Raw genomic sequence first — 288,358 nt, forward strand, 5'->3', positions numbered from 1 at the left:
GCGGGCCGCTCAGAGGCCAGGGTTTCCCATTTGTTGAGGTCCATCCCTAAGGCCTTCAGATCCCTCTTGCAGATGTCCTTGTATCGCAATTAAAGCCATAAGAACGTATGAAAAGCCTGGCTGGATGAGGCCAAAAGCCTATCTAGTCCAGCCTCCTGTATCTTACAGTGGCCCACCAGATGCTTCAGTGCGCTCCCTGAGACAAGACAGTAAGAGACCTACATCCTGGTGCCCTCCCTTGCATCTGGCATTTGGAGGAACTTCGGAACCTTGGAGGTATCTCATGTGGTGATCCTGCTAGCTCAGTTGCTTGCAGCAGAAACTGCACTGAAAAAAACAACCCAGAAGTTTTCTCAGCAAGGGTGCAAGAGTGTGGACTGGGAATAAGGAGGGGCGAGTGAATTTAAATAAGGTGCAAGGCATTCTGGGTCACACCACGGCTGGGGTGCTGTGGACTACCTGAGAAGTGTTAGCAGCCAAATACAGTACCCCTTCCCCATTTACAGGCATGCAACGGTATCTGCAGGAGTTCCGTTCTGGAACACCCCCTCCCCTGTTAGCCAAAACCAAGAATAATGGGGGCATCCCCCACCCTCCAAAGGTGAGGGAATCTTGCTTTCCTCTGGAGGGTCTTCTGAGCCCTGAAGAGGCTGCACACATCCACCCATGGTCTCTGCAGGCCTCAGAATTTTTTCAGGAAACCAGATGTGAGATTTTTTGTTACCCTGCACATGCCCAATTTCATCTGATCTTGGAAGCTAAGCAGGGTCAGGCCTGGTTAGTACTTGGATGGGAGACCGCCTGGGAATACTGGGTGCTGTAGGCTTATACCATAGTCTTTCAAGACTGAAGGTTGTCAACCATGCCTTTAAAAGGCATTGGGGGGGGGTGGACTTTTAGAGGCTTCAGAAACTTCTGGTTTTATGAAAAAAACTGGAGATGACTCTTTGTTGGCCAAAATGGCCATTTTGAGGTTCATAGAGGCCACAGATGGACATGTGCAGCTTCTTTGGAGATCAGAAGACCCTCCAGAGCCAAGGGGAATGCAGCTCCCCTTGTCTCTGGAGGGTGTGGGGCACTGATGTTGCTAGGGAGGTGCAGGGGGGTGCAGGCTGCACGGGGTGACTCACACGGGGGGGTGACACCACTCTTGGCCAAAATTTTTAAAATTTTGGTAGTTTTGAATAATACCATCATGTTATACATCATGTGATGTGTAATTTCATGCAGAATTTTTTTTTTAAAAAACCACATTGAAATATCTCTAGCCTATCAAACATCATAGCCAAAAAACCTCTGGGGGCAGGGCAATGGAGCATCAGCATGCCCACTGCCCAGGGTGTTGTTCTGCCCACTGCATGGGGGAAGGTCCGTCATGGGGGTAGCGCCACTAGCCTCCTGTACCAGGTGACGCAAACCCTAGTGACACCACTAGTGTGGGGGGCGCAGGAGGATCCCCCCTGCATTAGTGGGTAACTGAAACTGTGGATACGGGGCACTCCTGCATTTATATTTATTGTTGTTGGCATCCTTCAGTCTCGGAAGACTATGGTATCGCACTCTAAATAGTGTTCTGGAACAGAGTGTCCTCTCCAGTGCGCGAAGCCTGGATAAAAGTAGATATGGAGGATAGACTGTTAGCCATGCAGCAAATCCCCCCTTTCCATGAAATGGTCCAATGGAAATGGCAGAGGCCAATACGGTTGGTTCCAGCGGCGTCGCAGGAGTTGCCAGAACGTGACTGTGTTCAGCCATGAACTGCCGCAGGGACTCTGGCTCCAGATTTTGCCTTGAGGTCGACTCCTGAAGCCTTTTCCATAACTGGATGTCGCCACAAGGCAGTGGAGGTTTGGGATCAGAGTTTTCCTTCTCTGAGATGAGCTGCCTTCCCAGGCTAATGAGTCCCACCTACCTGGTGGCTGTTTAGTCGCCTCTTACGACAAGTACAGCCAAACTGAGGGCCTACTCTTATCCCCAGCCCCCAGGGGATTTATATATTTATATACATACACATATATACATGCATCTTTATTTATTCTTTGTTAGTTTGTTCACCTAGCTCCTTTCAGTGAAACCAGAAGTCCCACGTGCCTCAGTTTGCAAAAACCAAGTGATGAAGGCAGCAGTGGCATGCCCAGGGTGAGGTGTGTATTTAGATAGCCTGAAGGTATTATTACTGGGTTTTACTCTCTGTCCTGAGAGCCAGAATTCTGTAAAGGCTCTGACGTTGGACTTAGACCTGGACGAGCCGGGTTCAAATCGCCGTTCAGTCATGAAGCTTCCTAGGTGACCTTGGGCTCTAGGTGACCACTAGCTCTCTCTCTCAGCCTCACCTACCTCACAGGGTTGTTGAGGACAAAAGGAGGGGAGGAACTATGTACACCATCCTGAGCTCTTTGGAGGTAGGGTGGTATAAAAATATGAAAAATAAATTTAAAAAAAATTAAGCCTGATAAAGTGAAGTATGTGTGATGTACAACTCAGTCAATGAGATGTTAAAAACATTTTTGTTCCCCAGAGGTGCCAACTGCCCCCCCCCCCGCAATGACTTTACCAGAAATAGGAAGTGTTCTGTGTGATGCTAAGGCCTGTGATCACACCTCATGAGCCCAAGAGCCTAATCCTAGGCTACTCCCAGGTAACCGTGGATTGGACTGCAGTTACCTGGGGAGTAAGCCCCATTGAACTCACTGAAACTTATTTCTAAGTAGATATGCATAGGTTTTTGCTGTGGGAGATCTGTATCACAATGGTACATTAGGAACACAATTGTAGACTCTGTGTGTGTGTGTGTGTGTGTGTGTGTGTGTGTGTGTGTGTGTGTGTGAAGTCTTGTTTTGCACATAAAATATTTTATTGTTACTTAGGTAGCAAAAAAACACCAGACCACAAACGGCTAATCAGAGATAGGAGCATATGACTCACAGAAGCCCATTTACCGGCATGGTTTGAAAGAAAAAAGAAGCTTGAACGTCATTAGCAACGCTTTCTGTGGTTCTCGCTCACTGACAAAACCTAAACAGTCTCAGATTATGTGCTGAAAGATTCCAGGGCACTTCTTAGGAAGACAATGGTCTGGTTCACACATACATGTTTATCGCTTGTTGACAGTGGCGTATCTAGGATGTGGCAAGTGAGGACGTGTGCCCTGGGTGCCACTCAAAGGGGAAGCCAGGCACAGACTTGCCCATATTCTACCTATGGTGCGTTTCTGCACCACAGTCAATGGCAGCTTTTTGTACCCGTTTCGGGGAACCTCCAAAAGAGGTGAAGGCCTGCAGAAAAAAATTCAAGGTGCTTCATTATACCTGCAAATGTGCAGCTGAATAAAATCACTTGGTGGGACAGAATTGGCTTCCCACCCAATGATCTCCCCTTTTTTGTGTAGCCTGCTGAATAAATTCATTTGGTGGGATGGACAGAGCTGGCTTCCCATTCCATGATCTCCCCTTCTCTGTTTGGACAGGGGCTCAATTTTAGCGCTTGCCACGGGGGGCCATTTTCTCAAGATACACCACTGCTTGTTGATGCACATGGCACATGTTGATGAGCCATGGCAGATACAGGATCACAGACAGAACTTTGTCACTTGAGGTCTGCTCAGATATCGCTTGTCAATTGCATTAGCTCTCATCAACTGCATTGGTTCATACCTTCACCTTCAATAATCAAGTACAGTGATGAAGTGCATAGCAGGGGAGGGCTGACTTCGGATTTCAGAGGAACCTTTTTTCCCCCTGCCAGAACTCTGGGGACTACCAGTATAAAATGACGATGTGGAACGATGAAACACGTTGCAAAACAGTGGCTTAGTGAAGAGGTGTTTGGTGCAAAATGGCAGCCTGCACAATAGTTTACATGTGTTGGTTGGTTTTTGACAATGACAAATACAACCTCAGTAGAGCACTCTGCTCAACTTTCTATCTATGAAATACAATTGGGCTGGGTTTTAAACCTGGGTGCCCAGGTGGACATGAGAGTAAAAAAAAAAAAATCAAGCCATTGAGGTGGGGTGGGAGGGGTAAAGCTTTTGAGAGCAACTTTTAAATCACCCTTGGAGCTGCTGGTCAAGAATTACCTTCTACCTGCCCCTGCTGTAGAGAACTCAAGAGGAGTAAAGGCATGTGTGAACCAAACTTTTATAACATTTAGTATCTCTTCTCTGGGCCTAGATCCATATTTCATGATATTTGTCCACCTGTCTTGAATACATCACATAATCCATTTGAGGGGTTCTGGCAAGACCCATGAGAGGGGGATGCAGATAGTAAATTGTACCTGGCCCCAGAGTGAAAAAAGGGAGCCCTGGAGCCAAATGAGGGACCCCCCAAATTTCTTGGGATCTTACATTTTCCTTTCTCACCAGGGCCCATGATAGGGGATGCAAGGGGGTACATCATATCTTGGCACAGGATCAAAAAGTGTACCTGGGGGGGACAAAGGAGGGGAGCTGGAAATTTCCTGGGATCTCAGACAAGGTGCATATATTGTGTGAAGACTGGCACCCACATTTTTGGGGTAAACCAATATAGTATTCTGTATCATGATTTGTAGAAATAATGATCCAATGATTGTATGTACAGACAAAAATTCTTACAAAATGTTTTCAGGCGGCACAATATATCGTCATGCCTCTAGCAGAATCAGACAAAAATCTGACATGAAAAAAGAATGATCTTTGCTTATTTGGTCCTTTTTTTTTTTTTGCTCATTACTGAATTGCATTTTTCTTGTCCTCTACATGCATGTTTTTTTACTATTTACTAAAGTTCTAGATTTGAATGAGCCTGAGAGATGAGACACTGGAGTGGAAGTACGTTGAGATAGGCTGAAATGAAAGGAAAGGATTCGGTATGACTGTCTGCATTTTCATCAGCCCCCTTCTGCAGTTAGATCCGCAGAAATTGGCTCCTTTCCATGCCACGGAATGTTTCACTTACTGATTTCCACCAATTAAGTGATTGTAAAAGGCAGGGGAGCAGGTCAGGTCAGGGTTTTTTAATCAGTTGGCAACCCAACACGTGAACATAGAAGAAATCCTTCCCAGTTTAACACTGGTGTCCAAGAAAAAGCTGCCTTTGGGTACAACTCATCACACTACAGCTTGGGAGGCGAAAGATGATGCAATGTCCAATCGTCTCGTTCGTTTAGACACTGCATTGGAATGTTCTAAATTTCAGAGCTATGAACAAGTACTTATATATTTTTACACACACAAAAAGTGATTCACAAAGGGGAATGGTCTTATGCAATGGACGCAGAAGAGGAAAGGGGTGGGCTTGGTTGATGCAGCCACCTGCAGACTTCTTGCTACAACAGTGATGCCGTCCAAATACATCTGTGGTCTCGGGAGTATGAAAAAGGACCTGACCATTCCCCAACCCCCATCTTTCTACTATGTTCAATAACCCATGCAGTTGAGAACGAGCCTCTTCCTCCCACAGCAAACCACAACACTTGGAACAGAATACAAAGCTGAGCCTTGGAACCCCACCTGTTGAACAGCTGAGCAGCGGGCCCAGGCTGTCAACATCCCTCCCCCTGAATAAGGTTCTCATGGAAGCAATCGCCAGCAAATACAGAAGGCAAGCCAATGGGAAAGCGCAAAGGAGCTGAAGCGGCAGGAAGGAGCACAGATCTCCACTGCGGAGGGGAAATTCCACATATCTCTGAGCTGCTCAGGCTTAGAAACTCGAGCAAACTCACGCTTAGCTCAACTTTTTTTGCAAAATGAAACCCCTCTGTACCCTGGCTGAGAGCCAGTGCACCTGAGCTGCACACACACTGGGGTGGCTGATCACCTTTCCGTGAAACTGGCTCACTCCTTTAGCTTTAAAACAACTGACCAGCAAACTTGTTGACTTTTCCAAAGACTGGCCTTCAAGCTAGTGAAAAAAGCTTCAGGAGCTAAATTTTTACATGTCTGTTAAAGGCATAGGAGCTGTAAAAGAAAGGAAAAACTCCCCAAACATATATGTCCTCTTGTATGACATGGCTAAATCCTAAAGCCCCTATTTGCCCACCACACCATGCTAGAGTCCTAATGCCCCCCTCCAGCCCCCGGGAGCAGATGAGTGTTTGTGTCATGAGGGGGGGGGGGCATGAGTACTACCTTAACTCCAGAGCCCAGGTCAACCAGCCCGGTAGACATGGGCTCCCAGTTGAACTTTGGCCTCTGTGGCTGAGGTCTGCTGGGCTGGCTGCCCAGACTTGGAACCCAGATCTACCTGCCACATAAACCTGGGCACCCATTCCAACTCGGGAGCTGCCTCTTCCAGGTGGGTAGATATGGGCTCCCAGCAGTGCTTGGGCTGCACATGCACGGGGCTCTGGGACCTGGGCCTACCCGCAGAGGGGGGTGATAAAGTTGTGGGACCTTGGGCCACATCCGGGCCACATCCAAGCATCATCCGGGAGCAATCTCGCCACTGACACCCTGTACACATCCTGAGAGCCAGGTTGGTGTAGTGGTTTGGGAGGTGGACTTAGAGCTGGAAGATCCAGGTTCAAATCCCCCCCTCAGCCACGAAGCTTCCTGGGTGACCTTGGGCCAGTCACTTTCTCTCAGCCTCACCTACCTCACAGGGTTGTTGTGAGGACAAAAGGAGGGGAGCAGCTGTGTACACCACCCTGAGCTCTTTGGAGGAAGGGGGGTATAAAAATGTGAAGAAAAAAAAAATTGGGAAAAAAATACAATGACCGGACCTCACTCCCCATCCCTGAGGGCACCCTTCTCCGCTGATGCGACAGTTTGGGGGGCATACACCCATGACGCTCCCCTTGGATCCGTTCAGTGGATTGCCTTTATGCCTTTTCCTGTGGCCAGCCCCCCACACCATGATACCATCCCTCTTCACTGCCCCCAGTCGTAACTGTAAACAGCACACCCCTAAACCACCAGGTCACATTAAGCAATAACAGTAGGATGATTTTGTTCTTCCCACCCTCATGGGGTTAAATGTAAGTTTGTGATAGCTACCCCCATTGATCCCTGTCACCCAAAAGCACTCTTAAAAGAGCAACTGAAATTTATCCCAAGTCTAGCAAAATTCACAGGATTCTCTGCCACACACGTGGACCTTTTACAGGGAATACCTGCCTTAAGCCATTTCTGCCCAACGTTGCATACACGCAACAAAGACCAAATGTGTATACCCGTGGGATGGGCAAAAATGGGTTTTAATGTGGTTTCAAAGCTTGAAGAATGAGAGCTGGGATTCCAAATCCCAGGTAAGAATTTCTGCAAGTTTTCCAGAAACACAGAGTATCAATCAGGTCTCTAATATAACTTTGGCCACAATCCTAACCACACTTTCCTGAGAGTAAGCCCCATTGAACCAAATAGGACTTACTTCCGAGTAGACCTGGTTAGGATCCTGCCCTTTGCCATTCAAGTCATGCTGAACGGGATAAAGAGCTATTTTGCAGTTAGAATCTGTGTTTTATCCTGAAAGGCTAAATACATACCTGAAAGGCTAAATACATTTGTAAATACATACAAAACACGCACATCCGCAGAGATAGAGAAGCTGGTCATGAAAAGATTCTCCTCCCTTATCCACAACTTTGTGGCCAGGACATACTAGATTCAGGCTTCACAAGGCTTTGAAAGAGGTGAATTCTCAAGAAGAGGGACAGATATCAAGCAACTTGTCACCACCCCAAGTTGCAACAACAGAAAAAAAAAAGGGGGGCGGCTGTGCACCTGAGAGCTGTCAGGCAAAGATTTAGGCTCCCCCTAGCTCTGGTGGAAAGTGGGAATGACAAGATAATTAGTCACACCTGCACAGAAGCCACTTTACACTGTTAGGTCAACTCAGATCCTCTGATCCTTCTATAGAAGTTTCCAGGTCAGGTTTGCTCATTAGCCTGTCTGACTTAGTACAAGATTCAACCCTTGATGCCCCTTCCTGGCTATGGATCACCTTTCCCTTCATCTTGCTTCATACTCCTCCAATCAACAGGAGTTCAGTTGGACATCCTCCTTTCTGCACAGCAATGTTCTCAGGGCCTCGATTGCCTCTTAATTAGAAGCCCTTATCTATCAGTGCTAGGCAGGCCTCTCCATTGGGCGTCTCACTGAACACTCCAGATTAAAATCAGGAAGAACCGCAGCGTCACTCCCCTGCGCAGAACCATAGGCATGCAAGAATTTATCACAACTTGGGTTATGGATGGAAAGAGCGGCAGGGAATGAGCCACACAGGGGGAAAGAGCTGGGAGGTGGCCACTGGGTGTGGACCCGCTGGATGGCAGCGAAAGGAAAAACTCAGCAGCTGCCATGAGTGTTCCTCAGGGGACACCTTTCCTGGAACATTTCATGAAAAAAACTTTCAGAGAATATTGTACCCAAGGGAATTTTTGGCCCCACAGAATGAGAAACACGAGTTAGAGGGCATGCAACATAAGCGAGCATTGGAACCAAATGTCCTTCAGTGAGCACAATGTCCAGAGACAAGGACAACAGCAATCATGTCACTGGATCAAATGAAATGTTCATCTGGCTCAGTGCTCCAAGAAGCTTAATAAGGGGAGCCTGTGTTGTACAGGTAACAAACTAGGCCCAGGAAGATTATCCATTACGGGTTACAAGCCATGATGTGCATGTGCAACCTCCTGATTTTAGAAATGGGCTATGTCAGAATGCCAGATGCAGGGGAGGGCACCAGGATGAGGTCTCTTGTTATCTGGTGTGCTCCCTGGGGCATTTGGTGGGCTGCTGTGAGATACAGGAAGCTGGACTAGATGGGCCTATGGCCTGATCCAGTGGGGCTGTTCTTATGTTCTTAACTACAATTCCCAGGAAGCCTTGCAGGTCTCTTGCTGTCTTGTGTGCTCCCTGGAGCATTTGGTGGGCCGCTGTGAGATACAGGAAGCTGGACTAGATGGGCCTATGACCTGATCCAGTGGGGCTGTTCTTATGTTCTTAAGCTGTGGATTCAGATCTCCATTCAGTCACAAAGCTGACAGGGTTGCCTCGGGTCAATTGCTCAGTGTAACCTAGGTCACAGGGTTGTTGTGAGGACGAAATAGATGTGTGTCACCCTGAACTCCTTGAAGGAAAGATGTGATAATCTTTGGGAAAGCTCACAAGCAGGGCCGTGTCAATGGCAATTGCAGGCCCTTCTGTGACATCAGGGAAACTCAGCCAATGACTTCATCACCATTGTCCCCACAAAATCCCTTTGCATGCTGCAGAATAAATGGGCATGTAAGACCAAGTTAACCCAGTAGTGTTGTCTGAGCCTTAGGCTGCAATCCTATCTTCACTTTCTTAGGAGTAAGTCCCATTGAACACAATTGTGCCCTTTGTCTAAGTGACTCCAAAATTAGCACTGGTTGGTATCTCAGAAAACATGGCTATCAAAATTTAGTTCTGTGCCTCACTGCTGACCAGTGCATCTCAAACTGTGGTTTGTGACCCACTAGGTGGGTCATGAGCCAATTTCATGTGGGTCCCCCAGTCATTGCAATGTGTATCTTATTTTTTAATATATTAGACTTGATGCTACCATGATATGTGACTGCTTTTGGGGAAATGTGACAGATCTGTACTTCTGATAGGCTTGCTATGTATATGCTTTTAGTAATGATGGTCAATGGGACTTACCATACTGGGTAAGGGTGGGTAGGATTGCAGCCTTTGGGATGAAAGAGGAATTTTTTTTTAAACTGATCAGCAACTGCTTGGGAGGGTTTAGAGGCTTGTCTAGAGGGATCCCCTGCTTGGGAGGGTTCAGAAGCTTGTATAGGGGGATCCTCTGATCCCTCTATAGAAGCCTTCAGGTCAGGTTTGTTCATTAGCCTGTCTGACTTACTACAAGACTGGGTTAAAGGGTTGCCTTTGTGCCCTTTCCTGGCTAAGAATCACCTTTGCCTTCATCTTGCTTCATACTCCTCAAATCCTAAAACTTAAATTTACTATACTCTTAATTATGTACTTAATTGATTTGAATTTGTCGTACTGGGGTGTTAAAAATTTTCCTGCTTGGTGATGTCAGTTCTGGCCTTGACATCACTTCTAGGTTAATGGCATCACTTCCAGTGGGTCCCAACAGATGGTAATTCTAAAAAGTGGGTCACGGTGCTAAAAGGTTGGAGAATCACTGCCCTAGTCCAAACCGTGTTACAGCTGAAGAAAGCCCATTTGTTCAACAGTTGATTCTTTTGAATGCATTTGAAGCCCTTTTCATGGCTTGGGTGCATGAGGACAAAGGTATGATTTATCCTCCTCATTTTAGGCAAATTTGCCTGATATGGATGTGGAAATCTGTGTGTAGTGATCCCACCTACATGCAAATAAAAACAAATTTGTGTCTTCTAACCACAGAAGAAGTTTTCATTTTAAGAATATCTCAAATGACTAGGGCCCCCTGAAGCCCAGATTCCCGGGTGCTCAGGTGGGTCACTGTTACCCTGCACATGCCCAATCTCATCTGAACTTGGAAGCTAAGCAGGGTCAGGCCTGGTTAGTACTTGGATGGGAGACTGCCTGGGAATACTGGGTGCTGTAGGCTTATACCATAGTCTTTCGAGACTGAAGGTTGCCAACCAACCAGGTGGGTCACCTGCCACTAGATCTAGCCCTGTTGTGCCTCACAGACACACAACATGCCTTGATTCTGTTCAAACTACTCTACTAATACAGTAATTTTAGTTAACAGGTTAACTGAAAGGGCAAACCCAGAGCACTTGGATTTAGCTGTTCCCTGAGCCAAATTACCATCTTGTCATCATTCTTGGCTGCAGCTACAGGGAGATTCCGTCATGACTAACCCATAAATCATACAATGTAGTCATTCAGTGTTGAATTAATTGACAAAGTGAGTTATCACAAATTTCTCTATTTAGCTTCAGGTCTGTGTGCCTGCTGCTGCGTGGGTTGCAATAGTTGCACTTGAGATTTTCCTCCTGCTTTTGAGACAAAAACTAACCATCCTTCTTTACTTGCCCCATGCTTCAAAACCAACATGAAACACTACAGTGAAGTAAGCCCTGAGGGTGTAAGCACAGTATCTAATAGTACTACTCCTTGTGCATGTGACACTAGGGTTGTACGCAACATACAGAATGAGGAAGGTGCAATGCAAAAAGGTAGGGCTGTTTGGGGAACTGAAAATTCTCTTGCAAAACTGATATCTGAGCACGAACAAATAACCCCTATTTTGAAGCCCTCGGAGCTGTGGCATTTTGATCACATGGGATAGCAAAACGGAGGTTCTCAAAGCCTGTGGTGTCCTCCCCAGGAGGAGGCCACAGGACCAGTGGAACAGGAACCCTTGACAAGGTGTCAAGGAGTTACCTTCTGGAGGCCATAGAAAGGCACTTCTGGTTTTTGACAAAAATTGGAAGTGCCTTTCTAAGGCCTCCAGGAGGTCTTCTGAGGCCTGGGGAGGTATATGGGGGGGGGAGGTTGAAAAATTTATAGGCCCCAGGTACTAGATGCCCTAGCAACGCCACTGCTCAGGACAGCAAGTTGGAAGGCTGAAATTCACCAAGTAGAGAGAGTGGAGTAGACGTTCTTCTGCCAGCTGAGGTTGAGCAAGGCAGCCACAGTTAAACAGCTCTGGTATAAGAAATTTGGGCTGCAGGCATGACATTCAGATGGATTCTGCTGGATCATACAGAAGGATCATCTATCTAGTCCAAGATCTTGCTTCCCATCCAGATCCATCAGATAATTCAGGGAAGCCTATCAGAAGGCATGAAGACACTAGATCTCCATTGCTGTTTGCACCCCAGAAATTGAACAGAACAGGCACCTCCCTTCAAGCTCTGGCCTGTAGGCTGGTGGGCTGCTGTGAGATACAGGAAGCTGGACTAGATGGGCCTATGGCCTGACCCAGTGGGGCTGTTCTTATGTTCTTAACTACAATTCCCAGAAAGCCTTGCAGGTCTCTTGTTATCTGGTGTGCTCCCTGGGGCATTTGGTGGGCCGCTGTGAGATACAGGAAGCTGGACTAGATGGGCCTATGGCCTGACCCAGTGGGGCTGTTCTTAACTACAATTCCCAGAAAGCCTTGCAGGTCTCTTGTTATCTGGTGTGCTCCCTGGGGCATTTGGTGGGCCGCTGTGAGATACAGGAAGCTGGACTAGATGGGCCTATGGCCTGATCCAGTGGGGCTGTTCTTATGGAAAAATTATTCCAGATGCAGCAGTGGCAAAGTCTTACTGTTCTGCCCTACAGCCACCTTTCTCCAGGCTGGGGCATTGCAGAGCTTCACACTGGGGAGCCACTTCTCCAGGAAACTGGGGTGCAGAGGCTTCTGGGGGCAACATGCAGCAGATGGGGCTCCCCGGCATGAGGTCTCTGCAACAATCTGACACGAAGGAAGGTGACTGCAGGGTGGAACGGTGTTCAGGGATTCAGCTCCTAGAGAGTTTGGGTTGAGCTGAGCCCTGAAGAATGAACTCAGATTAACACAATTTCCAACAAGCCACCCCCCAAAAGGCAAAAGTAGGGACAAAAGAGAGGCTGTGATGTGATAGGAAATGAGCACTACAGAGAGAGCAGGAGAATATGCTGCAGACACCAAGTGAATCTAGAAGATGTGGTCACTCAAGTGTGTGTTTTCCTTAAGAGGCCTTGCTCTGTGTTCCCTTTGCTACATCCAGCCTTGCACAAACCCTCCTCTTCTTGGCAACTCCACTCTCCCAGTGAATCGAAGCCTTCGCCTCTACACGTGTTTGGGTTTCTTGGGGTGGTTTTCTTGGACAGCGATCCTGGCCACCCAACAATGCACTTCTTGTTCTGCCTTTTTTTACACTACAGAGACAGCCTGAATAGATCCATCTAAAATTATAAGCAGGGGGCAGGCCCCTAGGCTCAGAAAGATCACAGACCCCATGCTGGGCCTGAACAAAGACCCTGCTATTTCCTCACAATTAGTTCAGCTAAAAGGACATTTATCTCCTTCTATTAGAAGCACCACGTGCCTCTAGTCCGGGCATTGTGAAGCTAATTAAATAACACGCCTCCATCCCCATGCTGGGCCCTTGATTAGCTTTTCTCTGTCCTGGACTCTTTGTCAGCGCACATGGGAAGGAGGCAGTCAGGGCGTCTGCCCCAACCTCCCGTCCCAGCTGAAATCCCACCAATGGTTCCTCTGTTTCCCTTGCCAGCTATATTTGCATTTCGAAACACAGATTTTATTTAAATTTTTTCTAGATTGAAGAATGGTGACCCAAGGCTTTCCTCATATTGCTATTTTTTTTTTCTCTCTTTCCCATCTGGATTCACCTTAACCCCGACAACCCAACCCCAGAAACAGAGTTTGGTCAAAATCTGTGAGAAGACTTTGGCCATGGGAGTTCTTTAGATCAGCCATTCTCTACAGGAGCCATATGGCCCCCAAGGGTGCCCTGGCACCTTTTGAAGGGAGCCACGGACTCAAAACAGAAAATAATAAATGATTTTATGTTTATCTGTTTGTTTTGCATGCTTGTTTGATGGGGGTGGGCTGGAACCTGAGAAGAGCTCCTAGGGGGAGCCCCCCCCCCAAAAAAAAAACAGGTTGAGCATGAGGGGTTTAGAAGACCTAAATCCCCTCCACTCAGAATTCCATGAAGGTCAGATTCCTCTAAACTTGGGCCCAGTTCAAAATGGGGACTTCATTTTCCAAATTCCTAATTGGAGCTCTTGAAGTTTTGGGTTAGAACGTATCTTTTCAGCCGAGCTTCATCCCTTCTAGAGAATACTCCAGTTGCATAAACTGCAGCGGAAGGTCTGACTGGGTGGCAGGTCAGAGGTCTTCGCTGGCTGACCAGGCTGACAGCGTAACCTGCCATGTCTCTGGACCTTCAGCTGTGACCTGTGATCCCAACAGACATTATCAACTGTCTGTATTACAAAGCACTACATAAAACATTGTCTCGACTAAGAGCACAAGTGTGTTGTACAAGCTTGGCACTGGATAAGGGGGGAGAGCATTCCAGGGGTGTCCAAAGTTTTTGGCAGGAGGGCCACATCGTCTCTCTGACACTGTGTCGGGGGCCGTGGAAAAAAAGAATTAATTTACTTTTAAAATTTGAATAAATTTACTTAAGTTTACATAAATGAATATATTAAAGATGAACTTATATGAATGAATGAAGGTCTTGCAATAGCTCAAGGCCTATAAAAGGCCTTGCACAAAGCAAGGCTGGCCTTTCCTTTGCTGCTGCTACTGCATTACAGACGTGAACCAACAAGCAGTGGAGGAAGCCCTCATCCCACAGCTCATGCGAGAGGTCAAACAGTCGCCCTCAAACTGAGAGCAGTTGCATCGGGCCAGTGTGGGCTCCAACCAATCTCCGGAGGGCCAGAGGCTCATTCGAGATTGGGTGCTCTCTGAGGGCTGCATTGAGAGGCCTTGAGGGCCGCAAGTGGCCCCAGGGCCGGGGTTTGGGCACCCCTGATATAGCCTGATGTAGTTGTATGAAATCGTAAAAAATCATTACCCTACCAGCAATACTTCTTGCTGGGTTGTTGTTAATGGGATGTATGCCAATGAAGGTTACTCTGATACTGAGTACAGGAAGATCTTGGAACTCCAGAAGGTTGCAGGTCTTCAGAAACCCCCTGCTCCTCAGGCAGTGCTCTGACTTACAGCCCATAGCGCTTCATCATACAGGACAGAAATTCACAAACCTTGGATGTGTAGCACCTGACAACATGCAACTATGAATCAAGCGCGGCGGGGGGGAGGGGAATTAAGAGCCAGGAACCGAAAAATTCAGATTCAAACCTAAACTCTACAGCCTGAAAAATTGGTTACACTAAATTTATGGGAACTTGAAGGGAGGGAGCAGGGAGATCATCACATTTTCCACAAGATTTCTCTTTCCCAAGTGATCGTACTTTATCCTGAGACAGTTATGGGAATGGTTTCCACAGCCAGTTGGTTAAGAGGAGCGCAGGAGGGGGTGGTGGTGGAAAGGACCAAAGTTTACACAGACCTACTTTTTCTAAACTTCATAAGTACTCCAGAGAGCGGCTGCCCTGGAGACATAAACTGGAAACTAAGCAGATCGGCTCTCTCATTTATAAACATCTGAAACATTAATGGAGTGCGAGTCGGTGAAGGTGGAGGATTTACTTCCACACACTAAGGACTGGGCTGTAATTGATGGCTGAGTGACTTTGGATGCGATGGCAGTGTGCAAATACTGCACTTAGAGAAGGCTTCCTGTATGCTTGGCTGCTGAGGAACGCCTGCATCTCTTACAGGCCTACCTTACCGAATTGCTGTGCTAATGAGCATGAAACACTTCAAACCACGATAAAAATGCGAAGGGCGATGATGTCACAATGATCCCGTGTTGGGTCTTGAGTTCCCCTGTTTCTCCTTGGTGCGCAATTCAGAGCTGTTCCACAGGCACAAATAATTCAAATAGCTCAGATAAGTTTGAGATAAAGGTCTAATCCGCTATCAGAGTTGAAAAGCAACTTCAGACCTTCCAACAGTTACCCACTGCTGTGCACCAGAGCTTGCCCTGCAATCTCTATCTGAGTTGCAAAAGAACAGCAGTTCACAGATGCTTCTGGAACAGTAAGCTTGATCTCTTGGGTACTCTACTAAAGCTGAAAGGTGAAAGAGATTGACTCCAAGGCTTGTTGGCCACTTAGGTGACCCAGGGGAGTTATCAAAAAGTGACTGGTCCTCTTGATTTTTTTCTCAGAAAGACAGGCAGCAAGAGTGAATCTCACCACTGAGCTAAACTGTTGGCCCCTATTTTCCATGGGGCACCACCCTGGTATCAGATGGCCCGCCATGGTTCAAGTGTGGGCCATCTTGTGACATCATCAGGTTCTGTCCATGACATCACTAAGCTCCAAAAATTCAGAGTTTTTGAATACATCCAACCTCCACCCTCCCAGCCAGAGGTGAATCAGTGTACCCACTCAGAATTCGACAGTGATACAAGATGGACATTCCTAGATCAGGCCACGTTCAAATTAGTCCAGCACTCAGTGACTAAAAGTAACCAGCAAAATCCCCCTGGGAAGACTGTAAGAAGGCAGAAAATCACAACATATTTGCCTCCAGCATCAAGTATTTGAAGACAGACTGCCTCTGAAACTGGAGGGTCAGCCTATAGCATGCAGAAAGTGCTTGCAAGTCTTTCAAAACTGCATTGCAATGGACTGATGTGGTTGGAAGTCATCACAATCACAATCTGGTCCCTGTGAGTGCCTAGGATGGGCATGAGAAAATCTCGAAGAGTTCAAGAAGAGCTTTTCATCACCCAGCAGCCAGGGTCAGGCTTGCCAAGAGGAGAACAAATGGAGGAGAAACAGGTTCTCATGTCAACTCTTTTCTCTTGGTTGACCTGGCAGGAACTGCAGAGGACGAGTTTGTCTCAGGAGACCTGCCACTATGGCTACAAGCCAAATGTTGATGAGCCTTGGTACGAAAGTTGTTCCCCCCCTCCCTGAGTGAAAGTGGCACCGATCAGAATGGGAGAGGGCTAAAACCCTTTTCTCCACCTTGGACCCACACTCCCTCACTGTTATTTGACCTGGGGGAAAAGCCTGACAATGAGTTGGATCATCTCGCTCGATATCATCATCATCATCATCGGCAGCTCTCCCAGGTTGCAAGCTGGGTCTTTTCCATTCTTGTCTTTCCAGACAATCAGAAGGTGTTGTCAGGAATTGAAGCTGGAACCTTCTCATTAATTGCTCCCCAGGGAGCTACAGCCACTTTGGGGAAGGAGTCCTGATTAGGACTGCAGTGGGGCAAAAAGCATTAAAAAGCTCCACTGTTATTCTAGTTTCAACCCAGGCTCTCCTGCAGCTGTCAGCCCTGAAACACTCAGGATCAAGCACAGTATTAACACACTGTTGTTTGACCCAAAGTCTCTGTGCATTTTCCTGGCTTCAAAACAGGTGGCAATCAACAGGTGAAGCTTTTCCCATTGCTGGGCTCAGGTTTTGTTTCCTCTCTGCCTGTATTCAATGCTCAAGGCCTCTGTCCACGAAATATAGCATGTGGTGTGGGGTGTGTGTGCGTGATACGGATGCAGGAGGACGCCTACAGACAAAAGAACCGAGAATTTCTCCTTCTGCTGCTCTGCTTTGTTGGCAACCTCAGGGTTAAACCATGGAGGAGTCCTTTGCAGCAATGATTTCTGGTTTATTTCAGGAAGGGAAGTGTGTGCCTGCCTGATTAGGGTGATGGTTTCCTCTTTTCCCATAACCTCCAGACCCCCAATGGCCTGAATGTTTACTTTCTGAAATAAAAAATCTGCTGGTGTTTTTCTTTTTCTTTGCTCTTTCTTTCTTTGTGTGTGTACGTCTGTGTATTTTGGGATCACTTTGTGGTGGAGGGGGGAGCGGGTGTGGTGGGGAGATTAGCTGAATGGGACTTGGGGAGGGTTGCACACACCTCTCCTCACCCCCCCCCGCTCTCTCCCACACCCCACATCAGCCCTTTTCCAGCTGCAGCCTCTGCGCTGAGCTCAATAGCTTCAGGTTGAGAAAAAAGAGAGAGAGAGAGAAAAAGACATATTAATGAGAGTTTGGTCTCTTGCTCCAGCAGCTATAAACACAATGAACATCTGGAGAGAGAACTGTTGCAGGCTGCCAAAAAGCAAGGAGGGGGGGGGAAAGCCCAGGCTATTTTCAGGGTCTTAGCCCCCCACGTTCCCACCCTCTCTTTTTTGTTCCTGGTTTGGTTTGTAACACGCTGATCAAGCCTTTCCCATTCATAAGATTACCCCAAGAGGAAGCTGCTTTGGCATACAAGCTGCTGGAAAGAGCCAGGAGAAAGCTGAACGCAGGACATCACCATTACAGCTACCACTTCTTTCTGCAGCTGAAGTTTCTGGAGCAAACTGTGGCTCCCTCTTATGAGCGCTAGAGCACGGCAGCCACTGCTTTGCGCTGACTTCTGCCACTGTGTGGAGAGAAAGCCGTGCAGGGGCTTGCTGGTAGGTGCAGCACCTGGTCCGTGCCAACACACTCTGCAACACATAAAACCAGGAATGCACACGGCGACCTGCCCATGCCAGTTGCTTGTGCCCAAATGCCATCAGGCACATCACTACTAGGTGAAAGGCCGTGCAAGCAGCTTCTGTGTGCTGCCAGAAGATATGAGAATCAACCCCTGCTCCACCTCAAATGTAGTTTACTTTTTTTGCTTTGAACACCCACCTTGGGGGAAAAACAAAAACATTGTAAGGCCTGAAAATCTTGCTCAGGGCACCTATATCTGAAGAGGAACTTGGTAAAGTCTGGAAGCTTGCAGTAAGCTGGTGTTGTGAAATAGACCAATATTACTTACTTTTGGAGACTATTTTGGAGCCTCGCCCATTGAACCCATTCATAAGAAAGGGAGGGATTCTAAGTTAAAGATAAGCAACTGGCCTCTGAGGAGATAAATCCTGCCTTCAAAGTCTTCCCTGCCGCTCCCCAACATATATTGTGGCCAGGGTGCAGGCAAAGGGGATGAATCTGACTACGCCGCTTTTGCTGTTAAGACCAGGGAGATGAAGGGACACTTTGTCCATACTGAAGTTAACAGTCAGCAAAGCCACTGTCACCTGTCACTCCTTGCTCAGCTCAAAACTTGGTACTTTTTGGAACCCAGGCACTGAGCAGAGTTCTGTGTGGATCGCCACCACAAAGGGAGAAACTGCCCATGAGCTTCCTCCATGGGAAAAATAGTTAAGAACGTAAGAAGAGCCCCACTGGATCAGGCCAAAGTCCCATCTAGTCCAGCTTCCTGTATCTCACAGTGTGTCCACCAGATGCCTCAGCACAGAAGAACAAGAGACCTGCATCCTGGTGCCCTCCCTTGCATGCAGTGAAGTGAATATGTGGGGAGGCACTTGCTGTGGTGCTGTAGAGCATTCTGGGGGCTACCCAGGAGATTCAGCACCTGCACGATCACAGCAGAGGCTGAACTCTCGCTGCCACAGCTCTAGTCTCTCCCTGTATACTAAGAAGTAAGTGCCTGCTACTATACACAGTGAGAGAATAGAGCTGTGGTAGACAAGAGCTTAGCCTCCCCTGTGATTGCGCAACCTTTCAGAAAGTGGGTGGAGCATGCAGACAATCTGATCTTGGAAGCTAAGCAGGGTCAGGCCTGGTTAGTACTTGGATGGGAGACAACTTGGGAATACCAGGTGCTGTAGGCTTATACCATAGTCTTCAGAGACTGAAGGTTGCCAACCATATGCAGAAATCACAGGGGAGGCTGAGACTAACTTTGTTGGACTATGACTGATGAGGCTGTGCCTGCCTTGACCAGACATCCTTGCTGCAAACAGGCATCAGGGCCACAACCAAGGAAGTCACAGGAGGCCAAAAAGAGTGAGATTTGGTGTCGGTCGAACCTGACCCTCAAACCAGGCTCCTCTACAGGGGCTTTTGTGCGGAGGCTGCTCTGCTTCGTCGTCGCAAAGCTCAGGCCAAATTGCTGACGAGGGGCCCAGGCAGAAAGCGGGCATTCATTCCTGCTGAGATCCTGGGCACCAACCTGACCGGCTCCTGCCAATGAGTCCAGGCTGCTGGATGCAGGATGGTAGGACGGAAAAGGCAGTGAGCAAGAAAGGAAGCGATGAATAGCGGATTATGTGAGGGGATAGACAGCTGCGCCGTCAATTTGATGCAAATGCACTTCCGCTATTAAGTCCTCCTGTTGACTGCCATGTCGGGATTCACGTGTGGTGATTCCCCCCCCTTTCTGCCTTCATTCTGCTGCATTTTACTCCAACTTGGCTTTGTCTCATTTCTATGTTTCTTTCTTCCGCAATGCTGCTGCCCTTCTCCTCGCCCACATGCCCAGTGGCTTTCTCCCACCCACCCACCCCACTTCTGGAACTATTCCACGACTAATGGAGCAAGGGCATTGGGAAGACAAGAATATCCTAAGCATGCCCACCAACCCTTGCCAGATCCCCCTCCCGTCTCCCGAATCTCTTGGGTCTCCCTGTCTGAACCAGATGTGCCTTCGTTGAGAAGAGAAGCCCCATTCATCTCCTCCAGAGGAGTGTGGGAGAGGCGGCGCTCAAGGGGGGGGCAGTGAGTGGGCTGTCAGAAAGGGCTGAGAAAGGAAAAGAAGCTGCAGTTAAAAATAGGATAAAAGAATGCGAAAAAATGCAGAGATTCTCTTTTAAGCATGGCTCTCAAAATGCACTGCAGCTGGAGAAGCCATTGGGTTGATCCACACTGCCCCCCCCCTCTCTCTCACACACACACACTCACTCACTCACTCACTCACTCTCCAAGAAAAGAACTGGAATTGGGCCCAGAAACTGCATACAAACAGAACTTTTTCCTCTCCAGGGAACACCATGAGGGTTCAGATCAGGCATGAATGGGGAAATATAGCTGGTTGGGGGGAAAGGAAAGGGAAGGGAAGCTGGTGTGACAGCATGGAAAAAAAGGAAGGTGCTTTTCATCACTCCTCCCCCTCTCATTGAAATCAAGCCACCCACAGCTGAAAGAACATCTCTGGAATTTCTTTCATACGTCCCAACCCAGTAAAACCTAGCTCCGCGTTCCTCAAACTGTGGGTCGGAACCCACTAGGTAGGTCACAAGTCAATTTCAGGTGGCCCCTAGTTCAGCCGCCATTGAAAATAAAGAGCTGAAAATACAGGGTACAGAGTTGCTGGGCAGAATGGGTGAGAAAGAGGCCTGGTGCTTTCCCCTGAATATGTCGGAAGATGGGATGATGGAAAGGGGTGATGGAAGATGGGATGATGGAAGATGGGATGATGGAAAGGGGAGGGGGGCGGTGTGGTTGGAGAAGGATCCAAGCCTATGTTCTGCTTTGATCTTCCAAGCTGGAATGTTTGAATTGCAAGCTATGCAAAATAACAGCACAAGCACAGCTATGGAATGGGACATTTGGCTGATCTCGGCTTAGGTTTGAAGGCTACGTTGATGATGTCACTTCTGGCCATGACATCACCTTCAGGTTAATGACATCGCCTCTGGTGAGTCCCAACAGATTGGCATTCCAAAAAGTGGGTTCCTGTGCTAAAAAGTTTGAGAATCACTGGCCTAGGTTATTCCAAATGTAAATGGAGCATCCTATTCTACTGACTTGTACAGTCTTGAGGCAGATGACCCCTTCGATGGCTGGCTTCTTAAAGATCAAACAAATTCAAAAAGCAGTGGTCCAAGGTCATCCCCATGAGGTTTTCTGGGGGGGGGGAGCAGTGCCCTCTTGTGAGCTGCAAGAGGTGGGATGACCACCATGAGGTTTATGTATGAGGGGGTTCTGTTTCTTTTAAACTGTGTGGCAGCCTCCTGGCCCCAAGAGGTTTTGCATTGTGGGGAAAAAACAAAATGGAAGTCACTAAGTCAATGGCAGCCACGAGTCTCATAAGTCTTTGCACAATAAACCCCCATCTTCTCCTTATATTTGCCATATTTGGTGAATACCCTGACAACTCCATTTCTGGGTTCAATTTTAAACCCCATAAGAACATAAGAAGAGCTGAATCAGGCCATAGGCCCATCTAGTTCAGCTTCCTGTATCTCACAGCGGTCCCAGGGAGCACACCAGATAACAAGAGACCTGCATCCTGGTGCCCTCCCTTGCATCTGACATGGTCCATTTCTAAAATCAGGAGGTTGCGCATACACATCATGGCTTGTAACCCGTGATGGATTTTTCCTCCAGAAATTTATTCAATCCCCTTTTAAAGGCATCTAGGCCAGATGTCATCACCACATGCTGTGGCAAGGAGTTCCACAGACCAACCACATGCTGAGTAAAGAAATATTTTCTTTTGTCTGTCCTAACTCTCCCAACACACAATTTTAGTGGATGTCCCCCTGGTACTGGTGTTGTGTGAGAGTCTAAAGATGCACCCCCCCCCCCAAAAAAAAACAAAAAAAAAAACAGTTCAGCAGAAATCGGTAGAATGAAGAACCCTTTTTTCTGTAAATGGTGGCTTCTGTCACAGATTGCAAAATATGCAAAACAGTCACACTTCTGCATTGCATCTCCCCCCCCACCCCTCCACCACCTCCAGGCTGCCTAAGTATCACAAAGGAAAGGTTTGATTGCCTCAAGGCATTGCAAAGAGATATGAAACCCCAAAGGTACAATTTGTACGGTAAAGACAGCTTAAGGCTGAGGTCTTGAGGTCTGAGAGTACTTTCACACACCCTGCATTCAGGCGGGGTCACGGCAATTGCGGCCTGCCATGCGACATGCAGAAATCCCCTCTGAGCTATTCACATCAATCCAAGGAGCATGTCAGCATGGCTCTGTCTGTGAGCACTGCGATCCTAAGAGTCAAACACGAAACAAGTCCAAAGGGGGGGGGGGCATGATTTGTGTTACTGCTATAGCCACTCTTGTTTTCTGAGCAATATCAGAAAGACTCGGGGGGAAGAGGGTAGAACTGTTTGGGCAAGAGAAACCAATGCTGCCCCGAGTTAATGTTTGTTCAGCTACTGTCCGGAATGCAAGATCACTTGGAGGTACAAAGAGAAGGCCGAAATTAATCAGCATGCTAACGAGGCTGTACTCCCAGGAGGTCCTGCAACTAAAGGGAGGCTCCCAGTTGTAGGAGTGAAATTGACTGAATGCTTTAGGAAAGCACTGGAAGCAACTTTTAAGTCCCTGCAACATCCCTGGCTTACATTCTTCCCCTGCTGACTTTACCTCTCCCTCCTGCTCTGTGTTATTTGCCCACTGTTTGGTTTTAGATTGTAAGCTCCTTGCAAGCAGAGGCTTGCGTGTGCTGCCTGTGTAACTGCGGAAAGTGTAAAGTACAGTGATGACTTGGCAATGGCAATTGTGGCACTGGAACGATTAACATTCGTGCTGCATAATGCCAGAGGGATCAGTAACAATGACAAGTTCTGTGGCCATCCAGAACTTGATTCGGATCAGACAGGACAATTTGGCTTATATCAATAAGTCCTGGCTGGATGAAGGGGGAGAAGGCCTGAGGAGACAGGAGTAGTGGGAGCAAAATCCTCCCAGGACTGGGCTTCCTGGGAAACCAGGCCTTGACGAAACAAACTATATAGTACAAAATAAATGTATTGCAAAAGCCAAGAGGACTAACCAGGGCAGAACTTGCTGAACTGGAAAGGGATCTGCCAAGCAGGTCCCAAGTGTGTGTGTCGGGGGGGGGGGAGGGACAACAGCATGGCTAGGATAGTTTAACTGGGCCTAGGAGTCCATGGCCTGACACAAGCCCATTAACATGAGGGAAAAATTGAGGCTATACTGTTGATTGTGTTTGCTTGTGATTAATCTGTGGAACTCCTTGCCACAGGATGTGGTGAATGACATCTGACCTAGATACCTTTAAAAAGGGACTGGATGGATTTATGGAGGAAAAGTGCATCACAAAAGCCATGATGAATATACACAACCTCCTGGTTCTAGAAGTGGGCTATCGCTGAATGGTGGATGCAAGGGAGTGTCAACATGATACAGGTGTCTTGTTGTCTTGTGTGCTTCCTGATTTTCAACTGGAAGTCTTCTTAGAAAAGGGAAGCAACATTCTATATAGTGATTGCCAGCCTAGGCCTTTCTCTACTAGAGAGCAAGAAAGAACAATATCACTTGCACCCTCGACTTGTGGTTCTTCAGTGAACTTGCCACCCAGGAGGGCACACTTCTCTCTGTGTGGCTCTCAAACTACAAGTCCCAAGGTTCCAGCCTTCCTGATGACATTTCCTCTGCCCAGGGTTTGCCAATGAAGACATAACTGAGATGTTATAATGCAAGTAACCCCATGAAAAGTGCAGCCCATTACAACTAGTATTCGTATGGCATTAGATTACATGAATAACCCAAATCAAGATGCAACTTCCCTTTGTTTTGATCAGGTTGTTGATAACATTACATCTACTTTAAAAAAAAATGGATAAGGGAATCAGATTAAACATCCCAAGACCAGAGAAGATAAGCAAGGGAACAAGCTACACTGAATAGAGTTTTGGTTGATCCTCTATCACAAGGGCAAGATTAAGTAACGCTGCATCGCATTTCGCCAGAAAACAGAGAAAGGCACGCAAGAGGAAATTGAGATTCTCAAGAAGGTTGACTGCAAACCCAAAGATTGTTCAGCAAGATTAGAATCCAAACATACAAACACCTGCTCTTTTGTTTTGTTTTGTTTTCATGGGCTAGTCTGTGTGAATCACCTAGCTAGCAGAAACATTCAATAGCTCCGTGAAAATTCAGCATCCTTGAACTCTCGTGAACACCGGGGAATTCTGAAAGCACCATTACCACGTTTAGTCCGAATAAACCTGTTAAGTTTCCAAGGACAAGCTTTGGGGAAAGAAAACATTTCTTCAAATTTCAAACAGAAGGTGGTTGCCCACAGCACCAATTGGCTTGTGCCGATGCCGTCACCAAGTTCTGCTTTGCTCTGCTTTTGCCCTCGCCGGGTCTCCCAGCCCAACACAGGGCCGCTTTACTCTGCGCCCGCCAAATAGCCGGCACAAAGTCGAGTCGCCTCACTGCAGGCCTTCCCCCGAGGAGTCGGCGGCAGCTACCTGGCCCATCTATTGGATGCAGTGGCAGCCATTTTGGTGCCACTCTGGGTGCTGGGCAGCTCAAGATTGGGCTGCCCATTACACTAAACGAGACAACATGCAAGAAGATGTACATAGCTTGTGCAGAATGCAGCTTACTTTGAACATCTGAAGCTACCTTATACATATTATTGGCCCATCAATCTTAGTATCGCAAACCCTGGCTGACTGACAGCTACCCATAAAAAAGGCTTTTTCTCAGTTCTATTCAGAGATGCCACGGATCATATCTGTAACTTTCTCGTGCACGGCAGATGCTCTACCATTGAGCCATAGTGTCACATCCATAGTGTGCCCTTTAGCACAGACTTCTTCCCTAATTTTTGGTGCGACCCCCCCCCCTCCCATCACTGGACACACCCTCTCCACTAGCCTTTCTTGCATCCCAGTAGCTGTTGTTAATTTGGCCTCTCCTGAACAGATCAAAGCAAGGCTGATAAACTGCAGGACCTCTGTCATTCGTGGAAGCAGAGGTCTTCCAACAATTCCCAAAACAGGCTGTTCTCTTCTGCATTTTAAGGGCATTGATCATTCACCTCCCCATTCTACTGTTTGAACTACAGATTCCCCAGCAGGAGCAGCACAAAAAAACAACAACTATGAATGGCTTTAGAAGTATCTTTGGAACTCTAGGAGTTTGATAACATTCCAGTGGGAGATTCTTGCAATTTAAAAATATATACATATATTGCGTTCTAAATGTCCCAAAGCCTGGGTTTTATGGCCCAGTGAAGGTCTACAAGTTACGCTTTCCCCCTTTCATATCACTGTGTAATCTCTTATCTGACATGTAAATAATCTCGCTTTCAGCATCAAAGGGCAAAATTCTTCTGGAAATGCAAGCAATGCCCAAATATAGCAGAGAAGTTTTGGCTTCGTTGCAGTAAAGCTTCCTGTGGGCCCACCCCCCACCCCCCGTCCCAAACTGAAATCAGACCTTTTTTTGGCCAACGTTTAAGACAGAAAAATCCAAATATTGGCTTCATGGAACAATTAGACATGTGTCCACAAACTGTGCACACATGTGCAACAGAGGAGAAGTGAAAGTTCGTGTCTGAAGGCGAAAGAGGGATAACAAAAATGCAGTGGCAAAGCTAAGGGGGGCAGGGGGGTACATTGCCCTGGGTACCACGCCTTGAGGGGTGTTTTAGAGGCCTCCGAAACACACTTCTGATTTTTGCCAAAAATTGATCTTTTTGAGGTCTCTAAGAGCCCAGTCCTATAAGCCTTCAGCGCTAGTGCTAGGTGTCATAAATGTGTCATAAAGCATGTTTACAGCATCTTTGATGTATTTCTTACTACAGTAAGAAGTGCTGCTGCCAGGCCAATGCCAATTGGTGCTGGGTCCTGCACCTGGAGGAGGATGACAAACAGTCACCCAGATAAGAGCACTGGGAGGTCATGCAACCTTTTGGGGTGGGGGGAAGCAATTCCAGGATGGGGGGAGGGCAGCTGGGAGGGTGGAACTGGTCCTGAAGGGGTGTGGGACTGGTGGAGGCCTCTTCCACCTGATGCTGTCCTCCATGTCAAGTTGAAAAGCCCAACATGGGGCTTCTCCCATCTGCGCCAGCAAAATAGCTGGCCCAGACTTGAGGAAGCCTATTGTGAGACCTCCCTCCTTTACTTGGGGAAGGGGACAAATGACCTCTGGCAGTGTCTGCAGGGTGGCTGGATGCAGCAGTAGCCTCTAAGATGTCATTTGGTTCCTTTGGGGAGAAAGGCGGGATACAAATGTAGTAAATAGATATCGGGTGTTTAAAATTGGGAGTGTTTTATGGGGGGGGGTGTTAAAAAATCTTTGTGTGCCTGGATGCCGGAAGCCTTAGCTATGCTACTGCAAAGAGGAAAAACAGAAAAAAAATTCCATTGTCAATGAATTCTCAGTGTTATCTTCCTCGTGCTATTAATACCATAAACAACACCATTACCATCGTATACATTTTGTTGTGTGATCAGCAGCCAAAGTCCCCGATTAAAAGCTCACCTTTTACATGAGCTCAGGACTGGCTGTGCTCTCTCAGACTTGGTGCACATTTTCCCTGAATGTGGAAGGGAAGGGGGAGTGCATCAGCTGCCCCCCCCATCCCCGACGACTGTGCACTTACGAAAGTGTTATCATTATCTCATGTCTCTCATCTCATCATCATCTCAAGTCTCATCATCATCACAGAACTCTAATCTCACCTTGCAAACATAGCCTAGCCACGCTTCCCTCACCCAGATACACAGGGACTAGCTAAGAGCACTTTGATGAGGCAAAAGAACTCAGCACATGCTCAGCAGCTCTTTGGTGCCAATTACATCTTTTCTTGAAAGCCTGAGATATTATGAGCCCCAGTTCTTTGCATGGCTGTAGCATGAGCAATGGTTTCTCTCAGACTATCCCATCACTAAGTGATCCTAGGAGTGCAGTTTCAAAGCATGTTCATATTTCTTATGCCTGCACGGGGAATTATCTTGCTTCCTGATCACATATCTTCCCCAAATATCCATTTCCAAAACTCTCTTTCCAGAAGCATCCTTTGTGCACGGTCATTTTCTCTTCTCAACAAAGTGAATTTGACAAGACCCTTGCTTGTCGACAGCTGTGTGAAGCATGGTTGTGCGTCTAATGCAGTGGCTCTCAAACTTTTTTATAAATGTAAAAACCTATTGCTGTAATGGTGATTGGGTGGCAGTGCCCCTCCCCAAGTAGCAGTTTGTTTAACCCTTAAGGCACATAGACTAGTTTGCCTTGTCAGTTTCACAAACCACCCAAAATTGGGTCATGACCCACAGGTGGATCCTGGACCCACAGTTTGGGAACCGCTGGTTCTGATTTTATGGTTTTCCCTGGGTCTGCATACAGGTGGGGGGACGGGGAATTCCATGTTGCAATGTTCCCTCTACATGGAAAGGGAACAGGTCCAGGAGAAGGGCATCATAGAACCCAGAAGAGCAGCACCATATTGTGTCCCAGCGGCGTAGCAGGTGGGGGGGGTCCAAGGTGTCACTTGAGCCCAGGTGGCAAGTCTGGGAGGGAGGTACCACCCCCCAGCCATGCCGCCCCACCGGTCCCACCCGCTGCCTCCCTTCTGGAGGCCTTTGGAGGGCTAGAGAGGCTGCATGCAGCCTCCCAACCCTCCAAAGGCCTTGTAAGGTCCTCAGAGAGCCGACAAACATCACTTCCAGTTTCTTAGGGAAACCAGAAGTGACTTTTTTATGTGCTTAGAAGACCATCTGAGGGCCAGGGAGGCCTCTCTGACCCTCCGAAGTCCTCCAGAAGGGAGGCAGTGGTCGGGTCCGGGGGGGCCAACAGTCTGGCTGGTGGGGGGGGGGTCAGCATCAAGTCCAGAATCACCAGTGTTGTGTCCCTCAGAGATTGTCTTATGTTGGTGCATTGTAAGGCTGGTTTCATGCAAAAAAGAAAATGAAATGTGCTCACTAGCGCATTCTAATACAAAGGACCTCTTAAACTCTTTCGACAATGTTGCAATCTCCAATCAGCTTGCAATCAGAAAAAGGGAGGAAGGGAGAGAGAGAGAGAGAGTATGTGTGTGTGTACAGGGTGTAGAGGAAATGCAGATAAAGCAGCAGTGAACAGAGGAAGTTTTTGACAGCAAGTCTTAGTTATTGCACATCATAGGATGGGCACCCTGGAAGAAGCATCTTCACTTATCACAACATCCCATGTTAACAACAAAAGAACATATGCAACCCCCTACTGGTTCAGCGGAGGGACACTTTCTGATCAAGCTTCCTCTTTCCAACCATTGGGGAGTCCACATGTATGAAGATATCAGCCCACCTCTGTTGCGGGTCTCCAATTTCAAGTATTAAAGTTCTAATTAGCCAAGAGAGAAATGGATGGACTCCTCCTCCATGAATCTGTCCAATTTTTCTAAAGCCAGCAAGGCTGTGGCCATGACCACATCTAGTGAACTGTGTGTTGAGTGAAGTTCAATGGAAGATGCTTTATCCTCAGACAAAGCATGGGTCCAGCAGTGTCCTGGAGCCTCCTGACACCTGGAGCTGGGTGAAGCGGAAACATCACTCCCCTGCATCACTGCATCATCCCCATGCCTGCACCTGACACCCTCCCCTGCTTCTGGAATGGCTCAATTTGAGATCCAAATGGAGGTGTGGGTGGGCAGGTGGCTCCAACTTCATGGCGCTCAGCCTCTTCAAAGACAAGAGCTGTACACACCCGTGCAGAGAGTCTGGAAACACCTAGAGTGCTGTGGAGAGGGTGTGCCACCCCAGTCACCTTCTCCCAATGTCCTCCCATACATCCCTCTGTGGCCTGCCACCCAGGGCTTCCCTGGCCACCCGCTTCATCCACCAATAGATGGATCCATTTAACTCCGCACCAAGGGTGCCAAACATAAGCCCCATGGGCCGAATGTGGCCCCCAGAAGCAATTTATCCTGCGCCTGTTAGAAATGGGCTCCCCCAGTTTAATAAATGAGCTCTCTCTTATATTGAAAATATGAACGAGATTTGCACATTTTCTCTTCTGTCATTTGCAGCTAATGAGTTTCTTTGTGAGAACAAAGAACTTATTTCTGGCCATCATCTGTTTAATGACATCACTTCCTGCTTAATGATGCCACTTCCAACCCTCAGCAGGCACCATGAAAGCTAACTTCGGTTCTCTGTATGAAACAAATTTGACAGCCCTGATCTACACCTTTGCTTTTCAACCCACTAATACACATATCTCCAAAGGGCATCAGCACAGAGTGTCGTGGGCATGCCTTATGACGTGTTTGTGATACTCATTGATGGCATAGGGCCAGCGCTAGGATGATTTAGGATTGGGCTCTAAATGGTTCCCTGTCCCCAAAGGACTCACAATATAAAAAGATGCAGGAGAAATCCAGCAAACAGCCACTAGAAAAGACACAGTGCTGGAGTAAAGAGGGACAGCTTGCAAAATGTAAGAGGGGCACCAGTTGGAAAAAGTGCCTCTTTGCCCAGTTAGCAGGGATCCATTGTCCCCATATTGCAGATGGAAAGACTGAGGCTGAGAGGAAGTGACTTGCCTAAGGCCATCTAAAGAATTTGTGACTGAGGCAAGAATCAAACTAGAGACCTTTTGATTTATAGGACAAACTCTTACCCGCTACACTACACCAGTCAAAGTACTGTTCAGTAAAATCTGTGTAGGGGATACAGCAAACACCAACCACTTACAGAGCAAAAAAAAAAAAAGATATTTTACCTGTGTTGTGATAGTCTAGCCCTGTGGGAACTTCTTGAATCGCCGTCTCATCCCAGAGTGGGTAGAACGCCCTCTGCTGGCAGCAAGTGGATTGGAACCCACAGCTCACCCAAGGTTCTTCATAGGGACTGATCTCTCCCTGTCTCTGGGTCAGCAAGAGAAATAGCAAGTTAGGACAGGGAAGAGATTCGGTTTTGTGGAGCAGTGTCTTTTCACACACCAGGCATGAAGAATTCAGCAGATAGTGCCAAGCAGCTGTTGCACCAACATACCCAGGTATACCAAAACATTCATTGCCTGTCGCAGGTATGCCCGTTCAGAATTGCATCCATATAGCCCCAGAAAAGTACATTTGAAAACGAGCAGCACCCCCCTACAGTGTGTGTGTGTGTATGTATGTATGTATGTATGTATGTATGTATGTGTGTGTATATATATATATATATATATATATATATATATATATATATATATATATATATATATATATATAACTGCAGTCTCTGCCAAATAGTTTTGAAGTATTATTATTATTATTATTATTAACAGTATTTATATACCGCTTTTCAACTAAAAGTTCACAAAGCGGTTTACAGAGAAAAATCAAATAAGTAAATGGCTCCCTGTTCCAAAAGGGCTCACAATCTAAAAAGATGCAAAAGAACACCAGCAGACAGCCACTAGAACAGACAGTGCTGGGGTGAGGTGGGCCAGTTACTCTCCCCTTGCTAAAAAAAGAGGCACCCACTTGAAAAAGTGCCTCTTACCCAATTAGCAGGGGTAAATTAGCAGTATCTGACCAGTTGCTACAGCCAGTAACACCAGTCTCTGTGTGCAGAGTTGTCGCCAACAGAAAGTTGCTTATGAACAATTCTCTCTCCACCCCCCCCCCCCCCACTGGCCAGACATCTCTTTCCCACAGGAGAAACCCCAGATCTGCACATTCTTGTACAGGAGACACTGTGAAACACAAATGAAGCTGTCTAAGAGTGAATCTTGGTTAATCTATTTTTTTTAATGCTTTATTTTTGTTCTATGTGGATTAAAAAAAAAAATTAAAACTCACAGAAAAGAACCTTACATGAATATAATGTTATAAGTTACATGTTAAGGAAAGAAAAAAAAGAAAAATCTTGGTTAATCGAAGTGGGTATTGACTGTGTGGGTGGTGATGGGAGCGGCCCACCCAGGAGGCTGGTTAAACCCCTTGCCTCTGGCAATAGACTGTGGGATGCTTTGCACCTTCCCACCGCCTCCCTGGCTGCACCGTCCGCTTTGTTCATAGTACCCTAGAAGAGGAAGCGGGGGGGGGGCTTTTCCTCCCATTCCTGCTTCACTGTCGCTTCTTGTCAAGTGGCCCCAGACACAAGGCTAGCTTGAGCCCGACTGGACTGACTTGGCACAACTGGGTTCCAACTTGGGGGGGCCCACACTGTGGTGGAGAGTGGGTCAGCTGCAGCCGACACCTCGTTCTGTTCTTCATGCTGTGGCATGGAATGCTGCTGGGTGACCCTCCCACCCTGGTTGGAAATAGGGCACCCAGAAGCAGTTAGCTGTGATGTCATCATGTCATCGCAGCCTATGTCCAGGTGCCACGCCTTGTGCAGGATGCCATCGCTCGTCCTGCCGCTTGTGTGGGATGCCATCGCTTGTCCTGGTGAGCAGGGGGTGGCCTGTGGGGCCCCCGCAAAAATGTTTTGCATTGGGCCCAGCAGCTCCTAAGGTTGGTCCTGCCCAGAGAGAATGCTGGGAGTGGAGAGATCTCACATGAGCAGAGGTAGGAGAGTGGATGATGAAATTTGGGCAACAGATCAGTTTGGACCGCCCTAGTGACCAAGCTGGGCTGGGTTCAGGGAATAGAAGCGGGGAGGGAGCATGGTAGGGCTGCACCTTGCATCACTGCCATGGCTTCCTCTGTCATCCTTTGTCGTCCAGGGGTCATGGGAGGTGCTGTGACCACGCTGAGCAGATGTGCATGTATGGAGGAGGCAGTCATGTGTGTGGGCCCTGCTGGAGAGCCTTGGCCTGCATTGACAGACAGTGGATCTCCAGGAGACAAGGAGGTCTCTTTTCTTGCCCCACCTTCTGCATACATGTTCTGCCACTGAACTCTCACTTCCCCCCATAGTGCACTGAGGTGGACCATTTCAGGGGACCATATCCAAATTTGCCATGGAAAGTACTTTCGATGAGAACCTTTGGCTGAGTCCTGCTTAGACTCACCTAGAAATACCTCCAAAGAGCTGGTTTAAAAAAAAAAAAAAATTAAAAAAACAGCTTTAACTCTGGCATAAAGACTACCATAAATTTGCAGCCTCCAGCCTTCTGAGGTTCCTGCAGCTCCACCCACGTCCCTCCACAACAATAGCGACACCATCACACCTCCACGGCCTCTCTTGCCGAGCAGTGGCGGAAGCCTTGTGCAGCCACGCAGCAAGAATAAAAGCGACAGGAAGGCAGGCATAATTTTAGACACACGTACACACAACACCAGAAAATATTATTTAAACACACACACACACACACACACACACACACACACACACAAAAGCAGGAAAAGGTTGGTTTAAATATAGAAACATCTCCTGAAGTTGTTGCCACATGAGACCAGCTCAGCAAGAGCTTGGGAGGGGGGCGCCACAACAACACAACGGCATGTTCAAAAGGGTTTTGGAGTTCCACGCTTGGAGAATTGGCAACAGGGACTAGAATCTTGGCTGTTGGCCTATACGATGTATAGCCCTAATGGCCCAGTAGGAAGCCACCAGTCGAAAAAGTTTGGGAACCTCTGCCCTATTGCCTAAAAGACCGAATGAACCACACAGCCCTGTGTTGCTTCCACACTAGAACCATTTACAGGTTTCTTTTTATTTATTTTGTTCCCCTTTTTCTTTCTACAATAATTTAACTACAAAAGAAAATATATATATATATAACGAATGTCAACCATGATTTAAAGCCTGTCCCCTCGACTTGGAACAGAAGTGGATTAATTAAAAGTCAATTAAGGGGCAACAGATCACAAATTCCCTGATCTAGGTGAACAAGAAGCAATAACAAGGAGAGATGCTATGAAGACAATTTTTTTACCTGGTAATTAAAGGCACAGTAGTCCTTAAAAACACAATCACACTTTGCCTGCCAACACTGAACAGGCTGACACGAGTCACATTTTGTTGCAACCTACATACACGGAGGGGGTGTGAGAGAGAGATCAGGTTTGCAGAACATGGGAGGGCAGCATAGAAAACAAAAGAATGCAACAATTTAGCAGTGATGTCATCTAGATTCTCCTTAAAAATAAGTGAACAAAGGACGATGGTTTCAGAGAAAAGGACTAAGAAAGGAGGAGGTCTAGTTCCTTGCTAAGTGTAAGGAAGATCTTAGGGTGAGTACATAAATTAAGGTCAAGACAGAGGCAGGCAGTTCTCTTTCCTATCACAGACTGATTCTATTCAGTCTGTCAATCATATGTTTGGACACGATCTTTGGACATTGGTTTTACTAGGCTCATATATGAGACCCATTTCTGGTTAGCAGTATTTAAAATGCAAGCGATTTCTACAGAAATGATGTCAAAAAAAATCTTGATTTTTTTATTTATTTCTGAACTGGGGATACCAAAAAAAAAACTAGGAATCCAGTTCTGATTAATGCTTGCAGACAAAACACCATACAAGTTCCGCTTCCATTGACATCAGAAAGGTGAAGTAATGTTGACTATCTATGTCTCATCAAAGAGTCAGACAACAACCAACTTACTAACTGGCATTAAGTGGAAAGCGCCCTACGGGTAGACCACAGCTGCGATACAAGGACATCTGCAAGAGGGATCTGAAGGCCTTAGGAGTGGACCTCAACAAGTGGGAAACCCTGGCCTCTGAGCGGCCCGCTTGGAGGCAGGCTGTGCAACATGGCCTTTCCCAGTTTGAAGAGACACTTGGCCAACAGTCTGAGGCAAAGAGGCAAAGAAGGAAGGCCCATAGCCAGGGAGACAGACCAGGGACAGACTGCACTTGCTCCCAGTGTGGAAGGGATTGTCACTCCCAAATCGGCCTTTTCAGCCACACTAGACGCTGTTCCAGAACCACCTTTCAGAGCGCGATACCATAGTCTTTCGAGACTGAAGGTTGCCAACTAAGTTCCCTCACAATGGAGTACAACTGGCTGTTATCAGAGCTGTGGCACTGTGTTCGAAGATTTCCCTTCTCAGGAAGCTCCACCCTAACTGTGGCTCAGTTTGGAGAGGAAAGCATAGTATAAAATAGGGGACACAAATAAAGGAAGGAATCTTTGTACGGCACCAACACACACAGAGCAGATCTCCAGCTGGACTTACTACTCTCAGCGATGCAAAAAATATGTCAACAGCAACAGAAAAGTCAACTTCTAGAGAGAGCCTGGAATGCAGGAACTTCACCAACTCCCATCTCAGCCCAATGAAACTGCCATTAAGCAAGATCAAGAATTAAGAGCTGCCAGGCCTGTTTACACAATTTATGCACATGCTGCCAGGAAGCGAGAGGACTGCCATGTCCGCTTGTTGCCAGAGATTCTGGATTTACCGACAGGGACTGTGATGTCCCTCTTGTGCTGAAATGAGCAGGCAAAAGTTGGGATTCAAGAACCATGCGTGAAAGAGAACTGCAAGTGCCCTGAAGTTCTTTGAGGTGGCAGGCCAGATTGGACAAACAGAGGCCTTTCACTGTGCTGGAGAAAACTGGCCTATTTCTATAGAAAGGCTGGAACAGCATCTTAATAAGATTTTCGCTGGGGACGGACGGACGAGGGACCTGCAGCAGCATTGCTAATATAATGGGAGAGAACAAACAACACCACACTGCATACAGTCTGATTGCTTCCAAGGCATATAGCCCTCTCCTGCTTTACATAAGAACATAAGAACAGCCCCACCGGATCAGGCCATAGGCCCATCTAGTCCAGCTTCCTGTATCTCACAGCAGCCCACCAAATGCCCCAGGGAGCACACCAGATAACAAGAGACCTCATCCTGGTGCCCTCCCTTGCATCTGGCATTCTGACATAACCCATTTCTAAAATCAGGAGGTTGCGCATACACGTCATGGCTTGTAACCCATAATGGATTTTTCCTCCAGAAACTTCTCCAATCCCCTTTTAAAGGCATCTAGGCTAGACACCAGCACCACATCCTGTAGCAAGGAGTTCCACAGACCGACCACACGCTGAGTAAAGAAATATTTTCTTTTGTCTGTCCTAACCCTCCCAACACTCAATTTGAGTGGATGTCCCCTGGTTCTGGTATTATGTGAGAGTGTAAAGAGCATCTCCCTATCCACTCTGTCCATCCCCTGCATAATTTTGTATGTCTCAATCATGTCCCCCCTCAGTCGTCTCTTTGCTTCCCAGCAACCAATATTGGGAGCAGTACTGCTGGAAGTTTCCTACAGCCTTTGAATTCTAGCAGATCCACCTGGCCCGGAAAGAAACTAGCTGGCCTCGTGGAGGTGAAGACCTGCCTGGAGTTTGTTGTGACTGATAACCGTAAATAGTGAATAATATTAAAAAGTAATTATTATTATTTTTTTTGGTCATATCCCATTTCTCATCATATCTCATTTCACTAGCAACTAACAGCTGGAGTCTTGCCCCAAAGCAGGGGGGCCCGACACTGGCCTTCTAACCCAGCACCTCCATGTCAATAATGGCCATCAAAGGAAGTATGGCTAGATTACAGGAGGATGTTCCTACAAAGCAAAAAGAGGGCCTCAAAAGCCGTAGAGAACAGGTTGGCAGGGGGGGATGCTGAGTCAGCTATTACTTCTGGATAACAGGAAAAAGAGTTTCCTTTCCCTGGACTCAGCGGGTCCTCACCCTGCCCTGTCCATGCAGTTGTAACACCCTGGCCTCCCTCACTCTGCTGGTCTCCTCCCCCCAAGCTGTTTCCACGTTCCATCAACTCCAAAGATGGCCAACAACAAGCTCCTTTCCAAGTGTGCCACATTATTTCTGAGTATGCACTAAGGACCTCTTGCAGAGACTGGTTTCTGGTGGCCCAGCTGGAATGGGGGAGCTTGCACTCAATTGCCTGTTCTCTTCATTGACTAGAGCTGGGGTCTCTAAACTTTTTGGCTGAAGGCCCACATCAAATATCTGGCACAGTGTCGAGGGCCGGAAAAAAAAATTAAATATAAAATTTAAATGAATACATTAGAGATTGAACTTTGAATGAATGAATGAATGAATGAGCTCAAATGTTCAGGATTTCTCCAAGCACCAACACAGCCCAAGATATAAAGCACACAGTTAAATGGACCCCCATTCCCCCACCTGACAACTCTGGTTGTGTTTGGTCAGCTAGGCCAGAGGCTCTCAGGGGATCAGAGGCTGGATGCGGGTAAGATAGAGGCTCTCCGCGGGCCGCATCTGGCCCCCAGGCCTGGGTTCGGAGACCCCTGGACTAGAGTAGCGATTTTCAATCTTTTTCATCTGACCACTTGCTGACAAGGCACTAACATTGTCAAGGCACACCATCCATTTTTTGAAAATCAGCAAGGCATACCATGCTGCTGGCAGGGGGCTCACATCTCCCAATGGCCCTACTAATAAATGACCCACCCCCAAACTCCTGCGGCACACCTGAGGACTATTTGTGGCACATCAATATGCTGCAACCCACTGCTTGAAAAAAATTGTTGGACTGGCTATTAGGGTTTGAAGTGGGGCTAGGATGCAGCTCAGCAGATTTTGATATGACTACGGCAGAGCTTAGCAGCTGGGGTAAGCCTAAAACAGAAGCAGCCTTTTCATTAACGGGGTACAATTTAACAATATAAGAGGTTGGGGGAATACCCATTCCATGTACTTTACTGGCACCTGGCCCCCAAACAAGAAACCAGTCAAACCTCCTGTGTTTGCCTTCTGGTTGCATGGCAACATCTACATTGAGATACCCATCTCCAGTCAAACCCCACAGAGATCTCGTATTACCCAGTATCTCCTTTCAACCGAAACTGTTCATACTTTCTGTTCTGAGTCACCAGCTTGTGTAGGTGACACTTATGATGATGAGGGGAGGGGGGGGAAGAAGACAGAAGTGATCCTGGGCTTGTACGTCCCCCTGCACACCATTTTTTAATAGCATTTCATGCTTCCAACTGCCCTGAAAGGCAAGAAATTCCAGGGATACCTGGGTTTTGACTTCCTTTGGAGGACAGATAGTTGGAAGCTTATGAAGACTTTGTACAGTAATATTTGGTTGATTGACAAACATCCATGCTGAGCATGAGAAGGAGGGAAGTGGCATATACTGTACACATCTACAAGCAAGAGAACATAACTGATTCCTAGAGAGTCATTCTGTACCCCAGCTCTCTACCCAACCCAGAGGCGTCACTAGGGAGGGTGCAGGCATGACACATTTTGGAGGGGGGTTGTGAAAATCTTGGTATTTTCAAATAATACTATAATTTGATTGATAATTTAATGCAGAATGCAATGAGACAACCTGTGTTGAAATATCTGTATCTTATCAAAAGTTATAGCCAAATAACCTGAAAAGGAAAACACAACTGCCTTATGTAACAAAAAGTGGATTTTCTGAAAACTGACCAATGAGACTGATTGTTCTGAGAGCCAATGAAGTGTTATAATGAGATAGCAAGGAACCAATAAGGTGTTAGTATGAGTCAGCTCTCCTTTTCATGTCTCAGAGCTCATACTAGACTCTTATTCAGTTGTGTGAGTGTCAGCAAGTTGGCCACTGTTTTTTTTAATTGGTTACTGATTTGTTGGGTGACTGTCATAGACTAAAACAAATGAAGTGAATGGGGATGACACTAACCCTAGTGATTCCTTTGCATTAAGGTTGTGCTTACGATATTGTAGTTTATTCTGTATGATCTGGTACAGGATGAGAACAAGAACCAAAAAAAAAGAGGAAAGAGGAGGATTTACTCCCTACTGATTGAACGAACCTGCCATTCCTTAGCTGCGAGCATCTTCTAAAATATAGATTTAACTACCTCCAGCTTCCCCTTTAAGTATAAAGGAAGTTAAAAGACTTCCTTTTCCTTCCCTGTATTCTCCTTGTTCTCTCCAATGCTCACTCATTTTGGCACAACATTGGAGAAGAAAGGGAATATCAGGAATATCAACATTCTCCAAGAAAAATAACTCACAACTCAAGCACATGCATGTTTACTCAGAAGCTAGTCCAAATAAGTTCAGTGGGACTTACTTCCAAGAAAGCAGGCATAGGATTGAAGTCTTAAGTTTGTTTTTTGTTTTTGTTTTTAATTTTTAAATCCAGAAAGGCAACTGATTTGACACTGACTGAGACAGAGTTATACATTACCCATTTGCTTCTTTATTAAAAAAAAAAATCAGAGTACTTCTAGGTGGAGTCTTCCTTACCATCATCACAGGGCGGGTTAAAGGATAAGGAGCTGGACTTCCAATGGTTGTGTCCATATAGTAGCTCATCATCTTCAAGATGCCTGCAGAATTGGGGAGGGAGTCATTAAATGAATTCCTAAGAGACTGCAACAATGCAAAAGAAAAAGAAAAAATCTCTACTTATAATCTCAGGCTTGATTCATCTCAAACAATCAAATGATACCATCTTATCCAAGGTTATCCTAAAGAATCATCGTAGGCAGTCTTTGGTAAAATGGTACACTACAACCCAAGATGAATGATTCTAGGAAATTCACTCACAACCATACTCCATAAGGCTTGCTGCTGTATCATCAGTGAGGGCTCATTCATCTACTGTATTCAACTACAGACATCAAGTGACTTCATTCATTCATTAATTCATAAATGTCTTCATTCATTCATTCATTCATTCATCATCCATTAGAATCATATCATCACACATTTACATTATTAAAGCTGAACCTATTCCACATTCTATTACTGTATATTTACACCTTAATCAAAACCTGTCTAGTATCTGTAAGTCAAACTTACCGTATCTGTAACTTCAACCATAACAAGAAGTGTTAATTATGCAAAGTAAAGAACAATTTTTTAAAAAAAATCAGAAAAAGAAAGAGTAAACACTGAGGATATGTCTTAAGTATTTGATATGATTACCGAGCCATTGATATATTAATGTGGAAGAGTTATACCAAGCGAAATAGAAAACTGTACCATATCCTGTTACTCAGTGGTTCTCAAATTTTTTAGAGGCCTTAGAGGAGTGATTTTCAACCTTTTTCATCTCACGGCACATTGATAAGGCACTAAAATTGACAAGGCACACCCACTAACAGCAGAGGCTCGCATCCCTCAGTAACCCTACTAACAAATGACCATCCCCCAAACTCTTGTGGCACACCTGTGGACCATATGTGGCACATCAGTGTGCCATGGCACAGTGATTGAAAAGGTCTTCCTTAATGGCTGCTGCCTGATTTATAAATGTCAAGGGTTGTGGCTATAATGGTGATTGGGAAGCAGTGCTCCCCCTCCAAGTAGCAGCTTGTTTAACCCTTGATATGCAAAGCCTAATCTGCCCTGTCAGTTTCATGAACCATCAAATACTGGGTGATGACCCACTGGTGGGTCATCTCAAACCCACAGTTTGAGAGCCGCTGCTATAACTTGTTTCACTAGCATTCACATAAACTCCATTTAAGAATGAATTCATCATTCAATTGGCTCTCTTCCCTCACTGTTACCAGATAGGTTTGCTTAACAAGAAGATCTAGATTCCATACTTGGCTTCAGTTACAGTTAGCAGATCTACATTTTTCCAGTGTTACAAGTTCCTAGACCAGGAGTGTCAAACATAAGGCCCTTGGGTCGGATATGGCCCATGGAAACTCATTATCCAACCCACATGATAGTTGGGCTCTCTCAGTACCAGTATCAGCTGCTCTCATATGATGAGTTGTACTGAAAGGGCAGCCTGTGTGAACATAAGAACAGCCCCGCTGGATCAGACCATAGGCCCATCTAGTCCATCTTCCTGTATCTCACAGTGGCCCACCAAATGCCCCAAGGAGCACACAAGACAACAAAAGACCTGCATCCTGGTGCCCTTCCCTGCATCTGGCATTCTGACACAGCCCATTTCTAAAATCAGGAGGTTGCACATACACATCATGGCTTGTAACCCACAGTGGATTTTTCCTCCAGAAATTTGTCCAATCCCCTTTTAAATGCATCGAGGGCCGATGCAATCACCACATCCAGTGGCAAGGAGTTCCACAGACCAACTGCTGAGTAAAGAACTATTTTCTTTTGTCTGTCCCAACTCTCCCAACACTCAGTTTTAGTGGATAATTGGGATCTCCCATATCTTGAAAATATGATTAAGATTTGCATATTTTCTCTTCTGTTTGCAGATAATGAGTTCCTCAGTGAGAAAAAAGTGCTTATTTCTGGTTATCACCTGCTTAATGACATCACTTCCCTGCCCTCTGCACTCATCCTGAATGTGATTTGCCCGCTGTGTGAAATGGGTTTTACACCCTTGGCCTAGACAACATTTATTATGAGAACAAATAATAAATTGGACCTACAGCCCCACACATCCTAAAGGGTTCAGGACAGGCAACAGAAAGGCAGCCACTTAGTGCTCAGGCGACATGTTGCTCTCTCAGAAGGCAACAAACCTGCATGTGTGAATCAGCCCTTAATGTGTAGAACAAGAAGCAGTGAGTGCCAGCTAATAGTGCCAGCCCTAATTCGGAAGGTTCTCCCTCTCTTCCGTGTTTCACTACTGCTTCTAGGGATAAAGAGGCTGGTTATCTGCCGAAATTGAGGGGCTCTGAAACATAAGATTGAATACAGAAAAAAAAAAAAATACTTGGCTTGCTTTGCAAATGGGAACAGAATGCTCATTTCTCATGATTATCTACCACCACCCCAACTCCCACAGTATTCAAAGATTTTTGCCTGGAAGGAAACTGGGGAGGGTTTTAAAGCTGTTTCCATGGAAGGAGCTCAAGGGTGAAAAGGATTACAATAATGATGATTTTTTTAAACAAATTCTTCTGGCTGATCGCAACATGAAACAGCTGGCCACCGCAAATGCCCCACCAGAGAAACCGGAAGCTTCATCCATTTGTCTGGGAAAAAAATAAATTCACTTAAATTTAAGTGCCCAGGACTCCTCTCTCATTGATTGGAGGGGTGGATAGATGAGACTCCAGACTACATCTGATAGTCTGGATATATATCTTTACCCAGACTGAGAAAACTATGAAGGAAAGTGTGGACTATGTAACATCATTATGCCAATGATCATAGCAAGGGTCACGTTATCTTAAGTGGAGTATTTATTTGCTGATGTACCCCAAATCCCATGTTTAGTAGAATGGCTTTAGCTCCAGTTCAGTAGATCCCTCACTAGATCCACTGCATAACTTCAGTAAAGCAAATCAGGTTTGTTATTCAGATTTGGCTAATTCAGATGCAAAGATCCTGGTCCAGCAAATTGTGGTTCCTTGAAGTGGGAACAAGAAATGGGTCTGCACCCTGAACTCCATGCTTAGTGTTGTAGTAGTACCATAATGGGACATTTGAGCAGACATGTATAGACTAGTAGGTATAATTGCCCCCATATCACTAGAGAAGGTCCTGAGGCTGAGATAATAGCCTTGGACACTGGCTTGGGACTCGGTTCCGCTCAGTGGTATCACTACGGTTTGCGTCACCTGGTGCGGGAGGCCAGTACGCCACCCTCATGACGGACCTCCTCCCATGCTGTGGGTGGGGCAATGTCCTGGGCGCTGGGCATGGTGATGTGCCATTGCCCGGCCCCAGCTGGTTTTTCTGTGATAACTTTGTGATAGAGACATTTCAAAGTGGTTTGTTTCATTGCATTCTGCATGAAATTACACATTGATTGATCTATATACACCATGGCGGTATTGTTCCCAAACACCAACATTAAAAAAAATTTTGGTCAGTAGTAGTGTCATCCCTCCATGCGTGTCACCCGGTGTGGCTGGCACCCCCTGCACCCCTCTAGCAATGCCACTGGTTCCACTGACTCAACAGGGCTTACTTCTGAGATAAACGAGCTAGAAGGCACCCTGTGGCAGAAGTGAACTTTGCACCCATACGTCAACCCAAAAGCAACTATTCTGAGAGCCAGGATGGTGTAGTTGTTTGGGAATTATATTTAGACCTGGAAGATCCAGGTTCAAAACCTTGCTCAACCATTGGCCCTAGGAGACCTTGGGCCAATCACTGTCTCTCAGACTAACCTACTTTGCAGGGTTGTTGTGAGGACAAAAGGAGGGGAGGAACTGTGAATACCACCCTGAGCTCCTTGGAGGAATACAAAATATGATAAATGAGATAAATATCATTCTCCACCAGCAGTTGTCTAGTGGAGCATGGTGTTTAGGGGCCCAGTGCTATACAACTTTCCAGCACCAATGCAGCAGCAATGCTGCAGGAACAAAGAGTCCCATACTTGAGGAGGCCTCCATGACTGCTCTTCCACGACAGAATGCAGCGTATGCTAGCATGGCTGTATCCATGCTAGAATGTTGGATTGGGCCCTAAGAGTGCAATCCTGCACATGTTTTGTGTGGAATAAGTCCCATAGTGTTCTGGTAGGATTTATGTTGGATTTATGGCACACCCATGTTGATGTGCACTGGAAACCAAATCAGCATTGTTCTATGGAACAAGTTAACTCATTTTATTTTTTTCCAACCATCTGCCCATCTTTCCAATCACATTCCAGCTTCACTCTTTTGGCTTATGAAATCTCATATCCTGCCCTGTCCTGCTCATTAGCCTTTGATAATGTTAGAGGCAGGGTCTATAAATGCATAATTAGATATGGGTAATATCACAATCAACAGCATGGACTGGCCAGTTGATAAACTGACAAGGCGGGAGGTCAGAGCGAGGGCACACACCGCTAACCCAACAGATTGCCGGTTTGGGGTGAGCCTTAAAGCCACAGAGGGCTGTTCTGCTTCACATCTTAATCCTGGAGCCTGGTCACAATGTATAATTAAAAGAAGATGTGAAAAGAGCTAGGGGCCTATGTGCTAGATGCAAGACCCAGCAACTACAGATGTTTTCAGTCATTAAAAGTCAACTAAGTTAACTGCCTAACAGTCCAATCCTATCCACACTTTCCTGGGAGTAAGCCCCATTGACTCCAATGGGACTTAATTCTGAGTAGACCTGGTTAGGATTGTGCCCTAAATTTTGAACCAAAAATCTCAACATAGGCACAGTTTTATTGATTTATCTATTGCGTTTATATATATCTCGCCCATCCTTCAAGGAGCTCAAGGCAACCTGTTTTGTCCTTTGTACACATTCTTTTTGTCCTCACAACAACCCTGCAAGGTCAGTTAGGCAGAGAGAGACCAACTGGCCCAAATTCTCAGCCCCACAGTCTGACCATTGTGCCTCACACATCATCTCTCTGACACTATATCAGGGGCTGGGGGGGGGGGGAAGAATTAATTTACATTTCAAATTTGAATAAATTTACATAAATGAATATATTAGAGATGAAACTTATATGAATGAATGAAGGTCTTGAAACAGCTCAGGGCCTATAAAAGGCCTTGCGCAAAGCAAGGCCGGCCTTTCCTTCACTGCCACTGCTGCATCACAGACATGAAAAAGCAAGCAGCAGAGGGAGCTGTCAACCCATAGCTCATGCAAGAGATTGAACAGTCACCCTCATGCTGAGAGCAGTTGCATCAGGCCAGCATGGGCTCCAGCAAGTCTCCAAAGGGCCAGAAGCTCCTTGGAGACTGGGGGCTCCCTGTGGGCCACATTGGGAGTCCCTGAGGGCCGCAAATGGCCCCTGGGCCGGGGTTAGGGCACCCCTACTTTAGAGGAAGTGGTTACAGTCAGGATTTTGTTTTTGATTTGCTACTAACACACCAGAAATTGAAAGCAGCCTGATAAAAACAAAAGCATGCTTCACTAATTAAAATTTGCACTCTACCAAAATGAATCTATTAGCTTCTGTTGATTAAGCCGCGGATTAAACTGATCAGAGCTTATTACCCCCAATAGCTAGAAGGGGTAAAAGGATTCACAGCCCAATCCTATCCACACTTTCCTAGGAGTAAGCCCCACTGACTCTAATGGGACTTACTTCTGAGTGGACATGCTTAGGATTGGGCTGATAGAAGTCTAAAGAGCCATGATACCTGATGGATCAAACCAAACGCCCATCTAATACAGCCTCCTTTTGGCCAATCGACTCTGCCAGGAAGCTCACAATCAAGGCAGGCAAGTAATGGTCCTCTCCTCTTCTTGCTCAAAAGAGAAAGTCCCTTAGCTTCCCCAAGGCTAAGGGTAGCTGCAAAACTGTCCCTGGTACCTAACTCTGAAAGGGCAACTCTGTTCCAAATTCCTCCTCCTGCCCAAGTTACATATTCTTATAGAAACACATGCCATTATATCATTAAGGTAAGCACAAACTAGACTTCCCCCCATATAATTGGAGCCTGCAGCTTGGTTTTTCCAAAGACAAAAGGCAGCTGCATGGTGCTCAGCTGGAATCAGGACCACAACAAGGGAGGAGGAGCTTCAGTATAGACCCCAGCCATGGGACCAGCCAGGGTCGCAAGCCAAGGGCTCCCACTGTTACCCATGAGAGCTGTTTTCCTTGTCATGTGCAGCTGTGAGGTGGAGGACACTATCCAGATCAGGACTGTGGCAGGGGGTACAGTTAAAGGGTGTGCCCCCATAATGTGATCCTGATCTGAACGGGGGGACGGGGGACACAGCATCACTAATACACATTATGTATCCACTAGTTTGGGTCTTCATTTCCCCAACATCATGCTGCATTGACAACTGCCACTGAGGGCACACACACCCTGCAAGAACACTAGAGTATGCATTTCCCTAACTACACGGGGTGGCCAACCAGAATGCATCTGAAACACCTGAGTTTTCAAACGTCATCACACTGCCAACCCTTGAAAAAATGGGGGTGGGAGAGAGCCAAGAAAGAGGAGCAGACATAAAGGGGCAGAACCTGGTAGTAAGGGGGAGGGGCCTAGTGCTGTCCATCATCCTAGAAAAATGCAGGAGAAATAGGATCACTTCAGGTGAAATGGCAACCCTAGGAAAGTAGGACAAAGGCCACATTTCTTTTCTTTTTTTCCTTCTATCATCCTTCGTCCAAGGAGTTCAGGACAGTGTACATCGTTCCTTCCCTCCTTTTGTCCTCACAACAACCCTGTGAGGTAGGTTAGGCTGAGGGGCAGTCACTGGCCCAAGTCGATGCAGGACTGCTGTTTTCAGCTACAAACCTGTGTATGGAGTCATGTTCCACGGTTCGTGCTGATTTTTCAGTTGAGATGATGCATCTGCAACTGTTATGGAACAATACGTATCTCTACTGAAATCTGAAGTCTTAGGGCCCGATCCTAGAGTGCGCGTCGGCTCGTTGCCAGCGCGCACGGTCGCAAATGTGCAGTAAGGCAAATTTGTGACTCTTACTGCTGGAGCTGGCCTAGCGCGAGCCCACACCGGGACAGCGCCAATCGGAGACCAGTGGACCGCTGCCGGGCACTCCATGCAAAGTGTGGGACAGCGGAGAGGTAGGTCAGGCTGTGGGAGGAAGCATTCCGGGGTGGGTGGAGGGCAGAGAGAAGGTGTGGCAGGGGAGGGAGGGGGCGGGAGGGGGGCAAGACTGCCAGAGCTCAGCTCCACCAGATCCAGACCCCCATGTTGGGCCTTGCAGCTTGACATGATGCTTCTTGATTCTGTGCTGGCTACATAGCCACTGCAGAGTCAAGTAGCCCGATTACAGGGCTACTTTCCTTAAAAGGGGGAAGGGGACAAATATTCCCTTCTCCCAAGGAGCCCCGGCGGCTGCCTAGCACGCTCAAGATGCCACAGCAGCTATTTTTGGCGCTGCAGCAGCCCCGTACGCCAGGCAGCTTAGGACTGGGTTGCCGATCCCAGGTTTTTGTCCTGAGACTCAGGAGTTGGAAGACCATCTCTCCAGCAATTCTCATAGATCTTGGGTTTTGGAGGTCTGAACGTAGGCCTTGGAGCCCACTGTCCCTCCCACCCATTCAAAATTTTGTTCTGGCGTCCCATTCCACCATCTCCAATTGGCCTGGAAGGAAAAGAGGGAAGGGGAGATGGGTGGAGTGATGTGACAACACAAGTTTGCTGCAGTGTAATTGGCTGTGACAATATTATTTCTAAAACACCCCTTTAAAAAGTATTTCACTCAGTAAGAAAAAATAAAATATTGCCATTTTTTTTTTTCCAGTAGAAAAAGTGGGAACATCCCTCATATTAAAAAAGCTTCCCCCTTTCTCCCAGTCCTCTTCTGCAGGACTCCACACTAGCACCAGTCTGGGAAGGGGTGTCATCAGAAGCATGCAACAGTCAGGCCTCACCTTCTGAATCTCCAGTTTGGGGGGCACATCTGACTGGTGCCCTAACAAGGCCCCGGAGATGCTAGACTCCATTTATGTCATGGCAGCTGACAACTGCCTCCTATTTCCTAGGTTTTAATTATCTAGAAGCAATCTGTCTGCAGACACCTATGAGATGAAAGTGACCCTGTTCAGAGGCATGGCTGCTTAAGTGCCATTAAGCCGGGCAAGTTTTCTTTACTTAATAATATTGTAAGTCTCCCAGGGGTGGTTGGCTTTGACCGTATTTCCTGCTGGTGGAAAGTTAGGTGAAATAGTTGTGTCTCATCTCATCTATTAAGCTGGTAAGGAAATCTATCAGCACTATCAACCAAGGCATTAAGAGGCTGGAGGAATAGGTCATGGTCTCCCCAGGTTATCCCATGACAATCAGCTCTCCATCTGATACTTTAATAACCAAGGACTGATTCTGAGCAATCTGATTCGCAGTCATTCACACAATGCTTTGAGAATCAGCCTTCAAGTGGACACCACATTCAAGGGTGTTCGAGAATCAGAGTCAGAGTCTGACACAACTGGAAAGTGAAATCTTCTGTAAATGTGCACCCAAAATACCTGCAGTGCTATCAAGACTTCCTTGTACCAGTTTCATAATAAGATACAGGGAAATTGTTTTTGCATCATACACATTTGTTTTTACCCCTACCTACAGAACTTCAGAAATTCAAGGGATGCACTTTGTCACTTCAGACATAGTTAATATAGCCCAATACACTTACTGGTCTTTGCAAATGTTCTCATCTTCTGGATGAAAGTTCAGGTCAATTATTACAGCCCCCCCCCCCCCAAATGCTTCCCCTCCCATTCTAGCTGGCAAGAGAAATCACCTGCTCTGGACAATGGGTACAGAGCTGAATATTTGTAGATCAGAAACTGAGCAGAAATCCCAAGGAGTGCCATTAGTAATGACCATAAATAACATACCACAAATTAAATCAATTCCTCAACTAAAATCAAGACACACTCCCCTTTATCGGTAAGGCCACAATTTTAATCATCTATTGATCGCTTTATTTTTCAAAGCTTGAGATATCAGACTAATTCAGTTTTGTATAGTGCCACCGAAAGATCCACCGCAACCTTTACACCCCTTAAAGGACTAGTATTTTAAACTTGGCATCGCTATTAAGCATGGTTTCAGATGATGGCATTATCCCAAATCACACAACTATGTATATTATCTGTAGCCAATGGAACCAATTCGTGGCAGAACAAAGTTAATAGACCAGCAAGTCATTCTCAGGAGTACAGATGATCAATTCCCACCCCAAATTGGAAGAAATTGAGCTACAGTAAAGCTTTCCTAGAAAAGAAATTGATTTTATTTATGACTTGCCTGCAAAGACAGGAGAGAATGGGCTGGGTTCCTCTCTTTCCTTTCCACGCTTGGCTAAGGACTCTCTCCAACTACCTGGTGAATTCTTCCTAGCTGGAGCTAAAGAGGATGGAAATACCGTAATGTTTCTAGCAGAGGCACCCCTGCAAATAGAAAGAGGGGTGTGGTCATGGCAGCAGTCAAGGGGCAGCTGGAAAAATCTCTCTCTCTCAGCATACCACCAGCAGCACACAGCAAGGAAGCCTGGAAAGATGCCACGGCCAAATGCAATTATCCAAACCAGTTGCTCATGCAAATAAAATTCTCTTTCCAATGTTTGCTGTGTGCAGACCTCCGCCTTCCCCTTCGGTGGCCTGTTTTGAAGGGTGGCTTTTGCATCAGAAAACTCTGGCACATGTGATAATGTTTGATTATTTCACTGAACATCCATTTTAGTCTATGAATTTTCAAGAAGGCTAGGGGTTTTTATAAGGGGGCTCAAGAGGGTTAGATACAACACAGGCCAGAAATTTTTTAACTTGAAGGGCAAGGGACTAAAATAAATACAATGATTGATTGACTGAAATCAGTTACCCCGGAGGTTCACGTCTGTGATCCAGCAATTAATAAATCTGTTTTTGGGATTGTCTGATTTTTAGACTTCCCTTCCCCCAATATGATTTGAGCTCCAGCTGTAGGCCCCCAAACCTAACTCCCCCTGCTAGTACTGTTGTGAAGCTCTATGGGATATACTCCTATACGCAGGACGTACCTTAGGAGCTGTGGGGCCCAACTGGAAACATTTTCTGTGTGGCTCTAGGTTCATAGCCATGGCCTGTAGAATCTTAGAAAGATAAATAAAACGTATTATAAACTTTATGTTCTCTATAGTAGAATGGAAAGCAATCAAAATGTATGCTTTAAAAAAGTACGTGTGAGATAATGGCTCTAAGCCGGTGGTTCCCAAACTTCTTAGCACCAGAACCCACTTTTTAAAATGACACTCTTTCGAAACCTACCCAGGTCTACCAGCCTTTAAAAAAGGAGATCTAGAAAGAAATGGTATTTTAATTATTTAGTAGTAATAATAACAAGAAAAAGACCTTTAAACACATCTTCCTATGTTTATACATGCTTGCAAACTACAGGAGCTGAACTCTTTGCAGAGTAATTAGTAGCTATAGTAAAAGATTTTTTAATAGCCTCAGGACTTAAGGCAATGAGTTATCTGATCTTTCCATCACCCACCGGTGAGCCACCAAAGGTCAAGTCATGACTCATCAGTGGGTTCTGACTCACAGTTTGGGAACCACTGCTCTAAGCACAATTTAATATAAAATTGCATACATGTAAGCCTATTACATGTAAGCCTGTAAGCCTGTAACATGTAAGCCTGTAACAAAATGTAACAATGTTAAGCCAAGTAACATGTAAGCCTAAACAAAATGTGTAGATTACCTTTGCAAAGTAAATTACAACTCTGCTTGTTTTAGTGACTGTGAAATGATTTTGTAAAAATATGGATTTTATTTTATTATTTTTACACCAGCTCGGGGTCCCTGTAGGTCCAAGGCCCAACTGGGAGCGACTGGTTGAGCTGGTTTAAAGCCAGCCCTGTCTGTACGTTTATCCAATTGCCTTGGAACCCAGGAAGAATATTAATGTGAATGTATTTTCGATGCTGATGCAAGAATGTTACAGCTGTTTCTGTTCTGGAATTGTGAACCAAATTCATTCCCTCCCCAAGCCCTACGGGGTTTCACGTTTAGCCCCAATGTGGTGAAATAGGGCAGGAGGTCTGGTCTAGAGGGTAGAGCCTCCATTTGCCTGAAGATTAACATCCACAAGGTCGCCAGTTCGAGGCCACCGGCACCGTGCGACCTTGAAGCAGCTGGCAAGCTGCAGCTGAGCTGTTCCATCTGCTCGGAGCGTGGGAGGATGGAGGCCAGAATGTTAAACCAGATCGGAGTGTAACACCTTGAATGTGGTGGTTCTTGAAAGAGAGAACCTTCTTTCAATTTGTAAAAATCCCTGCGTGGATTTAATAAGCCTGCCTGTGTAAACCGCCTTGAATAAAGACCAAGAAAGGCGGTATATAAATACTGTATATTATTATATTATTATTAAATATGCAACATTAGGATGGATGACGACACCTTTGCCACTCAGCTCACAGGCATAAAAGTATCATCCCTCCTGGCTATTTTCAATCAGGAAATTATTCAGAGGATCCTATATGCTGCCTGGCCTTTGATGCAAAGGATCTTTCCAATGTGAGCACCATAAGAATGGAACATATCCAAAATTCAATATATAATCCGCATGTCTGATTTCCATTTCTGGAAAGATACGTCCGCCGGCAGCTGGTCTCAAAATGTCTTTGAGATGTTCTGTGGTTGCTTCTGAGATACAAGGGCCTTCAAGATTGCCTGCTGGCTTCTGGCACAATATTTTTCATTATAGCCCAAGTATGACACCCACTTATTCCTGAATAAATCTTAATTAAATGAACAATCTTTCCCCCCCCCTCCCAAACCAGCAGTGGCAGCATTAGGGTTTGTGTCACCCAGAGCACCCAGGTGTTCTGGCCAGTGGTCAACCCCGTGATGGACCTTCTCCCATGCAGTGGGTGTGATGATGCACCATTGCCCCTTCCCACTTTTTTTTTTTTTTTTTTTTTTGCTAGAATGTTTGATAGAATAGAGATATTTTGATGTGGTTTGTTTCACTGCATTCTGTATGAAATTGCGCATCAAATAATATATAACATGATTGCATTATTCAAAAGTACAAGATTTTAAAAATTTTGGCCAGTAGTTGTGTCTTCACCACCACTACCCCTGTGCGCAGCCTGTACCCTGCGCAGCCTGTACACCCCCCGCCCGTGACACCACTGCAAACCAGCATGTTTGGGATCTTGAACTACATTGTTCAAATTACAAGGATTGTACTGGAAGTAATGAGTCTTCAGAGAATTTAGGCTTATTTCTTTCAGGGTGTCCTTGGTAGTTAGTGCTTTGTTTTAATTTTATTGCTGTATACTGGAACACACAACAGTCATTACTTATTAAAACAAAATCTCAGGAAAAGGAAAAGGAGTTTTGCTTGCACAGTGTTGAATTAACTCTGGAGAGAACAGGTACATGTGTGCATGATTAGTCATACATACATAGTTAGTGGTGTCAAGGACCCTGGGATTTGAACTGAGAATCTCGTGAGTTCGGTTTTCAATCTGCCTTAATGAACTCTGTGGTTAAGCGTGAGCCTTCCTGGTCTCAGAGCTAGACATACGCACTCATTTCTAGAATGGATACGAATGGGTCCCATTCGTATCCATTTCCAGGTGCTCTGAAATAAATGTCCCACGGAATGAATGCATCATGATACTTGCTCTGAATAATAACTCAGGTTCTGATCCGGAAGAGGTGAGACCAGCATTCAACTCAAGGCCCCATCATATCCAACTATCTAGGGTCGATGCAGCCACAGTGCAGCCCCAAGCTTCCCTTACCTTGAGGGGAGGAAGCCTCCGTGACTGTCCCCATGCCACAGCATGTGGCACATGCCCTGTTGACGTGGCTGCATCAGTAAGCCATGGCTGCGACAGGAAAGTTGGATAGCCCTAAGACTATCCCCTGAAGCAACCCCATGATAGCCTGAAGCAACCCCCCAAACTGGAGGCTTGAACCCCCAAAGAACTGGACCCTGATATGCCTCCTTCTCCCTGATGCCTACACATCCATTACGGGGTACAAGCCATGATGTGCATGCGCAACCTCCTAATTTTAGAAATGGGTTATGTCAGAATGCCAAATGCAAGGGAGGGCACCAGGATCAGGTCTCTTGTTATCCGGTGTGCTCCCTGGGGCATTTGGTGGGCCGCTGTGAGATACAGGAAGTTGGACTAGATGGGCCTATGGCCTGATCCAGTGGGGCTGTTCTGATGTTCTTATCTCAGCAGCAACAGGTTAAACAGAGCTTCATAGCAAGGAGAAGTGAAAGGTGTCAGGCTGAGAGGCAGGTAATCAGAGTATGAAGGGCCTCAGTATACCTCTGATTCTCGCTGGAGCAACGCGTGTTCTTGAAGCTATCTGCGCTCCTGAAATTCTGACCAATATTGACCATTTACAACTGCCCTAATCACTGTAGATTTCTGCTTCTGGTCTGAACATGAGATAATGGATTGAAGTGGAGCCCATTTTTGGAATTCTCTTTTGTTTGCATTTTTTTAAGTACAGGTGTGTCCCCCACCCCATATAGACAGATTTGGTACCCACAGATTCAATTATACACTGTTCTCCATGCCTCCCGCGTCCATTACCTTCTGCTCTGTTCATTACCAAGCAGGCAACATCCTATTCATGGTCTCCAGTATCCACGGGGGGGGGGGGGAGAGATCCCCCATGGATACTGGGGAACACCTGTAAATGTAAATAGTGTTTCTTACCTACTAGAGCTCTGCACAGCAGCTTTCTTGCAAAGACCATTCCCCCCCCATACTTCCTATGACACAGAGTCATGTGGGTAAAATGCAGCCACAGAGGCAGCTACACAATGCCCCCGCAGTCTCAGGGACGTCCCAGAGCCCCTACACTCCAGCGACCTATTGCCCCTAGGGAAGGACCCAAGCTAAGAAATCATCTTGCATGGTACGTAGATAGCTAACTCCTTCGTATTTTCGCCCTCATTGATGCCAGGTCTTTATAAGCAGGCAAAACCATCACCTGTATGAACAGTGGGTGGTAGGCTATCTCTTGCCTCGCTTAGACATTGGTGGCCCTCCCCCATTAGGGATCATGGAGGCAGTGGCATAGCTAAGAGAACTGGCAACCAGTGGCCAAAAATTTTTAACACCCCCCCCCAGAGTATTAACACCACCTGGAGGCAGTCAAGGAGGTGGTCTAAGGTACAGGGAGGACACGTGCAGTCTTACATGCCCAAGAAAGCATACTGGAGGCAGCTCGGATTTTCTCCTTCCTAAGGCCTCCAGGAGGCTTTCTGAAGCCCAGGGAGGTCAAGCACAGCCTCCTTGAGTCTCAGAACTCCTTCCGGATGCCTCAGGTCCAACATCAGGGGTGCAGGTTGATACCCCCTCGAGGCGTGGTACCGAGGGCAATGTACCCACCTGCCCCCCTTAGCTACACCACTGCATGGAGAAATCTTTACTTGTATTCCTCCCCTCCTCCCTGAAAGAACTGTGTAAATAAAACCTTGTGCAGCTCGCTCTGCTTCAAGCCTCTTTTCCTGGCTGCTTGAGAAGAGAGAGATCACTCCCCAACCCAGTCTTTGTGGGCCTTCCTCCTTGGAAGAAGGTGGTAGGGAATGGAGAGAGGAATGGGACTGCACAAGTAGCCCTGCTCATGGCACCTGCTAATCTTCACAATTAGAAGTTTGAAAAGGGGCACTTATAGACATATACCTGTGATTGGAAAAGCTGCATAACTGTCATTCCTGCTTGTGTGGACTGCTTATATACGTAGAGTTGTGTAGTGGTAGGCCCCCTTTTTGGGGAAGTCACTGCAATAGTACAGATTCCTTTGTGGTCTTCTCCGGATTTTAATGGAGGCTTCGTCTTATCCTGTTTGAATCAAGGCTCTTAGCATGTGGCACATGGCACAGATGTTCCCCCTCTAATTCTGGATCACATCTGGATTACAGGTGTTTATGCATCTCCATTTGCCAGCAGCCACCAAGAGAAAAGTTTCCAATAGCCAACAATGATGCTTCTCTTTCTTCTCTGACCCACCCACAATTATCCAAAAGAGAGAAATTTGCTTCTGTAATTATGCTAAGTCCTTCTCCCGAGGACGCGCTACTGTGCAGTTGCCAGGTCATATTACAGTACTTTCCATACAGGTCAGAAGGAGTCACATGTTAAGAATATGAGGAGCCCTGCTGAATCAACTCCATGTAGTCCAGATACCTGTTTGTCACCGTAGACTCTCTAGCCCAGCCATTTTCAACCACTGTGCCGTGGCACACTGGTATGCCGTGAATGGTCTGCAGGTGTGCGGTGGGAGTTTGGGGTAGGGTCATTTATTAGTTGGCCCTTTGGGGGACGTGAGCCCCCCACCAACAGCATGGTGTCAAATGTCAAAAAACTGATGATGTGCCTTGACAGTTCTAATATCTTGTCAGTGTGCCATGAGAGGCTGAAAATCAATACTCTAGCCCAACATTCTCTTCTCCTCCATACTTTCTCTTCTGCTCCATTCCCTTCTTCCTTTTTTTTTTTTCAAAATGGCAGAAGAAGGAAGAGCAGCAATGGTGGTAGCTTGTGGATGAGGTGGGTGCTGGGTAAAGGCAGGCACAAGGGGCATAGGGTACTCCTTCTATCTCCACCCACTGGCCACTTAAGAACATAAAAACAGTGGCCTCTTTAAGTAACATTCCATGACCAATACAGAGTATTAACCCAACTCAAAGGAAAAAAAGAAAAAGTCACATGCCCGCAGGAAAGGCAGAGACTTGTTGCAGCCGTGACATTGCCAATAATTAATAATGAAGGTGCCTTAATCATTGCTTGCATTATTCATCTAAAGATCCAACACTGATATGGGAAGTGGAAATGTGTGGGGGGGAAATGTGGTCCTGATCTCTGAATGTGCAAATGCAGCCATCAGGAAGGATCTGGCTCAGAAAGGGCTTCCATTAGAGCAAGTCATCTTGACGGTACCTCTCCAGACACTTTTTCCCTGTGGCCACTTAGCTTCCTCTAGCACCAAAATGCCATGCATTATTCAGTGAAAAGGGCACTTAGGTTCTAACCTATGCGCATGCTGCTGATCCACTCCTCATGTGCTAAATATCGGGGCGGGAGGGGGGAAGAGAGTCTGCTTTACATTAAAAGCCCCTCAGTGCCTCCTTGCTGCCATGTCTGAGACAGGCCACAGGACACCGTTTTACCCATATGACACTGTGTCATAGGAAGTATGGGAACTCTGCAAGCAGGCAGCTGTGCGGCAGAGCTCTGGTAGGTAAGAAACACTATTTATATGCGCTTGAAATATTCTCATTTTAAGCTCCCATTCATTCCATTATCTGGTGCTCAGACCATGAGCAGAAGGAGATGCGCCTGGTCAGGGAGGCGTTAAAGGTTGCGTTGATTGTGCTTGAGCGCCATAACAGATGTGCAGAGAGCATCCCCCAAAGAATTCTTGTATAACGCTTACTGGAGAGAAAACAGTGATCCTCTAATACTGAGTACGCATGACGAGGAATGTGCTGCTACGGTGAAACTACTCACAGAGAATGTGTCCTCCCAACCCCATCTTTGCAGAGCTAACATGAACAGAGGGACACTTGCAAAGGAGAAATAGCAGGGAAGAAGCAAGAATTCATAACCCCTCTCATTTCTACCAATTCCTCTCTACAAAGGCCTTCCCCCCATGGGCCATGTTCCCTTCCCCTAGATTTGTGTTTGGTTTGGGAGCCCACCTGGGACAAACCAATACAAAACCACCTGGGAGACCTTAACCAGGGGTATTTGTTAGGGGCCTATTGTTTCTAAGGGCATAACAAATGCATGTACCCTTCCCTGCATGTCCTAGTTCTGTCCTAGGATTACCAACTCTGCCTAAAGCTTAATATAATGCAATGTTGGAAATTAGTTGGAAACCCTGTTTAAAAATCTCTAGAACAGTGTTTCTCCAACTGTGGGTCGGGACCCACTAGGTGGGTCGCGAGCCAATTTCAGGTGGGTCCCCATTCATTTCAATATTTTATTTTTAGTATATTAGACTTGATGCTACCCCGGTATGTGACTGCATTTCAGGAAATGTTATAGACCTATACTTTTAACAAGCTACTGCGTATATTCTTTTAACAATGATAGTAAATAGGAATTATTTCTGGGTAAATGTGGGTAGGATTGCAGCCTAGGGTGGTTAAAAATCTTCCTGCCTGATGATGGCACTTCTAGTCATGACATCACTTCCGGTGGGTCCTGAGAGATTCTCATTCTGTCCTGGTGGGTCCCAGTGCTAAATGTGTGAGAATCACTGCTCTAGAACAGGAGTGCCCAAAACCCGGCCCTGGGGCCACTTGCGGCCCTCAGGGAGCCCCCAGTCTCCAATGAGCCTCTGGCCCTCCAGAGATTTGCTGGAGCCCGCACTGGCCCGACTCAACCGCTCTCAGCGTGAGGGCGACTGTTTGACCTCTTGCATGAGCTGTGGGATGAGGGTTCCCTCCACTGCTTGCTGTTTCACATCTGTGATGTAGTAGTGGCAGCAAAGGAAAGGCCAGCCTTGCTTTGTGCAAGGCCTTTTATAGGTCTTGAGCTATTGCAAGACCTTCATTCATTCATATAAGTTCACCTTTAATATATTCATTTATGTAAACTTAAGTAAATTTATTCAAATTTTAAAAGTAAATTAATTCTCACCCCCCCCCCCGGCCCCAGACACAGTGTCAGAGAGACGATGTGGCCCTCCTGCCAAAAACTTTGGACACCCCTGCTCTAGAAGTTTGTTTTCACAGAGATTTATGCTGATTTCTGGAAACTCCAACCCAAGCCTGCAGGGCTGACAACCCTATTGCAACTAGGATTGCTCTTCCCCCATGAGCTGCTTTTAAGGAAGGGGAGAGAGACCTTCATGGCATGTGCTGGTACCTATATGTAGCTTGGCTGTAAGATTTTAGCCAGGAACATCTTATGTAGCACCAAATTCCATTGATCATTTATGCACCATATGAAAAGCTTCCTTTTCTCCAGTCTCTTGGACGAAGCAAACATAGGATCTGCTCATATGGTTTCTGTGGAACTTACTAATTGATAGTGAGCAATGGATATATAGTTTCTTGAGAAAAGAGACGCCTGAGGGGGGACATGATTGAGACATACAAAATTATGCAGGGGATGGACAGAGTGGATAGGGAGATGCTCTTTACACTCTCACATAACACCAGAACCAGGGGACATCCACTAAAATTGAGTGTTGGGAGAGTTAGAACAGACGAAAGAAAATATTTCTTTACTCAGCATGTGGTTGGTCTGTGGAACTCCTTGCCACAGGATGTGGTGATGGCGTCTAACCTGGACACTTTTAAAAGGGGATTGGACAAGTTTCTGGAGGAAAAATCCATTACGGGGTACAAGCCATGATGTGTATGCGCAACCTCCTGATTTTAGAAATGGGTTATGTCAGAATGCCAGATGCAAGGGAGGGCACCAGGATGCAGGTCTCTTGTTATCTGGTGTGCTCCCTGGGGCATTTGGTGGGCTGCTGTGAGATACAGGAAGCTGGACTAGATGGGCCTATGGCCTGATCTAGTGGGGCTGTTCTTATGGTCTTATGTAAGCCACACTTCCCTGACAATAAAGAGCTAAAAAGAAGACTTTGTAAGCACCCCTTAAAATGTAGTTTTTTAAAATAAATTTATATCCCACCTTTCCCCCACATGTGGTTGCCCAAGGTACATAGATGCTTATAGTCACTTATTCAACAATACCATTATAGCTTCTAAAGAATGGTAGAATCTCTCTCTCCTCTCTCTCTCTCCCTCTCACACAGCCCCATGTTTCTTCTAAGTCACTTCAACTGAGGCAGCAATTTTCAACCAGTGTACTGCGAATGGTTCACAGGTGTGCCTCAGGAGTTTGGGTGAGGGTCATTTATTAGTAGAGCCAATAGGGGATGTGAGCCCCCACCCCACCAGCAGTATCATGTGCCTTGTCAGTTGTCAAAAAAAAAGAATAGTGTGCCTTGAGAATTTTAGCACTTTCTCAGCACGCCATGAGATGAATGAAGTTGAAAATCTCTGCACTAAGGAGTCAGTGCATATGTGACTCCATGCATATTATTAAAAAAAACAAAAAACTTCTTGGATTCTCAAAATCAATGGAGGCAGGATCATGCCCTCTGATTTCGCACACGTAAATGAATCAATGCACTGCTGAAACAGAGACGCCTGCGTTGGCTCGGTCATGTGAGAATGGATGATGGCCGGATCCCAAAGGATCTCCTCTGTGGAGAACTCATGCAAGGAAAGCGCCCTACAGGTAGACCACAGCTGCGATACAAGGACATCTGCAAGAGGGACCTGAAGGCCTTAGGAGTGGACCTCAACAGGTGGGAAACCCTGGCCTCTGAGCGGCCCGCTTGGAGGCAGGCTGTGCAGCATGGCCTCTCCCAGTTCGAAGAGACACTTTGCCAACAGTCTGAGGCTAAGAGGCAAAGAAGGAAGGCCCATAGCCAGGGAGACAGACTGCACTTGCTCCCGGTGTGGAAGGGATTGTTACTCCCGAATTGGCCTTTTCAGCCACACTAGACGCTGTTCCAGAACCACCATTAAGAGAGCGCGATACCATAGTCTTTCAAGACTGAAGGTTGCCAACAACAAATGAATCAAACAAAGAGGGGTTTGGGTTGCGGAGAGAGGGTGCAATGTGCCTGAAACACACCGGCTCCTGCACGTCTAGGATGGAGAACTCCCAAATAAAAGGGTTGCAGAGATTTCTGTGAATCAGGTCTTTTATTCTGCAGCCACCCCAGTTGGAATTGGGGCCGCTTTTTTTTTTTTTTTTTTAAATAAAACTCTATCCTTGTGATGTAGGTTACTTAAAAAGCTGTTTGGTTTAGAAGAAGTCTCTTCTATCTGAAATGAAACAAATAAGTCTCTTGGCTTAGAATGCTTCCATCAGCCCCAGTTTGTTGGTCCCTAGACAATAAAATAGCTATTAATGCCCGAAAGGCAGCAAAGGGGGAGGGGGGCTTTATTTCAGCTTAAGAACCAAAGGAAAGAGATTTCCTAATGGTGCCAAGTGACACATTCAAGACTAGCCAATCTATCAGTTTGTATGATTAATGGCATCCAGTGTTTCAAAAGCAGTTCAAGCATTCCAGGAATTGTATAACTATAATGGCCAAGTCTTAAGGCTGGCTCACATATCTATATGGGTCACAGTTTGTCTTTCCTTATAGCAAAATTCTAGGCATGTCAGAAGTTCCCTTTGCATTCAACGGCACTTACTTTCAGGTAAGCGTGTTGAGAATTGCACCCTGAATTACCCAATAATGGAGGTTGATTCTGTCTGTCTCGCATACACAAAGACACACACACACACACATACCATTTGATTTGTCAAAACTGCATGGTTGATGATTGGCAGGTGAGCATCTGAACAGGCTTCTCTGGAAAAGCATAGTATATTTATTTTATGTATTTATTTTTCACATTTTTGTACTGCCCTTCCCCTAAGGAGCTCAGAGCAGTGTACATAGCTGCTTCCCTTCCTGTGATGCACAACAGCCCTGTGAGGTAGGTGAGGCTGAGAGACAGTGACTGTCCCAAGGTCACCCAGGAAGCTTCATGGCCACAAGCAGAGATTTGATTTGGATCTTCCAGGTCTAACTCTCAAACCACTACACCATCTTGGCTCTCTATATAAGGATATATGATCATCTGTGATGGTCCACTCCCACATAAAGTCATCCCAGGATGCTGCAGTCACCCATTAGTGAACATGCATGTGTGAATCAGGCCTTGATGATATCTGGCTATATGCAGAAGTGTAGTCAAGTCAGAAGAGCCAATGTTAAATTGAGGGAGGGGGAGTTCAATGGTACAGTCCATTCTCATACAATTTGCACTGTACAACTAGTTGCTAACATTAAGAGAGAAGCTTAATTCTATGCAGATTTTGAGTCAGTGGGTGGGTCACCTTCCAGGAAGAGTTGATTAAGAGTAGACTGCAAGAATATAATGGAACACGCACTCAATGACTGATCTTTTTCCGGGCCATGATGCGCCCTCCCCCCCATGCCTACCAGGAAATATCTCCATTACCAGGTTGGCATTTGTAATCATGTCATGAAGGTATGCCTACCAGATGAGCCATTTTTAAAAGGCACACACCCATACCCAACAAGAGTGTAATCGAAGCTTGTACCATTCTAAATGCTTCGATGCTCAACTCCCCCTCCTCCTTTCAGCATTGTTTTAATATCTCTAGTGCCCTTTGAAAGTGTCAAGAAAGTTCTTTGTTGCATTAATTTTCCCATTGGCTTTGTGTAGCAATGCCATTTGTCCGTGGGCAACAATCTCCGATCCAAACTCAGCCACCAGAACACAATGGAGAAGGGAATTGTTTTACTTCCCCCTTCTCAGCATCTGTGAAATTGTGCAATATTATTTAACAGCAAAAAAAAAAAAAAAATAATGTCTAGTTCCTCCCCCAGGAATATGCCTCATTAACTCCTGCAGCCAGGATTCTTAATGGGTTTGCAAACGGGGGCGGGATGGCAACGGAAAGCAAATATTACAATCAAAATGTTTAATTGCCGTGTCACTAATCTTTTTTTTTTTTCTCAGCACGAACCTTCAATCAGAGGAAGCGCTGCTCTAAATATAGAACCTGCAACAAAAATCCAGACATTTTTCCCCTCCCTAGAACTTCATACTGTAAAACATCTGCTGAACAGTTTCCTATAACTGTTTTTGGACTTCAAATCAAAGAAAGGCGAAACAATGCCCTGTTTCTGGAGTGGGAGGGGGGATAAACAGGCCTTCCTCTGAGAATAGGAAGACAATGATGATGGAAATAGAAAGCACTGAAACATCTTGAGCCCAGACAAATATGTCAGTGGCAACTCGGATATCTCAGGTTCTTTACCTGGCCATTTCCTCCACTGAGATCCCGCAGTATTGGGAAGGGAGGTGGTCACAGGGCAAAACATGGGGAGGGGTTGGAACTCAATGGCAGAGCACTGACATCTGTAGACAGGGCCACTGAGAGCTAGCATTAGGCCTGGGGTAAGATACCCCAATTGCCTCCCCCCTTCCTAACTACATTGGGGTAACAGAAGTGCATTGACAGTGTAGTGGAAATGTAGCCCTGCATAGGCTGAGATTGAGGTACCCACATTTATTTTGTAATAAATTTGTTTTGAACTGTACACAGTGGACCCTCCTTATCAGCATCCATGAATTTCAGTATCGACAGATGCCAAGCTCATGATTGGAGGCCCTCAGAAGGCCTCTCAGATGCAACCAAAAGTCACTTTTGGGTCCCTCCAGCCATGGATATCCATGGAATCTGGTAGTGGCAGGGGGTCCTGGAACAGACATGGTTGGCAACCTTCAGTCTCAAAAGACTATGGTATAAGCCTACAGCACCTGGTATTCCCAGGCGGTCTCCCATCCAAGTACTAACCAGGCCTGACCCTGCTTAGCTTCCAAGATCAGACAAGATCAGGGATGTGCAGGGTAACAGTTGCTGCCCTCCCCACGGATACTGAGGGCCACTGTACTTTGTTTTGTCATAGTCTGCCCCCTGGAAGTGTGGGCCCTGGAGATTTTGTGCACCCTATTCCCCCCCCATCCCCACTCAGGTCTGTCTCTTGAATTGGGGAAGGTCTCAACCTGGAACTGCAGGGAGCCACTCAGTCAGCCCAATTCTAAGCCCCGGTGGCGCCCAGAGGTGCAACTGTGCTGAAAGGGCTGCTGTTGCATTCTTTGGTGCTGGGGCAGCTGCTGAAGTCTCCTTGGGAACAAATGTTCAGGACTGGGCCCTGAGTCAGACTCGACAATGCTGAGCTCACTAGATCATGGGTCTGATCAACAAGCTTCACATGTTCATGAGAATGACAAGAGATGTTACCCTTTTGCTGTGTTTGATGATTCAAAAACAAACACTGCCAACCGGTGTGCAGGGTCAAATCCCATTTGGGCAAGTCATTATCTCTCCATTTCCATCTGTGTAATGGAAATAGTCCTGCCAGACGTCAAAGTATTGTCGTGATCAGAACTGTTTTCAAATAAAGGCCCTGCCTGCCCATAAAACTTCAGAAATCCCCACAACTTCAGGAGCCATGAAAAGAGCCAAGCACGTCAACTTCCATTGGCTCCTCTTTGCATTCCTGTCTTAATCCTTGGGTCTGCTTCACACCCTGAACTTTCAGGTGTACAGCTAAGAATGTAAAGAGCGGCTGTGACAAGACGGGCATTTGCACACAGGTATACCTTTACAGGTACACACATCGTATCAGCTGTTGATTGGACAATCAGGGCACACTTGGGTTTGCAAAACCCTGTGCAATGGGCAAAATGGCCCTTGATGATCCACAGAGGAGCATATAAGTTAAATGATCCCGTTGAAGAGCATTGTGCTTCAAAGAGTATCAAAGTTCTGCCTTGTGCCATTCAAACGGCTAGTATTATAATGCTGTTGTACAAATCTATGGTAAGGCCACACTTGGAGTATTGTGTCTAGTTCTGGTCGCCGCATCTCAAAAAAGACATAGTGGAAATGGAAAAGGTGCAAAAGAGAGCGACTAAGATGATTACTGGGCTGGGGCACCTTCCTTATGAGGAAAGGCTACAGCGTTTGGGCCTCTTCAGCCTAGAAAAGAGACGCCTGAGGGGGGGACATGATTGAGACATACAAAATTATGCAGGGGATGGACAGAGTGGATAGGGAGATGCTCTTTACACTCTCACATAACACCAGAAACAGGGGACATCCACTAAAATTGAGTGTTGGGAGAGTTAGGACAGACAAGAGAAAATATTTCTTTACTCAGCGTGTGGTTGGTCTGTGAAACTCCTTGCCACAGGATGTGGTGACGGCAACTGGCCTGGATGCCTTTAAAAGGGGATTAGACAAGTTTCTGGAGGAAAAATCCATTACGAGATACAAGCAATGATGTGTATGCGCAACCTCCTGATTTTAGAAATGGGTTATGTCAGAATGCCAGATGCAAGGGAGGGCACCTGGATGAGGTCTCTTGTTATCTGATGTGCTCCTTGGGGCATTTGGTGGGCCGCTGTGAGATACAGGAAGCTGGACTAGATGGGCCTATGGCCTGATCCAGTGGGGCTGTTCTTATGTTCTTATCCTGTGATAAGAGATTCACGAGTACAAAGAAGTCATCGCCATGGTGCACTCGAGACCTTGTGAACACATCTGCGCGTGAACTCAGCCAGCACCTGGTGCATCTCTCAAGCCATCACACCACGGAGTGCCGACTTTTAGGGAGGCCCCCCGGGGTTGGCAGCAGCACAGCTGGGCTGCTCCATATCTCTACAGATCAAGAGCAGCCAGCAAACATCTGGCACCCTCTCCTGTGCAATTTCAAGGCACCTACGCTCAAGAGCCACAAAGGTTGTTTTAATTTGGCTGCTTTCTGCCAACCTTTCCAGGGAAACAATCGGGGCTTTGACTGGGGATTTTGGCACGATCGCTCCATTGGCTGTGGGTCGTTTTTGTTTCGGGCAGCTCTGCCCTCTCCTGAGGATAATGCTGTGGTCGCACCTCTTGAGCTTCTTGTAACCCAGTGCCTAGGCATGGCTCTTTCCTGCCAAGTCACAGGATGCAGTGACGGTGTGGCTGGGAACACTTCAAACCAGCAAACACAATCAGAGATTGTCTGCTCCGTGATGCACGCTAAAAATGGCTCGTTGGATGAACACCAGCTTTTCCCCTGGGCCTTTGACGGGAGAGTCCAGTTCAGGATCTGTGACGGGGGCTGATCTAATCTCACTTCCTGTTCGTCATCCAGGGGGTTGCTTTTAGCCCAAAGTCCCTGACCCCTTGAAATCCACAGACTTCCAGCATGCTCTGTGCCGTGCCGTGCACTAAAATATGGCTAGCTTTGTTGGCAGAGGCACAACGCAATAAGGTTGAGCCAAAGCAAGGGACAGATAGATGGACTTGTCCTTTCCTGGGGTGGAAAAGAAGATTCTAGAAAAATTGAAGATTCCAAAAAAAAATAGCTATTTTGGCTGACCACGATTGCACAGGAATTCTATGGTGGGGGGGTATTTTGTGTATTCTATACCTTCCATAGATTTAAGAAAGAAAGAAAGAAAGAAAGAAAGAAAGAAAGAAAGAAAGAAAGAAAGAAAGAAAGAAAGAAAGAAAGAGTTGGCAGAACTCACATTGGTCCCCTTCTCCGGAAGCCCTTTTCTAAACCCCTGTGCATTTATGCAGTGGGTAGGTAAACATACTTTGCACCTGATTATTCGATTCTTATTTGGTACATTCAGAATTGTGCCCTCACATTGTGTAAACAGATGCGTAGGCTGAGCCCTGGCACGAATTAAGCCCTCATCTCCCTCCATGAAGCTCAAGACAGCTCCAGGTTCACTTAAGAAGACATACAATTACTGTTTGCCTTCTAGGACCGCCACCATCTCACCAGCACAAACACAGAAATCCGCCTTATTTTGGGTCAAGAGCAAGAGGAAGAGAGGAAGGAAATGGAGGTGGTGAAACTTGGGGTGGGGTAGATCTGGTATTCAAACTTCTCCTGGCAGAACTGCTCCCAACAGCCCTGCGAGCTAGGCTGGATTGAAGGACTGGTCCAGGGTTACACAATGAATTTTATAAGGGAGCATCAAGGTGCACTTGTGCTACTCGTATGACACTCTCGTGCCTACACCACATTTTCTCCTGTGTGTTGCATGTCTGGTTTGACCCTATGAGGCAAGGACTTTGTTTGTGCACCCCCAATGAACACTTGAGACAACTGAGCTGGGAGAAAGGACCACTTTATTAACGAGTAAGATAGTATAAGGAAAGGTAGAAAGACCTGCAGATGCTGTGGCAGCAAAGCACCTGTGGTGCGGAGGGTGGACCCTCGGAAGGCACCAGAATCATATCTGTCCCCTGGGCTGGACGTGCATCCGACTCCAAGCCTGGCCCCATTACAGGCGGCAGTGAACTGGGGCTCTGCCAGTCCCTGAACCATACTGCAAAATATCCTCTTGGTGGAGGATGCCTCTGATCCAGTGTTTCCCAAACTGTGGGTCGGAATCCACTTGGTGGGTTCTGCAGAGCCTCCACAGGGGATGGAAAGATCAGATAACTCATTGCCTCAAGCCCTGAGGCTCTTCAGAAATCAGACAGCTGCTAACTGACCTGCAAAGAGATGAGCTCCTACAGTTTGCAAGATAGCTGCTTATTGCCCTGCAAACAGCCGAGCTCCTGCAGTTTGCAAGCTTGTGTAAAAGCTAGGTGGGTCCAGAAAGAGTTTCATTTTTAGAAGTGGGTCCTGGTGCTAAAAGGTTTGGGAACCACTGGTCTGATCCTTCCACTGCCCACCACAACTTCTTTGCACAGGGGAGCTGGCAGCAGCTGCCCAAATCCACCATCAGCAGGAGTCTCACAAAAAACCTGGAATGAAAACCAGGAGGATGGAAGTGAGAGGTGTGGAGGGCTGCACCAAGTCAGTCTGATCCATTGTGAAGGGGCCATAATTGAAACAAGGCCTGTGTGTTTACCTCAGGAAGGGATGAGCTGCACAGAGAAAGATGTCTTCTCTGCAACCTCTCTTTCTGCAGGAGGAATCAATCATGGTGTCTCTAACCTTGCAACTGTCCTGTCAGGGATGGGATCAGGGCAAAAGGAGGGGGTCTCTTTGGGGAAGGTGGCCTGCACTGGTACTAGAATGAGTTGGGACACTTGTGTGGTATCAACTTACAAAACAAGAACAAATCAACAGTGGCAGATGCCACACTTTGGGGCACACCCCCTCTGATTGCAGCAAGTCACTAGTCCTCATTGTGTCACACACACTCACTTCATATTCCCAACAATAGCACTTCTACAAGACATGTCGAGCGTGCAGTGCTCCGAGAGGCGCAGTTGACATGGTAAAGTATGAAGTGTGCCAAACAGCCATTAAGGTAGACAGGAACAGTTGAATTGGTTGGTAGAAGGCTCAGAAGTGATATGGAGGTACAGCTAGATGCTGGAAAAATGTGACCTTGGAAGTGATTGTTCAGAGAAGTTACATCCTACCAAGTCAGGGTATTCACCCATTTATTCCAGTATCGTCCACACCAGCAATTTTCAACCAATGGGCTGTGGCACGTTGGTGTACCACGAATGGTCCACAGGTTTGCAGCAGGAGTTGGGGGGGAGGGTCACTTATTAGTAGGGCATTGGCGGATGTGAGCCCCCCCCCCCCACCACCAACATCATGGTGTGTCTTGTCAATTCTCAAAAAACCAATGGTGTGCCTTGACAATTTTTAAGAACATCAGAACAGCCCCACTGGATCAGGCCATAGGCCCATCTAGTCCAGCTTCCTGTATCTCACAGCGGCCCACCAAATGCCCCAGGGAGCGCAACAGATAACAAAAGACCTGCAAGGCTTCCTGGGAATTGTAGTTAAGAACATCAGAACAGCCCCACTGGATCAGGCCATAGGCCTATCTAGTCCAGCCTCCTGTATCTCACAGTGGCCCACCAAATGCCCCAGGGAGCACACCAGATAACAAGAGACCTGCATCCTTGTGCCCTCCCTTGCATCTGGCATTCTGACATAGCCTATTTCTAAAATCAGGAGGTTGCGCATACACATCATGGCTTGTACCCCGTAATGGATTTTTCCTCCAGAAACTTGTCCAATCCCCCTTTTAAAGGCGTCCAGGCCAGTTGCCATCACCACATTCTGTGGCAAGGAGTTCCACAGACCAACCACACGCTGAGTAAAGAAATATTTTCTCTTGACTGTCCTAACTCTCCCAACACTCAATTTTGGTGGATGTCTCCTGGTTCTGGTGTTATGTGAGAGTGTAAAGAGCATCTCCCTGTCTACTCTGTCCACCCCCTGCATAATTTTATATGTCTCAGTCATGTCCCCCCTCAGGCGTCTCTTTTCTAGGCTGAAGAGGCTGAAGGTGAATTTTTGCATCTTCTTAGTGTGCCATGAGATGAAAAAGATTGAAAATCGCTGATCCACAGGTTCTAGCAGTGGCTCACTGGGGTTTCAGATGGTTTCCTAATGGAGGAACATGGTTTAACGGAGCCAGTCTATGGTCTGATAGTTTTTTTAAAATAAACCATATTTACATTTACTTGTTTTGCTCCCTGTTTTTATAGCTTAAAAAGAAAATGTGCCTTTGTTTTTTTGATCTGACTGTTGCAAGTCCTGCCCAAGAAAGACTCCCCTGATGGACTGGGGTGCATGTATAATAATAATAATAATAATAATAATAATAATAATAATAATAATAATAATAATAATAATAATTCTGTGCGCCTTTATCCTTTTGCTTTCTCTTTCTTTCAATTTCTCTCCGTGCAGTGGTTAGCAATCTCTAACTCACAAACACACCAGGCACATTCCCCTGAACATGTACTACGCTCGCTCATGATGATGCTTTCCTTCCTACCAACTGTGGCATGTGCTTTCATTCATTCATTCAGCCTCATCCCCCCCCATGCAAGCCCTGCCTGCGTTTTAGCAGCCTGACCATTCTGAGGCTCCGAACGTGATTATCCCCGAGTCATGACTTTTGGAGGAAACAGACTGCTATATCTCCCCTTACAGCTTGTAAAAGTCCTTATCAGCCAGAAGCCAGGCTTTCTGGGGAGGGGTGGGGGGGCTTCATCTCTGAGTTCCGCTTCTGGATCCGTAGTACCTTTCTGTCATCTGACTTCCTCATTCACTGGCCCCTTCTCCCCACCCCTGTGACTGGTTCTCTCTTTGGCTTCCTCTTCCTGAGACAGAGTGAGTATACCCAACTGTAATATGGGGAAGCTTTTCAGCCCCCAACTCATGTAGGTCTGTACAACTTAAGAACGTAAGAAGAGACCTGCTGGATCAGGCCAAAGGCCCATCTAGTCCAGCTTCCTGTATCTCACAGTGGACCACCAGGTGCTTTGTTGGCACGCATGACAACAAGATTCCTGCATCCCATTGCCTCTCCCTTGCATCTGGCATTCTGAAGTCGCCTACTTCTGAAACCAGGAGCTTTCACATACCCATCATGGCTTGTAATCTATGACAAACCTTTCCTCCATAAATCTGTCCAATCCCCTTTTAAGGCCAGGAGCCATCACCACATCCTGTGGCAAGGAGTTCCACTGACCAATTACATGCTCGGTAAAGAAATATTTTTTTTTCCGTGCACGTTCTTTTCTTTTGAAGTATGTGACTGGCTGCAGCTGCCCATTAGTTCACCCTCAGTATCTTGCTGTGTAATGTGTGGAACGGCTCATAATTTCTAAGAGTAGCTCAGCAGGTATTTTCCTCAGCCACCAGTGAATTATTTTTTTTTCCCATCAAAGCAGCAGAACCCATTATTCATAGAAGAGGGAAGGGCACCCTAATGGATGCTGTTTGTCCAAGAAGCCCGCCAGCTTACAACTGCACAGTCAAAACACTCCAAGAGTGGAAGCCAAGGTTTCCTGGGCTGAGCCTGGTTGCTAAATAAAAGACAAAGGAAATAGCAATTAGATGCCCTTGATTGTTGTGAATGGCTGTGCTCCTTGCTGCCAGCACTCTTCTCCAGTGGATGCAGCCCTGGAGTTGCCCAGCAAAGCTGCCGTGACAGTTGTCTGTGGGCTGTGTTTTAAGCCAAGTCCTGCTCTCTGCCCCATCCCAGCTCTTCCCTCGTTCTCACTTCCATCTCCTTTGTCTTACCGAACTGCTTCATGCTAACCTGACCATCAGCAGGGGCATTTGATCTAGAAATGCACACAGCCAAAATCACGCTAGTGATCTGGATAATTCTTGAGAATTGCAGCTCTCATTTTTCATTTTAAGTCTACTTTTTAAGCACGTAGTAGCCCACATACTTGGGGACAACGACAAGTCCCATCCGCCCTACCAAGCCAACCCTCCTGTGTCTTCCTTTGGCTTCACCTTACCGAGAGTTCTTCCCTGCTCTACCACGCAAGTCTCTCCTGTCAAGCCATGGCAGCTAAACTCAACCTCCATGTCCAGAGGCAGTATACCTTAGAATACCAAGTGCCGGGTCAAAACAGGGGGAGATGGCCAGCTTCATGCCCTGTTTTTAAGCTTCTCAAAGGCATTTGGTCCTGTTCATTATTATTTAAACACACACACAACTGTTACCCTGCGCATGCCTGATCTTGTCTAATCTTGGAAGCTAAGCAGGGTCAGGCCTAGTTAGTACTTGGATGGGAGACCGCCTGGGAATACCATAGTCTTTCGAGACTGAAGGTTGCCAACCACACACACGAAATTCTTCTCATTCTCAAGGGCCACCAGAGCAGCTTACAGCAATTGCAAAGACATGACACATTAATAACCAAACAGCAATAGACCAATTATCATGTAAAAAGGTGAAAATTTTGTCTTCAATTAATTTGCCAAGGGAGATGGTGGACTCTCCCTCACTAGAGATCTTCAAGCAGAGGCAATGCTCTTGGAGGCTTTCCTGCTACAGCAGGGGGGTAGGACTAGATGACCTTGTGGGTACCTTAAAACTCTACGATTCAACAATATCCCCCAAAGTATTCACTTCTATCCCAGACAACTTTCGGTTCTGTCCTAGATTCTCCCAACAGTTTTACCTATTAATTCAACTCCCCGCCCACACGCACATACATAAGAAAAGCTGTATACATGTATATGCTGCTTAACAACCATTCACTTAACAACGGACTATATATATGACAGTGGTTAAAGCACAATAAAGATACTCTTAATGAGGCAATCGCATCTCCCATAGCCTACAGCAGTGTCTGTTTACCCAACAGAGAGGCTCTCGATGCAAAAAAGAGGCAATCAGTCTCCGGTAGCCTGTGCAACCAGTGAGTGTCTGGCAAGGAGTGTCTGTTTACACAACAAAGGCAATAGATTGGACTGAATGTTCACTTAATGACTTAATCGCATAACAACAGGGATTGGAGAACGTATCCCAGTCGTTAAGTGGCACACACCTGCACTTCACTTGGTGGCTCTTTGGTCTTTAAGATTGGTTCAGGGAGCTGCAAAAGAGCACTAGAGGGATAAGCATGCCCATCAAAAACCTCAGCCACAGAAAGGAACTGCCACCTACTTCTGTACCAGTCCGTCACCTCCAGCTTAAAGAGATGGACAAGGTACAAGAACGAACCCAGGTTTTAACCCTGCCTTGGTAAGGTAAGGAGCAAGAACCTATCCATTTGGAAAGCTAGCCAAGTTACTGAATGTGAACTTCTCACAGACACTGTTGTTCTGCATCAGTTTGTCCCTCCCTGTATTGTCTCTACAACTTGTAATGGTGCTGGTTCTCCATGGTGTCAGACAGGGCAGGGAAAAACCCCGATTCGGGACATCAGCATGGGCATAGCCACAAAGCCACAGCCCCACACACGGCTCTGTCGATTCCTCAACAGTTTACCTGAATGTATGAACCATTTCCCTTGGAAAAACACCACATCTGAGGGGTTGGCTGAGAGCCGGTGAGCAGCACTCTCTGGGGCATTGAATTGATGTCCCACACATATAATGTCTACACTGCATTCATCAAGTGATGAACATGCAGGTGTGAACCAGGCTGCTGTCTGCAGAGCTTACTAAGTGGGTGTTAACCCCCAAGCCAACATCTTTTTGTGCTACCAACTTGGGGACCTTAGAAGTTGTTTTTTGGATTTTTTGTTTGTTTGTTTCAAAAATCCTCAAACCTTTGAAGCATATGTGGCTTCACAACTGTGTGCAGCTTCCTAGAAACCAACATCTCTTGTACAGAACTCTGTGTTTTGAAGAGATGGTCTTTTTCTTGCAACAACAAGAGGACTCTGTTGGGTGTTGTGGCTGTCATTTTGGAGAGCTCAATTTCTCTCGCTCTAATGCGCTTGACTTGTTCCTAAGGAAGCCCAACTGCACCCCCTAGAGGAAGCCTTGCTCCACAGTGTTCAGCCTGGGTGAAATTCACATCTTGCGCAGAACCAGAGGTGAAGGGTTCATGGAGCAGGGCTTCAGGCCAACAGCGGAGTTTAATCAGTGTGTGATAACAAGACCCAGCAGCTGGGACAAACACCAGTCCGCTTTCCAAACTTTGTTTGGATGACTTGTCTTTTCCCATTGGTTGCTTTCAAAGTCCTCCGTGCCAAGCCACTGACTAAATCATGTGCCATTTCTGTACCCAGCTTGTAATTCGTCGTGGAACTCCTTGCCACAGGAAGTGGTGATGGCATCTGGCCTAGACACCTTTAAGAAGGGATTGGACAGATTTCTGGAGGAAATGTTCATCACAGGTTACAAGTCATGATAGGTATGTGCAAACTCCTGATTTGAGGCGACCTCAGAATGCCAGACGCAGGGGACGGCACCAGGACGCAGGTTGTGTCTTGCCGTCTTGTGTGCTCCCTGAAGTATTTGCTGGGCCACTGTGAGATACAGGAAGATGGAGTAGATGGGCCTTGGCCTGATCCAGCAGGGCTCTCCATATGTTCTTGTGTCCCATTGTGCACAAAGCAGGTCAACAAAGCTACTGCTTTCTCAGACTAGATCTTGACCCAGATTTGCCTCATTTTCTGTAAGTTACTACCTGTCACTGCTCCCTGAAAGCTCTGCTGAAACAGGATTTTAAAAGGACATTATAGGCTCTGTGTTCCTACTTTCATTTTATGATTATTATTTAATATCATTTCTCCAACCAGTAATGTGAAATCTGGCTAAATGTTTGCCTGTGCTTATGGTTAATGCTTAGTAATTTCACAGGCCCACCTACCCCCCCATCCCCCAAAAAATTACTTTCCGGGGGGGTTTGAACAAATTTAGGATATTTTTGGGGTGCTGAATCAAAAAGTGGCATTGGTTTTGCCTGATTGGCTCTAGCTTTGAAGGTATGGCATAGCCATCTTGTATGCTATTTCAAGCAGCTTCCTCGTGAAAAAGCTGATGCCATGGGGCACACCCCAAAACTAAAGCAAATTGGGCAAAACGGATGCCATTTTTTAATTTAGCACCCCAAATATACCCAAGATTAGGCCTAATTTTTAAGTCAGCAAAATGTGTGAAGGCCTGTGTTATATTTGCTTCCCTTCCAGTCTCCAGGGAGGGAGACAAAACAGAATAGCCTATGGATCAAAGTGTGTTCCCCCCTTCCCCAAAGTGCACTTTTCCCCCCTTGTGTGCTCCCCCATATTTTTTTCTAGTGTGCCCCAGGACATCTGTTGAATGGAAAACTTGCATTTGAATTTGACAACCCTACCCCATTATGCTAGTCTCCCCTAACCTCTGTTCTTTGATGAAATGTTAAAACTCCACTTATATCTGGTGAGGAGTAAGATGATATATCATACAGGAAACAAAAAAAAGCAGACAGCTATTCACTCATGATGTCTGAATTGGCACTGACCTAACTTTTAAAACACAGTCAATTCAATGGCTGTTTCTTCTTCTTTTCCATTCAGGCATACTTCATGCCTACCTTGAGGGCCGAAACAGATGCAGCAAAATATCTTGTGTCCATCGATTCATCATTGCACAAGATCCCACATGCCTTCCTCAAAACAGATGCAAATAAAACATATTACTTTAACAGGGATGAAGTTTAGAGCTGGAAAAAAAATGCAAAAGTGGACAACCGAAATGATCACAGCTAGAACACCTTCTTTATGAGGTAAGGCTACAGCTTTGGGGCTTTTTAGCATGGGGAAAAATATCTGGTAAGGGAGGGACATGACTGAGACATAAAGTTATGCATGATGTAGAAAAGAGGTTATCTCCTTCTGTCATAATACTAAGCACTGTATTGGAATTGTGGAAGATTCTCAAGAGAGGGCCCCTTGCTCAAGGTCAGCCAGGAAACCTAGGGTTAAGCCCAGGGCTCTAACTAGCTGTGAGTGTGTTGTCCAGCTGCAGGGACTAGAGGTAACCAGGTCATTAGATATAAGCAGCACCTGAGAAGGGAGGGGTTGTAGTTGGAGAAGGAGATAGAGACACTTGCTAGCTTAGTGGACTGGCTTTCTGGCTAGCTGATTAATGGACTAACTCACAAACTGACTAATGGATTAACAAAGTGGCACAGTAACTGATGGACTAGCTAATGGGCTAGCCAAACAGAGACTGTTGCGTGGTGGAGAGCTGAGGTGGCACTGCTGTACCTAGAATTACTGCTGCATGGAGAACTGGGAGGAGGGACCCTGCAGCCCTACAGGCAAGTTACCTACTAGTCATCTTCCCACTGGTACTGGGGTTCAGGAGTAGGTTTATGCACTGCTAGAGCTAGCTGTGCTTGGGCCAGGGGGTCTAATTAACTTGAAGTGGGCATGAGTAAGGTTTAGGACAGACACAGCAAGGGACTTCTTCATGCAGCACATTATTAGTCTGTGAAATTCATTGCCACAAGATGCGGTGATGATGAATAGCTTGAAAAGGGGACTGTATCTGTTCATGGAGGGCAGGTCTATCAATGGCTCCTAGTCATGATAGCCAGGTGCAAACCCCAGATTCAGCAGCAGTAACCCATAAGAACAGCCCCACTGGATCAGGCCATAGGCCCTGTATCTCACAGCAGCCCCACCAAATGCCCCAGGGAGCACACCTGATAACAAGAGACCTGCGTCCTGGTGCCCTCCCCTGCACCTGACATAGCCCATAACCCATAGCCCATAACCCACTGACTACCAGTGACAGCGGAGCAATGGTGAGAGAGAAGCAAGACTTTCTCTCCTGTTTGTGAACTTGCCAGAGGCAAGAGCACTCTGGAGAACAGGATGCTAGACTAGATGGACCTTTGGCTTAACTGAGCAGGGCTTTTCTTGGGCTCTTATGATTGCTTTGGCACAGAATATGTGTACCTCTGAGGTCAAGATTCTGTGACACACAGGCACACCACCCAACATGTAGAATGTCAGGGAGGAAACTGGTTGGAATCCTTCTCTATAGTACTCTAGTGTTTGATGCGCATGTAAACATTTTGGTTGGGTGCTCACAGTACGTCTGAATGGGTGTGTGCGTGTTAATGACAGAGCATGCAAAACCAGTAAACCCCCCACCCTGCAGCCTGTACAGTCCAGGAAATGACATTGGGTTTGCTGAATGTAAAAACAGGCCCTTCACTTCTTGTTCTGGCCTGGTAGGAAACAGATGGAATGGGTATGAGGTTCTGAGGAGGGTGTTAGCCTCCGACACCAACCCTGACAGTAGAGATGAGCAAATAGTTTGAAACTTGGATTACATTAGTTTAGGTACAATCTGACTTACTCTCCATTGTCTTTTTGAAAGAAGCTGAATTGTGTGCAAACTGACACAAAGCTCCAAAAATGTTACAGACTTTTCTGGCTCAATTCTGTCTCATGATGTCACTAGGTAGTGTGAGGTCAAGTTTGTTCACCTCAGCTGCAATATGGAGATAGTGCTTACCTTGCAGGGCTGTTGTAAGGATTACACTAAGATAATACATGTGAAGTGTTTTGGGAACTAAAGAGCACTAATATTTATTATCATTATCATTCATTACCAAGATGCCTTAGCTAGATAAACTTCTATAAACCAGTGACAGGCAGGTGGGGACGTTTTAAGAAAAAAGAAATGGATCTGGAATGTCTGGCCCAAAGATATGATGATCTTTCTGAGGTAGGGGACATAGGGCACAATCCTAACCAGGTCTACTCAGAAGTAAGTCCTGTTTTGTTCAGTGGGGGCTTACCCTCAGGAAAGTGTGGTTAGGATTGCAGCCATAGTCAATGTTAGTCTTCCTGTATGTGGGCTACCCTGCTGGGCAGACATTGAGGTTTTTGAGTCCGGACAGATGGAGTCGGTCATTGTCAGCAGGAGAAGGCTGAAGACATCCAAGCCTGCCATTTTGTTTTAAGTCTAAATCATTTTACTAACTCCGTGTCTGACAGAGATAGGATCTTGGACGGAATCCAGCTGGCTTCAGTTCAGTCCCGGCAATATGGCTGGTCAACAGTCTATTCTGAGGAATTTTTGAGAAGCATGACTGGCTCTGACTAATGGGCCAATCCAATGGTTTTAGTACCAAAGACAAAAATCCCTGACTGTCTCTTTTGTGCAGTATCCTTTGAGACTTCCGGAGGTGTCTGTGATCCAGAAAGAATGCAAAGATGGAACTAGCATGAGTCTTGCCAATGGTTCGCTTTGGGTAGTTTTGAGTATCCGTCTCTCCCACTTCAAAACAAAGTAGGACAGCAACTGTTAACCTGCACATGCCCAATCTCATCTGATCTTGGAAGCTAAGCAGGGTCAGGCCTGGTTAGTACTTGGATGGGAGACCGCCTGGGAATACTGGGTGCTGTAGGCATATAACATAGTCTTTCGAGACTGAAGGTTGCCAACCAGGAATGAATAAATGCCTTGAATGGGCATCCAAGAACAAAAGAAAGGTAATGCTTCTATAATGACCAACTAAGGGCCCAATCCTATCCAATTTTCCTGTGCCAGTGGGGCGTGCACTGCATCCTGTAGTGGGGAGGCATTCACAGAGGCCTCCGCAACATATGGAAACATTTTTTCCCTTACCTCGGGGCTGCATTGTGGTTGCATCAGTGTTGGAAAGTTGGGGTTGAGCCCCAAGACATCACCAAATGATCTGAGATTTTTGATTGCCCTGAATAAAGAAGTTACCCTCCATTGCCTTGACTTTGGGGCTCGCTTCAAGTTTTTTTGAATATGGTCCTGCCCTCACTAAGTGCGTATGTTGGAACTATATCCCCAAGGTTCTAGTTCTAGAACTGTTCTTAGGCAAGAATGCTGAGGCTTATCTCTTCAAGAGCCCACAATTTTCCCCCATCACTGCCACTTTACATTTCCAGGGTAGCTTTGGGTAGAGAATGCCTCTTAATCCAGTTTGTGGGATTGATCTTCCCTTAGTTCAGTGGTTCCCCAACTGTGATCTGTGGCTCCCTAGGGAGCTGTGGAAACCAGCCAGGGGAGCTGTGGAATCCTCACAAAAAACCCGCGATACTATACAATGTATAGGTTTTTAGTCCTGGTGGGGAGACACAGCCAATGGCTGTCAGTCAAAAAAGTTTGGGAATCACTACCTTAGCTTTGGGAATATTGTATAGTACAGTGTCTGTAGTACGGAACATACCAAGATCCAGGTCTACAGAGCTTGCGTCCTGAGTACACTTCTGTACTGCAGCGAGTCATGGACTCTTCGCTCACAACAGGAGAGGAAACTGAGCGCGTTCCACATGCGCTGCCTCCGACGCATCCTCGGCATCACCTGGCAGGACAAAGTTCCAAACAACACAGTCCTGGAACGTGCTGGAATCCCTAGCATGTATTCACTGCTGAAACAGAGACGCCTGCGTTGGCTTGGTCATGTCGTGAGAATGGATGATGGCCGGATCCCAAAGGATCTCCTCTATGGAGAACTCATGCAAGGAAAGCGCCCTACAGGTAGACCACAGCTGCGATGCAAGGACATCTGCAAGAGGGATCTGAAGGCCTTAGGGATGGACCTCAACAAGTGGGAAACCCTGGCCTCTGAGCGGCCCGCTTGGAGGCAGGCTGTGCAGCATGGCCTTTCCCAGTTTGAAGAGACACTTGGCCAACAGTCTGAGGCTAAGAGGCAAAGAAGGAAGGCCCATAGCCAGGGAGACAGACCAGGGACAGACTGCACTTGCTCCCAGTGTGGAAGGGATTGTCACTCCCGGATTGGCCTTTTCAGCCACACTAGACACTGTGCCAGAACCACCTTTCAGAGCGCGATACCATAGTCTTTCGAGACTGAAGGTTGCCAATACAGTGTCTCCCCGTCAACACAAGGTGGCAGTGTTTCAGAACATTAGCACTGAACTCAACAGGCAACCAGATGGGCAGCAGCTAGACAGCCAAATCTAGACACCCAAATTCTCGGCTCTGACTTCAACCCTCATTCCAAAGCCAAGAATAAACTCCCAACCTCTTACCATTTTATTTTTATTTTTTTTTGGGGGGGGGTGCCTTTGCTGAGAACAAGAAAAAGGAGCAGACTTTAGCCAAAGACTGAGCAAAGCAACAAAAAAGGCTAATTTCTTCGACAAGTTTTGTTTATTGAAATTAATCAGACCCAGAAACTTTTTAAACTTTGTGAAATGTCCTCTCAATGCTGAATCCAGAATTGAAACTAGCAAGCATTCTTAGGTTTGCAGTATAAGTGGGCACAATGGGATTTTCTAAATAAACACCCTGCACATGCCTGATCTTGTCTGATCTCGGAAGCTAAGCAGGGTCAGGCCTGGTTAGTACTTGGATGGGAGACCGCCTGGGAATACCAGGTGCTGTAGGCTTATGCCATAGTCTTTCGAGACTGAAGGTTGCCAACCACACTTGGAGGTGTGTGCTGTTGATGCTGTACACCTGCCTCTTCATAAGTAAGCCCCACTAAGCTGAAGAAAAGTAAGGCTGTAATCCTACACACATTTACCCAGGAATAAACCCCAATGAATGCAGCAGAAATTAGTTCGGAGTGTACCTGATAGGATTGTATCTGATAGGAGTTTTGTGTCGTCACCCCCCCATTTGTTTGAAGAGGGCAACAGCTCAGTGAGATTTATTTTCCCATGTTCACTGCTTCATGAACTTTTGTTGAAAAGCAGTATATAGATTTTTTTTTTAAGTCTGCAGATGCCAAACCTGCCGCGCTGGAGGGTCTCAGAAGGACACCACCGGAAGTCACTTCCAGGTTACACTGGCAACGGTTGAGTCATGCCCAGAGGGGTTCTGAGGCCCCCCAGTTGAAGTTTTCATTATCCATGGAATTTGGAATCTGTGAGGGGGGGTTCATGGAAATGATTCCCCCATGGGTACCAAGGGCCCACTGTACTGACCTAGATGGACCAATGGTCTGACTTTGCCAGCAGTAGCAACTTAGGGCTCATTGTGGGCAACCTTCAGTCTCAAAAGACTCTGGTATCGCGCTCTCTTAATGGTGGTTCTGGAACAGCATCTAGTGTGGCTGAAAAGGCCGATTCGGGAGTGACAATCCCTTCCACACTGGGAGCAAGTGCAGTCTGTCCCTGGTCTGTCTCCCTGGCTATGGGCCTTCCTTCTTTGCCTCTTTGCCTCGGTCTGTTGGCCAAGTGTCTCTTCAAACTGGGAGAGGCCATGCTGCACAGCCTGCCTCCAAGCGGGCCGCTCAGAGGCCAGGGTTTCCCACTTGTTGAGGTCCACTCCCAAGGCCTTCAGATCCCTCTTGCAGATGTCCTTGTATCTTATGTAACTTAGGGCTACAACAAGTTAATAATGCACTAAATAATAATATTTATACTATACTAAATAATAATAATAATAATAATAATGCACTAAAATATGGAACAGGCCTTGCTGAGGGAGAGTCAGCATGGCTTCTGTAAGGGTAAGTCTTGCCTCACGAACCTTATAGAATTCTTTGAAAAGGTCAACAGGCATGTGGATGCGGGAGAACCCGTGGACATTATATATCTGGACTTTCAGAAGGCATTTGACACGGTCCCTCACCAAAGGCTACTGAAAAAACTCCACAGTCAGGGAATTAGAGGACAGGTCCTCTCGTGGATTGAGAACTGGTTGGAGGCCAGGAAGCAGAGAGTGGGTGTCAATGGGCAATTTTCACAATGGAGAGAGGTGAAAAGCGGTGTGCCCCAAGGATCTGTCCTGGGACCAGTGCTTTTCAACCTCTTCATAAATGACCTGGAGACAGGGTTGAGCAGTGAAGTGGCTAAGTTTGCAGACGACACCAAACTTTTCCGAGTGGTAAAGACCAGAAGTGATTGTGAGGAGCTCCAGAAGGATCTCTCCAGACTGGCTGACACGGGCAACATCAAGGGGATGTATGATGGTATCAAGCAGGCCCTAGGACCAACACAGAAGAAAATTGCCCCTCTGAAGTCTGCCACAGGCGAGGTCATCCAGGATCGGGCGCAGCAAATGGAACGCTGGGTGCAGCACTACTCTGAGCTATATTCCAGAGAAAATGTAGTCACCGAAGAAGCACTGAACAACATTGAGTGCCTGCCTGTGCTGGAAGAGCTTGACAGTGAACCAACCCTAGAAGAACTTCACGTGGCCCTGGACTCCCTTGCCTTTGGCAAGGCACCTGGAAAAGACAGCATCCCTGCTGAAGTCCTAAAATGCTGCAAAGAGATCATCGTCACTGAGCTGCATGAAATCCTCTGTCTCTGCTGGAGAGAAGGTGGAGTACCTCAAGACATGAGGGATGCAAACATCATCACGCTGTACAAGAACAAAGGTGACAGGGGTGACTGCAACAACTACCGCGGCATCTCTCTCCTTAGCGTTGTAGGAAAGCTGTTTGCCCGAGTTGTACTAAAGAGGCTCCAGGTACTTGCAGAGAGCGTCTATCCAGAATCGCAGTGTGGATTCCGAGCCAACAGGTCCACCACTGATATGGTATTCTCCCTTAGACAACTGCAGGAGAAATGCAGGGAACAACGACAGCCACTCTTTATAGCCTTCATAGATCTCACAAAGGCTTTCGACCTGGTCAGCAGAGACGGCCTCTTCAAGATTCTCCCCAAGATTGGATGTCCACCCAGGCTCCTCAGCATCATCAGATCCTTCCACAAGGACATGAAGGGCACTGTTGTCTTCGATGGCTCCACATCAGACCCTTTTGACATCCGAAGCGGAGTGAAGCAGGGCTGTGTTCTTGCACCAACCCTGTTTGGGATTTTCTTCGCTGTCCTGCTGAAGCAGGCCTTTGGAACTGCAACAGAAGGCATCTATCTCCGGACCAGATCAGACGGAAAGCTCTTCAACCTCTCCAGACTGAGAGCAAAATCCAAAGTCCAGCTGAAATGTCTGCGTGACTTCCTCTTTGCCGACGATGCAGCTGTCACTACCCACTCTGCCAAAGATCTCCAGCAGCTCATGGATCGTTTTAGCAAGGCCTGCCAAGATTTTGGACTGACAATCAGCCTGAAGAAAACACAGGTCATGGTTCAGGATGTGGACTCACCTCCCTGCATTACAATCTCTGAGCATGAACTGGAGGTTGTCCATGACTTTGTGTACCTTGGCTCAACGATCTCCGACACTCATTCTCTCGATGCCGAGCTAAACAGGCGCATCGGTAAAGCAGCTACCACGTTTTCCAGACTCACAAAGAGAGTCTGGTCCAACAAGAAGCTGACGGAACATACCAAGATCCAGGTCTACAGAGCTTGCGTCCTGAGTACACTTCTGTACTGCAGCGAGTCATGGACTCTTCGCTCACAACAGGAGAGGAAACTGAGCGCTTTCCACATGCGCTGCCTCCGACGCATCCTCGGCATCACCTGGCAGGACAAAGTTCCAAACAACACAGTCCTGGAACGTGCTGGAATCCCTAGCATGTATTCACTGCTGAAACAGAGACGCCTGCGTTGGCTTGGTCATGTCGTGAGAATGGATGATGGCCGGATCCCAAAGGATCTCCTCTATGGAGAACTCGTGCAAGGAAAGCGCCCTACAGGTAGACCACAGCTGCGATACAAGGACATCTGCAAGAGGGATCTGAAGGCCTTAGGGATGGACCTCAACAAGTGGGAAACCCTGGCCTCTGAGCGGCCCGCTTGGAGGCAGGCTGTGCAGCATGGCCTTTCCCAGTTTGAAGAGACACTTTGCCAACAGTCTGAGGCTAAGAGGCAAAGAAGGAAGGCCCATAGCCAGGGAGACAGACCAGGGACAGACTGCACTTGCTCCCGGTGTGGAAGGGATTGTCACTCCCGGATTGGCCTTTTCAGCCACACTAGACGCTGTGCCAGAACCACCTTTCAGAGCGCGATACCATAGTCTTTCGAGACTGAAGGTTGCCAATACAATAAAAAAAAATATGGAAGGAGGAGTAGAGTGTAGAGGAGTCAGTCTAGACCTGTGAACAGACAGCCATGGGAAGCAAGAGGTGCTGTGGATGCTCTTATGCTGTTGATGTCTCTTCTGATGTGAAGCACAATGCATGAGAAGTCCAGTAATAACAGATGATTCACATTTTAGGAGAACATGAGAAGAGCCCCACTGGATCAGGCCAAAGGTCCAGTTTCCTAGATCTCACAGAGGCCCACCTTGGGGAACACCCACGAAACCTGTATCCTGTTGCCATTCCCCTGCAACTGTTACCCTGCACATGCCCAATCTCATCTGATCTCGGAAGCTAAGCAGGGTCAGGCCTGGTTGGTACTTGGATGGGAGACCGCCTGGGAATACTGGGTGCTGTAGGCTTCTACCATAGTCTTTCGAGACTGAAGGTTGCCAACCATAAGGACATTCTGAGGTAGCCTATTTCTAAATTCACATTTCACATTCATGATTTACAATTTGTCCACATAGAGGCCTGCTCTGTGCAAAATTGCCATGGATTACGTTATGTCTCATGTGTGGGCTCCATGCTACACAGAAGTGCCTTCCATGTGGGGGATTTTTGTAACTGAAACGGTCCATTAAGAATCAAATCCATTCTGTCATTAAGGAGTGGAGGCAAAATCATTCCTCCTCTTGGGGGTGGGCCAGAAGATCTGCTGTGGAAATGCCATGTGAGAAATTCATGAAGCTTTGCTACTCATTTTGTGTCCCAGTCATAAGCAACCCAAGAACGAAATCTCTTTGAGATATAACCCCATCAATATTTTTATTTTACTGATAAAATATATACTGAGTTGTGTGTACTGCGCATTAAATAAATCAAGGTTTGGCATCAAAGTGACTGCCTGAGGCCAACAAAAGCTGAACTATACAAATAATTTAGCTTGCAGCCCAATCATGTGCATATTTATACCTCACAGTGTTTTCAGTGGAGCTTACTCTTGTATGTAAACTGCAATCAAATATATGTTTATTTTGCATAAATTCTAGTCCTGCTGTTTCAAGGGTAGGTCCAAGATTTTATGCAAGACACTGCCAGCCCAATCCTTTTCACACTTTCCTGGGAGTAAGCCCCATTGACTCTAATGAGACTTACTTCTGAGGAGACATGCATAGGCTTGGACTGTGCGACTCTTATACTCCTACAAGAAATTGTTGTTTCATAGTTTTAAGGACTAGAAACATGCTGTTTAAAAACAAAAATGAAAATGGAGACTATTCAGTATCCATTTCTGTGCAAAGGTAACACAATTGTGGAAGACTCATTGCATTGCATATATACAGTACTTGCCAAGGAGTAAATGAGAGGACTCCTAATTCCATTAGACACAATACAGTTGGCATACCTATTGGTTAAGTGGATATTGATTAAGGACAGGCTTCCTTAACAGATTTGATACTAAATGTGACCTAATCATGGCATTTCCCTTATCACTGGGGAATATCTGAATACTTTTTGGTTACAGATTCATTCTTTCAAACACAACAGTATTTTGTCAAAACTACTATTTCAGTGCCCTGAGTTAACACCAGTGGGCTACCTCCAGAAATTATTGCTAAGCTGCAGCTTTTTAGTTCATCAATTGGTTGGATTCATCACTTAAATGTTAAGTGGAGCTTACTCCCAGATAAGGATGCCTAGGATTACAGCCTAAAACTATAATCCTATACATAGTTACCTGGGAGTAGGTTTCACTGAATTTAATAGTGAATACTTCCCAGTAGACATGAATAGGATTGTGTGGCGATTCTACAACATGAAAATAATCTTACTAGGGAGGAAGCCTCATTGGACACAGTGGGGCTTACTTCCAAGTCAACATGCCCAGGCTGTGTTGTAAGATTAATTTGGCTCTAGCCATCAGTTCAACTGCTGTCAGAGAGCTGTGGTCCAAGAGGCTCAAAGGAGATTGAGGTTCTATCAGATCATGTTAACCCCCTTCTCCTCTTGGCCTCATCTACAGAAGGAAGGAAAAAGGATACAATTACTGAGTCGTGCTATCTATCAGACCCCCTGCCATCCCTACACAAGGATGACAAGCCTGGGTAATTCCTCTAAGCTCCTAATACTTCCCTGATCTTCAGATAGGAACTAAATGAGGCTATCCAATCTGAGAGGGGCTGAATCAGCAGAAGCACCTACTGGGATTGTGACGCTGAGCAGTTTGATTCATGAGTGTTGCTTTGACCTACTCTAATCAACCCAAATCTACCTCCTTAACCCTTTAAGGATTTATCTGAAGGAGAGGAGTGCCGAGGCTCTCCCCTTTGCTGTGTTATGCGAAACCCTGCTGGGATCAAGGCAGCTTATGATAAGCATGGCAACTGTAGTTCCCAGTTGCTCCTTGCCATCAAAAGCCTCTCTACCAAATGCTGGTGCCTGTGACCTCCATGTTACAGAGGAGGAAATGGAGGCTTTTGGAGATAGGGCTCCCTAAGATGTTGGACTCTTGGATCTTAAGCCCATTTGCTGGTATTTGGAGTAGAGTGGAATTATCTGGAGAAAGTGGAATTATCTGGAGAAAGTACTTCCAGAATTGAATATTTGCCAACACTTGAAAGAAAATGAATTGTGAAATCTTTTACATCAATTCTGAAAATGTTACCTTCAGCACAAGTTCTAGGTAGGTCTCTTTGGAAGCTCTCAGGGGGAAATTTCCTTCCCTGAGATTCATAAGCATGAGAGGGAAGCCAAACAGACCGTGCTCTGCCTAACTGCCACTCTTCAACCAACCAGTTGGCCACAGGGACATATCAAACACCAACTAGCTAGCAGGAAGGATATGGGTGCCTCTGGTTACTTTGGATAGAATATGTTACAAAAATTATTCTTCTCCTCTTCTTGCATCCCCATTGCTCTGCTACTATACAACAGAAGGACGTGAAACACAGACACACCATCTCCAGATGTTGAGAACATCTGGCCCAGCCAGTTAAAGCAAGCACCATATTGCCAATCAAGCCATAGAGAATTATGGAGGACATGTCCATGAATCGCAAAGATGGTTGAGTTCCTGACTTACCCAGGGCTTTGCTTAGGTTCTTCTTTCCCAGGTTCAATCTCTGTCTCTTCAGCTCTCAGGACTTTGTAGAACAAATGATAGGAAAGCCTCTCTGTGATGAGGCTTCCATAAATACTTGATTTACAGCCCAATCCTATGCCTGTCCACTCAGAAGTAAGTCCCATTAGAGTCAATGGGACTTACTCCCAGGAAAGTGTGGATAGGATTGGGCTGTTGGTCAGTGATTTTCAACCACTGTGCCACAGCACCTAAGTGTGCCACAAATGGTCTGCAGGTGTGATAGAGGAGTATGAAGAGGATCATTTATAAGTAGGGTCTTTGGGGGTGTGAGCACAGCATGGTGTGCTTTGTCAATGGTCAAAAAAACTGATTGTGTGTGCCTTGCCAATTTTAGTGCTCTGTCACTGTGCAATGAAAATTGTTGAAAATTGCTGGTATAGGCTGTGGGTTGTATATAGGGAGATTGGATAGTGCTGCAATTTTGGAAATCCGCAGAAACTCCAGGCTCTCCTCTGCGAATGTTTGTTAAGCTTCCGGAATTTTTACACATTATTCCTCAATAAATTGGGTTTGTAATAAATAACAGAGTTGGATAGTGAGGGTCCCTGTATAGGAATAATTATCTTCCTTACATAATTGTTGCAAAATCACTGATACTATGAATGTGAAAAATTGCACATACAGGAGAACTTCCACAAAAATTTTTTGCAAGTAAAACCAAAAGATTCCCTTCGGTGAGAAAACCTGGAAGCCAAAACTGGTTAAGGTTAGGAGGATCAAAGGAAGAAAGAAAGAAAAAAGCTCCATTAGTTATTCCTCCAGTCCGTGAAGGAGAGAGTTTAAGCTTTGGAAAGTCGTCTTCTCTAGGCAGCCTTGCACAGCCTGCTGCTGTTGGAACAGTCAAAGCTCTGCACTCCATGTGAGGGTCTGTTTGTGTTCCAAGAACTGCCACTGTGATCAGTTATTTATAATTTCAGTCCTTCAGCCAGGAGGAATGAATCATTTAGACCTGAGGTGGGGCTCTGGGATGGTGATAGATGCTGGGCTTGGGCAGCAATTCCCTGCCAGGAGGCCAGAAAGCAAGGGTGGAAAGTTTTTTAAATGGGGCATTTTAAAGGATGCATTACAGCCTAGAGCATAATGTCCCTCAGGTGGGGCAGTGCAATGGCCAAAGAGCTGTTGGTGTAGCTCCCCTACTCTGGGAATACAGGAACTATCTCAGTAGGCAACAGGAAGGAAAAAAGCACCCTTGAGATACCAGTGAAATTAAGGACATAAGAAGAGCCCTGCTGGATCAGTCAAAGGCCCATCGTCCAGCTTCCTGTACCTCACAGTGGCCCACCAGATGCCTCAGGGAGCACACAACTAGATTTCTGTGTCCTGTTGTCACTCCCTTCTGCATCTGGTGTAGCCTAAAAATCAGGAGGTTGTGTATATTCATCATGGCTCATAACCAGTGTTGGACTTTTCCTCCAGAAATCAGTCCAATCACCTTTTAAAGGCATCTAGGCCAGATGCCATCACCACATCCTGTGGCAAGGAGTTCCACAGATTAGTAGGGCATGAAGTAGGCATTTCTCTTGAGTTTCCTTTACTTCTTGCTTAAGTTCATTCTGATAATTCTTCATGGAGAGAACTAGGAAGGATTTCTGACCCACATTGTGTTACTGGAGACTTTCCTCATCCTTCTTCTGCCACAAAGTTCTGCGGAGAAGGAGAGTGCTTTGTATCAACCTTCTTATGCCCTCTAGTAAAGCAGCAGGCTGATAGGTATAAAATATAGTGATGTCCAGTCCTACTAATATGATAACTCAAAGTGCTAGAAAGGGTTAAAACAGAGACCTACAGGTGGTTCAAGAACAGAAACTAACACTACTGACCAGTGTTAGTCTTAGTCTCAGGCTCAGATGGTCCCAATCCTGTGCACTTCTTGGTATATAAGTAACATCTTCTGAATTCCCATCAACTGGACAACTTGTTGCCAAGAGAACCGCTAGACTAGGGGCAAGCCCCTGGCTGATGAATCAAGTAAAGTTTTACCTGTGTATAGTTGGCAGTCCTCAGTGTCACAGAGAGAGAGAGAGAGAGAGAGAGAGAGAGAGAGAGAGCTTCCCAGCATTGCCTTCCATTAGGCAGCTGAGAATGGGAATGGCACACTAGCTTAGAATGGCTACATTTCTCCAAGCACTGCCATCAAGTTGTGTATCACCAACCAGCAATGCAATAACAGAACAGCATCTGGAGGCGATGCGAACCTTCTTGTGCTCATTTGATGATGGTATGTGCAGTAGTTCATTTCACCCAATGTTGGAAATGCAATGTAAAAACAAGAGAGGCCCTGAGCCAACACAGAAACGTTTTTGATCTCTAGCCCTCTTTCCTTCCCCCCAAGGGAAGGATACTTAGGTTTGCCTCCATTTCCCCAGGAGGTCACGGGTGGCTAGTCCATATAAATGAGGCTGGAGCTACTAGAGGCAGGAAATGGAACGTTTCCTAGGAGCTCAAGGGCAGCAACTTTGCTCACTGGGCACAGAGACCCTTCTTGCAGTGATGGCCCTCTTAGCGGGGGCAACAGTCCCTATTCCATTCAGCTTAGCATCCCTTCTGGTAGCTGTTTGCTGGCATCTTTCTTCTCAATCTCTTTTTAGATTGGGAGCCCCTTGGAGACAGGGAACCAGCTTGCAATTCCTTCGTTACATAAGCTGTTTTGAGAGTGCTTTTTTTCTGATGAAAAGCAATATACAATTCTATATATCCCCTGGGGGCTGGGGATAAGAATAGGCCCTCAGTTTGGCTGTACTTGTCGTAAGAGGCGACTAAACAGCCACCGGGTAGATGGGGCTCCTCAGCCTGGGAAGGCAGCTCATCTGAGAGAAGGAAAACTCTGATCCCAAACCTCCACTGCCTTGTGGCTACATCCAGTTATGGAAAAGGCTTCAGGAGTCAACCTCAAGGCAAAATCCAGAGCCGGAGTCCCTGAGGCAGTTCATGGCTGAACACAGTCACGGTCTGGCAACTCCTGCGACGCCGCTGGAACCAAACGTATTGGCCTCTGCCTTTCCACTGGACCATTTCAGCGACGTGGAGAGGGGGGATTTGCTGCATGGGTAACAGCCTATCCTCCATACCTACTTTACCCAGGCTTCGCGTACTGGAGAGGACACTGTTCCTGAACACCATTCAGAGCGCGATACCATAGTCTTCCGAGACTGAGGGATGCCAACATGTCAATTCTGTATACAATTAATCATTATTAAGAAATTATTAACAACGTTGTTCTAAATAGGACAACACACTGCAAAAGATTCTCACACACAGCATTCATACTAAAAGAATTTATTCATGTGGCATGCCTTTTCTCCCAGATTTTTCTCCCCCTTGCTGGAGTCATTTTTCCCCCCTTATTTCTGCTAAATACACCCAAGAGCAGAGTTTTAAATGGAGTCCCTTTACATGCAAACCCAGTTATGCCCTCCTCTCTCTGTCTCAATGACAATATTTGACTGATTCCTATCAGTGATTGACAGATCAGCTTGGGTCTATGCAAGAGGTTTGTGCATGTTGAGTTTTTCCCTATAAAACAGAATCTTGTTACACTGGAGTGATTATTTAATACACTGGGCTAACTGAGGGTTCTCACATGGGACGCTATGGATACTGTTTACCAGTCCAGCATTTTCATACAGACTGGCAAGATCAAATTCTCTCTCTCCATGTAATCATCCCAGACTCAAGCAGGCCCCAAGTCAAGCATGGTTTGTCCGATGTGAACCAAATATGGATATACACACATCTACGTGGACTCTTGTGATCTCAGTGGATCCTAATGGCTTAACCACCTATAGTGCAAGAGATTGAGGATTGTATCTTCCAGTGTCTTTATATTTGTCAAGAAATAGAGGCAGAAGGGGAATGAATTGAAGCTGCTTCACTGGGGAAGGACATGAACCCGTCTAACCCCCAAGCAGTAGCTGATCTGTTTAAAAAAAAAATCCCCGAACACCCCAAAGGCTGCAATCCCATCCACACCTACCCAGGAGTAAGCTCCATTGACTATCATTGGTTAGAGTGTATACATGCTGTAGCCTGTTAAAAGTACAGATCTATAACATTTTCCCAAATGCAGTCACATACCATGGTAACATCTTCTATTATATTAAAAATAAAATACACATTGAAATGAATGGGGACCCACCTAGTCCCCATTCCTGTCCTGAACCACAGTTTGAGAAACACTGTACTAGGATATTTATGACCTGGACTATGGTGTCCCGGACATTGGAATCCCTGGACATTTACATCTGGTTTCTTTCTTTCTTTCTTTCTTTCTTTCTTTCTTTCTTTCTTTCTTTCTTTCTTTCCTTCCTTCCTTCCTCCCTCCCTCCCTCCCTCCCTCCCTCCCTCCCTCCCTCCAGGTTATTTGCATTCCACTCTAGCAGGGTAACAAACTATAACTGGGCAACACAATTCATGTTCTATATCCTAAGCCTCTTAGCCCAGCCCTAACCATCGCATTAAAAATGTACATCTAAGTATACATATATTGGGACACTAATGTTCAGAACGCAAAAAGAATGAACACAGATATCCAATACTGTGACACATTTGACCAGGACAAAGTTGTCCAGGATGCAATGGTTCTGTCACTGTTTGTCTGAAAGCCGCACTTTGAATAAGGCTTCCATCAAAATTGGGGCAGATCTCTATATACCTGAATGACTCAGTGTGTGGCAGTCAGGCTTGTTTTACACAGTGCAATTACCTCAAGATCTCCCACCACCATCCTTCCTCATTCATTCGCCTTTTCCTCTGTTTTATGTATCATTGTTTATTCTCCAACACTTCCTTTCTTCTGGCTTTCTCCTTTCCACCCTGGCATCTCTGCCTTCCATTACTGTGGACAACTTGTCTTCTGTTCCTGAAGCAAAGCATTTCAGGTGGGGAAAACAGATCCCTTCAAGAGGAGAGGCTGGGAAAAGGTAATAATGTAGCCCAGCTGCTTATCTCCTGCCACTTCCCTCTGCTTACGTCCAGCTGGGATGCACGATGAGCTTGACAAATGTGTCTTCAAGGTTCCTACTCCTGCAGGAGAGGGAGCGTGCGAGCCCATGGAAGGAAAATCTGGTGGGCGAGATAAGTCCAGGAAACCAAGTCAGGGACTGGGGCAAAGTCAACAAGTCCCCTAAGCAACTGGGCTGGCCTGATACCCAAGGATATATGACTCATGGACGTGACACTAATTCCGATGCAAGTGGAAAACAGCCCCAAAAGGCTATTTCTTGATTAATGTACCATCTGAGGATAAGTGCCTGGATAGATGAGGAACCCAGTACTTCTTTCTATCCCAGTGGTTGTCAAACCTTTTAGCACCGGGACCCACTTTTTAAAATGACACCCTAGCGGGACCCACCTACCTTTATGAGACTTTTAAAAGGGATGATCTAGAAAGAAATAATATTTATTTGCAGAAAAACACGATCCATTTCTCATAATGAGATACCCCTAACCAATAGCCTCAAGGCTTGAGGGGCTATGGAATATGCCCCAGCCTTCACCTGCCATTGATTGACTTGGGAGAAAAAACACAGCAGGGGAAAAAAAATACTCTTTATCTTCCTATATTTACACAAGCATGGAAACTTCAGGAGCTCAGCTGTTTGCAGGGCAAATTAGAAGCTGTCTTGTGAACTGTGGGAGCTGAGCTCTTTGCAGGGCAGTTAGCAACTATCTGATTTTTGAATAACTTCAGGGCTTGAGGCATTTAGTTATCTGATCTTTCCATCACCTGTATTTTCGTTGGCGGTTCCGTGGGACCCACCAGAAATTGGGTCACGACCCACCAAATGGACCTTGCTCCACAGTCTAAGAAATGCTGCACTAACTCATTTGGCTCACAATGAAGATCAGGGCAAAATGGCTTCAGCCCCCAGGTGTATAATGACATGGGGGGCAAGCAAGATAGCAGTGTTGTGGCTGCGTTTGCCTTCCAACTTTGATGTATTCAGTGTTAGCATGAAAGGGGTTCTATGCATTTAACTTGCAAGAATAACCCCTCTCCTAATGTGGGAATAAGTGCCAGTAACTGGTACGTACTTCTAGGTAAGCATGCACTGTTGCACTGAATGCACAGTTAAGAGTTGTTTGGGGGCATTTATAGCCTTCGCTCAATCCATAAGTTGTTAATTTTATATTGACCCTACTGTGTTATAATTCATCCTCAAGCAACCCCAGAGTTGATCTATCAGGTAAAGCCAGCCTGAGCCGCCCCTGTGATGGCCTTAATCAAATGCAGCTGCAGCTACCAGAACACATCCCTGCTTCCTTTCATATTTGGCTCAGAGCTGGGGTTTGCTCCAGTCTGTTTTCTCTTAAGGTCTCTAATAAATAGAAAACAGTGCTGGAGGCCAATTTTGCCGGACTTCAAGCTGATCCATTTGTTTCAATAATAATATTGGGTGCCCAACCTTCAGGAAGGAAATTTTATTTGGGTTTTGTCACAGTCTGCTGGCCAGGCATGTTGGACAACTTTTTTTTAAAAAAAAAGTGTTCTCATGGTCTATCAATGGCTATTAGTCATGTTCACTGAATAGAACCTCCATATTCAGAAACAGTGTACCTCCAAGAACTGATAACTGCAGAGGAACAGGAAGACCATGATTTTCATGATAGGTTTGGGGACTCCCAAAGGCATCTGGTTGGCGAAAATAGAACATTAGACTAGGCTCATCTTGATCAGATTATCCAAGGCATTTTTACAAAATCTGGCCTAGTCTTAATATGAGTCAGGGATGTGCTGGAGCCACAGCACCAAGACTCAAATTGAGTCCTGCCCCTTTGACTCGAGTCGAGTCGACCATGTGTCATAACAGCGGCTGCCACAACTCATCCAGAGCCATTTTTGAGTCATTTAACTTGAGTCCAAGTCTTTTTGGAAAAGCAAGTCAAGCCTTGAAAATTGTGGGGAGGGGGATTAAGCAAACACACAAACACAAAAGTAGGTCTTGAGTCTATTTGAGTCTTTTCATTTTTAGGGTAAAACCCCCGAGTCCCAAGTCAGTGCCCAAGTTTTTGACATATGTGACTCGAGTTTGTATGAGTCATGAAAAATGTTTTCACTACTTTAGTCAGAATCATCTGAGTTTCAGGCCATCCCTGTCATGAGTTTGTTTGCTTTTTTTTTTTTTTTTTTAAGTAGCAGCTGGTGGGAGGGGGGTTATTCTTGACCCTGGAGTCTAATAAACACTCCCAAATGTCTGTCCTGGATCTGCTCCACTTGGAACCTAAAACCAACCACCAAATTCATGTCATTCCTGCTCCAGCCCAGGACAAGAAGACATCACCATTTTGTCCTTTTCAACTCGGATGTGTTTCGGCAAAACTTCCTTCCAAATGAGTGTGCTAACCTGAAATTCCACCAGCATCTTTAAGTGATGCCCAGTGATGGGAATGTTGAAATGTTGCTTACATACAAGTCACTTATAGTTTGCCAAGGAACCCATGAGATGGCAGGTTGAATTTGGAACTGGTTTTTGGGTAAACAAAGCTTCTGTGAACTTTTTTTTAATGCTCAAGGCTAATTTTTTCCCCTCTTTGTTTTCTTTCTGGGACTGCAGCTGTTTCCAATCTGCCTGCAATTTTCTTCTGGGCTAGTAAAGCTCTGGAGATGACTTAAACTAGCCACATGGGTATGTACACTCAGCCGTGAGGTTTGATTACAAAGACAGAAGAACAGAGTGCTTTGAGAAATACTTTCCAAACAGCAGTACAACATATCCTAGACCTTGCCCCCCTAAACATATTTCCATTCATTACAATTTTTCATTGGGGCAAACTCCCTTGAAGTGGTAACTTTGCTGTGATGAGAATTAAGTAGATGAAAAGCCCTAGGGCAGGAAGAACTAAGGTGACCATTTTTGCCAATTCATTGCTTCATACGTAAGCCTCATTTTTGGTGTTTTGGAAAGAACTGAAGGGTTTCTCTTCAGTTCTGTGAACCTGATCCAACAGTAGCCGTGTTTAGTCTAGTGGTTTTTCTGACCCTATGCAAAGATAGGAATTGTTCTGATGGCCATTGAAATCCATTGGCTTACGTGTATTGAACTCTATGTTGCATTGGGACCTATATTTGTTTTTGAGTGTACGTAGCATTATGAATGCAGTGGCAGGGGGAAAAAATATCACTGTCATTAAAATGTAGTGCATAACAAACTCAGAAGTTTTGGTGTCCATAAGTTGCTCACCTTCATAGCTTTTTAAACAGCCATTCTATATCATATACCTGTATATTGCATCTGAGTTTGACATGCAGTGCAATCCTATATATGTTTACTCCAAAGCATGTCCCTCTCTGTCTAGTGTGGCTTACTCTCAGGAAAGTATGCATAGACTTGCAGCCATAATTCTTTTAAAAATGGCTAGGTAGCACAGAAAGTGTTTTAAGCATGTTCATTTAACCACCTGATTTTTCTACACATTTACACAGAAATAAATGCCACTGAGTTCAAGGTAGTTACTCCCAAGTAAGTGTACATCGGATTATGTCAAACTGCAGGCAGAAAAATGCAGGCCAACCATTGTACATTACAGTGAGCGGGCGGGGGAGGTGGGAAGGAAAAAAACCCTCCAAGAATGCCAACATTCAAAAAGGTATTTCTGAACTTCAAAATAGACATCTTGGCTGTGTTGTTTTCTTTAAGAATTGTCAGGAATTCTGTCTGGTGGAGAGTAAATTGTATATAGACACGACTCTTGGGCTGCCCTTTCACCCTGTCACTTTATACACTCCCCTTATTAAGGAGGAAAATGTTTCAATATGTTCAACTTAGGGGTAGACCTAGGGGGGAATTGTAGGAGGGAATAGTCCAAATACTTGAGGCAAGAGAGATCATTTACATTTAAACTGGTAACTTGCTATATTCCCTCTATAGATTTTTGTTCACCCATATAACAGCATGCATAAATAAATGTGTTGAACTCTGGGCAAACAGGTTTAAATTACTCTTATCCAGAATTTAAATTTGTAAAGAGATCAGCCCACCATGCAATAAAGTCCAGTGCATGTTTCTTCAGAAGGAAGTCCCACAATATACAGTGGGGTTTACACTCAGGTAAATGTGTATATCATTGCAGTTTAAAGCAATACAATTAAAAATAAAATGCGTCTTGCTCCACAATAAACGGCCTTGCTTGCATACGCCAGAACTCACCCGTTCTCCATATGGCTCCATGAAAATGTCTTTGGCTCTAGCCATCTCTTGGGATTAAACGATCGCTGAGGGCTGTCATTAGGGAAAATGAGTTCAGTTTCTCTGCATGTGCAGATCACTTGGCAAGTATCGTGGATCAGCACCACGGTGTAGGAAAATGTGTCAAAATTGCCTTCTACAGAAATGTGCAAGTGACACTTTTTGGAAATGGCAGCTTTACAGAAGTACAGAAAGGGTATTCACTAAGGCTACAGTACTGTGCACATCAACCTGGGAGTAAGTCCCATTGAACACAGTGAGACGTACATCTGAATAAACATGCATAGGCTTGCACTGTATGTGCAAGTATGGTGATTTCTCTCCTACTTTTTCTTTTGCACCCTACAACAGCCCAGGGCCTTACAATCAACTAGCTGCTTAATTGACAACAGTAGGGATTATTAGTATGTCTCTGGTTGGTAAAATGAATTGAGATCTCCAGCTGGGATATTGAAAGGTCACTCTTTACAATGGTTGAGAGAGAGAGAGAGAGAGAGAGAGAGAGAGAGAGAGAGATTAATGGCTGATTCAGTGGGGAATGAAGGTGTTTGGTGGATTATCTGTTTTCTTTTTCACATTTTAATACTGCCCTTTCCTCCAAGGAGCTCGGAGTGATCAACACAGTTCCTTCTCTCCTGTTGCCCTCACAACAGCCCTGTGAGGTAGGGTAGGCTAAGAGATTGTGACTGACTCAAGGTCACCCAGAAAGCTCCATGTCTTTCTGGGAAAATGAATACCTTGGTCAGACTATCCCTGTCCAGGAGGAGCTGAAGTTGATACACCAGCCTAATCTGATGAAAAGCACTCCACGCAAACAAGCTCATCTAGCTGGAACACGCTCGCACATGATGGACCTGGTCCTTTAAGTGTAGTGCAACCTCATTCAGGACATGCTGAATGATGACACATCCCCAGGTAGACAACACACCAACCAACAGTGCCTCTGGGTTAACCTTCAGTTTATTGGCCATCATCCAATCTATTACCAAACGCAGGCACTCATTCAGCACTTCAGCTGCCTCGCCCAAAGCTGATGTAAAGGAGAAACAGAGCTGGGTGTCATCCATGGATTGATGACACCGCCATCCAGTATACCAGATGACCTCACCCAGTGATTTCATGCTGATGTTAAAAGAGTATGGGGGACAAGATGGAGTCCCGTGGGATTCTGCAGCATAAATGGTACAGAGCCAAGACTGAGTCTTCCTGATCCACCTTTAGAAATGAGACCACTGGATAAGAATCAATGAATCACAATGCCCTGAATCCCCAACCTAGAGGTCCTGTCCAGAAGGTGTCTATGGTCAGTACATATCAACGGTTGCTCAGAACTTCAGGTAAATTAGCAAGGTTGCATTTCTCCATCCATCTCTGGACATGAATCTTCCATTGCAGTTGACTGCCTGAATGTTTCTTAATCAATTAATCATGGGCCAAATGATGAGTTTCATCCACAGGTGTGTTTGAAATTGGAGGCCATCATCCACTCAAGCACATTGTCCAGAAAGGGAACTTTAGTAGCCACCCAATAGCTGTTAGTCTTTGGGTTCTAGGGAGGATTTGATTCAAATCCTTGCCTTTGACCTCTTCAGAGTAACTGCAACTGCTCTCTCTTGGACACAAGGTTTTTCCCACCAACTGGACACCAGAGTGCTTTCTCTGTGATTAATGATCTTTACTTTGGGTAGTTTTGATGAACACTTTAAAATATCTTGAACCTTGCTATTGTAGGGAATCTTTTTGTAAAAGTGAAATGGGACACACACACAACCCTAGGTAAAAAAAAATTGGGTGTTTCCCTGAGCATGTGCAAAGTGCTGTTGCCTTCCCACTAAGTGACAGCCAGCCCTCTTGCATCTGGAACTGGAGAGCAGCACTTCTCAGTCAAAGAGCATGTATTGAAGCACAAGCTCCTTGCCTTTCTGCAATTTAAGCATTGCCTTACCCCTGGAAAAAACGTAGAAGTTCAAAGTGAAAACTGAAGTTTTAAAGCGGATTCTTGAAGTGTCTTTATTTTAAACTAGGGCCGTCCAGCAGCCCTTGAGCTCCACTCAGCGTCTCTTTTTGGTCTGGCTCCTACAGAGATCTTATGAGTGTATTTTTTTTTCCTTCCCCAAAAGTTGTATATTCTTGTGTATGTGTTTTTGTTTTTTTTTAATAGGGCTTCTGGAAGATGAAAGCCGTTCCAGCAGAATCGTGGAGTTGCTGAGCAGAAGTGGCAGAAGCAAAGATGTCCTATTGGGGTGACTTATCCAAAGAGTGGTTGGAATATTGACAAGGAGGAAAAAATATAAAGGAAGTCCAGTGAGACGAGGAAGAGAGAGGGGGGCTGGAAGAAGGAGAGAGGGAAGGAAAAGGAGGCCGTTGGACTGAGAGCATTACAGAAACCCCCTGAGGATACGTGAGAGCTGATGTAGCCTGTCTGGATGGTCTGGGGTGGGGGGCAAGAAAGGGAAACATTTGGTTTGCTCCTTCGGATGCCACCACATTAATCTCTCTCTCTGCTACAGAAATCTAGCTGTGTGTAGGCACAGGAGTTGATGTTGTAACACCAGTCTGGTGGGGGGGTCTTCCTTAGTTTTTCTCATCATCCTGGATCTTTACAACTCATTTGGTCTTCCAACTGGCTAAGGAAAGAGTGCATAAGAAAGGTGAGTCCTTTCAAAATAACCAGCAATACAAAGAGACATTTTTTTTAAAAAAAAAAGAGTTTTGGAAATCTGGTTTGCAAAGGAAAATGTGTGCTTGTGTCAATGCTCTGGGTGAAACTGACAAGACCGGCCATTGCTGCTTATGTCAATGTCGCTAAAACTTTCTATGTGTAAGGATTTATTGGGAAGCAGTATGATGGTGTCCCATCAGAAGGGCGAAGAGAGAGAAGTGAAGGGTATTTTATCCATCTGAACCCCTGACAACTGTCCAACCTAGGAAAACTACCCTGTTCCTCAAGCCAGAGAGTCGTTTTTTTCCCCTCCACTCTGTGAAAAATTCAGTGGAGAAAGAACTTGGAATGTGTTGCACGGAGAGAATCGAGTATAAATTGCTTATCAAAACAAGAGTTTTATAACTCTTTAATGCCAGATGGCTGGGCAATAACTTTTTTAAGAAAGCAATAAAAATCAATAACATGCAGATAAAAGAGTGTGGTGTTTGTAAGGTTTTTATTTTTATTGTTTTTTAAAACAACAGATGTTTTGGAGGGGGAAAAAAGTTTAATTTCAAAGGCTTTAGAAAAACCAAAAGGGTGTGTGTGTGTGTGTGTGTGTGTGTGCGCGCGCGCGCGCGTGCATGCGCGCGTGCTGTTTAAAAAATTGGGGGGTGGGGGCAACTAAATAAGTCCACTGACTGCATAGTCCAGCAAGAGGTTCTATGCATTGAAATGAATGGGGATGTTTGCCCAGATCCTGCAAATGGGAGCATGGTACAGATCCTGTCCATTTCAATGAAGTTTGCACGGGTTATGCCCTGGAAAGGCAGCTAGAAGAATGAGGCGGAAATGCTTTTGCAGGATTTAAAGCTCAGCTTCACAGAAGCAAGTGTGGACTGTGTTCTTTTTGCAGTGTGCTAGTAATGCATTGAGTGACAGATGTGAAGCTCATGGCCAAGATCTCCCCCAAGATCATCCAGTGGTGATCTGAAATACATGGTTCTAAATACAAGTTCATGATTTACAATCCAATTACGTTAAAAAAAAACCTCTTGTATATAAATGTGTGTTTCTCAAGTATCTAAATTGGGAGCCAATTTCCGCTTTTGTACTCTAGAAATTGGGGCATTCTCAAAGTCCAGTGCTAAGCACACATACTAGAAAGTAAATCTAAATTTGGGGGTGTTGCTTCTGGGAAAACCTGCTTAAGATTTCACCCTGTCACTCAGGGAGGCAAAACGGACATTTTGCTACAGGCATTCAGAGAAGTATGAATGAGACTACAGTCTTCTATACACTTACATGGGAGTAAGTTTCATTGAACTCAGTAGGGCTTACTTCTGAGTAGATATGCATAGGATTGTGCTCGGAGTTGCTGAAGCATTTGTAACTCTTATCTTCCTGTTTAGGAATATTGTTTGTTTGTGAGATGGATCATTCTGAAAAATTTGAATCAGTGATGTTATGGAGCATTCACTTGTCTGTATAAAGAACCTTGATCTTGAACTTACAACAAGTATTTAAGTAATCTTAAATACTGTGGAAGTGACTTCACTCTCACTAACTTGTAGGTCATGTAACACAGTGCAGAAACAATGGGTAAACTAAGCACAATTGTGTGTGTTGTGTTCTACATTTTGGTTGAGCACCACTGAAGTTTTCTATACTACTTCCCATCCCTTGCTGTTTGAGCTTGTATGTGTTTACTTGGAAGTAAGACTCACTAGATTCAATGGTGAAGTAGTGCAATGGTGCTGCACTTTTAAGAGTGTGCAATTCCCGTGTTAGCCTGTGCAGGATTTCAGCTGGAATCACGAAGACATCCCTTTGATAGAATGAGTTGTAGTTGCCCTTTTTAGGTTTCAGGGCCAGTGTAGCTTCATCATCATCATCATCATATACAGTCATTATTTTGACAGAATCTGTAGCACATGTTGTATGGCTTCCTGGCTAACTCCTAACTAAAAAAAAAACATGCAAACACAGCAGTGGTTGAAAGTACTGTATCGTGGAACATTTCTGGGATCAAAGATGAGAATGCTGTAGTCTCTTATACCCAACCAGGTGCCCCTGACATTAGCTGCATATCCATTCACCATCCTTCTGGTGGTCATCACTGATATTGTCCCTTCTCCTGATGTATAAATACTGATGCAACTCCACCAAGTCTTTATTTGGAAATATTTGTGCCCTTGTGCAAGAAGGAGTTGGTACACTGGAGATAATATGGCATTGTTTCCTGGTGCCTGACCACATTTATCCCAGTCATCATGCCCACTATTAACTACCATCAGAGGACATGATCTTTTAAAAGCAATTACATGCTTTTAATTCCATTGTATTAAATGGGAGAGGGCACTAAGCACATGCGGTACCCATTGATGTCAATGGGACTTTTAAATGCTTTGTTAAGGCTGACTAGTGGCCGTTCCATTAACATTGCTGAATAATACAAGGACACTTATTTCCAGCAGAGGTACTTGATATTGTTGAGCATTGAAATCATCTGGAGTTGTCACTTTACTAGTGGGAGGGCTTGGTGGTGTACGCTATACTTGGTTCCATCACCTGATGTTTCTGTCTCTTACGTATGTGGTAATCTTGGTTTATTAAAATCTATTAACGATGAGATGATGTCATCACATTTGACCTTCAAAGAAAGGGTGTGTGTGTGTGTGTGTGTAAGTGTGAGAGAGAGAGAGTGAGTGAGTGTGTGTGTGTGTGTGTGTGTGTGTGTGTGTGTGAGAGAGAGAGAGAGAGAGAGAGAGAGAGAGAGAGAGAGAGAGAGGACATCAAATAAGCTGAAACTTAGAAACTGGATTTTAGAATTCTTCTTGCTTGTATGTTCTGCTAGCTGATGGTGGGTCTGCATTCATTTTACAACACTATTATTGTATTAAACTTCTATCCCATCATTTCCACCATTTGTCTTCACAAAATTACAAACATGCAATGTTGCATATATGCAACAGGAATCAAATGTGTACACCTGTGGGCCAGGCAAAAAATGGGTTAAATAAAGTTTACCCACTCATGTCAATACAGTAATTGAATGAGCGCCCACCTAAAGATACAGATTTTTTAAACTGTAAACTTGAAAATTCAATTAATCCAATAAGAAATCAAAAGTCTTCCATCCCTTCTATGCCCCAGTTCTCTCTACCCTTGCTTGCAAGGAATGCAAAGAATACAATCCTATGCATGTCTACTCAGAAGTAAGCCTCACTGAATTCAATGGGATTTACTCCCATGTAAGTTGGTGTAGGATTGCAGCCAAAGTTGCATGTTTCTTTCATGGAAGAGCCATTTTCCTTTAAGTTTCCTTAAAGGTTGGCCTAAAACAGTGGGACGGATTGTTTTAAATCTGTTTGCTGGTTTTTACTGTATAAATTCAGCCTTTGCGTACGTGTCTGTTTTCTTACTTATTTTCATTTATTCTTCCAGGCCAGTTCTGGAGCTCTTTAAAACAACTGCTTGCAAATAAGGATGTTTCAGACAGTACCAGACACTTCGTCTTACGTCAAGGTAAGACATGACAGCATCTTTAAACAGGTAATGTCAAACCTTTATGATCCTCCCATCTTAAAACTAACTAAATAAGTAAATACTGGTTTAAAGATGTTACTTAATACTCCATGGCAGCAGCTGAATTGATGGCAACTTTCTGTTGAATTAAGCTGCAATCCTAAACTCACTTAACAAGGAGTAAGGCCAATTGATCTCAGTGGAACTTGCTGCTGAGTAAACAAGTTTAGGATTGTGCTACACTGTACCTAATAGTTATTGGAATATGAGCGAACTTGTTTCAGGAATGCAAAAGATCTGTTAAAATGGATTATAAGAGTTTCCTGGGGTGCATTTTTATGAAAGAGGTTGATCTGCTATTTAACTTCTTTAAAAAGTTAAAATTTATAGTGCTGTCCAATAATTTAACACAAGACAATCTGCTCAGTACAGGCAATTTCCCCCCCCCCCCCAAGGTTATTTTTCCAGTTGTGGAACAGCAGAAACTTACTTCTGAGTAGACATCCACAGGCCTGCATTGTAAATCTCATTGTGGCCAAAAGGGCTTACTCCCAGTGTAGGGTTAAGTGTGTATAGGATTGCAGCCTTAAGCCGATTTACTGTGTATTTTTTGCTCTATGGCACATAATTTGGAAACTGAGTTGCTTTGAATTTTCTCTTCCCTTCATCTGTGATCTTCTATGTGTATCCCCCATTTCAGTTGATATGATAGAAAAGTGTTTCTGTTGTGTGGGGGTTTTCATTGTTAACTTCCCTCATTCTAGACTTCCCTATTAAATATTGTTAATTTCACTCATGACTTGTGACAGGCTCTGTGTGCATGCACATGAAAAATACAGGCTTGTATATTGCAAGGATTCTGTATGTACACGAACACAAAGCCTTCTACTATTCCACTAATAACAGGTCCACCCTGTCTGTGAGAGTCAGAATGCCCTATGGAGTATCACTGCAGTATCTTCTCTATGGAAGTGAATGATCTTGGCAAGCACTGATTAAGAGAAGGGGGTGCACTTGAGTAAACATTGAGATAGGAGCTAAACCTGTTTCCTGCCCCTGGTGACCCACCCATTAAGAATCAAGGCTGCTTGTGGCTGCACAGCTTCATCCTGCTTTTTGTCTTTTGGTCACACTATAGCATGACATGGAAAACAGCTTGAGATTGAGATCTTAGGCTTCACAGCGGCTTCTGGACTGAGTTTAGTAACACAGTATGATTTGTGTCATTGCAGTGCCAGTACTTTTCCAAATAGATTGTTGGATAAGATAGTGGACTATATAGCTTTTGCGCCATATGGTTGTCTTGGTGTCTTCCTTCCCCATCAGAGTGGTGTGTGTACATATTGTCACTAGCAATCACCTCTTCCCTATATCCATCACAGCTGTTAACCCTGGTTAAGAATCATAATGCAACATTGCCCATGTGCCATTCGCAAATGACGAGGGTTCAGAGAGCATCTAATAATGCTTACCTTGCACACTTGCTTCCCCTGGATATCTGCTGAAGCTTAGCATTTCCTGAGATGGCATAAGCCTTTTTTTGTTTTTGTTTTGGACTTGTACCTTGTGACCAGTGGCATCGCAAGGGAGGTGTGGGTGGCATGCATTGGGTGGGGTGACACCACTACTGATCAACATGTTTAAAATATTGGTATTTTCAAATAATATCATGTTGTGTATTATATGATATGCAATTCCATTCAGAGTGCAATGAAACATCTCTATTCTATCAAAAGTTATAGCCAAATAACCAGCAGGGGCAGGAAGATGGTGCATCATATATATACAGGTATATAAATACCTGTTTAAATAAATAAAAGATGGTGCATCATCGCTGCCCACCACTCAGAGCATTGCCACACCCACTGCATAGAAGGATGACCATCAGAGGTTTAACACTCCAGCCTCCTGCACTGGGTGGTGCAAGACCTAGTGACGCCACTACTTGTGACTGAGATTAAAAGCCAATGGGAGAATTATTTTAATTGACTGTTTTGCTTTAGATTTCCCCCCATCTTTTATAAATGTGCATTGCCTAACTTGAAACAGTGTTGTTGCTTTATGTAACCTCAATACTGTGAGTATCGCATGCGCGCTTGAAATGCGGCTTATAAAGCTCATCCTACTATGCTCACTCAAAAGTAAGCCTTGCCGTGCTCTGTGATGCTTATTTCCTACTAAAGGTTGCAGCCTAAGTTTCTGTAGGGGATGAGGACAGGGAAGAGTTAAGGCAAAATCTTCATGGGGGGGAGGGAGTTGAGAGAAGCTTCTGCTGTAGGAAGGAATATTCATGTGAATAGATTGAGGAATATGACAGATTAGACTAGTTCATGAGCTCAGCTATTGATGCAAAGTTGCGATGTGAATCCCATCATGGAGTGCCCCAGTTCTTCCATTGCCAAGTGGAACAATGAAATATCTGGGGAGTACATTTTATCTGGGGCTTGATGGTCTGCCTGTCCTGGCATACTGAGAGGCCCAAAGACTGCGTTAAGGGAAACTCTTCCTTCCAGAGCTCATCTGAGTCCAGTTTTGTATTTGACATCATATATATAGAAGAGGATTTTTTTTTCCTCCCCACAACAGTTCTCAAGAATGTAAACAAACCAGGGCCTAAGACATCTGGGTTACACATTTAAATCCGTCTCCAGTATGTGCAAGAACTTAAAATGCAGGCAGCTGCTGTTCCCCTACTCTGAAATAGCACAAGAGGAGGCTATGATCAAACCAGGCTTCATATGAAATTTGCCCCTTCCCTCTGTGTCATGTGCAGTGGTGCTGTGCTAAACTTTTGAAATACAGGAGCTTGTCATGACTGCCACCCCCGTATCCACTAAGACTATTAAATAAACAAAAAAAATCAACGTTTAAATATCCTCAACAGATTATGTTCTTTTTATGCCACTTATTCCTACTTTTGGAACTTATGATACTGCACTAAAAGATCTAGCTCATTGGTTCTCAAACTTTTTAGCACTGGGACCCACTTTTTAGAATGTGATCTGTCGGCACTCACTGGAAGTGATGTCACTAGCCTGGAAGTGATGTCATGGCCAGAAGTGACATCAACAATTTAGGTTACAAAACCTAAGTCGCAATCAGCCAAAGGTCCCATTACACAGTGTACTCATTACGTTATTTTGCATAGCTAGGAATTCAAACATTCCAGCTTGGAAGTCAAGCTCTGTCATAATATCCTAACCCCCCTTCCAGCCTGGGAAACCCGACACAGGTCTCCTCGATTCTGTGGGAGATCTGAGGAGACCCATTTGGGCTGCCTGGCTGCTACACAGGGTAAGGGAATGGGCAGGAGGTCTGGTCTAGAGGGTAGAGCCTCCATTTGCCTGAAGATTAACATCCACAAGGTTGCCAGTTCGAGGCCACCGGCACCGTGCGACCTTGAAGCAGCTGGCAAGCTGCAGCTGAGCTGTTCCATCTGCTCGGAGCGTGGGAGGATGGAGGCCAGAATGTTAAACCAGATCGGAGTGTAACACCTTGAATGTAGTGGTTCTTGAAAGAAAGAACCTTCTTTCAATTTGTAAAAATCCCTGCGTGGATTTAATAAGCCTGCCTATGTAAACTGCCTTGAATAAAGTCTTGAATAAAGACCAAGAAAGGCGGTATATAAATACTGTATATTATATATTATTCCCTTACCCAGAGGAGACCCAGCACTGTTTCCCTGCCCTGTTGGATGTGACAGTCACCATTTTGGCGCCGCCGTAACCCTAGGTGCTGGAAAGCATAGGATTGGGTTGTCATCCCACTACCTCATGGGATCAGCAACCTTGTTAAATAGTTCAACTGCACCTTATGTGGAAGGATAAAATATGTTGACACCAGGGCTCTACAAAAGACGAACTGTGGATCCAGGTGACAGAAGGTTAGGATAACTGTTGCTTGAAGAATGGAATTTCTACAGGTGATCATTTCTGGGTGTCCTTTCATTCTCTTATGTGCTGAGTTATGAAGCCAGTGGCAAATAAAATACTCCATGGAATTCAATTAACATATGAAGGAGTCTTTAGTATTCCAGTGTGCATATCACAATACTGAGAAAGTAAATTGCATCAGATGGGGCCTACTCCAATGTGCAAGGAGCTTCCAAACTTTTCCTGTGTGTAATCATGTTCCACAGACATAATCAACAGGAGTTTGTTTGTTTTATCTGCTAAGATTGGAGCTGTTTTCACTCCAGTTGTAGTTCTCACTCTAGTTTTATGAAAGCGAAATGACTCACATAATGGCAAACACACATGCCCTGTGTTCAAGTACAAATTAAGGGACTCGGTTGCATCAGCCGTAAATATAGCAGTTCATCAAGAGGGGCGTATTGATACCTAAATATAATACTAATGAGGCAAGGTGTGCCCCATTAAAGGGTAAACAACGCTACCCTTTGAAATAGGCTTCTCCTGTTTTTGGAGGGGCCTGGAAGAAGGGATGGAAATATTTGCCCATTCAGAGTGAGATTAAGAAGTACTGACCTCATTTGGATGTACATTTGTGCTGTCATAATGTCACCATATCTGATTGGCGACATGGCATCATGACATCATCACATTTGCTGAACTAAATCCTGATTGACTGGTTTCTGTAACTAGCATGAAGAAACTTCTTTTAAAAAATGTACCAATGGAGTTAGAAGGACAGTAAATGCCAGTACATTAATGATGTTCGAGGGAGTCTTTCCGGAGTCCCCACACTCCATTTTGCACTGGCAAATGTTCCCCCATACAAATTCAGCTCAGTTCTGTTGACCTATTTTATGGAGCTGTAATGATTACTGAGGGTCTACCGCAGGCTTCTTCAGAATTCTGGGATAATTTGGTGAGTGGATCACAAGAAGGTTTGTTATCTGCAGGCCAACTCATCAATGAAGCAGAGCGAGGGGGTAGATTGATGGGGGGCACCTAGGTCCACCTCATCTGTGTTATTCATCCATCATCTCCCTCTTCCTCCATCACCCCTCCAGCTCCACTGTCATTCAGCCCTCCTCCTTCCCTTCATTTGAAGAGAAAGTGTGGAAGAGAGGAGCATAGTAGCCTCAAGTCTAGGCCAGGGGTGCCCAAACCCCGGCCCTGGGGCCACATCCAGCCCTCGAGGCTTCTCAAAGCGGCCCTCAGGGAGCCCCCAGTCTCCAATGAGCCTCCGGCCCTCCAGAGATTTGTTGGAGCCGGCACTGGTACGACACAACTGCTCTCAGCGTGAGAGCGACTGTTTGACCTCTTGCGTGAGCTATGGGATGAGGGCTTCCTCCACTGCTTGCTGTTTCATGTCTGTGATGCAGTAGCGGCAGCAAAGGAAAGACCAGCCTTGCTTTGTGCAAGGCCTTTTATAGGCCTTGAGCTATTGCAAGACCTTCATTCATTCAAATAAGTTCATATTCATTTATGTAAACTTATGCAAATTTATTCAAATTTTAAAAGTAAATTAATTCTTTTTTTTCCCGGCCCCCCGACAAAGTGTCAGAGAGATAATGTGGCCCTCCAGCCAAAAACTTTGGACACCCCTGGTCTAGGCCACTACTTTTCTCTCCTTCATAGTTCCTCTTCACAATGAAGGTGCCACAGATGGAGGAGGATGTGTAGACCAAGAACAGTCATTGTAGATCATGACAACACTGTAGGTTATTGATCAATGCACAACTTCGTAGGTAAGAGGATGGCATTTGATACCCGCCACCAGGTGCTGGCAGATCATGGGCTATGCTCACACTTGATGATCTGCTGTCAGACTGTGATAAGTGTCATTCATAGGACATACTCATGGGCTAAAGCAGCCTAGAAAACTTAAAGAAAATTTGTGAAGTTAATTGTTGCATCTATGATAGGCTTTCTTGAATGAAGCTAGAGATTTGGTAGCGGTTTCAAATGTCTGGTGTGCCTGCCTTTCAATTCACAGCATTCCTACGTACCTGTTAAGGTTTTGGTATTGGTTGTTCTTTTGAGATATAAATCTGGCTAGGTTTTGTTGCTAGATTTGCCATGTCCTATGGTGCTAAAACCAAAGTGAACTGAGATAATGGCTGTGGAGTATTCAGAAGACCCTGAAGTCCTATATCAACGCCTAAGTATGATGATGTTTTAGGAGAGCCTTTGGGATTAATATGTGATTGGAACAGGCCAGCATGTTGTCATCCCCCACTTTGTAAGATAAAATATCATAACTACTCACTGGCCAGGTTCCAAGGAACTGTGTAACTACTTCTGTGTGCTCATGTGGGGAAAAGGGGTGGGTTTGTGCACCAGAAGATCCATCCACAAATGACCAAAAGCTTTAGAAAGTCTTAAAAGTAAGCTGTGAAGTGGCATGGAGATCTTCTGCACAGAGGAAAGTTAAACACCCCTCTGATTAATGGGAAGGGACATAGCTCAGTGGGAGAACACATGCCTTGTGTTGCAACAGGTCCCTGGCATCCCAAAAGAGGACAGAGAAAAGATCCCTGTTGCCAATCCACATAGACAACACTGAGCTAGATAGACCAGACTGATGACTTGACTTGGCACAAGGGCAGTATCATATGCTCACGATAAACTCTCAAGCACACACAAAGTAACCATTGTAAGAATGGTTTTATTTCTTTGCTTCTGTTCCAAACTTGTTCAGAGACTCTGATATCCCTTTGGTTCTATACTGGTCAAATTCCAGCAGGATTTGGGGATTTCAGAGCGTATTTTGCACCTGCAACTAAAGTTAGGAGGGGAAAAAAAAATGAAGAGTTATAAAAAATATAATTTTCCATATGCTACAAGCATAACCTTAAAAGAATTGCACAATTGCACGACTTAACAATTGTACAAATAACCATAAATGAAAAAAAATGTGGTGCTTTTTTGTTTTAAAGGGGAGTTCATTTTATTATTATTACTAAAAGCCACGATTTCCACAATTTTGGTCACTAGTGGTGTCACCTTCCACCCACCCCCGGGTTACACCTGGGGCTGCCTTCTTGCTAGCTACATCACTGCCTTTCTCCCTAAACCCAGGGCTGTAGAGCATCTGGTTACTGCTCCTCAGAGGCTAGGGCAATGCACTCTGTGCACGTTCAGAGGCAGTAATCTCTCCAATCCCGTTGTTGCTTCAGAGAACTGTAGTTCAGGTCATAGGCTCAGCTATGTGTCCAGTTTAGGCTCAGCAATGATCTTGGGCAGTACATGACAATGAAGTGGTGACTTTCATTTGTGAACGAGCCCTCAGCATAAATGGACTCCCTGATGAGCTTTTATAGCTACTCAAGGGCATGTTTGCCTGCCCTGAGTCAGTTGCCACTCAGATGAACTGATTATCTCCTCCTACATCATCTCCTATGGATTTTGTGTGTGCGTGTGTGCGTGTGCGTGTGTGTGTGTGTGTGTGTGTGTGTGTGTGTGTGTGTCTTTACCAAGCTTGAAAAGGGACCCACTGCCTGTCTGAATGAGATGAGAAGGAAATCATAGTTTGCTGACTAATTTCTTGCTTTTTTGGAAAGAAAAAAAAAAGATTTTCATACAGCCGCAATGTTTTGGGTTTCACACAAAGAAGTACATTCATGCAGGGTAAATAGCCGGGTTAGAGGAAAACAATATTTGACTTGTTCTTAATGTTTCCCTGGCTGGAGGACTTGGGGAGCTGAAAAGAAAATGGGAATTGTTGATCTCCAGAAACACAAGTGTTTTCACTGGCCTTAGAAATAGTTTAGCCTCCAACCACAGGGATGTCCCCAAGCACATGTATTTTCCTTCCAATTCCTTCCATGAATGATGGCTGCCACTCATTCGCCAGAGGGGTTACAGTTTCAGAATAGGACTTGTATATGCCTCCCTTGAAGGAAGGATAGGATAAAAAGGTTTTCCTGTAGAAAAGCAGTGTGGTGTAGTGGTTAGAGGTTCAAATCTCTCCTTGGCCATGAACAAGGATGGTGCCAGAGTCAACCAGTTCAGGTTGCACAGGGCCAAGTTGACCCTCAATACCAGTGACCAGTGTGGGGGATCCCTGTTAAACTGTAGCTAGAACTAGTCATGAAGTTCACTGAGCACAGGATTTCATACAAATTGGCAGTGATTGACCTCGGTTTCAGACAGATGTCTTGTCTTAGCCCTACCTGGAAATGCTACTAAAGACTGGACCTGAGCCCTTTAGCCTGCAAAACAGGTACTCTACCCACTGAGCTACAGCCCCATTCCTGCACCTTGGCAGTGGCATTCCTGAGGGGGAGGGGCAAAGCACTAAGTCTTGCATGGTGCCTCAATGTGCCCTGTAAGCTGCCCCCCCTCGCCATCAGCGCCATTCCAAGCAGCAAGAGCAATGTGGAGATGTCTTCCATGTCCCTCTTGCTACTCTGAATGACTCTGATGGAGAGAGGGAGGGGCAGCTTATAGGGTACATTGAGGCACCTTATAAAATTTAGTGCTCCCCCCCCCCCCGGAATGCCACTACACCTGGGAGAAGTCAAGCGTATTCCACCTCACAGGGTTGTTGTGTGGATAAAGAGATAACTGTCTTATGCTGCTCTGAGCTAACAGAAGTAATGAAAGTAGTAATATACTTGGGAATGCTCTCGTAGTAGGGAAAAAACCTGCCCCTCTGCCAGGCTGGACTAAACTTAGGGGACTTTATAGGGAGAGAACCCCCTCACACCCCTGCAGGTGTTCTTTCTTTTCACCACCAGCTTGTTGTAATGACCAGTAATGTTAGTTAATAACAAGCATATGGGAAGTGGAGGGGGAAAAAAGTTGACCTGAGTCATTTTTTCACATACTTACTAATGATTGATATTTGGGTCACCCACAGGGGCAGGAAGTTGGTTTTGGGGCAGAGTTTTGGCAAAGTGGCTGTTGGCTCAAAGAAGGAAAGGGCTTGTTCCGTTTGGCTCCTGATGCCAATCCCTGCCAACAGATGCCCTCTGCTGCTCTCCAGCTCTTAGCCAGCTTATTATTTTTGGTGTTGACTTGCTTCTGTGGTCTCGGTGCTGCCATTTTCAGAGACAGCGTGGAAGAGTGGTTAGGCTGCTGGGCTAGGATTGGAGGATCTTGGAAGCTAAGCAGGGTCAGGCCTGGTTAGTACTTGGATGGGAGACCACCTGGGAGTAGCGGGTGCTGTAGGCTTATACCATAGCCTTTCGAGACTGAAGGTTGCCAACCAACCAACCTTGGAGAGAGGGTGGCATATAAAAATAAATAACTTATAGCATTTATGCTGGAATAGTCGGTTGTCATACTTTCAAGAGCTAGATTCGCTCTGAATGTGGGAAGCTGCTCTCTTCTCATACAGACCTTTGGTTGATCTATCCCAGGGGAGTCAAACATAAGACCCGCAAGCTGGATGCGGCATGCAGAAGCTCTTTATCCAGCCCGGGGCTCTCCCAGCACCACCATCAGCTGCTCTCAGCTGCTGAGTTGTACTGAGTTATGCCTCACCAGAGGCATAGCTAGGGTGGAGCCTGAATGGCACCCTCCCCACCCCAGGTGCTGGGGCTTATAGTTACACCTCTGGTTGTCACTGCTGAAAGGGCAGCCTGCATGATAATTGGGCTCTCCAATATCTTGAAGACCTGATTGAGATTTGCATACTTTCCCTTCTGTCTTTTGTAGCTAATGAGTTTCTAAGTGAGAAAAAAGTGCCTCATTCCTAGTCATGACCTGCTAAACGACATCCCTTCCTGCCCCGGCAGGAAGGCATCGTGAATGCTATGTGGCCTGCAGTATGAAACTGACACCTCTGATCTGTCCTTGTGTTGTCTGATGGTTAGCTGCTCTCCACTTTCAGACAGGCATCTTTCCCCAGTCCTGGAAATACTGGAGATTGAAGTTGGGACTTCTGGGGGAAAAGCAGATTCTCTCTCTCACTGTGCATTTCTCTTGTTGTGACTGTGAAAGCCAGAAGGTGTTGGGACCCCAAATACAAGCAAAAATTGCCCTAGGCAGCATTGCAGGTTCAGTGTGAATCATAACTGGCTGTGCTTGAGGTATTGTCTAAATGCACCATTGACTGGCTGCATTTGAACCCATAGTGAGGCAGGTAGGAAAAGTTAAATCTTTGCTCACCAAAAACCTATCTGCCTCCTTGATTGACTACATTTCAACTTTGCTTTCTTGCAAGCTGGGCTGCTTGCAATCAACCATAAATATAAAACCAAACCCTGGCCAATCTGCCTATCATAAGATGTCATTAAAACCAAACCAGTAAAATTGGGATATATATGTGTGCTTTTAACAAAATAAATACAGTTACCCAGAGGTCTCCAGATCACCACCTGAATGTAAATATATTATCTTCTTTTTCTATCTGCGTGTGGGCTTTGGTGGGCCTTCTTAGGTAGGTAATAGGTGCTCTATTCCTGCATTTCCGTTTGACTCTTTGCAATCTTGAGAGGAATGAAGATGTGAGCTGGGGTGGGAGGGAGACAGGATTCTAAGTAGTGTCTATTAAGGCTTAAGCCATTTCTGCCCAACGTTGCATATATGCAACAGGGGAGCCAATGTGTACACCTGTCGGCTGGGCTGGGCTGAAATGGGTTAAGCTGGGAAATAAAGATATTGATAGAACCATCTTGTATACACTTTGTATACAATCATCTTGTACCACTTTGAAGGTAGGCAGCTACAATGTCAACTTGCTTGCCAGATCCCATTTTCAGCCCTGTGAATTTGCCAAACTATATTTCACACACAAAAGGCAAGTGACTATAGCCTGATGGCCTTTTTTTTGGAGAGGGAAACGCCATACTTGGAGGGGGGAAATGAAAGCAGAGGATCAGTCTGGGAAAGCTTCATCTTTCCCATTTGTGGCTTTCGAGCTCCCTAGTGGCTTTTCCCCTTGCAGGCTTTAAAAGTGCGTATAGGTGAGACCAAGTATCTGAAAAGCAGAGACTCGAAAAGAGTGGCTAGATTTGGAGCTGGGGGTGGAATAAGCTCACACTTTCCCCATTGCTGTTCTGTTCCCGTTCTCCCCCCCCCCCCCCACACACACACACTTTGGCTTTTCCTCTCTGAAACAGCTACCAGGCTACAATTACATCTGTTTGCACGTAACACATAATTTGACTCTGAGGTCCCTATGGGGTCTCTATGAGTGGTGGGAAAGGGTTGTGTTACTAATATTTATATATATTGCTTTTCAACAAAATGAAGTTCTCAATGCCGTTTTCACAGCACAAGAAATCAGAAGCTTGTTCCTTTTTCCAGGGGGGCTCACAGCACATATTCCATAAACAGCCACATTTTGGAGGAGAAGGCTGGAGTGAAGAGGGACACTGGCTCTCCTGCCAAATGTGGGGTGTCACTTTAAAAGGTGCCTCTTTGCCCAGGATTGCATACTCCCTCCCCACCCACCTTGTATATATCCATTCCTGACTGCTTCCTTGGGGCGATGCTTTCCTTCTTCCAAAAGGGCTGTCTGGCGACAGCTGCACATATAGTATTTATTTTTTGCATTTTTATACTTCCCTTCCAAGGGACTCAGAGTGGTGTACTTGGTTCCTTCCCTCCTCCTTTGATTCTCACAACAACCCTGTGAGGTAGGTGAGGCTGAGAGAGAGAGAGAGAGAGAGTGACTGGTCCAAGGTCACCTAGAAAGCTTCATGGCTGACTTGGGATTTGAACCTGGATCTTCTAGGTGTAAGTCCAACTCGCAAACCATTACCCCATCGTGCCTCTCAGTTTGCATGCAAGATGGACTCTTGGCCATTATGAGAAAAACATCATTGTATGAATCTACTCTCTGCTGCTTAGTTTTATTGTGTTAGCTCATTGCCTGGGCAGGGGGGAAGAAGCAAACATTCTGTGCCATTTGCCCAGCTGGTTCTTATAGTTAAATACACCTTTCTTAAGTCAAAATTATTGCTGAATACCTTACTAGCGCCCCTTTCAAACATGTGGCAGTGTCCAGTATTTCCTCTGCGATTCTCCTGCCTAACAAACTTGACCATCACCTGGTATCCTGCTTGGGTATTTTGTCCCATCAAAAATACAGTAGGTGCCTCAGATAGGCTTATTGTTTGAGGTGGTACGCCCAAGCTCCAAAACAGCCTTCCAAGGAAGGGCTACTACCTGCCTTGCACAGCTCAATTTTAAATGAGCAATAAAGTCTGTTTTATTTCACTGAACAGATGCAGATTATCATCCTTGGATAGTTTAATGCTGCTCCTCGCTTTTCAGGTGGTGATTGACTTTATTGACGAGTCTTTTATTGACGATTATAATTTTATTGAAGATTATTTTTTATGATTGTATATCGTTATTCAAGGTAGCTTGTATGTATGTTGGCAACCTTCAGTCTCGAAAGACTATGGTATCGCGCTCTGAATAGTGGTTCTGGAACAGCGTCTAGTGTGGCTGAAAAGGCCAATTCGGGAGTGACAATCCCTTCCACACTGGGAGCAAGTGCAGTCTGTCCCTGGTCTGTCTCCCTGGCTATGGACCTTCCTTCTTTGCCTCTTTGCCTCAGTCTGTTGGCCAAGTGTCTCTTCAAACTGGGAAAGGCCATGCGGCACAGCCTGCCTCCAAGCGGGCCGCTCAGAGGCCAGGGTTTCCCACTTGTTGTCCACCCCTAAGGCCTTCAGATCCCTCTTGCAGCTTATAGGTGAGAAAAAACCATTAGGTATGAAAATGTTGCAAATAAATAAATATCTACATAAATGAATTACAATTTTTTTAAAAAACCCAAAGACACTTTTTTTTTTGTCAAAATGAATCATTTTTGGAGACTTTTTTTTTTTAAGTCATAGTTTGGATCTGTCCTTCCTCCCCCCCCTCCCGCTTTCATCTTGATATAAACTTTTCCTTATTGTTGCTCTGAAGGGTTGGGGGGGGGGGTGGGAAGAGAAAAGAACTGTGATCATGCAATGAATTTTTTCTTGATCTATATTTAATGGTATTGCTTGCAGTAAAGGAAAAGAGCAATCTTATTTATCTTGGAAAATTCAACATACTGAAGCCCTTAAAAAGAAAACAGTTGGGGGGAAAAGGGGTGTGTGTGGAGTGAAGGCACAAGGGATAAACTTTTACATTGCAAGTCTCCTGCTTTTCCAGACACCCGAATCCCAAGTAACCAAATCCCCTTCAGTTAATTCACTAACTCAGCTGACCCTTCTAAAGGTTGCATTATTTGGGGGAGGGGGGAAACTTATAGAAAAATATACCTTTTAGGAAATAGGCTTCAGCCCCTATGCGATTTGTAGTCCAGTCTGATCCGTGCGGGGTGGGGGAGAGGTGGATGCTAAGGGAGGGGGGAAAGCTTTAAATCTTGCCTTCAAATCTCCAAGTATATGAAGTCTGAGGAACAAATTTAAAGCAGGCACGGACGCCTGAAGAGAAGTTACAGAGAAATATTCCGTTTCATTCAAGCGCATCCAGCGTCTAGCTGAAGTCTTGTTTAGCTAAGGTCAGGCGAGACTGGGTTCTCCAATAAAAATAAATCTCAAATTAATTATGGCCTCAAGCGAGGGGCCAGACATTTGGAGCTGGTGCAGTGCAGTCTGGTTTTTGGCCTTCAATTTTCTTTTTTTCTGTTTCTTCCCACCCACCCCTCCCCCCCTTTTAGGTTTTCAATAATTGTGGGGTGGTGGAGCAGAACAGGCAAGTGGGAATTGGCTATAGAGAGACACAGTTGTATCCAGAGAGAACTTCCTTATCCGTTTGCAAATGAAATAAAAGGATTTGTGATGGCAAAAGCCAGGCTTGGCCTTTGAACATGTGCAGAGTGCCTTTAAGAACACAAGAAGAGCCCTGCTGGATCTGGCCAGAGGCCCATCTAGTCCAGCTTTCCTGTATCTCACAGTGGCCCACTTTTTCCCCCCATATCATTGACCAGCCACTGCCAAAGTCAACATAGCTGGGAAAGGAGGCAGAAGAAATGAAGCATCTTTGGCCATGGTGACTCTTTGGATTGGGAAGAATTGGTTTGCAAGCAAATCGGCATACCTTTGTTAACTCTTACTTTTGCTAATTCGGGTAGTATGGGAGCTTGACTGTGAACCTTGTGAATAAGTTGTGATTGTCCCTTGAGACGTATGACGATACTGTGAAGAGTTAGTATCTCAGGAGTTATTGATCTGAGGAAGAAATTTAGCAAAATAAGTTGATTTCACTACAACTGTGTGTTGCAGGCATCCCCTGTTGAACTGTTGCCGATACCCTAGCTGTTAAGGGAGAGGTGTCAGAACAAAAAAACTAGACTCTCTTTTTTGTCATGCTATCAGCCATGCTGGAGTGACATCAGGATGGTTAAATCCTTGCACACAAGCTCAAAGCCAATTTATCCTTGTTTTTTATGAATGATCTTTGCTTGCTCTCTTTGGGTACCTGAGTGTGTTTTAAAAAACTGTGTAGGTTTGTGTCTCTGTGGATCATAATGGGACGCTTACCTTTGAAAAGCTCCAAGCTGTTGCTGCCCTTCTACAGACTCAAACTGACTCAAGGAACTCCCAGTCCATTCTGAGATTCACAACAGAACCCAAAGCCTGAACTCCTAAAGGCCAATTTATTTCAGTGGAATATAACTTTCACTTAATGTAAAATGTGTTTGTCCTGTTGATGGGCCATTTTACAGCTAAGAAGGAAACACCTCTGACTCACTGGATGTGCAATGCTTTGCTTTAACCCATCATCCTCATTCCCTTTGGTTGAATAGCCAAAACCTTTGCATACTTGCAGCCCAATCCTATACTTGTTGAGTGGAACTTAGTCCTGATTAAGTGTGCATAAGATTGCAGCCTTCCTCCCTATGCAACTGACAGTGCAAGCCTATGCATGTCTATTCAGAAGTAAGTTCCTGTCTTCAGTGAGGCTTACTCCCAGGTAAGGGTGTATAGGATAGCAGCCTGAACCTGAAGACTGGTTCAGTATTATCTGACACCAATTAGCAGGAGCTCTCCAGCATTGCAGATGGGATCTTTTCCCAGTCTGACCTGGAGATTGAAGCTGGGCTCTTCTGCTTGTAAAACATCTGCTCCACCATCAACCTATGGCCTCTCTGCCCTCTTCCACACTGCAGAAATGTGTACTGTATGCTGCTTGGGGCAGGGATCTTTTTCTTTGGCTTTGAAAACAATGAAGTGCCATGTAAACACATTGACATTTAATGACATTTTAATAGTACCTAAAGGGAAAATGCCCAATTTGTTTTTAATCCTGGCTAGATTAATACATCCCATCACACAAGAGGAATACCACCTAATGGAGTCTTGTTATGCTCCAAGAGAATGACCTCCAAGCAAATGTGCAGAGGATCACAGCCTCAATAAATCTCTCTTCCTGTAGCCAGTCAACCCAAGAGACTAATATATGGACCAGAGCTATAGATATGCTATATATGGAAGCCACAGTCCTATGCATATCTATTGAGAAGTAAGTCCTATTGTGTTCAATGGGGTTTACTCCCAGGAAAGTGTTTGTAGGATTGCAACCTGCATTTAAAATGTATTTCTGTAGCTCTCCCAGCAGCCTGACCTCATAAATTTCGGTCACAGAGGGTGGAGTCTGATCCTGTGCATCTTTAAATCAGCGCAGTGGGCCTTACTTCCAAGGAAGTGTGCAGTGGGTTGCACCATGTATGCAGACTTAGGCTGCAATCCTATCCACACTTACCTGGAAGTACCCCCATTGACTATAATGGGACTTACTTCTGAGTAGACATGCATAGGATTGGGCTCTTAATCACCCAGGGAGATCATAAGAGTGAAAGAAAAATACCTAGCTGATAGTTTTTATCCCCTCCTCATAATGCCATATTTCAATCATTGTGTGCCCCAAATTTCATTCGTGGAAATGACAATCTGACCCCCTTCTCACACTCCATGCTTCTTCACGCTTATGAAGAAGAGGTCTATCTGGATGAGGTTGCAAGGGCAATAGTGAGTGTATTCACACTCTGAGACTTTGCTGTAGAATTGGATCCTGGGTCCAGGGGGCTTTCTAACTTTGCCTAGGATTTAGAGCTGGGGGTTCACAAAGGATGCACAATCAGATAAGCTGATCTGCTTTAAGAGAACACCTTAGAAGTTTAGCATGGTGTAGTCCTGGTCAGGGAGTTGGACTCAGACCTGGAAGATCCAGGTTGAAAACCTCACTCAACCATGAAGTTTCCTGGGTGACCCTGGGCCACTCACTATCTCTCAGCCTGACCGACCTCCCAGGGTTGTTGTGAGGACAAATGGAGGGGAGGACCCCTGCACGGGGCTGGTAAAGACAAAAGGGGAGAAGGAAATATATAGCTGGCCCTCCCCCCCCCCAGTGATTGGTTCTCTGCAGCTCCTCCCAGAGATAATCTCCAGGGATATTTTGTTAGGATGAAAACCATCTTGAGAGCCAGGATCTGACCATCTTTCCAAATGTCCAGGGGTAACCCTAATAAATGAGGTTCATTTTAACCAGGACCAATTACATTTAAAAAAAAAATCAGATTAAAAACTGCAGAAGTTTTTTTAAGTTTGCAAGGAGGAGAGCCCAGAGTGCCCTGGTATTTGAGACACTTTCTAGAGCTGTAATAGGGGGTTCTAGTCCCAACTGCACAGAGGAATGCCTGCACAGAGGAATCTGCTCAATCCAACCATCTCATCTTCTGGCACAATTATTGCATGGGTGCCTCATTGACCATCTATTTGGTTTACTCTGCAAGTTCTAGCATACTCTGTCTATGCACCCTGGACACTTCCACTGGATGTGTGGACATCTGGAATTCAGGTCTATTTTATGACCCTTCAAATCCTGAACTAGTCTTAAACCTGTTGGTTGGGTCGTTTGGCTGCTTACCCCTGACCTGGGTGAACCAGTTAACATGGAACTTAATGGAGCTGGCTGAATGATCTTGTCTACATCCTTACACAGGGCCAAATCTCATGCAATGTTCCAGCACTGCCGTAGCCATGCCAATGGGGTGTGCGCTGCAGCCTGAGGTGGGAGAGTAGTTTATGGGGGCCTCCACAAGATAAAGCACTGCAGCTGCACCAGCGCTGAAAAACTGGATAGGATTGGGCCCTTAGGCTGCAATCCTATTCACACTTTCCTGGGAGTAAGGGTAATTTATAATAGGTCTTGTGCCTGAGTAGACATTGGGGCATTTGGTGGGCTGATGTGAGATACAGGAAGGTGGACTAGATGGGCCTATGGCCTGATCCAGTGGGGCTGTTCTTATGTTCTTATGATTAGGCTCTTAGGTGATGTACAAGCCCAATCCTGTGCCTGTCAACTCGGAACTAAGTTCCATTATAGTCAATGATCCTTACTCCCAGGAAAGTGTAGATAGGATTGCAACCTAAGACTCCTTGGACAGCAGGTTTAGGCTGCAAACCTAACCACACTTTCCTGAGAATAAGTCCCATTGAACAAAATATGACTTACTTCTGAGTAGACCTGGTTAGGATTATGCCCTTAGTTTACTATAAATGAGTCTATAGTATTGCCTAACATAATTTATTATTTTGCCTAACCCTGCATTGATTGATTGATTTTCTACTGAAGGTGTGGGCTGAGATTTTAAACTAAATCTAGAATGCAGGAAAATAATAGCAGTAATAATCGTAATAGTAGAAGTAATAGTAATAGTAGTAATAGTAGTAATAGTAATAGCAGTAATAGTAATAGTAGTAGTAATAATAGTAGTAATAGTAATAGTGTTAATAGTAATAGTAATAGTGATAACAATAATAATAATAATAATAATAATAATAGTAATAGTAATAGTAATAGTAATAGTAATAGTAATAGTAATAGTAGTAGTAGTAATAATAGTAATAGTAATGGCGATAATAGTAATAGCAGTAATAGTAATAGTTCCAGTCACGTTCGGCCAAGCGGGCCAGAGGCTTTCAAGGGACAAGAGGCTGGCTGCGGCCCAGATTGAGGCTGGCTGCGGGACGCATCTGGCCCCCAGGCCGGGATTTGGAGACCCATGCTCTAAATCAGGGGTGCCCAAACCCCAGCCCGGGGGCCACTTGTGGCCCTCAGGGGTTCCCAATTCAGCCCACAGGAAATCCCCAGTCTCCAATGAGCTTCTGGCCCTGGCCTAGTAATAGTAATAATGTATAAATGACTCTGGCGTTCTTATTGGGGCTTTGGTTCCCCTTTTCCTGATGGAGTAATGGAGATCTTAAATATATGTTTTAGTTTGGTGGAAGGTTGAAAAGACCAGGCAATCGGCAAGGGAGCTTCTGTTTTTTTTCCAGACTCCTGTTTCCTTCACATCTTCATGTCTTCTTCCACTCTGGGAGGAGGGAAGGGAGGGGGGGGAGTCTCCTTGAATCTGGCCTCCATCTCCCCTTGTCCACACCCAAGTTTTATGAGAAACTTCACAAGGAAATGGGTTGAGATGTCTTGAAGAGAATGCAGAAGAAGTCAGCAGGCAAGGCTTTGGGAGTGTGGGGGGGGGGGTCCTCCTGCAGCAAGGCTGCCTCCGCTTCCCCAAAAGGGGGTCTTCCCCCCACACCCCCCTTCCCTCCTCTAAACTATTCCAACCAAAGTTCTTCGGTTTGGTCCATTTCAGCCCTTTCCAGACCCCCCCCCCCCGCAGCGCTCCGCCCGCCTCTTGCCCTCCAGTTCTCTGCAGTCACCGTGTCAATTTCAGAAGGTGGAATTCGCTTGCGGGGTTCAGGGCAGCCCCCCGTTTCAGTCGGTGGGTCACCCAAAGTTCAAGATGGGCTTTTCGAGACCCTCCTCTCGAGCCACCCTGGGCACTTCCTGTTCCCACTGACACGGACACTGTGCCCGTTATTCCTGTTAGCCACCCATTCAATCATATAATATATAATATAATATTCGTTTTGGGTTCCTAGTCAAGATCTGCCTACCCCAATCCAGTAGCGTAGCTAGAGGGGGTGCAATTCACTTTGCAGTGGCATAGCTAGAGGGGGTGCAGAGTTTTAAGTCTTGCAGTGGCATAGCTTGAGGGGGGTGCAAGGTACTAAGTCTTGCAGTAGTGTAGCTAGAAGGGGTGCAGAGCACTAAGGCTGCAATCCTAACCACACTCTCCTGGGAGTAAGTCCCATTGAACTGAATAGGACTTACTTCTGAGGAGACCTGCATAGGACTGTGCCCTAAGTCTTGCAGTGGCGTAGCTGGAGGGGGTGCAGAGCGCTACGCCCTGTTGTGGCGTAGCTAGAAGGGGTGCAAAGCCCTGAGTCTTGCAGGGAGCCTCATCGCAGCGTGCAAGGGCCCCTTCTCTTTCCCCTTCGAAGCCATTCGGGGGGGGGGGGTAAAAAGGAGGTGTAGGCTCCGAAGAGGAGGGGGAGGGGCCCCTTGCACGCTGCGGTGTGACTCCCTCCAAGACTTAGTGCTTTGCACCCTCTCTGGTTACACTACTGCCCCGATCTCGTTTAGTTGAGAGCTGCGGTCCTACGCACACCTTTCTTAGGTGTGTCCCCCCCCCCCGCAGTCCGCGTTACTTCGGAGTAAACAGACACAGGAAATGCTTGCAAAAGTCTGAGCAGTTGGGGTTGGCAAGAACGACGTTCTCTGTTTTTTTTTTTTTTCTGGGTCAGAGAGAGAGAGAGAGAGAGAGATCTGGAGAAGGAGGAGGCAAGCAAAGGGTTAACTCCCACTCCCCTTTCTTTTAATTGGATGCCAACGCCAGTGGCCCCAGGCAGAGGGGGACCTGACCCCACTAGCGATATCCAGATGTGAAGATCTCCGGGGACACTGCTGCAGGCCCAGGATTGTAAAGTAGACAAGACTTGCTGGAGGAGGAGGAGGAGGAGGAGGGGGGGGGCGGTCATTCTGTCCCAATCCCTTGCCCCCCCCCCCAATCCACCTCCCCCCATCTCCTGGCTGGAGACAGCCTCAATGGCTGGCAAGCAGCGAGCCTCCGACTCCAGGTCTGGTCACGTTCTTTACAGTGTCTGCTACCTCTGATGGGGGGGGGGGGGCAGCTGTAGCTGAATGGATGAGGGTTAATTTTGGAGAGGCGAGTGGGGGGGGTGAGGGGGCTAAGCAGGTTTCTCTGCTCTGAATGAAACCCACCTTCAGACGGCACCCCTCGCCTGCAGCTGCAGACTTCTCATACTGCTTGGGGTGGGGGGAGGTGCGAGGGAGCCTGGCTATTCCTTTAGGTCCTCCACCGTCATCTCACAAACCCCCCCCCCCCCCCAAATGGACTAAAAATCCCGAGGAGAAAAAAGGAGGGGGAGAAAAGGCTGGACGTTGGATAAGGTAATAAATGTAGGGGGGAAGAGGGGGGGGAAGGGATGTACTGCCAAAAAGCGTTGAAAACATTTCTCTTCCCCCCCCCCCCAGTTTCTTTCCTTCCTATTTCCTTGGAGGAATATTTGTTTGTTCCTTCTTCCCCCCCCCCCCATCCATTTTCGTCTTTGCACAAGAGTTATTGGATGTTAGCGTGCTTTTGGGGGGGGGGGAGTTGTTTGAGCTCCCTGGAAAGTTTAGTGCTTTTAGAGGGAATATTTAAGCAAAAAGAAGATCATAAAAATAAGATTTGTTGTCTTGGGGGGTGGGGGGGGGGGTTCGTTGTCCCCTGGCTGAGACACGCTTTTCCGAGGACTTGGAAAACCAGGCTGCGTTCACACGTGATCCGAAATAAACTTCTTCAATCGTCTTTGCAACTTCTGGGTTTTCTTTCTGAAACCTGGGAGAGCCAGGTCTTGCTGGCAGGACCTCAGATCCCCTGCACGTTTACTTGGAACTAGCCCCCCCCCGTCAAAACACAAATTGGGGGGATTTAAAGGAATCAGCCCCCCCATTTCCACGCAGTGACACTGACTTCAGAGTCAACAGGACCAGGCTCGGGTTGCCAGTCCCATTGGGTGGCCGGCCAGCATCCCTGCTGCCCGCACAAGGTTCCCCTGGAAGGCTTGCAGCCCGATCCTCGGCGTGCCTACTCGGAAGTAAGTCCCACTGAGTTCAGCGGGGCGGACTCCGAGGAAAAGTGTGGGAGTAGGACTGTAGCCCGAGTGGCAGGTTCGCTTGCACGGGATGGGGCTGAGACGGTGTAGGGTGGCAGCCCGGGTGTAGGGTGGCAGCCCGGGTCTTGTGGCACTGGAGGGACCCAGGCTTGCTGGCAGGAGGGGGGCAGCTTGTACACCTTTTAAACCTGTCCCCTTCTTAGCATTAAACTAGCCCCTCCCCCGTACATATAGTCTTTTAAGACTTATAGGGCACAAGCCTAACCAGGTCTACTCAGAAGTAAGTCCTATTTTGTTCAGTGGGGCTTACTCTCAGGAAAGTGTGGTTAGGATTGCAGCCATAGATTTAAAATGTTAACTTAAAACAATGCTTTTCTCTCCCCCAAGAATGACTTTCAACGAGAATGTGTTCTAAAGCCATCATATCACGTCCACAGCTTGAAGGGGGAACTGGACAGAGCCCCTCTCACCTGAAGGGTGCAACCCTGGGGAGGGGGGGTTACGACCCCCAGAAGAACTTCTTTCTGAGTAGACAGGTTGAGGATCCTGCTTCATCCAGAAGTGTCAAGGATGCCACTTCTAGAGCCTCTAGAGAATCTCGGTCTAGAATCGAGACCCTTTCCAATCGCTGGATGAAACTGACCTGCCCGTAGACGAAGTTCTGGAAATGTGGTCTGCTTTGGAATCGAGATCTGTTTCAAAATAGGTCGCTGTGGCTGCAGTTGTGTACACACTTCCATGGGAGCCAGTTTCATTCCCAAGTAGACCCCCTTAAAGACACTGATGCCCACATCCAGCGCTTCTTAGTGCAAATGATGTGATTTGGAGTTGGGGTGGGGGGTTAAGGCGGACCACTACTCACAAGTCAGGTGCTTGAAAAGCCATAAAACTGGAGTTGATAAAACCCTTCAAAACAAATGGCAAAGGAGTCATGGCAATCGTTTATTGCCATGTCCAGGCAAGTAAGCTTCCCAAAGCACTTCACACGCAAGGCTATACACGTGTGTAGAGTTGCGAGGCCCTTACCTGAGCTTCTCCTTGTCTGGTGGCAACCAGTGGAAAGTCTTGAAATGTCAAATTTAGGAAAGGGGGAAAAAAATGGGAGGGGGGAGGTTTCCCAAACCCTCTAAGAAAAGGAGGGCTAGGCTGCAATACTTTCCTGGGAGTAAACCCCATTGAACATAGTGGAACTTACTTCTGAGTAGACATGATAGGCTTGCGCTGTAAGTGATTTTGCCATCTACCTAGAAGGCAATATGTGTATATTTCACTTTATTCACATATGGAAAGCTGAGCTGACTTAAAAAAAAAAAAAAAATTCCTCTGGCTCTCCATAATTTTTGACTATGCCTGGAAAAAAGCCTTCAGATTTTTTCAGGGGGAAAAAAAAAAAAACAAAAACCCGAAAATGAGAATTGTAGGGAGAGTAAAGCAAATATGTTTAGTCATGTGTGCTGTTCAGAGGTTGTAGATCGTGAAGATCGTTCCCCCCCCCCCCAAGAAACATACTTGCGGACAGTGGCGTAGCTAAGGGGGGGGTCCAGTGGTGGCGATTGCACCGGGCAGCAAACTTTAGGGGGGACGACAAGCTGATCTTGACACTAGTGGCCAAACTTGTGAAAACCTTGGTGAGTACGAATACTAGCATCACTGGAGAGGTAATTTAATTTTGAATGCTATGAAATCACTCGCACGAGAATATCCCTGCTCTATCCAAAGTTATGGCCAATTAACTAGAAAAAAAAATGTTAAATTATTCACTTAATTAAGTTTGATTTTGTCATGGAGGGGGAGAGGGCTACAAAATCTGCTTTGACCCCCCCCCCCGGGTGGCACTTAGCTATGCCACTGACCACAGGATGCGCTGGGGGAGCCAAGAAAGTCTGAGATCTGGGGGGGACGGGACAGATCCACTGTTGGGATCTAACCTCCCAACCGATCCTTGGGCTGATGTTGGAGCCACCAAGAGGATCTCCACTCTCCACCAACTCCCCCGCCCCCCCCCATTGTTCTCCTGTGCCTTATCTCAGGCGAGCAAGTATCCTGTGTGTTTCCAATGAGTAGGAATATATGTGCAGGATCCTATTTTCTTGGGGGGGGGGGGGGACGGGAGGGGGGCAGGCAGCGAGCTTCCTCCTCAAGTGACTTCACTTCCCAAAATTAGCAGGGAAAAAAAAGTTTCATCCGGTGGAACTGTCTGCCTTTCGCTTTGCTCCGAGGAGGACCCGAAGTCAGGCAGGCAGAGCCGGTAGGGGGGGCGCAGCGGAGGCACCGGAGCAGGGACAGAGCCTGGGCTGTGGAGGGGGGGCTCCATCGGTGGTCGTTCAACCGGGTCAATGTGTGGATTAGTGGGACGGTCGCTGGGGACTCCTTCTCAATGGACGGGACGATTAAGGTAAGCGGGAGCCACGCGTGGGAGCTGGGGGGGGATCGGGGCTGTTGGAAGCCGGGGCTCTCAGAGGGGCGACGCGCGGTCTTCCCTGCTGCCTTTCACCCCCGCAAATCCGTCCGCCCCCTCCTGCAAACAGTGCTGGGGCAGAGCGCAACCTCCCCCCCCCCCCAGCTACTCGCCCGGGGGAGCTGGATCCAGGGAGTAGTACCTCTCTGGGACGGGGGCAGCGCTGCCTCGCTTCAACCCCCTCCCCACGTTGGCTTTCTCTTCCCCCCCCCACCCCCGAGGGGGTGGGACAGGGCGACAGGACACCCCTGGGGAGCTCTGGCCAGGGCAGAAGGGACTGCCCAGGGACACGAGGGGGGGCGGCTCGGGGAGGAGACCGTCGATCTGCCCCGTTTGCGGGGCGTTGGGGGGCTGAATCGGAAGCCACGCCAGCTGGATGCTGGAGACTTGGGGATGGAGGCGCAGCTGGGGCGCCCAGGACGGGGCTGGGAAATGGGGGGGGGGGAGAGAGAGAGAGAACAGCAGGCCACGATTTCCTGCTTCGAGGCGCTCAGCTAGAAATACAAATCGTTCCACTTGGTAGAGAGTTTTTCGTTAACTTTATTGTGGAGTTTCGGGGATCGGGACCCCTTCTTGAGGCCTAAGTCGAGGTGCAGGTCCGGTGACTCTCATTCTCAGCTGCAGGTGGGAGAAGAAACCCCCAAAGCTCACCCCCCCCCCCCATCGCGTGTCATACTTTATTGTGGGGTTTCGGGGAATCAGGACCCTTTTGGTGGGGGGCTAAGTCAAGGTGCAGATTCGGTGACTCTCATCCTCAGCTGCAGGTGGGAGAAGAAACCCCCAACGCTCCCTCTGCAAATCCTCTCTCTCACTCTCTCATCGCGTGTCACCGGTGCTCCCCGTTCACACGTTCTGCTCATCAGCACCGCCGTCTGGTGATGATGAGAACCTGTCAGTGATGGAGATGGCAGGGCGCAAGGTGGCTTCTGGGCAAAAGGCGCGCAGACCAAATGCAACCCGTGCCAACACCCCCCCCCCCAGCTTTTTCTTTGGGGGGGGGGAGTGTACAGACGCGTGCTTGTGGTGGCGTTGGCCAGCACTCAGAGGAGCGAGGGCCATTTCTCAGTGTAGAGGCAGACACGTGCTGCTGAATCTGGACCAAAAGAGAAAGTGTTGCAAGGCTCACCCCCACCCACTTCTTCAGTGCAATGCTCTCCTCTTCCTCCTCCTCCTTCTCTTCTTCTTCTTCTTCTTCTTCTTCTCTTTGCAAAGAGGCGTCGATCCGAATTGGGAGGTTCTTGTGTTGCTTTTCCCTACCGTTGTGGAGATGAAATTGACCAGAGATGAAATTGACCAGACTTGACCAGGCAGGCTGGAAACACTCACTGGGTGTGTTGGGCTTGGGAGGGTTTCGAAGCTGAGGAAAGACAGAAACTTTATTGCATGGGGGGGGGGCGAGCCAGTAGCTTCCCTTCTCCTCCCCCCCCCCAAACTGCAATTGATCTGTGCGTGATCTAAGCTTCAGACGCTGGGAGGGGAGTGAGGACAAGGACCCAGATCTGTGCCAGATTTCACTTCGTTAGCAACAAGTGCAACGTCGTTCCACCCTGCGGAGGGAGGGGAGGCACTGGGTGTGCAACGCTGTGATGACCTGGCAGCAACGTCGCTAAGAGGAAGGCTTCAGCTATTTGTCTCCAAACCACCATCCGCTGGAGAGCTGCCCAGTTCCCCATTCAGACTCCTGCTCCCTGACCACAGTCATTTACTCCCAACTCTCTCTCTCTCCCACCCCCCTTCTCCTTTCAAAACAAGCCCTGGCTTCCTCCTGATGACAGACTCCTGAAGGCAGAGCAGGGGAGGAAGAGAGAAGGGGCCAATCTTGCAGCATTGGGGCTGCTAGAGAGGACCCTGCCACTGAAGCTGTAGATGGGGTGTATCATTTTGGGAGTCTCCTCCATGGAGGAAAATAACTCCATGTAGGTGAAAAACAACCCCTTCCAAAAAATAAAATAAAATCTAGTATCTCAGGGCAGTGGTGGCACCCTGCTTTGCTAACTTTCTACTTGCAGGGACTTGTTTTGGGGGGAAGGAGCATTCCAAATGTGACCAGTTGGAAGTGGCATCTTACCGTCTTCAATCCCTGTTTACCGTCTGAGTCTGCTCCCATGTTCCAACTAGCTCCCATGTTCCTGGTCATGTGGCGACCAGGTCTTAGGAGTCATCCGGAGATAGACCAAAGAGTGCTTAAGCCAGTGCTCAATTGGCTGTCATCGTTGTCAGAACCTTAAGGCCCTGGAATTAGCTTTGCCAAAGATCCACCTCTGGCAGAGTTAGCTCATTTCTCTGCCACAGAGACACACAGGACTTGAGCCAGGGTGAATTCTGAAACCTCTTTTCAGTGTCAGAAGTCACCCAGGATACATGAAGTTATTGTAAAGGAGAAAAGGCCCCTGAGAGCATGCAGAGGGTGTGATAAACACCACTGAACGGGCAGAGTAACTCCCAAACAAGTAGGCTTAAAGTGGAATCTGGGCTTCCAACCACTAGCTCTGCTAGTTGGAACATGGGAGCTGCGGTTGCTCCCCTGGGTCCAGCAAGTGGTGTCAACAATGTTGAGAAACAATATAATAATTTGGGGTTTCAGGAAGAGGGGCAACAAAGTAGGGAGTGTGCACCACATGATTTAAGGGCTTGCTTTTGGATGGGGTGGGGGGAGCTGCGAGGCCCAATTGGAAACATTTTTAGAATTTTTTGTTGTATAGTTAATTAGCATATTATGTGATTCAAATCCAGTAAAAAAATAAAAATATAAACAAACACTACTTTTTAAGAATTCAGAAGAATTCTTTATATTGTTCCTGTTCTCTCTAAAACCTGCAAAGTGGTGTCAGGCGTTAGGTGTCTGTCGCAATGTGTTGTGTGTATTTGGCAAGACTAGAGTAGATTAGCCTAGTGTGTGTGTGTGTGTGGGGGGCCCTTAGGCATGGAGCCCAAACTGGGAGCAATTGGTTCAATTAGCTTAAATACGACTAGGGGTGAAGAGAAGAAAAGTGTTTGTGTCTTGTGCACATGTGTCAATCTAAACGTATGTGGTGACTGCGTGTCAACATTAGTGATCTCCAGAGCTGGCCCTCGAAGAGATCCTAGAATGGGCCTGGTCACTTCCAGGGAGGCCCCTAAGCCATCATTACAATTAAAAAAAATGAGACAGTGTGTCATATTTTGGTCGGACACAGATGTGAAAAAAAAATTAGCACATGTTTACATTTGCAGCCTCATTTGAGCTAAAGGTCCCAGCCAAACGACACTCTGCTCTCCCTCTTGGTTGGCCCTGCTCCAGAGCTTAGCACTGCATGCTTTCTTCATTCCCACCCACAGAGTGGCATTTTAGTGTGCTGCTCTCTGCCACGGGGATCACAAGCCAGGGGGAAAGGTCCCCCCCCCCCCAGCAATAACCATGTGTTAGCTGGGCCTGGGTCAAGCTGAAAGCATTTGTGCCTTAAGCCTCAGAATGGTTTGCACATTAAGCAGCAGGAAACCTGGGTTTGCCTCTGTGCACGTTCACACACTCACCAAGTCATGTGCACCCAGAGGAAACCACAGGCGGTCCCAGACCTTGTGTGAGGCTGCTTTTCATCCTTTAGTTATTAACTATATAACAAACAGTGTTGGAGTGAAATGGCTCAAAATTGCAGTAGGGTGAGTGGGTGACTGGCCTTGACAAATTTGTACCCCCCCCTTTTTTTTTCCTAAATAGCATCCAGGTGGGAGTGCAACCAGGCTACAAACTGGAGTGGGGAGTAAATGCATTATCCCCAATCTCCTGGTTGCAGTTTGGGGCTGATCTCTCCCCTCCCTCCCTTGGCTGATTAGATTCTTTGACACCTTTGCAGATTTTTGATGCTGTCATACTCATACTAGGTGGGCAGACCAATCCTATTCTGCTCTGGCTCAGTAAGATCACACAGCCCGCATGCAGCACAGGCCCTGTGTAGGGCTTTCAGGCCTGGGATGGGGGGGGGGGGTTAGGATACAGTGGAAGCCTCCTCCACTGTCCCCGCTCCCCTCCTGGGCATGAACCGCCCCTCCCCCACCTTGAAACACCCTCTTCCCATCTTTGTTCTTCCCCTCCCCCCCTTCCTGGGTCACTTGGAGTTGAATTTACCAGTGCCAGTGGGCATCAATGTGGATTCAGCACCAGCGGGATGGAGGACGCCTTTCCACCAGCGCTGCCTACTCCTGAGTTATACCAAATGTGCTGTATGTACTGCACATTTGTGACTGACGCTACTGTGCCAGCACTAGCAACCCACAGGATTGGGCCGTTAGACTCTTGTACCTATTTGCAGAATTTTGTTGTACTCAGATTTTAAGGAGGACACCCAGAAAATGCAAGGTGTGAAGCAGCTTATAATGGTATCGGGTGAAGGGGATGCATATGTAAATGTGGTCATATAGAGGAGCTGTAGGTGAGTTCTAGTGCCAACCACTGTACGCCCAAGTGCATTCTTGAGCCTTTACTTCTAAACATGTTAAGCATCATAACTTTTTTGTTCCTTGGTTGCTGGACATGCAAATAGGTATGAGGTGTAGGTGAAGATTGGTTCAATGGCTGCTGATGCTGCGCATGGCACCAAAGTCTCCAAGTGCAGCTCTAGGAGGTAAAGGGGCATTTGAGAGAAGAGGCGAGGTGCTTCAGGTTCTCTAAACGTGGTGTATTACCTTCCCATTCCTCCTGGTGAGCTGCTTCAGGAGAAGACAGACAGAGGCATATCCTTATGCAAGTTTGGCTTGCAAGTGTTTGACCCCAGTTAAACACCTGGCTCTGAGTCCTGTAGCATCCCTAAGAGTGTCTGCAAACATTCGCCTCCACATAATTAGCCGATCCAGGAAATGATTTTAGTACCTTTATTTTAAGGCTGCAGAACAGCATATTCAAAATAGTCCGAATCGTTTTGTCAGTCGCAGGTCACCAAGGGGAGAAATCTTTTAAGTTAAAAAACAGCTCCTGGATTGTCCAATGGAAAAAAAAAAAAAGCATCAGGAGATGGGCAAGAAACACATGAATTAAATGACATTCTACGACCGAGCTGGAGGCCACTGCACCTGGCAAAGACCTAACTGTAACGGGCATTTTGTGCAGCTGGTGTTGCTTTTCGGTGCAAATTTGGTTTGCCACAATCTAACGGATGGAGGAGGAAAGATCACTGAAAGGACAAGCAGGGAAGCATTTGCATAGCTTGAAAGGAGGAAAATAAACCCAACTACCCACATGTCTTGTCTGCGCGCGTATATTTGGCCAACTTCAAAGTTGGATCTCTTGCTGCAGGTTTCTGCCTATTTCTGGCATGGAAAGTATATACTGATCTGCACTGCCTTTCTGCCTGCCCTCCCAAACAGAGGTGGACTGAATTTGCTCTTCTATGCTTTCCTTTCTTTTTAGCAGAAACCCCATGATTTAATTTTTATTTATGGTTACATTTATGTCCTTCCATCATGCAGTGCATGTGGAGTTCAAAGTACTTCTCTTGGCATGACTAGATCTAGACTAACTGGCAGCACAATCCTATCTTACGCTGGAACAAGAAGACCAGCGCAAGATTGGGGCCAGAAGTGGTTCAGCCGTAGGCAAGGAGCTCTTCCCCTTACCCCTGAGTAAGCCACCACAGCCCCAATGGGTGTCCTTGGACCTGCACCACCTCAGGAGGTGGCATAAGTCTGAGGAGAACGGAGAAGCTTGGAGCCACTCTGTGCTGCTCGGGGAACAGGGTTGGGGTACAGTAGGACAGGCAAGTCCTTGAGCTGGGGGTACTTGCTTGTTTGGCACTCCCTTTTCAAACACTTGGAATGGTTGCATGCCAGTCTTTTTTGCCTTTTTTGCCTTTTTTCCCCTTGTAAAGCATGGGAAGAGTAAAAACTAAGCGGTCAGCCACTCCACGCATGCTGTAACCTAGAGGTAATTGGTGATAATGTTATCACATCACCACAATTACTTCTGGGTCAGGCACTTCTGAGGGTGACATTGGAGTCACGGTCCTGGATGCCAGAGGGGCCAGCTATGTCACTGAGTCAAATGGCTTTCTATAAGAGAGCCAACATTTTGTAAGTGGTTTTGGCAGATAATCCAGAAAGTGCAGTTCAAGAAGCCATCCCTGCTCCGACTGTACCCCTCCTTTGACTGGTCTGAATGGATCAAAGTATTTTTAAAAAATCATTTTTTGCTGCCAGGATCAGACTCAAGTCTGTTTAACCCAGCACGCTTTGCAGGAATTTCAGCAACCACTAGGTGTTAAGGGGTCTATAGACATTAGACAGCAGGCTACTGTGGAAAGAGGCCTGCCTACCTCTGATCTAGAGAGAACAAATACAGAACCCAGGTGTGGTGTTGTCACTTGAAAAGTTGTACCAGTTTGCAAAAGGGCAAATTTTCCTCCCAAATAATGTCCTGCAATAAATATGGGGCCAGAAATCTAAGCAACATCCTGACTTTCAAGTGTGAATGGATCCTGCCTGTGTTCCTTTACTTTTCTGTCTTCACTCCCTCAGTTTGCATTTATTTTTCTGCATGATAGTTTTGTCCATTTGCATGAAATTGGGGGTGCTGGAATTCTGTGCAGTGCCCAATGTCATCAAAAGAGATAAAGATACTTATCAGTGTTTTTTTTGGTGGGGGATATAATTTGGGGGAGGGATTTCAAAATGAAAGAGGGAGAAACCCCAGAAGGTTGAGATTCAGATGTACTTTAAAAAAGAACGATAAGGCAGAGAGGACTTAGGTGGCAGTGTAGAAATGGAAAAGGTGCAAAAGAGAGCAACTAAGATGATTACTGGGCTGGGGCACCTTCCTTATGAGGAAAGGCTATGGCGTTTGGGCCTCTTCAGCCTAGAAAAGAGACGCCTGAGGGGGGACATGATTGAGGCATACAAAATTATGCAGGGGTTGGACAGAGTGGATAGGGAGATGCTCTTTACACTCTCACATAATACCAGAACCAGGGGACATCCACTAAAATTGAGGGTTGGGAGAGTTAGAACAGACAAAAGAAAATATTTTTTTACTCAGAGTGTGGTTGGTCTGTGGAACTCCTTGCCACAGGATGTGGTGATGGCATCTGGCCTGGACACCTTTAAAAGGGGATTGGACAAGTTTCTGGAGGAAAAATCCATTACGGTTTACAAGCCATGATGCGTATGTGCAACCTCCTGATTTTAGAAATGGGCTATGTCAGAAGGCCAGATGCAAGGGAGGGCACCAGGATGAGGTCTTTTGTTATCTGGTGTGCTCCCTGGGGCATTTGGTGGTCCGCTGTGAGATACAGGGGGCTGGACTAGATGGGCCTATGGCCTGATCCAGTGGGGCTGTTCTTATGTTCTTCGTGTATTTTAAGCTTTGAAACAGGTGTGGGCCTCTAGTGCACACACAAGGATTCTCTCCTTCTACAGCAGCCTCCCCATTCACCTCAATAGAGTGGGCTGATTTGCGCAACTGATACACTCCAGGGTGGCCGCTCCTTTGAAATCAATGAGGAAAACCCAGATGGGCAGGGATTTTATGTGGGGGGTGTTGGATTGGGGTCAATGAATATAGGATCATTTGGGGATCAGAATGCTTCACTACAGCAGTGAGTATGGAAGAGTTTTCCCATTATAGTTTCTGATTACTTGGAAATGGATGGGATTTGCTCTGGCTGTTCTACATGACCCACAAAGTCTACAATTGGAAATGAGCTGTTGTAGGAGAAACCTGTTTTGAGAAACCCTTTGGTCATGTTCAACATGTTGGCTCATGCTGTTTCTTTGCATATGTTTCTAGTCAAAAATATTGTCCATTATATAGCAGCTTTCACATGGAGCTAATCTATTGTACATCGTACAGATCATTTTCATGCATTCATTTAGGGAAACTTTTTGTGCTAGGCTGTGCACAGTCCCTGGACGTTATATCTTGCATGCATTTATTACACATCTGTCCCATTATTCTACAGAAGCATGCTTAGGATTTTAGCAGCCCAGACCCCTAGACTGTAATCCTGCACATACCAGCTTGATATTGTGTCCTAAAGCCAATGAGACTTACTTCCAAGTAGCCATGTGTAAGACTTGCTAGCAATAGAACAATCTTAAGCATATACACTAGGGAACCAAATTGGACTTCCAGGTGGTGTACTAATATTGCACTACAACTATCAAATCCTCTGAAAGTTTTCACTAATGTGTTTTGTTTTTTATACTGAAAAGGAAGGAGAATGCACTCATGTTGTAGATCATGAATTGCAATATTTCAGCCAGCCCCTAACCATGTTTTCTTAGCAGTAAATCCTAGTGACTTTAGTGGGATTTACTTCCACGTGAGTGGGCATCCTTAAGATCATGGGAATTCCAGTTTCCAACATTTGTTTTAATTTTAAATGAAAAACGTTAGGTTTCTCTTTCTTCCAAAGAGATTATCTTGAAAGCACATGTGCCAGAATCCGAGTATGGAAAGATCATGTGTCTTTCTTTTTTTATTTCCTTAACGTCAAGATTTCAAATGTCATTGCATGATATTTTTGCAGGGCTTTCACATGTGCAATTAAGCAGTCCAGGAAAAAGAATATCCCAGAATACACACCAAAGTGGCCCTGCTTGCAGTGATAACCACTGCGCTTTGGTAAATGATAACATAATTAGTAAATTGTGTGCCATAAATTGTTGCAGATGCACAAGGCGTTTGCAACTCATGCTGCCTTTGAGCAAGACTTTTCTCATTCGTTCAGATAACACAAACCCTGCTCTAGGCAGGAGCTAACAAAGAAGTATTGAGTTAAGCATTGGAAATTTGCAGGCATCCATCTTTCAGCTCTGTTGCCTGTCTTCAGTCAAAACAAGTTCTGTTTGATTCTCCCTGCTCCCCGTTTTTTTTCCGTGTGGACAGCCAAACAAAATAAATGTTTGCGAAATGACAGGATGTGATGATCCTGTGAGCCATATTGTGCAGATCAAATATGAACTGGCACCCTTTGCCTGCCACTAAATTTGCTGGAAGGCCACTTTGAGAAGTGTCGTGCCATCTCTTGGTTTGCTAGTGAGATCTGTTGCTACAGTTGCTACATCCTTCTGTACTTCTGGGTTGGAAGCGGGGAAGGCAGGTGTCATTCTGCCGCATTCGGATTTGGCTTAAGGGCTGCCAGTTGTCGATCTCTAATCCACATGCACACAACATCTGAGAGGAACAGGAAGAAGCTAGGCTGACCCAAGCTCCCGCTCCCAACACTCTGCTGGCCCAGGCTTAAGGCTGCTGAACAGATGCTTCTTTACCCACTGAGTAGTTGCATCAAACCATGTGTAACCTCAGTTTCATTTATAGTGCAAATTTCTCATGAAAGAAGAACTTTCATCCTGTGCATTTGGTGTTATCTAGCTTCCACACTTTGCTTTTCTGACCTCCTTGATATCAAGGGAAAGTTACCATCCTATTAAGAACAGAAATGGATTTGGTACCAGATGTAAGGAACAGTGAGAGGAAGCTCTGTGTGTGTGTGAGAGAGAGAGAGAGAGGGAGGGAGGGAGGGAGGGAGGCAGGGAAGTTTGTTGGAGAGATTTGTTGCATAGAGCATTCATATTTGTTGACCAAACTATGTACAGGTCTATCTTGGATAAGGTCTATCTTGGCTGCTTTTTAAAAACTCTCTGTTTACATGAGGCATCATCAACCAGGCATGTTGCATCCTAGAACATGTTCAGTGCTTGTTCTCCAACTGCAAGGAAGATGGTTGGGGAAGATCAGAAATCGACATGCTGTTTTTAGAGAAGCTAATCTGCTGAGTCTGATCTTCACATTGAGGAAACTCTGATAAGCTTTTGAGGAACCCTGGTTTTCTCGAGACACAGTTTGAAAAGCCTAGGTCTCTCTGCTTACACGCCTGCAGATGATAGAACACGATGTACCTTCTACAATATTTGAGCAAGGAAATGAAACTGGATGCTAAGGCATAAATGATGTCTTGAATGACAGCACTACACATTTTGTTCCTCCATCACTACCAATGAGACAATATTGGGGAAACTTGACTTCATATCTGCCAGCGTTTTCACAGCATGAAAGACAACATGCTGGCATGAGTACAGCTCCAAGCTGTAGTAACCTCCCACCCCATCCCCCCCATTCATAGACATGTTTCTGCTTAGCATGGCTATTTGTAGAGGTGGGAGGAATCAGTTTGTGTGTGTGTGTGTGTGTGTGTGTTTTATTTTGTTTTTTGAGAATTTTGGTGTTTACCAAAGTTACAAGTTCAGAAAGTGGTGTAAAGTATTCTAGTTCAACATTTATATTATAATTATAAATTACAATTGCTTTTAAAGTGTACTAGGTAGATGATGTAGGTAGCATAGTGTCAGCAGATGAAGCCACAATCATTACCTATGCACCCCCATTAAATAATAAATTAAGAACAAAATAAAATGAATTTATTTTTTACAGATTTTGAGGGTTTTTTTTTTACAAAAATGAGAAGTGCAGAAAGTGGCGTTATGTGTTTTTATTTCATTATCTCCATTATACCAGCATACAAACCAGTCCCAAGACTTTAAGTGTGCACTCCAAACGAACTTTCCATCACCAAGATAAGGGCAATGCAGCTCCATGATAAGAGAACAAACACCTTGAGGAGACCACTGTGACTCTCACCCAATTGCAGGATGCAGCAGGCACCCCAGTGGCATACCTGTGTCAGTGCTGGAAAGTTGGTTAGGGTTTGGGCCTAAGTGTCCGTGTATGACTCCCTCTTTCCCCCCCTAATCCATTATTAAAAAATCAGTGCAAAAAGCAACCCCCCTCCCCACCCCAAAGAGGCTGGACTTAAATGTGCAGGTCTTTAAAAGGTGCCCATATAAATGCATATCAAGTTAATATTTTGCATACAGATAACATCTGAGCATTGTGACTGAGCCAAATTTCAGCACAATTTGTGTCTTTTAAAACTTTGTACTACATTATACTAGTAGTACTACTACAAAGTACTATACTTTGTACTACAAAAGAAGTTTATTATTTTTCACATTTTTATGCCGCCCTTCTTCTTCCAAGGAGCTCAGAGTGGCGCACTTGGTTCCTCCTTTCCTTTTGTCCTTACAATAACCCTGTGAGGTAGAGATAAGTGACTGCCCCAAGATCACCCAGGAAGTTTCATGGCTGAGCAGCAATTTGAACCTGGATCTTCAAGGTCTAACTCCAACTCCCAAACCAGTATACCATTTTGGCTCTCAAGTTCAGCACTTCACTGGAGAATTTCATGGTTTACACAAGTCCATCTATCATGGCCATTTCATGGTTCTTTCACAAAACTGAGAAATCCCAGTGCACAGTTTAGGAACTGCAGCTCCACACCACGGAAAAGTACAAAAGTCAACTGATGGCTCTCCCGTCACCCTGCAGTGATATATAGAGATCTATCTGCTTCAGTAAATTCACAAAATTACATGTACCTGCCAGCAGAGGATGTGTTGTAACACCTGTAACCTATCTCAGATTGTCGTTACTGGAAAACATCAGTATCTGCCTGTATCACCTCTGCCATCAATATTTCTAGTATGAATTGTAATCACATTTTACCTGCATGACCTGCGGCGCGGAAATTGTCAATTGCCATTTATAGATTCAAAGCTTCCTCTCGGTTGTTTCTGGACTTTCTCCCAATTCCTTGAAAAGCACTAAGGAAAATTGGTTAAATACGTCCCACAGTGCAAATTGGTGGGACATATGGAATCCACGCATCTCCTTTACTGATGCGTTACAGACTCGGGTGGAATCCCAGAAATTGAGACTGCAGGGAAGACAGTAGATGCTTTTTGTGTCCAAATGCAGACATCTGGAAGATGCAAAACAGTGATAAAACTCGGGTATCCTAATGCTTAGTGAGGAATTGCATCATCATCGCTGCCCCTACTCATCGCTGCCCCGACTCATAAGGTAGCATGTGAGTCTATGTGTAGGCCTGTCTGTAAGTCAGTTCAATTTATGCACTTTCCCCCTCACAAAGGGGGAAATATTGCATGAACTGCTTGTCTTCTGTTGAAACCCCTCCTGATGTTACTTTTTAAAATCTTTTTATTTTCCTGTGATAAGAAATAAACTGGCTTTCGGGGAGAAAATTCTCATTTGCGAATGCTCCGTAGGGCAGTGGTTCCCAAACGTTTTCAACTGGTGGCTCCTTTGACTAACTGGGCCATCGGTCATGGCACCCCATTAAGGCTATAGTCATATAAATTGTATAGGGTGGTGGTCTTTTTTTGCAAGGATTCCGTGGTTCCCCTGACTGGTTTCTGTGGTTCCCTGGGGAGCCACGGCTCACAGTTTGGGAACCACAGCCAAAGTGAGCAGGGGAAGAGTGAAGCATCATTTCCCACTCCCCTCCCTGCTCCTCTGCATTATAAGACCAGGCAGAGGTGAATTTGGGTTCCTGTATTTTCTGGGGCTGCATGTGGCTCTGCCCTTATTTCTTAAGCAAGCATGCTTTGGATGTTGGATGTAGATCTGAAGTCAACTATAACTCTGCAGCACTCCGGCACTCTCCAAAGGGTCCTGTTGACTTCTGAATTCCACGTCTTCTTCCAAGTTTGATTGACTTATAACTGCATCCGAGCCCACCTCGCATCAGTTCTTTTTATCAGGCCAAGAGAGACTTCCTGTGCTCCACGGCTTGGCTTCCTGATGTGCTTCCTTTTCCCTTTTAGCAGAACAAAGGAAGCTATAACTCCTCATCTGTTCCTGTTCCAACTCTCCCGAGGATCTTCACATCGTGTTTGAATTGAATAGTCGTGTCTTCATTCTTTCTCCCCCCCCCCTTTACTTTTCAGAAGGAGTTGTTTGAGCACTGGCCCAAATGTTTTTCATTTCAAATCATATTTTAAACAGTTAATCTACAGAGCAAGCGAGAAAGAAGAAGAAAATGGCTCCACGATTGGGACGTGTAGAAACTCTAGCCATCTAACGCAACTTGCAGAGCAGTTGGGGGTGCTCAGTTCAAGACCTCTGGGCTACAGTTTGTAGGCGAGAGGGCGACTTGGAGTTGGGCATGTCCTCCAACCCATCCCTCCACACCTCTCATTTTAGCAAAGTTAGACCAGTGGGTTCCTAAACCTTTTAGCATAAGGATCCACTTTTAAAAATGACACTCAGTTGCAGTGTTTCTCAAACTGTGGGTCGGGACCCACTAGGTGAGCCATGAGCCAATTTCTGGTGGGTTGCGTAGCACCTAGCTCAGCTACCATTGAAAATACAGAGTTGAAAATACATGGTAAAAGAGCTGCTGGGCAGGCTTCTGGTGGGAGAGAGGTGCTTTGCCCTGGTGCTTTGCCCTGAATAGTGGGAAAGAGGGGGAGTGCTGTGTGGTTTGAGAAGGATCCAAGTCTGCCTCCTGCTTTGATTTCAGAGCTAGAATGTCTAAATTCTGAGCTATGCAAAATAAGTGCACCGTGTAATGGGACCTTTGGCTGATTGTGGCTTAGGTTTGAAGCCTAAACTGATGATGCCATGACAGCTACTTCCAGGTTAATGATATAACTTCTGGTGCTGATTTTTCCATCACTCGTGTTTTCATGTCAGGGTTTGCAGGACCCACTAGAGATTGGGTCCCGACCCACAGTTTGAGAAATGCTGAGTTAGACAGTGCTGCAGGAGAAGCATGCAGTAAGCAGATGTGCAGGACCCTCAACCATGTTCACCGCAGGGAACTACATGGAGAATGAATAAGAGCTCACTTTGCATGATCCAATGCTCCTTATTTATAAGGGACAGTTGCAGTTTCCTGGTACTTCTCTGCAATATCTCTGTCCACGTTTTGTCCTATGGAAACGCCTTGCTCTTCAAGTGGAGAAGGGAGCGGAACTCTCTCTAATGTGCAGGTAGCTCGATGTGGGTCTGTGACTGCTAAATCACCAAGCAGCACCCAGCCTGGTGCACTCAAGTTTCATGCACTGCAGCAGCTGAGGTGTGTTTGGAACAGCTGATAACATATTGCTGGACAGTTAACCTTTTCTCATCCCTCTCCAAAACAATCATCACCGTCTTCACTTCTAAGGTATGCGCAACCTCCTGATTTTAGAAATGGGTTATGTCAGAATGCCAGATGCAAGGGAGGGCACCAGGATGAGGTCTCGTTATCTGGTGTGCTCCCTGGGGCATTTGGTGGGCCGCTGTGAGATACAGGAAGCTAGACTAGATGGGCCTATGGCCTGATCCAGTGGGGCTGTTCTTATGTTCTTATAAGGTAGCAGAGGGACTGTTGCAAAACAAATGAATGCAGTGTATTCAAGGTGGAGCAGAGCCTTCAGAATATGTAACAGGTGTGCATGTGTTGTGGGGACTTCTGGCAATAATTCTGGAGGCATATGCCTGTTTTCATCTGTGAATTGTTGCAGTGTGGGCAGTACTAGATTTTTGCTTTATAGAACCAGCTGGCTTTTCCATTTGCAGCAGTGTTTTCTTTGCATCATCATCATCCTCATTGGTATACTCCCTTTCTCACCGACTCTCGCAGCACATTGTGACGGTCTTACAGAGTCACACAAGCAGGCCATACTAAACCCATTTTATTACAAATGGGTTTTACAATAATTGTTCAATGAGCAACTCATAGGACCCTTCATTTCCAGATGGGGTCCTTCATGGCCTTGTCATCATGTCTGGTATCAGGTTATACCTTCCAAGCTTCCAGCAGTAGCAGCTTGAGCAGCTTCAGGTTGGCCAAGCTGTTAATATTTCTTTCTTGGAAGCCAACTTTCCACTGCATTCCTACAGAATCACTTGCAAATCCATCACTCCCTCACATTGAGGTCACAACAGTGACTCCTCCTGGCTCTGTACTCTCACGACAACTTGCTTTGCTCCAACCACTGACACATACAGGAAGGTTGCATGCCTTCCCACTGGTGCACATGGTCTTTGAACCATTGTGAAGTGCTTTACAGCACTTTTACGACAGTGCAAAAGCCTGGTGCACCGGCAGAGCATGCCCTCCACCAGCACACAACTTGAACAGGATTGGGGCCTAAGGCTGTAAAGGTAGATGTTTGAAGTAGAAAGAGGACAACTGTATATGTTCCCAACATTCTCTGATCTCCTGGCTAGGAGCATGATATGCAGCATGATATGTTTGTACCATGTTGTCACTCAACCCATTGTGACCCATTGTCACATTGCTGAGTGACAACAGCGAGCAAGCGAGCAAGCTACAACTTTGGCATGGCTTCTTCAGAATCTGAGCTGATCAAAATGTCATTTGTGCGCAACATGAAAAGGTTTTTAAAAAAGAATTGAAAAAGGAGTCAGCCACGTGCTGAAGGGTCATGTGAATCGACCCCAGATGAAAACTAATTAGCCTTTCTTTTCATCTGCCTCCATATTTCTCCTTTGAGCAAATAATGTTTGGAAATTGGATTATCTCCTATAGGCCTCTCCTGAATGCTAGTGGGACACCTGCGTTAGCACCTGCCAAAAACATGATGCAAATCAGCCCTGAAAATCTGGGCTCGATCAGCTCTGTCATAATGAAGACGAATAGACACGATAATGTCCTTGAATGGCTTTGCTTCAAAATGGGCCCTGTGTGGATATTGACTCAATTGCATTAATTAGTGGATCAACAAAAACAAGGGCTGCATTGCTCCCTTGCAAAAAAAACAAAAAACAAAAAAAAAACCATGGGGGCACAAACAATCACTAAAAGTTATCAGTGCTTCTTTTTGTTGCCCTTGGGATTATTTTTGCATAAGTGACTAAGGAAAGAGCTTTTGTTACCTTTGCCAATGGTGTGTTTAGCCAGTGCTGATGTATTCTACAGATAGCAAGAATGTGAATTTCTGTCCTGAAAGCTTAAGTGGAAGAGAAATGATTGCTACTTGGTCATAGCAGGAGCCGGTTTTATTAATAACCCGGAGCTCTTATTCTTTCTTTTTTCATTTTTTCCCCTCCGATCAGCATCTCCAGAAGTTTGTAATGTAGGGCATCCAGTGACTCAAAAGAACCACTAAAATGACATTTGCAGGGCAACAGAGAAAAAAAAAATGATACATCAAGTTGAGATGATAGACTAATACCTGGAATGTAGTTATTACAATGCTTTACAAGCAGTTTTTGTTAGGACATCTGAGCTTGTTCCTGTAACAGCCGTATGTCTGAAAAGTCTATCTTTTCATATTACTAAAATATTACCTCCCCCCCCCCCCCAATTCTCCTCTTTGCTTTAGACCAGCAGTTCTCAAACTGTGGGTCTGGGATCCACCAGTGGGTTAGGACCCAATTTTTGGTGGGTCGTGAAACTGACAGGGCAGATTAGGCTCTGTGCATTAAAGGGATCAAACAAGCAGATTAGGCTATGCGCAACAAGGGTTTTTAATCCCACTATGTGGGATTAAACAAACTGCAACTTGGTGGGGCAGCACTGCTCTCCAATCACCATTATAGTCACACCCCTTGGCATTTATAAATCAGGCAGCAACCTCTAGGGCAGCCATTTTCAACCACTGTGCTGTGGCACACTAGTGTGCCACGAGAGGTCCACAGGTGTGCCACAGGAATTTGGGGAAAGATCATTTGTTAGTAGGGCCAATGGGGATGTGAGCCCCCTGCGGGCAGTATTTTAGGGGACAATTTTAGGGGACATCCACTAAAATTGAGTGTTGGGAGAGTTAGAGCAGACAAAAGAAAATATTTCTTTACTCAGCGTGTGGTCGGTCTGTGGAACTCCTTGCCACAGGATGTGGTGATGGCGTCTAGCCTGGACGCCTTTAAAAGGGGATTGGACAAGTTTCTGGAGGAAAAATCCATTACGGGGTACAAGCCGTGATGTGTATGCGCAACCTCCTGATTTTAGAAATGGGCTATGTCAGAATGCCAGATGCAAGGGAGGGCACCAGGATGAGGTCTCTTGTTATCTGATGTGCTCCCTGGGGCATTTGGTGGGCCGCTGTGAGATCCAGGAAGCTGGACTAGGTGGGCCTATGGCCTGATCCAGTTCTTATGTTCTTATGTTCAGTATGGTGTGCCTTGTCAATTGTTAAAAACCTGATGGTGTTCCTTGTCAATTTTAGTGCTTTGTCAGTGTGCCACGAGATGAAAAAGGTTGAAAATCGCTTCTGTAGGGTCTCTAAAAAGTTTGGGAACACTGCATTAGATATTTAGAACTTGCCTTCCTGGGACTTTTTTTTCCAGCTCTGACATCTCAGTGCCAGTATATATATTCAACAGAATCACCAGCTTTTTCCTCGACTGTACCATGTCAGACTTCAGATGGGAGATTACATTTTGAATGCCCCCCCCAAAAGGGGAACCCCCCCCCCCAAAAAAAAAACCCTTGTCTGAAAACAGAGGAAATTGGCATGTTACTCTGGCCAGTGGAACACTCCTTTGGCAAGCTTGGTGTCCCTGAGCAAGGTTTAAAAAAATGATCAGCGTTCTTGAGCGTGTGTGTATATATCACTTAATTCTTCTGCATATTTAAAATTATCCTACTGACAGTTCAAATGGAAAGACGTAATGCAGTGTCTGTATAAATTACAGGCACACCTAGAATCTGGGAACTATAAGCAGTCCCTGCCTGTATTATCACTTCCCATAGAGCTTCAGTTCTTTGACTTGCCAGGTTGCAAACAGCTTCTGAAACTTCTCTGACATTCAAAAGTCATGGGACTGAGGATGGAGTGGACTGATGTTATTTCAGTGCTTCCAGAACCAACTGTCTCCTTTCTGGCCACACACCATCTATGGCTGGAAGCGCAACATAACTAGAGGTGCCACTGAACCTCTTGAGGCCTGGCTTCTGGAGACCACTGTTCACAATAGGCTACCTCAGAATGGCAGGCGTAAGGGAGTGGCTGCAGGAAGCAGCTGTCTTGTCTTGTGTGCTCCCCAAGGCATCTGGTGGGCTACTGTGAGATACAGAAAGCTGGACAACATGGGCCTTTGGCCTGATCCAGTGGGGCTCTTCTTATGTACCAAGTCTTATGTACCCGAGCACAGGTTATGTGAAACTCAACAAGGGCCTGGAAGTTTATCACCCTCTCAACTGAACCCAATGTACAGAGTTGCTGCAGCGGGTTCAAGAGATGGTATGCACTACCCAGAGCTCCTTTGAAAGACGATATTGTAAAAATATAAATAAATACATAAAGAAACACAGCGATTAATGCAAAATTGAAACAAGGCAAGATCATTTCTCAAATGTGGAATAAATTAATGTAAGAAGAGGAGAAAAAAGTCCCAAAAATTGGTTTTGGTGTAGAACTATAATGTATTTGTGTAACATGCATGAAGGTTATAAGGTGAGAATTACAGGGCAATGGACGTGTTCTAAACGGTCGGCTGACATCAGAGTGGCTTCTCTTCTTTTTGGCAACGTTCATCACAATCTCTTCAGAATGTCACTCTGGGATAAAAACAATAACTATAAATACCCAGTGCCATTTCCTGTTGTTCTTACTGCAGCTTGTGAAAACTCTGAGGCTGACTGAGGGTGTGACCAGAATCCATGCAGTGACACATCTGATCATCATGCACGGTGCTACAATGTCCTTTGCAATGTGGTCTGGAATGTTTTGTATAGAGTGTACAGATTTTCTCCAGTTTTTTTCCCTCCCATTTGTATGGAATTTCATGTAATATGTAATTCAGAAAGTGGATGCAACAGTGTTTGAGGTTCTTTTGTATACTATGGAGGTTCAGAGATTTGCCCGTAGTCGCCTGTATGGATGGGGGCACGCATGTATGGATGATTTGCACACATCTGCAAAGTGCTCTTTGGATTTCAATGGGATTGGTCACATCTGTGTTTCAGTAGCAGACAACCAAGTCTATTGGTTAAGAAAGAGTACTTGCAAGTGATTATTATCTATATTGTATTCTGTTCTTGGCAGTGAAGCCCCTGACACTCATTGGCTGAGGCGGTGTGATGTCACAGAATGTTTAGTTGCTCCTAGATCTAAGAAGTTTGCAGTCCGGTTTCTGTGAGGGAAGGAAAAGTTATTAACAGGAAGGAGATGGGTGAATTGAACCTGGGTGGGGACACATTTGATGGTGGGGGCACACAATAAATCCTAATCCCATTCCTGGACTTGATCCGCCTTCACAGATCAACTCAGACTTGCACCAGCGATATCACCTGCGCACATCTGAGTTGACCCATTGTGACTGGTGGGGCCTACCCCCGGGGCAAGGGGACAAGTATCTCCTTATTCAGTGGAGACCTCCAGCAGCCAAAAATCCCTCACAGGATGCAGTGTGGGTTTGCACCTTCAGGCATCAAATTTAACCTTGCATTTGGTGTGGTCTGTTGTACCTTGGCTGTTGAATTCCTGCTCGACCTGGATATTGGTGATTAAACCAATTGATTTACAAGGTTCTTTGAAGCACTTTGGTAGGGAATCTAACACAAACCAGCAGCAAGTTTTTTTTCCTAGGCCAAGGAAAAGAGAGAGCCTGGATCCTGGGCTATGCTTATGGAAATGAAGTCAGCTAATTCATAGTGCTCAAATAGAACACCTATTGCTGAAGAATTTATCAGAACTAGATTACCATGCATTTTAGGGAAGGTCTCAAAAAGGACCATTTTTCTGCACTGAGTATCAAGGATACTCAAAACATGCTTGATCAAACTGCATTTCTACTCATGTGAGGAAATGAGAAATGAAACTGGCCAGTAATTAGCATATTGTAGCCGAATCCTATGCACATTTACATTGAAGTAAAGTCCTCATGAGTTCAGTTGCATTTAGTCCCAAGCACAGGATTGTGGCCTTAGTTGCAATATCTTTATCTGCAGGGTAAAACCTGATGCTGTTGCTGTCTTCTCATCTCACCCACCCCACCCACCCTAACCCCGGTAGGGCTAATTGCTTTGGGGGAGGTACTTTACATCAGGGAAAGGACATGGGAGCAAAGAGTTAAACACCCTCTTCCTGAGCATCACTTCTTCAGTCAGCCCAGGTAGCTACCAATGAGCAAAACAAACACCTGGTCGTACAAACACCTGATGGACGTATCCTGCACGTGGTCTGCCTTGGATCTCAATTCTGTTATCTGTGTTTGGAAAAATACATGAAGGACATCCGATGAATGAATGATTTAATACCAGTGAGCTCTCCATATGGATGACCAAAGGCTACTGGGAGGAAAATATCCTTGATATTTTAGACTGTATTGGAAGGAGAGCCTTGTGCAACAGCCACTAACAGCCCAATCCTGTGCATGCCTACTCAGAAGTTAGTTCCATTACAGTCAATGGGGCTTACTTCCAGGAAAGTGTGGCTAGGATTGGGCTGTAAATCAGGAGTGTTTCAGAGAATACTCTAAAAGTCATAGCCTAGTAATACCTTTGTTGAACCAGAGAGAAAAAGAGAGCATTGTGAAAGATAACCTCAGATCCTCCAGTTTATGTAATCAACATGGAGATGCTAGTTGCTCATTTTCATGGATTACATTGACACCCAAGTCATCATCCTCCAGGGATGAGCGGTTTCCTGTCCCAATAGCTTGTGCTGCTAAATCTGCTTGACTTCGGGAGCAAATATGTTTTATGTGTGCTAAGCAAACTGCAAATTTTGGGGTCTCCTCCCATGCCAAGTAAGCAAAAAGGATGGCGGAAACTGTAATAAATCAATGGAAAACTTCAGCTAACATCCCTACTGAGAGAACAATGTCAGTAGCCCAAGGCGTGGTTTGACGAACGTGTGTTATGTAGCACTGTCTCCCTTGCCAAAGTTAAATGGGTCTAGATCCGATGAGCTTTGTGGGAAGACTGCATGAAAACCCTACATGCCCCACCTACAATCCCACAAAAGAAACATTCCATGCACTTTTTCCTAATTAATTGCAATAATGAGCGCTGTAGTTGCAGAGATGTTTTCAGGACACTGATGATTACAGGATCACTGCTTGGAGATGATCAGAAACTGCCTCCATATGCCAGACAGTCTAGTCCTGATCACATAGGCAATTCAGGGCTATGACTGTATGGGCAAGGTGGAAGGGATCGCATCTAATCCGCATGTAGATCTTGAGCATGTGAAGAGAGCATAGGGCATATGGAAGCTGTACATATTATCTATACTGGCGCAGATTGCATGTTCAGCCAGGCCTCCTCAGAGGCGCAGGGAGGCCTGGTCCCCTTCCAGAGTGGCCCTTAGCCACAATAGAAATAAAAAAAGTTATCTTTTACCAAATTGCATCTTATGCTGTACAATCCTTAGGGCCTGCACTGCATCCAGCGCAAGTTTGGGGCCAGAAGTGGTGCAACTTTTACTGTGATAATTTCACCTAAATGGCTCTCCTGTGACCTTCCCCCATTTGGCCCTGCATACAGCCTATACATGCGTAGGTTCTGAATGAGTGATCTCTACCATCAGTTGCTTGTAAGAAGTAGTGTAAAAGGTAGGAGGCGGTCCACCCCGGGTGATGCACCTGGAGGGGGGTGAATGGGTGCACCACCTGAGGCATAGCCAAGTACAAGCCTGTGCTGTGTTTGGTGGTGGATGGGCCCTCCCACCTTCCTCGAAGCTCCAAGCGGCTGGAAATGGCAACCTGGTAATGATTCAGCAGTGTGTAATAACATTAGCGTGTGAACACCGAATCACTTCTGGGTGCCGTGCATCACTCTGGATAATTATGGGGGGGGGGGGAAGTGGGGGGATGACATCTGCCCCAAGAGGTGCCCATGTTGGTGACACTGCTGCTTGTATATATGTGCGCTCCATAGCTTTCAATGAATGGGTGCGGCATTTAAACGTGGAAAGGGGTGGTCTATTTGGCAAAGTGTTCCACACTTAATGGCCGCTACATGGAGCAGCGGCCGCACAGAGACCAGTTACATCATCAGCTCCCCATGTGACTGCAAAGGGTGTGCTGGAAGCCCTGGAGAAAGTTTGCTCATCTTCCACAAACTCCTTTGGCTTCCCTGGAAAATTCTCAGAACTCTCTCCTTGGGCAGAACTCTGAAATTGAGGGCTCAATCCTAACCAGGTCTACTCAGAAGTAAATCCTATTTTGCTCAATGGGGCTTACTCTCAGGAAAGTGTGGTTTCCTCACCACACTTGCAGCCTCAGATAATTTCACTTTGTGTGAAGTTTCATGGTCACCCCTTGGGGTTTACATGTAAAGTGGCTCAGGCTGCAATCCTAACCACACTTTCCTGAGAGTAAACTCCATTGAACAAGATAGGACTTACTTCTGAGTAGGCCTAGTTAGGATTGTGCCCTCAGTGTGTTGCAGGAGAAAGGGAATGACCGAAGGGAAGCTTGGGGGGAGGGGATCTTCACTCCTATGAGTATTTTTCAGAAACTATTTCCCAATTCAGCACCTAAAGCTGCAATCCTATACCTACTTACCTGTTCGTAAGTGCCATTAAACTCAGTGGGGCTTACTTCTGATGGATGTGCCTAGGTTTGCACTATCTTTGACCCAGGGGGACTTGTCCAACTTGCTCTTTTGGCAGAAGCCAGCAGAATGTAGCTGCTCAGAGTGGCCTAAGGTGGCCAAGGCTGGTGTTAATTAGCTGTGTTGTAGATGGGAGTGATTTATTGCTTCTCTGGGGATTCATAGACCAAAGGTGTGGTCAGTAGCAGGGGAAAAGAAATAAGCCCTTCCTCTCCAGCACAAAATCAGCATTTATTCAACCAAATCATACCAAGCTCAGCAAAAATAAGGAATTGGCAAATGAAATATCTGTCTTCGGGCTGTAGCCACTTTGGCTGTGAGGTTCTTGAAAGCATTTGAGTGGCTAAGGAGAGAGGCGGATTCAACAATATATACACCCAGCTGGCCCAGTGTGCAAACCCTTGCATTCTAATTCATTGCCATTTCTTTCATGAGAGAGTGTCTCTCTTTCAGTGTCCAGTCCAGGCAGAGCTAGAAAGAAGTCTGAGATTTATGTTGGGGTGGGGTGGGTGGTGGGTGGGGAAGACAGCTTCCAGCAAAGGCTATTCCTTCCCCCCCCCCCATGCAAAGTTAGTTTTGCACACCCACATGTGGACCGAGTGCCTGAGCCATGAATAGCCGCCTTTGTTCCCTGAACCAAATCGACAAGACAGGCTGTTTAGTTCATGTCTGTGACTTGGCAAAGGAGGAGAACCAGGCCTGGGAGACAGATGTGGTCTTTAATTGTGTGGAAAGGTTAGCAGATTGTTAAATGCCCTGTGACAGGGTGTTCCTCTTGACAAGAGATCAAAACCCCATGGTAGAAAGGTAGGAACAGACAACCTTCTCCGCACACCTCCCCAAACCGGAGTCCATCCTCATTTGTCCCACAGATACTTATGGGCCAAAAATGGTTCTAGGAGACACCCAGCTCTTGTTGTGCATCCCTGCCTGCCTTATCAATGAATGTGTATTGCCAGTACCTTCTTAAGTTTCTGCTACTATTCTGGCAGGGGCCACCGTGGGCTGTGTTGGACCCATACAAAGATCTCAGCATAAGGAAAGGGAGAGAAAGAGAGAGAGAATGGGAGGGCACCGAAGAGGCAATTTGTTTTTTGGGGACAGGAGAGCAAACTTTGTCCTATTGCAGTGTGTGCATTGACATAAATCCATTTGGATTTAATAGACTTTCATCATTAACAAATGCCCCTTTCTCTCCATTAGTCTGTTAAATTGAGTGTTCACTCATTTTGATGAAACATCGATGCTCTTTATAGATACATATCGATAATGGGGATGAAAAATGAAAGCAGTTCGACAATGTGAAAGCACTTTCCATCAAGTAATTACAAGGGTCCCGCAGTGGGGTGGGGAGCAAGGGAGGTATTCTCCTTGCCCAGAGGCACTGGCTCCCCCAATTTTGTCCCTGAACCACTTCTGGGCCATAGAAGTGAAAGGCCTATGAAGGTTTCTTAGATTTATCGAGCGACCTGTGTTCCTTGTCCCCCTGTCCTTAGCAGTGCACTGAGTGCAGAACAGGGCCTTGTTGGTTGTGGGTCCCAACAGCTTGGAAACTCCTCTTTCTTAAAGGTCTGTGCAGTCCCTTTGCACCTGGCCTTGCAATACACTTTTGTTCTGGAGCAGCTTCGGAAGTAGAAAATTAGTACTTTCTTCAGAACTATCTTTTATTGGTGGAAGCGATTGTTTCTGGTGAGTAAAACAGGATTATAGCTTAAGTCTTACTGAAGCCAATGGGCTTACTTCTGAGTAAAATAAATAACACCTTTTACAATGATAGGTTTTTGTTTTTTTTTAAATTCTTTTATCTGCTGGTCTGTTGTACGTTTTGATTGTTTTACTTTTCTGTTTTATGCTTTCATGCTATTTGCACATTAAAAAAAAAAACCTCGGGGGGGGGGATAATTGCTCCATTGAATTATTCCCTCAACTGAAGTTTGACTCTCTCAGGAGCATTATGGAGGAATGGAAAGGTCTTGGGGAATATTTGCAGGTTGTCTGCACATGAGTGCATGTGTGTGTACCCCACTAGAAATGTGCAAAATACCTGAAGGCAGAGAACAAAAGCAAAGAACACGCACATATATATATACACACACACACAAGGTTTTACAGAAGTCAAGTTTCTCAAGCAGGCCTTTCATGAGGGGAAGCATCAAGATCCTGGATTCATCTTTGTATCTAACAGACTGGCCCAAGGGTGTCAAGCATAAGGCCCACTGGTTGTATCTGGCCCACCAAAGCTCGTTATTTGGTTCCCTTGATGATTGGGCTCTCCCATTGCTGCCCTTTCAGCAGTGCAGCTTTCGCTGAGGGTCTGGGAGGGAGAGACAGAAGGAGTCCTCAGAAGACAAGGAACTCTATGGGGGAAGGGGCAGACCAAGAGGGGTGAGAGAGGGGGATACTGCCAAGGCGCTGGGAGAGCCCAACTGTCAAGCAGGCCACCCTTTCAGCAGCACCACATCTGCTGAGCACTTCTCAGCTGCTGAACTGCAAAGAGATGCCTCTGCAGAAATGGCCCAGCCCAAAGGACAATTGGGCTCTCTTAGGATAATTGGGTTCTCTTAGAAATTTTGGGAAATTGGGTATCTCTTGGAAATCTCTTGGAAATTGGGTATATTGGAAATTTTGCTATCATGATTTGTATAGTTTATCTTCTGTCATTGGCAGTTAATGAGTTCTTACACAAGAAAAAAAATCTATGAAGCTGTAGGGGACAGTGGATGAATGGGGGGGGGTGGGGTCTGCCTCCACATTCCTCCACTAATCCTCTTGTTCCTGCTCCCTGGATTGAAAGCTGAAGAGGGGACTGGAGTAGAAGCATAAAGAAGAGGAGACTAGTGGGCTGAGAGCCAGGATGGTGTAGTGGTTCAGGAACTGAACTTAGACTGGAAGATCCAGGTTCAGTTCCCCACTCAGCCATGAAGGTTCCTGGGTAATCTTGAGCCAGTCAGCCTCTCCTACCTCACAGAGTTATTTTGAGCACCCCCCCCCCAAAAAAAAAAAAACAACAACAACAACAAAAACAAAACAAAAAACCAGGAATATGTGGAAAAATAGAGTGCCTCTGGTAGGTGCACCAAAGTACCCATTCGTCCTTGTTGTCTGGTCCTTGGGGGTCAACTGTTTCCCTTAAAAGCTTGAGCTTGTCTGGGAATCGAATGTCAGAAGGTTCTACCACACCCAAAGCAAGGATCTTGTCCACAGACCAAATGATCAATCAATTAATAAATGAATAAAAATGTTAAATTAGGCATACAAGAGATTTTTTTTTAATGCATAGCAATGCTGCATTTCATATCTACACATCATCAGGCTTTCTCTGTCACGTCTGATAAAAGCCAGTCGTCTTTCATAGTCTGTTATCAGGAAAAGATCTACTTTGGTTATTGCAAATTCTGAGGTCAGCATCAAAACCAGAGTCAAATTGGATTTTCTCTAGTTTCACTTTGCGTTCAGCAGCCTCTTTCGTTTTAAATAAAAATACGTATATTGAGAGAGTGCTGAAACAAAAAAAGACCCACCCCACACACAGAGATGAAATTCAAGCAATTTCCTACATGTAGAAAAATCATGATGTTTAAACGTAGGAGTTCAGTGGTGAAAATTGGGTTTTGAGCTGGAAGAATTTGGAAGTGTTTAAGCTTCACTCTGCAAAACCCACTAATCATTTCCTGTATTTGTGGCCTGGGCTTGGAGCAGTGTACATAACTCCCTGTCTCCATCTTATTCTCACAACAACCCTGCAAAGTAGGTTAAGCTGAGGGATGGTGAGGGGACCAAAGGAACCTTACCAAGACTCACTACAGCACACTGGCTCTCCTATGAGCATCTCAGTCTACCTTATATTGTCAAACTGTTGGACCATCTTTCCTAGTATTGTCTACATATACCAACTATAGTGGCAATTTTCTTATTAGATATGCTAGGGATTAACAGTCCAATCCTGAGCTGCCTGGTACATGAGGCTACCGCAGAGCCAAAATGGCAGCATCCAACTTTCATCCCCTTCCCTTGGGTAAGGGAAGTAGCCCCGCAATGGGGCTACTCTATTCTGCAGCGGCTCAGCATGGGATCAACGTTATGTTGGGCCACATGGCCCGACCCAGGGTCCAAGATCTGGTGGAGCTGAGCTCCACCAGTTCCATCCTCTTCCATCCTGCTCCATCCCCCGCCACACCTCCTGCCCACCCTCTACAAGCCACCTCTTCCCCCACTTCCCCCTACCCCGGGCCGCCAAAGGGTGTGGCTATACTGATGATTGGGCAGCAGTGCTTCCCCCCCAATAGCAGCTTGTTTAACCCTTGATGCACATAGCCTAATCTACCCTGTCAGTTTCGTGACACAAGAAATACTTAGTCTTGACCTACTGGTGGTTCCTGGACCCACAATTTGGAAACCACTGGGTTAGACCATTGATTCTTCTCCACTGACATATTGCACTTTTCCAGGGTTTCAGAGAGGCATCTTTCCCAGTCGTCTTTGGACATGCCAGAGATTGAATCTGGGACCTTCTAAATGCAAAGTATATGCTCTACTATTGAGGTATTCTCCAAGGCAGAGAATAGTATAGGCAGAAGCAAATGGATCTCTCTGTTTCCATTCTGTCTGAGCTTCACATGGTATCCTTGAATTTCCATTTCCATCTCTTCTGCTAAAAGCCCCCAGACTGTTTATTTTGTTCTGTCAACCGCCCACCCCCAAAAGATGTGACATTGTTCTCCACTCAGACAGCTGGTGTGCTAAAGTTTGGATCTGAATGCATGTTTAGATGGGAAAGTATGAAATGCACAGAATCTGTTGACAACCCTGTATCTTCTCAGATGTGATCCTCTGGGGGGACATGAGAAGAGTCCAGAGCCATGTGTCCCATTGTGAATTATGGAAAGAGAGGCATTTGTTAACATCCCTAATCCAGGCCTGTTGTGCCTCTGATGATTTAGGGCCTGGTGGAAACATTTTGGAAACTTCCACCAGCAGTTCCCCTTATTTTTATTGCCCCGTGCTTACTAAAACACTGAGATTATTCTGAGATCACTGCAGGATCTCAGGGTAGTGACTAGAAAGGAAGTCGGTTTATCACTTCTATCCAGTGCTCCACCCTGTTTGAAGCCGAGTGGCACATTGCTGTGTTGTTAACCTTGGGTCTGGGCCCAGTTTTCTCACTGTGTGCTGGGAGCCCCTAACTAGCTCTCTATCCAAACTTGCAGCCCACTGAATCCCCCCGGGTCTGTCCTCTTGCTCTTTTGGAGTTTGGAACATTCATGAATCTTTTGCAGAGAAATGAGATCAGTCAAACCACCCCAGAGAACTTAATAGTGGTTAAAGGCTGGATTTTCTATCTCCCGTGGTGCAATTGCAACGGACAAAGAAAATATCTTGATGTAATCCCATGGTGTTGTTTGTGTTGGAATGCCAACAAAATGAGGACTTGTTCATGGAAAGATTTTTTCCCCCTATAGGCGTGTGTAGAGGCAAGCTGGTCAAGGTGGAGCCAGGGAGTGGGATGGCTGTGTAAAGAAAACACAGATGCTTGCCAGCCAACGGGGGGAGAAGTTTTGTGGTAGGCTGCTCAATGAGGGGACTTGTTGGGGGCAAGATATACAAGGGTTCAAGGGCAGGGCACCCTTCTGAAGGTGTTGTTCCACCACATTCCTGTATAGCTCTGATGGACAGTGACAGAAGAGTTCAGAACCATCCTTGGGCATTATAGGGAATAGACAATAGTGTCCTTCATAAAGATGGTGGTATGAAATCGACCATGGTGTGTGCCCACTCATCACACACTTGTGTCCAGTCAACAGGTTATTAAAGTACAGTGGTTCAAGACAAGTATAGTGGTTCATGTGAAACCTTCTTGACCAGAGGACAACTGATCTCGAAATCATAATAGCCCTGTAGGCATGGCCATGTCATAAGGGTTGAACACCAATATGTTGAATTGTGCCCAGAAGGCTGTAGGAAATCAGTGCGGTTGTTGGAACACCATCACAATGGGCTCCTGGCGACTTGTAGAAGTTCCCCAGCCCAGCCCAGCCCAGCCCAGGGAGGGAGATCCCTATCTGCCTTTGGTCTTGCTTGCCATCTTGCTGGAAGGTAAAAAATAAAATGAAAAATAATAAAAAAAATTGAGCTTGCTAAAGTAGAGTAAACACATTTCAGACTGCATTTCATGAGCCTTGTCTCTAATTTTTGAAGACATTCTCAATGTAATGGTCCTGACTCCTGGTAAATAGCTGTTGTTAGATTTTCACATAGTCAGAGAGGTGTTATTGACTGATTTGTTTTATCCAAACATGAAGCCCTTCCCAAGGGCCTGGGGTGCCGGCTTAAATCCTATTTTGAGAATATGAATAAGGTTGCAAAATGTAAGCTGTTCCCAGTAAAGCTGCTTTTTGCAATTGATTGATTGATGGCAATTTCCGTGGCCCCAATGCTGTCCAGTGCTCCTAAAGGTGTTTTGGAATAGCTCTGAGAGCACCAGTCAGCACTGGGATCACTTTGGTCTTCATCATTCTCCTCCTCCTCATTTTTATTAATTTTCATACAGTCATGTTGTTTTGACTGGATTTTGTTTATATCCACCTATCAAGTCCTTCTCAAGGACCCAGGCTAGGCAGCTACTTTTTGTTTTTTATGTTGTTGCATTTCAAATATTGTCATCGTATGTACGCTGTTTGTAGTAAGGCGGCCTTTTGTAATTGACTGACGGTGCTTGTGTTCATCCCAATGGTGTTCAAGTGCTTTTCCGGCAGTTTCAGGATAGCACCCAAGGCCCCTATAACAATTGGTATTAATCTTGCTTTCTTGTGCCACTGTCTTTCAACTTCTATTTGTAGGACTTTATACCTGGCGATTTTCTCCAGTTCTTTATCTTCTATTCTACTGCCACCAGGTACTGCAATGTACTATCCAGACTTTTTTATCCTTCTTATCAATTATGTTTACGTCTGGTATGTTATGTGGCAGGTACTTGTTGGTTTGTATTCTAAAATCCCAGAGCGCTTTGGCCTCTTCGTTCTCTATTACTTTTTCAATTTTGTGGTTCCACCAGTAACAACTTTTGACACGCGTTCCAGTGAATGATTGTTGCAACTTTGTCGTGCCTTTCTCTGTAGTCAGCCTGCACAATCTTCTTGTAGCAGCTGACCAGGTGGTCCACCATTTCATCACCATCTTTACACGGGTGACATTTGCTCTCTATTTTCTCAATTTTGGCTCTGTATACCTCATCTGAAGGCCTTAGGAGTGGACCTCAACAGGTGGGAAACCCTGGCCTCTGAGTGGCCCGCTTGGAGGCGGGCTGTGCAGCATGGCCTTTCCCAGTTTGAAGAGACACTTGGCCAACAGTCTGAGGCTAAGAGGCAAAGAAGGAAGGTCCATAGCCAGGGAGACAGACCAGGGACAGACTGCACTTGCTCCCAGTGTGGAAGGGATTGTCACTCCCGAATTGGCCTTTTCAGCCACACTAGACGCTGTTCCAGAACCACCTTTCAGAGCGCGATACCATAGTCTTTCGAGACTGAAGGTTGCCAACATGATACCTCATCTTTAGTGCCTAGTCTTGGACAGACAAAATTAATCCTCTGTCTCCTTCTTCAATCTACCTGTTCTTAGCCAATGCCATGTTTTGTTGTTGTCAGCCTTTCTGGCAGTGTCTTTTGTGTACTGGCATCTCGGGCAGAATGTGAGAATGCCTTTTTGCACAAAATATGTGAGTGATGACTGACTCACAGTGGGGTGCACTAGCTGCCCTTCCCATAACTGCCTTAACCCAACAGTCACAGTTTCTGGATGAGTCTGAATTATGCCATAATTACAACCAGATCCACTGTGAAACAAAAGTTGCTATTAAAAACATTTTTAAGTATTTTTTTTTTAAAGAAAACGGTTGCTGTTTTGGCACAATCCTAACCAGGTCTACTCAGAAGTAAGTCCTATTGTGTTAAATGGGACTTAGTCCCAGGAAAGTGAGGTTAGGATTGCAACTGAAGTCTGTCACAGTAAAAACAATAGAATCTTGTGGTACCTTGAACTAGCAAGTGCTAGTTGTTTAGTAAACTTTAGTGTAAACTAGCAAGTGCATTGTTGCCCTTCACATCATCAGAGTCATGACCTTTAATCTTCACTAAGCAGGTATATACAGAAAAAAAAATAATGAAAATGGAGACATGGAGGGGGCCCAAAAGCAAGGCCTGATCTTGTAATGAAAAATGTACAAGATCAGCACTGAGGGAATTCAATATATTAGAGATGACAATGTCTTCCTAGTGATGCTGAGTTAATTACAGCTGTGATTAAAGAAAAGTCTTTGTTTACCTTCAGGCCTGGGGCAATTGTGTCAAGCTTTATCATCAGTTCTCACTGGGTTGATTTACACCCTAGTCTTCCTGGGAAGAATCACCACTTTCAGGTCTGCAGCAGAGTGTCCTGGAAGGTTCAAATATTCTCACCCTGGTTTCTGAAAGGCTGTCGTTCCTGGTATCAGGGGTCTGTCACTGCCCTTCTGCTCTCACCCACTTCAGAAGCTACTGCAGGTTCAGCTATTGTAGAGTAAATGAGCACAGTGTAGGGTACTTGGTTCAGGGCATGATCTGGGGCAGTGATTCTCAGCCAGCGTGCAGTGCCACACTGATGTGCTATGAATGGTCTGCAGGTGTGTCGCGAGAGTTTGGGGGATATGAGCCCCCCCCCCACTGGCAGTACAGTGCAGCCATGTTAATTATCAAAATTTATGGTGTGCCTTGACAACTTGAACATCTTGACAGTTTGTCATGAGATGAAAAAGACTGAAAATCACTGGTCCAAAGAAGTGGTATCACTAAGGGTTTGAGTCACCCATACCACTCCCATGATGGTCCTCCTCCCAGGCAGTGGGTGGGCAATGCCTTGGCTGGTGGGCGTGGCGATGTTCCATCACCCCACCCCCTGCTGGTTTATTTTGGCTATAATGTTTGAAAGAGACATGTCAACACGGTTTGTTCCATTGCATTCTGCGTGAAATACCCAACAAATTCTACACAACATGATGGTATTATTAAATTTTGGCCAGTAGTGGTGTGACGTCCCCCCCCCCGCATATCATCCAGTGAAACCCACACCTCCTGCATCCCCATAGTAACGCCACTGGTTCAAGGTCACATGATGTGGCTATCGCCACTGGGTCAAGGTCGCATGATGTGGGCAGGAGGTCTGGTCTAGAGGGTAGAGCCTCCGTCTGCCTGAAGATAACATCCACAAGGTCACCAGTTCGAGGCCACCGGCACCGTGCGACCTTGAAGCAGCTGACAAGCTGAAGCCGAGCTATTCCATCTGCTCTGAGCGTGGGAGGATGGAGGCCAGAATGTGAAGCCAGATCGGAATGAAACACCTGAATGTAGTGGTTCTTGAAAGAAAGAAACTTCTTTCAATTGTAAAAATCCTTATTTAATAAGGGATTTAAATAAAGCCTGCCTATGTAAACCGCCTTGAATAAAGTCTTGAATAAAGACCAAGAAAGGCGGTATATGTTGTTGTTGTTGTTGTTGTTGTTATCTTGCTGAAGCTAAGCAGGTCTTGGTCCATTCAATAGTTGGATGAGAGACTAACTAGAACTCTATTCAGTCTTTCCAGGCATTTGGGGAGAATGGTGTGTGCAGACTTTCACTGCTAAACCAACTTTCTTGCAAGGTCTACCACCGTTTTGTTCTTAGTTGTTAATTCATCCAACTACAAAGGAAAACACACATTCCACTCTCTCTCTCTTTCCTAGTGGGTTTTACTTGTATTGTTTTTTTTAATCTCATGCAATCCTTTGTTTTTTCCTCTGTCTTCAATAAGACATTTCATGCTGGAAGTGAATGTTTTGGTCTTGGTGCAAGACTCAGTCAGCATTTTGTGAATGCTTCCTAATGGGCTTCCGGCAATTGTTCTGGACATGGTGTTGGGGTAACAAAACAGGATGTAGCCACACAATGCTTACGAACGTGGCTAGAAGAATATTGTCATGGAGAGGCAAGAAGCAATTATAATAATGCTGGTTGCAAGTTGGTTATGAGCTGTTGCAAGACACTGGTTGCAAGTTGTGGGTCAGTGTTCCAGACTGCAGGAGCATTGCTTTGTTCCTTGGCATCTCTGAACAGGTGTTGTTGTTCAGTGGCTTTCAAACAGTGATTCAGGGAAATCTTAGATCCCTTAAAAGCGTACTGGGGTTCCTCTAAAAAGAAGGTCAGCAGTAGTTGGTAAGAGTTATCTTGTGCAATAGGCAACTACAATAGACAACTGTGAAATAGGCAATTGAAATAGGTGAACGGGATCATGGAGGCAATTCACACTGGGGTGATTGAATTCCAGAGCAGGCAGATGGAGGTGAAAGGACCAGAGACAGAAGACATGATCAAGGATATGCTGGTAAGGTAGGGGAAGGCAAGGCAGTCTGTGTTGCCATTGAGTTGCTGAAATTGAGCCTAAAGCAACTTGAAACAACCAGACCTCCCCCCCCCGCCTTTTTTTTTTTGTCCAAGTGGCATGATGTTAGAAATTTTTGTTAACTTTCCAGTATTGCTTTGAATAGTCCTCTGGAGATGACTGCTGAATCCTGGAGACTGCAAGTCAATCATGGGGGATTGGCAAATGCTCTTGAGTTTACAGGTCATCTGAGCTGAAGAGCAGAAGAAACCAGGAGCAGAGTTTGATAATGCCTTCGGGCTGGGAGCTGCCCTGGTGGCTCAAGGGAGTATGGTGTGTGAGCCCTGCTTCAGGACCCCTGAGGCCTTAAACCAAGGGAATGTTGGGGGTATTCTGCTCCCACTCTTAGTTCCTGTGGTTTGACAGCTAGATCTAGTTGCTGTCTCAGGAAGCATGTGCTCCAGAATTGTCTGCAAGGAGCTGAGATACCACATCCAGGAATCTTCAGCAGAGAAATCAATGGGGAGGGGAGGATTGCTGCCCCTGAACATATTGCACTGTAGTTTCGCAATGCCCTGATGCAGAATTACAGAAGGCAGATGATGCTCTGCCAGAAAGGTCATCCTTTCCAATTTTCCTGTATTTATTTATCCTTTCCTAATAGGGAAACAGAAGAGCAGTGCCAATAGTCCCTTGTTGTTTTGGTCTGGTTGCAAGGACCCCCATAGTAGCTTTGACCTTTCCTGGGCCAGGAATAATATGTCAGCTTGGAAAGAGGAATATGAGTGAAAGGAACTTTGTTTGAAGCTTCAGACTAAATTCGGATTGCTGAAGGAAGTTTTCAAAATACCATTTAAAAGTTTAGTATTGAGACCTTAAGCCTCTTGGGGCAGGGATCTGCCATTATAATACATTGAGGGTTCTATTTTCTTAAACATAATTATAATGAATAACAAAGGAGAGTCATAATTCTAGCGCATGTCCACTGAACTTCATAGAATTTACTTCTGAATAGATTATGCATAGGCTAAATCAGAGTTTCTCAACCAATGGGATGGGTACCCCCAGTGGTACTTAAGGTGGTATCTGGTGGTGCTTGCAGAATCCCTGAGCACCTGCCACCTGGCAGCGAGACCAGGGATGTGACGCAACAAACAGTGGTAGGAGGCTTGGCTTGGAGGGGAAGACTCCAAAGCATGCTTTTCCATGCTCGAAAAAGCCTTCCTGCCCACGCTGAACCTCTTATTGGTGTTTGTCGTGTTACATCTGACCTCCCAACCCAGAAGAAACTAATAATGATATCATCACCAGTTACTTACGGTGGTACATCAAATAGATGGATCAAGTGAAGTGGTACAGCCTTGAGAAATACTGGGCTAAATTGTTAGTTTCCCATGTTGTTGTTTTTTTTTTTTCCATTTATGTTTAGGATGGCAGCATGAATGTGAAATGCACGATCTTTCCTTTAGAAAGTTTCTCCCCCCCCCCCCCAATTGGCTTCATCCCTCCTGCGCCCCTTTCTTTTTCCTGGTTTCCCTGCTGCCCATAATTATTTAAAGATCCATCGGAACAACCAATGACTAGTATCAGTTTGGGGTTTTGCAAAAGTGTCCATTAGGTTCTAGCCACGAGTATCCACAGCAGAGGGTCATAAGAACATAAGAACAGCCCACTGGATCAGGCCATAGGCCCATCTAGTCCAGCTTCCTGTATCTCACAGCGGCCCACCAAATGCCCCAGGGAGCACACCAGATAACAAGAGACCTGCAAGGCCTCCTGGGAATTGTAGTTTAAGAACATAAGAAGAGCCCCACTGGATCAGGCCATAGGCCCATCTAGTCCAGCTTCCTGTATCTCACAGCGGCCCACCAAATGCCCCAGGGAGCACACCCGATAACAAGAGACCTGCAAGGCCTCCTGGGAATTGTAGTTAAGAACATAAGAACAGCCCCACTGGATCAGGCCATAGGCCCATCTAGTCCAGCTTCCTGTATCTCACAGCGGCCCACCAAATGCCCCAGGGAGCACACCAGATAACAAGAGACCTGCAAGGCTTCCTGGGAATTGTAGTTAAGAACATAAGAACAGCCCCACTGGATCAGGCCATAGGCCCATCTAGTCCAGCTTCCTGTATCTCACAGCGGCCCACCAAATGCCCCAGGGAGCACACCTGATAACAAGAGACCTGCAAGGCTTCCTGGGAATTGTAGTTAAGAACATAAGAACAGCCCCACTGGATCAGGCCATAGGCCCATCTAGTCCAGCTTCCTTTATCTCAAAGCGGCCCACCAAATGCCCCAGGGAGCACACCTGATAACAAGAGACCTGCAAGGCTTCCTGGGAATTGTAGTTAAGAACATAAGAACAGCCCCACTGGATCAGGCCATAGGCCCATCTAGTCCAGCTTCCTTTATCTCAAAGCGGCCCACCAAATGCCCCAGGGAGCACACCAGATAACAAGAGACCTGCAAGGCTTCCTGGGAATTGTAGTTAAGAACATAAGAACAGCCCCACTGGATCAGGCCATAGGCCCATCTAGTCCAGCTTCCTTTATCTCAAAGCGGCCCACCAAATGCCCCAGGGAGCACACCTGATAACAAGAGACCTGCAAGGCTTTCTGGGAATTGTAGTTAAGAACATAAGAACAGCCCCACTGGATCAGGCTATAGGCCCATCTAGTCCAGCTTCCTTTATCTCAAAGCGGCCCACCAAATGCCCCAGGGAGCACACCTGATAACAAGAGACCTGCAAGGCTTTCTGGGAATTGTAGTTAAGAACATAAGAACAGCCCCACTGGATCAGGCCATAGGCCCATCTAGTCCAGCTTCCTTTATCTCAAAGCGGCCCACCAAATGCCCCAGGGAGCACACCTGATAACAAGAGACCTCATCCTGGTGCCCTCCCTTGCATCTGGCATTTTGAAATAGCCCCTCAGCCATTGTGCATTTTTTGCTGTAAAATGTGCTTCACTTATTTATTAATCAGGGGAAGCAGTTTGGTTTGTGATGCAGCCCAGGCTCAAAACCGTCTTCTCCCTGCCCCCCACCTCCCCCCCCCCCAAAAAAAAAAAAATTCTCCAGCTGAAAAGACCATAAAACCTCCTGAAACAATATTTACAACTGTGTCTGCAATAGGCAGACTGTGTATTTATAGCCCTGGGTCAATGCTGACAAATAGAGATGCCTAATTATTTCCTAAGAAAATGAGGGAAACAACTGGAGAGAGAGAAAAAGAGAGAGAGAGAGAGAGAGATCAGGGAAGGAAAACTGAATTGATGTATGCAGGCTGATGGAGAGAACAGGTTTCCCCAGATCTGGTCTGTGGGCAATTGAGCTGCACTGCAAATTGCTATGTACATACCAGATGTATGCAAGTATTAAGGGGAAAGTGGGGCGTATTTGGTAAAAGAGGCAAGGCTCAAAAATCTTGAACTGATTTGCCAGCTCAGATCAATCCGCCAAGCCCAGCTGGTTCTTGTTGGGATTAGCTTGACAACTTTAGCCTGGCTGCCAAATCAGCTGCGGCACTTTTGGCCGGCACAGCTCTGCTCCAAACTGGGAACAGAACCCAGAAGCCCTGCTCCCCACCCCCCACTTTGAACCTCGATGCATTTGCTTTTCTGGCCTGCCTGCCATAACAATACACGTAGCGTCTGAATGAGGCAAGACCTACAAGGATGGATTTTAAAGTGCTAGGAAAATGGCATTGTTACAACAATGAAACGGGTTGCAAAAGCAAAAGAGCTGAACCTGCTTCATTTGGTTTCAAAGGCAGGCAGGTCTGGTGTGTATCGTCTGGCCTGGGTCTGCATGTCTCATGACCTACCAAGTGGAATGTAGGCCACCAGCCGCGTAGCTTGTCAAATGCTTGGCAAGCCTACTGCTTTGGCAGTCCCAGGCAGGCAGCAAAAACCAGGAGGCTTAGCAAGCCCCCAGTGGGCTGTGATATGTGGTGGGTGGGCTGCATTTGACTCGATGCCTTCTAACTGGTCCAAGCCTGGAGTGGATGTATGGAGAACACAGGAGCCCTGCAGGTTCAATTCAAAGGGCTACCTAGTCCAGCAGATTGCTTTCCACAATCGTTATTGGCAACCTTCAGTCTCAAAAGACTATGGTATCGTGCTAGTTCCCACAATGGTCAACTAGATATGGCAGTGTCCCTGTGTTTGCTCCCTGGTGACTTATGTTTCAGTGGTATACTGCCTTTGAACATGGAGGTCCATCATAGCTCTCAGGATTTATAGACAGTGTGAGACCTCCATCAGAACCTCACTGGTTCTGACCAAGAGTGCATCTAGTCCAATATCCTGCTTCCTGCAGAGACCAACCGGATACCTCTGGGAAGCCCAGAAGTGGAATCTCTGGCCAAATTGCCCTCTCCAGCTGTTGTTCCCCAGCATCTGGTATTCAAAGGCAAACCGTTGAACCTGGAGGTATTGCATGTGGATGTCTCAACTAAGTCATGGATAGATTGATCAGCCTTGAATAGGAGCACACAAACACAACAGTTTCAAAGGACAAAGGAAGTTGGGCTGCCAGGTTCTCTCACCTGACCCTGCCTAGGCTTGTTATCATAAGAACAGCCCCACTGGATCAGGCCATAGGCCCATCTAGTCCAGCTTCCTGTATCTCACAGCGGCCCACCAAATGCCCTAGGGAGCACACTCTAATGCTGATCTGGAGGGATGAATAGTTAGTTAATCATAGAATCATATAGCAGCAGTTAATAATAGAATCATAGAGTGGGATGGACCCACAAGGTCATCTAGTCCACCCCGGCCTGTAGCAGGAAATTCTCCTAGAGCATCTCTAGCAGGTGCTTGTGAAGCATCTGTTTTAAAGATCTACAGTGAGGGAGAATCCACCACCTCCCTTGGCAACCTGTTCCCCTGCCAAACCTCCCTGACCATCAGGAATTTTATCCTGATGTCCAACCAGGAAAAGTTTAACCTTTCTGGAGACCAGGCTGCGAATAAAGGTACTGGAGCTGTGGCAGTAGAACAGGCCATCTTTAAAGAAAGCCCTCACTCTGTTCTGAAAATTGAAATTGCATTTGTACAATACTGTGTAATTAAAGCATTACAAGATAGAACTATGTGTTAAGAACGGGAGTGGCCAGGAACATGAAAGCTTTGGAAATAAATGAGCAGGTGTCCAGGTGTTTTGCAACTCCATTCATTTGAAATGTTGCTATATCTGCATCTAGTTTTCCGGGGGGGGGGGGAGAATAACAGGGTTGGAAAGGGGCTGGAAAGGGCAACAAGGCTGTGTATAAGATTGGACCTACATGATGGGGAATTAATGGTGGGGCAGAGAGAGGACATCATTTCCGCACTTGAACAGAGTCCCTCACCTGGATGTTATTCTCTGTCACAGCCGTAGATAGATTTCTAAGGCTGGAGACACACAAAAATGTTTAAGAGAGCAGAAAGTAGTTTCAGAGGGGCTTTGCTTTCTATTGTGCACAGACCCGACTGCTTTGCCCCACATCTGGTCAAATAGATGTTCTGAAACAGTAAAAAAAAAAACCTGCCACACCTGTTCCCCAGAATTGTAAATGGGATAAGAATCCATGAAAATAGTGCTTCTCAAACTGGGGGTTGTGTCCCACCTGGTGGGTCACGTAGCACCTAGCTCAACCACCATTGAAAATACAGAGTTAAAAATACATGGTACAGAGCAGCTAGGCAAGGTGATCTCCTGGTGGGAGAGAGGCATGGTGCTTTGCCCTGCAGAGGTGTTAAACTGGAAAAAGGGGAGGGCTGTGTGGTTGGAGAAGCTTTGGCTTATGAGCTGGAACGTTTTAATACTGAGCCATGCAAAATAACAGCATCATGGGACCTCTGTCTGATTGCAGCTTAGGTTTGATGCCTACATTGCTGATGTCACTTCTGGCCATGGCATCACTTCCTGTGGGTCCCACCAGATTGTCATTCTAAAAAGTGGGTCCCAGTGCTAAAATGTTTGAGAACCGTTGCACCAAAATATTCTGCTTTAGTGGAGTCAAGCCTTGTAGGATGAAGTTAAATCTCTGGGTGTTTTTTTTTTTTTTTTTTTTGTTTAAAAAATAACTATTTCTAACAAGTTCTTCAAAATGAGGCCATGAAAATGTACAGACCCAAAATCAAACACCAAAATGTGACAAAATGCTTGCTCAGAAAGGGACTTGCAACTTTTAAAAAAGACACATGGGAGACACCAGCAAATAGTCACAACTTGGGGTGATATTTTGATGGTCTGTTTTTAAGAGTTATCCTTTTTCCCCCCAGTGTTCCCATTCTCTTTTTTTTGGGTGTGTTTACCTGTGGGTGACATCAGCCTGATTTTGGATATTTTCAAACTGCCCAGTGTTGCTATCTCTGGGTAACACTGACTGAAGAAGGAAATCAAACCAGCACATATCAGCAGATTCTCCTCCAGAGTACTCCTTTACCTTAACTTTCTTCAGAGGTTGTTAACTTGAAACAACAATCCCTGCCTATATGAACACCCCCATATCAGCCACTCCCTTCCACTGATTATATTGGGTCATTTTCATGTCACTTTTTTCTTTCTCCAGGGAAGCCTTTGCTCCACCCAATCCTGCAGCCCACAGATAATAGCTCTGCTGCTGTTCACATGCTGGCAAAGCCAGAGATGAAAGAGAAGTGAATTAAGAGCCCCTGATCTTATCCAGAGGTTCTTTTCTTTTATCTGAACCAGTTTTCACACACTGCCTTCAGTAAGCAGTCCGGTGATCTAACTGGAAAAAAAAAAAAAGCAGTCTCACGCTTATCACTGATGCCATGTCTGTGCGCCCCCCCCCCCCAAAAAAAATAGCTGTGCTTGTCAAAACGAGGTACTGTGCCCTGCCCGTGTAACATTTCCATGGGAAATGAGAAACACAGAAGTGTGGAATACGATATAGGATGAGGAATTCCAATTTCTGAGAACCTTGGCTTTTGTATTTACAACATGTTCCTAGTCCCTATGAAGGCCATCCAAGCTTGCACTCCTGCTGAAATCTCAGAAAGCAGGGAAGGGAACTAAACGGATTTTCAATAGTCAAAAAGCAATTCACATAGTCTTTAATTCAGCATCTGAATGCTGAGAATAAAATTGATGCATTGGATTCAGCTCTCCTTTGCAGAATTAGGATTGCCTTGTAGGAGCATAGGGACATTTTGTGAAAAGCTACCTTGTACTGGGCAAGAGTAGGCCACAATGGTTTGCATTGATTCCTGCTGATTCCTGGCATCTTCAGGTAGGGCTGGGAAAGACCCCTCTCTGAAACTTTGGAGAGCTGCTGCAGTCAGCATAGACAATGTTGAACTAGGTAGGCCAGTGGTTTGACTCCATATATTCCTATAGTCCTATATTCCTATAGTCCAATGTTGTCTATTCTGAGTGGTAGCAGGGGTCCAAGGTTTCTAGCAGAGCTCATCACCTGCTACTTGTTCCCTTTAATCCCAGGAAATTGATTCTGATATCTCCTGCGATCAATGTTTTCTATCACTGAGTCATAGCACCTTTATGCAGTCAGGGCAATTACCCCATACTGCTAAGGAAATCAAGGAGCAATAAGAGGTCATTGACAGTGCAATCCTATGCACATCCACTCAGGACAGTGGCTTATCTGGGGGGTACTGCACTGGGTGACACTCATGGGGGGGTGACACCACTACTGGCCAAAATTTTTAAAATCTTGCTATAATAATACCATCATGCTATATTTCAATCAATGTGTAATTTCATGCAGAGTGCAAAGAAACAAACCATGTTGAAATATCTCGATTGTATTAAAAGTTATAGCCAAAAAAACCAGCAGGGGCAATGGTACTTCACCACAAGCATTGTCTGGGGCATTGCCCCATGGGAGGAGGTCCATCATAGGGGCAATGCACTGGCCTCCTGCACTGGGTGACACAAATTCTTGTGATGCCACTGACTCTGGAGTAAGTCTCACTGAGTTCAGTAGAACTTACTCTCAGCCTAGTAGGCAGACAGTAGGATTGCAGTCCTAGGGTTGGGGCTTTAAAAATTCAGAACTGTCTAGGAAAACATGAGGGTACGGGGGTGGTTTCGTAGAAATGATTGGTTGCGCTTAGAGGTTAAGCTGCTTTTTGTGAACTGACACACAACAGGCAGGCAGTGGTAGGCGGGCTGCAGAAATGTGAGATTATAACATTGGGCTTTCAAGGTCATTGTAAAGTTTGCAGTTCTCATTGATCTGCTGGCGGTCTGCTTGCTTCTTCCATCTCAACCTCGTCCACAGGTCAGAGAAATTGCCAAGCGGTCTTATGATTATTTTGAAAAAGTGGGGTTTGGCCTATGGTTTGTTTTGGTCAAGCAAATCTGCAGGTACTTTTGCACTGCTGTAGGAACAATTATTGCATGTACCCTGTTTGGTGATGACTGTGACAAGTAATTAACCACAGGTGTACACATTTGATCCCTGTTGCATATATGCAACATTGGGCAGAAATGGCTTAATGACACATACCTCTAATGAACATAAGAACAGCCCCGCTGGATCAGGCCATAGGCCCATCTAGTCCAACTTCCTGTATCTCGCAGTGGCCCACCAAATGCCCCAGGGAGCACACCTGATAACAAGAGTCCTGCATCCTGGTGCCCTCCCTTGCATCTGACATAGCCCACCTCTAAAATCAGGAGGTTGTACATCCACATCATAATGAGCTCAAGGTAGTGTATATGACTTATCCCACTTCAGTTTTTCCTCACAACAGCTCTGTGAGATAGGTTAGATCGGTGATTTTCAACTGGTGGGCTGAAGTACATTAATGTGCATTAAAGATCTGCAAGCGTGCCATGGGAATTTGGAGCACAGTGGTTGAAAATCACTAAAAAGCTCTTCCGGGTTCTGCTGCTCTGTTTCTAGCACAGCTGCTTGTAGTAATGAATTGTCTGTCTGTCTGGTAGAGCTGGTGGAGGGATGGACAATTTGTCACTACAGACAGTTGCTCTAGAAACAGAGTTGCAGAACCTGGAAGAATCTTCCAGAAGCCAGACATCATATCACAAGAGGAGAAGACCATAGTGAAGAAGACCACAGAGTTCAGTGTGCCTTGAGAAGAAAGATGTTGAAAATCACTGGGTTAAATGGAAAGAGACTGTGACTGACCCAAGGTTATTCCAAAAGCATCATGATTGATTAGAGATAAGAACATAAGAACAGCCCTGCTGGATCAGGCCAAAGGCCCATCCAGTTTCTTGTTTCTCACAGTGCCCCCCCCCCCTCCATATACCTCAGGGAGCACACAAGTCAACAAGATACCTGCATCCTGGTACCTGGTACCTGGTACAACAAGATACCTACAAGCCACTCCCTGACATTCAGAGGTTGCATGTACCCTGTTGCATGGCTTGTAACCTGTGATGGACTTTTCCACCATCAATCTGTCCAACCCCCTTTCAATGGCATCTAGGCCAGGTGCCATCACCACATCCTCTGACAAGGAGTTCCACAGATTAATTACTTGCTGGGTAAATAAATATTTTCTTTGATTTCTTTGATACTTCTTTGAGACCATGTTGCCCTCATTTTAGGCTGGCACTCTTAGCTACTGCAGCATGCTGGGTCCAAGATGATGCCCAGTTTGACAGGGTTGCAGGGGCTCACTTCAGGAAATCTGTCCCAAGTCCAGCATTCCAAAGGGAGCTTTCTGTATCTTTGAGATTGGAAGAGGCTGGGAAAGTGGGAACACCATGACCTCAACCATCCTTGGCTCCCCCCACCCACCCACCCAACAGAGACTCAAAGAAGTTTGATGGACAGCAGAAAGTCTAAAGCCAGGAACATGCTTTGGAAGGTCTCGAGTCAAATCTTACAATAGCTGGCATGGAGCTAGTCCCTTGATATCTTGCAGCAAACTTGCCCTCTCTGGCTTTTGGCCGCAGGAATATAAATTGTTTTCTGAAATAATTCTTTCCATCCCTCGGCTAGTTCATGAGGTGTTTTTCCTAACTACGCCCTGCCCATCATTTCAGTAGCTGCGGCAGCCGTAAAAGCCAGCCTTCTGTAGCCGGCAGCTGCTGAGAGAAGAAAGACAAGGGCTGGGTTTTGTCGACAGTCGCAGGCCCCCGGGCTGCACTCAGCTCTGCCACAGACGGAGCCCACAGCGATATGCCAGGAATGTGGCCGAAATGCAAGGAAAGCTGGAGCTGGCCCTCAACCAAAGACAATATCATGCAAGATATACACACAAGGCCTCTGTCTCGGACTCTGTCTGGCCAACTTGACAAAAATCAGGGTTGTCAATTGCGTGGTGGGAGAGGAACCCCTAAGGTCTGGCCAGGGAGCCCCTTTCTGAACTCCGGCAGCTGCCTAAGAGGGAGACCGACTCACTGTTTGACCCAAGACCAAGTTGTCCTGGAACTTGAGGTGGCATACCTGAGGTGGCATACCAAGTGGCCAGCCCCTTTTGCCTGGTGAAGTGCCGGCTTCTGCTCCTCCCATGCCCTAGATTGCAAAATGAAGAGTTAGGTCAGAGCAGTAGAGGAAGGGTGAAGGAGTAGAGTGGTGGACAGATGTCAATTTTTTTTCCTCTACACTTCCTCTTCTGCTCTGCCACCCTGTTAACTTTTGCCAATCCAGGAAGTGATGGGAAGAGGAGAGGTGGCTGGGTGGAGGTGGGTGTCCCTCCCTTGCGTATCCGCTGCCTGGGGTGGCTATCTTGGTTGGTCTCACAAACGGGCTGACCCTGCCCAGTCCATTGCCCATCCTAACAGCTTTTTTCCAAGTTTTGGTGCCAGGATTTTCCCCAAGCAGACCTCAGGAATTCAGGTATTGAAACCGCTGGAGTCTTCTGTAAAGCACATGCTCAACCACTGAGACTCAGCCCCTAGAATGTAGAGTGTAACTGTTGCACTCTATGGAAATAGGCATTGATGAGAAAGCCAAGATGGTGTAGTGGTTTGGGAGAGGGACTTAAGACCTGGAGATCCAGGTTGAAATCCCTGCTCGGCCCTAAAGCTTCCTGGACGACCTCCAATTACTCTCTCTCTCAGCTTCACCTACCTCACAGGGTTGTTGTGAGGACAAATGGAGGGAAAGAATGACAGGCCTCTTTACGTGCAAATTCGCGATCTGTGAATTTGTTTATCTGCGAGGGGCAGAATTGTCACCTACCTCTCGTTATCCGTGACTCTGTTCTTGTTATTCGCAAATACTGTGATGGTGCGTTCAGGACAAGGGAGCTCGGCGCAGCTACAACCAGGCGGGCGGTGGTTAGAGCAGCCATTTTCACATTTCACTTGGCACACTAGTGCACCCGGCAGTTATGGGGGTGCAACTGCCCCAGGGACAGTTAAAAGCGTGCCAGGGATTTTAAAAGGTTGCCTGAAAATGGTGATTGTGTTGGAAAGGTGACAGCATGCGAGTGGAGTCATGCAGGTGTGGAAATGTGCAATGGTGTGGAAATGGCCTCCACCAGTAGGGAGAGTTGATTTCTGGTTTGAAGACTGCTGGGGTTGATCTCTCCTTTCCCTCAACCCCCTCATTTGATTTATTTTTTGCTTTCTTTTGTTGTTTTCTGTCTGTGTGTTTCCTTAGTCCAAGTCGAGTTCTTTTAAAAAGTCAGTTGGCTGCGCTCACTTATTCCACTCGGCTCTGCTAACAGGTTGGGTCAGTGTGTATTTGATTGCAACCCGTTAAGAAAGCAGAGGTAGTTTGCTCGGATGACCTGTCCATCTTCTGCCCTTGGTTCTAGCACATTTGAATTGTGGGTAAGAGAGCCTAGGCATTCCACTTAATGGTTAGGAGGAGGTTGACACCTCCTGACTGAGTCAATCTGCAACTCTGAGGCAAATGCCAGTTTCAGAAACAAGCTTGTCCAAACCCCAGCTTGTCAGCTCAAAGGAGGGACACATGGTGTTTCCAATCTGGTTATGACAAACCAGATTAAATCCTTTTTTAAAACTTTGCCCCTTTCTCTTTGATCTCTAGGAGGCTCTGTCAGTGGTGAGTGAAGACCAGTCCCTCTTTGATTCCACCTACGGAGCTGCAGCTCACCTCCCCAAAGCAGACATGACCGCCTCAGGGAACCCAGATTATGGCCAACCTCACAAAATCAATCCTATACCTCCCCAGCAGGAGTGGATCAATCAACCAGTCCGGGTCAACGTCAAGAGGGAATATGATCACATGAATGGATCCAGGTGAGGAAGGCCACATGCCCATCTCATGTGCGAATGGGATGTGTGGATGAATGTTTAGCATGTTCTTGGTTCTTCCTTTGTGATAAGTCTATTTGGCAATTGCGACTATTTGGCACCGGCTGCAGAGGTGACATAAATTGGTCAGAACAGTGGAGAGTCAGGAGTGTGAATTTCTCTAAACTTCCGCATACCCCCCTTAACTTGAGCACTGACCGGAGGAAGAACAGAATCAGAGAAGCTGAGGTTTATCTTCTGGCTCCTTAGTAATGTACAGCCTAGTCCTCTCTAAATCCCCACACAGTGATGAAGCTGTCGTATTAACCTGAGTCCAGCTGTTGCTTCATCTGACTTGGTATTGTCACTACACGGGCTGGCAGCAGCTCTCCAAGACTTCAGAGGTGGGTGCTTCTCCAAGATGCAACCATGGATTGCACAGGGAGCTTTTGCATGCACTCCAAGTGCTCCACCACTGAGTCCCATCCACACATGAAGCATGTCCAGATGGCCAACGGAATTGCAAACACAATGCTTGAATGCAAGACCCCTGAGTTTGACTTTTTGACTTGGTATGCCTATTCCAGTTGCATAGCTGAGGGGGGGGAGAGCAGGGGGTACTGTGTCCCCAGGAGGCACTCCATGGGGGTGGCAGTGCCACCCCTGTAGAGATCAACTGTGCTGTGCCAGGAGAACCTGCCCCCATTGCAGCCACTCTCAGCTGTGAGCGGCCACCCAAAACAAAAAAACAGAAGAAGTGGGCAGCCATTCAGAGGTGCGCATCTGCTCCAAGTGGCTGCAAGGGGCGGCAGGGCAGGTTTTTCTGACCCCCTTGCAACCGCTCCGAGGGAACCTGCCCCTGTCACAGCCACTCAGAGAGATTGCGTGCCACTGTGAGAGGTTTGCTACCAGAGGTTTGCTACCAGAATTTTGGTGACATCATATCACTACAATTACTTCCGGGTGGGGACAGCATTTGGAGGGAAGGCCCTGAGGTAGTACAAGAGCCGGCTACACCACCGGCTACAGGGTGTGCCATTTTCTCCTGGCTTTCATTGCTTTTGGGTCTGTGTTACCCTTGGCAATTCCATTGGAAAGGTACACAAACAGAGCCAGCAACCCGTTGACTATATATACTTGCTTTATAGATTTCTTTCATAGAAGAAGTTTTCTAAAACCAGGTGGAGTCATTTTTGCATTTTGGTCCTTTCCATCAGTGATCAGTTTTGGGGTGAGGTGCGGCTGTTTTCTGGTCCCTGCTGTGTGATTTCACTGTTTCTCCTGGAAGATCCCCTGTTTTGCCCAATATCAGCAAATTCAGAAGCAGGGCCTAGAGGCAGATAAGAGAGACATATCTGACATGCTCAGAGGAATCTCATCCTCCCAACAGAAATGGGGACAATATGTAGAGTTCTGCTTGCCAAGCCAGTTTAAATTATTATCCTTCTAGCAAGAACCAGATACATATTTTTCTAGTCCGCGTGTCTGTGCTGGATTAGCAGCTGTTATTGTTTGACAAATATGTCCTCAAGTAGGGCAGCTTAGCTGAAAGAATGCCTCACTTAAAAAAAAAAAAAATTAAGCCTGTCCTGTGGGCGTTAAATGAGTGGGGAGACCATAAAGGTGGAAATTTTAAGCCTAATATTTTACAGACTGTAGTTAAACTGTGGCTGTGGTGGACCAATTAATTAAGCCAAAGTATCTGAATTAAGCCAACAGAGTCCAAGGAACTCCTCTAGGAATGTCATCCTATTTTTGCCAGCATTTTTAACTCATTACTGTTCTAAATGCTTTGGGTATAAAGCTTAATGTGCCCAAGGAAGGAATCAAAGTCTGCGTGGCAACCAGGATGAAACTTTGAGTTCAGTTCCTGTTTATTTTCATCAGAAATTTTTCTTGGCTTTTTAACGCTCTCATTCAGATACCAACTTAAAAAAGCAATCAGTAACTGATCTGTTTTTGAAAGGGTTTCGATATGTTTCATGGACAAAAATATCACACTCTGACTTGCAATTCGTTACTACACAATTAGCACAGTGATAAGAACTCTTTGGACTTTCTTTGAATCTTTCTTATTTTTAATTTGTTTATTTAAAAAAATGATCTCAGGCCACTACAACAGGATGGAAAACAGGAACGTAAGTCATTAATTATATAATTGGGAGCCAACTGCCTAATAATAATAATAATAATAATAATAATAATAATAATAATACCTAGGTATTTACATACCGCCTTTCTGATCATCGGATTACTCCTCTGACTTTATTCAAGGCGGTTTATTATTATTATTATTATTATTATTATTATTATTATTATTATTATTATTATTATTATTATTATTATTATTATTATTAACAACAGTATTTATATACCGCTTTTCAACTAAACAGTTCACAAAGCGGTTTACAGAGAAAAATCAAATAACTAAATGGCTCCCTGTCCCAAAAGGGCTCACAATCTAAAAAGATGCAAAAAGAACACCAGCAGACAGCCACTAGAACAGACAGTGCTGGGGTGAGATGGGCCAGTTACTCTCCCCCTGCTAAAAAAAGGAGCACCCACTTGAAAAAGTGCCTCTTACCCAATTAGCAGGGGATACAGGTTTACATAGGCAGGCATTTCTAAATCCCTCAAGGGGATTTTTACAATCATAGAGGTTCTCTCTTTCAAGAACCAACCACATTTCAGGATGGATCTTCCTGGTTTGGTCTCACTTCTGCCCTCCAGTTCTCCCATACAGGCTGACAAGCAGCTCCATCTCTCACATAGAGGGCAGCCAAGATGCTTCTTGCTCACACCAGGAGCAGGTGGAATCACTCAGCTGGGCTTGTCAGCTGCTTCAAGGTCTTGCCATTCTCCGCCATTCAGGGAGCTGCCGGTGTCCTCGAACTGGCGACCTTCTGATGTTATCTTTGGGCTAACAGAGGCTCTACCCTCTAGACCAGACCTCCTGCCCAGTGATTACTGGGTCACTTCTTTTGAACCCATTACCATTTGTGTGTGTGTGTGTGTGTGTGTGTGTGTGTGTGTGTTCAAGATTCACAGACCAATCCTGAACTAACATGGGGCTGTCACAGCAGCAAAAACAGCCACCGCAACAGCGAATGCATCCCCGGTGGCCGCCGTTGCCACCTCAGGAGAAGGGGATGTTCATCCCCTTCCTTTAAGTAAAGTAGCCCTGCAATGGGGCTACTCGATTCTATGGCAGCTCTGGAGCCTCAGCAGAATCGGAGAGCTCCGTGCCGGTCCGTGGAGCCCAACAAAGAGCTCAGGATCTGATGGAACTAAGTTCCACCAGTCCTGCCCTCCTCCCACCCTGCTCTCTTCTCCCAGCATGCCCTCCTCCCCACCATCTCCCCTCCTCCCCAGTTTTCTGTGCTCAAACTCACTTGATTAGCCAACCCAATTATAACTGAATTCCCCTGTGCCGATGTAGCGGTGCTTGCATGACTTATCCTGCATGGGGGGGGGGGGAATTCTGCATGCTGGAGGTCTCCTCAGGCTAAGGAGACATTTGTCCTCTTGCCCTGGGGAAAGCCCCAGCAGCTACAATGGGGCAGGTTGGACCTGTGCCACGAAATAATTGGTGCATTGCCCCATGTTGGGAAGGGGAATTGGAACTGGTGTGTACTATTGCTACCAATCTCACCCTCTCCCAGGCCTTATCTGCCCATTCCCCACCCCTGTCGCCACCCTGGCCCACCCTGTTGCATCCCCTCCTGCCCTTTCCCCACCCCTGCACTGCCTGGCGTGGCATTTGCCATGCCTGTCACTCAATGTTCCTGCGCTGGTGCTGGCAGGACAGTGCAGGCCTTCCTGCCAGCGCTACTAACTGGCACGCTGTTGGTTTACACGGTTTACAGCACATGGTTTACAGCCTGGGCCGGCGGAGCAGTCACTCTGCTGGCGTAGAGGCATCATAGGATTGTGCCATAAGGCTTTTTTCATTGGGTGCCTGATGCACTATTAACGCGTCGTGTTTGTGCGTAGTAACGAGTGCATGATGTGAACATGTATCAGGTCAAAAAGGATTCAGAAGTAATGCAGTCAGTGAGGAGGGTGTGCTGATGGGCGGAGGTGCAGGAAGGAAGGGACCGGGAGAGGGTAAATGCAGACAAAGAGGAGGAATAGAGCCAGGGAATGGAGCGCAGGTAGTGCCAACTATTGGAGTTAAAGGAAGGATGCTTGAACCACCTGGGTCCTCTGGATAAAGCCGACCTCTGCTGGGCAGCTTTCAGCAGCCCCGCCCTGCCCTGTCTTCCACCTTATAAACAAGACCACAATTGGTCCTTTAGGTAAGCCAAGTTGGATGGAGTTCATGGCTCACAGTGAGCACTCTGTGACCAGAGAGTGACCCGGAGGAGCTGTGATTTCCCTGCCCAAGAAAACAGAGCCTTAGTGATTGGGCAAGCCAGGACAGAAAGTATACTGAGAGTCTGTTGTGTGGGCACCCAGGCCTGTGTAACCCTCCCTAAACAAGTCCTCCCAAGTCTACAAATGTGTGATTCATACCCATGCAATCTTTTGGAAGCCTCCTAGGCCTTTCAGAAAATGGGGCTCGCGCTGCTTCTAAAATGTCCTGCTGGCTTCTCCATCCCCTTTATTCTAGATCCCCTTTATTCACATCTAAAGGTATGATTTAAAAAAAAAATGATAAAATAAAAACACATAACACCAATTTCTGCACTTCTCGTTTTTGTAACCTCTCCTCCCCCCCCCCCCCACTCGCGGTACACCTGGAGTATTGTGTCCAGTTCTGGTCGCCGCATCTCAAAAAAGACATAGTGGAAATGGAAAAGGAGCAAAAGAGGCGACTAAGATGATTACGGGGCTGGGGCACCTTCCTTATGAGGAAAGGCTATGGCGTTTGGGCCTCTTCAGCTAGAAAAGAGGCGCCTGAGGGGGGACATGACTGAGACATACAAAATTATGCATGGGAAGCATAAAGTGGATAGAGAGATGCTCTTTACACTGTCACATAACACCAGAACCAAGGGACATCCACTAAAATTGAGTGTTGGGAGAGTTAGAACAGACAAAAGAAAATATTTCTTTACTCAGCGTGTGGTTGGTCTGTGGAACTCCTTGCCACAGGATGTGGTGATGGCGACTGGCCTGGACGCCTTTAAAAGGGGATTGGACAAGTTTCTGGAGGAAAAATCCATTACGGGTTACAAGCCATGATGTGTATGTGCAACCTCCTGATTTTAGAAATGGGCTATGTAAGAATGCCAGATGCAAGGGAGGGCACCAGGATGAGGTCTCTTGTTATCTGGTGTGCTCCCTGGGGCATTTGGTGAGCCACTGTGAGATACAGGAAGCTGGACTAGATGTGCCTATGGCCTGATCCAGTGGGGCTGTTCTTATGTTCTTATGTTCTTACCAATGTGCCACAGCACAATGGTTGGAAGTGGCTGTCCTAGATTTTCCATCTTTTTCATCTCATGGCGCACTGAGAAGGTGCTAAAATTGTCAAGGCACACTGCTCTGCTGGCCGGGGGCTCACATCCATAATGATCCTAATAGTATATGACCCTCCCTCAAACTCTGGTGGCACACCTGCAGACACACTGGTTGAAAATCAAGGTCCTAAATGACCTTGCTACCTTCGGAGCCAAACCACCACATGAATCTAGGACAGTGAGAACAGCGAGAGCTTCCAGTCCATGACACTGGCGTAAAAAGGCATTTAACAAAGTGGTGGCTCTCTCATATTCTGCGAGAGAATATGGCTAACCCTTTTCATTCCAACTTACTGCAGTGATGCCTTGCAGTGGTGCTCACCAGGGCTGTTTGCTAGGATCTCCTTTGCATCCTCTTTTTATTTCTTTGATGGCAAGACCCTTTGCGAGAGGGATCCATTTGATTCTTGTTCCTTTAATATAGAAACTGCTTGGAGAAATTTTGGTTGTTGTTGTTGATGAAATGTGGTACATGAATAATGGTAATAATTACAGCAATAGCCATATGAGAAACCAGGCAGGTGAGAAACCAGGCAGGCAAAGATGTCATGTTGACGCCCTGTGGGCAGCAAATCAGCTGCCTGTAGGGCCAGGATGCACTTCCGGGATACATCCACCCACCTCCGTTCCTTCTCCTTTGGAAGTTCAATGAAAACCCTCCAAAGGAATGGGGGCAGCAACTGGACCTCTGAGTCACTGAGACAACCCTGTGATCCATTCCTTCTAGTTCTTTCAGTGGTACCCCCCTCATGTGGCATCTAGGGCACAAGTCCTTCTTGCACATCCCTAGGTATGCCTCTGGGAATACCTGAGTTCCCTTCACTTATTTTATTTACCTTTTTCTGTTTATTGAACACATTCTGCATCACTCTTTAACAGGTTTCAGATTTGAAACTCACAATTACAACTTAACAAAACAGGATGATCACAGAGCAACTAGCAGCTAAGAGGAAAAAAATCATATAGATACATAGTACCCACTTGTTGTTCTGCTACAAAAAGCACACGGGGGGGGGGGAATCTTAACGTGCCTCTGGAAAAATAATTAGGGAAGGAACTACATGTATCGCACATGAGAGAAAATTCCAAAGCTCTGGAGCTATGGCAGAAAAGGCCCTGGTAGCAGTGGTTCCCAATTTTTTTTTAGCGTCAGCACCCATTAAAAAAAACACAAAAAACACAGTTTCACTTTACCAGCTGCTCAAGCCTCTGTAGCTATAATGGTGATTGAACAGCTGTGCTCCCCCCAAGTAGCAGGTTGTTTAACCCTTGATTCGCATAGCCTAATCTAGTCAGCTTTGCGAACCACCAAAAATTGGGTCGTGACCCACTTGTGGACCCACAATTTGGGAACTGCTGAATGGAACCTTCAGTGGGTCCCGCTTCTCAACCTCAACTCAGCCTCTCCTCTCCATGCAGTTAATTTATTTCTCTTTCTTCCTTAACCACAGTTCTCTTAGCATGATCATTATGCATGGTTAAGGCTTGCCATGGTTTTCCTTAATCCAGACTCTGAAACATTGGCTTTTATTGAGCTGTTTCCAAGAAGCACAGCAGGTGTGATGAGGCAGGACTGGAAATGGAATATCTTTCTTAAAGGAAAAGAAACCTCCTGACTTTAGAAATGGGCTATGTCAGAATGCCAGATGCAAGGGAGGGCACCAGGATGCAGATCTCTTGTTATCTGGTGTGCTCCCTGGGGCATTTGGTGGGCTGCTGTGAGATACAGGAAGCTGGACTAGATGGGCCTATGGCCTGATCCAGTGGGGCTGTTCTTGTGTTCTTAAAAGAATACTCCTTTTCAGTGGCATCCTAGATCCACGAAGGCCACTGCTTATAGGATTTCTTGACACACAATACGTGGCTTGTGCACATGTATTGCTCACCAGGCAAATTGACCTTCCTCTGTGGTTTGTTCACCAGTTCAATTTTGTGTTGGGTTCTTGTTCTTCTAGCCAGGTTTACAAGGTGCTAATGGCCTCTTAAACATTCCTTGCACCTTCTTGAGCAAACAGCACATGAGCTGCAGACTTGGTGGAAGGATTTTGCTCATGCTAAGGATCAAACACTGCTTCCCACATTGCAGTTGTAGGTGCGCACCTGAGATGTCTGAAGGAAATGAAGTGTGATTGTGGAGACACGTCAGGCATTCAGAGAAACTCCTTAGGAAGCTGGGGTTGGCTTTAGCTCCTGTGTCAAATGAAGTTTGCTGTCATGAAATGTGTGAGACTCATTGGCCATAGTTCTGGAAGTCAGGAAATAATTTCCCCCTCCCCCCCTCCCCCCACTGTTGCCCACTTCTCCTGGTAGTGTGCAGCTTGACTCACTCACTTGATCCATTTATGTATTGCAGCCCCCTTGCTGTGACACAGTCTGCTTGCCCTTGCTCTCTGCTTGTGGTGTGTTAGGTTTGGACTGAGCACATTCTTCAAAGTAGGGCTGACCACCCCCAAGTCTGGCAGAAATAAGAGCCACTTCACACTTTACACGGCAATCCTGTTTGCCATGGCTTGGCTGCGCTGTCATTTTCCAAAGTCAACATGCGTTGACATGCATCTAGTGACACGTAGTGGACGTGTGCGGCAGAGCTGTGACCACATGGGGCCTTTCCAGCACATATCTCCAGATGTTTAGCAATGTTCCTCTGTATTCGCACTGCTTGGCTGTGGATCGTTCTGGCGTGACACCAGAATGGCTAGAGCAAACACAACTGCTCCATAGTTTCAGGTACCAACATCTAGATCTGGGCATCATTAGCTTGGCAGATCTGATCTCTTGTTAGAGGCCAACTGGCAGAAGAATCTGGAGAAGGCGCTAATGCCTCCGGCTAAAACTCTCCAGCATGCCAGACATTTTGTACTCCAAATACTTACAGCTTTTAACACCTGACACCGAGAATTTTTTGCCCTGAATGAGGAACTTTCAGATTCTCTCTCCCCCTGCAAGGCTGCTTGCCCTGCAGTTTCTCAAACCATCCTCTGACTGCCACGGGGACATGAAAACTCCAGCAATTTGCTTCTCCAAAGACCGACTTTGGTTCCATGCCTGGAAAAACAGTAGGCGAAATAGTACAACCTTAAATTCTAACATGTGTAAGTTATACATCTTCTTTTCATTTCCAAGCAACGTTCTCCTCCAGAAGACATGAGGAAAAAATTACCATCTGCCTCGGAATATCTCAGTGGAACGTTTATCTCCCAGCCACGATAACTATGCTGGAGTAATTCTGCCTCCGCGCCTTAACAAACAAAGTTAACTTTCTCAATTGGAAAATCCTCCGGGCTTGTTCACCAGATGGGCTCCAGTGTGTAGTCAGAATCTTCCTGCACAGTGAATGGGATAGAGCAGCACTTCTCAAACTATGGGTTGGGACACACTAGGTGGGTTGTGAGTCAATTTCAGGTGGGTCGCAAAGAACCTAGCTCAGCCACCATTGAAAATATAGAGCTGAAAATACGGGGTACAGAGCTACTAGGTAGGGAGGACTCCCGGTGGGAGAGAGTCGTGGTGTTTTGCCCTGAATAGGTGGGAAGATGGGATGCTGGAAAGGGGGGGTGCTGTGTGGTTGGAGAAGGATCCAAGTCTTCATTCTACTTTGACTTCCAAACTGGAATGTTTGAATTCCAAGATATGCGCAATAACATCATGAGCACACCATGTATTGGAACCTTTGGCTGAAGGTTTGAAACCTAAATGGATGATGTCACTTCTGGCCATGACATCAATTCCAGGTTAATGATATCACTTCTGGTGGGATTCAGTACATCATCATGTGTTGCCTGGCAATAGCTGAATGTCTGATATGTGCAATGTGCCTGGATCATTTGGCAATCCTTTTTTGAGAATGTGTGCATGTGGCCGTTTTATTTTGCAGGCAGCAATTATAATGTCAAACTGTTTTGTTTGTTTGTTGTTGTTAATACATTGACTTTATCTTTTAGCTCAGGGAAATGTTTTTAGCCCTTTGTATAACTGGGTAATTTTTTAACAGGGTCACTATGTGGGCTGTTTTATTTAACAAATGTGAAGGGCCAAATCATCCGGAATAGAAGATTTCATGAAGCTACACTGAGGGGGTGGTCGGGGGAACGAATATTTGGGCTTGGTATTCAGACATGTGGTTCCTTCCTAGGGACATCTTGGGGTGTGTTCAGACATAATAACAAAGCATGCTTGACTAGTACATGAGCAAGGTGCTGGGAGCCAGAATCCTCTATGCTCCCCTGTGGATTTTCTGCTTGGTTGCTAAACTCAAATAACCACCTCTTATGCAAGGGAGTGAGCAAGCACACAGCACCAACCCATCATTTCCATTTCCATCTGAATGCAGTCCAATACAGTTCTTCGTGCTGAAAATACACTGAAAATGTGACCCATTTTTGCCACCGGGCTGCAAGTGGACATGATTCTGAGGAGCTCCATGTATCAGGACTGAGTGGACGCATACCACAGGCTTTGAACCTTCATGAACTGATGTCTGCAGTATTGATTCATTTTTGTTTGGTTTCAGGGAATCCCCGGTAGATTGCAGCGTGAGCAAATGCAGCAAGCTGGTTGGTGCTGGGACAGAATCCAGCCCCTTGAATTATGGCACCTACATGGATGAGAAAAATGGCCCACCTCCTCCCAACATGACAACCAATGAGAGAAGAGTCATTGTCCCAGCAGGTAGTGTGTGACTGGTTTCCCGACTGTTGATGCAGAGAGGGCCCAGTTTTTAGACTTAGTGAAATTTGGACTTAGACCTAGTGTGAGTTCTCTCATAAAGGAGACTAATGAAGGAGCGGTGTGGGACTTTTTGCCCACTCCAGATGCTGCTGAGAGATCACAAGCAGGACATGAAGCTGCTAGCTATCCCCTCTTGTCTGAACCTGTGTTCTACCTGTGTATATCTGATCTCACAGCCAATTGCTGAATTAGTCTTAATTCCTTTCTAAAGCCATCTAAGCTATTGGCCATCAAATTCGTGCTTGCAAATTGCACGTGTTGATTGCACACTGGGTGAAGAAATGCTTGCTTTGTGAATCTTAAATGACAGTCCCCTCCTATCCAACTTTCCCATACTAATGCAGCCGTGCCACTGGGGCATGTGCTGCATCCTGCAGTGGGGGTGGGGTGGGGAAGGGAGTAGTTGCACAGTCCTCATGGATGGGCTGGACCTGGATAAATATGCCAGGTTGAGGTATGAGATTAAGGGCCCTATCCTATCCGGTGTGAACGCAGTCATGCCAACAGGACATGCAATGCATCCTGCAGTGGAAGGGCGGTCACGGAGACCTCCTCAAGGTAAGGGAATGTTTGTTCCCTTACCTAGGGGCTGCATTGTGGCTGCATCTGCACTGGGAAGTTGGATAGAATTGAACCCTAAAAGTCAAACTAGTCCAGCAGTGTAGCTGAGGGGGCGGGAACCTGGGGTTGGGTGACGCAATGATGCCTCCCCTTTGTGTAATCACATCCCCCCACCCTGCACCTATGCAGGTACCCTCCCTTCTTCACCCATGCACAGAAATGGCTGCATCTGTAGCCCCTTGAGACTCAGGACCAACAGGAGGGCTGATTTTGCTGCACCCCACGTGCTGCCAGGTAGGCACTGTCACAGACCCCAGTGGAGACAGTGGAAAACTGCCTCTTTCCTGTAGACGGGGACCGTGGACCCCCCGACCCCCCGGCCTAGCTATGCAACTGAATTAGACATGACATGAGAGTTTTCAGAAAGCAGCTGCTGGAAGTCCAGTTTTGATTTGGACCACGGCACAAATTGAGTTGATAAATTACAATGGCAAGGATTTGTCAGAGGGAGATGCAAGGAGACTATTGGAGAAAGGTGAATATATTAAGTTCTGACTAATCATCAACTTCCTTTTTCTTTTCTTTCCTTATTTCCTTTCGAGGGGTGTGTCACAATTATAGATAAAAGTGGCAAGAAAAAAATAAGCACGGGAAACAGATAAAAATGTATATATGCCAAGATCAGTGATTCTGTTTTGTTTGTTTAAAAGTATCATGCCCTGATAGATCCCCTTCTAAGGGATGGGTTTGTGTTTTATAAACCATGATAACGGTTTTTAAAAGGGCGTCATATGTCGATGGGCCGTACAGTTGATGTTCCCTCTGAGCCAACCTCATGAAACTACATTGAAACCAGTTCAGGATTGACACAGTAGAACACAACTCTTGCACATCACAGAGTTAATTTGTGGTACTCATGTTGACTGCAAGTTGAGGTGACAGCCAGAAGCCTGGATGACTTTCAAAATGGTTTGACAAATTCATGGCCATTTGACAGTATTTAGCCACCTAAATCACTACCAGTAGTACATATTTCATAACCGGATTTTATCTGGCTATTGGTGTGTATATGTGGCTGCGAATGGAATTCAGTGCCCCCTCTTCCTCCATCTGTGTTGGCTTTGCAGGGCTAGTCTTGCATAGGGTGAGTGGGTGGGAGTTAAAATTTGTTTTTCTTTGGAGAGTCTGGAAAGATGACTCAGACACACAAAGCAAATTTGTCTCATGGAGGAGAGGTCATTTTAATAGAATTTACTACTTTCTGGAGCACAGTAATAAACATCTCTCCAAACATTTTAATAACCATCCCTCTACCAAATGTGTAATGGGCTAAGGGTTGGACCAACTCATTGGGACAGTTTGGTTGTAGCTGCCTAGTTTGCAGAGACCTTCAAGAGGAGCTTGAGAAACTGTAGAAAAACACAGAGAAACTTGAACTAACAAACTGGGTACTATTATTATTCATTCAGTTCAGTCAGGGAGAGAAGACAACAGAGGGAATCTTATTTGAGTAGTATGAGAGAAGCTGGACATGAGACACATCTTCCTTCCTTCCTTCCTGTTAGTTAATTGGCAGGGTAAGAAATAAACTTGATGACAATTTGGGGGCTACACTGAAAGTTCTGTGATGTCTGTGAAAATACCTAAAATAACTGCCTTCACCCCTATACAAGCTGAGCATCTCTGATGCCAATTATTATGCCTATAAAGTTTAAATAAATAAATAAAATCCCTAATCCAAAAACCTGAAATGCTCCAAAATCCAAAAGTTTTTGAGTGCCGACGGGACGTTGTAAGTGGAAAACTCCACACCTGATCTCACGTAATGAGTCACAGTCAAAACTTTGTTTCATGCTCAAAATTATTTAAAGTATTACAAAAAAAAAAAAAAATGCCTTCAGCTTATGGGTGTATATGAAATGAATTCATGTTTAAACTTGGGTCCCACCCCCAAGATATCTCATTATGTAGCGCAAGTGTTCTAAAATCAAAAATACTTCTGGTTCCAAGCATTTCAGAAACCAGATGCTCAACCTGTATTCCAACATGACCTTTAGGACTGACTGGGAATGCTCTTGTGCACATGTACAGAGTTAGGACCCCAAGAGTGTGCAAAGAGACATGATCAGTGTCTCTCCCCGAGCTTTAAATTCTCTTTTCCTGGAGACTCTCCAAAACCTGAGCTTGTGAGTCTCCTGGAAATGAGAATGATATTATAATTCAGACTGGCTTTAGGTGGCTATAGGTAATAAAAGAATTAGTACCTTCTTATCTACTTCAAGTCTTTGGTATGTGGCAGGCTTGAAGTCAATTCTGAAAAATCCAACTGGAAAGACATTTGATCTCTGTTTTTATTCTAAAGAAAAACTTTAGAAGAGTCGTGCCAATAAAATGTTTTTGTTTCCTTTTTCTTGGTAGATCCCACATTATGGACCCAGGAACATGTGCGTCAGTGGCTGGAGTGGGCTATAAAAGAGTATGGGTTAATGGAGATTGACACCAACCTCTTCCAGAACTTGGATGGCAAGGAACTGTGCAAGATGAATAAGGAAGACTTCCTCCGGACCACCTCTCTCTACAACACGGAAGTGCTGTTGTCTCACCTCAGTTACCTCAGGGAAAGTGAGTGGTCTCATTGCTTGCCTTTCTGTTTGTTCAGTGCAGTGGTTCCCCACCTTACCTTACTTTGGTCATGGTGGTCTGCAGTCTCTTCTTCCTGGCTCAGCCAGATACCACCATCTTAGATCTCATGAAACCTTGTAAGATACCAGATGGGGCACCTAAATCTTGTGAGATTTCACAAGATCCAAGATGGAAGTGCCCAAAGCTTGCAAGATTTCTAAAGATTCAAGATGGCAGCGCCCGCAAGAACAAGTTGAAGAGGCCTCTAGGGACACCCCATGGCACCTCTATGAGTGTGCCACAGCACCCTAAGGTGTTGTGAAGCACACTTTGGGAACCCTAGCAACCCTAGCGTCCAAGGAGCTCAGAGCAGTGTACATAGCTCCTTCCCTCCTTTTGTTCTCACAACAATCCTGCAAGGTAGCATTGGTGAATAACTGAAGTGAGAAGGCAGCTGAGAGAGAAAAGGAAAAGTGAATGAAAGAGGAAGAAAGAAGAAAGGGGCTGGTTTAGGAACCGACTGGGTTGATCCAAATCATTGCCCTCTGTCAGCTCACTTGGGGCCAAATGACACATGACCTTGGAGCTCTGTGATTGGAGCTTGTAATGTAATGTTCTTGGAGCCATGTAATGTTCTTTTTCTAGAAGCTAAAGGGTGGGTAGGAAGGAAGATTTGGAGCAAGGTGAGGATTTCCAGGTATGGAGTTCCAGTGTAACCTCTGGCTTGGCTGACAGCTGGTAATGAGAAAGAGCAGAAATGTTGGGTGCGCTCCCATTGCTGACCGTGACAGGTTTGCTACATCAGAAGCATGAAATCACCACTGAAGGTAGCATGTGTGCCCATGTATTTATCACTTCATCTGCTTCACAAGGCACAGAGCAGGGTGGTTGGACTAGATGGTCTCCAATGCCCCATCCATTCTCTAGCATTCTATAATTCTAAGTCAATGTGTGAGTCATCTAAAAACAAGTTTGCTTTTCTTATTTCAAACATATGCAGATGTCTGCAGTTTTAAACAACTAACAGTACAATCGTATACATGTCTTTTCAGAAGTCAGTCCCACTATGTAAAATGGAGCTTACTCCCGGGTAAGTGCTTAAGGCTGAAATCCTATACACACTTCCTTGGGAGTAAGTCTTATTAAATTTAGTGGGTTTACTTCTGAATAGACATGCATGGGGTTTCATTGCCATTCATGTCATAAACTGGGGAAATACCTACAGAAAGCATAAATACCATCCACATAGCTCAAACAATAGCAGTTAATGACATTTAGGCATTGGGATCAAGAAACCTATAGATCTGTAACCTATAGAGAGGTGAGGATCAGTTCCACTGTTAGGTGAGTTTGTCAGCCAATGTCTTCATTCAACATATGGTGCGTGGCGCATAGTGTCAGATTTAGGAAGCTGTCTTAGGACCCAATCCTATGGGCTATCAGTGCCAGTGCTAAGCTTCACTGCTGGTACTAGGTGTCGTAAATGTGCCTTAAAGCAAATGTATGGCACTGTGGGAGGAGGGAGCATCTATGCTGGGCCGGCACCAGTTGGTGCTGGGCCTGGCGCTGGGAGGAAGATGCCATGGGCCACTGGAGGAAGGTAAGACTGCCAGGCAGTAGTATGGCCTTTCAGGGTGGGGAGAGGCATTCTGGGGTGGGGGCAGGATGGAACAGGGGAAGAGACCAGGGTGAGAGACGGGACCAAAGGGACCTCCTCTGCCAAATTATATCCTCTGTGTCAGGCTGAAAAGCCCAATATGGAAGTTCTCAAGTCTGCACTGGCAAAATAGCTGGTGCAGACTTGAGAAGCCCTGTTGTGGACGAAAGTCTCCTTCCCCCAAGGAGAGCACTGGTGGCTTCTCTGCACCCATGGGATACAGCAGTAGCCGTTTTGGCACCACTGTTCCTCTGGTTGCTGGGGAGCATAGGATTGGGCTATTAGACTGAGTCAGACCACTTGGTCAATCTGACCCCATTTTGCCTCAATAGACTGACAATGGCTGTCCTGGATTTCAAGTGGGGATCTTTCTCCTCCCTTCCTGGAGATGACAGGGCTTGAACCTGGATCCTCCTGCATGAAAAACAGTCTTCCACTGAGCTCCACCTCTTCCCCCCAACAAACCCCAGTTCAGCGGCCTCATGCACGATCTGCGCCATAAATGTGTTTTGAATCCAGTGACCCGGAGGTCATAAAAACTAAACAGCCCTGCCAAGCCCCACTCAGCCCTCACAGCTGATTCAACTCTGGGACAGTTGCTCAAACCAACATTGCCACGCTGGTATTTTCAAGCCCTGGCACAACACACACACACACACAAACAAAAACTTGCAAGCTTGCAACTCCCTTGCTCCAGATTCTGCTCCTTTTTTGCCCTGCAGGGCAAACCTGCCCTGTAGGTTTAAGGCTGAAAGCAACCTGATTGCATGCTCTGCCATCATTGTACTGCTAGCATATCTGGCTATGTTTGGGGCACTTTGTCAAAGATCTAGAAGCCTTGTGCTCATTAGAGCTGGCTCATGGGCCAAGCAGGCTACTGGAGATGATGTCTTTCCAAGCAGCTGTTCCTGCGTCCGCCTAACGACAGTCTGGTTTCTGGATTTCTGGGTAACTCCCTTGTGGCGTAACGCCTTTGAAGGGAATTTATTGTTTTTCCAGACTTAATTTTCAGTGGATGTTTAGTGCTGTACTTTCTGAACTACCAAAAGAGCTGGGGAGGGGGGGGTGGCAGCTTCTTTTTTGCCTGCGATGACGGAAGACGTGAGGGGACACTTCAGTTTGGTGGAGGAAAGTAGTCATGTTTTTGAACTGGGATAGGGAGTGAGCAACTCAAGCAAAAATTCTGGCAGGGGAGTCTACCCTGGTTGATTTTTTTTTTTCTTGTCAAATAAACAGTAGCCACATTTCTTAATACAAATCTATGGGGTGTCCACCTCTGGAATATGGTGTCCAGTTATGGTTGCTGCAACTCCAGAAGGATATTGTAAAGCTGGAAAGATGCAGACAAGGGCAATAAAAAGGACCAGGGGGTGGTGTGCCTTCCTTATGCGGAAAGGCTACAATGCTTTAAGGCTTTTTAGCATGGAAAAGAGTTATTAAGCGGATGGGGGAAATTTGATTGAGACATAGTTGTATGATGTGTAGAGAGTTGATAGAGAGAATCTCTCTCTCTCTCTCTCTCTCTCTCTCTCTCTCTCTCTCTCTCTCTCTCTCTCTCTCTCTCTCAATACTAGAACCATTTTGCACCCATTTCAGTTTCTGGACTATCTTCAAGGGCAGCCCCGGTTTTTGTTTAGCGTGACCATAAACAGGGCGAATGAGAAGGGAGTGCATATCTGGGCCCAGGAACCAAAGGAGGGGAATTGCACATTTTCTGGGATCGCCAAAAATGTCTGCATATATTGTGTGAAGATTAAATTTCACATTTTGTGTCCTAGTTTTATATATCATAATTTGTAGAAATTATGATCCAATGATGGTGTGAAATTATGATCCAGTGGAGAAGGGAAGGGGCCCCAAAGAAATTCTGTGCCCTCGAAAGAGGCTTTGTACCCCCTGATAAAATGTCTCTCAGAAGCCCTGACCGTAAAAGCAAATAGGGTCTCATCCTAGAAAGTGAGGGTTCCCAAGTCCCATTCAAATTCATGGGCTTTGACTTAGCAACAAGTCTCATTGATTTCAGTAGTGCCGTGGCATGACTGAAATGTTCTTAGCATACAACCCCTAGAGATTTCTGGTGACTGGGGCCAAATTGTGTCCATATTGGGTGCATTTGTACAAGCCGTTTAGCACGGGCCTCCTGCCAGAATGGCTCTTGATGTGTTCTTCCTACTGTAGCCACTCGCACACAACCTACAGCCGTTGGGTGTGAAATCAGTTCCAGAAGTTAAGGCAGTAATTTGTTTATTGGTTTAAGACCTTTCTATCCCACAATCCACAAACGACTAGTCTTAAGGGAAGGCTCTCCCCATTTTTGGTAACTCAGAAAGGATGACGGTCAGTGGCTTTGCCTGCCACCGAATTTGCCCCTTTGAAGCTAACTGCAGATCCGGGTGGGAATTAGAATCAGGGCTGGGCACACCTGTGCTGTGGTCCAGATCAAAACTGGACTCCTAGCAGCTACCTTCTGCTGTCTCAGGACTCACAAAAGGATTCATTACTCAGTGTGTAATGAACATTTGGAATTCACAAACACAAGGCAGAGTGATGGCCACTAGCTTGGATGGTAAACTCTGGGAGTAGCAGATTCTCAGTTCAGCCTTTCTGCCTGTCCGACCCTCTCTCTCTCCCCTCCCTTTTTCATTTAAACCTCTTAATAGGAAACACATTTTTCTCCCTTTTCTGGTGTTCCCACCAGAAACCTCAGACTGTTGGGCAAAGGTGAGAACTTTGAGCCATAAACTGGGGCGGGGGGGGGACGACTTGCTCCCTCTCTGCAGCCCGGCTTGGGTTTTTCAGATGAGTGGCCCATGCTTTATCTGACAAGTTCACTTAAATGGTAATTCTCCTTCTCCGCCCCCTCTCCCCGAGTGCGCCCGGCTGTGCTTTTGTGGCACAGACGGCCTGTTTAATCACTGGAAGCCTTGTCTCTTGGCCTTCGCCCGGCTGGCTGAGGTCGTCGTGCTGAGCTTTGAAATCAGAATCCATTCCCAATAAAGCCCCAAAATGTGTCAGACAAAAATTATTTCCTTCGCTGGCATTTGAGAAGAACAAATATGCCCCTGGAAGCCAAAGTCCCAACCCCAAAGAATGGAAATGATAGTATCAATAAGAATTAGTATATTAATAATTAATAATAATAAGTAATAATATTACCTGTAGTACCTATCCATTCTGGTTTAAAAAAAAAAAATGATGCCCATCTATCTGTACCCCTAAATGTCACTGATCCATTTGCCCCTGCCAACTGCGTCAAGAAGGCACTTTTTAAGAGCCTGTCTCCCATTCACCCCCAAAATAGCATCCTTCCCAGTGGCTGCCTTGCTGGTGTCTCTTTTCTGTCCTATATTTTTCAGATTGTGAGTCTTCTCATACAGGTTATCTTTTCATTTATTAATAATAATAATAATAATAATAAAACTTTATTTTTATCCCGCCCTTTTCCCAAAAAGGGACCCAGGGCGGCTAACAACATATAAAACAAATTAAAACATAATTTCACAGATAAAAACATATTAAAAAACACATTAGCAGAACCCATAAAAACAGTAGTCAGAAGAGTCAGAATAAAAGAGCATAAAACAGCAGTTCTTAGAAGAATCGGGCCTGTAAAAAAGCAACTAAAAGATATATAAAAGATGTTAAAAAGGCCAGAACGTCAGAAGGCTTGGTTAAACAACAAGGTCTTCAGGCCTCGCCGAAAGGATTCAAGAGAGGGAGCCATTCTCAAGTCAAGGGGAAGGGAGTTCCACAACGTTGGTGCCACTACTGAGAAGGCCCTATTTCTTGCCGCCGCCCCACGTACCTCCTTAGGCGGCGGCACTTGTAAAAAGGCCTTCTCTGATGACCTGAGAGGACGAGCCGGATTGTACGGGAGTAGGCGATCTCTAAGATAACCTGGCCCAGAGCAGTATAGGGCTTTAAAGGTCAAAACCAGCACCTTGAATTGGGCCCGGAAACGAATGGGCAGCCAATGTAGCCCCCGGAGAAGCGGGCTGACAGAGTCAAACCGCCTAGCTCCAGTGACCACACGGGCCGCCGCATTCTGCACTAATTGCAGTTTCCGAACCGTCTTCAGGGGCAGCCCCACATAAAGCGCGTTACAATAATCTAACCTCGATGTCACCGTAGCATGGATCACCGTGGCCAGGTCTGCACGATCCAAGTACGGACGCAGCTGGCGCACCAGCCGAAGCTGAGCAAAGGCCCCCCTAGCCACAGCCGCCACCTGGGAATGTGTCTATGGGAATGTGCCACCTGGGAATTTATTGTACTATGTAAATCATTTTGGGAGCTTTTGTTGAAAAGCAGTATATAAATGTTAATAGCATAGGCCTACAAAAATTGTGGGTTGTTTTTTTTAATTGCCAAGGATATTTGAACAAAATTAGGATATTTTTTGGGGGTGCAAAAATGGCATCGGTTTAGCCTGACTGGCTCTAGTTTTGGGGGAATGGCATAAATAATAATAATAATAATAATAATAATAATAATAATAATAATAATAATAATAATAATAATAAATGCAGGTATTTATATACCGCCTTTCTTGGATGTCAGATTTCTCCTCAGACTTTAATTCAAGGCGGTTTACATAGGCAGGCAATACTAAATCCCAATAGGGATTTTTACAGTTGAAGAAGGTTCTGTCTTTCAAGAACCACAACATTTCAGATGGATCTTTAATGATCTGGTATCACATTCTGGCCTCCGTTTTCCTCCCACACAGGCTGAGAGCGGCCAAAGAGCAGGTGGAATAACTCGGCATAACTCGGCTAGGCTTGTCAGCTGCTTCAAGGTCTCGCCGTTCACGGTGCCCGTGGCCTCGAACTGGCGACCTTCGGATGTTATCTTCAGGCAAACGGAGGCTCTACCCTCTAGACCAGACCTCCTGCCCTCTAGACCAGATCTCCTGCCCCATAATCACCTTATATGCTGATTCAAGCAACTTCCTCATGAGGAAACCGATGCCATGGCTTCCTCATGAGGAAGCTGCTTGAATCAGCATATAAGGTGGCATATATGCTGTACCCCTAAAACTAGAACCAATCGGGCAAAACCGATGCCATTTTTGGATTCAGCACCCCAAATATACCCAAGAACAGGACTATGAAGACCACAAAATGTGTGTAGGCCTGTGAAAGAGTACCTGTTTATTTTTTACAAATGAAGCATTTGTTTGCCACCTGTCCTAAGAGTCCCTGAAGTTTTCTGTGCCCTGTTGCTGTTTCTTTTTGCATTCTCTGAACAAAAGGCAGTCCAGGGCAACCTTTGGAGGGGGTAAGGAAATGGGCTGCATCAGCTGGTGTCGTTTGCCAGCCATTTCTTTAGGAGTGGCTGTGCTAGTCAACAGGTGACACAAGGTACTAACAAAGTTATGGTAGAATAACAAATGGATTAGAGTCCACTTTATTAAATGCATGAGGTGTTCTCAGTGAACATGTGTGTGTTGTACACCCTGGAGCCAAATGACCAGGACCTGGAAGAGAGGCTCCTGTGCCTAACTGCTCAGAAGTAATTCCCATTCTCAAATGGTACAGTCCCAAGAGAGCTTTTCCCATTTGAGCTTTTGTAATACAGGTTAGACCAGGGGTTTCCAAACCCCTGCCTGGGGGTCATATGTGGCCCACGACAAGCCTCTATCCGGCCCACGGCCAGCCTCTGATTCCCTGAGAGCCTCTGGCCGAGTTGACCAAACACAACTGGAGTTGTGCTTGTGGGGTGGGGGGGCTGGGGGTCCATTTAAGTGTATGCTTTATTTCTTGGGCTGTGTTGATGCTTGGAGTAATCCTGGACATTTGAGTCCATTCATTCATTTATTCATTCATCTAAGTTCCAGCTGTATGTATAAATACATCTATAATGTACTGTATTTATTTATATTCAATTTTTTTTCCTGCCCTCTACACTGTGCCAGATATTTGATGCAGCCCTTCGGCCAAAAAGTTTAGAGACCCCTGGGTTAGACCTCTGTATATGGTGGGGGGATGTTCCTGGATTCCCCACGGATACCTAAACCCATGGATAATTAAATTTGCCAGTTGTGGTCTAATAGGGCTTCTAGATGTGAGCAGAACTTCATTCTGCTCACATCCAGGAGGTCTTCAGTGGGTCCTCAAGCTGTGGGTTCAGAACCCATGGTGGGTCAAAGCCACAGGTTCCAAATTCACAGATAAAGAGGACTCACCTGTACATAGAACTGATCTTGCACAACTCAGCCCCTGCCATTTGATCATTTCATTTGGAATGGAACCCACAGAAAACGTGTGCTGTCTTAGTATGAGGCTGTATCTTCATATATATGCAGGCTGAGCAGGTATTATGGAGCATGCCACAAGCAGGTGTTATCAGTCCTGCACTGGACTAACTCTCCTTTTTGGGGACCTTTTCCGCAGGTAGCTCGTTGCTATCTTACAATACACCAGCCCACTCAGAAACCTCCTCTCGAATCAACGCCAAAGACGGTGAGTTCCTTCCTCTTAACAATAAGTCTTATGCATTTAATCAACTGAAGCTCAGTTTGGAAATGGACAAAATGTGCTTTCTTGCTTTTCGGTTAATGTGTGTCTCCTGACTGTTCACCTCTTCCAGAAAGCCTTTGACTCAACCTCTTAGTCCTCATATCCAGCTGAAACAAACCCACAGTACATGGAACAGCATTTGCCAACATACACCTTTGCTTTCCCCCCACATCCATTGTCATAATTTGCTCTGTGAGCTCCTTGGGGCAGAGGCTTGTTTTTTTGAGTTCTGTTCCTCAGTAACGTGCCGAGCACATTGTTGATGCTGCCTCATCACCTTCCATCTACTCTCTTCCTCCTCTTGCTAGTCAGTGTCAAATTATCCCATGCACATGATTAAAAACATAATTACTCTCTAGTAGGTTTATAATTTTTATCCTGAGATGCTTTTTTTTTGCATTAAACTTCAACTAATCCATATTTGAAAGTGACATATCCAGTTTACAAGTGAAACTGTCTCATATTTGTCCATCAGTCCTGATATTGGCAACTCAAACTGCCAGTAGGTCTCTCAAGGTGTTTCCCATCATCTTCTGCCTGCTTTTTTTCACCTGTGGTGATACTGTGTATTGAACCTGGGGCAGTCAGCATATAAAGCATTTAAGCCAGGAATTCCCAAAGTGGCCTAGGGCATCAAGATACACTCACAGGGGCACTGTGGGATGTACCCAGTTGCCCTTTCTACCTGCTTCCCCCAAGGCTACCATCTTGGATCTTGTAAGATTTTGGGAGATCAAAGATGGCAGCACCCAAATCTCACAAGATTTTGGCTCTGCCATCTTGGATCTCATGAAATTTTGTGAGATTTGGGCATCACCATGTACATTCACACAAGATTTCATAAGATCCAAGGCAGCAGTGCCCAGCTGAGCTGGGAAGAAGAGGCTGCGGGGGGGGGGGGGGCATTGTGACTCAGGTAAGTTTGGGGACCGCAGCATTAAGCAATGCTTATCCCCTAATGGCTTTCCAGGTACAATTCTGTACCATCCCCTCTGTTTGGGAGGATCTGGATTCATGCATTGAGACTGTGTCAGCATGAAGCATGCTTTTTAAAAAGATGAAACCGATTTGGTGAAGGTTCTGTCTCGTCATATTGCCCAGTTCCCACATCCTGTAGCAGCTGACTCCATTCCTCTGAGCCATCGCTTAATCTAAATCCCAGCTTCACCCTGGGTTTAGAGAGCTCACCTCCTCCATCTACACTACAGCAAACCAAGCTGAGCCTGTTTCCATTTAAAGCTTGCTAGCCCTGAGAGCAGATGGATTTGGCTTAAGGAACAATAAATCCTGTCATTTCATCATATGAGAGTAGGGCTTTTCCTCTCTCAAATTTTAATCTGTGTGTGTTTTAAAATGTTCCTTTTCTTCAAACACAGGAGCCATGTTTTGTAATGTTTAACTCCAAAAGGTGTGCTTGCATTCAAGACAACTTCTTATGTTTCTATGACCTTACATTGCAAGACAGACAAAGATGCTGCCCTCCACTTATTTATTTATTTATTTATTTATTTATTTTCATATTTTTATACCACCCTTCCTCCAAGGATGGTGTACGTAGTTCCTTCCCCTCCTTTTGCCATCTCAATAACCCTGTGAGGTAGGCGAGGCTGAGAGACTGTGACTGGCCCAAGGTCACCCAGGAAGCTTCATGGCTTGGTGGGAATTTGAACCTGGATCCTCCAGGTCTTCCAGGATTTATTGTTCCTTAAGCCAAATCCATCTGCTCTCAGGGCTAGCAAGCTTTAAATGGAAAGTCCAGCTCCCAAACCACTACACCATCCTGGCTCTCAAAATGACGTCTTCCACCAAGGTCTTCTCTATTGCCACCGTAATGCGTATGCAGGGCTAGCCTATCCATGTGGCCAACTGAAGCAGGCTGCAAACTGGCAAATAGACTTCCACCTATGCCCACCCACTCAGTTCTGCTGCTGCTCCTCCCACCCTCTAAATTAGAAAAGAAAGAGGGGTTGGAGCAGAAAAGAAAGTGTAGAGGTGATCCAGAGCATCAGAGAAGCAGAGATTGGCACATGAGCTACTAAAGGGGGGGGGGGCAGCATTTGCCACATCACCACAGGCACCAGCCCTGAGTGTACTGACACTGAAGCTGAAGATATCACCATGTAAGTCTCCATGCTGTGCACCATTGTCTGTGGACAGGGGCAGAAAAGCGCTTGATGCAATCATGTCACTAAACGGCTCAGGGCCGCCATACGTTGCAAGTGGAGGAACTGCAGGATGAAGATGCTGTTTTGAGTGGCATACATGTCGTGACAATGGATGATGGCCGGATCCCAAAGGATCTCCTCTATGGAGAACTCGTGCAGGGAAAGCACCCTACAGGTAGACCACAGCTGCGATACAAGGACATCTGCAAGAGGGATCTGAAGGCCTTAGGAGTGGACCTCAACAGGTGGGAAACCCTGGCCTCTGAGCGGCCCGCTTGGAGGCAGGCTGTGCAGCATGGCCTTTCCCAGTTTGAAGAGACACTTGGCCAACAGACTGAGGCAAAGAGGCAAAGAAGGAAGGCCCATAGCCAGGGAGACAGACCAGGGACAGACTGCACTTGCTCCCAGAGTGGAAGGGATTGTCACTCCCAAATCGGCCTTTTCAGCCACACTAGACGCTGTGCCAGAACCACCTTTCAGAGCGCGATACCAGAGTCTTTCGAGACTGAAGGTTGCCAACAACCTGCATTTCCCATAGTGTGTTGTTTCAGCCTGAGTAGAAGAAGCTGATTGATTCTTCTGCTCTGTATTTAACCTCTGCCATCTGCCCTGGAGACAAAAAAAAAAAAAAAAAGCACGCATTATGGCCATGCATTGCAGGTGCAGCTTTTGTTCTGTTCAGCAGTTGCCCACTTGACTTGCCTTGCCCCTTGGGATAACCCCGTCCGTCCAAAGAGAAACCATGTTGGCAAGGTAGAAGCACAGCTCATCACGCCGCTTCCCATCCTTTGGGCCTGAATAGTTATCTATTTAAAAATTTAAAAAAAAAAACTTGCTTGAACAAAGCCAAACACACAGGCGCATAGCCTCTGGCTGCCAAGCAGTGAAGATGCACTCGGTCTCAGCCCCCTTCCTTTCCAGGCTTGGAACAGGTGCTGCTGCTGTCATTCTCATGAACAAAAGCAAAGGGGGTCAGATATATCTGGCGAGCTTATTCAGCAGCCTGGGTTTTGGTTTTGAATGGTCCACAAATGACTGGTCTAAGGGAAGTCTTTCTCCATTTTTCTAATTTGGAAAAGACGACAGTCAAGTGGCATGAATTGCTTGCAGACTTGAAATGCTTTTTAAAACAAAAACCAAAACCAAAAAATCCTGATGCCTGGAAACCCCTTCATTCTAGACCAGGGGTCTCCAAAGGTTTTGGCCAAAAGGGCCACATCAAATATCTGGTCCAGTGTCGAGGACCAGAAAAAATAATTTTAAATGTAAATAAATACTGTACATTAGAGATGGAACTTAGATGAATGAATGAATGAATGAATGAATGGGCTCAAATTTCCGGGATTTCTCCAAGCACCAACACACAGCACAGGGCAAAAAGCACACACTTAAATAGACCCCCATTCCCCCACCCCACAAGCACAGCTCTGGTTGTGTTTGGTCAACTGGACCAGAGGCTCTCAGGGGGGCAGAGACTGGCCACGGGCCGGATAGAGACTTGCCGCAGGCTGCATCTGGCCCCCAGGCCAGGGTTTGGAGATCCCTGTTCTAGACCCTCATCCAAGAACTCCGTTGGGAAACTAAACTCAGGAAAATTCTGCTTCCACACCCAGCACACTTTATTAAATTGAAACCAGAAATATTTATAATTAAAACCGTCATTTTAAGAACGTGGCTGTCAGTTCTCGCACTTATAATTCCCAAACGTCTCAAATGGATCCCACGTTTGTTCAAAGTTAGTTGACCCATGGATTTTCCCAAGTATAGTTTGCTTATTTAGGGTCACGTAATTCTTTCAATAGCCAACTGATGTGGGCAAGCAGGACACATGTCATCAGATGCCATGAAATGGGTTCAGAAATTGGAATGTGTATAGATAAAACTGGGCACAGGTGGAGTTTACAGAGAAGGACCAAAGCTGGGCTGGCTCATATGTGAGGCCGCCTGAGGTGACTGCCTTAGGTGACAGATTGGCAAGGGGCACCTCTGGCCTCCTGGTTGTGCCACTTTCTGAATTCAAAAAGGAAAAGGGTAATAGAACTGAGAAAGTACGTGGAGGAGAGTGATAGCCTAGAGCAGAGGTTCCCAAACTTACCGTGGTCACGGCACCACTGCAGCTTCTTCTTCCTGGTTCAGCCAGATGCTAACATCTTGGAACTCATGAAATTTCATGACACCCAAGATGGTGGCACCCAAATCTTCTGATATTTTGCAAGATCCATGATGGCAGCACTCAAATCTCGTGAGAGTTTGTGAGATCCAAGACAGAGGTGCCCAGAACAGCAGGTAGGAAGGGAGACCGGGTACCTCCCATGGCGCACTGTGACTGTGTCATGATGCCTGAAGGCACTGTGATGCCTACTTTGGGAATCCCTGGTGTAGAGGGTTGCTGATGCTCTGCTCATCACTCTCCTCCACACTTCCTCTTCTGCTTGTTTCAGTTCACAGAGAAGGAGCAGGAAGAGCAGTGCCTGGCACACTGCCAGGTAAAGGAAGTGGCATTGGCATGGCCACACATGATACACGGAGGGCATCCGATTTTGATTCAGCTCCAGGGCAAGGGCCAAGAAGCCACAAGTGACAGCTGTGGGTGTGACTCATTTTGAGACAAACCTCCAATGGGAAGAGAGAATGACTATTAAAACTGGTTGAAACCTGTGAGGCAGACGTGTGGTTCCCCCAACGGTGTGTAGATATGGTTGGCAACCTTCAGTCTCGAAAGACTATGGTATAAGCCTACAGCACCTGGTATTCCCAGGTGGTCTCCCATCCAAGTACTAACCAGGGCTGACTCTGCTTAGCTTCCGAGATCAGACAAGATCGGGCATGTGTGCCATCCAGCTAGCCTGCCAAGTGTAGATATATGCTCAGAGCAAAGGTCTCAGCTCTCACCCTGGCAGGTGGACATGATGTGCGTTCATAGTTGGCATGGGCTGGCCTTCGATCAGCATTCTTGCCTGCAGCCAAGCCACTAGCACATGGCTTGTGACAGTTTCATATGTAGCTGTGGGATTGCTGGGGAACATGCTTAGGTAGTCTCTGGCAGTCTCCACGTCAGTCTGCCTTGCGGTCCATGTGGCAGGTTCTCTTGGGGTAGAGCCCGTTTCCTGTGAATGTTGGCTAAGATTCCAAATTAGCAAGAGCTCAAAACTCTCTAACGTACAGTATTTAACGTCCTTGGTACAAATTGTCTTCAGCTGCCTTTCAGACCCAGAGTGTTCTTAATAAGAGTCACTCGGCTTTCCTGGCTGAAGCTCAATTTTCTTGTAAATGAAATGAGGCTCCGCTCACCGCTAAGTGGAATGATTTGGGGCTATCTGCTTATTTTGTTTTAATGGAAAAGAGTCGATTTCTCTGTTTGTGGCTTGGCAGCTTGGTTAAGACACTGCAGCCATTCAAGGTGCAGAAGGAAAACAGAAGTATCGTCACTTGTCACTATCATAAGAACATAAGAGGAGCCCTACTGGATCAGGCCAATGGCTCAACTAGTCCAGCTTCCTGTTATCTCACAGTGGCCCACCAGAGGCCTCCGGGAGCACACAAGATAGTGAGATACCTGCATCCTAGTGCCCTCCCTTGCACCTGGCATTCTGAGGTACCCCCGCTTTTCATGGCTCATAACTTGTGTTGGATCTTTCATCCAGAAATCTGTCCAATCCCTTTTAAAGGCATCTAGGGCAGATGCCTTCGCCACATCCTGTGGCAAGGAGTTCCACAGATTAATTACATACCTGGTAAAGAGATGTTTTCTTTTGTCTGTTCTGACTCTCCAAATTTTAGTGCATGTCCCCTTGTTCTAGTGTTGTGCAAGAGGAAAAAGGGCATCCCTCTGTCCACTCTATCCATCCCATACATAATTTTATATGTCTTAATCATATTGATCATGCTTCTCAATCACAAGTCTCAAGGCCTTCAGGGAAAAAAGAAAAATATTTCTTTACTCAGCGTGTGGTTGGTCTGTGCAACTCTTTGCCACAGGATGTGGTGATGGCGACTGGCCTGGACGCCTTTAAAAGGTGATTGGACAAGTTTCTGGAGGAAAAATCCATCACGGGTTATAAGCCATGATGTGTATGCGCAACCTCCTGATTTTAGAAATGGGTTATGTCAGAATGCCAGATGCAAGGGAGGGCACCAGGATGCAGGTCTCTTGTTATCTGGTGTGCTCCTTGGGGCATTTGGTGGGCCGCTGTGAGATACAGGAAGCTGGACTAGATGGGCCTATGGCCTGATCCAGTGGGGCTGTTCTTATGTTCTTATGCCTTTTTTCTAGACTGAAGAGCCCCAAATACTGTAGCCTTTCCTTGTAAGGGAGGTGCCCCAGCCCAATAATCATTTTGGTTGCTCTCTTCAGCACCTTTTCCAGTTCCTCTATAAATTTTTTGAGATGCGGGGACCAGAACTGTATTCATGGATGAGGTGGCAAAACGATCTGGTGTGTCTGCAAGGAGCACCCTAAAGCACAATTTGTGTGGCTTTGAACGCATGCATGGGTTGTCTGAAAGAGATTGTATGTGCCACTGTCTTTAATCCTGGGAGGCGGTTTCCATTAGCTGTAGTCTGGGAACAAGACCACAGCTTAATCATAGAATCCATGTTTTGATTGCAGAAGGTCCAGGGTTCGATCCTTGCAGCTTCGCCTGGTCCAGCTGGGAAAGAACCCTGGAGAGCTGCAGCCAGTCAGTATAAACAGTTCTGAGCTCAAAGGACATAAGGGCTGACTCCGTAGGAGGCAGCTGCAAAGATTTGGACAAGGGTGGCTTTCAATATGCAAACTAGAGGAAGTGTGAGTGACACACGCCAGCTCTTTTCATCCTTGGTGTGAAACATGCAAAGCAGCAGGGCTTGTTTTAGAGTCCCCCTTTGCAACAGAATGAAGTTCCATATCCAAGGAGAATTTGAGCATCTGGCCACAGGCACATGCATGCTTCAAGGATTACACTGGCACATCCAAAGTCACCCCAATCATAGGTGGAATTTGGGATATGTTGAGATTTCCAGTATTGGTTTTGGAGCACATGGATGCCCCTGTAAGAGAGCATATGTAGGGGGTTTCCCACACACCCCCTAGCCCAAATCAGAAGGGAGAACCACTACCCCTTGTGGTACTCATGGGACTTCCCCACCAGGTGCCTGAGTGTCCAATCCTAACAAGTGTGTGCCACTTTACTGCCAACACACGCTACTAACTAACTAATTATTACTAACAGTATTTAGGTCACATAGGGCACATTTGCTAGCCCAGCACTCTCTTTGAACTCTGTACCTATGCTGCTCTGTACTTTACTCACATCTAGTTAGCCTGTAAGGTTCTCATGTCTACATTTGTTGCCACATTATCACAGTGTTGTAAAAATAACTTTACCATAAGTATGTAAGTAAATGAAAAATGATCTATATATAGGATTCACCACTATCTGCAGTTTTGGGCAGCCATGGTTGATCTTGGAATGTGCTACCTGTGGATACAGAAGGGAGCTACTATACACCCCCCCCAAAAAAAATTTTGTTGTTCATCATCATCATCATCAAGAGTGACTTGCAGGAGAAAAAAAGAAAGGCCAAGTTGGACAAAGCTTAAGGCAGTGATTTTCAACCTTTTTCTTCTCATGGCACACTGAGAAGGCACTAAAATTGTCAAGGCACACCATCTGTTTTTGGACAATTGACAAGGCACACCGCACTGACAGCAGGGGCTCGCATCCCCCAGTAGCCCTACTAACAGATGATCCTTCCCAAACTCCCATGTCACACCTGCAGACCATCTGTGGCACACCAGTTGAAAATGGCTGGCTAAGGGCTACTTAGTACAAAATATGTTTATTGCATGCAAGTAAAGCTGGCCATTCCTGAATACTCATTACATGAGCAAACAAAACATGGGAACCATACCATTGACAGATTGATAATAATTCCTACAATGGCAGGATCTGGACCAAATTTTGCCTTAGACACAGAAATGACTGCTGGTTGGTGATAGCCACAGGAAACCAGTTTATTTGCCCGAGGAAAGGTTGGGGTGTGTGGATAAAATATATATTGAGAACTAGGTCTGGGAGAGTACTAGTTTTAAAATATGGGGGGGGTGTTCAGATATTTTTCAAGCATTAATTGTGGGACGGCTTTTGGAAGAATAATGAATGAAGGAGGAGGAGGAAGGGGAAGTTGTGAAACTTCTCAAAATAATCATTTCCATAACAGGGTAGAAAATGAAGAACATACTCCAGAGAAACGTTTGGGACTGAATTCTAACTCTGTGATCCTGGTTGCATGAGTGTGATTGTGTGCAAAGGTTTTGTGATCCTTACCTATTCATCTTCACAACAGCCCTTTGAGAGAGAGTCAAAAGAACCCCTTGTCAATCTATGGCAAGTCACCTGGAGATGTGCCGATAAGTCCTGATAGATCGCCCTGTCGGGAAGAGCTTTCGCTGGTTAAGGAATCCACACGAAATGCTCTTGCATTTGAAGTCTCTCTCTCTCCCTTTGATGACATTTTGTGCTGGGCTTGTTCTTCTAGTGACAAAATATCCTGACTCCATTTTAGTGCCGTCGTAACCAGAAGCTCCCCCCGCCGCTTCATTTTGGGGTTGTTTTTATTCTGTGGTCCAACACGGGGATTTAAGTTTCGAGGAGAGACAGTAGCTTGCTCTTATGGGGTTTTTAGAAATTGTTTTCCTTTGAAATTCCAGAGTTAGTGTTGTGTCTGCTTTCTCCCTGACCCTCTTCGGAGGCAGCCGCATGTATTTTTTTTTCTGCCTTAAGAAAAGGCCCTCTGGAAACAAAGATTCGTTGTCTCTGCTCTGTAGCAGGCAGGAAACCCTACTCACAGGGGATTACGTCGGGCGGTGCTGTCCCAGTGCTAGACTTCAGTTCTCTGAATTCAACCTGACAGCTTGTCTGGAGCACTTTCTGAGTAACCATTATCCTTCCTTTTCCCTAGCTAAATAAGTGGTTTCTGCCCCCCCTCCCCCATCTTTGCCGTGGGTGTGTGTGGCAGGCAGTCTTGTTGCACATGTGTGTGGGTTATGAGCTGACTGGGTTGCATTTGCTCCTTCAAAAAGATCTTCAAATGGGCAGGGCGGCTTCCCAAAACAAGAGGAAATTTGTTTCCCGTTGGCTCATTTCTCCATCACTGCAGCGTGTGTGTGTCCAGAGAGAGACCTCATCAAGTGAGCACAGAGCCAGCTTGGTATCGTGGTCAGTGTGTCAGCCTAGAACCAGGTTCAAATCCCCACTAAGTCATGATGAGCTTGAGATAATTTCTCAGCCTGCCTCACAGGGTTGTTGAGAGGACAGAATGGAGGAAGAACAGCTGTTGGCGCCAATCAGGCGCTAGCAGCCGATTGCCTCCTCCCCTCCTCGTGCACCAAGGCTGAGGCTGTGGCAGCCATTGGCTGCAGTGGCTGGGGAGGCGGGAATAGAGCGCCAGCTCGGAGCACGCGCTCCAGCTGGGCTCAGTTTGTTCCTGGCCAGCAACCCTGCCCACCCGCCCTATAAACCAGTCTGGGATTAGCTGGTCACCTTCGGGGGCCGGGTAGGAATTTTTTGCAGTCACCCTGATTGGACCTTGGATGGCTGTTTTTTCGCCTACCTCAGACTGGCACAGGGTGTTGTGGTTCTTAGGTTAGTCTGGGTTGGTCACTCCCAGTGCGGGCAGGGTACGTGCGGAGCTGGGTAGGTAGGTACTTGGCTCGGTGTCTATCCAAGGCAGCAGGGTGAGGGGTAAGTCTGAACCACTCCCATGATGCCTGACCGGCTCCAGGAGGCGCGCAGGTGAACCCCTTGCCTGGACTGACAGGATGGTGCAGCTCGGCCGACTAGCCTGGAGTCCGGCTGCCTTGCCCCCTTTGGGGGGTGGCGGTGAAAGACCTAAGCTGGCAATTGACGGCTGGGGCCTCGAGCCAGGTGGTACGCCCAATGAGAATGCAGGGGGAGGCAGACGGCTAGGACCGTTTCCCCCATATTGCCCCACACGATTGATGTTCAGTGTTTATTGCCCTGCTGCAGTTGAAGTTAATAAAGTGGCCCGTTTCCATCCAAGCCGAAGTCTTGTGTCTTTATTGCGGGTGTTGGGGTGACTGTTTGACCGTCCTAACCCCTTGGAGCAGCGGTTCCCAAACCTACTGTGGGCACAGCACCCTTCTTTCATGGCGGCCTCTTCTTTTTGACTTTCCTGGGCGTCACCATCTTGGATGGTGCAAGTTCTTGTGCAGTCCAAGATGGTGGCAACCAGGAAAGTTGAGAAGAAGAGCCTGCCAAGATCACCCTGTGCTGCCTCTGTGAGTTTGCCACCCTCAGGCACACAGTTTTGGAACTACTGCCTTGGAAGAAAGCTGTGCTATAAACGTAATAAACAGAGGTGTTTGAAAACAGTTATTGATTTTATTCAGAAGTAAGACACTGTGTTCAGTAAGACTTAGACTGTAATCCTCCATTATTTACAAGAAACTAGCAACTCAAGTAATAAATAAAACTCTGCATTGTGAATGAAATTCAGCATCCATTTGCAAATATAGAATTTCATATTTGGAGTGCATCCTGAGAATTTAAAAAAAATGTTTCTTGTCCTCATGGATGTTCAGAAATTTTTGAAATGTGACTGGTTAAAAGCCATTTCACGTATTTCATGATGGCCAACCTGGTGTTCTTGTGACAGAGAGCCTCGGCCAGTCTCAGCTCTCTACCCTGTACCTCTATAACGCTAGCATTTTGTATTCATTTGCATTTTGAGATGTATACCTAAAATCTCCTGCGGATACATCTAAACTATGCAGTGCTCCTCAGAAACCAGATGGGCTGGACAAGGGCAAGAAGTGTTGATCTCAGAACTGGAAAAACACAACTTTGAGAGGGTGGCAAGTCTGACTAAGCAAGGAGATACTGTTGGAAGAAGGCACTGGACAAAAAGGGGAGCCCTTTTTGGATTGGAGATACATGGATGCTAACTTTTTTCTTGGACCCTGCTCCTATGCCTTCAATAGCAACTGAATCAGTTGATATTAGCAGGTGAAAATGCTTATTTTCTAAGCCAAGGAACGCTTCATCTGCTGAATTTATGTAAATATAAATATATATCTGCAAGTGAAGCATAGTTTGTGTTTCTCCTGGTCCGTTGGCAATCCTAACCAAGGATTTAAGCTAGATGTGTGTTGAACTGTTTACAAGACAGTTTACGGAATGGGTGTAACAACTTAGCCTGGGGGGGGGGGAGAATAAAAATCCAAGCCATTGCTCATTTGAATTAGATAATTCACTTAAATGCTGGCCCCTTTAAACAGCTTATAGCCTGTTGTAGCGGATGCAACTTTCAAAAAACCTGGCCAGGTGACATAAAAACAAAGGAACCCTCGATGAGGCTGCTTTAAAATTGGCCAGATGGCAAGGCTCGAAGGAGCGGAGCAATGCATCCCGCCATCGGCCCGGTGCCCATTTTCCCTTCATAATGTTATTAAAAGAGTGAGTCTGGAGGTCTTGATCTGCTTTAGCTGAATGGAACTCTAAGGGAGAGAGTGGAATAAAGGGCTTGTCAGCACTCAATGAACAGTTCGAGGCATCGGGATATGGCTAAAGCTGTTGTTTGGCTCCATAAAACGCTTGCCTCTTGTGGCTCTCAGCGTCTGAGAAATGGCCTGCCTCTTGAAAGGACTTTTCTGCCAGCAGTGAGTTGCTAGTCGCTCATGTCCGCAGCAGCCGCTTCAGTATGGCTCCTTTGCTCATTGCTCCTGTTGCCAGGAACTGGGTGGGGAAGTGAGTCTGGAGCCAGAAATGTACGGCGGGGCAGAGGGTGTCATCGTAATTTGACGCAGTGCAGCAAGGAAGACAGGCCACCAAGTGTGCTTTAGTTCCTCCTGCCATTTTAGTGCAACGTCACTGTGATATGAAAATGCTCAGGGCCAAGTTGCTCACCATGTTCAATATGTTTTGGGGAGGACTGGGTCAGAAGGCATGAGCCCTCTCTCCCTGTGCAGTTTTCCAAGTGAAAATCACCCCCCTTCCTTAAAGCTACTACAGTCATCCATGAGCTCAGCATCCACGAATTTGAACATATGTGATGATGACGAGCCCATGGCTCAGAAAGCCTCCTGGACACACCTGGTAGCCACTCCTGGTCATGTCTGAGATGTGCTCTGAAGTTAGGAAGGCTCACAGACCACTCCACGGGCCTTCCCTGGCCACAGAACACTTCCCAGAAGTAACTGGAAGACACGAATGCAAACAGGAATTGGCTTCCGGTTGAGTCTGGGAGATCTTCTGAAGAGGCTGGGAGGTCAGCACAACCTTTGGAGAGCCCAGCATGGACCCCAGATGAGTCTCTGTGGCCCTGCCCCACCCCTGCAGATTTTGTTATTCATGGATTTTGGTATCCATAGGGGGTTAAGAACATAAGAACATAAGAACAGCCCCACTGGATCAGGCCATAGGCCTATCTAGTCCAGCTTTCTGTATCTCACAGCGGCCTACCAAATGCCCCAGGGAGCACACCAGATAACAAGAGACCTCATCCTGGTGCCCTCCCTTGCATCTGGCATTCTGACATAGCCCATTTCTAAAATCAGGAGGTTGCGCATACACATCATGGCTTGTACCCCGTAATGGATTTTTCCTCCAGAAACTTGTCCAATCACCTTTTAAAGGCATCTAGGCTAGACGCCAGCACCACATCCTGTGGCAAGGAGTTCCACAGACCGACCACACGCTGAGTAAAGAAATATTTTCTTTTGTCTGTCCTAACCCGCCCAACACTCAATTTTAGTGGATGTCCCCTGGTTCTGGTATTATGTGAGATTGTGGTTGTGGAACCAATCCTCCAATACCGAGAGCCCACTGAATTTGCAAATAGCTTCTTCCAGGGCAACATCTGGGGAGTGATTTTTTTAAGGATGGGCAAACACTTATTCATCCAGTTTGTATTAACATGATAAAAAAGTGATCTGTCCCTGAAAAAAAGAATTTGCAAGAAGCAATTTCATCTTTGGAGTCAATATGAGACTTAAAATATTTCTCCCACTTCCCAATTAGCCTCTAAAACATCTCCAAATGCATATTTTTCTCCTCCTTCCAGCAGCAACCGTGGGTGGCAAGCACCAGGTGTGTGTGTGGTTGGGGGAAGGGGTGTCCTTCTTTCCTTTCCCCTCTTGCCTTGCCACATAATGCATGAATTTTTTTGGTCCTTGCTCTCTCCTCTTTATTGTTGTGATTCACATGGTAGACTGAGTTTTCCGTATGTCAGGAAGTGTTGCATTGTGTTTTCTGGGAATTGTAGACTTTGCAGAGGCTACGGCAACGGCTTGTGGAATGCAGTTGATTCTTGATTCCCCCCACCTGCGTGGCTATTTTGCAGTGGGGTCTGGTCGGTCCATATTGAGTTCTACAGAAATTCAAAACAGATTCCATCAGCCTGAAGTCTGCCCATTCTGGCTTCACCCAAAGCACCAGTATAAACATGGCAACTGTGGCTGTCCCTGCCAAGTGTGAATGTGCTCTTAAATGGTTTGCAGACCTGAACGATCTCAGGATGAAAGAGTCCATGAGGCTATAAAGCTGTAATCCTTTTACCTGGTCCATAATAAAGTCTGTATTCACTCAAGGGAATTTCTAGCTGGAAACCAGACAGCTGTGGAATGACAGCTCTTGAAAGCCTTGCGTGATTTACATTCTGCTTTTTAATTGTATTTGAAATTGAACACGCCTTTGCCAAATGAGATCTCCAGCTATGCCGAAGTTGGTGGAACTGCAGTGATCTGCAGTCCAGGGGGATTTTTCCTTAATATCTTTTAATATCGGTGCCATAGCTTAGAACAGCATTGATTCACCCCATCTATTTAAGAGAAGTGCCTCATTGCTGCATAAATTGCTAGTATCCCTTGCATAAAAGGAGTCAATCGGTCCTGGTCAAGTATGAGAGAAAGATCTTCTTATAATGGGCAGACAGCCTAGAAATAACCCTTCACTGTAAGGTCGATGATCAGTTAGCCTCTATATTTACGTTCTGGATGATTGTGTCCTGGTCATTGGTGTCCCTGGACATTTCTGCCCACTTTTGTGTGTCCCAGTTATTTGTGCCCCACTATAGCTGGCCAACAAACAAGCTATAATTGGGCAACAAACCCCATGTTATATATCCCAAGCCTCTTATCCCAATCCTATTCCTTTGCATTAAAAAAAAATCTAATATAAAATATTGGGACACAAATGTCTGAGATGCAAAGGAGGGGGGGCAAATGTCCAGAGACACCAATGATTGGAACACATTTGGCCAGAACACAGTTGTCCAGGATGCAATGGGCCTGTCACTGATCAGTTAGTTATAAGTTTACTTCTGGTATACCAGCATACCCTATTCCTGCTGTCTGTTCTTGATAGAGAAAATTACCCACGAACTCCCTCTACACCAGGACAAAGTGAAACCAGCATTCTTCAATACCTGTCCTTTTCTTTTATGAGTAAATAAGAATGAGAGTCTTCTCTCTCCAACTCCCCCGAATTTCTCCTTATGGAGAGAAATGTAGGATTGAAAGATATACAGGTGCAGCCTATTCATCCACAGATTTTTTTATCTGCGGATTTGTCTCAATGCGAATGGGGTAGGGGAACCGAAAGTCACATCTTTGCCTCCTTTACATCTCAGATCCATTTCCAGGCAGCCCAAAACACTGCAAAAAGGCTCTGCCTTGACCAGGCAGGGAAATAGCCCTGGAGCCCTGAAAGAGGTTCCCCTTGCAAAGGAACAGTAACACTCCTGGAGCCCCTGAGCCGGCAAAGAGGCTGAAGAGGGGAAGGGGGGCCCAAAAATCTCTTTAGCCAGAACAAGGATAGCGTTCGCTCGCTTGCTCTCTCTCTCTCTCGCTCTCTCTCTTTCTCACTCACTCACTCTTACTCATACAGGGGCAGGTGTGGTAGCAATAGAGGGGATTGCTTTAAAAAACCCAGGGAGTGTTTGCCAAATCCCCCCCCCATTGAGATGGTGCAGGCAATCACTGACACAAGCAAACCCCCCCCCCCATGGTGCAGGCAATCAGGGACACAAGCAAGCCTTCTCACCAAGCAAAGCATGAGATTTAGTCTACAATTCTCTCCACACTTTCCTGGGAGTAAGCCCCATTGACTACAATGGGGCTTACTTCTGAGTAGAAATGCATAGGGCTGGACTCTTAAAAGATCAGCATCCCATGTGAAAGAAGCTGGGCAGCTGGCAATGGGAAGGGCTGAGTATGGAGCAGAGGGAGGGGATTGATAACAGCTGCCTTAGTTTCTTTCCATCCAGAAGTGTCAGGCTGCAGTGTATTTGCATAACTCTATGGAATTTAGCACAACACTTTTTGTGTTAATTGCACTGAGTCATGGAAAGGAACTAACGCAGATAAATAGGCTCCACCTGTAATCGGAAAACCGCCTCCTTTTATGTCTTTTCTCTCTACACTATTTTTGTGTATGCATCTCTAACCATATTGTGATTAGATCTCATTTTAAGCTTCCATGATGTCTGGGTATTAAGTTGCTGTGCCATGTAAAACATGTCAATATACCTTAATAACTTTCTGTACTTTCAAGAGCCAGGATGTTTAGCGGTTTGGGAGTTGGACTTCAGAACCTGGAAGATCCAGGTTCAATTCCCTGATCAGCCATGAAACTTGCTGGCTGACCTTGGGCTGGGTGACTATCTTTCAGTCTCACCTACCTCACAGGGTTGTTGAAAGAACAAAAAAAGGGGGGGGAAACAATGTACACCATCCCGAGCTCACTGGAGGAAGGGAGTGGGTTATAAAAATATGCAAAAGACTTTATAATTTTGTGGTTTATAGTATACCATTTTTGCATTTGAAATCTTTAATGAAAACATTAAAAAAAATAAGAAAAGCATTTTTAGTGTTAACAAAAAAACTGCAGGCATCTTCTAATGACATTGTCCAGCTGAATGGGTTGGCAAGGGCATTGTGGGATCCATTTGAGGAAATAAGTGTCACGTTATAAGAGTGGAATTGTTTTTGCAAAAATCATGTCTCTGGATGGATTCCCTGGCTCAGAAGTTCTCATTGTGTTTCAAACACATTTTGCAACACTTTCTTGGATGGATTACTATCGGTGCTGCTTAAATGCACATGGGACTCGCTTGTGGAGGTGGGGCAGGGCAGGGTGAGATGGGGGGAGGGCGAAAGACAGCCCAGATCTTGGCCCATCTGACCAGCTATTGTTGTTGGCGTTTTGGAAAGTTGTGGAAATGTGCACCAGTGAAGCACGTTCTCCAGATGTCCCTTATTCCAAATGCTTAATCCAAAACACATCCCCCGAAGGCATGTCACTGTCATATTAGCAGCAGTAATATTTTAATTGGCTAAATTGCCATGCCTCCTCTATCTAAAGGTGTCCAAAGTTTTTGGCAGGAGGGTCACATCATCTCTCTGACGTGTTTGGGGCTGGGGAAAAAAAAGAATTAATTTACATTTAAAATTTGAATAAATTTACATAAGTTTACATAAATGAATATATTAAAGATGAACTTATATGAATGAAAGAAGGTCTTGCAATAGCTCAAGGCCTATAAAAGGCCTTGCACAAAGCAAGGTTGGCCTTTTCTTTGCTGTCACTACTGCATCACAGACATGAAACAGCAAGCAGTGGAGGACGCCCTCATCCCATAGCTCATGCGAGAGATCAAACACTCGCCCTCACGCTGACAGCAGTTGCATCGGGCCAGTGCAGGCTTCAGCAAATCTCCAGAGGTCCAGAGGCTCATTGGAGACTGGGGACTCCCTGAGGGCAGCATTGAGAAGCCTCAAGGACTACAAGTGGCCCCAGGGCTGGGGTTTGGGCACCTCTGATCTAAAGAGAAGGTGGAGGGCAGAACTCTACCTGTGAATAGGAGGAGCTGCAAATCTGTGGTGGAACACATGCTTTCTGCACAGGGGGCCTTCCCCAGCATTACCCATTAAAAAAAAACCAAGGGTTGCAGAGCCCAGAGACCTCTGCCTGAGATCTGGCAACCAGAGTAGACAATGAGCACTTACAGATGGGATCCCAATAGCACCAGCCAGTGACTGCATTTCTGCTGGTGGAATTGCAAAAGCCCTTCCAGACTGCAGTTTACAGACCATGTTTCTGGGATGCATTCAAATGGTCCTGACAGATTCTCATTCTGAAAAGTGGGTCCCAGTGCTAAATGTGTGAGAACCGCTGCCTTATAAGAAACTTGTCTTTGCAGGTGGCCACTGAAGGGGGAGGGTAGTCCTCAAGGGAATTCATTCATGTGTTGGTCCTCTGTGCTGGAAACACAATCTGATTCCTATCAGTGGTCCATCTAGCTCAGCAGTGTCGACATAGACTTGGTTCTCCAAGGTTTTAGACATTATCTTTCCTCACCCTAGTTGGAGGCACAAGGATTGAACCTGGACATTGTGCATGCAAACCAAATGCTCAACTGCCCCCTGCTTTCCCACTTTTTAGTCAAACAATTTAAGATTTCTTTTGCAAAAACGTGGTTCATGAATCTTGACTTCAGAGGTTATATCTAAGAGCTACTGATCTTGCTGCATTTCTACACTTTTATCCTTGAGAGATTCCACCATCTTTGCAGAGCCCACAAGCATATCGCTGATGTCAAGAAAAAGCTAACTCTCACCCCAACAGCCCTTTGATGTTTAGGATTCCTAAATGGTGATAAGAACATAAGAACAGCCCTGCTGGATCAGGCCACAGGCCCATCTAGTCCAGCTTCCTGTATCTCACAGCAGCCCACCAAATGCCCCAGGGAGCACACTGGGCATAATAATAGAGAAGTAAGAAGATGCTCAGAGGAAGTGAACTCCTTAGTTCAGTTTTTTTTCTCTCTCTCTCTCCCCTCAACCTTTTCTGTTTCTCTTTTTTAGATTTATGTTTAATTGTGCCAACACCAGTTGGAACATACAAATACGCACAGGGTTTTCCATCAGACAATTATGTATTCTTTGTCATTCCACACAAGAACACACAATAGAAACTTCTGGCTTTAATTCATTTGATGGATTAGAGCCACCTTCCTCTCCGAAGACAGTTTCTGAGAAAGATTCATTTTTAAGTGGACGTTCAATGCTGCCTTTAAGGGTATCTCCTTTGGTCATTGGGAAAATCTTTTTGTTTTCCAAATGCTGGTTTGTTCCTTGTTGCATAAGACAATGGCTTATCCTCTCAGCCCTTCTGGTGAGTAGGCCTGAATAAGTCAAGAATATCCAAGATTATTGGTTTCAAATGCTGTTGATTCATGGCTGTTATCCTGAAGTAGCCATTCTAGTTTGTGTGGGCAAGGAATCCTGGCCCTTTTAAATAAAATTATTGGGCTGGAAGGGATCAAAAGTCATCAGAGCCACATACTGTTTTTTCAGATACAGGTTGATCACCCCTTATCCAGAATTCTGGATACTATGGAACCAATAACTTTTTATTTATTTCCTTATTAAATTTGATTTTATCATTGGGGGGGGGGGCTACAAAATCTTCTTTGACTGTGGGTAGCAGATAGATGCCTTAGCTATGACATCGACTGGGGGAGGCAGCAGAGCAAGTGGGTGGTGAACTACTGGGAGGTGGAGGTGGGTTCCTCCCAATTTTCACTTTTTAAAAAGCCTGGGCATGATGTCACTTCCAGTTATGACATCACTTCCGGGGCAACATTTGGCACCGGGCTACACGATCATTAGCTACGCCACTGCATGGCATACAGGCCATTCTTTGTTAGGGTCAAGCATCAATTGTTAGTTTCATGTTTTCTGACCTCAGTGTCCAGGTCTGAATATACCTTCTTGATTCTTTGCTTTCCTAGATGCCTCTTACGATGCGGTCAGGAGATCAGGATGGGGCAATAACATGAATTCCGGCCACAACAAAAGTGAGTCAATGTGATAAGCCCTTTGTCTAGTCTAGTTGACCCCTAATCTTTAATGGGAACTGTATTTATTTATTCACATTTTTATACCGCCCTTCTTCCAAAGAGCTCAGGGTGATGTACTCAGCTGCTCCCCTCCTTTTTTTTTCCTCACAACAACCCTGTAAGGTAGGTGAGGCTGAGAGAAATGACTGGCCCAAGGTCACCTAGGGGGCTTCATGGCTGAGGGGGGATTTGAACCTGGATCTTACAGGTCTAAGTCCACCTCCCAAACCACTACACCACCCTGTAGTCTGACAGCCCAATCCTATGTGTGACTACTCAGAAGTAAGTCCAATTATAGTCAATGGGACTTACTCCCAGGTAAGTGTGGCGAGGATTGGGCTCTGAATTTCAAGGGCTCTGCCCAACGAGTCACTCAAAGGTGCAAAGGGCATGCAAGCAAAGCGCACTTTACTGCATCTTCCCAGTGTGCATAGAAACCAAGGCCCTGGGAAAGCTAGCACATCAGCTCCTCGCTAGCATTGGCCACTTCCCTTACATGCAGAAGTGATCAGCTGAGGTTGAGTTCAGAGAGGAATTCTGACAGGGCCTTGGTGTCTGTTCCCATTGGGAGGAAGCAGTGAAAGATCCCTTTTGGCAGCATCTCAGCTTGGGAGAAAGTGGCAAAGACATGCAATTGAGTAGGGGTATGAAGCCTGCCCCTAGCCTCGAAAACACATGCAGTGGTGTTTGAGAACAAAAACTGGTGTTGCAAAGCCCATGGCTCTTGGCTCGGTCATGTCATGAGAATGGATGATGGCTGGATCCCAAAGGATCTCCTCTATGGAGAACTCGTGCAGGGATAGCGCCCAACAGGTAGACCACAGCTACGATACTAGGACATCTGCAAGCAGGATCTGAAGGCCTTAGGAGTGGACCTCAACAGGTGGGAAACCCTGGCCTCTGAGTGGCCCACTTGGAGGCAGGCTATGCAGCATGGCCTCTTCCGGTTTGAAGCGACACTTGGCCAACAGACTGAGGCAAAGAGGCTAAGAAGGAAGGCCCATAGCCAGGGAGACAGACCAGGGACAGACAGCACTTGCTCCCAATGTGGAAAGGATTGTCACTCCCGAATCGGCCTTTTCAGCCACACTAGACGCTGTGCTAGAACCACCATTCTGGCGATAGCAGAGTCTTTCGAGACTGAAGGTTGCCAACTAACTAGGTAGTTGGGATCCCATTGACATTTCATTGTCTCCTGATCTCTTTTCCTGGGACCTGACCTGTCTCCCTTTCTCTGTTATCATTAGGTCCTCCTCTAGGAGGGACGCAAAATGTGAGCAAAAACACCGAACAGCAGCGACCTCAACCAGGTAATGTTGCCAGACCTGAGGAGAGGGGGGCAGAGGTTGCAAAATTCCCGGTGCCCATTCTTCAGGGGTCCCCCGCCATGGCAGAACAAACTATACCAGAGATGTCAAACTTGTTTCGTACAGAGGGCCAAAGTTAGCATTCATGGTGCCTGCTGAGGACTGGAAGTTACGTCATTAAGCAAAGGATGACCAGAATTAAGCAGTTTGTTCTCACCTCGAAACTCAATAGCTGCAAATGGCAGAAGAGAAATCCTGTTCATGTTTTCAAGATCTGAGATAGTCCAATGATCAAGCCGGGAAAGCCCAATTCTAATGGGGGCTGGATAAATTGCTTCTGAGTGCTGCATTCGGCCTGTGAGCCTTATGGTGGACACCCCTGAACTATACAGTACAAAACAAATTTATTATTAGGAAGGCGGGGTCAATCTGGCATCTTGCCCTGGGCCCAATGCCAGCTCTCAGCAGCCCTGAAAGCTGTTGGTCATTTAGCAAAAGTGGAGACAGAAGGAAGTGAATGAGTGTGCACTTTTATATCACTGTGTAGGGTCGCTGTAAGTGGTTCCGTGGTTGCAGCCAGATTCAACTCCTCTGGGTCTGGCAGAGAACAGTGGCATACCTAATAGGGGGGGTCACAGGTACCATGCCTTGAGAGGGTGTCTTAGAGGCCTTCAAAAGGCACCCTCTAAGTTGTTGTATGGAGGTGTTAAAAATTGAGGAGGTGTTATGGGGTATGGTAGGTGTTAAAAATTGTTTTGCCCCAGCTACCAGTGCCTTAGCTAAGCCACTGGCAGAGATGGAGAATTCTGGGACCTTGGGGAGCTTATGCACATACCCTGAGTTCTTGAGGGTGTTATAGATAAATGCTGTCTGTTGAGCTGAGCTGGCCAAGACAGAGAGGATAAGGCCATCAAGGCTGTGGGTGCTGAAGTGGTAGGGTGAGCAATCTCGGCTGCCTCTTGTTTGATGCAAGGAGGTCTCAATGAAAGGTGCTGGAACACAGCGGTAGAGCACTCACTTTGCATGGAAAATAAGATCCCACTTTCAATCCCTGTCATCTCCAGGCAGGGATGGAAAAAGATCCTTTAGGAGCACTGAAAAACTGCCAGTCTGTATAGATGATATTGAGGGACATTCGTCAATGTTCTGACTCCGTTGAAGGCAGCTTTCTTTGGGAAAAAAGCCCCTTCTCTGGAGCCTTGGAGGGTCAGCAGTCAACACTGGGTGAGATGGACCCAAAACCCTGGTGCAGCCTTGGGTGACTACATATGCCCAGTAGCCCTCACCCCCGTATAGGATAATGTTTTTATGAACAATGGTTCTACATACAAATTAGCTGATGGGAGACCTGTTCTAAAGACCTATATATCTCTGTGCTTTTGATTGGTATAATTTCCTTCTTTTTGGTCCTTTTACTTAGATCCTTACCAGATCTTAGGACCCACCAGCAGTCGTTTAGCCAACCCAGGTGAGTTGACCTGGAACAACAGATGACCAACTCAGGGGCTAACTCCCGTCTTCCCAGTTCTCAGATCAGGATTCTTGGGTACTGACTGGAATCCACAGTGTGCTTTCCTTCCAGTGATCACGTACTAAAAGCACTGGGAACACCTGTTGAGTAAAACCTATTCATGTAGACTTAAGTTGGGAAAGGAAGAAAAGGTTTGTTGGGTGCATAGGCTAGCTAGAGTTTTCCAAATGACATGGCATGCTTTATAAGACATAAAGGCCCAAATCGTAACCAACTTTCCAGCACTGGCATGGCATTACCCTTAAGTCAGTGCTGGAAAGTGGGTTAGGATTGTGCCCACATGCATATATCCCTGGAGACAACGTTCCAACCCTAAACATACTGATGTCAATGGAATGTTGGTGGATTTTAATTTCAATGGTGGGCATGACTAGGATCAGAGTGTGCCAGTAAAGTCACACAGATGACCCTGATTAGTTTTCCATAGACTTTGAAACTGACCACAAGGCAAAGAAACAAAACAAAAAATCTCCTCTTATTTGCTGCCCTGACTTGATGAATCAGCCTGTGATCTAGTTATAAATTTATATCCCACCTCATTCAGTTTGCTCAAACTGGTACTTTGATCCTTGGCATTTAGAGAGCAGAACTGTGCACACAAGTGTACCTTTATCCTTCTGTTGCTTCTCCGCTGCTGGTGTTCTCAGGATCAAACTGCCTAGTCTGAACCTGAACATAAGAAGAGCCCAGCTGAATCAAGCCAAAGGCCCACCTAGTCCAGCTTCCTGTATCTCACAGTGGCCCACCAGACGCCTCAGGGAGCACACAAGGCAACAAGAGACCTGCATCCTATTGCCACTCCCTTGCACCTGGCATTCTGATGTAGCCTACTTCTGAAACCAGAAGGTTGCATATAGTCATCATTAGTTTGTAACCTTGTAATGTGCTCCATAAATCTGTCCAATGCCCTTTTCAGGTATCAAGGCCAGAACCAGGGGACATCCACTAAAATTGAGTGTTGGGAGAGTTAGAACAGACAAAAGAAAATATTTCTTTACTCAGCGTGTGGTTGGTCTGTGGAACTCCTTGCCACAGGATGTGGTGATGGCAACTGGCCTGGACGCCTTTAAAAGGGGATTGGACAAGTTTCTGGAGGAAAAATCCATTACGGGTTACAAGCCATGATGTGTATGTGCAACCTCCTGATTTTAGAAATGGGCTATGTCAGATGCAGGGGAGGGCACCAGGATGCAGGTCTCTTGTTATCTGGTGTGTTCCCTGGGGCATTTGGTGGGCCGCTGTGATACAGGAAGCTGGACTAGATGGGCCTATGTCCTGATCCAGTGGGGCTGTTCTTATGTTCTTAAGGCCAGGTGCCATCACTACATCTTGTGGCAAGGAATCCCACAGATTAATTACCTGGAGGCAGCACATAAAAACCTAGAGGTAGCACATGATTTTATGCTGGTGTTGCTTCTTGCCTTGTTTCCTTTTTTAAAAAAAAACAAAATTGGAGTCTTTGGTTCAGGTTTTTCATCTGTAGAACCACATTGTGGAAAATATGCTTAAGAGACTTTTTGGTTTTGTTTTTTAAGTGGAATATAAATAAACATCGCAGTCTTTTCTGCCTGCCCTCTTGTTGCAGGAAGCGGGCAAATCCAGCTATGGCAGTTTCTCCTGGAGTTGCTGTCTGACAGTTCCAATGCTAGCTGCATCACCTGGGAAGGGACCAACGGAGAGTTCAAGATGACTGACCCTGATGAGGTGGCCAGGCGCTGGGGGGAGCGCAAGAGCAAACCCAACATGAATTACGACAAGCTGAGCCGAGCCCTCCGGTATTACTACGACAAGAACATCATGACCAAAGTGCATGGCAAGAGATATGCCTACAAGTTTGACTTTCACGGCATCGCCCAGGCCCTTCAGCCTCACCCAACCGAGTCGTCCATGTACAAATACCCTTCGGATCTTTCCTACATGCCTTCCTATCACGCACACCAGCAGAAAGTAAACTTTGTCCCTCCGCACCCTTCTTCCATGCCAGTCACTTCCTCCAGTTTCTTCGGAGCAGCGTCGCCCTATTGGACTTCCCCTACTGGGAGTATTTACCCAAACCCCAACGTCCCACGGCACGCCAATTCTCATATGCCTTCACACCTAGGAAGCTACTACTAAGTGCTCTTCACCTTCGGTGGCCTTACTCATTCCCTTCCTTTCTGGGATATCTTTGGACTTTTAAAATGGATGTTCATCTTTTGGTCATGGAGAAAGCTGAAGAAAACTGGATATTATTATAATAATTATTATTAATTATTATTATTGGAATAAACCTTTTTTTTTAATTTTTTGTAACTCTGCTACTTCTGTCTTGAGCGGGCAGGTGGATTTCCCAATGGGCCAGTATTATATGTCTTTATTTGAGTTTTAAGCCTTATAGCCTCTACTGGAGGGCTGGTTGAATGTTTTTGCAGAATTTACCACAGTTATCATTCCAGCTCTTAAAAAATAATGAAAGCATTTTCAAATCTGAAGGTGTCTTTTTTTTTTTTTTTTTTAATGAAGACCAAGACCAGTGGGTCTTAGAAGATTTATGTTTGTTTTTGTTCTGGACGAATGGCAGCAATAAGGGTGTGTCCTGCCTTTGTGGGTAGTAGACTGAAGGTTCAAAATATGGACTTGCAAGGACTTGGTCTGGAGACACCAACTGGAATCTGAGCTTTAAAACTGATGACTGCTTGTCTTTTCACCCAACTGGAAAAAGCAAAAAGAAAATAAATATATATATTCATATAAATAAATATGTATATTTTAGGACAATTTAAGGGCATTGAAAGGACCTTTTCCGAGAGTCAAATTGTGTTATACGGTTTTGTTAATGTCTCCGGAAGCATCTGAAAACCAGGAAATAGAAATGAAAAATCCCCAGTGCATCAAGAACAAAATATTCTTATGAATGCAAAATGGAACTAATATAAATGACAGCAGCCCCCCCAAACTTTGCCAGAATTTCAGGGGGGGTCGCAAAAAAACCCACAACCGATTCACGAACGCTGTGCGTTCGTCAGACCGCTATTCAAAGAAACAACCAAGTCAGGAGGCAACTTACTGTATAAATTATGCAGAGCAATGTTTTTACCTATATCTCACAGTGTTTTGTTTTTTTAAAAAAGATGACAAATAAAACGAGTTGACCTCGGTCACAAATACAGTATTTTTTTTTAGTAGCAGATCTGTTGTTTTGTTTTGAAATGTAATTTGTACATCTTTTTTCAATTTGTACATTTGGGTTGCAGCTTTGTATTTTTTTGCTAAAAAAATAAACTTTAAAAAAAAAAAGTAATGTGTCTTTTGGAAAAAATACAACCCCTGTTTTTTGAGAACGCAATTTCTATCCAGAAACCAAAGGTGCTTCTATACTACAGTCTTAAACCAGTTTTACAGCGGTTTTACTGTCATGGCTGCCCCCTAATGAATTCTAGGAATTGTAGTTCAGTGAAGGTTCTGAGAGGTCACCAAATTGGCAGTGTTCCTAGCCCCAGTGTCGCTATATTTCCAAGGATTTCCTAAGGAGACTGGATTATTAAACCAGTATTATAGAAGTGATATGCCCTAAGACACTCTGGGTAACTAAAACACAATTTCTGGTTCTGTCTCACAGACCAGTCCTATGCAACTTCCCAGCACCGGTGTAACCGCAATGCAGCCCTGGAGTAAGGGAATCAGTGTTCCCATATCTTAAGGAGGCCTCTGTGACTGCATCCCCAACATAGGAAGCAGTGCATACCATATAGGAACAGCAGTACCAGTACTGGAAAATTGGATAGGATGGGGCCCTCAGTTGACATCTAATTAATATGTGTTACCTAACATTTGTGACAAGTTCAAAATGGGTTGAAAAGAAAAAAAAAAAGATTATCTGGATCTCAGTGCAAGGGGATCACTACTCTCTTTCTTTGGGGCCACAGAATCCAATGGTCGATATTCTCAAATTTACACAACTCTTAGAATCACACTACAAATTTGATATTTGTGAGCAATTTCCAAACCATGAGTTCCTTAAAACGGAGACCTCATCCTTCAGTTCTGGGTGTAGTCCACAAACACATGTTTTTACAGCCCACTCCTATGCATGTCTACTCAGAAGTCAGTCTCATTTGATTCAATGGGGCTTACTCCCAGGAAAGTGTGGATAGGGTTGGGCTGCAAGTTTTCAAAAGGGAACTTGGTAATAATGGGTAAGCTTCTCTGGATGAGGTTGGACTGAGACCTCCAAGCCCCTGAGGTGGTGTGCCAAACATTGTCCCTCTTACTCTGCATACCCATCACCCATACCATCTTTCCATTCTCTTAATTCTTTAAAACAGCAACTGTTACCCTGCACGTGTCTGATCTCATCAGCTAAGCAGGGTCAGTCCTGGTTAGTACTAGGATGGGAGACCGCCTGGGAATACCGAGTGCTGTAGGCTTATACCATAGTCTTTCGAGACTGGTTGGCAACCTTCAGTCTTGAAAGACTATGGTATAAGCCTACAGCACCCGGTATTTCAAGGTGGTCTCCCATCCAACTACTAACCAGGCCTGACCCTGCTTAGCTTCCAAGACCAGGCATGTGCAGGGTAACAGTTGCTGTGGGACTGACTCAAGACTGAAGGTTGCCAACCAACCAATTCTTTAAAGCAGGGGTTCTCAAAGTGTGCATTGCTGCACTCTCACTGGGAGGATGAGGAATGTTCCTGGTGGCCTACCCGTTCCCCCCCAGGCATCTTTGATTTCACGAGATTTCATGAAATCTAAGCTGGCAGTGCTCAGCTGAGCCATGAAGAAGAGGCTGTGGGGGCATCACAACCCAAGTACGTTTGGGAACCACTCCTTTAAAGGGAAAGGAGAATGGAACAGAAGACGAAATGTGGAGGAGAAGAGAGTGATGGGCTAAACAGCCTCTGACATTCTGGCCCACTACTCTGCTCTCCCCTACATTTCTGCTTCGTTCCCCTCTTCTTTTTCCAGTCCAGGGTGAGGAAGAGGATCAGTAAACAAAGGTAGGCACCCACACCCCCACTTCAGTCACCCTCACACATGGTGCAGTCTTTTCCCTGGAAGACAGATTATCCACCATCATCAGCTGTAGGAGGAGGTTGGACTGTGCTCTAGGGCAGCATTTCTCAACCGTTGTCCCCTTATGTACCACTTCAAGTGGTTCACCTATCAGAAGTACCAGCAGGAATAACTGGCGCTGATGTCATCATCAGTTACTTTTGCGTTGGGAGTCCAGGCACAACATGAAAAACACCAGTAAGAGGCTCAGGGCAGGCAGGAGGGCTTTTCCAAGCACGTGAAAATCATTCACTGGAGATCTACAGCCAAGCCGAGACTCCTACTGCTGTTTGTCATGTCATGTTGCAGTCTAGATGCCAGGTAGTGGGTTCCAAGGGTGCTGTGTGTACCACCAGATACCACCTCATGTATCACTGGTGGTACGCATACCACTGATTGTGAACCCCTGCTCTAGGGTATGCTCTTAATTTCTGCAGAGCCATGTTAGGGCCTGATCGATGCCCTGTGTGAACTGAGCGTTCTTCCGTATAACATTTCCCAGAATCCTCTTCAACACACGCAGAACCTCCCATGGCAAACACGCAGGCATTCCTCAGCAGAAAAGTCAATAGGGAAATGGGTCCCTGAAGATCTAAAACACCAGAGGAAAAGCCTGAAAGAGGCTATCATGATCCTTGACTGGTTGACTTCAACATCAACCATGGTTGCAATTCCAGTCTCCTCAGAGCACCTCAGGCATGATCCTAGTGTAGCATGTTACCCTGCACATGCTGGATCTTGTCTGATCTCAGAAGCTAAGCAGGGTCAGGCCTGGTTAGTACTTGGATGGGAGACTGCCTGGGAATACCGGGTGTTGTAGGCTGATACCATAGTCTTTTGAGACTGAAGGTTGCCAACCATTCATCTGTATCAGCCTGCAAGAGACTGACCTTTAAAAACAACAACAACAACAAAAACAGAACATTGGAATCTGCTCAGAAGTTTTTATTTCTGTTTTAAAGCACTGATTTTATTTTCCCCTTAATTTATCAAGGGCTGGTTAAGAATTCAAGCTAATCTCCAACTGTCTAAAGAACTTTTGGAAGTTCATAGACTATGTTACTGCAATGCCTGCAGAACACTTTATAAAAGCATTACACCAAAAGTTCCCTATAGAGGTAATTGCTAGTTTATATATACAATGTATTTTTGGATATATATGTATTTGCAAGTAATCTTTTGGGGGCTTTCTTTGGAAGGAAAAAAAAAAAGAAGAAGAAGTGTTAAGCTGAAGATTGTTGTATGATAATGTCTTGCGATGTTAGAAAGTGACCAAATAAATGATTCTTTCCTTGTTTAAGGATATTATATACTGGTGTTTCTTTGCCATTCACTATTTATTACTAAGCATTTGTATCATGCTTTTTGAGTGTGTTTCACATGTGCTGCCTTGATGGCAACCTTACAACAAACCCTGTATGGTAAGTCAGTATGTACCTCCATATTCAGAAGCATGACTAAGGTTTGTGTCACCCGGTACCGGCACTCTTTGCTCCCATGACGGACCTCCTCCTGTACCAGACCATACAGAATAAATTACAATATCATACACAGAGTCTAAATGCAGTGGAATCACTAGAGTTGGAGTCACTCCCATTAGCTTTATTTATTTATTTTAATGTGTAACAATTCAGGTTACCCATCAATCAGTAACCAACAATTTGACCAAATTGAGTTCTAGTATTAGCTCAGATACGTGGAAATGAGAGCTGACTCATATGGATACCTTACTGGTTCCCTGCTGGGTCATAATAACACATTGGCTCTCAGAACAATTGTCCCATTGGTCCGTTTTGAGCTAAGCAACTCCACTTTTTGTTACACAAGGCAGTTGTGTTTTCCTCTTCCGGTTATTTGGCCATAATACTTGATAGAATACAGATATTTCAATGTGGATTGCCTCACTGCATTCTGCAATAAATTACCCTTCAAATGATATATAATATATGGAATGGCTCAAAAATACCAAGATCTTCACAACTTTGGTCACTAGTGTTATCACACACATCCCAGGGGTGTCATCCCAGGGGTGCTGTTTACAACCTCCTCCCCCCCCCACCATACCCATTTTTCAGCTGGGAAAGTTGAGACTGAGAAGGTGCAACTTGTCTGAGGTTAAAGGCAAAGGCCCAGAATCCTGAACAAGCACCAAATGATCAACTGAACATGTCTTTAGCAAAGCACTTCGCCCTCCCCCAAGGCATCCAGTATTGGCCACCTTCAGAAAACTGATACAAGACTCAGAGGAGTCATAGTCCAGTATTTATGTGCTGAATTACTTTTCTTCAGTCCTGACAATGAACTTCCTGGCTCTTGTGGACTTTTTAAAACATAAAGACTTTTCCGGTCTTAACACTTCCTTGTTTTTACATTAGAAAAAGGGAAAGAGAAAAAGAAGGAAATATTAAACATATATTGTACCTTTAACCAGCTTAAACAATTCCTTCAGGCCTCCTGATGCTGCTGTAGCTGAATGTTAGCTGATTTGGGAAAAGGGCCAGATCAGACTTCCGTTAGCATAAATTTTCACTCTTGACTCTAGAATGTTGCTAGCTGATTAGTTTTCAGACTCCCTCCCCATTCCATGTAGAAGGAAATAACCATTTTCTCCATGTAAATATTTTTTACTGAATATTCACAGCTGTTACTGCTAGAGCCTGCAGGAAGATGAGTCAGAAGAAAAACTTATCTTTTCTTGCAAAAGGTATTGTTTTGTTTTAATTTGGGGTACAATTTAGGAAAGTGTAGTTGTGGCTGGGGGCTAAGAGCATCAGAAGAGCCCCACTGGATCAGGCCCAAGGTCCATCTAGTCCAGCTTCCTGGATCTCACAGCGGCCCACCAGATACCTCAGGGAGCACATCAGATAACAAGAGACCTGCATCTTGATGCCGTTCCCTTGCACCTGGTATTTTCAGGTAGCCTACTTCTAAAACCCAGAGGTTGCACATATGAAGCACAGGCTTCTAACCTGTGATAGACTTTTCTTTCAGAAGTCTGTCCAATTCCCATTTGAAAGGCATCTAGGCCAGATGCCATCACCACTTCCTGTGGCAAGGAGTTCCACACATGCCTTTTCACACATGTCACAGCAAAAAAATGAGGGCACATGCAAAAGGGAGCGGCAGCCACTCCCAGCTCCCTGACATATCCAAGCAGCCCTGGGAAGAGAGATTGAAGCAGCTGGGTGTGCTTTGCCTGGAGAAGAACATGATAGCACACTTTGAATACTTGAAGAGCTGTCTTATAGTAGAGGGTGCCTTTATTCTCAGCACTTTCAATAGTGACAGGCAGAAATTCAGCAGGTGCAGCTGTCTCCTCCACCACAAAGCTGTGCATGTTATTATTATTAATTATTAACAGTATTTATATACCGCTTTTCAACTAAAAGTTCACAAAGCGGTTTACAGAGAAAAATCAAATAACTAAATGGCTCCCTGTCCCAAAAGGGCTCACAATCTAAAAAGATGCAAATGAATACCAGCAGACAGCCACTAGAACAGACAGTGCTGGGGTGAGGTGGGCCAGTTACTCTCCCCCTGCTAAAAAAAAGGAGCACCCACTTGAAAAAGTGCCTCTTACCCAATTAGCAGGGGTAAAGTTTTATTTCTTCCTCCCATGCAGGAACTAAATAAAGTCTGGGGAAAGTAAATCCCAGCAGCGTGCAAAGTAACTTCCAATATATGTTTGTATAGTTGGCAACCTTCAGTCTCGAAAGACTCTGGTATCGCGCTCTGAATGGTGGCTCTGGAACAGCGTCTAGTGTGGCTGAAAAGGCCAATTCAGGAGTGACAATCCTTTCCACACTGGGAGCAAGTGCAGTCTGTCCCTGGTCTGTCTCCCTGGCTATGGGCCTTCCTTCTTTGCCTCTTTGCCTCAGTCTGTTGGCCAAGTGTCTCTTCAAACTGGGAGAGGCCATGCTGCACAGCCTGCCTCCAAGCGGGCCACTCAGAGGCCAGGGTTTCCCACTTGTTGATGTCCACTCCTAAGGCCTTCAGATCCCTCTTGCAGATGTCCTTGTATCGCAGCTGTGGTCTACCTGTAGGGCGCTTTCCTTGCATGAGCTCTTCATAGAGGAGATCCTTTGGGATCTGGCCATCATCCATTCTCACAACATGACCAAGCCAATGCAGGCGTCTCTGTTTCAGCAGTGCATACATGCTAGGGTTCCAGTACATTCCAGAACTGTGTTGTTTGGAACTTTGTCCTGCCAGGTGAACTCTCAGTTTGTATAGTATAGTGCCATAAAAGAAGGAAGCATTATGTTCTTCCATGCTGAAGTGCAGGTATTGATGTACCCAAGGAAGTGTATAATAGAAACCACTGTGCCAAGAATAAAATCACATTGATTCAAAGCATACTTCTTCAGAAATGAGTCCTATAAACATCAACAGGTGTATGTACTCCCTAGTCATAGCAGGGGCTTGAACAGGCCAGGTATAACATCTACAGGTGAAACCAGTTAAGTCTTTGTAGGATGAAGACCTTAGAGGCATAAATTGGTTACATTCACCCACCTGCAATCCTTGATTAGAACTGGGAGAGGGTGTCTGCAGAAAGCCTTCAGAAATTTTCTTTTTAACATGGCTTGTTGGCATTTAGCTGTTATTTGTTAATATTTGAGCGAACTGCATCTTAGTGCAGGATGATAGGGCTGATGTGGGAACATAGGAATTTTAGGGATACACTCTGAGGACTCCAGAGTTGGCTGGCTGTTAAGATAAGACTTGTAAGCACGTCCTGATGCAGTGATCTAAATAAGAAGCTGCTAGAATATCACCATGTGCCTTAAAAAAATGGCAGGCAGCAAAGAATTAGAAGCATTACTTCAGCCTATGTTGATGGAAGCATAGTGGATGAATGAAAAGTTTCTGAAGGATTCTAATGCAGATTCTTTACAAAGAATTGAGGCTTGTTAGAAATACCTAGCTATCTTTTTTGTTTGTTTGTTTGTTTTTCAATGCTCATTCAGGAAAATGGCAGTAAGGAAGGGGTGGAAAGTCTTGTTCCCTTGGGAAATGAAGAAAAGTCCAGTGGCTTTTTTTTTTTTTTTTTTTGGAGAGGGGAAAAGGGCACACAGTATAAGTCTATATGGAAGTATCATCTCCTGACCTAGATGTGGGGGAGGGGTATTCTTCTTAGTTACTCATTGGTGAAGAAGCCATACTCTCTGCATTTTGGGGAAACTTATTCTTCATAAGTTCCAGATGCTCAGGGTGACACTTGACATGCCCTGAGATGGACACAGAGGGATAGTTCCCAAAGGGTTGATTTTAGGGGTTGTTTTTTTTTTTTGGGGGGGGGGGGTGTTGACCCAGCACAAGTCAGATGCCTCTTGGACCAACTCCTTGAACATTTGTGTCCTTCCAGCATGTTCTTAATTCATTTTGCATCTGTGGCTCTCTGCTTTACTCTGTCCTTCATTTCTTTCTTCCAATAGGATGGGCTACATAGCTAAGTGCTAAAGCACAAAGTTTCCAGTTCAAGTCATACCACTTCCAGAATTCAGTTCAAAGAGTCTTGAGTAAGAAAGCTGGGAAAGACCTGTGCAGCCAATTGAGGTGAAGGGTGGCTACTGGACTAGACAGACCAGTGTAAGACAGCGCCCTATGTTAATTTGATAATTAACAGCCCAATCCTAACTAGCGCCAGCACAACCAGTCCGCATGGCCTGTGCAGTATCCAGCACAGGTTAGGAGGCGATTGGAGGTCTCAGGGTAAGGGGATATATTTCCCCTTACCCCAAGTTCAGCCCCAGCACCCCTAGGGGGCTTCTGAGATCTGACACGGCTATTTTCATTGGTGCTGCATTAAACACTGCTGAAAACATGCGGAAGATCCAGTTGGTTGTAGAAAGTGACCTGCTGGTCTTATTCTGGAGCTTCAGAGCAAGGATTTAATTTTCAGTGCATGGTGCCAAACTAAAAAAAGACGAAGTGACCTGCCACTGAAGATACTGTAGCAAGGGTACCCAAACTTGCTTAACATAAGAGCCACATATGATAAACTTCTGATGCAGGGCTGGCCTTAGGAGCTGTGGGGTCCAATGCAAACCAGTTTTGTGGAGCCTACGCCTGCCCAGGATGAGTGGCGGTGGTGAGGCACCCAGTAGCCATGTCATTGCCAACTGCTTCTGGAGGGAGGGGTGATTTTAATCAGGCCCAGAAGGGAGGGCCGTCCAGTGGAAATGCTCCTTTCACCATGCTGTCCTTGCAATGTCTCGGCATGGAAGAGTCCATGTTAAAGCATCAGCTACAGAGTGAGTTGTCAGCTGTGGCTGCTGGCATTCCACTGGTCGGCCCAGTGCACCACCCCTGTGCTGTAGCTTCAACTAAGAAATTGATGCTACATCCAAGAAAGGATCAGGTTGTTGGCAACCTTCAGTCTCGAAAGACTGGTATCGCGCTCTGAATGGTGGTTCTGGCACAGCGTCTAGTGTGGCTGAAAAGGCCGATTCGGGAGTGACAATCCCTTCCACACCAGGAGCAAGTGCAGTCTATCCCTGGTCTGTCTCCCTGGCTATGGGCCTTCCTTCTTTGCCTCTTTGCCTCAGACGGTTGGCCAAGTGTCTCTTCAAACTGGGAAAGGCCATGCGGCACAGCCTGCCTCCAAGCAGGCTGCTCAGAGGCCAGGGTTTCCGAGAAAGGATCAGAGATGGTCAATGTGTACAGAACTGCTGATCCACCTGAACTGAGTACAGCTTAACCCCTCACCATTTGTGATGTTTAGGCCATAGTGCTCAAACAAACTGCCTGTATTTTTCCCTTGTAACGCAAGGGAAAACTTGGAGATTTCTGTTTTCTTCTTTAGTGTCTTCACAGCAAATATTCTGATTCCTTTGGTCCTAATTGACTTTTGGGTTCTCGCCTGAAGGAGAGAGTGTGCCTTCAGTCTCACTAGTGCCACCTGGTGGCCATTTCACCATGAAACTGTGGCCATGAATTCACTTGTGTAATCCTTCAGCACCCCTCTGTGGCCTCCTTAGATCATTGCTTCTCCCTTTCTGAAAGAACCCAAAAGAATATAACTGCTTGTGGAACTTGAGGGTTCACATAAGCAAAGTGTTATTCTATTTAGTTAATGCATTTATTTCCTTTATTTATTAGAGTTGGTTTCTGTTTCAACTGCAAGCAGGGATGGGCTTCCACATGTAGATTTTTTCATCCTAGAGCAGTGTTTCTCAACATTTGTCCTCTGCATACCATTTTACATGGTCCACCTCTTTGAAGTACCGCAGGAAGTTACTGGAGATGACATAAAAATGCATATGAGAAAGTCTAATTCATTACAAAAATCCATAAATGACTACTTATACAATGTGGGGGGGGGGGACAACATCCCAAAATAAAATAAGCAAGGAATATACCAGCTACAAACAGCTACACTGTAGTCCACCCCCAAAGCTGTCCATAACAGAGTTATTTACACAGCACCAGAAGGCCAGACATGAGGATTCAGGATGAGTGTTCCAGAATTTAGCAGTTGGGGTGCAACGACTGAGAAGTTCTAGTCCTGCATACCTTACTCACCTGTCTTCAGAGGGTGGGAGAACATGGAGTAGGATCTCATCCAAACTACGGTTGGCCCTGAAATGGAAGCAAAAATGACATTTGAAATGAATCCCAGAGTGACTCCCAGAGAGGAACCTGAGAATTCTTGAGGGAAGCCAGACAAACTTCTCTAAGAGAAGGGATATTTCTCAGGGGGTTTCTGCACAGCCTTAGAAAGACCTAACCAAAATCAGAAAACTGGCAAAGTCTTAGCAATTACTGGAGTCTGAGACTTAATGGCCTGACATGCAACAGACCCGCCCTCCCCCCATCTTAGACAAATTCGTAGAAAATATCCTTGTTTTCTAGACAATCTAGTTCCAACATGCAGGGTCTTGGACAAGTCAATGTTCCTCTTGGAAAACTTGAAATAGTACCCTTTGCCTGGCACTACTGCTTATAAAACTGAGTTCTTGGGATGCTGCAATTGTCACATCACCACAAAAACAAGACGTTGGGCATTCAAAAAGAACCAAGTGTTTCTTTGCTTCTGCAAGGTCAGTAGGCTTTATCTGACTGGGCCTGTTCTGGAAGATTACATTTATTTTTGTTCCCCTAACTGAACTTTCTCTTAATGGCTGTGGGATGTCAGGTCCAGAAATAGATTTCCTACAGGATCCCTTTTCAAAGAGGACCCTGTGTTTCCCTGATAACCTCTCTTCCCTGACCCAGGCCTTTTATCTTGTGGCTAACAATGAGCCCACACTGGACGGAGAGGAAATTCCACTCGTTCTGGAGCTGTTGGGCTCTTGCTTGAACACTCTATCTCCTCTCCTGGTTCACCACCGTCACGCTGGGATTGGCAGGCATTTCCTGCCGAGGCAATCAGCAAGAACCCCACCAGCTGGGTTCCGTCCTACATTCCAATGTGTTTTGCCACTCAGAATAAGGCTGCTTTGGCAATGGGCCTGGTGACCTCAAGAACGGTCTCTTGAAAGCCTGTGGCTGTGAGTTCACAGGTATCTGCAGAATCAGGCACCTTGCCCAAAAGCTGCTATCTGGGGGCTTCTGTTTTCACTTACTTTTGGAAATTGGTCCGCAGTTGTGGATAACACTTGAAAATGTGAGTTTGGTTAACATTCACAAACCGGGGATGCATAAGAACATAAGAACAGCCCCACTGGATCAGGCCATAGGCCCATCTAGTCCAGCTTCCTGTATCTCACAGCAGCCCATCAAATGCCCCAGGGAGCACACCAGACAACAAGAAGACCTGCAAGGCCTCCTGGGAATTGTAGTTTAAGAACATAAGAACAGCCCTGCTGGATCAGGCCATAGGCCCATCTAGTCCAGCTTCCTGTATCTCACAGCGGCCCACCAAATGCCCCAAGGAGCACACCAGATAACAAGAGACCTGCATCCTGGTGCCCTCCCTTGCATCTGGCATTCTGACATAATCCCATTTCTAAAATCAGGAGGTTGCACTTACACGTCATGGCTTGTACCCCGTAATGGATTTTTCCTCCAGAAACTTGTCCAATCCCCTTTTAAAGGCATCCAGGCCAGTCGCCGTCACCACATCCTGTGGCAAAGAGTTCCACAGACCAAGCACATGCTGAGTAAAGAAATATTTTCTTTTGTCTGTCCTAACCCGCCCAACACTCAATTTTAGTGGATGTCCCCGGTTCTGGTGTTATGTGAGAATGTAAAGAGCATCTCCCTATCCACTCTGTCCATCCCCTGCATAATTTTGTATGTCTCAATCATGTCCCCCCTCAGGCGTCTCTTTTCTAGGCTGAAGAGGCCCAAACGCCGTAGCCTTTCCTCATAAGGAAGGTGCCCCAGCCCCGTAATCATCTTCGTCGCTCTCTTTTGCACCTTTTCCATTTCCACTATGTCTTTTTTGAGATGCGGCGACCAGAACTGGACACAATACTCCAGGTGTGGCCTTACCATAGATTTGTACAACGGCATTATAATATTAGCTGTTTTGTTCTCAATACCCTTCCTAATGATCCCAAGCATAGAATTGGCCTTCTTCACTGCCACCGCACGTTGGGTCGACACTTTCATCGACTTGTCCACCACCACCCCAAGATCTCTCTCCTGATCTGTCACAGACAGCTCAGAACCCATCAGCCTAAATCTAATTGATTGGATTAGATTGGGTGATTGGATTGTCTTTCCAGGTTAACCCCTGGGAACTGCCTTACAGACCAATCCTAACTAATCCTTCATCTCCACAAAGCAGCAGTGCCAAAACGGCCTCTGCTGCATCTAGCATGGAAAGAAAGGCTGCTGGAGGTCTCCCCAAGGGAAGGGGACATTTGTCCTCTGTTCACCCGGGAAAGCACCAACAGCCACTATTGTTCTGGTGCAAGCCCAAGCAGCCTCATGTCAGTGGATTGGGCCAGGGCAGGACTTGGTGGGAGCCTCTGTTGCCCTTTCTGCTCCCCTCCTAGGTGTGATCTCCCCCCCCCACTCCATTACACTCCCCTCCTCCATTCCGACCTTCCCCTGCCACTCCACTGGCCCATGTGAACTACCCTGCTCCAGTGGGTGGCCTTTGGCTGTCACAGGCAGGCCAGCGCAGGCCTGTCCACCAATGCCACAATTCGCCATGCTGTCACAATGTGCCTTACAGTGCATTTTCAACAGTGCATGTGCCCATCCTGCTGGTTAGGGTTGAGCTATTATACAGGGTCAGCTCATTGGTCCATCTTGCTTTGTCTCTTCAGCGCAGGCTGGCAGAAGTAATCCAGGGTTTCAAATTAGGGTTTCTCCCAGCCATACCGGACAATGTCAGAAACTTCTACATGCACATCATGCGCTCTTCCAGAGAGCCGCAGTCCCACCCTATGTTTCCATGGTATGCTTCCTGCCACATTAGTTTTAATGCAATTCCCTTCTCCATGAGTCCAGAGACCAGCATCTCTGATTCCAGTGCCTGTCCTCCTTCCTTTGTTAGGCTTTAGAAAGCACATTAACAACCATAATTAGCATAAATATTCCATAGCTCTTCATTTATTCCAAGACCAAGGACGTCCAAAAAAAGTGTAAATGATGCTTTCTGCCCTGAAGGGGGCGACCTGCTTATATGCAGGGCTCTGCCAAACCTTTTTTGTGAAAGACCAGGGATTGTTCATACTGGCAGGGATGCTAAACATGATTTCTCAGGAAAAATCTATTTCAGAACTCAGATTATATGTGGAAAAGGAAAACTACAAGCCCTCCTTGATTCCCCCAGTTGTAACCCAATTTTCCCCTGTTGCCTTCTTAAAACAATGCGTTTTAAGAGGGCAGACCCCTTTTCTTCCAACCCCCACCTTGTAATTCCAACCCTGGTTGGACGTAAAACACAGTGCTTTACTTGCAGAAAATTTTGTTCAAATCCTGGATGCATTTAGGTGCCTCTCTTGCAGGCTGAGCACAAGACGAAGAGCTGTGATTTTGCACAGGTCATCCATCCCATCAGCATTCAAACAAATGGACCATGTTGAAACCTGTTGCGTGGGAAGAAGCCACTGGGCCTTGTGTAATTTACTTAAGTAAATAGGCAAAGAAACAGAAGGAGCCGGCACCTGCTTAAGTATGACCTCCATTAGGAGGCTCATCGCTCACTTCATGAGTCTAAAAGTAGTGTTGTCGGCTGTAGCTCAGTGGTTAGAGCACACAGAAAGTCCTAAATTCCATCTCAGACTGTATCTCTGGGTGGGACTGGGAAGGACTCCTGTCTGCAACTCTGGAGAGCTGCTACCAGCCAGTGTAGGTCAATCAATGATCTACCTTGCAGTCAGCAGTAGCGTAGGTTGAAAAACTTCAACCAACCTAGATGCCAGCCTGTTAGTTTGGGTCTCCCTTGTAAAAACAACAAACTGGCAATGCTCCAAGTACCCGCAGTATTTTTTGTTTCGTGTATTGTAATAACTTGCGACATGCCCCACTGCTATTGCATTTGAGGGAGAGGACAACCACAATGCCTCCTGTCCACCCACAACTACCTATTTACTCAGCTACCCATAACTGGGACACACACTGCCCATTGACAGGGGAAAAAATACGAGCATAGTCAAGAAGGCAGAATAAGGGAAGGCTATGGTGCAATTAAAGTATGTGTCCTCCTTTATAAGCGTTCAAAGGGTTTTACTGGTACTGACTCATCTGTTTGGTATAATCATGGTAAACATCCACAGGAGATCACCACTGCCTTTCTGTTCATTATGTGCAGCACAGATTAAGTATGCAAAAATAAAATTTGCATGGTAGCGATGGGGGGTACCGATCAAGTTGCAGCAGGCAGCTCCTGCCTTCCTGTTTAAATGTTTTGGCAATTTGCATCCCTTCCCCTCTTCCCACACATTTTGAATACAAGTCTCCGTTTCAGTCTCGGCATCCCCTCAAGGACCAAACCCACACATGTTCAGGAATACAACTTGCTCATTCGCCTCCACGGAGGGGTGTTGTAAAGAAAGAAATACAAATGTTAGATCATCCAGCTCAGCAATTCACTGATGGAAGGACTTCCTGCTCAAATTGCACCAAGCCTTTTATTTTATTTTGTTTGAGGTTTACCCTCCTCCCTCTCCATCCTGACAATGCCGCACTCTGGGCGGCTGACTTTACCTTGCATGGCCTAGCCCAGTGGTTCCCAAATTGTGGGTTGGATCCCACTGGTGGGTTGTGTCCTGGTTTTTGATTAGTCGCCAAAGGGTGATGGAACCATCAGAGAACTAATTGCCTCAAGCCCTGAGATTACTGGAAAATCAGATACTGCAGCTGCTAATTACCCTGCAAAGAGCTCAGTTCCTGTCCTCTTTTTTAGCCTCATGTCCTGGAAAAGAACTTAAATGCCCTCTTTTTCCCTATGAGTGGACTCCTGCAAGCAGTTATAGCCTGCTTTTAAATAATAAATTATATGTAATAAATTGTATGTAATAGAGTTTTGAATTCAATAATAACTACAATAGTGTTTAAATTAACCACATGAAATCAACAGACGAGTATTTTCAGCCTTTATTTTATCATGTTTTGGGATGCCTGGTCCTCTTTTGCCGTTATGACATCTGGTCACCCTACTTGTGGGGCACCTTCCAACTCTATGATTCCATGAAAAATCTACTTTCCTCACCACCAGTATCATGGACCCCTTCTGTCTCTTTTATTTTCTGTTTTGTAAACTGAAATGCCCCAGATATTTTAGCCTTTCCTCCTAGAGAAGGTTCTTCAATACTGTGATCATTCTCACAGCACAATCCCATATGAGTTTACTAAGAAGTAGGCCCACATGCAATGGGGCTTACTGTCTGTGTATTGTAGCCTGAGCTGCCTTTTCCTGCTCTTTACTCCGATCCTTGGGACTTCTGGAACTTTGAATACTTGTGCACAAATATTGTGTGAATACGAACACAACAGACTCAAGATGCTCTTACGCTAGGTGGCATTTCTTTATTTCAACCCACCTTCTAATCACTCCCAAATCTGAATTTACCTTTTTCCACTAACTGCACCAGTCTTCTTTAGTGCACATCATCAGCCCTATTCTCTCTATGGTTCTGGAAACAGTTGCCACAAATTGTACAACGTCTTAATCTTAACAGTTTATATAAAAAGTCCCGCAAATGTAGAAAAATATACATTCTGAGAATATAAACACAAGTTAGTTCAGCGACATCCAGGGAATCGCTGCTGCGTAGCCTGCTTTGATTAGATTAAGGTCACTTGGGTCTGCAGGCAACTCAGTTCATTTTGCTACTCTACTCAAAAAGTCTGTCGGCGTTTCAGCGTGACATGCCAATTTGTATGGAACATGTACTCTGGTCCCAGAAGGACCCTAAATCACATTTTGGTGTCACTTGTTTCATTGCCTTCTTGAAACTGGAAGCCAAGGTTGTCATATCCCATCTTAGCCTTGGTCTTCGCTTTGTCGTCTTTCTCATTGTAGAGGCAAAAGGCACAATGTGGTGTTAGCACTTCTGTGGTTTTGCTGAAATTATGGAAGTCCACTCTGTACTTCCCTTCTTTTGTCTTGGAGACGATGGGCGCGAAACGATAGCCCCAGAGCACCTCTTCGGCAAGGTAGGATGTTCGGACTTGGCAAGTAGCACTGGTGGACTCAACAGTCCCATCTAGAAACACCACCAGCTCAAAGTCCTGTTGGTGGATTGTGTCTGCCGCCATGTGAAAGAAAGGGCTGGTCTTGTCGATGACATGGTAGATGGTCAAGGGCGAGATGAAGAAAAGGTTCTCGTTGCCAGCATCGACAACAAAGGCTACGTTCACTTGGTCCAAGATGATGGTCTCCCCTTCAGGCGTAATGGTGGTTTTCAGCAGCTTGCCATATATATGACTCCCAATCAGCAGACTTTTCCTAAGGTTGGCCACTCTGATGAGAAGACACAGTTTTCCACCCCGCTTACTGATAACGGCATTCTTACTGAAGGTAATGGTTTTTGCCCTCTTCTTGGACCGGGAGATCTTGGCCAAGATAGCTCCACACATGAAAGAGTTGATGATCACTCCTAGGATAGATTGAAAAATCAGCAGGAAAATAGCTGTGGCACACTGTTCTGTGACGCACCTGAAACCGTAGCCGATAGTGACCTGGGTCTCCAAGGAAAACAGAAAGGCAGATGTCAAGCCGTTGATATTCTCTACACACGGAGTATGATTTCCAGGAGGACTGAACTCTGGCAAATCCTGGTGTAGGTAGGCTACTGCGTACCAAAGAAGACCAAAAAAGAACCAACTGCCTAAGAATGCTGCAAAGAAGATGGTCATTTTATACCTCCACTTGAGGTCCAGCACAGTGGTCCAGATGTCCACCAAGAAAATCAGCCGGGATTGCTCTTCTACATTCCCAAACTCTATGTTGCACCTTCCATCTTTAGACACCAGCCGTGACCTTCGTCTGTTGCGTTCTGCTATGCGCCTGATTAAACGCTTCCGGATGTATTTAAACATTCCTACCAGCCAATCTGGGTGAAAAAAGAACAGAATGAAATAAACATTAGGGCTGCTAGGAGCCTGTGTAGTTGAGTGTGTGTGTGTTTGGGAAAAAAAAGGAATTGGAACATTTAAAAGGGGTGCCAATTGATACATGAAGGAACAAGTGTGTATTTGCCCAAGGGAGCATTCCATAGCGGTACTTAGCTCGGTAAGGTACAGAAATCTGAATAAATTCAGTCTCATGACTCTCCATCTGGAAAGCAACTAACCCTCCCGACTTCCATGCAGGAATAAATATAAGTCACAAGAAGGTCACACAAGCCGAGATTAACAGACAGAACTTTCGTTCATTTCCAGGTGGGTGAAACGTACGTAGGGACAGCATTGTCACAGTGAGCTCCCACCAGACCTGTATGCATTGGTCAGGTTGTCTGCAAACAAATGCATGCTCTTAGAGCACTTTTAAAGGCACAGGAAGTCTTATCTACCTTGGCTTAAACCAAAGTCAGACCATTTGTCCATTTTGCTCAATATTATCTATGATGACTGGGGGTGACTCCTCAGGAGCAAGTCAGCTGTGGGTCTGACCTAGCAGTTACAGACTAATATTCTACAAGGCAGGCAGGAAACGAATGCACATGAGCAAGTTTTCCAATATTATTTATCATCCTTCAGCATTAGAGAGATCAGGACTTCCTCTTATACAAATCTCCATACATTTTTCAGATTCCTTATACAACTGGGCCGTCTCCAAACTTATACAGTTTGGAACCCATATATTTGGCTCAGAAAGGCCCCTGATCACAGAGATGTCAGAAGGGCACCTCTGGATTTTACAAAAACTGAAAATGCCCTTTCAACACCTCCAGAAGGTGATCTCAGGACTGGAGAAGCTGTGCGCAGCCTTAGAAGACCTCCAGGTGATTCTGTTTGCTTCCAGAGGTCTGGTGAGTGTCCAGACCCATGAATTCAGGTATCGGTGGGTTTCAGCATCTCCAGGGGTTCCAGGAATGGAACCCTTGTCATACACCAGCAAGTCCCAGAACATTTAACATTTTCACTCTCTTGCTTTCACCGTCATAATGGAACAAAACACCTGACTGGAACATATGACTGAAGGCTAAAAAATGTATTGTATTGGAACCTATGGGGAAATGAATAAACCAGTTGCCCTCTAATGCATGTTCCCAGTCAGCAACAGAAAGCCCTATGGTCATTTTTGTTCTGACCTTATGGTGCTGCTTGGGGAGGAGGGGAGAATCCTGTTAAAATTTAAGCAGGTCTGTGGCTGCAGAAAGAAGAGTATAGTCTTTTCTCTCCCCACCCCCCCCACCCCCCCGGTCAACAATCCAAAAGTGTTATTTCCTTAAACTCACTTAATAGGTTTGCATTAACATAGTCTGGACCAAAAAAACACAATCAGGTGCAACTGACCATTTCCAGTAAAGTTCTCTAACATTTAACTTCTCAAATCTTCTTGTTTTTCTCTCTTGGAACTTCTGAACGTCATTCTGAGTCAGGATTTAAATCCATTCTAATATTCTGTTGCAATTCAAGAGGTGCAGTAATGCACAAAGAGTGCTTAAGACTTGCACAGCGCAATGTCCCTTGTGTGGCATTGGGTTGCCATCTCTTCACAAGCCAGGCTCTAGAGCAGTATTTTCAACCACTGTCGCTAGTGTTCAGTATACTCTCAGGTCAGGTTTTTTAATACTCCCCTATGAGCTAAAAAAAAACAAAACCCTACAAAAACAAAACTACCACTTCAAAGAGAGAGGTTCTAGCACAGTTTGCTCCCTGTTGTACTAGATTTCTACTTTCATGCAGGGTGTATGTTTGTTTTTATCTGGGGCAGGAGGTCTGGGGGCAGGAGGTCTGGTCTAGAGGGTAGAGCCTCCGTCTGCCTGAAGATAACATCCACAAGGTCGCCAGTTCGAGGCCACCGGCACCGTGCGACCTTGAAGCAGCTGACAAGCTGAAACCTCTGAGTTTCAGAGCTATTCCATCTGCTCTGAGCGTGGGAGGATGGAGGCCAGAATGTGAAGCCAGATCGGAATGAAACACCTTGAATGTAGTGGTTCTTGAAAGAAAGAACCTTCTTTCAAAAATCCCTGTTTAACAAGGGATTTAAATAAAAGCCTGCCTATGTAAACTGCCTTGAATAAAGTCTTGAATAAAGACCAAGAAAGGCGGTATATAAATACCTGTTATTATTATTTTTTTATTATTTTACATAGACTCTAGAGCAGCGATTTTCAACCTTTATCATCTCAGGGCACACTGAAAAAGTGCTAATAAACTGACTAATTGACTGCCTAGCAAAATAGTGGAACAGAAGCTGCAGAACACAACAGAAATAGTGGACTGTTGTGTGGCTGTTGTGTGGCTGCCACCCCCAAGACCTGCTACTTGGAGAACTGGGAGGAGGGACCCTGCAGCCCCCCAGGTAAGCTACCTACCTTCTCATTAGTGCTGGGGTGTAGTGATAGTTTTGGTATGCTGCTAGAGCTAGCTGTGTTTGAGCCAAAGGAACTAATTAGCCTAAAGTGGGCATAAGTTCTCTCGGGAATTTGGCAAAATAACCCTTCTGAGGCCTTCAGGGGGCCAAAAAGCCTGACTTCTGGTTTTTGGTCCAAAACTGGAAGTTGTGCTTTTTGGCCCTCCAAAGGCCCCAGAAGGGCCTCCAGACCCAACCAGTGCATGGGTCTGGTTGAGTTTGGAGGGCTGGGGAGGGGGCCAAATCAGTGGGTTCCAGCATCCACGGATTTCAGTATCTACAAGGTTTTCGGTACCAGAACCAAATTATACCAATTCTGGAATTTCCCTTATCCAAATGGAGTGCACACACTGGTTCTCCCTTGCCAAAGTCCTATCATCTGACCTAAAATAAGCACCTGAACATGGCTTGAGTTACAGCCTAGGTATGCTGCGAGCAGTGTTTGTGGGGGCTGCTTCTCAAAAGATGACCACGTGGCCGTGCTGTATAATATAGAAAGTTTAAAGAGAGTTTGGTTTATAACAGTGAATGAGTAACTCAAGTCTATGTGTCATTTGCACCGCAGTCAAAGCATGGTGTAAGCAGAGCTCTCGGGCCTGTTTTTCGGGAAAAGGTTACATAAGGCATCTTGTGTAATACAGAATGCTCCTAAGGACAGTTTTGGTTAAATCAGCAAATGGTAGTTAAGCTTGTCTGATCTAATTGTCAGAGGGCAGCACAATGTTGCTTCCTCTGCAAGTCGAGTCCTTGCTGATCTCTGTCAGTGAGCCTGGTATCTTATCTCTTCTGCTTGGAAAGGAGGCCATATATAAGTGTCACTCATTACCTGCGCATTGCAAGCTGTTTGTTCTGTGCTAATATTTAAAGCCGGAATTCCCAGTCCGTGTGCCAGAGCAAGGTAGTCAGCCACGAGAGAACTGGTACAAGAGATAAATTTTTAAATACCTTTATGGGAGAGGACAAAGGATGAACCCATAAAGAAGCTGAGGCACTGTGTCTCTGCCTTTGAAACATACACAATTATGTAGGGGGTGGACAGAGTGGATAGAGGGATGTTCTTTTCCCTCTCACACAACACCAAAACCAGGTGGTGCTCCCTGAGACATCTGGTGGTCCACTATGAGATACAGGAAGCTGGACTAGATGGACCATCTTTGACCTGATCCAGTGGGGCTCTTCTGATGTTCTTATGCCTGCTTCATTCTTCAGGTCTTTCTTCCTTTCAGTCAGTGACTACTGGGTAGTGAACAGGACTCATTCAGTTGTTCCTGACGAAGGCATGCAGCTGACATGAACCAAGTATCAGTTGCGTGTCTGCATGAGTAGTGGTTCTGCCTTCCTTACCATAGGGGTTGGGGGCTCAGCTAGAAAGCACCTGGTTTTCATTGAGAAAGTCCCTGGTGGAATCTGTAGACAGGACTTGGAAGGAGCCCCTGAAGGGCCAGTTCCACTCGCTGTAGACCAGGACAGTGTAGATCAATGGCACTTTTTGCAAGGACCACTTTTCCAGTGCCACTGTTTTGTGGATCCCGCAAGTACTTTTGCACGTACCAACAAAGACAGCAGCTGCCCACAGGAGTGGTGACTTCTCCGCACTTGGGGCTTCACTCCATGACTTCTGGACAAGCCATATCTTGCCCACTCAACCACTGCCTCGTCACCCATCTTCCCTTCCAACAGGATCGGACCAGGTAAGACATTGCCAAGTGGTCACCATGTCAGTGGAGCCACACACCACCTGCCATAATGTACTATTGGCACTGTTAATGGTAGTAATGGCTGTAACTGAGAAGTCATGCTGTAGACCAGTAATTCTCAAACTTTTTAGCACATGTCACACCTCGTTGGCTATGCCAGCTGGATAGTGCCCCAGCATGCCTTGTGGCAGCCAGATAATGCCCCAGAATTCCTTGCAGCACCACAGCTGAGACTGGCCTGCAATTATTTCATGACCCACCAAAAATTGGTTCATGACTGACTGGTGGGTCATGACCCACCATTTGAGAACCATTGCTAAAGGCAATAGCGAGCAAGGCAGAACTGCCTTGCTATTGGGCAGCTCTGTACATTTGTCTATTTGACTGCTTCTAGACAGGAGGCACTCCCAGAATTACAAAGAGACACAGCAGTGGGCTCATGCCCCTTCGATATAAAGCAAAAGGATATAAATGTTAAAGGAAACTGTGCATCCAATTTTAATTCAGAAGTGCTATCTAAGAAACACTGAGATTTAGGTTCTCAGCAATAGACTCTCCAAAGAGATGAAAAGAGAAAACATCCACCTCACCTTTCCGGATTTTCATTTCATCTTTAATTTGCTTGAACAAATCCATAACCTTTTATACCTCTACAGCATGAAATGTACCTGCACACACAATCTGTCCCTACTCCCTCTCTCTAATTGCTCTCAAATGCTTAAAGTGTTTAATTTTGCCTTCTGGCTCCTTTTAAAAGAAAAATGGTAGCATGGCTGTTCCTTCCACGCGTGCAAAGGACAAAGAGCAAATTTTTATCTTTGGGTCTTGCTTTCTTCACCTTTTCATAAGGGCTGTGTTTTTCTGGCTTTGTTTGCTTAGATGTCTTGCCTGTTCCCACATGAATTTGGCCCACAGTTTTTTCATGACCCACTAAAAATCGTTTCATGACCCATGAACATTTCTTGACTGGATGTTTCTCTATTTGGAGGTTAGGTGAATGATGGCTGTAGACAGTGCCTTTTTTGTCATGGCCTCCAGCTGTGAAATTTCTTTCCTAGAGACTTTGCCTAGAGCCAACCTTGCTAAGGTTTGTGCATCAGGTTAACACAATAATAATAATAAACAACTTTATTTTTACCCCGCCTTTCTCCCTGAAGGGACTCAAGGCGGCTTACAACAGATTAAAAAACATAATTTAAAACAAATAAAAACATATTAACACATATCATAAAAACAGCAGCCAGAATAAAAAAAATAGGTAAAAAGAGCATAGAGCAGCAGCAAGTCATAAAAGAATCAGGCCTGTAAAAAATATTAAAAGAAGTTAAAAAGTTGTTAAAAAGGCCGAGAACTCAGAAGGCTTGTTTAAACAGAAGGGTCTTCAGGCCTCGCTGAAAGGTCTTAAGAGAGGGAGCCATTCTTAAGTCAAGAGGAAGGGAGTTCCATAGCGTTGGTGCCACTACTGAGAAGGCCCTGTTTCTTGCCACCGCCCCACGTACCTCCCTAGGTACAATCTTATTTGCCTGTGGGTTTTGTGCATTGGGCTGTTGAGTTTATTGCTTTTACTTTCTTTTTATTCTGTGGTTTTAATGGTTGCCTGCTTTTGTTCTTTGATTTATGTTACTTATTGGTGCTGATTTATTTCTTGGTGATTTCATGTATTGTTGTGTTATACTTGAAGCTGCTCTATGTGTGTGTGTTTTGCACAATGAAAAAGTAGGTTACAAAAGACAGAACCTTCTCTGCAGATGCATCCAGGTCCTGCAATTCTCTCCTAACCAAGATTTGTCTGGCCCCATCTCTGCTATCTTCCCACCAGGCAATGAAGACTTTTGTCCTGGTGTGCTTTTAATCTGTCAGTGTGAGTTTCTATTCTGCTGTTTTTATTTTGTCTTTTACTTTGAATATATCTATTTCCACTTTCATCATTGTTTTATTGATAACCATTATATTTTTTATCTATTTTTAAAAAAGTTTCCAACATTTCAATGATGGGAAAATGGGATATAAGTTTCTAATATAAGTAAACAATTCCTCATAAATAAATAAAATGGGAATATGTTTTTTTTAAAACCTCCTTACACAGCCCAAAACTTTTCCTTCCATCCTTTTCCACCCGGGGTCAATGGATTTAAGTCATGCAATACTCTTGTGCAATGGTTCCCAAATTCTTTAGCGACCCTAGATGTTGCTGCCTGATTTATAAATGCCAAGGAATGTGGCTATAATGGTGATTGGTCAGCAGTGCTCCCCTCCCAAAAAAGCAGCTTGTTTGACCCTTGATGCATATTGCCGTGTCAATGAACCCCCCAAAATTGGGTACCTACCACTGGTAGGTACCACATCCACAGTTTAAGAACCACAGTGTTTTCCAACAACAGTGTTGTGGATAGTCAGAGGAGACCAATGAACATTGCTAAGAGGTACATTTTTGCAGTTCAAGTTTGATGTTTCCAAAACTATTACTATTAGGAATATTCAAAAATATTAATTTGTTCAACAAGAAAAGTTCAAACTTTTTAATGTATTCTGTGGTGACGCCCACGTTCTCCAATTCCAATGGCCACCCAAAAATATTCCCTAAGTGATTTTTCTCTCTTTCCCTCTGTCTATCAATGTCAGTAAGTGTAAAGTCATGCACATTGGGGCAAAAAATCAAAACTTTAGATATAGGCTGATGGGTTCTGAGCTGTCTGTGACAGATCAGGAGAGAGATCTTGGGGTGGTGGTGAACAGGTCGATGAAAGTGCTGACCCAATGTGCGGTGGCAGTGAAGAAAGCCAGTTCTATGCTTGGGATCATTAGAAAAGGTATTGAGAACAAAACGGCTAATATTATAATGCCGTTGTACAAATCGATGGTAAGGCCACACCTGGAGTATTGTGTCCAGTTCTGGTCGCTGCATCTCCAAAAAGTCATAGTGGAAATGGAAAAGGTGCAAAAGAGAGCGATGAAGATGATTACGGGGCGGGGGCACCTTCCTTATGAGGAAAGGCTACGGCGTTTGGGCCTCTTCAGCCTAGAAAAGAGGCACCTGAGTGGGGACATGATTGAGACATACAAAATTATGCAGGGGATGGACAGAGTGGATAGGGAGATGCTCTTTACACTCTCACATAACACCAGAACCAGTGGACACCCACTAAAATTGAGTGTTGGGAGAGTTAGAACAGACAAAAGAAAATATTTCTTTACTCAGCATGTGGTTGGTCTGTGGAACTCTTTGCCACAGGATGTGGTGATGGCAACTGGCCTGGACGCTTTTAAAAGGGGATTGGACAAGTTTCTGGAGGAAAAATCCATTATGGGTTACAAGCCATGATGTGTATGCGCAACCTCCTGATTTTAGAAATGGGTTATGTCAGAATGCCAGTGCAAGGGAGGGCACCAGGATGAGGTCTCTTGTTATCTGGTGTGCTCCCTGGGGCATTTGGTGGGCCGCTGTGAGATACAGGAAGCTGGACTAGATGGGCCTATGGCCTGCTCCAGTGGGGCTGTTCTTATGTTCTTATGGCAAGTGATCAACTTAACCTAACATGTAGTTTGGCTCTTAATGACAGATAAACACCCCACCTAAACCAACACCTCCCAAATGACGGGGGAGAAGTGGAGTAGAAGGACTTGCATGTACCAGCCACAGCAAATGTTAATGATTAAAGTCAGAACATGACTGAACCAATTGGGAATCATGTGAGCGATTGTAACTCACCCATAGTTTTTCAGCATTTTTTCCCCTCACCCCGTACCAGAGAACTATAGAGTGAACTATTAACTCCAATACTTGCTTCCACAGAACTCAACAGTTTTGCCAAGTCAGCTGTACTTAAAAGGAAACCCTGAGAAAACCAATGATTCATGAACGAAGGCAATCTTGAGAGATCAAGATTGTCTTCGGCTTCATGGACTAGAATATTGGCTACACTTCCTGTTGGAAATGAATAGAACAGCTGAGATCACCTTGAAGTGTTGCAGCATGGAATCTGGTGTGCAGTAGCCACCATAGACCCATGACAAAAGGCAAGGAGAAATGGGGCCCCAGTCCCTTTTCAAGCCAAGCCATAGGGAAGTGCCTCACAAGTTCATTGCCCCAATTTAGGTTCCTTTCCCCATATATGTGACATCAGTGTGGCAAGACCCACTTGTGCTATATTTGATAGCACAGCTGAAAGCAATTTCTGCCAACAGCTGAATTTTAAAAACATACTTTTACTTTTAGTTTCAAGAAAAGTTAAGGAAAACATAATCCATATTTCATACATACTAATTGGACTTAAATATAAGACCAGTCTTTCCCAATCTTAATTACTACCCATTTTGAATAAAGCCCACAGCAGCAAATTGTCCTAAATTTTCTCTTTCCTAAAGAAAATGAAGCAAGACTACTTTTGAGGCAATTTGTCATTTATCATCCTTCCTTCTTTCCTTCATCCGTCCTCCAACACTGCAAATTTATTTAATAAGGCACATCCTAGCTCTTAACTAACTTGTCAAATATACAGGGTGGGCCAAAAGTAGGTATACAGTACCAGATTTCATTATGATTTCATTGTTGAATGGCTGCCCAACCTGATATCTATGGACTTCTTTTTTGTGGGGGGTGGTAAAGGAGAGTGAATTCTTCTTGCCCTGGGCTGAACCACAGAAAGCCTCAACCCCTCTCTGGATACAGGGCAGGCCAATTGATCTCTCCATTCCAGCACAGGTTAGAATAGGGCTGCCCATGTGATCCAATCTGGTATTGTATACCTACTTTTGGCCCACTTGTAATCCACCAGCTTACACTGATAGAGAGGTGTGGATCACACGTCCACAGGAGTGACAGGAACATATCCCATTTTCTTTACAACATTCCTGTAACTTTCCATCCCTCCACCATTTAAATTCATGAGCCTTTATTTATGCTATGCAAATGAGGAACCCATCTGTCACATTGAGTGTTGGGCGGGTTAGGACAGACAAAAGAAAATATTTCTTTACTCAGCGTGTGGTCGGACTGTGGAACTCCTTGCCACAGGATGTGGTGATGGCGTCTAGCCTAGACGCCTTTAAAAGGGGATTGGACAAGTTTCTGGAGGAAAAATCCATTATGGGGTACAAGCCATGATGTGTATGCGCAACCTCCTGATTTTAGAAATGGGTTATGTCAGAATGCCAGATGCAAGGGAGAGCACCAGGATGAGGTCTCTTGTTATCTGGTGTGCTCCCTGGGGCATTTGGTGGGCCGCTGTGAGAGACAGGAAGCTGGACTAGATGGGCCTATGGCCTGATCCAGTGGGGCTGTTCTTATGTTCTTAAATGTGCTGTCATGAGACCTCTTGGTGCATCTCCCCCTTGGCTAAGGTGACCTCCTGCTCTGCCTTTTAAGTGACTTGCATCTTTTTTTTTTTCTGACACTTGCAATTCCATCCTGATTGCACAGACAATGGAGACCCAATTGTACAAACATCATGGGCTTGTTGCTTGTTGCCTTGACACTCCTTGTCATAATGGAGGCTCCAACAGCTGTTGAATTTGGAGTCAAATAGAACATTCACTTCCCTAATTCATCATTCCCAAATAGTGGGGACTAAACTTCCACCCATGGACCATGACAAAGGTAGCCAGTCTGCAGCAAATTAACTCTGTTCATACAGCCTTTTATCAGGCAGGCAGCAAATATTAATCTTGGATCATTTTATTGGCTACAGTTGAACCCTGACCCTTTGCCACTGGATGGGTGGGCAAAACCTATCCATCAACCAAATGTCAGACAAAACAGGTATGTTTTCCCTTGCCAAAAAGCCATGATGGAGGCGGTACTTCTTGATTCCCCTGGAAGGGAATTCCATCATTACAGTGCCACAACAAAAAAGGCTCTGTTGTAGACCACATGCATTGGATACAAGACCGTTTCTGGTATCTCTGGTTAAGAAAGACCAGATAACCTTGACGGGAGAGAGTGGCTTTCTGTTCGTATTGAGAAAAACCGATCTAGACAAACCATAGTCTAACTAGGTAGGTAGCAGCTTCCGATGTTGAGATGTAAACATGTAATGTCAAAATAGCTAAATGGATCTTTAACAGTTCATTTCCATGTGCATCTCATCCTAGTTTGACAAATAAAAAACCTCATACTATCTAAATGTTTTCTATGAAAGCCACCACCATGTGACCTATACATTCAATTTAGAAGTCAATCAAGATTTTGTAGCCCCCAATCAAATTCCCTTTCAGAAGTACAGCAAAATCTAGGATTAAAACTGTTGATGCAGCTTGCCTGAATCTTCCTTTAGCAATTTCTCTTTTACACTCCTGCACATTCTTTATCCGAAGGTGGTTGTTTTTGTTGCTTTTTTCTTCCAGGTTCTGTTTCGGTACTTGTAATTTCTTCCATAAGTATAATTGATTTGCAAAACATTGCCAGCTTACAAGCTTCATTGGGTAGGTTACTGACCCATCATGTAGGTCATCGATGCGCAGAGGGGCATATAAGCAAACAAGATGCAAAAAGCTACTTTGCATTTGTGATTACAAGTGCAGTCATTAATAACTTTGCCACATGATGCACAAAAGCCTTCACCATTTTAATTTAAACACATCGGCCAAATTCACTCCTGGTGGAACTCTGGGAGAGGACCACTAAAACCTCCTTGTGCTTATTCTTGGCCCTTCTAAGATGCCCACGCTGAGCTAAATACTGTGTGCTAAATTCTCCAAGATGCTTATTGGTGGTTTGTTCGTTTCCAGTTGACTTCAAATGCTCAATTAGAACATCAAAACTAAAGACCAGGAAGATGATGAAGGACACAAAACTTTTCAACACAGCTTTGTTCTTGGCTATTCTGTAAAAGAGTGATATGCTACTGAACATGTGCAGGGTGTAATGTTAGAGCAGCAATTCCCAACATGTGGTCCGTGGACCATAGGTAGTCCGTGGGAACTCAGGAGATGGGCAGCTTACTGCCCAGGCCCAATGGTCGGCAGGTGAGTGGGGTACCGTGTGCTTGTCACGCTGATCACTTTGCCAGTGTTCGTGTGGGCCTCCCACCCTCTCTTGGTCCAGATTGGCCTGAAATTGGGGAAATTCAGCTGTGGCATAATAATGCCATCGTACCATCACCACATCCTCCAGTGACCACGCACTCGGTGGTCTTCAACAAACCTGAGTGCAGGTATGGTGGTCTTTGGTTACTACCAGGAAGGGAACCCTGCTTTGGAGGTAAAACTGTCAGGGAAGATGGAGGACCAACCAAGTGTAGTTTGCATCAGTTAGCAGTAGGTACCTGCCACATCACACTTTAAATGGGGACAAACTCAGAAGGGTAGTGTAGTGGAATCACGGAAGATCTGGCAAGGAGGTAGAATGTGGTGTCATCAGTGGCCCCTTTAAGGTTAAGGCCTGGACATTCAGCAGGCAGTGTGCTGCACAGCTTCAGCCACTTGAAGGCAATAGGGCCCTTAGGCATAAAAGCACCTGATGAAGGGAGAGTTTGGTGTGGGTAGCAGAAGGAGGACAGCTTGAGGAAGGGGAGACTGAGGAACTGATGATGGATTGATGTGTGAATGGACTTTGGAGACTGCCGGAGCAGAAACTGCCGGAGACACTAAGATGGGTGTTTGGCTGCCTTCCCTAAGACCTGTGGAGGCCCAAGGGGCTAATGTAGTGGCGGGAGACTGCTGACAGGAGATAGGACCTCTGCAGATTGAACAGGTGAGCTACCCCGGTGGTGGGGTCCAGTAGGACTGCAAGGCAGAACTAGAGTCATTGTTGGGTAAAGAAGGGGAGCTAATAAGCTAAAAGTGGGTATTTATTCGCCAGGCAGAGCCTGGGAATCTGGCAAAACAGGTAGCTGGCTGCCATCACACCCGACTGGGAAACTGGGGGATAGCTCCTTCCCAGTTAGGGCTGAGAATTCTAATGCCAGGGACATCCTTAAAAAAACAACAACAAAACAGTACCAGATTGTGATGAACTGAGAGATGTAGCAACCCACTCACTGCTGAGTGAACTGAGACTAGAAAGGTGAAATTGTAACAGAGGAAGAAGTGTATGATGCTATATTGGAACAGTGGATGGAAAATTGCAAGGGTAAACTAAGATCTTATAAAAAGAGACAAAAAGGGAGTGATAGCAAAGGTTGACAAGCAGGCAAGGACAAAATAAAACAAACCCCAACATAAACTCCTCTTACCTTCTTGGCAAAGCAATAAGAAAGGATGAATGGGGTAAAAAAAAAAAATCCAGTCCCACTCTTTGCTAGTTAGTTTAGCCTGCAGGACCCCTGAAGTTTCAAATTCCTTCTCCAGCTTAGGTCCAAGAGCAGCGTCGGCACCCTGAGGAAAGGAGCTCAAGATAGGAGCTCCTTTGGTATTTATGGATCAATGTGTGAGCTCAAACTGGTTGCCAGCTCATCTGTATGCAATGGCACAGTTAGGAGTGTGGTTTACTATATAACCCCGCTGGAAGGAGAGAGGAGTGGTGGCTTGAAAAGGGCTCAGATGCAGCAGAGGTGTCGAGCTCCCAACACTGAGCAAAAACAAGTCCAGATGATCAATGAGTGTCGCCTGGTTCCAAACGCTTCTTGCCATCCAAACATTCACACATTCTACCTTGAAGCAACTCAGTCAATGTCAGATCCTTTGCCAAGGAACTTCTGGGCATTGCAGAGGATTCCTGTGACTGTTTTAGGGTGAACATTCACATGGGGAAAATGGAGAAGCTTGTATCCCTATCGTTTTGTATCAAGACCAGCCCACCCATGAGGCCTCAGGTGGCAGATTCGTGCCCTCTGCACACTCACTGAATTTGCAAAGGAAGATGGAATTGGGTTAGAAGAGGAAGCAAAGAGGAGAAGGGAATGGTGGGCTAGAGTGTCCTCCATCCTTCTGCTCTGTTCCTATCTTTGTTTCAAGTGATGGATGTCCAGAAGGGAGAAGTGGTATTTGACACACAGCTTTGTGCAAGTTTGGGGTTTGCCATGCAACAAATTGCACCTGGGTGTTGCTGGGGATGTCAAGTGGGAATGTTTATTTTTGAGGAGTTTCTCCACCATTCTCCTGGAGGAACTCCTTGGAACCCTCGAAAAAAACACCCCAGGATTTAAATGCAAACTACTACCTTATCCTTACTATGGGTTCCAGATTGATCGCCCCATCAATCGCCCCATAAGCTTAGCATATGTTAGTGAACTTGGCCTTTGCCCAGACTAAGAACCGAGATCCGTAGAATCCACAGTTCTGTGTCTAGCAGCAGCCATCCAATGGCACCTGAACACTCATGAGCAAGGCATCAAAGAGATGTCATTTCCCTATAGTTGCTTGTGCCCAGAATTTGCGGGTATATTGCCCATGAACATGGAGGTTCTGTTTAGGTTTCACACCTAATAGCTTTTATATGAGAAGGTACATATGTTAAGAGGCACTTTTTCAAGTGGGTGCTCCTCTTTTATTTAGCAGGGGGAGAGTAACTGGTCCACCTCACCCCAGCAGTGTCTTTTCTAGTGGCTGTCTGCTGGTGTTGCATCTTTTTAGATTGTGAGCCCTTTGGGGACAGGGAGCCATTAGATATTTGATTTTCTCTGTAAACCGCTTTGTGAACTTTTTGTTGAAAAGTGGTATATAAATACTGTTGTTGTTGTATGTGGGATACCTGTGTCTCAACCCTCACCAGTCACAACTGTCTTTAGGAAGTAGTTTTGCAAAACTTAGGAGCATTCTGAAGCCTTGTGACATGAAAAGGCCAAAGGTAAGGCAATCTATTTTTGGGTCATCTTCTGTTGGCAGAGAGCAAACTCTCTCTTTCCTTCTTACATAGTCTACAAGTTGAGTGCAAACAGGTGATGGGGACAGAGAGCTACGGGTACCCTGAGCAAATGATTGATAGTATTCCAAGTGCATGGTCCAGCATTATGGCCCAAGTTGCTAGATCAAGAAGCAGCCCTGCTAGTTTGATTGGGATGCTTGGTTTGGCACTCCCTATATGCCTAACCATTCATAATCTGCTACCGTGTGAACTGGCCCATAATCGGGAATTTCTAAAAAAGGTTTCTATGGAAACTTTATCCCCTATCCCCAAAACAAAATCTAAAAAATAAATTTCAACAGGATAATTCAGTGATCTTTTTTTAAAAATCATTAATGCATCTTTTCCCATAAATATTATCTTGCAAACTTCCCTAATTCCAATCTAAAACGGGAAAACCTAACATTTACTCCCATGCCAGATTATAAAGTCAGCCTAGTAACCATTGCCCTTTGTTCTTCCTTTTTGTGGGATTATTAAAAAACAGCAAACACAAAAAACCAGCTTGACATGAACTCACGGGTATCCATGAGAGTCCACTGCAGTGGGAACCCCAAGTATGTTCTTGATGTCTCCACATTTTGTTCCTGGTTGGACTGTCTCTTTTTGGGTTGCTATAAATACACCTTGCAAAATGATCCAATGTACACCTGCACCTCATCACCTGTTCAAAATTGACATACAGAATCCAGATTTGCCTGTAAGCCACAATGAAATTCCATCCTCAGACTTCCAGGTCAAAGTGGCTGGGGATGTTCGTGTGCAGACACTCAGATTTCCTAGAGTTGAATCACCACTGTAACTGAAGCAGCTCATCACATTTTGCCCCACTGTCTTGTGAAGAATGCCCACTCCAATGGAATCACTCTGGGTGATCCATCACTTGTATCTACATCTATGATTGGGCCAGAGCATTAACTGAGCGCCTGACCGTTTCTGGTCAGCGTGGACAGCACTGAGCAAGGAGAGCCCACTGTCAGAGTTGGTGCAAGACAACTTGGGCTGCAATCCTATCCTCACTTTCCTGGGAGTGAGTCCAACTGAACACTAGGATTTACTTCTGAGTAGACCTGTTTAGGATTGTGCCCTTAGTGTGTGTGGTGCTTGGAAGCACCTGGATAACAGGCAAACATTTGCAACTGTTCATATCTGGGCCAAAAATATGAAGCATCACACCTGCTCATCACAGCGAGTGTACAATTAGGACCCAAATGCGCCGAGGTTGGCAGGCACCACCAGGCAACACACAGCATGGCCCTTCCTTATGGAAGCCAAGAACATTTCAGGTTGTGAACATCTTTCCAAAACCAGTGGCATTCGTCAGGTTCCTTGAAACAACTATTTATTTTCTCCAACAGCACTCTTGCAGAGGGATTTTCAAAAGGGGAACATTATTATTATTAATAATAAATAAATAATTTATTTTAGTATTTTATTTTTATTATTAAATAAATTTTTTGCCCTGCTGTTCTACCACCCAATGGGGCACCTAAGGTGCCTTACAATATAAAAGGAACACAATACAATAAAAGATCAAAACAATATTAAAATCTGAAACAATTAAAACGATAAAGCAAATCGGACCCCAATGGATCACCGATTAAAATCCGATTCATTAGAAAGTGCCAGCCCAACATGTCAGCAGTTAAAAACCTGAACTTCTAAGAAGGATTATCACATTTCCAAAGTGCCTAAAGCTGATAGAACGCAAGAAAGGCAAGATTATAATTCTAAGACAGACAGCCCAAACCTGAGCTGCCTGAAGCATTGGGCTGCTGTGGTGCTGAAAAAGGCTGCCACAACATCCTCCGCACAACCAGTCAGCCACCGGTGGCTCCCTGGGGGAAGGGGACATTCGTCGTCTTCTCCCGAGTAAGGAAAGTAGCCCCACAATGGGGCTACTCGAGTCTGCAGCAGCTCTGGCGCTGCCGCAGAATCAAATAGTTCTGTGTTGGGCTGCGTGGCCCAACACAGATCTCAGGATCCGGTGCAGCTGAGCTCCACTGGTTCTGCCCAACTGCCTCCCACCCCATTCCTTCCCCTGGTATGCCTCCTCCCTGCCCTCTCTCCTCCCAGCCCGGAACACCTCCTCCCTGCCTCCTCCATGTCCCTGCCTACCTCTCTGCTGCCCCGTGGTTCGGGTGACCACCGAATGATGGAGCATCAGCTTTCCACCAGTGCTAGCCCAGCTCTGGGCCAGAGCTAAACCCCACAAATGTGCCTTATGGCATGTTTGCGACAGTACGCACCGGTGGTAAGCTGGTGTGCAGAGCTCAGGAATGGGCTCAGAATCATCTGCTTTGCCTGTAGAAGATCCCAGGTCAATCCCTGACAGCATCTCCAGGTACAACTGGGAAAGACCCCTGGTTGAAACTCTAGAAAGCTATGGCCAATCCGTGCAGATCACAGATTCCATATAAGACAGCTTCATATGATCCTTAAGGAAAAAATTAGGGTGGGGAAAAAAGAGGGAGAATCACAGGGAAAAGTAAAATGGAGAAAGGGTGCATAGCAGTTAATTTTCTGAGACATTTGGGGATGGAGAGGACTTATAAGATGAGGAGCTGCTTGTGGTGACCCTCTCTCCAAGGAGAAAAACGGTGACCCTCTCTCAAAAAGGAGAAAAACGGTACAGTACTAGCTTAAATAGATCTGAAATTGTCATTTTCCACTGAATTAGTGTGAAAATGTGGCTGTGAATATGGATTGTTCACATTCCAGCTGGAGCAAAGTTCAGAAATAATTGGATATCAGACCTTCAATCTTCTCTTCTCTCATTTCGAAGCTCTAAGAATGGTCTTTTGCGAAGTACATTTCTGTGAGAAGTGAGGGTTTCTGGTGGCTTTTAGGCTTGCATTCAAATGAAATGTCATTGGGTAAGAATGGCAGGTCTGTGTGATTCTCCAGTGCCCTCTGCTGGAATATGTCTGAAGCATGAAAAGTTGCATTAAGTTTTAGAAGACTGTTTGAAAAACCATGCATTTTAAAACATTACAACCTTTCCAGAACATGTTATCCTAGGCCTAGGCTTTATGGCTCACATTGTAAATATAACCCATTTCTTCAGTTAAAGTCAAGTTTCCTCAATCTAGAGAAAAAGGAAGCTGTGGGGGAACATGACTGAGGTATATAAAATTATGCAGGGGGTGGAGAGAAAGAAAGAGATGTTCTTTTCCCTCTCGCACAATACCAGAGCCAGGGGACATCTGCTAAAATTGAGTGTAGGGAGAGTTAGGACAGGCAAAAGAAAATATTTATTTTCTCAGCGTGTAGTTAGTCTGTGGAACTCCTTGCCACAGGATGTGGTGATGGTGATGGATAGAGTAGTTGGGGGATGCTCTTTTCCCTCTCACACAGCACCAGAACCAGGGGTCATCCACTAAAATTGAGTGTTGGGAAAATTAGCACAGACAAAAGGAAAAACAGGTCCAGCCTTGTTATACACATATTCTTTTTTATACACGGATTTCACTCAGCACAAATGGCCACTGCAATTGAGAAGGAATGTGTTGATCCCTGAAGAAGGGGAAAATGCACCCCTTTAAAATCACAGTTTTAAAAAACTGCTTTTTACTGTTGCAGAGAGACAGTCATACAAGTGATTACAGGTATAACCTAAATATCCACAGATTTTTCTATCTCAAAGCTAATGAGAAGTGCCCTTTAAATTAAAGAAAACAGTCATTGAATAATGCCAGAGTGGGCTGCCAGCTAACAATCCATCAAGCATTCTCTCTGCAGGCTTCACTCCTTCCTTCCCCCTGAGCACGTGAAAGAAGGCTAAATGGCAGCGATTATCACCTTCTCCATTCTTTCCCCCTTGCTGGGGCTCCTGGTGGAGAGAGGGTTTGCTGCCTCCTAGTGAAGCCCAAGCTCCTGGAGAGAGACTGATTGTGTGCATTACAAAGGTCAGCAAGGCTGTTTTTCAGTCACAGGAGGAAAGAGACTTTGTTTTTAAATTGATTTGCTATAGTGTGTTTTTTTGCCATCCAAAAGTTCTTGGAATGAAACCCTTGCGAATAATGAGACTCGACCTGTATTTCTTTACCCAGCGTGTCATTAATCTGTGGAACTCCTTGCCACAGGATGTGGTGGTGACCCTTGGCCTAGATGCCTTTAAAAGAGGATGGGTGATGTTTATGGAGGAAAAGTCAATCACAGATTATAGGCCAGGATGGGTATGTGCAACCTCCTGATTATCAAAGGAGGCTATCGCTGAATGTCAGATGCAAGGAAGTGGCACTAGGATTCAGGTCTCTTGTTGCCTTGTGTGCTTCCCAAGCCATCTGGTGGGCCACTGGGTGATACAGGAGGCTTGACTAGATGTTGCCACCATGGAAGAGGTCCTCTGCCCATTTGCCACATGGCTCACTTTAAATGGTACCGAAGTCCTGAGCCATGATGAGCTCTAAAGGTGAGGGCTGACCTGTTTGGAAATGGACTTGGAGCCATAAGAACATAAGAACAGCCCCACTGGATCAGGCCATAGGCCCATCTAGTCCAGCTTCCTGTATCTCACAGCCCCAGGGAGCACACCAGATAACAATAGACCTGCATCCTGGTGCCCTCCCTTGCATCTGGCATTCTGACATAGCCCATTTATAAAATCAGGAGGTTGCACTTACACATCATGGCTTGTACCCCGTAATGGATTTTTCCTCCAGAAACTTGTCCAATCCCTTTTTAAAGGCGTCCAGGCCAGATGCCGTCACCACATCCTGTGGCAAGGAGTTCCACAGATCAACCACACGCTGTGTAAAGAAATATTTTCTCTTGTCTGTTCTAACCCTCCCAACACTCAATTTGATTGGATGTCCCCTGGTTCTGGTGTTATGTGAGAGTGTAAAGAGCATCTCCCTATCCACTCTCCACTCTCCCTATCCACTCCCTATCCAGAGCCAGGGAAGCTGTTCAAGCGCAGGTGGGAAGTTTTTCATTCAGCTGGTCATAGTTAGCAGCCCGGCAGTTGTACTGGTAGTAGCAACAGTTTCTGAATAGACTTTGAAAAGTAGGCCCATGTACAACTCATTTGCACTAGTGCCTTCAAACTGTGCTCATGGGTTCCTTGAAGCATCTACTGGGATAGGTAGCGTGACAGAGCAGGGCTCTTCTTATTCCTTAAGTTCTTAACTCTCCATTGTTTATAATTTGAATAAAGGTGGGGCGAGGTGGAGTGGTGAGGGAGGAATGAATTCTGAGTTCAGTCATCAAACCCAGGCCTTCATTTCTGCATACAGAAAGATGCAGATTCTTTCTCCAAATGAAACTGTTATCGGGGTCGTCTGATGCTGTGGATGTGAAATGTGCCAAGAACAAGATGTGCAAGGAGACAAGAAACCTGGTATCCTGGCATGGCACTGCATAGCAAGCCTGGATCCCAGCCAAGGCAAAGAGGCAAGGAAGATACAGCAGGGTGGATTTGAAATATCTTTGTCAGGCACCACCTTATAAAGCTGCTGACCCTAAGAATAAAACTGTATCCACTGAGTGGAATGGAATCTGGGTGTTGACTTTTAAACAGAATCCAATTGCCTTTGTTTGCAAACGTGCTTCATTATCTCAGGGCGCAACAGTCTGATCACAAAGAGATAATTGGATTATTGATACTCTGGTTCCTTGTCCTTGCCTCTTTCTAGAATGCTTTTCTGCCCTTTTGCTGTCAGATATCTTCTGTGCACCATCTCCCTCTTCCAGAAGCAGAAAGCAACAGACTATCTATTATTAGAAAATGTACGACCTCATCAAAACCAGGGGCATCTCTGAAATCTTGAACCAGAAATCCACACTGACAAGATGTCCAACCAGGTTTCTTTTCCCTTCACACTCGGGGAAATTTGGGTATAAATTCATGGCAGAAGGAGAGCAGAGCTCCTTTTGAGGTCACCTGCAATCTGGAAAGCTGAATGTTAGCATCATGGATTGAGCAATGTGGTAGTCAGCATGAACTGACTGGGTGACAGGGCTGAAGCTCAGAGTTAGATCACCTGTCAAGCATGCAGAAGGTCACAAATTCAACCCCTGGCATCTCCAGGTAGGGCTGGGCAAGTTTTTTTTCTGGAGCACTTCAGTCAGTGTAGACAGTGTGAATCCAGATCTAGGTCTCGCTCACTATCCAGCTGCTTCCAGATGCAGGGGAGGGCACCAGGATGAGGTCTCTTGTTATCTGGTGTGCTCCCTGGGGCATTTGGTGGGCCGCTGTGAGATACAGGAAGCTGGACTAGATGGGCCTATGGCCTGATCCAGTGGGGCTGTTCTTATGTTCTTATGTTCCTGTGTAACACCTGCAAGCACTAGAATAATCTCAGAGGGCCAGGCTTTCATTTTATTTATATCTTTGTAAGCCCTCCATGATCGTGGATTGGACAACATATTGGCTATTGGAGGTCAATAATTCTTCAAGGGAAGGACATTTGTCAAAAGCCTAAGATTGGGGAGGTGCAGTTCCTAATTCTTTGTTAAGAGGCTTACTGGTTTATACATACCTTTGTACATATACATATACTATGTATATACCATCTTTCTGTCTAAGTGGTGGCCAATCTATACCAACAGATGCAAAAGATTATAATAATCCAACAGAAGGAATCACAGCTCAGTTGAAGAATATGTATTTTGCAAGCAAGTTTTCCCAGGTTCAGGTAGGTCTAAGAACATGAGTGTTAGGGTGGGACGAAGTGGAGTAGCAGAAATTGTCCTACCCCAGGAGCGGTGATATCATCAACAAGAGAACTCTTGTGCTGTCCATAAATATTTTTCAGAGGACCTTACCTAAGAAGAAACATCCAGTTCAGAAAGACCCAAACTGAGAAGTGTGTCTAGGGACACAATTTTCAACCTGCTCTTACTTCTTCTCTGAAGGGTCTACCTCTGGGTAAACAAGCACAGCATTGCACTTGAGTATACCAAATATAAAAGCTAGTTCTTGTCCAGTCTTTCTATACAAGGCAGCCCCTGTTACTGTGGGGGTTCCGTTACTGGAACCCCGTGGATGCAGAAATGTATGGGTGTTCAAATCTGCAGATTTGGGCAGCCCAAAGCCTCTGAATCCAACAGAAGCTGTGCTTGTGGTTGCACTTGTTACAACTTGTGGCTTTCAGCCCAAAACCAGAAGCCATGCTCTCCAGCCCTCTGAAGGCCTTAGAAGGCCTTCTGATGGTCAAGGAGGCCATGTGAAACCTCCCCAGTCCTCTGAAGGCCTGCCAGATCAGACAAGCTCAGCTCTAGTCAGGTTCAGAGGGCTATAGGTGGACCAACCCATGAGTTTGAATCCCACAGATATTCAAATTCATGGGTACCGAACCCACGGATACAAAGGGCTGCCTATATATTTGTTTTAAACTATTGCAACCCATTCCAACAGTGGTGAGATGAATCAAGCTAGATCTTTAAATAAAGTGCAATATGTTTCAAAGCAGAAATAGGATAATTCACAGAGCATAAAAGACCATTCCTTGCCCCCCCGGGAATTTGCAGTCTAAAAGGTGTGACACTGACTGAGAATGGGAGAGGCAAGAGATGGATGCAGTGACATGCATTTAGTCTTCCTTGCATTAAAGAAGACCTTGATCCAATATTAGACAGCTGTGAATGGAACACTCCAAGGTCGTTCTCCTCTCAAGCGATCTCAAATAAGTTCCAATGCACAGAATATGGAAATAGGATCTTGGACACGTTCCCTTTTCAAGCAACTTTGCTGGCATCCGGGTAGAAACACCGCCACTGGTCAGGAAGGCCAAAGATGTAGCATGCAGCTTTCACAAGCCTACTGTCTTCAGGGAGATGACTTTTGACAGAGGTCCCTGTCTTGCCTCCCATTAACTCTGGCCGGAACGGTTTGCATGTAATTGAGGGCATGGTCTTTGAAGAGCCAAGTCTCTACTGCACTGGCAGAATGTCAGTGCAGTTCTGTCTCCCGCAGATTAAGGTCATGAAATGCCACAGTTAAAACTATAGGCAAACAATGCAACACTTAATAGATAGGACCGACCTTCGTTGGCTTGTTGTTGCTCTGTCGGTTTGTACCAGGTTAGCAAAAGGTCCATGCACTGCGCAAACCCCAATAAAGATTAATGAAATCTCATTAAGGTCTATAGAAATTCTCCGGAGCAAATATGCTTTGCAGCCAGAGTCTTGGAAAAGGAGGCAGATTTACAAGTTACTAACCAGGAGGAAAAACATTCCTCTAGGAGAAACTAGCTAAACTCAAACCACTTCCCCACTTTGCTTTACAAGCCAGTTGTTTGGGAGGGTTGAAATCCACAATCATTTTTAAAGCCCAGACCTCTGTGGTGTTGCTCAAAAACTTTGCCTTCTGTCCCATGTGGTACTGTTAAGTGCAGTGTAAGAGGCTGCACTTTAAGTACCACTTTAAGTGGTACTGTTAAGTGGCACTGAGGCTGCCAACCTATGCACCTTTTCCTGGGAGTAAGCCCCACTAAATACAATGGGACTTACTTCTGAGTAGACATACCTAGGCATGTGCTATGATGCTAGATTCCGTCCTACTTCTTGTACCAGGTCGCCAACCTCCATAGCCAATGCCTGCATTTGTAAATCTTATTAATCAAATATCTGCGTGCATAAGAATTTCTGTTTCTAACAGCATCTATTAGCCTATTAGAGTGTTGAAGACACTTCAAATGTGCTATCTCTATGTTGTTCAGGCCTCACCTGGAGTTCTGTGTCCAGTTCTAGGCCCCTCACTTTAAGAAAGATTCAGCCAAACTGGAACGGGTTCAGAGAAGAGCGATGAAGATGATCAGAGGGCTGGAGAACAAACCCTCCAGTGTTGAGGGAACTTGGTATGTTTAGCCTGGAGAAGAGAAGGCAGAGAAGGGGATATGATAGTGCTCGTAAAAAACCTGAAGGGCTGTTGTATGGAAGAAAGAACAACTTTGTTCTCAATTGCCTCTGAGAGTAGAACTAGATACAAACAACAAGAGAAGAGATTCCAGCTAGACATCAGGAAGGAATTCTTGCTGGTCAGGGTGATCCAACAGGATCCTGCTGGAAATACTGTAGAAGGATTTATTGCTACAGGCAGGGGGTTGGACTAGATGATCTGGTGGGTCTGTTCCATGTCATCCCTGAAAGGCGACTAGTGTTGAGAGGGAAATGATTGCCTGAGCCTACTGATGGAGTTCATGGCAGAGGATGAGAGTCAAACTAGGAAAGTTCTGGTTTGCAGATTGGTCTTGTAGACATGATGCTACATTAGCCCTTGTTTCTGGAAGATAAATTCCCTCCATGTTTATGTTGTGGTTCACAGGACATTTTTATTCCTTTAAAGGGGGGAAGACTCAACAATGAGAGGTGAGCAGTACCCAGTCTTACTCTGTGTATGTAACGAAGAGGAAGAGAAGATAAGGACATACCGAAGGCCCATGTAGTCCCACATCTTGTTTTTCACAATGATCAAAGAGTTGCCTCCGAACAGGACATGACAGGAATTGCCACTGCCCTGGACCTCAGCAGCTGGTGGTATTCAAAGCACCCTTCCTCTGAACAAGAAGGTTCAGAGATGCTTTCTGCCCACCAGGAACTGAATGGCGACCATCCCACGCATTTGAACAGATTGCAAATTCCGTCCCTCTGTTGGCTGGCCTGGATTCCTGTTCGGAAGAAGCTTCTTTATCCCCTTAAGAGAAATGCCTGCCACCTTTCCTCCAGCTGAGCATTAACATATCAAAGGATCTGAAATTGTAAGTCTGCTATTATTTCATTAGCGGGGTGGGTGAAGAATACCTAGAGTTTTAGTTCACAGGGATCTCTGCTGAAAAACTTTGTCACTGAGCCTTATCTACCTTTGGAAGCGGAGGATTGATAAAGCCCCCCCCCCCCCAAAAAAAAAAAAAAAGGAAAAGCAAGGCAAAGTGCTTGGGTGTGATTTCATCAAAAATTCTCTGGAGAGACACTTGAAATTCTGCACCCTGGTTTTCCCAAGCTCTTTAGAGAGAAGACATAAGGGTGGTCAAAGGTACCCAGGAAGGCCTCTTAGACTCTGGTTCCTTGATTATTATTATTATTTTTTTTGCCCTCTCTCCATAAAATGCTGACAAACAGAAAGTGACATCCCTTATCCTGGAGATCAACTTACATGCTGAATTAAAACACCCCCGGAAGGCACTTGTCTTTGACTTTACATCTTGCAATGAAAGAAAAGACTAAAGACAGTCCTAGCTGACTGGGAGGAAGTCACTGCACTTGTCACTGGTGGCTTCCATGAGGAGATAAATCCAATCTTGTCTTTCTGGGTAATAAATGCCCTCAGGCAACCTGCTCTGTTCAAGTTGGGTGGCTTATATATGTATGATTGATTACCCTGGAGGGCAAGGGTGAATTGGGGGTGGGGGAGAGTAATGTTCTTTCATAATCTATGTATTGAGTTGCAGTAGGGGAGTTGTGTGAGACTTCGTGGAAAAGGTGGGTCGCAATATCATCTGACTTTGTGACATCACTGCCCTGGGCAGCGGGGCAATGAGTTATGCCTCTGACAGAATTAACCATGACATTTGAATGACTACCACCCATTCAAGGGTCCTACCACCACATTGTGCTTTATGATATAATTGTGAAATCTGGAAGCATCCTGATTGCCCATCAGGAGTGGGAGTGATAGCCATGGGTCATTGCATGAGATTACTTCCAGTTCTTGTCTGTTCTCTCTTCCTCTCTGCCCTCTTTCAGTTCAACACACACACACACACACACACACACACACACACACACACACACACACACACACACACACACACACAGTTGTTCTGCAGTGCTGTCAATAAACCAGCTTCCTGCTACACTAAAAGTCATTTCAAATCTTATTATAGAGGTTTCCGTTAAGGGGGAACATGATGTCTTTGTGAAGGTGGTGTCGCCCTTACTGCTGTTATGGAAACTACATTCAGCTTTGTTCTGTACCCAACTGAGGAATAACCCACTTTCAGTCTCTGGTAGAAGTTCATGGATAGAAATTGTTGCGCAGAGCAACATGGGACTGTGAGGGTGCATATTTTGCTTTCAGAAGTTGTCAGGTTTAATCCCAGGTTGGACTTGGAAAGACACTCCTGTCTGGAACCCCGGAGAGTTGCTACTATTCAATGAGAGCCAAGATGGTGTAATGGTGGGAGTCAGACTAAGATCTGAAGATCCAGGTTCAAATCCCTGCTCAGCCAGGAAGCTAACTGGGAAAGCTTGGGTCAGTCATTCTCACTCTTTCTCCCAGCTGCCTCACAACCTCACAGGGTTGTTGTGAGGCCAAGGAGGAGTAGAGAAAACTGTGCACCACTCTGAGCTCTTTGGAGGAAGGGTGGTATAAAAATATAATAAAATAGAACTTGGATTTTGGCTTTTGGCATAGCAACATCTTTCAGCAATGTGCTGAAGACCTCCTTGCTGTCCATGGTATGCGCTACCTGAACTTCCACAACAAGCTATGCACTAACTGCTGGTTCATCTATCTGTTGTTCCGCTAACTCATTCAAACTGTGAGGCGCGGCTCCTTAGGGCAGCACCAGGAACTCAAAGGGGAGGCGCGGGATGTCCTCTCGCAGCGATACAGTCACACCCCTGGGCAGAACATGAGCCTGTCTTCTGCACTTTTTTTTTAAGCAGAAGAAACGGGAGTTGCTCAGCTGCTCCCTCCGAGAGTGACTGCGAGAGTAACTGCTGCAGCTCCGCCCTCTTCCACTGCCGCCTTCTGTGTTCGCTGCATGTCCGTTTCCAAAGCTCTTCGACTCCAACCCTCATCTAGCAAGTACTGAGCATGCTCAGCTTGCAGTCCTTAACCCTCGCGGATCCGGTTGGTTCCTAGTTCCCAGCCTGGGATCGCTTCTCATCAAAGTGAAATCTCTCTTTTCAGCCCCCTCCCTCTTCCACTCCCCCCTTTCGATCTCCAAACCTTCCCGCTTTCCTCCCCCCCCCCAAATAAAACGCTTTCTATTTTACCAGTCACCAGGGGTCTTAAAGTTGCTTCCATGCAGTTGGCAAAGGGGGAGGGGAGAGAGAGAAGCACACACTTTACTCGGCCAGGAGCAGAAAAAGGGTACTGTTTTTAGAGTGATTTATTAATCTTGTTGTTTGACTGAAGAGGAGAGGCTGTATTTTTAAAGTGTTGAATCTTGCTATTTGAAAGGAATACTTATCAGCCATTGATGAAGTGATTGCCAACCCAATCCTATCCATACTTTCCTGGGAGTACGCCCCATTGACTCTAATGGGACTTACTTCTGAGTAGGCATGTGTAGGATTGGGCTGTGCATCTCCTAGTATAGGAGACAAATCAGCTTCCTAACCAAACCCGTTCTGATATATTTTCATGGTCTGTTTTTGTTTTCCCCACCAGCTGCTGGAAAAATTTAATTTAATTTAATTAACAAAGGGTTCAATCCTATCCAAGGAGAATGGGAGAAATGACTAGTTGGATTGGGGTCCACAGGGGTGTGTGTGTGTAATGTTGGTCAGACTGGTTGTTCACAAAGTTCATTTGATAAAACAATTCTATTGGTATACTTACAAAGTTAAAAAAAAAACTTTTTCCTGGTTCCTGGTTCCTGGACCAGACAAAATCTACCTACTCCAGCATCCTGTCTCCAATAGTAATCAGCAACTGATCATTTATAAAGCATGTATATTGCTGTGTATTAATAATATATTTTTAAGAACTGCATTTAATTAATGATATGATTAATATAATTAATATTAATATAGTTAATATTTCTGGCCACTTCCTGTTTAATGATATCTCTTCCAACCCTCAGGAACAAGATGGGGAGTCATGGCCAACAGCCACGGGGGGTCAAGGGAGCCACTGGCCAGAAAAGTTTGAGTACCACTGAGCTAACTGCTTCTGCTAACCTTCTGAAGCCCAGCCTATTATTTCTGGGGTACTGTTTGGCAAGAAAATCACAACAGCACGCCCTTCATCTCATAACTAGCATGGGCAAAGAAAGTCTCCCAGCTGCCTCCCTGTGCCGTTCATTTTGCATATTGTATTTTTGCGACTGCCAAAGCATTGTAGTGTGACTGTATTGTAGACTGCATATCAGTGTTCAGTATTTAGGACCCACATGATTCAAAGCTAATTGTCAGCAGGAATATTTCAATTACTGTTCTTGCTAGTTTTTGAAGAAACCCGGCTGCTGTTTCCACAGTTGAGTTTAATGAGTGTCTTGATTTATTTACTCCACTATTGATACACTGTTTCTTAACCCTCACTGGGTGCTCAAATTGGCTCATGTTTGCATTCATAATCATGACTCTCCTCTGGGTTGAAAGTAAATTTTTTTTCCCTTATATTGTCATAAAAAGTGCCTTCAGATTGGAAAGCAGACAGCGAATGTGAAGGAATAGGATTTATATCCTTATTTTTTTCCCCAGTATGGTAAATAGGTTTAGGAATAATTTAAACCAGGAAAAATAGCTGGGTTAAGGGTTAACCCATCTCTTTGAGCACCACAACCCCAAGTCAGTGTGAGGAGACATGACTGATTTTATCATATAAAACAAGCAAACAAAAAACCAATGTGAGAGTTGATCTCTCGATGTCACAGTGTATTTGATTCAGACACAGAAAGAGATGCTTTTATCATATCTGGGCAGGAAACTGGCACCCTGAGATTTAAAGATAAATCTCAATAAATGGATCTCTGATATCTAATGGATATTATAATATCTAATGGATATTAGAAATCCAGGCATACCTGTAGTTTTTTCCAGGCTTAGGGTCTAGTTTGACCTCTGTGCAGCCATGTTTGATACATCTACAATTCGATGCCCCTCATTCTTGGCCCATCTGTTTTGACTCACTGATTGGCAGTGGCTCTTCCGGGGGTCTTTCTGCCAAACCCTAGTTAGTCCTCCAAATAAGGGACTAACCCTGAGATCTTCTGCATGCAATGTATATACTCTAGTGCTAAGCTGCATCCCATTCCCTGTAGGAGAAAGCTACAGATTGTACAGTTGTACTCAATAACTTCAAAATTTGGGGGCATGTGCATGAAACTGGGTCTTTTCAGTGGTGGTGCCAGCTCTTTGAAAACCTTTGCCTTGGCGGCCAGCTACCTACTTTGTCTGCCTTCAGGTCAAGATGTGGCTTTTAAAACATGCTTTTGGTGTTAGTTTTTGTTTTTGGTGTGTTTCTTTAGTTGATTCTGATTACATTGTTTTTGTGATTAATAATAATAATAATAATACAGGTATTTCTATATCGCCTTTCTTGGTCCTCAGATTTCTCCTTAGACTTTATTCAAGTCGCTCAAATTGGCTCAGGTTTGCATTCATAATCATCACTCTCCTCTGGGTTGAAATTAAAAAATTTTTTCCTTATATTGTCATAAAAAGTGCCTTCAGATTGGAAAGCGGACAGCGGATGTAAAGGAATAGGATTTCTATGCTTATTTTTTTCCCCAGTAGGGTAAATAGGTTTAGGAATAATAAACCTGCCTGTTTACATAGGCAGGCAATTTAAATCCCCATAGGGATTTTTACAATTTGAAAGAAGGTTCTATCTTTCAAGAACCACAACATTCAGATGTTTCTTTCTTGATCTGGTCGCACATTCTGGCCCCCATCCTCCCATGCTCAGAGCAGATGGAATAGCTCAGCTTCAGCTTGTCAGCTGCTTCAAAGTCGCACGGTGCCGGTGGCCTCGAACTGGTGACCTGCGGATGCTATCTTCAGGCAAATGGAGGCTCAACCCTCTAGACCAGACCTCCTGCCCATGATTCTGTTATGTTTGATCAGTTATCCTATTTTATTGTTATGTGGCTCCTTGAGTCCTGTGGGAGAAGTGGTGTTGGAATAAACCTTTAAAAATAAAATGAATAATCATTAGAAACAATGTGACACCAATGCTCAGTTCATTTCTGATATGCTAAGTTTCCTACAAAGTGACTTTTCCTCTGTCTCTGTGGCCCAGTCATTGTGGTTCTGAGAACTTAGCACACAGAGAGAGATTCATGATGTGAAAATGATGACTTTAGTGTAAAAAAAAAAAAAAAAAAAAAAAAGAATTGGGCCTGTGGTGGAGCCAAACTGAATGAGAATTATACCAAGCTGGAAAATCTTATCCTCACTTCTGAAATTGACCTTTAGTTCCTTACAAGAGCTACATAGGAAGGGAGGAAGGATGAGACGATTGGTCTTGTCCCAGCATGCAACATATTGGTTGGACTGTTCTATACCACAAGGCTCTGTTTGGCATCTGGATTCCTACTTTCCATATGGCACCGCAGTTATACATGCAAATAGCATCTATAGCTAAGGAAAACATTTTTGTTTCCGTTGCCAGTAAAGGTTTGGCAGGGTACAAGGTAGCTAACGCAAGGGAAAACTGAGAAGGGAGAGCAAATGCCAAGTGCCTGGCATCTAAGCTCAGCTGGCAAAAACCAACAAGACAGTAGACAGGGTAGAATAATTTGAATCACACTGTGTGTGTGTTTCCAGGGGTCCACATTTTTTTTCCCCTAGGAGTGTATGAAAGACATACAAGGTTGTCTTCACATTAGCAGGGGAGAGGGGAAGCTGTAAACTAAGCCTGCCCTTTTATGCTTAAGTGGTAAGTCCCCTTTAACCCAATTCTGCTACATAGGACTTAATTCTGGGTGAATAGGCATAGGTTAGATTGAAAGTGTCAGAAGCCCTGCAGACTTCCTAGGGATGCTTTTTTTTTTTTTTTTTTACTTGCTTCTGATAATATCTGTTTTTGCCTGGAGTTGCTCAAGCCTCCACTGTTGACTCACAACCATGTTGATCGTTTGACTTCTAAAGGTTTATCTCAGAATGCCAGATGCAAGCACCAGGATGCAGTTCCTTGTTGTCCTGTGTGCTCCTTGAGGCATCTGGTGGGCCACTGTGAGATACAGGAAGCTGGACTAGATGGGCCTCTGGCTTGATCCAGCAAGGCTACCTCAGAACACCAGATCCAAGGGCAGGCACCTGGGTGCAGGTCTCTTGTTGTCCTGTGCTCCCTGAGGCATCTGGCGGGCCACTGTCAGATCTGTGAGATACAGGAAGCTGGACTAGATGGGCCTTCGGTTTGATCCAGTGGGGCTCTTCTTATGTTCATATGTTCTTATTAAAGGTTGTTTCTCTTTTTTTTTTTTAGTGAAGAAAACATACACAGACATAAAGAGTGACAAGACAGCCAATTAAGCACTCTTGAAAAGGGTGGTGGTGGGGAGCTCCGGTAGGTCCTGGTTCTGATTTGAATGGTTGGCAACCTTCAGTCTCGAAAGACTATGGTATAAGCCTACAGCACCCAGTATTCCTAGGCGGTCTCCCATCCAAGTACTAACCAGGCCTGACCCTGCTTAGCTTCTGAGATCAGACGAGATTGGGCATGTGCAGGGTAACAAGTTGCCATTGGAATGGAACAGCTCCTTGTTTAGTATCCAGTTAGTATTCTGGTTGTAAACATATTTGCTTAGATTCAGCAAAAGAGACCTTTTGTTTGCATGGATGGCACACATGGATGTGCGTCTACACGCGCATTCCATCTGCAGTGTGATGCGCCTCCTAGCTCTGTTGAACTAGCTTGAATGTGGGTTAGAAAAGGCCTATAGCTCCATGACAGACCACATGTAAGCTTTGCATTCCAGGTTTAAAATCTTGACATCTCCAGGCAGGGTCGGTGGGGGGGAACCCCTCCCAGATACCTTGGAGAGGCATCACCACTTATTGTGAAAAATACTGATCTGACTGGACCAAAGGTCTGCATAGTCTAATGTGGTTTCAAAAGTTGCCATGTATGTCAATGATGTATTTGTACTACTGCTGTGCATGTGGACCCGGAAGGAAGGCCCTGCTGTACAGTTGCAGAGGAAGGAGGTGGTCAAATCATGAGTGCACTGGACCCCTTCAGGTGTGGAATACCTCTTTGGATGGCTTCCCGTGTTTTTTAAAACACCTCCTTGCAATAAGAAAGCTAGGATATCAGGGACAAATATTTGAGCGCTGTCTGCGCTTTGCTGTGCTACTTTTCTGAGCACAGATCATTCTTTTGGCTATAGGGGAGTATTCAGAAATATGAAATACCATTCATCCATCCATTCAGCCACCCTGAACTCTTTGGCCTTATTCCGTTGTAGGCCAGAACCTGACCCACTGAGTTCAAGGGGAATCCCTCCAGGTTCCAGATAAATGTGTATAGTAATTCAGATATTAAGGCGACCCTGTGACTTTAAGAGCACTTAGCTCTTTGAATAAATGTGCATGCTTAGAGTTGTAGCCTTGGGCTTGCTTTGCAATGCCTTGGCGTACCCAAGGACTGCAACCATCACAGCACAGTGCAAACACTGGCCCCCATAGCCTCTCAAACCCCTCGTCTGGGCTGCCTCCTTTTTTTATCTCCTCCCTTGAGAACCTCCCTACTTTGAGGGTTTTTTTTTTTTTCCACACATTGATGTGTACACCGATGCACACTGAGGGGTGTACATGTTTCCAGCGTCTGCCTGCTGCATTTCCTCTGCTTTTTGGAGCCACTAAGCTGATCTGTAAGAAAAAGAGAGAAGGCAGGGGCTAGCAAGAGCAGAGCATCAGAGCCTTACGGACGAATGCATGTGCCTGGAATGACAGATACAGAACTGCCAGCCAGGAAAAGAAGATAGGGAGAGTGCAGGCATCTGGGTTTTCTCAAGGGAACTGATGCCTAATCTCGCTTCTCTTGCCTCCCTTGAAAAAAAACAGTGTACAGGCTGAAAGGCAAAGCCTTGGCGTGAAACCCCTCCTTTCTCTCCCCACCTTTCCTTTCCTTTCCCTTCCTGTTCATTCAGAACAGATGATGCTCGGATCACATGGACCCATCTCCCTCGCCTTGCCTCCCCTCCGGCCCTTTAAATAGCTATATTACACAAAGAATTCATTTGTACTATGCACACACGCTGTCAGAGAGAGGGGGAGAGGCAGAAGCAGGCACGGAGAGGGAAATTTAAGCTGCAGAAGTGGCACCCAGGGGTGTGTGGGGTAGGAATGGGGACCGATGGCTCACTCTCTCTGAGCTAACAAAGACCAGGGATGGTTAAGAGCAGCAGGCGCATGCAAGGAAATCGGTGTGCTTCGTGCATCTTTTGTTGTAGTGGGCACAGGAGGGGAGAGGGAAAGCAAAGAGGACTCTTGGATAAGAAGACTTCTCCAAGGTTCTGGAGATGATGGCATGGACCAGGCAATCTCAGAGCAATTTAATTACCTACCTTCCAGCCTTGATTTCACCAGGTGTCCTCAAAGTGTGCCAGGAGACATTAGCTGGTAAGTTACTTTGTTTGCTTGTAGTCTATTGTAATTTTTTTTTTTCTCTGTTCTGGTTGGGGATATGGAAGGCCAGGAAGTTGCAAGATCCATCAAACAGAAGGAGGCTACGTGCAATGGGCTTAGAGGTGTTTGAAAACGGTGTTATTATTTTCCTCAAAAGTAAGCCCTACTCATCAGTAGGATGCAATCCTATCTGTTTCTTAGCGGAAACAAACACCTCTAGATAATGGCAAATGAAGAAACTCAAAGTAGGATGATATTACCCATGGATCTCTCTGTTTGCCAGGGGACAACTGGGGAAAACATGGTATTAGTTACAGGTTCTGGTCATGCATTATGTACAAATCTAGCAGGGCTCAAAGAGCACCAAAGTGTAGGAAGTTATTGTGGATTCCCCACCCCCCGTCATGTAGGTGTTATGGTGGACTAACAAAGAGGATTCAAAGATTAAATCTTGGACACTAGCTGGAAACGCACAGTTGAAACAGAAGTTGAGCTTCTGAAATGTTTGTTAATTGTTTGATTTTGATAAGTTGGAATTCACTGCCACAAGGTGTGGCGACAGCCACTTGCCCAGATGCATTAGATGCCTATTCATGCAGGGAGGACAAACTCTCTGCAACAAAGGTGCTATTGTAGATGCAGGAGGCAGGGAGAGGCATCCATCCTGTTGCTATTGAAAACACAATCCTGCGTTTTGTGGATGTTGGTCTGATCCTGCTGAGGGAGAATCTAGATGTTGCAAGGTGCTCAGTTTGAGAACTCACTGCTGTGCCCTGCTATAAACCATCACAGGCTGATACGAGTCCATGGGTGGAATGGAGTGGAAAAGTGCTAGAAATATATAGAACTGGGGGTTGATGTGGGTTTTATGTTCAAATTCAAGGCAAGCAGGGGTGTGGTGCTGGGAGATCCATTGTGATTCTCATGTTACTCATGCCGCTGTTGTCTTCACATTGCCCTTGTAATGGATGTGTGGGTTTTACGCAAAGTGCCTTGGGAAACTTGGCTGAAAAGCAGGCTCTAAAGACTCTTAAAAATAGTTGGACCCGCAGAATTGAGCCCTGAAATGAATTCAGATCCCTCTTCCACTCTGGTAGGTTTGTGACCTACCTCCCAAGGCTTGCGCCATGTGGGTGTTCTAGGCGGAAGTTGGCCCTCGGTCTCACTCTGCCTTCAACTCCTCAAAATTCACCCTTCCCAGTATCTTTAGTTTTCACCCTTAAGTTTTCACCCCTTAAACGTGAATATATTCTTAATGCTTGTTCTTTATTACATTCACTGTAGAAAAGGGGAGAATGAATGGCAGAGGGTTAACACACCACTGATGAGCTCATCCCACTCACCCTCATTCCTGAATCTCTGTGGTAACTTTAAGGAAAGGCACTTTTCACATGCTCAGAGTGTTTTCTTTAAAAGCATCCAGCAAGATGTATAAAGTACAGGGCCCTTCTATTTCTGTTTAGCAGATGAGCATTAACGTGAAATACAGAATAAAACATGGGGGACAAAGTCCCCATCCCTTCCCAGAAATGCACTTTGCTCCTTCTGTGTGTGACCCCTCCCCATATTTTTCTGGTGCCACTACAATATCGACCCTCTCCTCTCTTCCTTTCTCTTCCATTGTGGACCCCTGTAGACAGGAGAAATGTTTGTTTAGCCTGGGTCTGTCCCAAACACACACAAAGAGGTGGTAAGAGTCTGATTTATAGATTTGCCAGGGAGGGGAGGGGACATTTGCCATGTCCCACTGCTCCTGTCCCCTTCGCCCCAAAGCTTTTCACTCACCTTGAATGCATTTCTAGTATTAGAGCTCTGCTGATGTGAAAATTGTCTGGGGAAGATGCATCCCATCAGAGGGAGAGCTATGGTTGGGGAGAGAGTCTAACACTTCCCACATTCCCCTTCCAGCCTACACTTCATACCTGATGGGGACAGATACAGGTTTAGACAAGCAAGACTTCTGCCATTCCTTCAAATTTGGCTATGGTTAAATTTTAGAATGTACACTCATTGGGGCAGGGACTTCCCAGACTGTGGGTCGGGACCCACTTAGTCTGTCACAACCCTTTTTCTGGTGGGTCCCACAGAGTCTCCAATGAAAACATGAGTGATGGAAAGATCCAATACAGTAACTAAGTGCCTCAAGCCCTGACAGACAGCTGCTAACCGTCCTTCAAAGAGCTGAGCTCCTGCAGTTTGCAAGGAACTGAGCTCTGGCAGTTTGCCAGCTTGTGTAATTGCAGGGAGATATTATACATGTTTGAGCAACTTTTTTTCTGGTGTTTTTTTCCCCAAGTCCATCAATGACAGGTTGTGGGGGCAGGTGAAGGCTGGGTCACATAACTAAACCCTTCAAGTCTTAAGGCTATTCATAAGGGCTGCCTCATTATGAGAAATGGATCTGTTTTTCTTTTTATAAATAAGTAAATAAATAAAATATTATTTCTTTCTAGATCACTTTAAAAAAGAAAAAGTATCATAAAGTTAGGTGGGTCCTGATAGGGTTTCATTTCAAAAAGTGGGTCCTGGTGTTCAAAGGTTTGAGATCCAGTGATGTATATCAACACCACAATTAATTGATTAATAATGGTAATATATAGACCAACAACAGAGCAAGATGAATTTTTTCTTTTGATTGTATTGTCCAACGCAGGTGAACAGATAATACACAAAAATAATTACCTTTCTTCCAGTAATCCAGATAAAACCCAGCTAGCACCATCCAAACTGTTGAACTCTGTTGTCATGGCAGTCTCTCGTTTGCTGGCACACCGATCATAAGCCAGTAAAGTTTTAATCCTTCCCAGCAAAAGCTTGGCACTGATGGACCCAGCTTGACTCCAACGTGGCTGGCATGAAACAAAGATTAAAGGGCCAAAATCTGCCCAAAATCTTCCTCTGCAGAAGCAGCTCCAGATGCTTCCCACATCCATACCCTTGCCAACCAATAAGGTAGGACCAGTCTGGGCAGCCCTATTTCTGAAGCAGGTTAGACAGTCAATTAGGTTAGACAGAAGGGTTAGACAGACAATTCATGAGACGAACCCATTGAAGTGAGGGGCAGGCAGCTTGTGTTCACTCCATTAGGGCTTGCTCAGAAAACATTTTGATGGATTGTTCCCTTAATGTCTAAAACAAAATGCTGAAAGCAAATTACTTTTGTCTTTCTCAAGTTTTCTGACTGGTTTCTAATAACTGAACATGTTTCTATTGGGTCTCTTAAAAATCTGTAGCCTTGCTCAGTCTAAGGATGTGAGCAGGGGGTGATTGTAATTCAGCAGCGGCTTTGATTAGCTCATAGATTGCAACTTGAGTCACTAATAACCTAATCATAAACAATTAAGCTTAATGGCCAAGACTGAGTTGTCACTCAGGACTCCCCCCCCCCCCCCCCGGTTCAAAAATAACCTCTCTGCCATGTCTTCACCTGGTGATCTTAGGCCAGTAGCTTTCTTTCAACCTTGGCCCCAGAGCTAATAAGTGGGTGATGATGATTCTACTGTCCATAACATAAGAACATAAGAACAGCCCCACTGGATCAGGCCATAGGCCCATTTAGTCCAGCTTCCCGCATCCCACAGCGGCCCACCAAATGCCCCAGGGAGCACACCAGATAACAAGAGACCTCATCCTGGTGCCCTCCCTTGCATCTGGCATTCTGATATAGCTCATTTCTAAAGTCAGGAGGTTGCACATACACATAATGGCTTGTAACCCGTAATGGAGTTTTCCTCCAGAAACTTGTCCAATCCCCTTATAAAGGCGTCCAGGCCAGACGCCATCACCACATCCTGTGGCAAGGTGTTCCATGGACCAACCACATGCTGAGTAAATAAATATTTTCTTTTGTCTGTTCTAACTCTCCCAACACTAGCGGATGTCCCCTGGTTCTGGTGTTATGTGAGAGGGTAAAGAGCATCTCCCTATCCACTCTGTCCATCCCCTGCATAATTTTGTATGTCTCAATCATGTCCCCCCTCAGGCGCCTCTTTTCTAGGCTGAAGAGGCCCAAACGCCATAGCCTTTCCTCATAAAGAAGGTGCCCCAGCTCAGTAATCATCTTAGTTGCTCTCTTTTGCAGCTGTCCTACTTTACAGGGTTGTTGTAAGAATTGTCACCACTTGTGAACCGTTTTGAACACCCAAAAGTACACATGCTGAAGTCTGTTATACTTTTCCAGCCAAAGGAAGAAATGAGCCTGTACAAAAAAAATGTTCTTCAACCGGTGTTCTTTAACTGTTTGTGTGCCATGACCCAAATAAAGTATAGTATGAGACTGGGGACACACTGCTGATCCCACCCTGCTCTCAGAACTCCACTGCCACCCAACCCTGCCCCCTGCCCTGTTTCCCCTTACGTCTTGTGTATTTGCAACAACCTGTGAGATAGCAGCCTGAGCAAGGCTAGGCTTAGGAGCAGCAGGGCCTGACAGTGAGAAGACTGTGCTGGATTATTTTAAGAACTCAGTTTTGATAAGGCAGTACATTATTGGATTGGCAGCAACTGTTACCCTGCACATGCCCACTCTTGTCTGATCTTGGAAGCTAAGCAGGGTCAGGCCTGGTTAGTACTTGGATGGGAGACCACCTGGGAGTACAGTGTGCTGTAGGCTTATACCATAGTCTTTCCAGACTGAAGGTTGCCAACCATCTCCCTATACTGAACACTATCTCCCAATCTCGTCTGATCTCGAAAGCTAAGCAGGGTCAGGCCTGGTTAGTACTTGGATGGGAGACCGCCTGGGGATACCGGGTGCTGTAGGCTTATACCATAGTCTTTCCAGACTGAAGGTGGCCAACCATTATTGGATTGGGTCTAAGCCCTCTCTTGCATAAGCTTTGAAAGGTTGCCATGACCTTCCCAAATAAGGCTTTGCAAACCCACTGGGGTCCCAAAAGGTTGAAGACCCAAAGGCGGAAGAATAATAAAATAATAATAAAATAATAAAACTTTATTTATATCCCGCCCTTCTCCCTAAAGGGACCCAGGGCGGCTAACAACATGTAAAAAAACACATTTAAAAACATAAATTAAGACAAATTGCAGATAAAAACATTAAAAACACATTAACAGAGACCTTAAAAAACAGTAGTCAGATTAAAAGACAGAAGAGTACAAAAGAGCAAGTCACAGAGGAGTCAGGCCTGTAAAAACTACAAAATGTGTAAAAAATGTTAAAAAGGCCAAAGAATCAGAAGGCTTGAGTAAACAGCAGTGTCTTCAGGCCTCGCCGGAAACTCTCAAGAGAGGGAGCCATTCTCAAGTCAAGGGGAAGGGAGTTCCATAATGTTGGTGCCACTACCGAGAAGGCCCTATTTCTTGCAGCCGCCCCCCGGACCTCCTTGGGTGGCGGTACTTGTAAAAAGGCCTTCTCTGATGACCTGAGAGGGCGAGCCGGATTGTACGGGAGTAGGCAGTCTCTAAGATATCCTGGCCCAGAGCACTGGTTTATAGGCTAAGGCCCAAGCCTATCCAACTTTTCTGCACTGGTGTAGCCGCAATGCAGCCCTGAAGTAAGGGTACAAATGTCCCCATACCTTGAGGAGGCCTCTGTGATTGCCCCCCCAATTGCAAGATGCAGTGCGCACCCCATTGGCACGGCTGCACCAGCACTGGAAAATTGGATAGGATTGAGCCCGAAGTCAGTGCTTCACAGACATTGTAGCATTGGAACCCACTTTTTTAAAATGACACTCTGTGGGGATCCACATCGTTTTATGAGACAGAAAAAGGTGATTTAGAAAGTTATAAGTATTTTTATTTATTTATTTATTTATTTATTTATTTATTTATTTATTTATTTGGGGGGAAAAACCTCAATCCATATCTTGTAATGAGGCAACCCTAATGAATAGCATCCAGGCTTGAGGGGCCTTCACCTGCTCCCACTGCACGTCGTTGATGGACTTGAAAAAAATGCACCAGAAAAAAGATGCTGAAGCATTGATCTCCCTATATTTGCACAAGCCTGCGAACTGCAGGAGCTCAACTCTTTGCAGGGAAATTAGCAGCTCTCTGCTTTTTGAATAACCTCAGGGCTTGAGGCAGTTAACTATCTGATCTTTTTATCATCTTTTTTCCCCCATTGGAAGTTCTGTAAGACCCACCAGAAATCAGATCATGACTCACCAAGTGGGTTCCAACTCATAGTTTGAAAAACACGGGGGTAATTTTTGTGATCAGTGGGCATTTGAATTTTCTTTCTTAATTTTCTCTCCTTCTCTGAGCTAGAGCTGGGTGATCGAGATTCTTATTATTGCAATTGAGCTGTCAGCGTACATACCATGAAACTGAATGGCAGTAGATTCAGGACAGATTTTTAAAAAGTACTTTTTCACTTAAGTGATTTATGGATTTTGCTGCCATGAGGTGCCCGATGACCACTAGATGAGACAACTGTCCAAAGAGTTAAGACAAGGCCATGGTGGAGATGGCTGCCAATGGCTATTAGTTAGGGTGAATGGACATATGGAGCTTCCATATTCAGAGGCATGGTATACCTCAGAATTACCTGTTGCTAGACAATGACAATGGAAGAAGCCTTCATGCCCTGTTTGTGGGCTTCCCAGAGGCATTTGGTTAACCACTTTGGGAATCAAAATGCCAGAATAAATGGTTCTCTGGATTGATTAATTAATTAAGAGTTTTTTTAATTTCTTTATAAGTAATAATAACAAAAAAGACCCCTCAAACTTTATTTCTCTATATTTACACATGCAGTTTCCTTGATTTGGAAGGTGCAGCCAGGTTGTTGACCACACACTGAAAGGGAGGCAACTGGAGAAACTGAGGATAGCAGATGTTATTTACATACACCAAAAGCAGAAACCTGCTAGGGAAGTGACTGAGGGCCTAATCCAAATAACATCTGTTGCATACAAGCTTGGCTTGTTCAAAAACATTCCCTAACAAAGCCAAGCCCTCCCTCCTGACAACTCCATCTTAACCATGCATTAAGACCCCTCTGCTCTGTCTAGCTGGTCCTATTCATATAGAACATCTTGGCTTTCAGCAACCTAATTTGACTTTCAGGACCATCCAAATACATTTCCCAACATCACTGAAGCCAAAGTAGACTACAACCACCACTTCCTCCATACCGTTGCCTATCTAGATGATGCATGATTTCTGCAATCTTGGCGCCGGCAACAAGTCGCCATGCGGTCTGTGCTGCCGTCTCAGATCCATCTCTCCATGTTCCTAATGAATAAATCAGGCACTATTATTATTTGTCAGATCGAAGAATGTTTGTGTGGAGTGTGTGTAATTTATTCTGTATATGGTGCTACAATATGCTGAATTTAGCCCTGCGGGTTATAGAATTTTGGTTTTTCATTTACAGTCAATCGATAGGGGTCTGTTTATGCATCTTTGGTTTGCTCAATGCCTCCAAGAGTTAAAAGAGTGTTACTTTGGAATCTCCTGTATTTCCCAAACTGTGGGTTAGGACCCACTGGTGGGTCACAACCTAATTTTTGGTGGGTCGCCAATGGGTGATGGAAAGATCAGATAACTAATTGCCTAAGCCCTGAGGCTATTCAAAAATCAGATACTATAGCTGCTAATTACCCTGCAAACAGCTGAGGTCCTGCAGTTTGCAAGCATGTGAAACTGCAGATCATATCTTGGCTGGTTCTTAAAATTTCATTCACATGCCTCTATATGCTCCATCAGCAACTAACAATCTCCTGTCCAAGGCCAATCCAAGGGTGAACCTGCTTAGTATCTTCAGGAAGGGCAACAGCTCAACCTCCAAATTACACACCCCATTTTAGTTTTCATCACTGGCATTCTTGGACAATGGTAAATTTCTGATGGTGGCTAAAAGTACTTTATTAAAGCCGAACTCTGCTAGATCAGCCCAAAGGTCTCTCTAGTTCAGCATCCTTTTCCCAATAGTGGCGAACCTATATGTCCAGGGAGCCTATAGCAAGCATGATGGCTGCGCTTTTTCCTCTGTTCAGCTGCATCCTCTGGTAGAGAGAAAACAAATTGTATAAGCAATGCACTGTGGAGAACTGGCTACCCATCTTAATGAAAAGGATGGAACTGTTTCTCTTACTTCCCCCATGTGATTAGATGAGGCCCTGGTGAATCCCAGGAGAGATTTTGCTGGGAAGAGATTGGTAGCCCAAGAGGATTGGTGAGCTCAGAGCAGCAGCCCAAACCTCAGGTGCTGTTATAAGCTCTCCAGATGAGGGTCGACTCCCTCTCTGCAAGTCACGCAGGCTGTGAGCGCACTGTTGTAATCGGCTTAGCACCTGCTCTTCACAGCTGAGTGCATCTGGCCCCGCACTGTGCAGAAATGTTGGTTGACCAGAGCCTGCACAGACAAACAGAGAAAATGTGCAAAAATGCTCCAGTCAAGTCTTCCTTTGTACTTCAACCCATAACTAGGGCGGCAGTGGACAGCAGTCAACCATCCACTGCCTGATTCCCAGTCACCATGGGGTGTGTGTGTGTGTTAGCATGCACAGTAATTTCCAGAGCATGGAGAAAGCATGCTTTTGCCTGTAGGCTTCTCCAAAAACGAGGAGCATCATTGGCTAAGAGATTAATTTTGCCATGTTCTTCGTTGTTTCCTATCAGAAGCAAAAGGCTTTCTGTACATGCTCAGAATCAGTGCAGCCTTGAATTCCTTTTCCAAAGAAATCTTGATTCTTGCAAGCCAGGGAAAGGGCCCTTTATGTGGGACTCCAGAATAGTGTGTTTGGAGGGGGGGAGAGGAGAGGGTGCTGGCAACTCCAGCTGGATTTAGCTTATTCACCTTCAACGAGATGCCTCCTCTTCATGTCACTCCCACCCACCCAGCCTTGGCATATGAGCCAAAGCCAGGCGATATGGGAAAGTCAGATAAAAAAGCCTCTTTGCGCAGCTGATAACGGAGCGATGTGCTGCCTCTCCTTTTTGCAGCAGCCACAGCTTTCAGCAGTCTGTCCTAAAGGAGCAACTGGCTCTGTATGAAAATGGTACATTTTTTTTTATCCTTTGCCTTGTTTAACGAAGGGTTGTGAGCAGCGGTAACACAAGGTAGTCCATGTGACTGCACTGGCAAACTGTGGCCTGCTGGGAGACGTGAGCCTGGCTTTGCAACTGTCTGTTCTGTCTTTTTTTTTTTTCCCTGCTTCCACAGAACTTCCATGTCTGTATGTATGTATGAATGTATTTTTCCCTGTGCAGAGCTTATAATGTACTCAAGTAAGTCATCCCCACACTAGATTAGGTGATATAATAAGTATGTAATCAATACATGTAATCGTGCAATCAATGTGTAATCAATGTGCTCACATCGGTATAATTAGATGCAGTGGCATTGCTAAGGGGTGCAGACCCACCAGGTGACGCACATGGGGGGTGACACCACTACTGGCCAAAATTCTAAAAATCTTGGTATTTTAGAATAATACCATCATGATAGAGATATATATATATATATATACATATAGGGGTGTGTGTGTGTGTGTGTGTGTGTGTGTGTGTGTGTAGATATTTATACATACAGATGTGTGTGTATAGATATCTATATCAATAGATATAGATATAGATATAGATGTATATAATCATTTATATACATATATAATTACACATGAAATCATGCATAATTTCACATAGAACGCAATGAGACAAACTGTCAAAATACCTCTATTCTATAAAAAGTCATAGCAAAAAAACCAGCGGGGCAATGTTGCCCCACCCGTTGCATGGGAGGAGGTCCATCAGGGGGGTAATGACTGACTTCCCCCCACCAGATGACACGCGCCCTAGTGACATCACTGATTAGGTGTGTAATCAATATGCTCATATATTGATTACAACCAAGCTTTTCAAAAGACCTGAACATGTTCACAACTCAAAAGCATTCAGAGTTCCCTAAAACCTGGCATAGATCAAACACTGTAAACATTTAGCAGAGGACCGGATACATATAAAATATTCTTGGATGGTGCTTAGTAACCTCCTAGCCTGTTCTAGCAAGCCCAGGAACTGTAACATACTAGGTAGTAATTTTGTTTTAAAAGGCTAGTCAACTTTAAGATTTAGATATTATTGGTCCTTCTAACGCCTTACTGGAGAATTCTAACAATTCATGCTTCATTTATTTATATATCTAATGATGTATACTTTTGCCTCAATTAGTGTTTTATCATTGCTTTGCATTTTTTTGATAGATAGATAGATAGATATTTATTCAGAGAAAGATTCTTAGTAATTTGGTCACTTCTTATCTTTGCAATTGCTTGCTCCTGTTTTTCAGCAAGGGAGCTGAGACTAGAAGAGAAATGACCAAGCTAATGATCTCCAAAACATTCAGGACTGAGGTGGGATTTGAACTCAGGGCATCCGGAATCAAAGCCACCATCCTATGTGTTGTAAGAGACTTGCTCGCGTATTGAGGTAAGGAGTCTTCTGTAGAGATATAACCTGTACTAAACGGACCTAGATTTTCTCATTAGACTTTGGCACCTTTGGGTGAAAGGCAGGTTGGTAACTTTCTTTAAGGTTCTTCCAAGTGTTTAGCACAATTATTGCACCATGGTTGCCCACTTACCGTGTCAAAAGAAATCTGTTCGGGTTCAACTCAAAAAGCCCCTCTGCAGGCTTTATGGTTAGATTTCTGCCAGTGATGTGCGGTGAGGTCTAGACTTGGGAGGACTCAGACACATGATACATCCTCCCTCTCTCCCCCCCCTTCTTCCACCCTTAAGCTCAGTCTTTCAGCACCTTCCTTGAAAAAAAACACACTCCCCTCCCCACCCCCGAAGTAATTTTTTTTTTTAATGAAAAGCCAACCTCATGGCCTAACCTGCTGAGGCAACCCCTCCTGCTGCCTCCCCGGAGATTACCTCCCTAACCCAGGCACCCTGGCGTTGTTTTTCATTGGAAGCCAGCCCTGATTGCAGCGAATTGACTGTGTGCATGCTGCTTAACTAACTGACTCTGCTCAAGAAGAAAGGAGCAGAGCGGAAAGGCAAGAACTTTTTACTTGCTGAGTCCTTGGGCTTTTGTTGTTGTTTTTTTTAATGTTGGGCCTGGTGAGGCTCTGCCTCCCTTGTCTGAATGTCACTGGGTTCTGCAGACAGTGATCGTGTTTGCCTCGTGGGAAAGGTCTTCATATGAAATTGGCCAGAGACAATCGGTAATTCTCTGAAGTGGAGGGACTATCGTTTCAACCTTGGTGTGCCAAAGTAAGGCAGAGGCAGATTCCTCTCCAGAACCCTGGAGAACCACCCTACAGCCCTGTCAGCTATTCTCCTACTGTTTACAGTCCCTTTGATCGTCCCTCCTGCAGTCTTCTCTCTGTACTTCTGCCATTAACTTTCAGCTCTTGCATTGCTCAAGGTGCAACTCCCATTGTGTTTCTTTGTCTCACCTCATTCATGAAGCCATGAGAAGATCAAAGATAGTGCATTAACACACTTGGCTGGATTTTAATAGGATTTGCAACGTATGTACATTTTTGCCTCCTTCTCTATGGTGTACAGAACAGTTGGTTAGCATTCCCTATAGGAGACTTTTTTCCTTTGTCCCAAGATTAATGATAAAATTCCTGGTGAGTTCTCTTTCTTTTTTTTCTGCAGTTGAACAAAGGGATTCCATTAACGGATGCAGGAGCGCTTTGGTCTTTTATAAAAAAAAAAAATCACGAGTTTTCTGAAAATGATGCTTCAGAGGATTTGACAAGTCATTTGCACCTCTCTCCTATAATTGAACAACCTGGGTTAATTTGTCCACGCAACATTTGGACAAGGTAATGACAAAGTTTCTAAGGGGCTAGAACTGCGTTCCTCAAACTGTGGGTCGGGACCCACTAGGTAGGTCACAAGCCAATTTCGGGTGGGTCCATAGCACTTAGCTCAGCGGCCGTTGAAAATACAGAGCTGAAAATACGAGGTACAGAGCTGTGAGGCAGGGTGGGCTCCCAGTGGGAGAGGGGCCTGGTAGTTTGCCCTGAACAGGCGAGAAGATAGGGTGCTGGAAAGTGGGGAGGGCTGTGTGGTTGGAGAAGGATCCAAGCCTGTGTTCTGCTTTGTCTTCCGAGTTGGAATGTTTGAATTCTGAGCTATGCAAAATAACGGCACAAGCGCACTGTGTCCTGGGACCTTAGACTGATTGCGGCTTAAGTTTGAAGCCAAACTGATGATGTCACTCATGGCCATGACATCACTTCCAGGTTAATGACATCACTTCTGATGGGTGCCAACAGAATGTCATTTCAAAAGTGGTTCCCAGTACTAAAATGTTTGAGAACCACTGGGCTAGAAGACTGAATTGGGGCCAGGGCTGTTCTAAGTAAAAATATATGCTGGAGTTGATTATTTTACAGAGGACCCGAACCTGCTTTATGGAAGGCTGAATGTTCTAAAGAAATAAAGCGTCTAAAACTGGATGTCCCAGTCTTTAAAAAAATTAAAAATCAGGCATTGTCGCCTGAGCTGGAAAATTTGATGTGAGCAGAACTTCAGCATTTTCGTTAAAAGAGCTTGAGAAAATTGTTGTTATCAAGGTTCACCATGTTGGGTGTGATTGTAGCAATGCTTGAAAATTAATGTTGAGCCTACCATGATGAACAGTCTTATCGCAGAGTGCTCATAAAGTTCCTGCATTGTATGACGGATGCATGAAATGACTTTCGGTCCTGTCCCAATAAAACCGAACTCATTGCAGTCCTTTTTTGAATGGGAAAATGAAGTATATTGATATGCCATTATGGCAGTTGTCAAAGGGCCCAAGAATATAACAATAATTAAGAATATTGTGCCATCCACATGCCTGGCACTTGACAAAGTTCCTTTCCCAAGGGGCTTTAAATAAGGCAAACATGTGACAAATGCATTAAAAAATTAAGCTACTTTTCTTGAGTAAATTCATATACATCTTCAGCCCTGCACGTACTCTGTAGCGATTCATTGATTAATGCGAGAAAATAGACATTGTGAATGTAAAGATTGAAATACTATATGTTGTTGAAGTGCATTTTAATTAAATATTGGATTGCTCAGAAGGCTATATGTTGAGATGATGGCATCAGCATAAAATTGATGCCTTCTTATGATATTGCTCTAAATATAATGACATTTTAATCTGTAATTATGCCCTATATTTTTGCTGCACATTTATCTACAACACTTTTCAATACTCTGATGACATGTGATGTAGTTTTGGTAATGCAGATTTTGGTCTTCTCTCTCTTTCTCTATTTTTCTTTTATCTAGTCCAAACATGGCTGGAGATTCTAGAATCTTCATGAACCAGGACATGGAGATTGGCGTCACCCCAAGAGAGCCCAAGAAGTTTCCTAAACAAGCTCGGGATGATGTCCCAATTGCCACGGACAGAACCCGTCTCTTGGCCGCGGAAACCAAGAAGCCACGCCAACGCTACATGGAGAAAACGGGCAAGTGCAACGTACACCATGGGAATGTTCAAGAAACATACCGCTATCTCAGTGACCTCTTTACCACTTTGGTGGACCTCAAATGGCGTTTTAACCTTCTTGTGTTCACGATGGTCTACACCATCACTTGGTTGTTTTTTGGTTTCATTTGGTGGCTCATTGCCTACATTCGAGGAGACTTGGACCATGCAGAAGATGAAGACTGGATCCCTTGTGTGGACAATCTCAGTGGGTTTGTCTCGGCCTTTTTGTTTTCCATTGAGACGGAGACCACCATTGGGTATGGCCACAGGGTTATCACTGAGAAATGTCCTGAGGGCATCATTCTACTCTTGGTCCAGGCCATACTGGGATCCATCGTCAACGCATTCATGGTAGGGTGCATGTTTGTGAAGATCAGTCAACCAAAGAAGAGGGCGGAGACCCTCATGTTTTCCAACAATGCTGTGATTTCTATGAGGGATGAGAAGTTGTGTCTCATGTTCCGGGTTGGGGACCTGAGGAACTCCCACATAGTTGAAGCTTCCATTAGAGCCAAACTGATCAAGTCCAAGCAGACCAAAGAAGGGGAATTCATTCCTTTGAACCAAACGGACATTAATGTGGGCTTCGACACGGGGGATGACCGGCTGTTCCTGGTGTCGCCGCTCATCATCTCACATGAAATCAATGAGAAGAGTCCCTTTTGGGAGATGTCCCGTGCTCAGCTAGAGAAAGAGGAGTTTGAAATTGTGGTCATTTTGGAGGGGATGGTGGAAGCCACTGGTAAGACATCAATCTTAGTGCTATCAACACTAACACTTACTGATTTGTGCATATCAAGTTACCTTATATCCAGCCCACTGATCCACCCAACTCGGTATGGTCTATACTGGCTAGAAAAGGCTTCTCAAGGGTTTCAGACAGGGGTCTTTCCCAACCCTACCTGGAGGTGTCAAAGACTGAGCCTGGAATCTTCAGCACTCAAAGCAGGTGCTTTACCCATTGAGCTGCATTGCACATGAAGGTTCCAGTCAGTAATTAGCCACTAAGTCTGACAGGTCTGTCTTCCACAAAGCCCCTTTTACTGCCTCTCTTACAGCAGTTGTTCTGAGGGCCTGCCTTTAGGAGCTACAGGGCTCCGATTTTTGCAGGGTCTTAACATTCACAGCCGAGGTCTGTACAATCTTAGATATATAAGTAAAAAAATTATAGACTTTGTCGGCACTGCCAGGGGAGGGACATCTACCCCCAGGGTGACCAAGATTGCCACTGGGCAACCTCTCAGCACCCCTATCCTGCTAACACTCACCGCTTCTGCCTCTCTTCTGCCTGGTGATGGTGTCTCCACTGCCCTTGTTCCAGGTGTCAGTTGCCCAACTGGGTGTCTCCCTCAGGGGCAACAACCTACTGAGGGAGGAGGGAGAGGCAGGGCTCCCTTGTCTATTGTTTGAAATCTCGGTGGAGCCAGCTGCCCCACTATCTGGCTTGCTGTTGGTACAGCCATCTACACTCCTTCGGCAAGCAGACCATGGGGCAAGCTGCCACTGGGTTTGGTGTGCCGTCCAGGGAGGGAGGCCTCACATCACTGTTACCACCACAGCAGGAAAGCCAGCTGTCTGGCAGCTTGCCCATGTCAGGTGCTCCAGGTGAGCAGGACCCCAGCCCGGATCCTTTATATGGTAGATATAAACAAACACAACTGACTTTTTAATAATTCAGAAGAAAATTAAAATTGCTGCTGTTCTCTATAACAGCTGCAGTGTGGAGTTAAGTGTCTGTTGCAATATGATGTTGTGGGTGTTTGACAAGACTAGATTACCCTAACATGGGGGGGGGGGCTTAGACATCGGGCCCAATTTGGGACCAATTGGTCCAATTGACTTAAAGCCGGCCCTGGTTGTTCTCGCACCTTTCTTTATACCCCAAGTTGCTCAGCGCAAAGTCAGTGGTGCTTCTGAGGGGGAATCTCTCTCTCTGCCCACACCTTCCATCAACCCAGTCTTGGAAACCTCACAGAATAGCCACTCCCATGTTCTTCAAGATGTGCCTTGGCCATGGAGGCTATACTGCAGAGGAAAACAATGGGGAGATAAAGAAAGTACGGTGTATAAAACCCAATTTTTTTTTGATGCATTAAAAACGCAAAATGTAATTCTATAAACATGTCTGGTGTTGTGCTTCATGGTCTTTAGCAGAACTTTTCTGGTGCTCGCCAGCAATTGCATAAGCATTCTAGAAAGAAAATGCATGGCTAAGCGATGGTTTGCCCAATCCAGCTGTATTTATATTTTGTGCAAGAAGTTCTAACTTTCAAGGTGGACATGGATGAAAAAGTGCCACAGCAATCCTGGGAATTGCTGCTGTGACCACACTTGTGGTGTTTCCCTGGCTGGTATATTGTCATTCAAAGACCCTCAAGAGTCAGGAAGAATTTTATGAACCTGGTGCCTCTAATATGGGGTAGCCTGTTCCCAGGAGGGGGATAGGATCAGTGATAGGTTCCCAGACTTGTATGTATATAAGTATTAAGGGATGCCTTGACTCAGTGGGTTAAACCACTGAGATGACGAGCCTGTTGACCGCAGGGTTGGCAATTTGAATCCGCGTGGCAGGGTGAGCTCCCATTGCTTGTCCCAGCTCCTGCCAACCTAGCAGTTTGAAAGTATGTAAAACTTCAAGTAGATGAATAGGTACCACCTCGGTGGGAAGGTAACGGCGTTCCATGAGCTTAGGCGTTCAGGCCAGCCACATGACCACGGAAACTGTCTAACGCCGGCTCTTTGGCTTAGAAACAGAGATGAGCACTGCCCCTAGAGTTGGAAGTGACTAGGCTTAATGTGGGGGGACCTTTACCTTTACCTTTACCTATGTATGTATTGGGATCATGGCATGAAAAAGCTTGAAGATCACTGGTGTAACAGATGAGATGTTGGTTTCATAAGGACACCAAGATCCTATCATGAGTGAGACAACAGTTGAATAAGGATAGGAAATAAAAAACAGGAGTGTTATCAATCTGAGCTAAATTACTTGCAGGTCCTTTTCAGCAGTATCCTTATTACCATTTAATACATGAAAAACTGCAGTTGAGAGAAAGTGGATTTTGTCAAGTTCTGGGTTGAAATAAGCTTTGGTTCCACATCTCCCCACTACGATGTGTTGGCACTTGGACCCCTGGTTAAATTGTTCTTACTGCAGAAATGTTAGAGAATTTTTTTTCTTTTAAATTTCTCTTTAAGCTCTGTTTAGGAAGTCTTCCAGGTTACAACTACGAGTTGTTACAAAATGAGAATGAGGCAGCCATTCTACACATCACAGATGCGCTGTTCAGAAGGGGGTACATGAGATGTAGCAACCAGCACATGTCATGCCTCCCTCTCCCCTCTCCTATAAACCCAGAACCTTGTCATTGAGAGTGGAATTCTCCTTCCTGACTTCCCACAGCAGTTTAATTGCCAGTCAGGTCTATGAACCGGTGCTCAGAAAGCCAATTAAGTAGGGTTGTTAAGATGATTTTTGCAGTTGCCGTGTTGAACTCCCTTCATTAGGATTAAGAGCTACAATATAGTCTCCGATCACATAGGACTAATGAAGATAAACTAAGCAGGACTGGCGTAGCTTGAAATGGATCGCTGTGTGTGAAGGTTTTTCTTTCTTTTTTTCTCTTCTCATATATTATTATCATTTGTTCCATGCCATGTCAGTGGAAAATGGTGACTTAACAGAGCTCCATTGGCAGATTCTAGTCCCCCTGTAGCCTTGAAGAACATTGAGTGGTTTCTCTCATCACTCCCTTCCTAACCAACTTCACTGTGTTAGGATGATAAAATTTCTCACATTTATATCAGACCTTTCTTCCATTGGGAGGTTCAAGGCAGTTTATGTGGGCCTCCTATAGAGTCTTCTATCTAGGCTGCTATTTTGAAAATGTTAAAACAGAACTTAAAGTTGTAAGGTTCATAATACAAGAAGGTCCTGTTGCATCAAACTAAAGTCCAATTTAGACATGGATGTTATACTTTAGGATAGCACTTTTGGAAGAGGCATTCCCTCCTGTGGGTGAGAGAAGGGAGAATGCCTCTTTTAGGGAGGCCTTAGATTAGTGGTCCCCAAACTTACCTGGATCATGATGCCCTCTGCAAGCCTTGTCTTCCCAGCTCAGCCAGGTGCCACCATCTAGAACCTTGCAAAATCTCACAAGATCCAGGATGGCGATGCCCAAATCTCACAAGATTTAATGAGATCCAAGATAGCGGTACCCAAATCTCACAAGTTTTGGGTGCCACCATCTTGGATTTCACTGAGATTTCATGAAATCCAATATAGTGATGCCTGGGAGAACAGGTAGGTTAGTCCACCATGGATATCCTGAGGTGTCCCTGTAAGCGTGCTGCAATGAAGGCATCATGGCACACGCTTTGGGAACCCCTGGCTTATATTAAAATAAGTAAGTTTTGTAGATTTTTCAGATTTTGCTGTACAGTTGTTTTTGTTCTTTCAAAATGTTTGGAATTTGATCAGGGGTATGTGTGTGTTTCATACATTCACGGATATGGTTCCTGTCAACAAATGAATGAAGTAAGCACAAAATGTACAAAAATATCACTGTGGCTCAGTCTTCAGAGATTGTCAAAATCTGATTGTTATGACATGCTGTCTCTGAGTGATTGCTACTGGGGGAAAAAGTGAAATAATCATTTTCCATCAAAAGCTGATATTGAATATCAAATATTTGATTAACATGCACCAAATATTTGCACATCCAGAGACTATTCAGATAATTTCATGGGGCCCATTCTATCACAGCTTCGTACTAGATCATGAAACAGGCTTGTGAATGGTTTAAATTCATAAGGGACATGTCCTAATACTGTCTTTACATTAGGCTTGGATGATATCAGCCCCTCTGTGGCAGTGGTATAGCTAATGATCATGTGACCCAGTGCCGAGCTCAAAATGATGCCACGGAAGTGACATCATGTCTGGGCTTTTGAAAAAGTGGAAATGGGGAAAAATCCACTACTCCCCATAGCAGCTCTCCGCCTACTTGCTCTGCCACCTTCCTCCAAGCTCCCCCCATATTAACATTCTTTCTATGCTGTATCATAACACCTAATTGGAACAACCAATCTCATCCATCTGTTCTGAGTTAAGAAAATCCAGTTTTTGTTACATAATGCAATTGCGTTTTTATTTTCTGATTATTTGGCTGCAACTTTTCATAGACTAGAGCAGGGGTGTCAAACATAATGCCCAGGGGCCGGATACAACCCTTGGAAGCTTTTTATACGGCCCTCAGACTTTCAGCTGCTGAGCACTGCTGAGGTGTTACTGCTGAAAGGGCAGCCCACATGATAATTGGGCTCTCCCATATTTTGAAATATGATCAAGATGTATATATGTTCTCTTTTTTTATTTGCAGCTCATGAGTTCCTAAGTGAGAAAAAAGTGTTTATTTTTGGTTATGACCTGTTTAATGACATCACTGCTTGCCTAATGACATCACTTCCGGTCCTCAGCAGGCATCATGAATGCTATGTGGCCCTCTGTATGAAATGATTTTGACACCCCTAGACTAGAGATATTTTGATGTTGTTCATTTCATTGCAGATTAAATTCTGCATCGAACGGTTTATAACATGATGATGTTATTTGAAAATACCAAGGTTTTTACCATTTTGGTCACTAGTGCCAAGTTCAGGTTCTTGCCCCCCTAAAAATGGTTGCCCTGTACAATTGCTACCCCCTGTACCCCCTTAACTATGCCACTGCTCTGTGGTTTCCCAGCTTAAAGAGCTCTGTGCTCAACCGGAAAAAAAATAGACTTCTAGAAGCAAAATAACCAGCATCTAAATATCAGTTCACTCAGTCTGAGCCTTGAGCATGTTCAGCTTCTCCTGAATTTTTTCATGAATGACTTGCCTGATTCAGGTTTTTTCCCTCCCTTCATTCTTCAGTCGTCATTCCATATGTTGGAACAGTCTGCGTATCATCTCAGATTTTATGGCAGATACAGTTTACTTCCGAATCCTCCCACCCAACCTGTGTCGTGTTGACAATTAGCCAGCTACAGTCTGTATGGTGATACTGACAACATTTATAAATAACGGATTCCATAGATTAATTTTTGCTGTTCACAATACATGTTTTTGTTACAAGTTGACCACCTTTACTCTCAGAATCTTTCTCTGTCTGCGTACATCATGAAACGTACTATGATGTTCAGATGCAATTATGCCCCATTCTAGCAAGTTTCTATTGGATCAGTCCAATGAGGTTGGTAGCCGTTGTTGTCAGATGTGTAGAAACAGGAATGGCACAACTGAGGATACCACCTGATGCCACCCTGGGTCTGCCAAGGAGACACCCATTCTTTGGTTCAAGCAGCACTGGCCAGCAGACTGGATAAGGTCCTTTTTCCATGTGCAAGCATAAGGCCTCTGGGATTATCTCTTCTATGAGATAGATTTTGGATTCTTCCAGTGGTAGTGAACCAAGGTTCAGCCAGCAGGGTTTTTACAGTAGACGGGATTTCCATAAAAAGTAAGGAGGATTTCAGAGTGTGATTGGAGCTGCACTCCTTGTTTGCGTCTCAATTCCTTTGTCCTTGGGTTTGAGAAGGTCTGAATTAATAGCAAAAGAAGAAGAAAAAAACTTATCACAGAATGTGTCATGGGTTAAGATTTCTCTATCTCCCTGTCAAGTACACACGCTGTACAGACATACATACATGTATGTATGCATGTATTTGAACAGCTACATTTCTTCCCAGTTTAGTGCAGTGATTCCCAAACTGGTGGGTTGCGACCCACCAGGGGAACAGGAAGCAGTCCGTTCCCCCTTAAGGGGAGTGACCAAGCACTGATGGCAGCAGCAGCATTGCTGAGGTCACGATGGTGCCATGATTGTTGTAGTGCTGTGGCCACCCCCACAAATGCTTACCGGAGTTCCCAACTTCCTTGCAGAAGTTTGGGAACCACTGCTTTAGTGCACGGCATGACCCAGTGCCTCTGCTTAGATCCTTGCCGTCTCTTGAGCGCCAAATCCCTAGGGCCATTTTTCAAGCTGGTGCAATGCTCAGAAAAATTAGAATCCCACCATCTCCCTCCAGCATGGAAATCAAAGTGAACCAAGGGTGGATGAGCTCTCCTCCGGATGGAATGCGCTAAATTAATTGGGAACTGAGTCCTGACTACTTTTTGAAGTCAGAAGAGAAACAGTATTGACTTTTTCAGAGGCTGAGGTTTGAGTTCCATTAATTAGTGGAAATGGGGTACTAATTTCTACAACCATTGAAAATCACACTTTGGAGTCTTTGATGCTAATGAAGGACACACACTCCCTAATTAGTGACATGATCATTGGAATATTAATAACCCCCCCTTTTATTTGGGCACTCCTACTATCCAGTGCCCATCCCCCCCCTTGCCTTGAGAGGCAACTTTCTTTCATCTTGCTGGTCTCCTCTCTGTACGAGCGCACCGGCCTTTCCTTCAAAAGGTGGTAGAAATGATCTCCAAAATGAATAAATAGGTGCAGTCTGAATTTCAGTGGACAGAACTTTTGCTAGAGCTTTAAAGCGTATTGAGCTTGTTACATTTTTAGCCTGTTAAAAGGACAGATTTGTAACATTTGCCCAAATGCAATCACATACCATGGGAGCATTGAGTCTAATACAATATATGAAAAATAAAATATACATTGAAATGAATGGGGACCGACCTGAAACTGGCTCACGACCCACCTCTTGGGTTTTAACCCACAGTTTGAGAAATGCTGCTCTAAGATGTCGTATGGGGTTGTTAAATTGGTGTGTGTGTGTGTGTGTGATGGGTGTATTGGTGTTAAAAATGCTTGTGCCCCCAGGACGCCAGATGACTTAGCTATGCCACTGGATGCACCACATACAATCTAAGAGGCAACTAGGAACATAAGAACAGCCCCACTGGATCAGGCCATAGGCCCATCTAGTCCAGCTTCCTGTATCTCACAGCGGCCCACCAAATGCCCCAGGGAGCACACCAGATAACAAGAGACCGCATCCTGGTGCTCTCCCTTGCATCTGGCATTCTGACATAACCCATTTCTAAAATCAGGAGGTTGCGCATACACATCATGGCTTGTACCCCGTAATGGATTTTTCCTCCAGAAACTTGTCCAATCCCCTTTTAAAGGCGTCTAGGCTAGACGCCAGCACCACATCCTGTGGCAAGGAGTTCCACAGACTGACCACACGCTGAGTAAAGAAATATTTTCTTTTGTCTGTCCTAACCCACCCAACACTCAATTTTAGTGGATGTCCCCTGGTTCTGGTGTTATGTGAGAGTGTAAAGAGCATCTCCCTATCCACTCTGTCCATCCCCTGCATAATTTTGTATGTCTCAATCATGTCCCCCCTCAGGCATCTCTTTTCCCTGTTCCCCTCAGTTTCCCTGTTTCCCTGTTATGCACTGTTCCCCTCAGTGCATAACAAAGCTCTGTTTTTCTGCTTTTCCACCTCTGTTGTTGTCCTCCTCCTTGGCCAAGGAATAATTAACCAGAAAAACGAGAAATGCATTAACAAGCGCAGGCTGGCGCGGAGGCAGCCTCCAAGCTGGGCTCTTAGTGGAGTCGGAAGCGAGGGCCAGGCTCTGTTGTTTTCCAAGGGATGTCAAGGTTGCCAGGCAGTACATCCTTGTATGATTAACTCCAGCGCACATGTGCTAAAAAGGAAGACCTGAATGGCATTATGGAGCAATTACAAGTTGCTTCAATGGTGCCGGGCTCTGTGTCCCCCTGGGGTTACAAAAAAAGCGGCTTCTGCAGGAAGCCAACTGAACACAGCATTTGGTCGGTGAAAGCTTTCCATTGTTCCTGTCTTAATTGAATGCTTACAGTCAGAGAGGAGTGCAAATCGTCTGAGGAGATTCAAAGCAGGACTGAGGTGCTCCCTTAGATACGAGAGCAGTTCCAAGAACTGATGGCAAAGGCAGCGTTCAGGTCGGCTGTCTGAGGCTGGGAGGGGAGTCCTTTCTCTCTGCCCTGCATTTTGTCCTTTTTGCTGTTGGTTTCGTCTCGGGCCGCCAGGAGGGCAGACGGATCTATACCGAGGCCCAGGCTGGCTTGTCAGAATTCAAATGTCAAAACGACCCCCTGCTAACTCAGACACCTCTTTCTACTGGCTCTCAAAAAGGCAGACAGATGGAGGCAAGATAATGGTCACCCTTCTAGAATCTGTCACTCCAAGCGTCTGCTTTGTGTCACTTCGCGGTATGGTTGGCTGTGCCTTGGTTACTAGTAGCAAGGGGAGAGTGCTCTTATTGACAAAGAGCAAAAATTTATTTTGTTGTGTTCCTTGCATGTCGGTGCCATGAGTCTAATTTTGTTGCATTTATTATTTCAACTACAGGTTGTACCTCGTTATTCACTGGGGTTCTGTTCTGGATCCCTCAGTGGATTAAAAAATATCAGTGGATACCAAATCAGTGGATAAATAGCCTTAAAGATCCACTTCCGGGTTTCTCGCTCCTCTGTTGTTGCCCCAGAATGCATTGGTATAGATGCTATACTGTATTCAGTCACTAGATGGGGTGAATAATGGAATCTAGTCGAATGAAATTATAATTATTTAACAGCATGAAGGTGGGAAATTTATTTTTTTTAAATTGAATTGTGAAATTTTTTTGAAATTGAATTTTGGTGCTTTTCCCCTTATCACAAGACATTTAAAGGTGGTATCAGTGGTGAGGCAAATCAGTGGCTACCAAATCAGTGGGTTATGTGACGCGACCTGTATTGCAGCAATATACGTCTTTACACAGGCACACACACAACTGAAAAGTGAAGTGGCATAAAAATTGTCCCAGGGATTAAGTGATAAATAATTGTGTTGAATGTGGCTGAGGCTGCAATCCTATGCAAACTTTCCTGGGAGTAAGTCCTTTTGAAACTCAGTGGAACTTACTTCTGAGTAGACACACATAGGATTGTGCTGTGAGATCATAGTTGCCAGTGACCAATGTTTTTGCAGTCACGTTATTAGCTAATAACCCAAGAATGTATTTGAACGAGATATGAATGACTGTAAAGTACCAGTAAAATGGGACATTGGAAAATATGTCTTGCGTGTGTTGAGATGAGGGTGGGAGGTGTCCCAGTTCCCCCCTTCATGTGCCCAGTAGGGTTGCCATCCCTCCAGGATTGGCCTGGAGTCCCCAAGAATCAGCACGAATCTCTTGGCAACTCCTGAAGGCAGCCTTGGAGATTTTAACAGGGACTTTGGGAATCTTCAAATATTGCATCATATTGGGGGGAGAATCCAAGCAGCGCTACCCCTAGAATTTGTCAGTTGTGTCACTAGGTTTTACATTACCTGGAGTGGAAGGCCAGTGCGTCATCCACATGGAAGACCTCCTTCCGTGCAGTGGGTGGGGTAATGCCCTGTAGTGATGCATCCATTACCCTACCACCCTACTGATTTTTTGGGGGCTATAACTTTTGATAGAAAGGCAGCTAGCATGCCTGTATGGGAAAGCTAGCAATGATTGCCATTGCTGGCCCCCTATCAGCTGGCAGCAGGGCTTGCTGCCAGCTGATTGGCTGGCTGGCATTGGGGGGCAGGACAACTGAGCCTGATCTAGGGTGCAGGCGCTAGACCTGGCTCAGTTCATTTCAGCATGGTTTAGTCCATTGCATTCTGAATGAAAATGTCCATCGAATGATATATAAAATGATGGTATTAATAAAAAAAAATACCATGCTACAAAAAATTTTGGCCAGTAGTGATGTCACCCCCTCCCCCGTGCACATCACCCGGCATGTCCCACACCCCTCTAGCAACACCACCCCTAGCAACTTCTAATCACTTAGAAAGCGGGGTGAGCGTGTGAAAATTGGGCATCAGTCTAAAAATGGAATACGCACCGGGACTTTCCTGGGAGGAGCCCAACGGACGAAGCAAGTCTTTGGGTTGCAGTGGTTTTGGCTAATGCCAGCCTAGTGGAGGGATTGGCGGTGTTCGGAGTCACACCAGAATCAGGATTCATCGTGACCCACTAACACAAAGGACATTTCATTCCTTGCCAAGTTTCCTGCTTCCTTCTCAGTGCCTACTCGTCCAGTTCAGAACATTGTGGATTCACTTTTCTCCTCTAGCATGACTTTTTTTTCGGGCAGCCTCTGCACTTCCTGCACTTGCTGGTAGCCAGAATACCATGAGGAAAGCTGTTGTTGTTTCTGTCTGCCTGAGAGCCTGCAATAACAGGTTTTCTCTGACAGGCTGTTAAAGAGATCTGAGTCCAGCTTTAAATACAGGAAAGGGTTCCCTCTCTCTCTTTCTCTCCCTTCCACCTCCTTGAGAAAGAGGCTTTGTTTTTAAGCCCCCCACTCCTCTGAGCGAGGGAGAAGGGATTACTCAAGGATTCTGTTGTCTCTTGCAAAATTTGGTTTTCTTACCAAATAGACCGGTGGAACACAGGTGAAGGTGAGCAGCTTGTAGACTCCTACAAGGCAGCTGTTTGGTTGACCCATCTCAAATTCTGAGAGCAAGCTTGTGCACCCTCCCAGATTTCTTGCCACTCTCAGAGTCGCCCTCCGTCTGTCTCCACTTCACTTCACATGGCTGCCCTACATAGGCCCCTCTCTTCAGCTGAGGGACCCCTCAAGCCACTCCTGGTGGCTTTTCCAAATTCCAGACCAGGGGTGGTGTCCAAAGTTGGCAAGGCTGACCCCAAACTCTCAGTCTGGTGGCAACCATAATTCCCAATGGGCAATCTGCTAGATGCAAAGAAGCTCTTATATTTAGCAAGGGGAGAGCAACTGTCCCTCTTTGCCCCAGCCTGGCAGCTTTAACAGTGGCTGTTGCCAGTATCTCTTCTGCATCCGGCTGTAAGCCTTTGGGGGACAGGGAACCATTTATTGATTTATTTTTGCTATGTAAACAACTCTGTGAATAACTTTTAGTTGAAAAGCAGTTTTTAAATATTCTGAATAAGAATTAGCTGGGCGGCATGTGGGTTCTAATTCAGGTTCTCGGGAACCTGGCACCTGCACTGTTCCAACACTGCAAAGCTGTGAAGATCGCAAGGTGACTTTGGACAAGTCAAGTTTCTTTTCATCCAGTCTACCTCACAGGATTGTAATGAGGAAAAAATGGGAGGAAAGACATTGCTTCTATGCAGTGGTGTAGCGTGAGCAGGGCGCAAGGGGTACATTGCCCTGGGTACCATGTTGGGGGGGTGTCCAGAAATGCCTTCTGGTTGCGTTCAGTTGTGCTGTGGTGCAGGGAGGCCATGCACAGTCTCTCCAGGCCTCAGAAAGACTCCAAAAGACACTTCTGGTTTTTTGCAAAACAAAACCTAGAAATGCCTTTCTTAGACTGGGGGTGCAGGTATTAAAAAAAAAAAAAAATTGGTCCTATGTGCCAGATGCCCTAGTGTGCCACTGCTCCTGTACTGCCTTGAGATCCTTGGAATAAGAAGGGGGCTAAACATGTAACAAAACATGTAACATGCCAGACATGTTTATGTCTGGCAAAGGCAGGGGAGATCTGTTACCATCCTGCCCTATCCCAGAGGCATCTGACCAGCCACTATGGAAAATAGGAAACTGGACTGGATGGGGGTGATCCAGCAAGGGTCTTTTTATGCTGTGTTCTACTAACTTTTGTTTCTACCCATACTGGGCACTGGAAAGGTAGAATTCCTGTAATACGGTGACTCAAGCTGTGAGCCGTGCCTCCCCAGGGAGCCACGGAAACTAGCCAAGGGAGCCATAGATAGGGTTTTGCAAAATACCCGTCTTCCTATACAGTGCATAGGATTGTAGCCCTAATGTAGAGTCATGGCCAAATGGTCCGGTAGGTCAAAGGAGCCACTAGTTGAAAAAGTTTGGGAACCGCTGCAGGTTTATACAGTCAAGAAATAGCTAGTGTACTTATTGAGTAGGGAGGAAAATGTGAAAGAGTCCTGAGGTTCAGCAACAGAACTGAACGAGGACCATCATATGCGATTAAACCGATCCTTTCATGCGTGCAGATATTTTTCTGGTTGCCGAAAGGCATGGCCAGTTCATTGGACAGTTGTGCTTTTTGTTGAAACATTAGATCCCTTTTGATGAAGCTTGTTAAGCAAAGGCTTTTTCCATGTCCTGAAGCAATCAGGTGTGGAAGCAACACCAAAGGAGGGGGGGGGCTGAGCAGGAACATCAAAGTAGCCTTTTAACGCGGTACCTTTTTTGTTTCTTCTCCAATTCCATTCGATGGTCTTCTTCTCTTTCCTTTTCTTAATCTAGGAATGACTTGCCAGGCACGAAGCTCTTACATGGACAAGGAAGTGCTCTGGGGACATCGTTTCACCCCT

General features: G+C 45.6%; 3 protein-coding genes and 3 pseudogenes across 5 annotated transcripts in view; 4 read left to right on the forward strand and 2 right to left on the reverse strand.

Moving 5' to 3' along the window:
- Positions 1 to 60,517: 60,517 nt before the first annotated feature.
- Positions 60,518 to 60,634, reverse strand: LOC136662931 (5S ribosomal RNA; annotated as a pseudogene).
- A 13,617-nt stretch (positions 60,635 to 74,251) lies between these two features.
- Positions 74,252 to 74,368, forward strand: LOC136662795 (5S ribosomal RNA; annotated as a pseudogene).
- Positions 74,369 to 80,136: 5,768 nt separating this feature from the next.
- LOC136662750 (5S ribosomal RNA) lies at positions 80,137 to 80,253 on the forward strand (annotated as a pseudogene).
- Positions 80,254 to 94,746: 14,493 nt separating this feature from the next.
- FLI1 (Fli-1 proto-oncogene, ETS transcription factor) lies at positions 94,747 to 213,177 on the forward strand. Of its 3 annotated transcripts, XM_066639293.1 has the most exons (10): positions 94,747 to 94,812; positions 98,253 to 98,333; positions 166,291 to 166,502; positions 176,472 to 176,629; positions 179,669 to 179,872; positions 187,925 to 187,993; positions 207,010 to 207,075; positions 208,365 to 208,427; positions 209,845 to 209,892; positions 211,541 to 213,177. In XM_066639293.1, exons 2-10 carry the CDS (start codon positions 98,295 to 98,297, stop codon positions 212,068 to 212,070), a joined length of 1,389 nt encoding a protein of 462 aa, XP_066495390.1. In that variant the 5' UTR covers positions 94,747 to 94,812; positions 98,253 to 98,294; the 3' UTR covers positions 212,071 to 213,177. The 3 variants fall into 3 exon arrangements, with proteins under 3 accessions (XP_066495390.1, XP_066495392.1, XP_066495391.1); XM_066639295.1 differs by lacking the exon at positions 187,925 to 187,993; XM_066639294.1 differs by lacking the exons at positions 94,747 to 94,812; positions 98,253 to 98,333 and adding an exon at positions 121,382 to 121,555.
- Positions 213,178 to 228,312: 15,135 nt separating this feature from the next.
- KCNJ1 (potassium inwardly rectifying channel subfamily J member 1) lies at positions 228,313 to 229,437 on the reverse strand. Its single transcript, XM_066639553.1, has one exon. It carries the CDS (start codon positions 229,435 to 229,437, stop codon positions 228,313 to 228,315), a length of 1,125 nt encoding a protein of 374 aa, XP_066495650.1.
- A 45,397-nt stretch (positions 229,438 to 274,834) lies between these two features.
- KCNJ5 (potassium inwardly rectifying channel subfamily J member 5) overlaps positions 274,835 to 288,358 on the forward strand; it is a 13,839-nt gene continuing 315 nt past the window's right edge. Inside the window, exons 1-2 of the mRNA XM_066639373.1 lie at positions 274,835 to 275,804; positions 288,291 to 288,358. The exon at positions 288,291 to 288,358 is cut by the window's right edge and continues 315 nt beyond it. Coding sequence (XP_066495470.1) covers positions 274,865 to 275,804; positions 288,291 to 288,358 — 1,008 coding nt within the window. The 5' untranslated portion in view covers positions 274,835 to 274,864. The remainder of the gene's footprint in view (positions 275,805 to 288,290) is intronic.

This window comes from Tiliqua scincoides, chromosome 11 (genome assembly GCF_035046505.1).
Source record: "Tiliqua scincoides isolate rTilSci1 chromosome 11, rTilSci1.hap2, whole genome shotgun sequence".
NCBI lineage: Eukaryota > Metazoa > Chordata > Lepidosauria > Squamata > Scincidae > Tiliqua > Tiliqua scincoides.

What these genes read in the sequence shown, in the direction of transcription:
- KCNJ1 (XM_066639553.1), bottom strand. Translation starts at nt 229,437, where the DNA reads ATGTTTAAATACATCCGGAAGCGTTTAATCAGGCGCATAGCAGAACGC.
- FLI1 (XM_066639293.1), top strand. Translation starts at nt 98,295, where the DNA reads ATGTTTCAGACAGTACCAGACACTTCGTCTTACGTCAAG. An exon ending in AAGAGTCATTGTCCCAGCAG is followed by an intron (nt 176,630 to 179,668) that starts GTAGTGTGTGAC and finishes TTTTCTTGGTAG; the next exon opens with ATCCCACATTATGGACCCAG. An exon ending in TCGAATCAACGCCAAAGACG is followed by an intron (nt 187,994 to 207,009) that starts GTGAGTTCCTTC and finishes TTGCTTTCCTAG; the next exon opens with ATGCCTCTTACGATGCGGTC.